Source organism: Mobula hypostoma, chromosome 8, assembly GCF_963921235.1.
Source record: "Mobula hypostoma chromosome 8, sMobHyp1.1, whole genome shotgun sequence".
Classification (NCBI taxonomy): Eukaryota; Metazoa; Chordata; class Chondrichthyes; order Myliobatiformes; family Myliobatidae; genus Mobula; species Mobula hypostoma.
In genome coordinates this window covers 141,238,108-141,526,465 of record NC_086104.1, presented here as the reverse complement: position 1 = coordinate 141,526,465, position 288,358 = coordinate 141,238,108, and the positions used below count along the sequence as shown (strand labels likewise).

Below are 288,358 nucleotides of genomic sequence, written 5' to 3'. Positions count from 1 at the left end.
TCTTCCAGCTAGCTTCTTCCCTGCCCCCAACAACCTCCCAGTTCAGGCATCTCCTCCCCCTCCCCCCCTTCTCTCTCAGTACTGAAGAAGGGTCTCGGCCCAAGAAGGGTCTCAACTGTTCACTTATTCCATAGATGCTGCCTGACCTGCTGAGCTCCCCCAGCATTGTGTTTGTGTTCCTTTGGATTTTCAGCATCTGCAGATTTTCTCCTGTTAGCATTTTGTCTTTTCTACTTCATCATAATTTACCACAGAAATTCATTCATGTCTTTGCAAGTCGAACTCTGTGAAAGTAGGCCATGAATTGAAGACCAACTTCAGAGACTTTAGCAGGTAGAATAGGATTTAGGGAGAGCTGCATAGTTGGGAGAGATATTCATTGAAACACACTTTCATTTCTTTTAGGTAGATATTAAAAGATCCCATGTATCTCAATGAAGATAATTCTGAAGATGGAGACTGTCTGGACTTATTTCTTATTTCTTTTTCTTGTTCTGTAAAACTTGGCTGCTGTGTTTCTGATATGACAATAAGAACTATGTGTTAAAATCACTCCACTGGGCATAAAATTCTTCAGCACTTTATAAAAGGCACCGTATCCATGCAAATCCATCTCCACCAGCCCTAACGGAAATGCTGTGAATTTCTTGCACTTTGTTTTAAACTCTTTACTGGTTTTCATCTTCCTGGTAACAATTTATTCCTTGAACAGCTATTATAAGATTGATAGATGAGTTCTGGCTGCTAGGAATGTTCGCAATTAATACCAGCCAATGCCAAATTGTGTTTAAGGTTATGGCTGAACTAATTTCTATAAAGGTAGTTGTTATGCTTTGTAACTTCAAAACTTTAAACTAATTCAAAGGAAGACACAGGAGTCTGAAACGTGGGTCTAACTTGGCGTTTTTTTGCTTCAAGTGAAGCACGGACAGATCACGTGAGAGCATGATGTCATATGCAATTCACGTATTTATACATACAACCTCTAATGAATTATTTAAATGAACAAGAATGCTTAATCAACCAATATAAATACAAGATAACTCAAATATTATTGAAATATTAAATACACTGATATATATCTACAGTATCTGAAATACATCTTATGGAAATGTTTGTTTGATGATGAAATTCAATAAAAAATAAATTACAAAAAAAAGAAATATTAAATACACAACAGTAACATGTAATTATTACCCACCAGCCTCTTGAATCAGAGGCCATAACTTCACTCACCCCAACAATGAACTGTTCCCAAAACCTAAGGACTCACTTTCAAAGACTCTTCTTAATATTTGCTGCTTATTTCTTTATTGATTGATTGATTTGATTTGATTTTGTTTTTGTGCAGTTTATTGCCTTTTGCAATACTGCTTCTTTGTCCATCTTGTTGTGTGCAGCTTTTCATCGATTCTACTGTGTTTCTTTGTATTTACTGTGAATGACCGCAAAAAGATAATGAACCTCGGTGTAGTACGTGGTGACATATATGTACTTTGATAATAAATTAACATTGAATTTTGAAAGTGCTGAATTAATATCCACAGACCAGGATGATAGAACTGGACACATGGTAGTGTAGCAGTTAGCACAACACCTTACGGTGCAGGCGACCCGGGTTCAATTCCCACCACTGCCTGTAAGGAGTTTGTACGTTCTCCCCATGACCATGTGGGTTTCCTCCAGGTGGTCCGGTTTCCTCCCACAGTCCAAAGATACACGATTTGGGAGGTAACTTGGTCATTGTAAATTATCCCGTGATTAGGCTAGGATTAAATTGGGGGATGGTAGACAGTGTGACTCAAAAGGCCTATCCTCTGTTGCAGCTCTGTAAATAAACAGAATTTCCACAACAGCAGCTCACAAATTTAAACTCAAGTTGTGAAATAAATTTGAATTAAAAGCTCAGAACTGTAATGGTGACTATGAAGCAACTAGAAAAGTGCCTGTGGTTCACCAACAAGAGTCCTGATGAAGGGTCTCAGCCCGAAACATCGACTGTTTACTCCTTTCCGTAGAGGCAGCCCGGCCTGCTGAGTTCCTCCAGCATTTTGTGTGTGTAACTGGGGTGGGTTCACTAATGTCCTTTAGGGAAGGAAACGCCATTTTTACTGGTCTGGTATACGTGCATCTCCAGTGGGAACATGGTTAACTCTGAAATGGCCAGTCATTGGCCTATCAGTCACTCAGCTCAAGGGTAGTTCAGGCTGAAGAATAAATACCAGCTTCACCAGTGACATCCACATACCTTGAACGAATATAAAATCAGAAGAAACAGCAACGTGACAACAACATGACACACGACCAGAGTATGCCCGGCCTGCTTACAGGATGAACCTCGCTCTTTTTTAGGAGGTCTCTGATGTCAGGTTTGAATTTTTCAAATCCTAATTTCCAGGAGGGGATCTTTAACGAGTTTATTTTAATCATCACAGTAGGAACATTCCTGTCATCACTTTCGCACCTCATTATGGTAAGCCACAGCCCTGCTGCGACATATCAAGAGAAAAAAAGCTCAAGCAGCATAGGACTTATTCTTTTGATCTCCCAGTGCACCCTAGCCCACAGCGAGTAGTCTTTTTATTCAGAATTCTTTCCATGCCTTTTACCTTCTCGTCCAGCTTACATGATGCCTGTCCATACTGTCCAGTCTGTACCTGATGAAGTGATCTTGTCAAGCAACAGGAGTTTTCTTGAATGAAATCACTTTGCTCGCAGTAATTTGCTTTCTGTCCTGCTCGACCCACGGGCAGAAGCCAGTCACTGCAAGTGGAGCATTTTTCACAGGCGGCACTGCACTCAGCTAAAAAAAAATGAACAGCACCTGAGCGAAATCACCATTTCATCCCAGCCTTAGCAGCTAGTTAGATAATAATGGGCTGCATTTGGAAAGCACCTTTAAGCAAGCCGCAGCACTTCAAAGTGAACTGGGGGGAGAGATGCTGTGACTTTATAGGGTGTTCGGAGAAGTGGCTGAAGGGGGCAGTTGATTTAGGGTTAGATTTTAAAAGCGGAGAGAAAGGGGTTTCACTTGGTTATCCTAGGGAGCTGCAGCTGAGATGGCTGAAAACTTTGCAGTCAGTGTGTGAACAGGTTCCATCATCAGAGAGCCTCACCTCCCGGGCCGTGCTCTCTTCTCACTGTTGCCATCAGGTAGAAGGTACAGGGGCTTCAGAACTCACACTACTGGGGTCAGGAACATTTACTACCCCATAACCACCAGGCTCTTGAACAAAAGGAGATAACTATAGTCACTTGCCCAGCCATTGAGAAGTTCCCACAACCAATGATCTCACTTTAAGGACTCTTTATGTTGTTATTTCATGTTCTTATTATTTATATTTGCATTTGCAATTTGTAGTCTTCTGCACTCTGGTTGATCTTTCACTGATCCTGTTATAGTTACTATTCTATAGATTTGCAAAGTATGCCTACAAGAGAATGAATCTCAGGGTTGGATATGGTGACATACAATACATGTACTCGGATAAAAAAAATGAACGTTGAGCCTTAATTTTGAACTTTGAAGGTAGAGTGGAGGATACACAAAGAATCATTGCCAGATTTCATTTGCAGGGTCATAACGCTGGAGTATAACTAACAAGCAAGCGACTAACGTCAGTTCAGTTGTAATTGGATGGATATCATAACATGTAGTTATTAGACCGACGATCAAAGGGTTGGACTATTGATCCCACTATGAAAGCTGAGGAATATAATTTCAGGTAACTAACAAACTCTGTTCTTAAAACTTCAGTATCTGTAATAGCAAGTCATAATAAGCTAGAATGGGTGTACTGTATGATTCATTAATGTTGTTCAAGGAAGGAAATCTGCTGTGCATTTGTTCATGCAACTATGACTCCAGACATGCAACAAAGTATCTGGATTGACTCAGATCTTGATTATCATTTCCCTCTGAAATTATTATGGAGGTGCAAAGAATGCTGATCTGTCTGACAATGCCCAGATCCATTCATGTTAAACAAAGGTGTGACTGTCTATGAAAATTTGACACTAAAACATATGTTTTGGCATTTGCTCCTCCCCCTTCCCAAGGTGCCTCTCCTTCTTCCCTCTTTCCTATGATCTACGCTCCCCCACCCGATCAGATTCCTTCCTCTCCAGGCCATTACCTTTCTCGCACACCTGGCTTCACCTGTCTGTGACAAGAGACCTAGGCGAGGATGGTCAACCCATGTGCTGGGGCATCAGGACCCAATACGAGACTGAAACAAGAACAGGGTTCTAAACTAGAGGCTAGACGATAATCCAAGTCTAGCTGATGATCATGCACCAAAGGGGATGTACCTGAGGCAGGAGGATAAGATGGCGGCGCGACACAGCGCACGCAGCTCTCCGGTGAAGTGATATCGTATTTGTAAGTAGGACGCGGTGCACAATTCTGATTAAATGGAGGCAGGCGTGAGTAGCAGAGGAACATCTGGAGAAATTTCTGAAATGCCCGGCTTGCTGCCGCGGCTACTGTGCAAACAAGAATCTCCGGAGGGAAGGCCCCAAAATCCGCAGCTTTGCCTGCTGCTGGCGACCGAGGCTGGGGTCGAAGTGTTCGGCAGAGATGGTGCTCGGTACTCAGTGTCGGAGGGCTGATCGGAGCTCAAAGTTTTTGGAGGACTCAGAGTCGGACTGTGGGCAGGCATGGCAGGGAGAGTTTTCTTCCTTCTCCCGTCTGCGTAAGATGTGGGACTTCCGAGAGACTTTGAACTTTTTTACTGTGGCCATGGCCTGTTCTTCTTCAAGTTATGGTATTGTTGCACTGTTGTAACTGTATGTTATAATTATGTGGTTTTTGTTAGTTTTTCAGTCTTGGTCTGTCCTGTGTTTCTGTGATATCGCACCGGAGGAATATTGTATCATTTCTTAACTCGTGCATTACTAAATGACAATAAAAGAGGACTGCGTGTCCTCATAATCTAATCTAATCTATTCTAATCTAATCTAAAACTTCATTTCAGATGCTCTTTAAATATTAAAATCCTGGTGTCAAAACATGGCCGCCAATTAGCGGGGCAAGCCGAATCTTTAAAGGAGCTGTGCCAGCTGTCCATATTCCAGAGAGTTAGAAGGTCTAAAGCCCGGAGGCTGGCTGGCATGATCAGGTGTGTGTCATAACAGGACGGCCCTCCTGATGGCCCTGGCTGCTCAGATAGACGATGATGGTAATCACAGATGACAGCCAGGTCCAAGATGTCCCCCTCAGGAACCCAGCACTTTTCCTCGGGTCCGAATCTTTCCCAATCCACGAGGAACTGCCGAACACCCCAAACAGTTTGTGAATCCAGAATCTTTTCTATGGTGAAGACCTGTTCCCCATCGACGAACCTGGGCGGCAGCAGGGCTGATGGTGGTGGGGCTAAAGCAGTGGTCCCCAACCTCCAGGCCGCGGATCGATACTGGACCGCGAAGCATGCAGGTGTGCAGCAGTAGCCGGAGCGCACCCAGTACATCTTTAAGAAAAAAGCCAAAATAAACAAGCTAATTAATTAGGTGCCGCCCAGAAGCCGGTCTTCATTAGAGGAACTGAGGTGGAGAGGGTCAATAACTTTAAATTCTTCGGCATTAAGGATCGACGTATCTCTCTCCGAAAAGTGTCAGAGGATCTGTCCTGGGACCAGCACATAACTGTCATTACAAAGAAAGCACGGCAGCGCCTATACTTTATTAGACGTTTGTGTAGATTCAAGATGTCACCTCGATTCTGACAGCCCTGTCTTTTCAGCCTGTCTGGGCTGGCATTTAAATTGACCAAACAATGGAACTGCTAAAGGCTCCAGGAAAGAGGAGTGAACATCACGTAGAGCAACTGAAATCGGCAATCGCCTCTGATCTGGGCCGACATTTACGTGCCGGGCGGCACCTAATTAATTAGTTTGTTTATTTCGGCTTTTCTTGTTAAAGCTGTGCTGGGTGCGCTCCGGCTACCGCTGCACCCCTGCATGCTTCGCGGCCCGGAGGTTGGGGACCACTGAGCTAAAGGACTAGAGTTTACAGGTTTTAGTTTGGAAATGTGGAAGGTGGGATTCATCTTGAGGGTCTTGGGGAACTGCAAGGTATAACCCACTGGGTTTACTTTCTTGAGAACCTTGAAGGGTCCAACAAACTTGGGGGCCAACATCCAAGACTCCATCCAGAGAGGCAAATCCTGAGTAGACCTGTAAAGCTGGTTCCCTGTCTTCTCTTGCAGTTAGCGACGCAACAGACTTTTAACATCATAAATCAGTGAATTGTTTATTATGTCTCCCCTCTTGCTGTGAAACGAGGACATCTCTTTTTCCCTTATTAGGGAGAGAGTGAGAGCCTATGGTATGTCGAATTACGGGGTGAACAAATAGTCTTTGGGGTACTGCAAGTCTGTGTCTTTATGACGCTTTGCTGCAAACTTGAGTGCTTGATGGGGGGCACCAATTTTTTTTGCTGGTGGGATGACTGAGTTGTTGCTTTGCTGCTGCTTATGTGTAGGAGTGGGGCTTTGGGGCTCTAACATTTAACTGTGATTCATTCTTCAGGGCATTCCTATTTTCGTGGATGTTTGCAAAGCAAAAGAATTTCAGGATGTATATTAGATACATTTCTCTAACATTAAGTGCACCTGTTGAAACCTTTTGAAAGCCAACAAGATCTCCCTTGCCCTAGTCCATTTTTCCTTGCAGCGTCAGAGGAGATTTTGAACCACAGGAACCCCAACTTCAGCCTTCTGCTCAGGGAAAAATGGTGGAGAATACCCAAATTGGCATTCGAATGGGTTCATCCCATATGCAGAATGCTGTAAAGTGTTTTGAGCAACCTCTGCCCATGTCAAATGGTCGCAGCACTCATCTGGTTTTTCTGAGGCCAGACATCTTGGGATTCATTCCATATCCTGGTTCACCCACACTGTTCGGCCGTTGGACTGCAGGTGAAGCCTAAAGGAAAGACTCGCTATGCCCCAGTCAATGTACAGAACGCTCTCCAGAAACATGAAGCGAATTGAGGACCATGATCCGACACAATGTCTATCAGAAAAACATGGATTCTGAAGACCTAGTGCAGGACAATTTCATCCATCTCTGCCGCAGGTGGTACTTTGTCCAAGGCTATGAATTTGCAGCCCTTCAAAAAGCGATCTACAATTACCATGTTGATGGCCTTCCACTTGGAAGGCAGAAGACACGTGACAAATTCCATGGAGATGTGAGCCCATGGTGTGTCTGGAACAGGTAGAGGGTGAAGGGACCTTTGAGGCTGGTTGTGGGGCTCCTTGCTCTGGGCACACACCTCCCAAGCCTGCATGTATAGTCAGACCTCTCTCACATTCAAGTCCACCAGCATTCTCTCTTGATGAACTTCAGGGTCCTGGCAGTCCCTGGGTAAGTGATTATTTTTGATACGTGTCCCCATTGAAGTAACTGAAATCTAATGGAACTTGGGATGAACAGATGACCCGGAGCACCATTCTTGGGAATCTCCCCTTGTGACTGGGCCTTGCAAACAAGTGCATCAATTCCTCAATGAATTTGCACCATCACCTTAGCTTGGGGCACATTATGGTAGGCTGCTCCTCTCTTTTGGGTCCTTTGAACTGACGAGACAAGGCATCTGGCTTCCGATTCTTTGATCCCGGTCGATAGGCCAGGACCAAATTGAAACGGTTAAAGGAAAGGATGCACCAGGCCTGCCTGGAATTCCGACTCTTGGCCTCCTGAATATAAGCCAGGTTCTTGTAATCTGTCCATACAATGAAAAGTTACTTGGCCCCCTCAAGCCAGCGACGCCATTCCCCCAAAGCCAGCTTGACCTCGAGCAGCCCTTTATTCCCAATGTCTGCCGGGGACAGCTGCCTGGACAAGCACCAAAGTCAGAATCAGGTTTATTATCACCTGCATGTGTTGTGAAATTTGTTAACTTAGCAGCAGCAGTACAATGTAATACATGAGAACATAGAAAGAAAAATAAATAAGTCAATTACAGTAAGTACATATAAATGTATATTAAATAGATTAAAAATAGTGCAAAACAAATAATATAAAAATAAGGTGAGGTAGTGTTTGTGGGTTCAATGTCCATTTAGAAATTGGATGGCAGAGGGGAAGAAGCTGTTCTGAATCACTGACTGTGCACCTTCAGGCTTCTGTACCTCTTTCCTGATGGTAACAATGAGAAGAGGACATGTCCTGGGTGATGGATATCCATAATAGTGGACGCCGCCTTTCTGAGGCTTCGCTCCTTGCAGATGTCTTGGATACTACAGAGACTAGTACCCAAGATGGAGCTGACTAAGTTTACAGCTTTTTGTAGCTCCTTTTGGTTCAGTGCAGTAGCCCCCACCCACCCCCCTCCATACCAGCCTGCAGAATGCTCTCCATGGTACATCTATAGAAGTTTTTGAGTGTTTTAGGTGACAAATCAAATCTCTTCAAACTCCTAATGATAAATAGCCCCTGTCTTGCTTTCTTTATAGCTGCATCAATATGTTGGGACCAGGTTAGATCCTTAGAGATCTTGACACACAGGAACTTGAAATTCTTTCCTGATCCCTCTGAGAATTGGTTCGTGATCCATCATCCTACCCTTTCTGAAGTCCACAATCAGCTATTGCATTTTAATGATGTTGAGTGCAAGATTTTTGCTGCGACACCACTCAGCTGGCTGGTATATCTCGCTCTTGTACGCCCTCTCATCTCCATCTGAGATTCTACCAACAATCGCTATATCATCAGCAAATTTATAGATGGCATTTGAGCTATACCTAGCCACACCATCACGGGTATAGAGAGAGTAGAGCAGTGGGCTAAGCACACACCCCTGAGGTGCACCAGTGTTGGTCATCAGTGAGGAGGACAGATTATCACCAATCCGCACAGATAGTGGTCTTCCAGTTAGGAAGTCAAGGATCCAATTGCAGAGGGAGGTACAGAGGCCCAGGTTCTGTAACTTATCAATCAGGACTTTGAGAGTGATATTGTTGAATGATGAGTCCATGAACAGCATCCTGACAGAGGTGTTTGTATTGTCCAGGTGGTCTAAGGCTGTGTGAAGAGCCATTGAGATTGCATCTGCTGTAGACCTGTTGTAGAGATAGGCAAATTGCAGTGGGTCCAGGTTGTTTCCATTGCTCGGATCGTCCAGAGCTTGTTTGACATTGGCCTGAGGTGGAATGTACACCGCTACCAAAATGATCATTGGCATCTCCTGCGGGAAGTAAAATGGACAGCACTGAACTGCAAGATATTCCAGGTCTAGTGAGCAGAATTGGGGTGGCGCTGATACACATGTGCACCAAAAGGAGGTGATCATGAGGCATACGCCACTTTCTCTGCTTTTGAGAGACCCAACAGTCCTGTCTTGACAGTGTATAGTGAATCCGTCAATTGAATCACTGCATCCGGTACGCAAGGGGTTAACCAGGATTCTGTGAAACAAAGGACGCAAGCGGTCCTAATGTCACTCTGATACAGTACCCTAGCTCTAAGATCTTCGATTTTATGTACTAGAGACTGTACGTTTGCCAGCAAGATAGTCAGTATTGGGAGTTAAAAATGTACTTAAACACGTCTTTAAATGCACCTCTATCCGTGATCAGCCACGTTTCCTTCGAGGAGTCCAAACACAATCAACAATGTTTCCACCGGTTTTAAGCAGCGATAGGTTGTTCAGTTGCATTAAAACATCTTTATTATCTGTACAGACCTTGGAAGCAGTTGTGATTTTGTATCTGACTGAAATGGGAAGATTTAATCGTATCCAACGAAATTGCTTCAAGGCGCCTCGGAAGTAAAATGCACCCGGGTGCAGTTTATTGTCTGAAGGTGTCCGTTGGGACAATACTGCACCCACTCCGACATCCGAGGCATCCACCTCCACGATAAAAGGGAGGGTCTGGGTTAGATGAAACTAAAATGGGAGCTGTCGAGAACCGCTGTTTGAGCTCTGCCAAAGCACCCTCTGCGTCAGTAGTCCAAACAAAAGGACCTTTGGATCTCTTGGTTAGTGCTGCCAGCGGAGCTGCCGGTGAGCTGAAGTTCCAAGTGAACTTTCTGTAAAAGATGGCTCATCGTAGGAATCCTTGGGCTTGTTTCATACTGGATGGTTGTGGTTAATCTCAGCCCGCTTGTGTCTTAGTAGGGTCCATCTTGAGATTGTCATTGGAGATGATAAAACCCAAAAATGAAATGGTGGTCAGATGAAATTTGGATTTTTCCAGCTAGGCATAAAGTCATGATCTAGAAACCTCTTTAGGATATCTCTGACATGAGTGATGTGCTTCGTGAGTGAGTGATGGACTTTGAGCAAATGAGTATGTCATCCAAGTAGAGGAAGGCGTATTTACGTGGAGATCTCGGAGCACGTTGTTTATAAAGGCTTAGAAAACTGCTGGTGTGTTCACAAGGCTGAAGGACATGACCGGGCACTCACAGAGCCCTGTCTGCGTTGAATACAGTCTTCCACTCATCACTCTCCTTTATGCAGAACTGACTGCACGCACTCCATAAATCTAGCTTCGAGAATATGTCTGCCCCTTGGAGAATCTCAAAGGGAGGGTTCATCAGTGGGAGAGGCTAACAATTCCTGCCCACTATAATCAATGCATCCCGTCCTGTTTTCTGTACAAAGAAGAAGCCCACGCTGCTTGGTGAGGTGGAGGGACGAATGAATCCCATGGCAAGAGCCTCCTTTATGCACCCCTCAGAAGAGCTTCCTTCTGGGCCTAAAAGCAAGTAAAATGGACCCCATTGAGATCAAATGCCAGGCAGTTGATCTGTAGCACAGTCGTAGGGTCAGTGCAGTGGAAGAGTCGAGGCCTTTCCCTTGCTGAAGACTTCTTCCAAATCCTTGCAGGTGGAAAGGATTTCAACTGGCTTGGGTGTTGCAACTACCCCTAAACCTCATTCTGAGGACAACTCCTGAGAGACCATAGCAGGTGTGCTTTTGCAGACCCCAGAGTCTCCTCCATAGGTTCTTTAGTTGAAACAGAGACGAAACCAAAGTCCAAATCCTCAGACAACAGCGATGAGGCACTTCAAATGGTCTTCAAGTTCCCAGACTAGGCTCCAAGAGTCTACGTTTAGCACCTTTTCCCCTGGACAGGACCTGGTGACTCAATCCCTTAAGCTTAGACTTCCAGACAGCGTGGGGACCTCCCTGGCTTGTTGCTGAACTAAAGACCCTTTCTCTCTAGCTCCAGCATATCCCCAACTAGACAGGTTTGGGACTTGCACCCAGCCTGTCTGCTTTTGAAGGCAGAACTGGATATGCCGAAGGCTCCAGGTTATCCCGTACAAAAGCCTACCTCCTCGGCAGCTGCTGGTCTCAGGAGAGTCTGGGGGTCGAAACACCATGCTGAAAACATACTCTCTTGCAATGACCACACCATGCAATGATTCTCCCTTCCTTCCAGTTCCCGGAAAAATTATGCTGGAACAGCTAAGGGTGCCTGAAGATCAGGGGTAAGTGAGGAGAATCGAAGACATAAAAACTAATGTCGCCCACATGCAAAACCAATGTCTGCTGCAGAATCTACTTGGAACCAAGCGGAGGGCTATTGTAGGCATGGGCTGACTTAACTCCTGCAGTAGTATGTCAAACCGATAGGCGGTCTCCAAGTCCAGGAAACTACCACCTACTCCTGAATCTGCAAGGCCATTCACCTGTCCCACTGGATCTTTCCCCAGGAGATCTCCCTCCACAGTGTGACATCGGAACCAGTAGGGTTGGGAGTAGTGGCCGCTACCATCATGGTCCTCTCAACACTGGATGGTCTTAGCAGTTCTGCTGATAGCTACAGCTTTGGATTTAAGGCCCACAGGTGACCCACTTCCCCGTAGTAATAACAGCAACCTCGACTCCAGCACTGGGACCTTGAGCAGCAAATTTTCATGGCCTTGACAAGATCTTAAGAAGAAGACAGTCTGGTCGTTGTCCAAGGTCAGGAAGTGAAACTACGATGCATTGAGGCTGGGCTCGGTCTAGCCCTCTTCAAACTCTTGAGGTAGTCCCACCTTCACTCCGCCAGGCGATTATCGAGGTGGGTGGTCTGATCGATCAGAGTCTCTAAGTCCCAAGGCAAGGGCATCCTTAAGTTCACCTCTGAGTCAGTGGTGGTACAGAGTGACCAAGGTCTGCCCGTTCCAGCCAACATCCAAAGCTCAACAGTGTAGTTGGCTGCTGACTGACTATCCTGCCGCACCTTCATCAGATGGTCTGAGGATCTGTTCCCAGCAGCAAGATGATGGAAAACCCGCTTCATGGCAACCACAGATTCCTCCTCATCCGAGCAAATCTCCGACCTCCACTCCCGATGCATGGTGGCCCAGGTTAGAGCTCTCCCAGTCAGGAGGCAGATCATGAAGGCCACCTTTCTGTGCTCTGTAGCGAACCAGGACGTCTGGAGTTCAAACACCAGTGAAGAAGAGTGAGGAAGCCGTGGCAAGAAACCGGGTCACCACCAAATCTCTTTGGGGCCGGAAGACGGACTGATTCCACAGAGTGACCAACAGCCTCACCTGAGCAATTCTAGGCTCCTCCTAACAACATTTGGTGCATGGCGACCTGGAGGTCGTGTATTTCTTAGCCCTGTCTTGAAAATTTTCTTGATGTGGCTGCTCACAGCTGACAAGAAGCTCCGATATCCCGCTGGGTCCATGTTAGGGTCAATTGCACTGTGATGAGAGACCTAGGTGTGGATGGTCAGGAGCCAACTGCTGGAGTATCCAAGGCTGAAACCGAGACACAATACGAGACTGAAACAAAGACACGGTTCTAAACTAGACTGGAATCCAAAGTAGAGCTGATGATTGAGCACCAAATTCCAGTTCAGCCACTCTTTAAATATTAAAATTCTGGTGCCAAAACATGGCCGCCAATTAGCAGAGCAGGCCTGAATCTTTAAAGGGGCTACACCAGCTATCCATATTCCAGAGAATCAGAGCGTCTAAATCCCACATTCATTTATTTATCTTAATTTCAGTTTCCCATTGTTGGGATACAGACTCACATCACTGAATTAGAAATCCACAGGAACTGAAAAGAGTCCTGTTCCTGAACCACTGTCCTTACAGCAAGGGAATATTTCTTAAAAACAGTTGCATCTATATGGGGTCTTCTACAAATTAAAACAGTTAAGAGTGTTTTATCATACCAAACTTGATAAGCTAAGTAAATAGATAATGCAATAAATAAGCACACACGTACAAAAAGCCCAAAGCTAAAACATTCTTTAAGGTAGAGAGGCTTGAGGAAGGAATTCCAGACCAGCTTGCAACCAAAATGATGGCAAAGTCAGAGATGCACAAGAGGAATAGATTAGGTTGGAACTGTGCAGTGATCACAGAAAGTTTTTGGACCAGAGGTGGCAACAGATATAGGGAGGGACAAGGCCAAGTATGCATGTAAAAACTGACGAGAACAAAGTTCAAAAGCTCAAAGTAAATGTACTATCAAAGTATGTATACCATATGCAACCTTGAGATTGAGGAGCTGCTACTGGTTGGTAAGCACAGGGTAATGTGCGAATGCCGGGAGTTCGGTGCAGCAGCACTGTTAGTAGAGCTGCTGCTTCATTAAGGACTCACATCACCAAGGACACGCGCACTTCTCATTGCTATCATCAGGGAGGAGGTACAGAAGCCAGTGGGCACACACTCAGCAATTAGAAACAGCTTCTTCCCTTCTGCCGTCCAATTTCTGAACGGATATTGAACACTGCCTCACTATATCTTTCCCTCTTTTTGCATGACTTATTTAATTTAACTTTTTTTATATATATACTTCTGGCTGCAAGTTGCACAGTTTTTATTATTAAGTATTGCATTGTACTGCCACCGCATAACAACAAATTTCACAACATATGCCAGTGATATTGAATCTCATTCTGACGACCCCAGAGATGCAAGTGCAATCCCGACTTCTGCGCTGTTTATGCGGAGTTTGCATGTTTAGGTGCCCCATTTCCTTCCAACATCCCAAAGACCTGAGCGGTAACATCTTAACTGGTCCCTGCAAATTGGCTCCAGCGTGTCAGCGAGTAATGGAACCTGAGAGGGATGGAAGTTAATGACAATGTGGAGAGAATAGCTATACAAAAATTAGTTGGCAGACGAGGTTACTCAGTGACGTAGCATGGACCTGATGGGCTGAAATGGTCTCCTTTACTGTCGTAAAGAATAAAAGATATGGAGTGAGTTAGGAAAGAGGTTTCAGATCAGATTATTTATGGAGGGTGAGAGCACTTTGGAATGCTGAGTGTTGAGGTAAGGGAGGAGTTTAAAAGCCAGTGAACTGAAGCAGGGGAAGAGGTATTACTTAGCTGGATATATGTGATCTGGGTATTGAATTCAGAAAGGACCTGGAGACCAGCTCCAGTATTCCCAATATATTTTATTTTTTTATTTAAAGATACAGTGTGGAGTAGGCCCATCTGGCATTTTGATCGGCGCTGCCCAGCAACCCCTGATTTAACCCTAGCCTAATCAAGGGACAATTTACAATGACCAATTAACCCATTATCTTGTACGTATTTGGACTGTGGGAGGAAACCGGAACAGCTGGGGGAAACCCACACGGTCAAGGGGAGAACGTACAAACTCTTTACAGACAGCAGCGGGAATTGAACCCAGGTCGCTAGTGCTGTAAATCGTTGTGCTAATCACTCCCGGGACTGTGACGCCCCAGAGAAAATCTGTACACGTGCGATTCTGGTTGTTAAATGAATAGCCTTGTAAGTCAGAGAAAGTGGTGGGATTGGGAAAGGTGGTGTTGAATCAAGTTGGGTAGTCAGCAACATATATGAAAACAGAAATTCCTGCAAACACTCAACACAACGGGCAGAATCTATGAACACGGAACATAGAACCGCACTGTAATACATAGGCTCCTTAGCCCAAAATGTTGTGCTGACCTTTTAACCTACTCCAAAATTAATCTAACACCTTCATCCCACACAGCCCTCCATTTTTCTTTCATCCATTTGCCTCATAACAGTCTCTTAAATGTCCCTAATGTTTCTGCCTTTACCACCAGTCCTGGCAGTGCATTTCACACACCCACCACTCTCTGTGTAAAAAACCCACCTCTGACATCATTTCCCTCCCTACCCCCCACATGCTATCCTCCAATCACCTTAAAATTATGCCTTCTCATATGAGCCAATTGCACCCTTGGAAAAAGGTGCTGGCTGTCCACATTCTCTATGCCTCAGGTCATCTTATAGACCTCTATCAAGTTACCTCTCATGCTCCCCCTCTCCAACGAGGAAAGCCCTAGTTTGCTGAGTGCTAACATTTCAGCTCTAAGGCACTTTGACTGTTTCTCCGCAGATGCTGCCCGACCTTCTGAGTGCTTTCAGCATTTTCTGTGTTTGTTTCAGGTTTTCCGGCATCTGCAGTTTTTGCTTTGATTCCCACATACATGTAGAATCCAGCCTTTTCTCAGACTGTGCAGCAACAGTTGAGAAATGGGTCTTACTTTCCTGAGTACCAATATCAGCAAAGCACTTGGCTGTTTTCATGGTTGCTGCCTACATCGAAGTCTTCGTTCATGCCTTGTATTTCAATCAACTGAGTTTTAAGTTCAAAGTGAACTTATTATCCAAGTACATACATTATATGTCATAACATACAACCCTGAGATTCACTTTCCTGTGGGTATACTCATTAAATCTATAGAATAACAACCATAACGGAATCAATGAAAGAGCACATCAGCTAGGACATTCAACCAGAGTGCAGAAGACAACAAACTATTCAAATACAACAATAATAAATAAATAAGCAATAAACATCGAGGACGTTTGATGACAAGTCCTTGAAAGTGAGTCCATTGGTTGTGGGAAGTTGAGTGAAGTTATCCCCTTTGATTCAAAAGCCTGATGGTTGAGAGGTATTAGCTGTTCCTTAACCTGGAGGTGTGAGTCCTGAGGCTCTTGTACTTTCTTCCTGATGGCAGTAGCAAGAAGAGAGCATGTGCTAGGTGAAAGATGCTGCTTTCCTGCGACAGCGTTTCATTGAAATGTGCTCCATGGTTGGGAGGGCTTTACCCTTGATGTACTGGGCCATATCCTCTACTCTTTGTAGGATTTTCCATTCAAGGGCATTGGTATTTCTATACCAGGCTGTGATGCAGCCAGTCAATATACTCTCCACTACACGTCTATCGAAGTTTGTCAAAGTTTTAGATGAGGAATATATGTTACCATTAAATATAAATGCCCAACTTTCTGTCGCAGCTCATGCAAGATCACCGTTTCTAATTTTGTCTTGCATTTTACTCAATCAAGTGCCAAGAAACGGATAATAAGTGTAAATGACACTCCGCTTGTTTCTGAGAGGCAGAATACACAGTACATTAATTGTACAAGCACACAAAATGTCTTTGCACAGTTTTGTCTCAATGAAGCAAAGTAAAGATCACATCTCTGCAAACATGCATAGAAGTAATGATATATAGAGAATGCACGAAGGATTAATGAGCTCTTTATGCACACAGTCAGAACCACATCCTACCACTAAACATATCTTTATCTCCCCGCTTTCTGCAAGGATTGCTCTCTCTGTGATTCCCTTGTCCATTTGTCCCTCCCCACTAATCTCCCTTCCTGCACTTACCCCAGCAAGCAGCCCCAGTGCTACACCTGCCCATTCACCTCCTCCCTCATCTCCATTCAGTGTCCCCAAACAGCCCTTCCAGCTGAGGCAACATTTCAGCTGTGAATCTGCTGGGGTTGTCTATTGCATCCAGTGTTCCCGATGCGGCCTCCTCCGCATTGGGGAGGCCCGTTGTAAGTTGGGGGACCGTTTTGTCGAGCACCTCCATTCCATCCACCAAATGTGGAACTTTCTGGTGGCCAAATATTTCAAGTCCCATTCTGACATATTGGTCCATGGTCTCCTTTTGTGCCAAGATGAGGCCACCCTCAGGGTGAAGGAGCAATACCTTATATTCCACCTGGGTACCTGATGGCATAAATATCAGTTTCTCCTTCTCGTAAGGAAAAAAATCCTCTCCCTCTCCACTTCTTCCATTCCCCACTCTGTCCTAATACCTCACCTCACCCGCCTATCACCTCCCCAGGGTCCCCTCCTCCTTCCCTTTCTCCTATTGTTCACTCTCCTCTCCAATCAGATTCCTTCTTCTCCTTACCCACCCACCTGACTTCACCAATCACCTTCCAACTATCCTCCTTCCTCCCCCCCCCACCTCACCTTTTTATTTTGGCATCTTCCCCATTCCTCTTCAGCCCTGAAGAATGGCCTCAGCCCAAAACATTGACTGTTTATTCATTTCAATAGATGCTGACTGACCTGCTGAGTTCCTCCAGCATTTTGTGTGTGTTACATTCCACGTTAGATCTTCATTAGGTTATTTGTTAATCAGGATAGTTCACTTTTAAATAATAGTTACTGGATTTGCAATCTCTGTTAAAAAAGACCCCATAGAACCAGCTGCCACCTCTCAAATTTTGGGCACGGCATTACAAGATGATTGCATATTTTTATTGAGTGCTTTGAAAATCTCTAATCCTAACAAAATTACTGAAAAAGAACCAGTTGTTTATCTTGTTTCTTCTTAATAATTTAGAAGGCAGCCATTCAGTCTCACGGCATTCAAATCACGGTGAAAAATCATGGAGAAATGACAGAGGCGGAGCGAAGTTAAGATGGAACTAAACGGCAACTCCTTTGTTTGCATCTTCGGAAACAGTTCTATTTCCATCTTTAATATCTTTGTTTTTCCCTTTCAGGGTTCTTTTGAAGACCCTGACCTGGAGTTACACGCTGATTTCGGTATTTTGCAGGAATGGGATTCGTTCTCAGGGTTTCAGGAATGGCTGTTGTTTGGCACTCCAAGGGTTCGACCTGAGAGTCCAGCTCGGATTTGGAAGCCTAAGGTCTTGGGGCTCTGGAGACAGGCGGATCGAGGCTCGGTGTCTCGGTGTGTCGTCGGGGCAGTCAGAAAATCTACTGCTGTGTGCCCAAAGACCCGGGATCTTTGCGATCTTTGCAAACAGAGCTTGGAAAAAGCGATGTAACAGATTTTTAACATTGTATACCTGCGAGTTGTTTGTTGTGTCTCTCCGCTCGCTGGGAAAATGGAGACACCTCCTTCTCCCTTATTATGGAGAGAGGGAACCTGTGGTATGTCGAATGCTGGGTGAAACGTGAGGTCTTTGGAGTAACTGCAAGTCTGTGTCTTTGCTATTGCTTTGCTCTCGCTTCAGTGCTCGGTAGTGGTGCTGATGCTTGCTTTTTTTTGCCGGTGGGGGGAGGGGGGATTGTTGCTTGCTGCCACTTACCTGTGGGAGGGAGGGGAGAGTGGGAGGGACTTTGGGGTTCTTACATTTAACTGTCATTCATTCTTTGGGGCACTCCTCTGTTTACGTGGATGGTTGCGAAGAAAAAGCATTTCAGGATGTATATTGTATACATTTCCCTGACATTAAATTGGACCTCTGAACCTTTGATCAGTCCCATGCCCCTTCATACTTCCCTGTAACCCACTCTCTCTCACAAGCTCATCAACTTCCTCTCTCATTCCCCTCCCCCCGTGCCAAAATCTCCTGCCACCTACACCGAGGGCAATTTAGAATAACCAATAAACCCATCAGTACATCTTCACAACGCGGAAGGTAATGGGGGCACCCTGACAAGACCCACATGATCACGGGGGGAAAACCGTACAGGCAGCACCTGAAACCGGGATCAATCCCCAGCTGTGGGAGCTGCACTAACTGCCACACCTAATTTCAGTGAAATCACAGACCTTCTCAAGAATGTAATTCGAAGACTGGACCAGAAGAATTTTTATTCCAGACGATTAATCTAATAAGAAAAATGATGTTCATGGTCCTAAGATCCTGAAAGGTGACTGTATAGGTGAAGAAGACAAGCAGATACCAGCCTTCAGTAGCCAATTATTGAATACAGGAGCGAGGAGCATAGGATTGAGCATTGGGGAGGCAGACCTAGACCACTGTGTACAGCTCTAGTTGCCACACTATCCTGATGGAGTGTTTCAGTTAAGAGCAGAGATTGGATAGGCTGGGTTTGAAGCGGAGGAGGCCAAGGTAAGGCTCTGATAGACATATAATTAAAATGAAAGGCACAGAAATGATATTTACTTAGAAACTTTAGTCAAGGATAAAGATTCAGTGTCACGTGTAAAAGAATTAAAAGGGACCTGAGGAGGAACTTCCTCGCCCAGAGGGTGGGTGAAATCTGAAACACTCTGGCTGGGTGGGTGATGCAGGCAGGTATTCTGACAACGTTTAGGAAGTTTCTAGACAAGAACTTGAACAGATCACTAGGAAATGGGACTATCATTGATAGATACTTGATAGTCAGTGTGGCTGAGATCAATCAATAGTTCTGATTATGTACTATAAGGCCGGGGCTGCAGCCTCAACTCTCTCCAAAATCTGAAATTGTAAACATAAAAATGTTTACAGCTGATATAATTGATTTAAAAATAATTATTTTTTAAATTTTAAAAACACACTTATACACAAGTAAATAATTAAAACTTTAAACTAAATAAAAGACAAATAACTTTATCTTTTCCTGTTGATTTCCATGTTGGGAATACCACTTCAAATGAATGGATGCCATAGTCCTGAGTCTGTAGGGTCAGGTTGGCAGATTCCACAGCATATCCCACCAGTATGGGGTTCAATAGCTGAATTCAGGTAGAATCTATCAATGGAGTGGTGTGAGAAACCCCAGATCAATCACTCTGCATCTCCAGGACAACAGATGTCAGTGACCAACTTGTAATGAGTGATCGTTGGCTACAGCGGGAATGATTTGCCCTGATATTACACAACCTTGTTCATGCAGATCCATCCACAGGAGTTATACTGAGTCAAATTCTGAATTACCCTGCAATTTCTCTGGGGTTGAACAGAGAAGAAAGGAAGCCATTCCAAGGTCAATCTGTCAAAACTGAGCCTTTTTCTGTTTATCCTAAGGTATCTGTGATCTATTATAGTGAAGCAACATCACAAAGCAAACATCAAAAAAACAGAAAGCATGAGATTTTACTCCTGAAGCACCCATACATAGAATTTGAATCAAAATATGAGTGACAATATTACCAATTTTCTGGCTGGTTTATATTCCAATAGGAACATGAATGAACCTTTCAGACTGTTTTGAAAATGTTATGATTTTGAATAGCCTCTCAAATATACTTCTAATTCAATAATTTCACAGCAGTTACTTTGAGAGCCAATTGGTTTCACCGACTATCCTTCAATGATATCTTCAGAATGCGTCTAACTGGAATAGTTTTTTAAAATACTTGTTGCTGCATTCATGACATTTTCAACATTCCGTTGTGAAGCAATTTTACTCACAAGGAAATGAGTTCTGAACAAGAACATCTTTTGTATAATTATTATGGCACGAAAGGGGCTCTTGCTACCCAACAAGTCAATGCCATAAATCTCTGAGGGTTCTATATCCCAGACTGAACTGTAAAAACCAAAGGTTAAATTACTGTCCACCAGCAACCAATGTACAAATTGAATAAAATGACCCAATTCATCCCTCATCATCATCAGCATGTGTTGTGTCGCATGATGTGGGCGATTCTGGTCTTTGTTCTTGGCAAATTTTTCTACAGAAGGGGTTTGCCATCACCTTCTTCTGGCTGGGCAGTGTCTTTACAGGATGGGTGACCCCAGCCATTATCAAAACTCTTCAGAGGCAGCCTGCCTGCCATCAGTGGTCTCATAATCAGGACTTGTGATATGCACCGACTGCTCATACAACCATCCTCTGATGGCTTCATGTGACCCTAATTGGGGAGGGGGGTGGGTATAAGCAGGTGCTACACCTTGCCCAAGGGTGACCTGCAGCCGAGCAGAGGGAAGGAGTGCCTTACACCTCCTTTGGTAGAGATGCATCTCCACCCCATCAATTCATCCCTATAAGACTTGAATTGAAAGTGTCTTTTACAGAGTTGCTCATTTTGAGTTGGAAACGTGTGAAAGAAGAAAGAGAGAGAGAGATGAAGAAAGAAGATTACTTCTAGATAATCAGTTATGGACTTGATTTGATGGGTCACCCATAAATTATTTCAGGAGAATATGCAATTGTACTTAGTTCAAGTTTATTGTCATTCAAACAAATACATGTACAGTATACAGCCAAAGCAATGTGACCAAGGTGCACAACACAGTACATATAACACACACAACACATAAAGTAACAACACCACAAATAAAACTGCAAATAATAAAATATATTCCAGAAGATTGACCTTTAGCATAGGGTGCATTTACAAGTTAAAAATAAACAGTATAATGGTACTGGCACTTCATAGGTGACAAGACCGGGATGGTGGCAGTGAGTTCAGTAGTCTCACAGTCTGGTGGAAGAAGCTGTTTCCCATCCCAACAGTCCTTGTCCTAATGCTACAGTACCTCTTGCCTGATGGTAGGGTATCAAACGGATACTGGGTTGGATGGTTCAACTGTTCAGTGCTTCAATTTAATATCAGAGAATGTATACAGTGTACAACCTGAAAATCTTGCTCTTCACAGACATCCACAAAACAGAAGAAAAACCACAAAGAACGAATGGCAGAAATGCCAGAAACAGCAGAATCCCAAACCCTCGCTTCCTCCTCCAACACATAAACAGGAGCAAAAACATCGACACTACTCCTCTCCACACTTGCCCCAGCATGGAAGTAACCCCCTCCCTCCACCATGAAAACCATAACAAAGCCCCCAAAGAGACCTTGATCGAGAGTCCATCGAAAACTACGGACCTTCCCTTGACAGTGCTAAGGGCCCTGCACACGCAACCCTCTTGCTGAATATCTCAGATGGGTGGAAGAGAGAACTCGATAACTCAATCCTTTGTAGGATCTTGCAGTCAGACTTATTGCTTTTTCTTCTTTGCAAAGTATTTGTCATACATTCTTTTAGGTAGCAACACAAACCTTAGAAGCAGGAGAAGACTGATCATCTTCTTGAAATTGCTTCACCATTCAGCAAGAACATTGTTAATTCTCATCCACTTTTTCATGTGTTCCTTTTATCCTCTGAATTCTTTGGTCAGGGAACTAACCAATCTCTGTCTGAATACAATAACTGATCATATTGGTCCTCTGCGGAATGAGAACTCCAAAAACTTAGAATCATCGGAGTGAAAAAAAATTCTCTTCATCTCAGATGTCAATGCTCTTTAGTTTCATGGCGACCTAGAAATGTTTGGTTCTGAGAACATTCAATTTGCACATTGAAGGACTATTCCAGATACTCAGACTTACTATTCTTTTCATGTTGATTCACACTGTTTTTATATCACATTTGTTTTAAAAGTACACTGAATCCACTTCCTCCTCCTTCTCACAGTGAGCATTCGGATCATGGTATCTTACTGTGGAAGGAAAACCTTCTCATCACTCACTGGCTCGTTTGCGATAAAAACAACCTCTCCCTAACTCAGTGAAGGTATCCCAATTTTTTCTCTGGTTTGTATCACTGCTCCAGTCCTTAATGCACCTGTTAAACATGCTCTGAGTCTCTCCCCCAGTACCTCACTCTCTCTTAGTTCAGTGGCATTGATGGTCCATTTAGTGCATCATATTTCCATTTAATAGGATTATAAAGAGATTTTAAGTATGTACTTTCTATCACATGTCCTGCATTAGACATGCACCTGAAAAGACTGATGTAGATCTAGCCTATAGCTTTTCAAACCTATCCACTATTCATTATGATCATGGTTGATCCCTGTCTCAGGTTCACATTTCCAACCAAATCCGAAATTCTGCCAAAAAAAATCAAACAGCCTTGAATTTAACAAACATGAGAAAGTCTGCAGATACTGGAAATCCAAAACAACACACACAAAATACTAAAGGAACTCATCAGGTCAAGCAGCATCTATGGAAAGTCGATGTTTCAGACCAAGACCCCTCTTCAGGACTGACCCTTCAGGGTCTTGGCCCAAAACGTCAGCTGGTTACTTTTTTCCATAACACAAAATAATCTGCAGATGCTGGGGTCAAAGCAACACTAAGGGTGATGAAGGGTTCCGGCCGGAAACGTCGACCAATCTTTTCCACTGATGCTGCCCGACCTGCTGAGTTCCTCCAGCGTGTTGTGAGTGTTACTCTTTTCCATAGATGCTGCCTCACCTACTGAGTTCCTCCAGCATTTTGTGTGTATGTAACCTTGAATACAGTCAGTTACACAGGGTCACAGACTGGAATTTGAGAGTCAAGTAGATACTTCCTTCATGTTACTGAGTGAACATACTGCATATGTCCAACATTTTTACATGGGGATTGAGAGGAGAGAGTGTACATTACTGTTCTTCATCCTAGATTGCACTTGTCACTGCAAGAGTAGGTCCTGTCAGATTAAAATCTGCCAGGCTGGTAGGATGCAGTGATGGGATGATAAACACAATATTCACCTCTCCCCCCCACCCGCAGAAGTCTTCATATTTTATATTTTTACAACATTGAATCATAGTGGATTTAATTTGACTTTTTTGACACTGAACAACAGAAAAGACTCTTTTGTGTCAAAGTGAAAGCAAATTCCTACAAATTGGTCTAAATTTGTTATAATTGTTAAACACAAAATAATTGATTGCATAAGTATCCACCCCCTTCAAGTAAGTATTTAATAGATGCACCTTTGGCAGCAATTAAAGCCTTGAGTCTATGTGAATAGGTGTCTATCAGCTTTGCACATCTGAACACTGCAATTTTTCCCCATTCTTTTTTCCAAAACTGCTCAAGCTCTGTCAAAATGCATAGGGATCATGAGTGAACAGCCCTTTTCAAGTCCAGCCATAAATTCTCAATTGGATTGAGGTCTGGACACTGACCTGGCCACTCCAGGACATTAACTTTATTGTTTGTAAGCCATTCCTGTGTAGCTTTGGCTTTATGCTTGGGGTCATTGTGTTGCTGGAAAACAAATCTATTTCCAAGACGTAGTGCTCTTGCAGACAACATAAGTTTTCCTCCAGGATTTCCCTGTATTTTGTGCATTCATTTTGCCCTCTACCTTTATAAGCCTTCCAGGGCCTGCTGCAGTGAAGCATCCCCACAGCATGATGCAGCCACCACCATGCTTCATGGTAGAGATGGCGTGTTTTTGATGATGTGCGGTGTTTGGCTTATGCCAAACATAGTGTTTAGTCTGATGGTCATAAAGCTCAATTTTGGTTTCATCAGACCATAGAAACTTCTTCCAGCAGACTTCAGAGTCTCCCACATGCCTTCTGGCAAACTCGAGCCTAGATTTCATGTGAGTTATTTTCAACAGTGGCTTTTTCTTTGCCACTCTCCCATAAAGCTGCAACTGGTGAGGCACCCGGTCAACAGTTGTTGTATGTACAGTCTCTCCCATCTCAGCCACTGAGACTTGTAATTCCTTCAGAGTTGTCATAGATCTCTTGGTGGCCTTCATCACTAGTCCTCTTCTTGTATGGTCATTCATTTTTTGAGGTTGGCCTGCTCTAGGCAGATTTACGGCTGTGCCATATTTTTTCCCCCTTTCTTGATGATTGAGTCAACTTTACTCCAAGGGATATTCAGTGACTTGGAAATTTTCTTGTCTCTATGTCCTGACTTGTGCTTTTCAATAACCTTTTTGTGGAGTCTCTTGAAATGTTCTTTTGCCTTATCCTGGATTCTGACTCACCAGCAGTTGGACCTTCCAGATACAGGTTTATTTTTACTACAACCAATTGAAGCACCTTGACTGTGCACTAGTGATTCTTATATAACTAATTATGTGACTTCTAAAACCAACTGGCTACACCAATAATAATTTGGTGTGTCATATTGAAGGGGGGTGAATGCCAATGCAATCAATTACTTTGTGCTATATATTGGTAATTAATTTAGATCACTTTGTAGAGATCTGTTTTTATTTTGACATGAAAGAGTATTTTTCTGTTCATCAGTGTCAAAAAAGCCAGATTAAATCCACTGTGATTTGATATTGTAAAGCAATAAAACATGAAGACTTCCAATGGGGGTGAATATTTTTTATAGGTACTGTGTCTCAACGTCTTCATTGGTATCAATTGTAGGGAGGGGTGAACACAGTGGTGCAGCTCTTGCTCACAATTTCAGTCCCCTGGGTACAACCCTGACCATATCACCATCAGACCTTAAGACATGGGAGCAGAATTAGGCTATTTGGCCCATTGAGTCTGCTCTGCTTTTCTGTCATGGCTGATTTATTATCCGTCTGAACCCCATTCTTCTACCTTTTGCCCATATCCTTTGACACCCTGACTAATCAAGAACCTCCGCTTTAAATATACCCAAAGACTTGGCCTCCACAGCTGCCTGTGGAAATGAATTCCTCAGATTCACCACCCTCTGGCTGAAGAAATTCCTCTTCATCTTTGTTCCCAGTGGCCTCTGCTGTTTTCTGTTTGCACATTCTCCCTGAGAGTATGTGGATTTCCCCCGATGCTCCAGTTTCTTCCCAAATCACAACTACGTGCGGGTTGGTCAATTGGCCAATGTAAATTTCACCCTGTGTAGGTGAGTAGTAGATTCGTTGGAAATGTGGAGCAAATATAAATAGGATTCAGTTTGGATTAGTGAAAGTGGATGCTTACGATCAGAGTGGCTTTGGTGTTTCCGTGCTGTGTGGTTCTGTGACTTCCAAAGCTGAAATATCTCTCAGAGTTAATGAGAATTGGCCTTGGGGAAATTTAAAGTGTTTGCCCAGTAGCCAGAGAAGTGTTACACACTTATGTCAGAACTGAGACATGAAAAACAAGGAATCATTTCCCATACCAAGTTCAACTAACAGCACCCATGCTGCGTCTGTGTGTCTTCTGAATGTCAACCTCGAGAACAGAAAACGCCGCTGAATGTGTGGAATTTGCACAGGATGATGACAAATATATTAATCAAAGAACTAAGTATCTTGCCCCAACCGGATCTGAAAGGTGGACAACAATAAGGGCTTCAGTAGGAACTGGTGCAGTTAGTCAACAGGTGTAAGTTATGTGCCTCAGTATTCCATTGGGACAGTGCAGGAAACCACAAACAGCTGCAGGGAAATGATTGGCAAGAGCAGCTGAGAAACATTTTCTTTTAATTCCCCCCTTGGATTTGCAAATGCAAAACCTTAAGTAACGAGATTTCATAAGTTCTTGTTTCCTGCCTTTTACAATCTGACTACAATTTGTTTGAAAAATGATAGAGCTTGCTTTGCTTGTATATATATTGTCAACTTTCCTACACACCTGCTTCTCGTTCCAAAGCTCAAATAATGGAAGTCCTAAGATTACTGATGTTCTAACATATTAAAATTCTGAATTACGAAGATTCTTTTGCGCTCCAAACTATAACTTTGCACATCTGAACTGCAAAAGCAATTTATCTTGCTCTCACATTTACAAAGCTATGACTAGTAGTAAACACAGTAGGGAAGACGGTGGGTAGGGAATGGTGCAGTATATCCATATTATGGTGAATTGTCAATCAGCGTGCAACTCTGCTGCTAGTTTTGAAAAGTGGTATTTTTTAAGTAGGGTTTCTGCTCAAATTCATTTCCACATTGTTGAATGGAGTATCTGCTAAAGCTGATACAATATGGCATCTGTATAAGGTTCATTTTTTAATTAGCTTCATAAATATCGCCCTTTATATTTTTACAGTCATCGAGTCACAGAGTACCTCAGCATAGAAACAGGTGATTTGGCCCATCTAGTTCATGCCAAACTGCTATTCTGCATAGCCTCATCAATCTGCACCTAGACCACAACCCTCCATACACACCCCCATCCATTAACCTATCCAATCTTCCTTAAATATTGAAATCAAACTCGTATCCACCACTTCCATTAGCAGCTCGTTCCACGCTCTCACCACCCCTTGAGTGAAGCAGCTCCCCTCAGGTACCCTTTAAATATTTCACCTTTCACATTAACCTATGACCTCTAGTTCCAATCTCACCCAATCTCAGGGGAAAATTCCTGCTTGTGTTAACTCTATCTAGACCGCTCATAATTTTGTATACTCCTTTCCAATCTCCCCTCATTTTCCTGTATTCCAAGGAATAAAATCCTAACCTATTCAACTTTTCCTATAACTCAGGTCCTCAGGTCCTGAGTTTTAAATTTTCTCTTCACTATCTCAATCTTATTGATAACTTTCCTGTAGGTAAGTGACCAGAACTGCAAACAAGAGTCCAAATTTGGTCACACTGGCTTAAACAACTTCAACATAACATCCCAACTCCTGTATTCAGTACTTTTTCTCAGTAGATAAGTACTCAGTTTTTTTTCTAACAATGGAGTTTAAAATGGTTTAGGCAGAAAAAATAAGCATTTGAATCATAGTGCCAATCCATTATCTCTTAGTAAACTCAATTTTATATAGTTGAAAATGAGCTTAAAACATATACGGAAAGATTTGCTAGATATTTCAGAGAACTCATTCCCTTGATAAGATGAGATAATCAGCATCCTATGTTCCCAAAAGAATCAGTTTAATATTCAAAGTTTTCTCAAAAAAAATTGGAGAGCTTTTAAGCCAGCATAAATTATTACATAAGCAAAAGTTGTGTAGGATATTTCTCGTTTTGGTCTTCTTGTGATAGGTAGACATCACAGACTACTTCCATCCCTAAACAATCTTCAGCAGTGGGCTGTCGGGTGATGCTTAAGGACATTTAAGTGTAAAAAATATGAATGGATGTGAGTGGGACTAAAGATACGAGTGAGTATAATATCACAGATTGACTGCCTAAGGATAGAAGAATAGACTCCCTAAAAGCCATTACTGATCCAAATCAGTTCATATGAATATCTGCTCTGCTAATGTTTGGTAATTATTTTTACTCCAGATTTAATTGGTTACTTGAATTTGAATTTCCATATTCGAATTGTAGTTCAAGTCTCTTGACCTAAGTCCAATAATTAAGCCACAAAGGATATTTTTCCAGCAACTACAATATTAATTATCATATAAAATTCTGTGATCTTTGCACCACTTTACAGAGATTACAGGTGAAATGGCCACAAAGAAACAATGTTATGGTGTGCAATTTTACTCTTTTACTTCCCATCACTGTAGCCTATTTTCCCAGATTGGCAGTGATTTACTTTCAATTTAGTGTATTATACTGTACACTAATATGATTCCTTCAGGTTGTTATAGCTGGGGCCAGTAGTGGGGATAAGCTCCTCCTACCTATTAAAAGCTCTCAATGGCTTGTATCTCAAATAGCTTTTGACAATGAAGTCCAGCTCCTGGCCTTCATGTGTGGCTTAGCTACAAAACCTGGCAGAACCATTTCAACAGACAGGAGAAAGGGCAAAGGCGAGTTACTAATGCCTTAAAATCAGTCACTTCAGTCAGATGGGCCTCCTCAGCCATGGTTGGCAGCTCATACAGGAGAAGAAAAATTCTGATTTCAAATCTCCACTGCCTTGCAACTATATCTACTCACGTGGAAGGCTTCGGGAGCAAAACCCAAGGGAAAACTTCGGAGCTGGAGTCCTTAAGGCAGTCTTAAGTTGAGTTCAACACTATCAGGCAACTCCTGTGACACTGCAGGTGCCGAACTGTATAGACCTCTGCCATACTTTTGGATTCATCAGGGGCTTGGAAAGGAGGAGGCTATAACATGAGAAACAGCTTGTTCTCCATACTGCCCTAGCTTGTGTACCGTGTAACATCCAAAGGTGACCCCAAACAATGGATACTTCAGTCTATTATATTGACAACTCTTGTCATGAATGCCTCTCAATGCCATACTGAGGACATCAAGTGCAAAATTGGTTATCTGCTTTCCAGAACACCTCCATAACATCCTATTCACACCACAAGTGCGATATTGAACTTTCAGGTGTTTGCCAATTCAATTTTCCATCTCATTTTAACTCTGATCTCTTGTGTCCTTGGTCATTTACACTGAAACGATAATGCTCAAAGCATCTCAAAACAAACTGATTATCTCCAACACAAACTTTAAATATATCACCTTTGTGGCTTAGTCCTGATGAAGGGTCTTGGCCCAAACTTCAGCTCTTTGCTCCTCTCCATAGATGCTGCCTGACCTGCTGAGTTCCTCCAGCATTCTGTGTGTGTTACTCCAATTATCTCCAAATTTTCCCAGTTCCGATGAAGGGTGTTGGCTTGCTAATTCAGTTTCTTCCTTCACAGTTGCAGCCCTACTTGATGAATTTTAAATCCAGAAAAGTTTGGAAAGGTTGGCTTATAGTATATGTGTCCACTTGTAGCCAAAACCTGGACTAGGGCAAAAACACACAACCTTCCAATACACCCACTGGGACTTTATGCAAAACTTCTTTATCTGAAGAACGTGGAACTAACCTCAAGTAATGTGTGAGTCAAATAGCAGAAGTGCATTTCGGGAGGCATTTATTAAATACATTACCAAGGAAAGAACAGAAGAATACATTCATGCGATTAGATCAGGGGTTCCCAACCTGGGGTCCGCAGACCTCTTTCTTAATTGTCCATGACATAGAATAGGTTGGGAACCCCTGGATTAGATGAAGATTGGTGAAAGGATCTAATTGGCCAAATGGCCCATTTCTGAACATCAAATGCCAAAATGAGGATGAGGGTCAAAATTCAGAAGCGTGAAAGAACAGTAAAAAATGAATGAAGTCATATAATTAATAGCAATTCAAGATAGACATGATAAGAACTAGAAAATTAATAAATATATAAGATACGGTCATAAGTTTCTTTTGATTCACCCAAATGCAGTGCCTAGGATGAATAGGATTCAAGTATAACTGACAGCAACCTGCAGATATCTGGTTTTTCAATTGGCTTCCATCATGTCTGGTTATAAGGTTAAGAATTTCATTGGCTAAGGTACCGAAAACCAGGTTGTGTCCTAGATCCAGTCATTATTTTGTCAAATTAGTTCCTGCAGATTAGAATGATGACCCAATGAATGAACTTGGGTTACAAAATGGCTGATTTCCAGGAATGGCTCCAGTGAAAGACTCTTCAGAGCCATTACAAGATGGCAGATAACTGGAGAGAATTTGTTTTTGGGCTGAGAATTTCAGCTCCATAGAGTTAGTAATATGCTGGCACATTTATCTACAGTATGCTGACAATTTTCCTTCAGTGAAGAGGCAAACGTAAAGCTACTCTCTCCAGTTACTAGCTGAGTACCTTCAATACAATAACTCAGCAGAATTACTGGTAAAACCATTCTGTAATATTATGAACTGTTTTCCAAAGCTTAACATCAAGGTTTTTGTACAAATACTTCCAGTTTTCTGGACATAAAAATTCTGCATACCTCGAAGTTCCTAGTCAGCAAATTCTCATGAGATTGTTTGAGTATATGCTTCAATCATAGTCCCGCTTGTCACAGTAAAGCAACTATTTCTTAGCTTGGTAAATCAAGTCATTTAAAATGCACATTCGGTGTATCTTTTGAGTTTATGAAGGATTTTGTGTAAATTAAATTCAAACAAGCTATATATTAAACAAAAATCCTTTGTTCCAATAGAATAATATTGAATGCAGAGTAGGTCAACAAATATTCATCATGGTTTTTGAATCACATAATGCAAAGGAGAAGACAATGTCAGTGATTGAACACTGAAATAGGTGAATGCAAGATTTTAAATATTTCAGGATAAAGGGTAGAATGGCAAAATTAAAGTTTCTGGAAGCAATTCCTTTGTTTAAACAGATGGTTACCAATTATTTTACAAATCCTGAGTTCTCTTTGATATGGAACCATAGGCAAGCTGAGTCTTCAAATCCCTCGGCTTGGGAACAACTTTCTCTCTAATTTTTTTAATCTCCGTGTGGATAAGCCATTGCCCTGAGCAGGAAATTTTACACAGCAGCATATCAAAAAAACACAAACCACGATTCACAACACAACAAATAATGTCAGCCAGTCAAAACAGCTGACACACAGAATGGAAAAAAAATAGAATGTTTTGACTAGGTGGCGTCGGCGTCCAGTGGGCCAATGATTTATAAGCAATGAGATACCGACTTCCATTCTGTGTTTATTGTTACTATTTGTAACAATGATGTAACTTAAAATGCTGACAATGAAAATGTGTTGAAGCTCTAAAATGTTTCAAAGTAAAGTTGTGGTACATTTATTATTTAGAAACTGTACAGATTATATTCATTAACACATAATTAATTACAGGGCATTTCACAATTATATTAAAATAGATTTCCAAATTATGTTTATAATATATAAAAGAAAATTCCAACTGCCCAGCAACAAAGGCTATGTGTGCAGCCCACGCATTCGTGCAGCTTGGAGAGAACCATGCTTCAGAATACTTTTCTAAACAAGTTAGATCTCAAAACTCCCCCTCTGAACTTCTTTTAAGATGCCAATTTAAATCTACCTTAAAGAGTGCTTTCAATCACCTGATCTAACCTCCTTCAGTGCCTTGGAGTCATTTTTTTCAGTATAATGGCCCTGTTTCAATACTAAAGGCACGATGTAAATGGAAGGTTTTGCTGCTGATTTTGCTGAGCAAGCTAGAGTCATTCCACTGACACGTTTCCCAATTTTAAGATTTTTCTTGGACAGCTGTTTTTGCTTTTAATCAATTATTAGGATTCTGCTTCAACCCGCTCTGCACGACACCCTCCTGTTAGTTAATGCTTTACAGATAGCTTCACTGCAAATCATGTTCTTGGGTCCCGCAGGCCCAGTCCATGCGGGATACCGCCAGATGACTGAACAGCAGCTGTACTAATTCATCTGAGCTCCCCTTAAATCATTCCTAGTCCGTACAAACTACATAAAGTTGAAATAGCTGAATCAGTGACTATGTTTCTCATTTACACTTTTCAGATGATTACTTAATATAATTAATTATCTTACAGAATTTGGTGCACTTTTCAACAGTGTGTATATTAATGAAGCCAAAATTAATACTAGAAAGCTGCCTGAAATCTTCAGCCTCTCATTAATAACATTCATCATCGCTGTTTCAATCCTCAACCTGTGCTGTGTTAGCTGTTCTCATTTGGAGCGGTAGTTCCACTCCAGTCTGATTCTAACCCATTTTCACTCAATGACTGCTGAAACATTCATCCATTTCTCTGGACCTTATTATTCTAATATACTCCTGATTCACCTCCTGTCTTCCACCATACATAAACTTAAAATCATCCAAAACTTTCGCACCATCCATCACCCCTCGGCTTGCTGACCCATATTGGGTCCAGGTCCAACAATACTTCAATCTTAAAATCATTCCTTCACGGCACACTTTATTTCTGTAACCTCCCCCAACCAAACAAGTGTTTGGTTCTCCACACTACTGGCATCTTGCACATTCCCAATTTTGATCGGAGCTTCATTGTCAGTTCTGGAATTTACTCCCTAAACCTTTAATCTGTATCAGCCTCCCCAGCTTTTATAGAACACTTTAAATCCATGATCAAGCCTTTGTGCATGTGTACTTTTTCATCGTCCTACATTTTCAGTGTTAAAGGATTTTATCTATATTGCTTTTTATAAGTGTCTTGTGATATCTTGCTACAATAAATGCATATTTGTTCAGAATGTCAGTAAAAACTCATGCGAGGTATTTGAGGACTTGTTTTATCCAGTACTTTTATGACCTCAGTACTTCTGGTTGTGACAAGAGGCTTAGCCGACAATGGTAAGAATCCAAGTGCTGAGTATCTGGGACTAGAATCGAGACACCATTTCAAGCCTAAGATGAGAACAGAGTTTTGACTAGATGCTAGACGAGACTAGACAAGAATCCAAACGAAAATCTTATCACAAACAAGAGAAAATCTGCAGATGCTGGAAATCCAGGCAACACACACATAAAATGCTGGAGGAACTCAACAGGCCAGGCAGCACCTATGGAAAAAAGTGCAGTCAATGTTTCGGGCCGAGACCCTTCGGCAGGACTGGAGAAAAAATGCTGAGGAGTAGAATTAAAAGGTGGCAGGAGGGGAGAGAGAAACACAAGGTGATAGGTGAATCATAAAAACAAAATACTCTGCAGATGCCGGGGTCAAAGCAACAGTCACAACACGCTGGAGGAACTTAGCAGGTCGGGCAGCATCCGTGGAAACAATCAGTCAACATTTTGGGCTGGAACCCTTCATCAGGACTGAAGAGGTTTTTCACCTGGAATCTACCAGCCTTCTCCTTCACGCCATCCCCCCACCTTCTTTATAGGGCCTCTGCCCCTTCCCTCTTCAGTCCCGACGAAGGGTTCCGGCCCGAAACGTTGACTCATCGTTTCCACGGATGCTGCCCGACCTGCTGAGTTCCTCCAGTGTGTTGTGAGGGATGATAGGTGAAACCTGAAGGGGAGGCGATGAAGTAACGAGCTGGGAAGTTGATTAGTGAAAGAGATACAGGGCAGAAGAAGGAGGATAGAAGAGGACAGAAGGCATGGAAGAAAGAAAAGGGGGAAGGAGCACCAGAGGGAGGCAATGGGCATGTGTTGGTTAGACAGAAATCCTAAATGCAATTGCAGACTGAACAAAAGTTGAGCTGATGACTGAGTGCCAAAAATGAGTTCAGGTTAAATATCCAAATCTTGGCACCAAAATATGTCCACCAATTAGCAGAGGGGGCCAGAATCTTTAAAGAAACCACACCAGCAATCCATACTCTGGAGAGCTGGAGCATCTAAACCCCTGGAGCTAATGCAATCAGGTGTGTACCGTAGCGTTGATACGCTACACAGCTAATGTTTGAGGTATCATCACAATGGCATGGCAAGAAAGACAGCAAATTTGCACATTATTAGTTTCACAAATAACAATGTGAACTTGAATAACAAAGGCTGTCCAGGGCATAGGGGTTGAGAGGGGGTGTGACAAAGGGTCGGGAATCAAGGTGGACTGATAGGAATGGGAAAGAAATACAGGGATATGGGTCAGCTGAAATTGGAAGGCTGGCTTTGGAAGGCTGAAATTGGAAGCTCATACCATTGAGTTGCATGCTACCCAATTGGAATATGAGATGTTGTTTGGTTGAGCTGGCCGCACAGTAGGCTGAGAACAGACAGGCCAGTGTGGGGATGTGAAGAGGTGTTGGAATGACATGCAGCCAGACCTTAAAGTGGTCATTATAGACATGCTCCTCCTGCCTTTTTTATTGCTTCAGATTCCATCATTTGCACTTCCTTCTGTCTTTGCAGAGCAGGAGTATTGGTAACTGAACCACAGGTGATATTCAGAACTGTTCTCAAAGCTACGAATGTCCTGCATACCCTGAGTATGAAAATGAAAGAACGGACTGATAGAATATATTCATAGATCACAGAAAGATTAGCTTTGATTGCGATGGCATCCTTTGTTCGTTATGTGCCATATCATATGATGTGGGCAATGATGATCTTTCCACAACCATGATTGTTCTTAGCAAGTTTTTCTACCAGAAATAGTTTGCCATCTTCTGGGCAATGTCTTTACAAGACGGGTGACCCCAGCCGTTATCAATACGCTTCAGAGAATGTCTGCCTGGTGTCAGTGGTCACATAACTAGGACGTGTGATATGCTTCAGTTGCTCAAATGACCATCCACCATGTGCTCCCGTGGCTTCACGTGGCGCTGATCGAGGGGCGCTAAGCAGATGCTACACCTTACCCAAGGAGGAGTGCAGGCTAGTGGAGGGAAGGAGTGCCTTACACCTCCTTTGGTAGAGACGTATCTCCATCGCGCCACCAGCTAACCTTGTGATGGCAAGGGTAGTCAAACATCATCCTGATATAGAACATAGATCATAAAAATCTACAGCACATTACAGGCCATTCGGCCCACAATGTTGTGCCGACCATGTAACCTACTCTAGAAACTGTCTAGAATTTCCCTACCACATAGCCCTCTGTTTTTCTAAGCTCCATGTACCTATCTAAGAGGCTCTGAAAAGACCCTATTGTATCCGCTTCCACCATCACTGCCGGCGGTGCATTCCACACACCCATCACTCTCTGTGTGCTATACTGTCCAAGCTCATAGATAGTGAATAATTAGTTGAACAAAGCCATGGAAATGGTGGCAGTTCTTGGGACAATGCTCCTTGGAAGAACAATGCTGCGGGCCAGGAAAATTTGACAAAACAATATCATGTTATGTTCCAAACAAAATGTATCATCATTAACTATGCCCAGTGTGAATTAGATCCACAACAGGGACATCACAAATAATAAACCTTGAATAAAATCCTTCTCAAATCATGACATGTATTTTAGTCATACACTTGAAAGAGTTAACGCTGTTAGAATTGAAAGCTAGTAATTTCCTTACTGTAAATATAAATCCCATCACCCAAACGAACTGTCTACCAGCCTCTCGTTCACAGCCACTGGAGGAAGGTGCCAGGGCGCGATGCTGTCTCTCTCGCTCTCTCGCTCACTGCTCGAAGAGGAATGTCCCTGCATTCAAATGGGCTCTCGCTCCCTCTCGTGTGATGCTGCCAGAGTATTGTGCTGGAGTCCTGGGCCTTGGGCAAGGTTTGATCGGCACAGTTTGTGGATTGCACTCTGTTGTTCACATTATGATCTGCTTCTGGTTTCCGACTGCTCCTTTTTTTGTTGCTATTTTGTGTGACTTTGATCGGGGCGGCCTGCAGATAATGAATTACACAGCGCTAGATTGATCTGAATTGAATATGCCTGGACTCTTTCCACTTTGTGTTTTATATTCTGTGTTTTTTGTTGTTTTTTTTTGCCATTTGCGCGAGTTGGGGATTTTTGTGCGTGGGGCGGGGGCTGCTGTTTTTCTTAATGGTTTTCATGATTTTCTCTGTTTTATGGATGTCTATGGAAAGACAGTCTCAGGGTTGTATACTTCATCCATACTTTGATACTGGCCATGTAATGAAAAAAGCACAACAGTGCCTCTTTCACCTCAGACGGTTGAAGAAGTTCGACAAGAGTCCCCAAATCCTAAAAACTGTCTGCAGGGGCACAATTGAGAGCATCCTGACTGGCTGCATCACAGCCTGATATGGGAACTGTACTTCCCTCAATCGCAGGGCTCTGCAGAGAGTGGTGCAGACAGCCCAGCGCATCTGTGGATGTGAACTTCCCACTATTCAGGATATTTACAGTGACAGGTGCGAGAAAAGGGCCCGAAGGATCATTGGGGATCTTAGTCACGCCAACCACAAACTGTTCTGGGAAACAGTACTGCAGCACTAAAGCCAGGACAGGCTCCGGGACAGCTTCTTCCACCAGGCCATCAGACTGATTAATTCACGCTGACGCAATTGTACTTCTAAGCTATATTGACTGCTTTGTTGTATATCTTACTGTACATACTATGTATTACAAATTACTATAATAATTTGCAATATATAGTATGTACAGTAAAGAGTTTTACTCTTCACCTATGTGAAGGATGTAAGAAATAAAATCAACTCAATTCAATGTACTTTGAACCACTGACAAAAAGTTCTTGACCTCTCTCTTTGGATTGGTGCCCAGAACAGGCTCCAAAAGGTCAGAAGCAGAAAAAAATGATGATGTTACTTTTTAATACTTTACCCAATTTGACATATATCAACTAGGGTGAAACAGCTTGATTAATGTACATTTTTACACAGTTTCAAATAATTCAATCTACTTTACTTTAGAAAAGGCAACTTGTGTATTTTTTCAGCTTCAAAGGGAATCACAAATGTTACTTCAGTTACTATTATTATTATCAATATCTGGGCAGAGTGATCTGCACAAGATTCTGAAACCAACCCCACCTTGAGTTCACCAGCAGGTTGAGCCCAGGCTAAGATTATGGTGTTTAAAGTCAGCCACAATTCTAGGGTCCAAGCCTATCCTAAGATCAGTGGGAAGGCTGCTAATTAAGTTACAAAAGACTTGAAGATTATTATCCAGAGCATCCACTTGGGCAATATGTCTAAAGAACGGGAGCTTACTGGACCCATGACAGACAGATATGGTGCTGTTGCTCTTCATGTAGCTGTCAGTTCATTTCAGGAAACATTTCTTGCCAATTCACAACTCTACTTGAGAAGCTGGTGTGTGACACTCCTTGATTTGTAGCAGTCAGTAAGATGAAGGCATTGCCGTAAGTGCCTTTAAGCGTAAACACCTTGAAACCAAAAGTTTGTGGGACTGGTTAGGAAAAATCAAAGGGCACAGCCTCAGAATAGAAGGGTGTCCCTTTAGAACAGAGATGAGGATGAATTTTCTTAGCTGGAGGGAGAGGAATCTATGGAATTCATTGCCACAGACAGTTGTGGAGGCCAAGTCAAGCAGAGATTGATAGGTTCTTGATTAGTAATGGTGTCTAAGCTTATGGGGAGAAGGCAGGAAAACTTAGTTGAGAGGGATAATAAATCAGCCATGACAGAATGACAGAGAAACACGATGGGCCAATTCTGCTCCTCTCTCTTATGGTCTTATATAAGATTGCTTTTATCTATAATTTGTGCACAGATCAATTCATCTTTTTTCCTTTGTATCAATGATCTACTGTATAATATTTTCCAAAAGCAGAAGTACATGCAGATAGTGGGAATCTGAAATAAAAACAGAAAATGCAAGAAATATTTAACAGGTTCGACATCATCTGTGGAAAGAGGAACAGCATGAATGATTCAGGTCAAAGATCTTTTATCAGAACGCGGCAATATCAGACAAAACACACAAAATGCTGGAGGAACCCAGCAAACCAGGGAGCATATATGAAGTGGAATAAAGTCAGAAATGTATATCTTCTCTGATATCGAATGGAACCATTGAACTATTGAAATAATCCTGTTTTAAGCAGCAAGGGGTGGAGAAAAATAATCATTCTGTGTGATAAGGTGGAGACTTAATGACAGTGGTGAGAGAAGATAACGAAAACCTGTTAATTCTATCTGTAAGAATTGTTATGGAAGAAGATGAATGAGGACAGAGAAGCTTCTCTCAGTCAGATGCATCGGGCTGGTCACATTATTCCCATAACCAACACCAAACTCCAGAAACATGCGCTGTATTTCAAACTTGTCAAGGTAAGAAACTTTCATTTGGACAAAGCAAAACCTCAAGCATATACTCAAAGATTCCTTAAAGAAGTACAAGATCCCCAATGGCTCCTACAAACTTCTGACCTATAGACAGTTGAAGTGAAGAAGGAGTACTCAGGATGGTATTGAGAACCCCGGGGGTACACAAAAGCTGTGTTTAAGCAATGAAAGGAAAGCATCACCTCACAAACTACCCACCCACCCGCTCCATCAGACTCTGTAGAAGAGCTTGTAGTTCCCACACATAGTCTCAAAACCCCCTAAACTTCATCAAAGTCAGAGAACTAAGAAGAAATAGAGATTATCTTTTTGAGTTAGGTTCTGAACTAATGGTTAAAGTAATCCCATTGAGTCAGTCAGTCTCTCTCTCTCTCACTCTCTCCTTGCCTCCCTCCCTCCCTCCCACTTCTCTCTCTCTCTCCCCTTCTCCCTCTCTCCCTCTCTCTCTCTGTCCTCTCTCCCTCTCCCTCTCTGTCTCTCTCTCCCTCTCCCTCTCTCTCTCTCCCTCTCTCTCTCTCTCCCTCTCCCTCTCCCCCACCTCTCCCCCCCCTTCTCTCTCTCTCTGAAATTGGAATTGGAATTTGTCAACAGTGAAAGAGAATTTGAAACAAGAAATTTCTAAATCATTATAAAAATTGCCACAAAGTATATCTGTTAAGTCCAAAAGATGACTAATTGTAATGAATTTTGAACAATGCCTCAAGGGAGATTACTTTAGATCAGATTTTGATGCCAATAAATTCTTATGCTACAGATATGTAATTGAGGAGTGCTAACTGCTTTGAGTGACACCAGTCTGCCCAGTGCAAAATATAATTCTACATCTTTGGTCAGAGAACATAAATTGTGCAAGTATATTCAATACATTCTTTGCTCTTGCAAAAATTAAATCTCCTCTGATCTCTCTGCGTAACAGGTCCATGCTCCCTGACAAAACTCATTACTTATTCTAAACTCTTGGCACATTTTCAAATGGGTTTTGTTCAGCAACATGCATGTTACTCAAACACAGGTCTTATCTGTGATTACATAGAATATAGAACAGTACAGCACAATACAGGTCCTTCAGCCACAATGTGGTGTTAACCTTTTAGCCTTCTCCAAGATCACTCTAGCCCTTTGTGCCTATAGAAGTCTCTTAAATGTTCTTAATTATCTGCCTCTACCATGGTTAATCTTGTCAAACACCTTACTAAAATCCATATGCACCACATCCACTGGTCTATCTTCATCTTCGTAGAAGTTTGAAATTAGTTCCCTGGTTTTGTATTAAATGCCTTTGGAGGAGAAGATGGCGGCGCAACGCAGCTCACAGCAGCCGCTCCAGTGGTGATGTCTGTTATTTGTCAAGTAGGGTGCCGTGCACAATCCTGATTTGATGGAGGCAGACGTGAGAGCACAGAGGAACATCTGGTGAAACTTCTGAAATGCCTGCTTCACTGCTACTTCTACTGTGTGGTCTGAAATCTCCAGAGGAGAAGACCCTGAGTCCTCGGCTTTGCTTGTTGCTCGGCGGCCAGGGCGGGGTCGAAGCGCTTGGCAGAGGATGGTGCTCGGTGTCAAAGGGCTGGTCAGAGGCTCAAAATTTTCGGACGGACTCGGAGTCCACTGCAGTTGGGTGCTTCCAATGGTGCTGCATCGGCAAGTTTGCGGTGCTTGGAGGTTCATGGCAGGGATAGTTTCTCCCTTCTACCGTCTGCGTGAGATGATGAGGCTATTGGGACTTAGAGACTTTTTTTTACCGTGTCCATGGTCTGTTCTTTATCAAATTACGGTATTGCTTTGCACTGTTGTAACTATATGTTATAATTATGTGGTTTTCTCAGTTTTAGTCTTGGTTTGTCCTGTGTTTCTTGTGATATCATTCTGGAGGAACATTGTATCATTTTTTAATGCATGCATTTCTAAATGACAATAAACGAGGACTGAGTGTCCCCATAATCTAATCTAACCTAATATCAAAAACCAAGAAAGTTTGTTTCATTGTGAGGTCTCCGACAGTCAGGGCCGATCACGGATATTGCACCCTAGCTGTCCAGGTACACAAGCCTAGGTAGTACAATATGGAGAGCAAGCTATCGCCTATGAAGCAAGCTCCACCTCTCCAAGCATCTGATGACCCCAAAGGAACGGCAGCAACCAATATAGTTTGGTAGCTTTGAACTCAACATAGACAGCCTTTGGGACACCAGTTCCAGACTCTTCCCTCAGGGTTTACCCCTGAAGTCTTCCCTATGAGTGGGTATGGCTGCAAGGTAGTAGAGTTTTCCTTCTCTGATGTGAGCTATGAACTCCATCTGCCGGAAGCAACTGGTTTTAAGTCATCAGTAACCCACATTTTTCCATTCTCCTGTTGGTAGAAGCAGTTCCACCAGGCTTAGTAGCTAAGCCACACATGAAGGCCAGGAGCTGGACTTGGTTGTCAGAGGTTTTTTAAGACACACCTCATTGGGAGTATTTAATAGGTAGTGGGAGCTTATCCCCACTACCGCATCTAGCTATAACAACCTTAAGGAAGCAATATTGATGGAAGAAACTACACACGTGTTACGTTTATGGATATTGTACTCACTCTGTTAAAATGATGATAATATATTGGAATTTAATCCTGGAACACTTTGCCGAACGGTATTATAGCAGTACCTTTACCAGGAATACAAAGATGAATGAGCACTTATTAGGAATGCCAACCACAGCTATATCAGAATCAGAATCAGAATCAGAATCGGAATCAGAATCAGGTTTATTATCACCGGCATGCGACGTGAGATTTGTTATCTTAACAGCAGCAGTTCAATGCAATACATAATCTAGCAGAGAGAGAAAGAAAATAATAATAATAAGTAAAATAAAACATAATAAATAAACAAGTAAATCAATTATGTATATTGAATAGATATTTTTAAATGTGCAAAAACAGGAATACTGTATTTTTTTTTAAAGTGAGGTAGTGTCCAAAGCTTCAATGTCCATTTAGGAATCGGATGGCAGAGGGGAAGAAGCTGTTCCTAAATCGCTGAGTGTGTGCCTTCAGGCTTCTGTATCTCCTAGCTGATGGTACCAGTGAGAAAAGGGCATGCCCTGGGTGCTGGATGCTCTATCTAATGAAATAGGTTTTTACTAACTTCTGAACTTATCCTATTGCTTACTGAAATTTTCCTACATGTAGTTTCCCTTGCTTTCAGTTTACCCCTTCCTGTTCCTTGATTCCTTGCCTCTTCCTCTCAGCCCTGCTAGAATATTATGTCCATCTACTGACCATGGTGAGCTAAAAGTTCCATAAATTTCTATGACAGTCTCCTGGTCACAAGGCATGCAGAAAACTTAATCCTTTTGTGTAGCAATATCCCACAGTTTTGACAATAATTTATTAAAAACACAAATCAAGAAAAATGAATCCCATTTAACTACAAATGTGACTCTTCAAGGATGATTTGTGTGCTTTTTCATTGAAGAATACTAGATTAGAAAATGAAAGAAAGCCATTTGTGTTCATTGAACAGTTAGTTCACTGAGAGGCTGAAGATTTGGTAGCAATTCAGACCAAGGCATTATGCAGGTACAGCAGGCGGTGAAAAAAGCGAATGGTATGCTGGCATTTATAGCAAGAGGATTCGAGTACAGGAGCAGGGAGGTACTACTGCAGTTGTACAAGGCCTTGGTGAGACCACACCTGGAGTATTGTGTGCAGTTTTGGTCCCCTAATCTGAGGAAAGACATTCTTGCCATAGGGGGAGTACAAAGAAGGTTCACCAGATTGATTCCTGGGATGGCAGGACTTTCATATGATGAAAGACTGGATGAACTAGGCTTATACTCATTGGAATTTAGAAGATTGAGGGGGGATCCGATTGAAACGTATAAAATCCTAAAGGGATTGGACAGGCTAGATGCAGGAAGATTGTTGCCGATGTTGGGGAAGTCCAGAACGAGGGGTCACAGTTTGAGGATAAAGGGGAAGCCTTTTAGGACCGAGATTAGGAAAAACTTCGTCACACAGAGAGTGGTGAATCTGTGGAATTCTCTGCCACAGGAAACAGTTGAGGCCAGTTCATTGGCTATATTTAAGAGGGAGTTAGATATGGCCCTTGTGGCTAAAGGGATCAGGGGGTATGGAGGGAAGGCTGGTACAGGGTTCTGAGTTGGATGATCAACCATGATCATACTGAATGGCGGTGCAGGCTCGAAGGGCCGAATGGCCTACTCCTGCACCTATTTTCTATGTTTCTATGTTTACTGCACGTGGACCATGTATAACTAAAGGCCATTCTCTTCACGCAAAGGAAATCAGATAATTTCGGGGTTGGGCCAGGTGAAAACTGTAGAGGGATAGGGAGTGTGGGGAAGTGGGTGTTTAGACTGATAGGTGGATAAAGAGTGAAGGGTTAGTACTGAAAGAAAGAGCCATGCCAAGTGGTTGGCAGTGATGAGGATCATTAGGGAGGTCAGGAAGGATTAGTTTCTGGGAGAATCGTGGCAATCAGATGGGGAATGGTAGTATAGCAGGTGATGGGATAATGAGTGAGAAGGAATGGAGTCTATTGTGTGTAGTGATGAGTGTTTTTCAGATTGGTCATCGAGGCATGTTAAAAGATTAAAATGTGGGGACAGAGTCTGATTCATTCCCACAGAAAATGGAAGGGTGGTTCAAAGTAGGGTCAGCTTATATCAGCAGATCACTGGGTGTTTGAGGATGGAAAGGTGTAGTTGGCAGACCAGAGGGTAGGGTGGAGTAGGATCTGTTCAGAAATTGGTAGATGGGCAGGAGGTGTGAGCTTGGTGTTCTGGAAATCACTACAGTGGCCACCTGAGCAAAATCAATTGGATTGAATTGTCTTTATTACTTACATCCTTCATATGTATGAGGAGTAAAAATCTTTACGTTACGCCTCCATCAAAATATGCAGTTATTGTCATCGTCCAGTCCGTTAAGTCTGGATTCCGGTTCACGGTCCAGTCCATCGTTCCTTATTCCAGGTTTTCTGGTTTTCCCTTTTTTCTGTTGGGTGCTCTAATTGAGACAGCTGATTCACATTTTGGGCTGGCTACATAAATAACTCCTTGGTTCAGCTTCAGTGGCTGGGTTGTTCCTGTCTAAATTACTTCCCTGCTCCTTCCTCCTGAAGCTGTGCTGTGCCTTGGTCAAGTTCAGCTGCTGGAGCAAGATAAGGAACTGTCTATTGTTGTTTTGAACTGTCTCTGTGTCCATGCCTTCACTAGGTAGGTCTGGCCGTTTGCTGCTACCTTGTGATAAAAACTGTCTCTGTGTCCATGCCTTTGCTAGGTAGGTCTGGCCATTTGCTGCTACCTTGTGATGGAAACTGTCTCTGTCCACACTTTTGCTATGTTGGTCTGGCTGTTTGATGCTACCTTGTGTTGAGAACTGTCTCCCTGTGCTCTGTGTATGAGGCCTGGTCCCAAGTCCTGTTCCCAAGGATGGGCCCTGGCTCTGTGTTCCAAGGCTCTGCATTCCTGTCTCCCTCAACCAAGTCAAGGCTTTGTATTCTTGTCCTGTCCATGTGCGTCATCCTGTTCTCTTGTTCTGTTCTGTAGCCTCGCCTAGTCCTGTCTCCCAAGACCACGTCATGTCTTTGCCTAGTTCTGCAGTCTGAGCCCAAGTCAAGACCCAGGTTCTGGGTCCTTGTCCAGTCTCTGGCTCAGAGTACGAACCCAAGTCATGAGGAACTAAAGCCATGAAGAACCCAAGCCATGTCCAGTCCTGTAGCCACGTCATGTCCTCGCCTAGTTCTAGGGTCTGAGCCTGAGTCAAGACCCAGGTTCTGGGTCCTTGTCCAGTCTCTGGCTCGGAGTCCAAGCCCAGGCTCCTAGTTCCCAGTTCCTAGTCCTGGTCCTGCTTGCCTAGCCAATGTCCTAGCCCAAGTCTGTTCTTGTCCTAACTCCTAGTCTGTATCCAATCATGTCCCTAACCCAGCACTCTAGTCAAGTCCTGTTCCTAGTACTTCAGTATCTGTGTCTTGCATTTGGGTCTGCCATCAACTTATGACAGTTATAGTAATATATAATAAATATTATGTACAACAGGCTAGTCAATATAACATAGAAATACAGTTGTGCCAGCATGAAATAAGCAGTCCGATGGCCTTGCGGAAAAAGCTGTCCCGGAGCCCGTTGCTCCTGGCTTTTATGCTGTATCATTGTTTCCTGGATGGTAGCAGCTGGAACAGTTTGTGGTAGGGGTGACACGGGTCCCCAGTGATCCTTCGGGCCCTTTTTACACATCTTTGTAAATATCCTGAATAGTGGGAAGTTCACATCTGCGGATGTGCTGGGCTGTACGCACCACTCTTCAGAGTCCAGCGATTGAGGGAAGTACAGTTCCCATACCAGGCAGTGATTGCAGCCAGTCAGGATGCTCTCAATACAAGTACATTATGTAAAGGCAACACACTAAAATGCTGGCATAATCAGAGGTCAGGTGGCATCTATGGATAGGATTAAACATCATTTTGGGTTGAAACCCTTCATCACCACTGGAAAGGGAGGGAGAAGAAGCCAGAATGTGAGGAAAGCGTTTACGTGGGCTAGATTTGCTGAAGCAGGTCAGGTAAGTATTGTGAAAGTCTTCTTCAAATAGCCAAGGAATGCTATCTAGGTATATATATACTGGAAGCCAGAATACATCATGGCCCTTCTCAGAGTTAGCAGAATAAATCCCTGATTTTATGTATTATATTTGTTACTGAAGTTAAATTATAAAGCAGTAATAATGCAATGGTTTTCCATCCAATTTATTGTTATGTAAACAGGAGAAATTAGTCTTTGCTTTACACAATAATTCTCAAGTGGATGATCGTTGATAGAGAAGTTAATCTACCTGCAAGAAATTATTATGCAAAACTTGGAATAGTTTTGAAATTTTGATAACATTGGTGAATAGACAGAAAAAAGAGTAAGCATAAAGAGAAAGCAAGTTATTTGAAGTTCAAAATTCAAAGTAAGTTTTTAATCAAGGTATGTACATGTTACCATATACTGCATTGAGATTCATTTTCTTGCAGATATTTATAGGGAAAAAATAAATAAAATAGAATTTTACAAAAAATATATATATACTGTATATAGACAAAGATTGACAGTCAACCCATGTGCAAAAAAAGGCAAACATATGCAAATAAAAAATAATACTGAGAGCAAGTGTCCTTGGTGGTGAGTCTGCACGTTGTGAAATCAATTCAAAGTAACTGTTCCTGAACCTGGTGGGGTGGAAGATAAGGTTTCTATACCTCCTGTGCAATGGTTGTAGTAAGAAGATGGCAGAGTCAGGATGGTGAAAATATAAAATTCAATATTGTGTCTAGAAGGGCAGTGGGCTTCATCCCATTCTCACCTTTCAGTCTGTGAACTTCTGCACTGCTGAATTGACACCCAATCCAAGGCCGAGGCACAACATCTCATCTTGTATATGGGCACACTGCAGCCTTCCAGACTCCCAGTACTGAATTGTACATTGGGGAAACAGGAGACTTCAGGTGCTGCAACCTGAGCAGGAATAATTAAGTCAAACTGCTTGAGGACCTCAAAGGGTCAGGTGGCATCTGCAGAAGGAACAGCATAGTCAACATTTTGGCTCAAGAACCTTCATCAAGCCCTTTCCCTCCACAGATGCTGTTCAACCTAGTGAGTTCCTCAAGCAACTTGCTTATTTGCAATTAACTGTGAAACCTGGGCTCACTCACTTACTGTCTTTTTCAGAATGGTATGTTCCTGCTACAAGTCATCTATCTGTGATGTTGCCTTGGTATTTCTTTTTCTATTGGAACAGCATAACCATCTGAGCATATCAAATCGATTATTTCACAACATTTATTGCTCTTGTATAAGTATTTTCACTCCCTAACTCCATTCATCAACCTATCAACCAGATGATCTCTACAAATTATCTCCGCAACAATTCTGGCCATGGTCTATGACAGATATTCTCTTTGTCTTATTCAGTTCTTCACTACCTTCTTTGTAACTTCAAAGTAACTTGTTTTCCTCTAGCAACACGGACAAAATGCTGGAGGAACCCAGCAGGCCAGGCAGCATTTCTGGAAAAAAGTACAGTCGACGTCTTGGGTCAAAACCCTTCAGCAGGACTGGAGGAAAAAAAGTTGAGGAGTAGATTTGAAAGGTGTGGGGAGGGAAGAGAGAAACACCGGGTGATAGGTGAAACCTGGAGGGGGATGGATGAAGCAAAGAGCTAGGAAGTTGATTGGTGAAAGAGACAGAAGGCAATGGAAGAAAGAATTAAGAGGGGGAGGAGCACCAGAGGGAGGTGATGACTGGGCAAGGAGATAACATGAGAGAGGAACAAGGGGATAGGAAATGGTGAAGGGCGGGGGAGTGGAGGCATTACTGGAAGTTTGAGAAATTGATGTTCATGCCATCAGGTTGGAGGCTACCCAAATGGAATATAAGGTGTTGTTCCTCCAACTCAAGTGTGGCCTTATCCCGACGGTGGAGGAGGCCACGCATAGACATATCGGAATGGGAATGGGAAGTGGAATTAAAATGGGTGACCACTGGGAGATCCCACTTGTTCTGGCTTGTTTTCCTCTAGTCCTGCTTCTGATTAAAAGTTTTCCACATCAGGCATTAACTTTCTTTTTCTTTCTATAAAAGGTGTCTGGCCAAAGCATATACTAGTCACTGAAATTTATCTTGATGTTCATTTCATCTTTCTTGAGGATGTAGGAAAAAACTATTCTGTCCAACAAGTCTATGTTAGCTTTTAAAGTAATTCTCAAAGGAGTCTCATCAATCCCATTTCATAAGACCACAAGACTATAAGACAAAGGAGCAGCACAATGCTTTATGATACTTAGCGACTCAAGTTCAATTTCCGCCACTGTCTGTAAGAGTTTGTACTTTCTCCCTGTGACTGTGTGGGTTTACTCCAGGTGCTCCGGTTTCCTCTCATGGTCCAAAGACATACTGGTTGATAGGTTAACTGGTCATTGTAAATTGTCCCATAATTAGGATAGGGTTAAATCAGGGGTTGCTGGGCAATGCGGCTCGAAGGACCAGAAGGGCCCACTCTGCACTGTATAGTAAATAAATAAAGATCAATCAACCCATTGAGTCTGCACCATTTGATCATGGCTCATTTATTATCCCTCTCAACCTCTGCCTTCTCCATGTAACTTTCAATGCCCTCATTAATCATTAACCTATCAAACTCAAATTTAAATATACCCAATTACTAATATACCTGAATTACTAGGATTGGGCAATAACTGCTGGCTTAGCTGGTGATGCCCACATCCCATAAATGGATAAATCAAAGAAAACACAAAAAAAATTACTTGATCTCCATAGCCATCTGTGGCAATAAATTTCTTCCAGCCACAGCCATCTGTGACAATGAAAGTCCTCTCGTTAAAGAAATTCCAGCTCATCTCTGTTCTAAACAAATGTCAATCCTCTCTGAAACCAAAATAAACAAATGTAAAGATTCTCCCATCACCCACCTTCCAATTACGTTGATCTTCTGGTTAATAGTGAGCCCCAGGAGGTGGATGGTGCCAAAGTCAAGTGTAAGTGGTTATGTTATCTGTGTATTTCCTTGTTTCCTTTCCTTTTGATAGGGAAGATAACCATTCAGCTCATCAAGTGAGTAAAATGAGCCCATGTCTAAAATTGAGTTGGGCACAGATAGGATGAATGCAGCCAGTCTTTTGGCCAATGTCAGGAATTAGAGGGTATATGTTTCAGGTGAGAGAGAAAACAATTTTACAACTTTAGGGGGGACTTTTTTTACACAGAGGGTGGTACACATGTAGAATAGACTGCCAAAGGAAGTGCTAACTGCTAAAAGACATTGGACAGGTACATGGATAGGAAAGGTTTGGAAGGTTATGGGTTGAGCATTGACAAATGGGACTAGCTTAGATGAGTATCTTGCTTGACACAAACCAGTTGACTGAAGAGCATGGTTCAGTCTGTGCTAAATCTGTACTGATTCACAGAGGAAACGCAGCCCCGTACTAATTTTTCCTTATGACCTATTCTCCCAGCACTCTGCACAATTCTTGCACACACCTGCACCATGGTAATTTACAGTAGGCAGTCATTCTGCCTTCCAGCACGTCTTTGTTTGGGGTGGGATGTCCGAGCTCTCAGAGTAAACATACACAGTCACAGACAGCACCGGAGGCGGGGGACTGAACTGTAGTTGTGGGGATTGTAAGGCAGCTTCACTACCTGCAACGCTGCTGTAACACTCAAAACCCCTCATTGCCTTTCTCTGTAACTGTAACACTTGGTTCTGCATTGTGTTATTTCATTCCCTTGTACTTCCTCGTTGGTGCAAGGCCAAGTGGTTAAGGCGTCAGTCTAGTGATCTGAAGGTTGCTAGTTCGAAACTAGCCTCAACTGAGGCAGCGTATTGTGTCCTTGAGCAAGGCACTTAACCACACATTGCTCTGCGACGACACCGGTGCCAAGCTGTATCGGCCCTAGTGACCTTCCCTTGGACAACATTGGTGGCGTGGAGAGGGGAGACTTGCAGCATGGGCAAGTTGGGCAACTGCCGGTCTTCTGTACAACCTTGCCCAGGCCTGCGCCCTGGAAACTTTCCAAGGCGCAAATCCATGGTCTCGTGAGACTAACGGATGCCTGTTATGTGTACTTCCTCAATGCACTGTTGTACATGTTACCAATTTTACCGGTATATATAGCGGTAGTCAGGAAGGTTTCCTGAAAAAAATACGTTTATACAAGTTATTTGCTTTATTACTCAGAAAAATAAGGATTGAATGTCCAATGAATCTAATCCTCCTGCTGCTTAGAGAAATAATTTCTCATCCTCACCCACTGAAATCCTAAACACACGAGATTTGCAGACGCCGGAAACCAAGTGTAGCACACAGAAAACGCAGCAGGTCAGGCAACATCTATGTGGGAGGGGGGAAAAAAAGAGGGGACATTTCGGGCGTGAATTCCGCCAGGAAGGATCCCAAGCCCGGCCGAGCAAAGAGGAGGGTTGGGCTAGCAACCGCATCCCGTAAAAACACAGAGCAACAGAACCGCCAAGAGAAGCTCCAAAGATCCCATCCTGGTTTAGGAAAGATCTTCGCCTAGAAGACGTATGAAGTCGTGTGGTGAAAACGGAAGCCACCTTGCCAATCATCTTCCTACAGGCCCAGGATTGAGGACTCTGACGAGCTGCTATCGGCGACCTATGCCTCAGGAAGCACAAAGAAGTTGTTTCGGTCAGTCCTGACAAAAGGTCTCAGCCCGAAAAGTCGGCTCCTTATTCCTCTCCGAAGATGCTGTCCGACCTGTCGATTCACTCAACATTTTGTGTGCGTTAACTGAAAGTCCGCCTGAAATTCCAGACTGTAATTTTGCCGCGGTCTCTTGCCATTTTTGTTTAGAATCAGTGTCTTAGCAAATGGGTAGAAAAGAGGTGACAGCCGCCCTTCTCTGACCACTTAATAAGGGCAGGATCAGTCGATGGGCCGAACAGCCGGCCTCATTCCTTCGTCCTTCACGCAGTGCAGTGAGCCCTGTATTCATTTCTGAGAGATCTGTTGAACTTTCAGTAGTTAAGCTCTAGTTCCACATTATTCCAGTTTACCAAACGGCCACCTGGAACTGACACGACCTTTGTGCGATCGGATAACTCCCCATACCGTTGAATTTTTAAGCTAGTTAATAAACCTGTTGATCTCTAACTTTAATAAGTATTTGCTGAGAAATAATAGTATTAAAAATGCAGAAATGCTGGAGCGAAGTCTGAAATTATGAGTTCATCTACTGTATTGCAAGTCTCCAGCTTTTCGCCGATGCACCTCGAGTCTGCACGGCCCGGCCCGGCACAGCACAGATGCCAGAGCCAGATTTAAGACCCGGGTTATGTCAGTGTTGGTTCTTCAGCCAAGGCCCCCACTGTGCACATCAGCGGTAACTCTTGGACGGCAGATGGACTGAGAGCTCGCACAAAGCCGTGTGAAATCAAACCAGTCGGTGGAGGTCGGGAGGTTGCACCTGACATTCGAGCTTGGCCTTCAGAGGGCGTGGGTAATGTGGGGGGTGGGGAGAACAGTTGGGAGTGGTAATATTGGTGGTGTTGGTGGAGCGGGGGAAACCCCAGAACGTCTGGGGTTAACGGTAGGTGAAAATCTATACGACTATGCTGACTGTTGGTTGAAATGCATCATTCAGTTTTAAGTTTGTTTGGAATGAAACAATTACAACGGTATTCCATGGTATCAGACCAAGATGCCAGAAGACATTCTGCGGACGGTTACGCTGCCTGATTACTGATCCAAAGAGTTTTGCGGAAATGCAACGCACTTCATATAAACATCGTTCCTTCCTTCAAATTCGATATTTTATACCTTGCTCACTATCCCTGTTTAAAGTAGATTAACGTTTTCGAAGCTGTTCGGATTCCTCCTGAATGTTCAGAAGTTCCGTACGATCACTTGGGACCGTCTCACCCTGATACCTTTGTGGGGGGCGGGGGGGCAGTTCAAGAGAAGTCCAGAACCCTGGGAACTGGTTGGGTTCCTAACGAAAATGGCGGGGGGCTGCGGGTGGCCTTGAGCTGCTTCTCCCTAAATGCTAAATGAATGAATATGATAACAGGATGTAAGGCGGGGAAGACTTAAGTGGTGACCCTAATCATTTCGTTCACAGTGCATGTTTGCAGAATTCTAAGAAGAGAAAGGCATACTATTTCTTAAAATAAATAAGTTTACATGTTTCAGTTAAGATATTTATAATATCTTATTTAACCAAGTACAGAACTGTGCAAAAGTGTTAGGCATATAAAAAGATAGACAGACAGATAGATAGGGTGCCAAAGACTATTGCACAATTCTGTATATTATGTCTTCCCAGTTACCAAATAACACTTAACACTACTGAGCAAATACAAAGGTAAGTACCCTTACAACAGGAATTCTGCAGATGCTGGAAATTCAAGCAACACACATAAAAGTTGCTGGTGAACGCAGCAGGCCAGGCAGCATCTCTAGGAAGAGGTGTAGACGACGTTTTGGGCCGAGACCCTTCGTCTGGACATGTGTACATGTGCCGAACACTTTTGCGCAGTACTGGATATTTCAATTTTGCTAGAATTCCCAGGTACTCACGTTATTCCTACTCCCGCCCCCCCCCCCACCACCACCCACTCTTCCCTAGTTAGCAGGGCCACCAGGAAAGAAGTAGGGAATGGGACTCACAACGTGTGCAAAAATGCTGAAGAAACTCGGGAAGTTGGGCAGCATCAGTGGAGGGGAATAAACAGTTGCCGTTTCGGGCAGAGACCCTATAAAAGGTTCCGTCCCGAAATGTCGGCTCTTCATTGCTCTCCACTGATGCTGCCTGACCTGCTGAATTCCTCCAACACTTTGTGTGTGTTGCTCTGGATTGCCAGCATTTGCAGAACCTCTTGTGCTTACATGTAACATGCTGGAGGAACTCGGCGGGTATGGCACTATGGGTGGAGGGAAATGAACAGCTGACCTTTCGAAAGGAGACCTTTCTTTCATCAGGACTGAAAGGAAAGAGGGCGTAAACCAGAATAAAAGGATCGGAGGGGTGGGGAAGGAGCACAACTGACGGGTGGTAAGGTGAATCCAGGTGAGGAGAGGAAGAAGTAGGTAAGAGTAGGGGAGGAGGTGAATTGGGAATGATGTCAGGAGCTGGGAAGAGATAGATGGAAGAGGCAATGGACTGAACAAGAAGGAGTCTGAGAGGAGAGTTCAGTAGACCATGAAATAAAGGAAATGAAGTGGGCAGGGAGAAGACCGGAAGATCATAAGACTGTAAAATATAGGAGCATAATTAGGTCATTTGGCCCATCGAATCTGATCTACCATTCCATCATGACTGATTTATTGTCCATCTCAACCCCATTTTCTCTGCCTTCTCCCCGTAACCTTTGACATCCTGATTAACCAAGGACTTAACAATGTCCGCCGTAAATATACCCAATGACTTATCCTGCACAGCCAAATGTGAAAATGAATTCCACAGATTCACCACCTTCTGGCTAAAGAAATTCCTCCTCATTTCTGTTTTAAATGGGGCTTCTATTCTGGGGCTGTGGCCTCTGGTTCTAGACTACCCGACTGTAGGAAACATCCTCTCCATGTCCACTCTGTCTAGGCTTTGTAATATTCCACAGGTTTTAATGAGACCCCACCCATCCCTCATTCTTCTAAACTCCAGTGAGTACAGGCCCTGTCATAAGGTGGGCGTTGATGGCAGACCCAAATGCAAGACATAGACACTGAAGTACTAGGAGCAGGACAGGACTAGAGACTAGAGTTAGTGACGTGACTGGATGCAGACTAGGAGCTGGGACAAGAACACAGACTTGACCTAGGACATTGACTCAGCAAGCGGGACCAGGACAAGGAACTGGGAACTAGGTGCCTGGCCTTGGACTCCGAGCCGGAGACTGGACAAGGACCTGGAACCTGGGTCTTGGCTCGGGCTCGGACCCCAGAAATAGGCGAGGACATGACGTGGCTACAGGACTGGACATGGTTTAGGTTCTTCAAGGCTTGGGTTCTTCATGGCTTGGGGTCCTCAAGGAGACGACATGATGAGGCTTGGGGTCCTCGAGGCAATGATATGACGAGGCTTGGGTTCAGACTCCGAGCCAGAGACTGGACAAGGACCCTGAACCTGGGTCTTGACTCGGACTCGGGCTCGGACTCCGGAACTAGGTGAAGACATGACGTGGTCTTGGGGATAGGAACCTTGGAGCTTTGGACGAGGACTGGACACTCGGAGCCTTGGACTAAGATGACAGGAACGCAGAACACAGAGCCTTGGTCTTGGGGAGGACAGGAACACAGAGCAATGGTCTCAAGCAAGGGAATAAGGAGCGAAGGCATGGAGACAAGAGATGGTTCCAGACACAGGTTGTAGGGCAAGGCTTCAGGAGGAAGGGGCAGAGAAGAGATTCAGACAGGGGATTTTGACAGGATACTGATGAGACAAACCAGGCACCACACTTGAACCCAGGGCCACTTATATTCCCAACCCCCAAGACGAGCATCAGGTGCCTATGATTAAGCCCAACAGAGACAAGGGACAGCCAGAAGACCCAGAGTCCAGAGTCCACAGACCAGACTGGACCGGACCATGAACCGGAATGCAGACTTCACGGACCGGACTATGACAGGCCCAGAACAATGAACTACTACGATGTCAACTCAGGCCTAGGGAGCCAGCGTCGGGCAGAACAATGAAACACTGCTCATATGTTAACCGTTTCAATGCTGGGATCATTCTTGTGAACCTCCTCTGACCCTCTCCAATGCCAGCATATCTTTTCTCAGATAAGGACCCAAACCTGCTCACAATACTCCAAGTCTGGTCTGACCTTTTGTATTCTAGTCTTTTTGAAGTGAATGCTAACACAATATTCCATCTGCCACTTCTTTGCCCATTCACCCAATCTGTCTAAGTCTTTCTGCAGACACCCTGCTTCCTCAACACTAGCTGCCCCTCCACCTATCTTAGTATCATCCACAAAGCGATCAATTCCTTCATCGAAATCATTGACATTTAACATGAAAAGAAGCGGTCAAAACACTGAGCCCTGTGGCACAACACTAGCCACTGGCAGCCAATCTGCAAAGGCCCCTTTAAATGCCGCTCTTTGCCTCCTGCCAGTCAGCCAATATTCCATCCATGCTAGTACCTTTCCTGTAATACAATGGGCCCTTGTTAAGCAGCCTCATGTGCAGCACCTTGTCAAAGGCCTTCTGAAAATCCAAATGAAACAACATCCACTCACTCTCTTTTGTCAATCCTGCCTGTTATTTCCTCAAAGAATTCCTACAGATTTGTAAGGCTACATTTCCCCTTTAGTAAGCCATGCTGACTTTGGCCCATTTTATCATCTGCCTCCTAGTACTACAAAATCTCATCCTTCATAATAGACTCCAAAATCATTCCATTGGCCTATCATTTCCTTTCTTCTACCTCCCTACATTCTTGAAGAGTAGAGTGACATTTGCAATTTTCCTGTCCTCAGGACCCTTTCTAGAATCTAGTGATTCTTAAAAGATCATTTCAAATGCCTCCACAATCTCTTTCCCTACTTCTTTCAGAACCCTGGGGTGTAGCTCATCTCTTTTGGGTGACCTATCTTCCTTCAGACTTTTCAGTTTACCAAGGTGCCTTCCCTTCAGGGGGCAACACTCACTTTTGTTCCCTGACACTGTCGAATTTCAGGCATGCTGCTGGTGTTTTTCAGTGAAAACTAATGAAAAATACTTATTCAGTTCAACCGCCATTTCTTTGTCCCACATTGTTACCTCTGCAGTGTATAGTTTCTATTGGTCTGATAACCAGGCTCAACTCTCTTTTACTCTTTATGGCTTTTAGTTGCCTTCTGATGGTTTTTAAAAGCTTTCCAGCCCACTACCTTTCTAACGCACACAAAATGCTGGAGGAACTCAGCAGGCCAGGCAGCATCTATGGAAAAAGTACAGTCGACGTCGACAGTAATGCCGAAGGGTCTCAGCCTGAAACGTCGACAGTACTTCTTTCCACAGATGATGCCTGGCCTGCTGAGTACCTCCAGCATTTCGTGTGTGTTGCTCGGATTTCCAGCATCTGCAGATTTTCTCTTGTTTGCCACTACCTTTCCACTCATTTTCGCAGTATTATATGCCCTCCATTTTGCTTTTAAGCTGTCCTTGACGTTCTTCGTCAGCACGTTGCTTTATTCTCTTTACTCCCTTTTACTCCCTTTAGAATATTTCTTCATCTTAGGATGTACCTTTCCTGCATCTTCCGGATTTTTTCCTGCTCGTGTTCGCTTCCGATCAACTGTGGCCAGCTCTTCTCTCTTGCCTCTGTAATTCCCTCTACTCCACTGTAATCCGATTTTAGCTTCTCCTTTTCAATCTGCAGGATGAATTCTATCATATTATGATCACTGTTTCCAAAGGCTCTTTTATCGTAAGGTCCCTAATGAAATCTGTGTCAATTACATAAACAGCCAATCCGGAATTACCGTTCCCCTAGTGGGCTCAACCAAAATTACTCTGAAAAGCCACCTCATAGACAATTTACAAATTCTCTCTATTGGGATCCAGCACCAACTCAATTTTCCCAATCTACTTGTAGAATGAAATCCCTTATGATTATCGCAACAATGCCCTTTTCTATCTCCCGTGAGAAGGTGAAGATAGGGGAGAAGAAAGAGAAGGGGAAATGGATCCCGAGGGATAAGGGAAAACGAAGGGGAAGGGGCGGGTGTGGAGAGGAGAGTGGTTAGCGGAAGTTAGAGAAATCGATATTGATGCTGTCGGGTTAGGAATTACCAAGGAAGAACATGAAGTGATGTTTATCTGATTTTCGTCTGGCCGCAACTTGGCAGTAGAGGAGGTCCTGAACGAATATAACAATCTGAGAAAGGGAATGGAATTAAAATGCCTGGGCACAGGGAGAATGGGCCTGACAGGATTCTTCAAAGGGGAGCCAGTACGTATTCAATGGGCCGAATGTCCTCATTGTTTGCACAACCGATACTGATCTACTAAATTCAACGTGCACCTTTCCTGTCGCAATATTCCTTTGTATATTCCATGAATTCATGTTTCCGTAATGGTCACTGTGGCACTAGATTCCACTGGCCACACATTTTTTTCAACTCCCGAGTCAATGAGATACTTGCTGTCTGCCATTACCTGCTGTGATGGAAACCAGGAAACAACTTTTGACGAAAGGCTATCGAACTGAAACCTCTGTCTCTGAACTGCGACGCAATTACAGAATTTTCTGTTTATATTAAGGTGCTTCTATCCTGCATTGCAAAAAGGATTTCAATGCTTTGCATTTTATTTCTGCTGACGTTGGAAGCGAGCGGAGAAGTACTTCTCCTTTATCTTAAGCACAAAGTCAACTTCAAGCCTTTCGACCTGACACTACCTCAGAGAGAGCAAAGATGCTCTTCCGAGATTCCTTTGTGTCCTGCCCTGTGTTTTTCTTTTTACCTTTCGTACTGAGTTAAAATAAATTGCTTCAAATTTCCACCCAGTGCGTGGCGGGGCACTGGGGTAGGAGAGTGATGCTGGTGTGTGTGTGTGTGTGTGTGTGTGTGTGTCAGGTTTGGCAATCCCTTATATGTAACACAAAATAAAGTTTCTCTCGCGGGTGGTTGGAGAGACACGGAGTTGCTGTGGGAGTTCCCGTTAATATAACCTAAATGGATTTGAACTGATTCGGATTTGACTATATCGGAGCGGAGGGTATATTTATTGAAGGTATTCGGTTTCTGCTAAGGACCAAGTCATTCATCCCTTGGCTAACTCAACTGTATGGCTTTCAAGATTATTTATACTTGAAATTATATTTTATTAATTTAACTATTATCCATCCGTTTCCTGAACTAGCGTGGATAACTTCGCTCACCTCAACAACGAACTGATTCCATAAGCTTTAGACTCAGTTTCAAGGACTCGTGTTCTCAATATTATTTATTTACTTATATATTTATTATTATTATCTTGTATTTACATTGTATTCTTTTGCACATTGGTTGTTTGTCTGTCTTCGTTCCTGTGTAGTTTTTCATTGTATTTCTTTGTTCTACTGCGAACGTCTGCAAGAAAATCAATCTGAGGGTAGTATATGGTGACATATACATATTTTGATAATAAATTTACTTCGAAATTTGAACTTTGAAATTGTTTTTTATTTATCTTGCGGAAGTGGGCGCAAAGGTTACTTTTGGCACAGATTTAACCTTTCTGCCGTCCCACACTAACATAGCGAAAGATGAACCTTCCTTCATTCCTGACCACCGCACCTCGTCTCAGCCCAATATCTCCCCTCGGCCCCAAACTTGTCGCATGCTAAAACTGTAACGTCTCTCCTCAAAGTAAACCGAGTAAACGACAATGGTTATTCAGCAAGTTTTAATTCATTTTGCCGAGATCGGATTTTCCGAAACAACTACAAGCCACTTTCTCGACAAGGTATTTCAGTTCGGCGTTTTGAGATTTGAGATGTACGAGTTTATTCGGAGGCCCCCCAAAAAATCGCCTCTGCTCCCCAAGATGGGCAAACTCCAGTCAGCCGTAGGTTGTGTTTTTTTGCCTTTGCTCGGTAACTGCTGGAGAAGCTGTTAGACCCTGAGACTCAAACTCCCTGATAAAAGCCGCCAGATTCCGTCAGAGAATTCATGTTAACTCTTAGTTTTACCCCCTCTCTGGCTTTGTTGGGGAGCTGTTGTTCCCGCAAGAATAAACAGCACTTAATTCAGCATTCCTATTCCAATGACCTAGAAATTCCGTCCTTCTATTGACTTCATCAAGAACATTTCGCCACTGAGAATCGTTGAATTGTACGGAAATATTCGAAGGGTAATAGTTACATCACTCCCTGACATTTCCAACTCGTGCTTTTTCGGTAAGATTCGTTTTCTGTCGTATTCAATGTTTGTTTGAAAATAAATGCAGGTGCGCAGATACACGGCACAGTAATGGTTAGATTGAAGCACAGTCGCACTCCACTTCCGCAATAATCTATACGGACGGATAGACTCCAATCCATTCTGCTTTAGATAATTTTCCTTTGTGGGGGATATGTGTATTCTAATACCATTCCTGGAATAGGCAACAAGGTATAGTAACTATTGGTCACGGGACCTACGCCATTGACATGGGACAACTTCATCAGCCCTATTAATATTAATGCTACTGGTCTCTTTATACAACAAATATGACTTGAAAATGAAAGGAGCTTGCAAATTATGCTCGATTCCCATATTAGGAAACACGATGGCAGTTCAAAGTTATTTTTAAATAAGGGAGAGAGGCACTTGACAGATGCAATATATGCAAATCCGGGTCTGAAAGCGCAAATTATCATCTGCAAACACTGAACAGTAATTCCATCTGCCCTAGCACTAGCCTCTTGGCTCCAAGTCCCATAATGAGATTTCTGAATTGCAAACTGACAGATATCTTAATCAAGTCAAATCCCCAAAATTAATTCCCGATGCGCGATGCAAATGTGTCGTCCAGTCCCCTCCCCATCCAGATCTCCAACTTTTTCTGTTTGCCGAATTAGTCCAATCATTTGGTAAATATCTAGGGTCGTATATTGTAAAAGTCAAGCCTGCACCAGAAGCCATTGCTACGGTAAATGGGACTTTAATAATTGATATGCGTCCATAAAATCGTAACAATATATAAGAAAAATTCAAATCTATTGATTAAGTTGTGGGTCGGGTTCATGCAGGTGAAATACGTTTTGTATATTCATGTTTATAACGGGTGAAACGTGGTTATTTATCACTAATAAAGTCTAAACGTAAAGGTGCATTTTAAAGACATAAACAACAGAAGGCCTGCAGATGCTGGAAATCCGAGCAACACACACACACACAAAATGCCGGAGGAACTCAGCAGACCAGGCGGCATCTATGGAAAAAAAAGTACAGACGAAACCCTTCGGCAGGACTGGAGAAAATAAAGACATAATCTGTCACTGTGGCTGTAATTATTTGCCACGGTTTCAGTGACAACAGTTCTGGAGTGGTTATTGACTTGGTTTTTATGTAAGTCCTGCAAGGTACTTTCTCCAAAGGAAGCTACACATAGACACTCTCCAGATGGGACGTCCGAACACGAAGTCCGGGTGAGACCCTGGCTACACTCTCTATCCCATCCACTGGTGAATTCGTCAGACCACTGAGGGTCCTCTAGATCGTTGTCCTTAACATCTTCATTTTTTTCCTTAGGATCACCTTCGTGTTAATTCAATTCCTCCACTTTGACTATCTCGAGTGCCCCATCTTGGCTCGCAATCTTCCTTCGGCGACGGCATCACCACTCACATGTTAAAACTAAATCAAAATGTTTTTGGTAAATTGCCCACAATTGCTCAGGCAGAAGGCGATTGGTATTTGGAGTAGCTCCTCTCGGTTTGGTTCCGAAAACAGTCCTCACAACCAGTCTCGTCCTTCGAGTTTCCATTAGAGGCAACTAGGCTGCAGAACTGAAATAAAAAAAGCTCAGAATGTTGCTGTGGGTTGAACTGTCAATGATGTACAACAAGGCAACAGACGGATGCAGCTACACCGGCGAATATCTTGTAGGGGTTATTCCACGCAATAGAGAGAATAGGCCCTAGCTTCTATACACTGGACATGTGTGCTGTCACATATACATAGTGACAAAGGAAATACAGTTCTCCCGCGACTGTCAAAACTGTCGTGTATTTCCCGGTCTTGGTTCTTTTGCCGAGCCATTCGACTTATTTATAATCAGAAACGATCCTTGTGAGTGTGATATTGTCCTTTTACGGCTCAATATTCCATTTGGAGAATAGTTCAACACTAAAATGTAAATTAACTACCAAACAAATCAAGACATGTGACAGTAGCTTGATGGCGTGAGCATTAATTCCAGCTCTGGGAATATATCTAAACAGTTTTGAAAAAAAAGCAGACATTTTAAACCTGGATAAACGCAGCTTCCAGTAAAAAAAAGGATAACGGAATCTATTTAAAATTACTATTACATATAGGCTTGCGGGATTTAAAAAAATTATTTAAGTGCCCTCTTTGAATTAGACTTGAAAAGAGATCTAAACGCACGTGAAAATAAACGTCCGCTGTGCCTGTGAGAAATTGTACAGAGACGTGAGGCTCCTCTTTCCATTCCCGATTCGCTGGGTATCAAAAATCGGCTGGAGATGTTGCCCAAGCGTTTTAACTGCACTTTGCACTTTTTGTGGGATTAAACTCTTCGAATGGAAATTACGTTTGGCACTCTTGAAATTGCCGAACTAGAATATCCAAAGCAGAACCTGCGCAGCTTGGGACAAGCCACGCGTTTGGAAGCAGAGAACGATTCCACACAGCAGGAAAAGTGCGTTAAGAAAGCTATGGCAGCGGGAAAAGTCCAATAAACAGGATACAGTGGAAGCTGGGATTTTAGCGGCGCTGCTCTTCTCTCCTCGATCTCTATCGCAAGTCAACTTTCGTTTTCTTTTTTTAAAAAAATAAAGAAAAGGTACCTGGTAAAATCGTAAATAAGCGCAATACAAATCTTGTATTGCGCTTTTCAAAAAAGCAACAGAATTGCAGTGAGTTCGGGGTGGGGGGCGAGATAAGTAACGCACGCTTTGTAAATTTAAAATGATTTTAAACGTTTTCTGCATAACACTCTTTACATAGAATTATACACAGTCTGCTTCTGTGTTGTGAATAATATTTAATTTGTTTTGTGTGCGTGTGGGTGATTTTGACCTGATTTGATATTATGTTTTGGGGTGAGTATGCTTTTACAAGTATTTATTTTCGGATTGAAATATTGCTCTTCTGTTTAATTTTAACGATTCTGGTCCAAAGTAATCTTTGAGTTACACGTAAATCAAATAGCCGGTTAAGAGATATGTCCATCTGGGGGGTGGGGGGGGGGGGGGGAATTCACAGCCAGCGTGGAAAGAAATGATTCACAGACGGGAGCCTGTAACCGCCGGGAATGTATATAGACCATTAAAGCCTTCAGAGAGATGGCGCTTGTGTAAACAATGTACAGTATACCTTAATATTTGTCCAATGTACACTGTTCTTTACATGGACTTAGACAAACTTTGCAGGCACTATAAATCAGTGCATTGGATGAGGGTGAGGATGAGACTCCAAATATTAAGGATTTTTATTTATAGTGGACACCGTGCTAACCCTGTGGTAATTATCATTAGGACAGCATTGAATTACTAATGTGATTGAATTTACTGGCTGCTGATTTTCACAAGCCTGTAATAAATTACCCGGGCAGATCTCAAACCTTGCTCGGTTACAACCAGTAAAATGTTGGTGTCAGTTGAGAGTTCCATTATTAAAGACTGCTCGGCGCCCAGATGTAACACAATACACTGTGCCAACAATTTAACCTGCCGGTATATCCGATGATTTAATGTGAAGGTTGGATGTCAGAATTAATATTACATCGTTTGAGTTAGCGGTAAATGAAAAGGTTTAAAGCTTCGAACGTAAGACTTTAAAGAGTCCGTAATGTTAATTTCCCATATTAGACATTGTCGCCGTTACTGCTGTCCTTAAACAACGAGGGTAGTTTTAGTTGTTACTCTGAAAATAAAGCTCCCGATTAAAGTGGTTGTTTATTTATATCGAGTGCTGGTTACTTTCAGAGAAATTTGTAGATAAAATATACTCCTTTCGAAGTGTTATTTCGTAAATGTCACCATTTAGTGTGTCACATTTTTGATTAGCAAACTTTATTAATTGTCGAGACGATTCGCCACTAACTTTTCTATTTGTTTTAACTCCAGCTGTTTTCGTTGGAATATAAAGTGAATCATTGAATGGAATAATGGTACAACACACTTCACAATAATCACCGTATTACTGACGTGACTTAACTTAACACTGCATCAATAAGTTAATCCGCTTAAATAAAATAAGAATTAAAAACGGGAAAATACTTAGTGCCTGGCATCCAAATAAAAACTGTGAGCAAGCAGGATGTGGCAACTTGGGGTCAGAAGGGGTTTTACCAAAACGACTGTGTAAAATCATAATGAGATTTGTGTGGCTGTTTCCGTGAACGATACTAAACGGCAAGGAAGGATAAAGTTTCTTTTTAAAATATTTATATATTTCATGGTTAAAACGATGGAGATCAAGATGCATAATATCTCCCTGAGGTTTTGTTGCTAGGTAGAAGAACATCTTCTATTTATATTAAAACGCGTGAAGGCGCTGCTCGCACTATCTATATGAGGTTTATATAGCACGAATTATCTATTATCACATGGCTCCTTGACTGTACTTGTGTACCCTGTGCAGTAGAACTCGTACGGGTACACCACTTACAAACTTCCAAACAACGGGGCGGCTGGTTGTAATGTACGCTCGGCGCTAAGCCGCTCTCTCTACTCGGGATAAATTGATGCTGTTCAGCTGGTACTTGACTTTTGAACTGTGTACCACGGGAGGTAACTTCGTGCAGAGGTGGACAATTCCCCGGTAAGCAACCAGCCACTTATTGAAAAGGCATTTGTACAACTACTCAATCTAATCAAAGCTGCAAGTACAAAGTGCATCTCGTGGAAAAAAAAACAAGCGCCGTACGTTGGGTGGGCAGAGAGTTTCAGAGACCTCTACAATGGTTCAGATTTGAATTTATGAAACTGGAGGGATTCATTGTGCGGCCCCGGGCCAGGGAATGTTTCGTGTTGGTCTCCGAAGCGATAAATTGTCCCAATAAATTGTTCCCTTTTGGTCCAAATGTGGAAATCTACTCTGATACTGTTGTCAAAGAAGTTCATGGAAATTAAACTTTGCATTAGATCTGAGAAGATAAGTTCAACTCCGCACGGATTCGCAGTTATATTCATTCAGTCCAGAATAGCGAAAGATAAGTTATTCCCTGGATCCGATAAAGGTTAATAAAATAGATAGGGGTCGTAAAGGACACTTCGAGAGAGGGAGAGAGAGAGAGAAAGACAGAGACAAGCAGAACGAGAGACCGAGTGAGAGATAGACAGATATAGAGAGCGAAAGACAGAGAAAGTGAGAGAGGGAGAAATGGAGAGGAGGGATTGAGGTTGGGAGTGGAGAGAGAGAGGGGGGAGAGAGAGGGGGGAGAGAGAAAGAGAGGGGGGAGAGAGGGGAGAGAGAGAGAGAGAGAGGGAGAGAGAGAGAGAGCACAGCGCTTCCCCTTCCCAACTAGCTCAGCCACCCTGGTGGTAAAATACAAAAGTTTCCTCAACTATCTAAATTAATCTAAAATCTTAAACTACGTAGATATATGTAACCACCATTTCTAGTTGTTACGAACAGTATAAACCAGCTAAAATGCCATTTAGTCAAGGAATGGCTCCAATGTAATGTACTATAAGACCCATTGACAGGAGGTCCCTCTCGCCCTGTGTTCCGGTAAGGCCTATAATTAGATCTCCGGTCCGGTTTATTGACCGTGCCCAGTTCTGTTAATACAACGACATTTATCCGTCCACCAGATTTTACATCACCGGATCACGGCAACATGCAGGGGTCAATCGGCTCATTGAGAGCATTCCACCATTCAACAAGATAATGATTGGTTTGTGACCGAATTCTGCACACTCCCCGCATCTGTTGAGCTGTCAAACTCATACTTAAAATTCGCAGTCGATTCCCCGTCACTTCTCACCTATGGATGAGAGCCCCGAATCTCCGCCACCCTCAGCACGAACAGTATTTCCCAACTTCAGTCCTGAAACCCCGGCTTTAATTTTCAGACTATGCTGCCTAATCCAGGCCTCCCCGACCAGCAGAAACAATGTCTCTCTATTTCCCTGTTGATTCCACCTCACAATCTCTTGAGCATTTCAATCAAATTATTCAGAATCAGGTTTAATATCATTGACATATATCGTGAAATTCGTTGTCTCAGAGCAGTAGTGCAAAGCAATACATAAAAAATATAAATTATAATGAGGTATATTTTAAAAATAAATTAAATAGGTAATGCAAATTTAATTAAATCGAATTAAAGTGAACACTAGATTGCGTCATCCCTCTTGGTAATGTAGCTTTCGGGGTGAGCAGAGTTCTGGTAATTCTGAGCTCTAAATCCTTTCTCGAGATTGTTTAATGTCATTTCCAGTGTACAAGTGCAAAGGAGAGCGAAGTATTTGTTTCTCTGGACCCGATCCATCACAATGAAAAACACAATAAAGATTAATACATTACATTCCTTATATACATCGATTGACTGTATGTCTATAAAGTGACGCTAGGCACAGGAGTGTCTGTACATAAGGTGACGCTTGCAGAAAATGATAAAGTAGTGGTGGTGGGGAGTGTAAAGGGGTGGGTTAGTGGGTGGAGGTGTTGATCAGCCTCACTGCTTGGGGAAAGCAACTGCTTTTGAATCTGGCGGTCCTGGCGATGACGTTACACAGCCTCCTCCCTGATGCGAATGGGACAAACAGCCCATGAGACTGGGCCAATATATCCTTCCCAAGGAATATAGCCTAGATCTGCTCTTGGGGCTGCAAGTGGTCCAGACTGTATTTCATATAACTGCATTTCGCTGGGTATAGAGAATGGGTTCCTGATATCTTCTGCGGTTATTTTCACTATCTTCCTATAAATTTTGATTACCTGTACACGTGCATATTGAATTACACTGTATCTGCAGAGCATCGCGTTGGAATTGCACTATTTACAAATACTTGCCCGGGGATTATGTGCAGAGGGGAAATGAATCGAGAGTTGAGGCAAGGACAAGGTGCGGAGGTGTAATAAAATCAATTGCGGCCTTAATTTTCGGTGGAGTAGGAAATCGGGAATAGCCTATTCTTGCTTCTCTCGCTCGTGTTCTTACCCGACTGCTCATTGATCCCTCTGCCCTTCTTGTTCTCGAAGATTTTCCAATACATATTCTCAGTGTATTTACCTGAAAATGAGGAAGGGGGGCGGTGCTGGAAATCAGAAAACCATTAAGCATCGCTGGCGAAAGGGTTTTGCATTGTGCAGGTCTGCAGATCTACGCCAAAGGATGCCGGTGACGTCTAACAGAACCTATTAGAAAATTGGGGTGCCTAGTTATGTAAAGTGATTGAACAGACTAGGATTTTTTTTTCTCTCCGTAAGCCAGGGAAAGTTAGTGATACATTTAGTACCGATGCTTAAAACTTGAAGTGGTTTTGATAGAATAGAGCAAAAATTATTTTACTGGCATAGATTCAAAATGATTGGCAAGATAAAATGCAAAGTTACTGAGGAGGGCTTTCTTTTGCCTCACGGTTTGCTATGACTGCAAGGGGCTTGGAACCAAATCCAGTTGTGCATTTCCCTTCCGGAAAAGAATTGGATGAGTACTTAAAAAAGAAAATGAGTCGTGGCTCTATGGAAAGCGCAAGGGAAATTGGACGACTTAGGTAGCTCATTCGAAAAGCCAGTCCAAAACTGATGGACTGAACGGTCTTCAGCGCTGCGTGACTCGGTTACCAGGCAGAGCTTCAGCGCTAACTCGTTCACCCAAAAGCACTGCGCATGATCAATGATATCATGAAGCATAACGTCCAGCTAAAGGTTGAAGGTTAATAATTCAGTATCGTCCATGGAATAATTCTTTCTTTAAAGAATTTATACTGCGAATGGTTGACCAGGTGCGGCGAACCCCTGACAACACTCAACCCACGGCACCTAGAACAGTAAAGTGAGCCACCCTCCTGCTACTTCGCGGCAATTTACACTTGGTTGGTCTCACTGCGTGGTAACAGGGAGAGCCATTTTGATGTTGTCTACGGGTCAGAGCACCAGAGGGTGCAGCTCTCGGCGCGCTAGGTGGTTCGCCTCGTTCAGCAAACACCTCCCACGAAACCAGCAAACGCCGTTGTATTAATCCGTTCTTCTGCGAAACCATCAATTTCAAAGACTGGCATCTTCTCTTGGCACCGCGCCCTTCTCTCAGCCACCGCACATCAGAACGAGCGAGAGCTTCTTGTTTTCGGAACGATGACCCGGCAGTATGACAACACCAGCAACAGATTCCTTCCAAACAATGGCGTGTTTAAGTCTAAAGTTCCAACAACATGTTTTGCTCCTCAGTCAATCCAAAGGTTGAGGAACATGACATCACATTTGAAAGTATTCCCAACACCTCCCCTCCCCGCCCCCCCCCAGGAATAAACTTTTAACGACAGCTGTACATTGTTGAAGTCTGAACAACAGCCGAGCCGGGAGCAGTTATCTTTGTGATTTTGGACATCCTTTGTACACTTACACGGTCAATTTCAGTACAATACGATAGCCGTGTATTTTAAAACCATGATAGCTGGAATTAACAAAATCATGAACTGAAATAGTGGCATAATTCAATACGAAGTGTAGTCACATTCTTAGTCCCGGACTGCGAATCAATGAACAGAAAACTCCAGCTATGTTGCCCGGTTTAAATATTTGCAACATAGCAGGTCGCAACAAGCAGCACAGGTTATGTGCCCACGTCTTGCTGCAGCCTTAATCCACGTGCAGTGCAAGTCTATGAGAAAATACAGGGCGGCACTGCATTACAAATTCAAATTGGGCTGGATTGTGAAAGGTCTGGAGTTGAGGAGAATTAAGGTATTGACGAGTGAGACACGGAGTTGTGGCAGCTAGAACTTCTCCTGTCTGGATTCACTCCGACAGCTGCTCATTCATTGACACCCATTTGCACCAAAGCCTCACGAGTCAACTGTTACTGGCAGATCATCCAGCCAATGGAAGACGGCACTGCTTTGCGATGTTTCGACCACCGGCTCTAAATTACCAATCGGTGGAACGCATGGCCGGTATTTCCTCCTGCCGGTTGCCATCAATCGCTTCCTTGTCTCCGCCCACTCCTCCACCTCTCCTCCTCGCCCGCAACCCCTACCACCACCCCCACCCCCACAGCCAACCTAACTCGCTTTCGTCCAACCCCACTACTCTCTGTCCAAATGGACAGCAAAGGGGAACAGCCGTCTCATCGAATAGGCCAGGAAAAGGCTGTGCTTTGGAATTAGCGGCTGAGATTAAGGGGACCAGAGAAGTAAACCAAATCAGGGATAAGGGGTAAAAACGGGTCCTTTCATTCTAACAACCTGCATGGACCATTTGAAGGCTGATTTTTAATCAGGAGACCTTGCCCCGGTTCAGCCTGGTGTTAGGTACAGCATGGCAGCAACTTCCCTCAAGTCACTGCAGACCTCAACTGGGAATAATAGTTCTTTCGGGATCAGGCATTTAGCTGGTACGCCGAACAGCGAAAGTGGAGGTAAGGAGGACAAAGGGGGGCCAAAACTACAGCTACGTTTCGCAGAATTACATACAATTATCTTAAGTACGTAATTCTTTGTTTTTAAAAAAATAACAAGGTTAATGCGATTAAAGTTGTGCTGACTGCTACTTGATCGAGCAGCTTGCTTCGCGTGTATGCGTTTTAAATTAAGATGTGGCCGTCAAGAAGAAATGTGCTCCAGGATGTTCTATCCTCATTTTGTTCATTTGATTAAATGAAGTTAGCAACACTAAAATATAAAATACTAGCACACGGTTCATACACCTCGATCTCAACTCGTGAATTTTATACGACAGAAAGAATCATAAGGCCGTCACAGTTTGGAAAACAAAGTAAATACGAGGAAGTTTTTGTCTCACAAGAGTTTGGCATTTTTTTCTCTTGTTACCATTTCTTCGTTTGATCTATAATATATTATCTATAGTATAATTCTTAGCTGTATATTATGACCGGCGTTGGTACATTAGATGTTCATATATAGTAGAATGTTGGAATGTAGTGGTTATAAAATACTAATCCTATACCTGGTCACAATGCACCAGACACAAATGTAAAGCACCATCCTTGATGATCATATATTAAAACTAGTTACTGTGTTTTAACTGTAGTTGGGACATACTAACCTGAAGCACAAACGCTATGTATAGTATATAACACGGACTCCACTCATAATATATCAAACTCGATCAGAAGTTTTAGCTATTAACACAAGGCGCTAAAACTCTAACTGATCACAACAGTTTTGCACAATTTTTGAGGAACAGCAAACATTTCACAAAACAACATTTTACAAAACGTTAATGAAAATTTGCAGTTATGTACAAAGGTGTAAATGAGATCATTTGTGAACCATTTCAGTTCAAATAAACAGCCAAACAATTCGGTTCCATTGACTCCCAAATTACAATCCGACCCCCGCGCCTTCCAAGGAAACAAAATATTCAGATCTCCGATGCAATTTTTTTTTTGAAGTTTAAGAATTTAATGCAAATATCGTAAACTCGAGAAGGGCAATCGAAGAAGAAATGCTACTGACTTTATTACTTGCAAACCATAAGCAAACGGTAAACCGTATCTCTAACCGTACACAGAGACAAGGAGTTTATCATTTTTAGATTGATATGTGTACTCACCGAAACACCCACATCTGAATGGTTCAAATCGCCTGCAAATTAAATGAAACATGTCAAGAGGGCTTATCTCAAACTAGAATTAAAAACTGGTTCGAACAACATAAAATATCGCCTTTAAATCTACTTTAAATTTTACTTTTACTCCTCTCCCTTGACTCAGACTATTAGAATCGGAGATATTGTAAAGGGGTGGACTGCATCTGGAATTCCGTCGTGTTTCTAATCTATCAACTTTTGGAGGAAACATCATATTTTCTTAACTTCACGCATCCCAACACTGAACTGGTTACACTTTCAAGGACACCACAATTCATGCTCTTCATATTTATTGTTTATTTATTTATTATTATTAATATTATGTTTTCTCTCTGTTTTGGTATTTACTTGTCTTTTGCACATTGTTGTCCGTCTTTGTTGTGCGCGGTATTTCATTCTTTCTGTTGTGTTTCTTTGTAGTTACTGTGAATTTCCGCAAGAAAATGAATCTCGGGGTAGTATATGGTGATATATATGTACTTTGATAATAAATTTACTTTGAACTTTGAACTTTGAAGTCGAAATCGCCCAGGAGTCTGCTATTGAAACGCTACAAATCCGGTGTAGCTGGAGTTTACCTGAAAATATCTTCGCCAAAGCTCTATACATTGCTAAATAGCTGTCTTAGCTATTTAATGTCCTGACAGTAGTAAAAGCTGAACAAGTCAGCGATGCTCTGGATATAAATGTATTTGGCCCCATTATTTAATATACTTAATGATTTAATATGGTAAACTGAGCCATAACATCCTCTGAAGCGTTTACCAGTGATCTGACTGTGGTAACTGTAAAAACAACGTAAAGCGGTATTTCCCAAATATAGATAATTATATAACGTTTAAAATGAAACAGTTTTTTGCTGTTTCTGTGTTTTGTGACTGGTGCTTTATTTTCAACAAAGGGGGAGATTTAACACTTGCTCAGTTGTCTCTTGGTGTTTTTAACTCCCTGCAGGAGAAAGCGAGCAGCTCCGCCGATGTAAGTCAGACGACTCCGGCTCCGAGGATAACTCCGCCAAAAAGAAGCAGCGCAGGCAGAGGACGCACTTCACCAGCCAACAGCTGCAGGAACTGGAGGCGACCTTCCAGAGGAACCGATACCCAGACATGTCCACTCGGGAGGAAATAGCGGTGTGGACAAACCTCACCGAGGCTAGGATCAGGGTAAATGGACGCACTTAAAATTCTGCGCTGAGTCGAATGTAGAGTTGAGGATTTTTTAAAATTGTAGCAATTTCTGTTAAGTTGAAGAATTTGTGTTAGTTGTGACTGATTTTGAGCTGTACGACTGACATTTCAAAGTATTGGTGTTTGGAGCGCAACCAAGTTGAGCTAAATTCAAAATTAGTATTGATCTCCTATACAAGTGAGCACGCAGGGAATGATTTAAACTACTCATCTTTCAGACGTAAATAAATCCGAGAAGTCTACTTAAGGAAAAAATGCAGTCTAAATTCTGTTCTCCCGAGGTGACAATATTCAACGCGGAGCGTCATTTAATCTAAAAGCCACGGGAGGTGTAAATCAAGTCTGAATATAGTTGTTCCTCAAAGCTTATTGCCGAGTTTTTTTTAATGTAATTGCAGTTGGATAAAGATTACTTCCCGGTAAAGCGTTAGCGTGTGCTTGAGTAAAAATTGCGCTATCAATGTATGTAAACTTGCAAACTTACATCGACAATGAATATTTCTGTTAAATGCACTTGCACTTCTGTGTCATAAATTCGGTTGCAAATCTTGAACCAGAGAACCAATGCTACAAAAACTACCGGCTGTTAAGATGCACTGTTTGCAATATACTGTCCTGATTAAGGGTCTCGGCCCGAAACGCCGGCTCGTTATTCCTCTCCATAGATGCTGCCAGCCCTGATGAGTTCCTCCAGCATTTTGTGCGTGTTACACTGATTACTACTTATGTTCTTTATTTTAATCCCTAAGGATTTATACATTGCAAATAAGCCTTTGTTTTGCTCTGCACAGGTGTGGTTTAAAAATCGTAGAGCGAAGTGGAGGAAGCGGGAGCGCCACCAACAAGCTGAACTATGCAAGAACGGGTTTGGAGCGCCGTTTAACGGGCTGGTTCAACCCTACGAGGACATGTACTCCGGGTACTCGTACAATAACTGGGCCACCAAAGGACTCGGCACCAATCCCATCTCCGCCAAAAGCTTCTCCTTTTTCAATTCCATGAATGTGAACTCCTTGTCATCGCAAGCCATGTTTTCCACCCCCAGCTCGATCCCTTCCATGACAATGGTCCCTTCGGCTTTACCTGGCTCAGGCTTAAATAATTTGAACAGCCTCAGCAGCCCTTCGTTGAATTCAGCGGTTGCTGCTTCTCCCTGTCCCTACGGATCTAGCTCAAGCCCGTACGTATACCGGGACAACTGCAACACCAGCTTGGCCAGCCTCAGGCTTCGAGCCAAGCATCACTCGTCGACTTTCAGCTACGGGCCGGCGCAGAACCCAGCCCCCAACCTCAGCCCCTGTCAATATGCCGTGGATCGACCTGTATAAGACGAACTTCGTGTTTTAAACGGCGCGTTTTAGGGCGACCGCATTTGTGTGGGGGTTGAGTGAGAGGAAGGGGAGGGGGGGTTATTTCGTCTCTAATCCACAAAGTTAATTAATAATCAATGCTGTCTTCCCGAGCTAGTCAGATAATGCGAAAAGACGCGGTCAGAGACTGAAGAATGCTCCTCTAGCTGGTCTAAAATATGGTCAGTAATTGTTTCCATCATACACAACCAGTGTTCTCCAAACTATCTCTGTATATTTTGGCTAAGTCAGATGTTATTTTATAAATTGCGAGGAAATGCATAAATATTCACCAAATCCTAAAGACGCAAATCCCCGATTAGACCGCACTGACATTCCTCGGATGGTACCTAAAATGTCTCCTCTAATCTCCTCTCATCTCACAGAGACAATCACTGCCCACCGCCCCGCACCCGCACCACCCCTCCCCCATCCTTCACCCCGCTCTCCCGGACTTCTGTCGAGGTAGGGAGGGGAAATGTCTAAATGATCCGGATATTGATTTCCTGTCATGTCGCTAATAGACAACGACCAATGAAATAAACCCCGCCATTTTCAATAGACCAGGGCATATCACAATGGAGTGCTTGGCGATTTTGATACAAAATTTAGTCATAGGCTGAAAAGTTTCCTCAAGATCTCGTATTACTGCAAAATCGTAATTCAAGTATAAAGAGGAATCTTTTCATAATCTGGGATATATTTTGAAATATTACTAGACTCCCTGAAGTGTTTGATTATTTTCCTACAAATAGGACAGTTCGAAAATGAAATGAACCTGTTTTTAGTATGTTTATATACTACCATTTTATCAGGATTTTATTTTGACTTGCTTTTGAACAGTTACATCGCAGTTGTGTTGTTTATTAGAGTTAATTTAAGCATTGTAGCACGTGTCCGCCTGTTGGTTGGAGAACTCCTGGTTTAATAAATCGATAAGACACGGACGCGAGTGGGAAATGCCAACTGTGCGCTTAAGACCGAGCCGAGGTAATGACCTGAAACCCCTGCTCGTGGGTCAATGCAAACTGATTGGGTTGAATTTCCTGCGAAAGAGAGCCGAGATGTTAGGGTTGCTTGCGGGAGCCAGCGGTATGTTGAACACCGCCGTTCGTTGGCTGCTATAGATAGAACCAAATGCAGATTCTTTTTTTTTTGCTGTTATCTAATGGGGCGTTGAATAGTGGTCGGATTAGTAGCTTTAAAATTTTACTTGGATGTTTTAGGCTTTGCAAACGGCAACAATTTACCGTGACGGGGACCTTTGGATAAGCATATAGTTATTGAAGATTAGAAAGGCTATTTCTGCCTTTTTGAAAAATGGGGTTAGAAGATACAGTCGCCTGAGTTTTACTTTTATTTTTTCCCCCCGATTTGTTCTGGGTTCCATATCTGCAGGTTCCACGGGTGAAAACAATCGGATTCAGAGCAAGGGGACAGTCTGAACCGGGAGAGGGGCTCGGCGCGATTCCTACACTATCTTGGGAATGGCGCAGATCTACCTTTTCTAAGTTGTTTTAAAAATACTTCTGCCGTGAGAGAACGAGTCCAATCCGTGCGATTGGGGGGGGGGCGGCTTTCCAAAGAAGGGAATGTTTGGGGCCGGGGAAACCTCACAAAAATTCGATTGTAGATTGGAATAAACCGAGTATTTGACTCACATTTTTGAATGATTGGTTCTTTGGCTCCATTCATATTCCTTTTACATTAATGTATCTCCCACTCTTTGTTTTTATATTTATGTAGTTTGAACTTTCTTTTAAAAAGAACACATCAATTATAATAATAATTGGTTTCTCAATTTAACGACAAACACTTCACAAAATAGAAAACAGCTACCAGAAACTTTAAAAGTAGACCCGTTTGTCACTTTTACAATAACAGGTTGGAATTATGATCAAGAACGTAAAATGTAGAATCTTTTTGCAGCCTCCCACCTCCACATTATCCGTACCCCGCCCTTTTAAATCCCCTCATCAATCTCCGTCAAATTATCGGAAATTTATACAAAAAGCTCTCTGGAACTGAACGAATCCCCAAATTGGGCAGAAAATTACTGGTACTGTAGCTTCTAATAATGTTTTGTACACATGGCGTATGGTAGCTCCGCGTCAGTTTCATGAAGGATTTAGTTGAAATATCGCCTTTGAAAATTTGTCATTTAAGTTATATAATTGATTTTCTTAGAGTGACCCAACATTTAGATGACGTTTAAATTTGTTATTTAAGTTATATAATTGATTTTCTTAAAGTGAGACAACATTTAGATGACGTTATGCAAGGACACCAGACTGTAATATTTAAATTACAAATCTAGAGAGTAATTTTAATAATATTCAAAACCCACTGGGGTGTTTTAAAAATATCATTCCTTGGTACAAAGGTTGATTGAACAAACCTCAACTTTCAGTGAAACCCTACCTTTGAACTATGATCCTAGTGCGTAGTTAATGCGAGGGCTGGAAGGCGAGGAATCCGAGTGACCATTGCCCTTGTCTGACCGATCTCGTCACCCTACCTCTGGGATCTGGGCCTGAATCTAAACACAATGAGCGAAGGAAGTAAGCATCGATTTAAATCGAAGTTAATTTTACTTCTGGTCAGAAGTGCCTGATATGAAATCTAAATCTTGTGTTCTTACTTTGATTGAAGCTTTGCTTTTTTTTTGCTGCAGTTGAGCCGGAATCAATTTGCAATAGCTCGCACCCATTCGTTAAACTTTCCTCATAACACCCTCGCATTTGCCAAAGAACATTCACAATTATTTTAAGGGATAAAGGTCAATTTGTGCTTGTACAACAGCGTTATCATATCGTGCTATTAGGTAATATCGAGCAGAGATGAGGTAAACCGTGTTGCGTCCAGAGGCAACACGGAGCAGCGCCGAGCAATCTAATCGCATGATAGGTGACTGAATATCAGATACCGTTGACCCTGCTACGATTAGCCATGCCAGTTACAACCCGTGCGTCCAAAGCAACCTCTGTCCTTTGCAATTGATAACAGACCAAGGAATTAGTCACTCTAAAGACAGCAGAGTTAGTTAATCTCGCTCCAGGAAATATTGAAATTACATAGGATTGAGATGCGAGGGCAATGCATATATACACACCGGGGAAGCCCCTGATCTTGATGTCTAAGGTAGTAAAAAAAATCGAAGCAGAAATGCAGGTTATATTTTTCACCCGTCACGTCCCAGGTTGTTCAGCATCCGAATGCTTTAAATACAGCATTAGAAAGTCAGACCGCATCGGCGGAGAGCTGATCGGAATTCACATTCCGTGTCCGTTCCTCACATCTGGGGCCTTCTATTCCGGAGAAAGATGCAAGCAATGAGCCCTTGCAAAACACGGGGGAAGGTGGGGGGGGGGTGTTTACAGCAGCGAGGAGGACTCTGGATTGAGTAGGGGCAGGAGGGTCTGCGTAGAAAATCTCCCGACGATCCTTCATAACTTGTCCACGATTACAAGCAAAATCACGAACAGCCGTGGAAATCCTTCCGTTACCTGGTGCCAGTCAAAGAGTCGTAACAACTTTCAACATACAGCACAAAATTCCAAGGGAAGGTTATCAACCTTTCCAGAAATACTACTCAAAAGCTTGATAAATGCTTCTTTTACAGGCTTGTTAAGGAGGAAAGAGAATTTGAAGGGGTGTGTGGAGGTGGGGGGGCGGGTAATGTTGGAGATTTACGGAAGGATTTCCATTGTTCGGAGTCTTGGCAACTAAAGGCACGACCGCAGCAGTGGAACGGTTAAACTGGGGAAATAAGAGGGCAGAATGAAATGAGTGAAGAAGTCACCGCTAGGAATAGACAACACCACAGAGGGGTTTGAAAACGGATGAGAACTTTACATTTTCTGCAGCATTCTACGGCTTCCGATTACAGAAAGGGCCCTGTTAACCTCTAGACCCCCACTCTACCCACGTATTATGAAATCCATGTCCCAATTTCCCCGGCGCGAAATCCCAACCGGCGAGGGGATACAGAGTTACACTGCCCGGCTGCCTCTAAAAATAAACAGGCGTCCTTCTCTTCGCACGTGGTCCCCTCAACAAGTTTACATATTTCAGTGCTGCATTACTAAACGATTCCAACCAATAGATAGAAGTAGTCAGGATTATATTTCAATATGATCCCCAGTTCGTGAAAAGAGTTTGCAAGCTGGCAGATGGCGTGGTCACTTAAAGGGGAGCCGATGTATTTTGAAAACATTTCGGCGCCCGGAACTGTGATAATGAGTACAATGTTGTCAGTTAGTGTTTCGGGGATGGGAGATAGATCATTTTTCCTCCTGTTAGCCCTAACCCAGTGGCCTTGCCAATGATCCCTTTGCAATTCATGCGGCCTCGGTCCAGACTCTGTGCTGAGATTTCGTTTGTGATGGATTCGACTTCGAGGCGCGTTTGATTCGGAAGAGGATCTAGTTAGGACCGCACACCTTGCAATTTACTGTTAACTCTCCACCCCACCCCACACACCCCAGATCCTGCCGAACTGGACGCCAGTTTAACTGGTCAATTGAAGACAGTTTGAGAACCTCCTCCCGATTTTGACTGAATTGAAATAGTATGAAAAGAATGACAAGGATTTGGGATTAAATGCAGGACGGCGTGAGTGGGTGGTCGGCTGGGCGAATATTAAAACATATTTACTGCCAACTATAGGACGTTGAACCAAATTTGCTCACTTGCATCCCACCTTCTTCCTGTCTCCATCACAGTACATGTGAGAATTGGGGTGGTGGGGGGGGGGGGTCTCCTTTACCAGCATAAGTAAGACGGTTTATACTTCTCATAACCTGGACCCCTCCCTCTGCGGGCTGTGGTTTTGCGTTACGACGATTTTAAATTGAAGTGATTGCTTAACAATCGGTACTTAATTCTTGGGCAACGGAATAATCCCAAATCTTTCCGAAATTGCATAAAATGGAATTTCCATAAAATGGAATTTGCATAAAATGGAATTTGCATAAAATGCTTCCGTACAAGTTATTAGCCTTCGCCACAGTAACATTTGTGTAAGAGTTCAACAGGGTAGAATCAGCAGCTTCTTTAGTCTTTGGGCCCCTGTCCTAATCTCTGTCCTGCAAAACAATGTGTAAAGGATATTTTCATAATCATGATGGCTCTTCGAATACACAAACGTAAGATCAGAAATAAAGTACATTGTGCTTATTGTTTATTTTTTTAGATACAGTACGGAATAGGCCCTTCTGATCGGAGATGTGCTGCCCAACAATCCCCTGATTTAACCCTAGCCTAACCACGGGACAATTTACAATCACCAATTAACCTACCAAGTGTATGTTTTTGGACTGTGGGATGAAACCCATGCAGTCACCACGAGAACGTGCAAACTCCTTATAGGCAGCGGTGGGAATTGAACCCAGGTTGCCTGAACTATGTAAAGTGTAGTGCTAACCACTGCACCATGGTGCCGCCCCTTAAATGATTTATTTCACATTCTGGAAGGCTATAATATAAGAAGGGCAAAACTTAGTAGAATCTTAATTGCAACCTCCAGCAATTCTTGATTATATCTCTCCTATTCTTTCAGCACCACCTCAAAAATCTGTTTATGACCAGAAGACCATAAACCGTAGGAGCAGAATTGCACCATTTAGCCCATCAAGTCAGCTCTACCATCTCGTCATAGCTGATTTATTATACTTCTCAACCCTATCAATCCTTCCTTCTTCCTGATACCTCTGACGTCCTGTGACCATACATTCAGTAACCTTCCACGGCTGTGCATGATGCACTTTCTTTTCTAGCAAAACCATGTAATGCACTCCACGTTAAGGTAGCTGTATCAACGCCCAAGTATCCACACCCAATCATTTCCTGCTGGTTCATCTTTCTTTCATCATAATCTCAGAAGTGGGGAATTTATCCAATGATTGCACAATGTTCAATTCCACAGAAAATTCAACAGACCTTGCTGTCATTCAAATAGTCCGTGCTTGCATTTCTAACAAGACAGATTTCAACTTCCAATGCTTGACATTCAATATCTGAATACTACTGAATGGCTTCCTAAGTCACTTTAGAAAGCAATTGTGTGGCAGGAAATTGCAGTGACTCTTGTATCACATGTTGACCAAAGCTGGTAGGGACAGCACACTTAAATTAACTTGGTGTAGTTTCATGGTCAAATTTTTTTCTCATATTACTTAAAAATTAAATGTAATATTCCACAGAGGGATTTGAAATCATGGCATGGAAATAGTTACCAAACCCCTGGAAAACCAGATCAGCAATACAACCATTGCTCTACTATATCTGGATAAAGGTACCTGGGAATCAAACTTCTTGTTGCTATATCCCAAAATGAGGAATGCTGAGTTTATTTGACACATTATTAAAATGCAAGCACTGTATGTGTAACAGGGGTATCTGTTACACCCCTGAGGGTAAACATTAAAAAAAGGCAGAAGAGGGACGGGGTGGAGGCAATACAAGTACAAAAGAAGGAGATTCAACCATTTGTAAAAACCTACAGCCTCTTGTCATTGTACATTTTTTTGAATGACTCTAGACGACTTGTCTCTATTACCTGATCCTAAAGATATTACTCAGTATTAGTCACTTATTTAGAAGAAAACTATTTCTAACAGCCTTTAGGTTGCATTTTACTAGTTTGTGCCCCCACTTGTCCCATTGTTGTACTTTTACTTGCAAGAGTGCTCAAGGTTAAGCTCTCCACTGCCAAAAAACATTTTAAAAGATTACTCCTTTGAGGACAAATGACAAAGTTTTTCTTAAGACAGACAGCAAAGAGAAAGCACAAACCATTCCACAATATTGAGGGAAAAACCAAAAAGTAGAACAAAAGCTTGGTTTTGTACTCCACCAATTAAGACTGAATTATATTGAATGCTCCAGGCTCTCACATATACAAATGTGATGTTTTAATCCAATGTACTGCATGTCCTAATGCTCTTCACCCAGTGAATTATCCATTATGCTTAAACCAAATCTTGGCGTCGGGTAAGAAAAAGTGCTGCCAACAGCAAACAGCGTCATTGCCAATAAGAAAAGCATTTCACAGGTTCCATGGGAAATATTGACTTTCCACAGAGATTTGAAATAAAATGTTTTTCATTTGCACTTCAGAACAAATCAGTGTTCACAGTTGAAGTTCAAAATAAGTATTGGCACTCAGTTATGCAAAAACAGCTTGGAAAGCAGACTTTTAAGACATTCACCAGCACAAAATAAGCTACCACTGATAAACTTCACCGCAGTCATGATATTTCAAAAATCTGTAAAATTCTGCTTTCAGTCCGGTAGTGATATATTTGTTTAGCTACATTATTATTAACATTTCTAAGTTCCATGGCTCTCTGACAATAGCAAGGTCTCCCAACTGGGCAGCGGAAGTCAGAAATGAACAGGTTAATTCCAGAATTTTGCAAAAGATAAAATGATAGATTACAAGAATAACAAAACAAAAGTGTGTCTTTTAAATAAGCTTAGCATAAATAGTCATAAGTTGCTCAGTGGGGTAACAGGACAAGTGAGGTGTAGTGTGGCATGGTATATATTTTTTAAATTAAGTTGAACTGGAACTCACTTGTGTAAATGGTACACCATTTACTTTTACTTACGGTAAAGTGAAATTATTACATTTCTGAATAAAAAAATCAAAAGATTACCACGACTATTGCACACAAAATGACTCACTACCACATAACCTGCTAAACTGCACGTGCTACTGTATGTCAAAGTTTTTTGAAGTTCTAAGCTGCATGCAAACTTGTTGCAACACATGGTGCTAGAATAATTGTGAATTGCTTTCAAGTATATTAAACTTATGATAAATCTAAACCATTGCCACTTCTCTTTGTAACTTTATGTGGAAAACCTAACTAGAATATGATCTTCAATAATCTGAAAACTCCACAGCATAGAAGAATGGAATAGGCACTACCTATATATAACTTACAACCATAACATAAAAACCATTACCAATGTCATCCTAAAATACAATAATTAGCTCAGGCCTAATAAGGGAATCTAACAAACCTCTGCATGAATGAGGTATGTTCTTCATTGAATTATTTGACTGTCTCCTAAAAAGTTATAAATATCTTTAAGTTTTTCCTCTGCTTTGCTGTCAGTCTGGATTGGTCCAGCTGTCAGATTTGATCATATCAAAGAATTAGCCCAGAGAACTCTGTAAAAGTCTTGAATCACTTGGATTGCGGTGGCTGGTGTCAAAGACAGATGAGCTGATTCATTGTCAAGGAAAGATATACGAAGTCAGACTGGATAAATCATCTGAGAGAGCAAGCATACGAACATTCCACTATCATCTCATGGCATATATGCCCTGTCCCACTGCCACAGCAAAGGAATATGGTACAGTGCTGTAGCGATGTACAGTTGCAGGAGGCTGCCTCTGAGAAGCCTGAAACCTGACTCGAGCACTCACAAAGTCTCATGGTTTCTGGTTGAACATGCATGAACAGTTGCCTACTGACAGATTGCCACCTCCTCCTTCCCTCGCATTATCAGTCGGAATACCTTGCATTTTGAGAGCAGTGCTGATGGGGTTCTCATCTTCTTCTCGGGTAGTCTGTTGGAACCGAGGATGGTTCTTAGATGCTTATAAGGTCAATATGGAAACCACAGATTCAGCCATGGAAGCATCATGCTTGAATTGTAATTCAGATTTATTTTTTTATCACATGTACCACATGTAGTGAAATGTATCATTCATGTTAACAAGTAACACCTTCAAAGGATGTGCTAGGGGCAGCCTGCAAGTATTGCCACATATTTTGGTCCATCATAGCATGTTCACAATGCACAGCAGAAGCAGCACAGGCAACAATGATAACAACACGAATTCTACAGATGCTGGAAATTGAAAGCAACGTACACAAAATGCTGGTGGAACTCTGCAGGTCAGGCAGCATCGATGGAAATGAACAAACAGTCAATGTATTGGGCCAAAACCCCACTTCAGCATTGGAAAGGAAGGGAGGAGATGACAGAATAAAAAGGTGGGAAAGAGGAAGGAGGATAACTAGAAGGTGATAGGTGAAGCCAAGTATATGGGAAAGGTAAAGGGCTAGAGAGGATGGAATTTGATAGGAGAAGAGAGTGGAGCACTGGAAAAAGAGAAGGAGGAGGGTACCTGGGGTTGGGGGGGGGGTGGAGTCCAAAGTGGAGAATAGAAGATGGAAGGGGAGGGATTTTTTTTACTGGAAGGAGAAATTAATATTCATGGCATCAGGTTGGAGGCTACCCAGACAGAATTTAAGGTGTTGCTCCTCCACTCTGAGGGTGGCCTCATCGCGGGACAAGAGGAGGCCACGGAGCAACATGTCAGAACTGGAATGGGAATCAGAATTAATTTTTTTTTGCCATCAGGAAGTGGCTTTTGGCTGATGGAGCAGAGGCGCTCAACGAACCAGTCCCCCAATTTATGACAGCTCTCACTAATGTAGGGCAGGCCGCATCAGGATCTCCGGACACAATAGACATCAGCAGCAGATCCATGGGTGAAGTGTTGCCTCACCTGTTTGGGGCCCTGAATGGAACTGAGGGAAGAGGTGAATGGGCAGGTGTGGCATTTTGGCTGCTTGCAGGGCTAAGTGTTGGGAAAGGGACTAGTGAGGAGGGACAAATCAACACAGGAAACAGGAAGGGAGTGATCTCTGTGGATAGCAGCGAGAGTGAGGAGAGAGGGAAATATGTAAAGATATCTTTGGTGGTAAGATCATTTTGGAGATGGTGGAGGTTGTGGAGAATGATGCGTTGGATGCGGAGGCTCAGGAGGTGGTAGGTAAGGGCAAGAGGAACTCTACCATTGTTAAAGTTGTGAGAAGATGGAGTCACATACATGTTCAGGAATTGGAGGAGATGCAGGTGAGGGCAGCTTCAATCGTGAAGGGAGGAAAACCCTGTTCTTTGAAGAAGGAGTACATCTCTGATGTCCTGGAAAAGAAAGCCACATCCTGGGAGCAGATGTGGTGGAGATGAAAGAAATGAGAAAAGAAAACATCATTTTTACAGGAGACAGGTTGGGAAGTGGTTTAGTCAAGATAACCCTGGGAGACAGAATGGGAGTAATAATAATAATAATAATTCTTCTTCTTCTTCTTCTTCCTCTTCCTCTTCCTCCTACTGGTGCATAGAGGGGCGGTGCTAAGGTGGTGCTAGCTGGGGCTAGCTAGTCCCAGCAGAAATTGCAATAGCACCGCCAAGAAATTAACTGCAGCTGCTTTGCTTTCTCTGTATAGTTTTGAATACAGCTTGTTTCTCCAGTTGATCTCGTGAAACAGTGCCCCCAATTACCATAGCACCCACGCAGCAATAAATTTATAAACTTTGTCAGATCCATTATACGCTTCTGCTTATTTGTTCGTTGTCAATGTCTTGCCGTTGCTGTCCTTAGATCAGTTAAACTGATCTAAGATTACTTAAGGTGGTGATGTCACTCACTCTCACTCACGCGAGAGATTGATAGTATACATCCAGGCACAGATCCATGGTCTTGCGAGACTAACGGATGCCACACGTGCACATTGTGCTCTTACAAGCGAGCATCGACCTGACGTGCATTATTTTGGCCGGCGTGAAAAACGGATCGATTTTTAGTCAGAAAACGACCTCATCCAGAGGAATCAGTGGTCTCAGTCTGAGCCTGTCTTAATTGAAAGTGACATGCAGAATGGAGTAAGTGGGGATGAGGACGACAGCAGTTCATCGAAGGAGTGTGAGGCCGAAATAGAGGAACGAGAAATGGAGCGGGATTCGGAAGAGAACGTGGATGAAGCTGCTCTTAGTGCTAGTGGGAATACTGTTAGCGACGTCAGCCAGCAGCCTGAGGAAGGACCCCGTCGGCCAACATTGAAAAAGTACCCTTCAGAACAGTTTGGCAATCAGCAAAGGAGTATTCGTGGCTGGTTTGACCTGGACTCCTGGCTGGAATATTCAATCACAAAAGATGCTACATTCTGCTTCGCATGCAGGCGTTTCCTGTGTGGAGGACGTGGGTTCCATTCTGAGTCTGCCTTCACTGTCACCGGTTATCGCAACTGGCGGAAAGCTACAACAGCTTTCAAAACCCACCATGTAAGTGCAGCCCATAAATTTGCTATGGAGGAATGGGCCGAATTCAGATTGAGAAAACAAGATGGTTCAAGATTGGGAAATATGCTTGATAAAGGACATGCAAAGGTTATCCAAGAAAATCGTGAGTATATGAGAGCAGTGCTGAGTCTCTACGCTATACTGCGTGCCAAGGCATTGCCCAGCAAGGACACCGGGAGAATGATGGATCTGGCAATAGGGGAAACTTTGTTGAGTTGCTCAGTGTAATTGGGAAGTTTTATAAGACTGTAGCTATAAAAATAGAGGACAATCCTGGAAATGCAAAAAACACCCATCACGATATCCAAAATGAAATTATGGGTATTATGGCAGATATGGTCAGACGTCAAATAATTGCAGAAATCAAAGAGGCTGGATATTTTGCCATCATGGTGGATGAAAGTAAAGACTTGAGGAAAAAGGAGCAAATATCAGTGGTGGTGCGGTATTTGAATAACGAAACAGTGCTTGAAGAATTCTTGCACTTCACTCCAGCAGAAAGGTTGGACGCAGAGTTGCTTCTTGAAAGCATTGAACAGACACTCGCCCAGTGTGTTATTGATAAGAACGCGTGTATAGGTCAGTGTTATGACAGGGCGGCAGTGATATCCGGGTCCAATAACGGGGTACAAGAGAGTTTCAGGAAAGAGGTCCCGCAGGCATTATATATACACTGCCATGCTCACAGACTTAACCTCGTTTTAGTGGATGTTGTGAGCAATGTACCACAAGCGGGTGAGTTTCTTGAAACTGTGCAGCTGCTTTACAACTTCTTTTCAAACTCTGTTGCCCATGATCTTTTCATGAAGAAACAGAGAGAACTGGAATCAACTGCACAGCCCTTGGAGTTGAAGAAATTGTCAGATACACGCTGGGCATGGCAGTATACAGCTTTGTGGTCTATAAGGAAATCACTCCCTGCCATTCTAGCTACACTACAGGATATTATGGGACAACCAACTGCACGGAGCAAAACGGAGGCCAGAGCTGTAAATGGACTGATTGACGAGCAGTTTGCTTTACTTCTCACTCTGTTTGAGGATTTATTCTGAGTCACCAAGTTCATGTCAGACCAGCTACAATCTCCCAGTTTGGAGCTTTCATCCGCTGTGGACTTGGCTCAGTCTGTTATCGACGCACTCTCAGCAAAACGGGGAGAGGAATCATGGAGTGAAATTCAGACAAGAGCTAGGGACCTGTGCATCAAGGCCGGTATACAGAGCAGAACACATGAAAGGAGACAGGCCCAGCCACCCCGCCGCCTACATGATTTTCTTGTTGAGGCCCAAACTGAACGCACACCTGTCACATCCTCTGATGACCTTCGCAACCACTGTTTCTATCCAGTTATAGACAGACTTCTGACTGAAATGAAAAGACGGTTCTCAGTTGAGACTGGGGGTGTTCTGACTGGAGTCTCAGCATTGAGTCCCAAACACAAGCTCTTCCTAGCCAAGAATTGTCTTTGGCCAATGGCCCAATACTATGGAGTGACTGAAGTGAACCTAACTGCAGAGCTACATCAGGTTCGGCATCTGCTGGAAACAAAACAAAAGCAAGGACAGACAGTGGGAATGACACAGTGGAATTTCTAGCTCTAATGAGACCCTACCGCGATGCATTTATAGTTTTATACAAACTAATCTGCATATCAGTGACTCTGCCTGTTACATCTGCCTCATACGAACGGAGTTTCTCTTGCCTCAGACGCTTCAAAAACTACTTAAGAAATAGCAGTGGCGATGCTCAGAACAGCCAATTGGCTCTGTTGGCCATAAACAGCCGGAGGACCAAAGCACTTGACATCCAGAAAATTATTGATGCTTTCACCACCAATCACAACAACAGATGGATTATGCTTCTCTGAAAACATTAATGGTGAGTGCAGTTGATTTTTTAAAAATTTGGGCCAAGACTAATGCTGATTATTATTATTATTATTTTGTGGTGGATACCCCATAGTCCTTATGTTTCTTGCAAATCCTAAAACATTACATTTACTGCTATTAAGCCTACTAGTTTTGCTTAGACTTCCAAGCGGTGATTCTGTTGATCTTTGTTTTAAATTCAAGAGCCGAATTAATTGAGGTTTTGCATGGTCAGAGTACGATTTGTCCAACTCCTGGTAAAGCCTTGCAGCTGTTGTTTGCCTTATTTGATGTTAATAACGGTGTATCTTTTGGCATTGCTGTCTATGTAATGCGAATAGCAGTGGGTTCATTTTGCGTTTTTCAGTTGAAAAGCACGCATTTGACGCAGATTGCGGGATTGGTGCATGATTCACGTTGTCCGTGATTGCTTAGATGCTCTGTTTGTTTTTTTTTGTTTATGCTCCGTGTAGCCCAGGTTGTCTCCGATGCTGTTGACACTGTAACAGTTCACTTCTATGTTAGATCTATCAACTGCTTTGCTTGTGGATCAACAGAGGCATTTATAGTGGGCACATAATGCTTGAAACTGACTTTTTAACGCCACGCGTCTGGCCTTGTGAATACATATTACCGTACAGTGCATCCCCAGCACCATCACTAAATCATTCAGCCCCTCCGTAGCACCAGCAAGAAAAAATCTCTGGCGCCGCCGCTGTGCATAGACCAGCAACAGCAGCTCACCAGATTCCTGAGTCCCTGGCCAGTCCTTCAGTCTTTCAAGATGTAGCCTATCAAAGATCCTTCCTCTCCCTCGTCCTTTTGCAGACAGGCCTGAGACCTTCCATGGTAGCTTTAACAACACAACAACAGCAATGAAACAGCAACAACAAAACAATCCCTTTTCCTCCCCTACACGCACAGAAAGGCCTCCAACTCCAGGGCAGGTGACCTTAGGACCTTCAAACTCCAGTAGACTCACAGGCCCACGGACATTGTGGTTCTAACTTTCCCAGTGGACTTGCAGACCTAGGACTTTGGCCATGAAGCCTCAATTTCCAGACTCGCCAACTTTGGATTTCAGTCTTCAGTATCAAACCCAGAATGCTGCAATGACAGAACCTCGAACTTCGGACTCACTGACTCTCCAGTTTTTGAAATGGTTCACACCTTCCATGCTACTGCCTTCTTCACCATCTTGGAGGAGGTACAGGAGCATGAAGGCTGAAAATCAGCAATTTAGGAATGGCTTCTTCTTTTCCACCATCAGATTCCTGAACGGTCCATGAACACCAGAGATTCTGTAGATTCTGGAAGTCTGGAGCAATATACACAAAATGCCGGAGGAACCCAGCAAGTCGGGAAGCATCTATGGAGATGAATAAACAGTTGCCATTTTGGGCCAAGACCCTTCTTCAGTACTGGTAAGGAAGGGTGAAGATGCCAGAATGAGAAGGTCGGGAGAGAGGAAGAAGGATAAGCTATAAAGTGATAGGTGAAGCCAGGTAGGTGGGGGAAGGGAGATGAAGTAAGAAGCTGGGAGGTGATAGGTGGAAAAGGCAAAGGGCAGGTATAGTCAGGTAGGAACAAATGAGGTGCTTATGGAGAGTAAGAAATTCAGGAGAACACTTAGGAAAGAAATCAGAAGGGCATGAAGTTGCTCGAGCAGATAAGGTGAAGGAGAATCCTCAGGGATTCTATAGGTACGTTAAGAGCAAAAAGATTACCAGGGACAAAATTGGTCCTCTGGAAGATCAGAATGGTAATCTCTGTGTGGAGCCAAAACAGATGGGGGAAATCTTAAATAATTTTTTTTACATCTGTATTTACTCAGGACACAGACACAGCGTCTATAGAAGTGAGGCAAAGCGGCATAAACTTCATAGACCCTGTACAGATTACAGAGAAGGAGGTGTTTGCTGTCCTGAGGCAAATCAGGGTGGATAAATCCCCAGAACCTGACAAGGTGCACCCTCAGACCCTACATGAGGCAAGTGCAGAAATTGCCGGGGCCCTAGCAAAGATATTTAAATCATCCTTAGCAACAAGAGAGGTACCAGAGGACTGGAGGATAGCCAATGTTGTTCTGCGATTTAAGAAAGGCTCTAAACATAAACCAGAAAATTATAGGCCAGTGAATCTGACATCAGTTGTGGGAAAGTTATTGGAAGGTATTGTAAGGGACAGGATATATACTGTAAGTATTTGGATAGACATGAACTGATTAAGGATAGTCAGCATGGCTTTGTGTGTGGTAGGTCATGTCTAACCAAACTTATAGAGTTGTTCAAGGAAGTTACTAGGAAAGTGGATGAAGGCATGGATGTTGTCTATATGGACTTTGTCAAGGCATTTAACAAGGTCTCTTATGGGAGGTTGGTCAAGAAGGTTCGGTGGCTCGGTATTCAAGATGAGATAGTAAATTGGGTTAAACACAGGCTTTGAGGGAGAAGCCAAAGAATGGTCATAGATGGTTGCTCTCTGTCTGGAGGCCTGTGACTAGTGGTGTGCCACAGGGATCGTTGCTGGGTCCATGTCGTTTGTCATCTATATCAGTGATCTGGATGATAATGATCTGGGGTGCATGGGGTACATGGGAGGGGTAGCACCTCTAGATGGGGGGCTTGTCGCACTCCTTGGAGTGGCTTGTCATCTATTGGTCCCCACCAGCGCCCAGCTCTCACCTGTGGCTCCTCATAGCTGTTTGCATGTGACAGCGGCCACACCCCGGGCAACGGCTTCGACAAGCCGGCTAAACCAGGTGAGGGTAGCCGACGGGTCTGAAACCCTTGGTGAGATAGGAATTTGCTCATCCCAGCACATGAAGACCGCTTTGGTGGATCAGGCGGAGGAAACCCCGGGGGTTCAACGGCTGAGAAGGCGTTGCAGCAGCGCATTGTGGAGTGCGTAGGGCGCGGCAGAGCACTTAAGAAGACGCAGCCATCCAATGAAGCCAAGGAAGCTGCCAGACGTAACGATTCTTCGTGCCACTGGATCCTGACTTCTGAGGCTAAGAGAGTGGGATCGTCTCCGTGCAAGGCTTTGCCACTTTAATATCTTTCATGTACTGGTTACATTGTACAACATTCATCTCCCAACTTTCATCCCGAACGCAGCACTGTCGACATGATCTTTGCAGTGAGACAGATACAAGAGAAGTGCCTGGAACAGAACATGACATTATACCCTGCCTTCATTGATCTGACAAAGGCATTTGACACGGTCAACAGAAACATGCTGTGGATCATCCTCAGAAAGCTTGGCTGCCCGCAGAAATTCACTACACTCATCCGCCTGCTCCACGACGGCATAACAGGAGCAGTGTTCTCGGATGGTCCCCATCTGAGACTTTCAACATCTCAAATGGCGTGAAGCAAGGGTGCGTTCTAGCACTAGTGCTCTTCAGCTTCTTCTTCATCCAAATGCTGAAGCATGCTGTTAAGGACCTGGGTACTTACATAAGATATCGCCTAGATGGATCGATATTTGACCTGAGGCGCCTTGCTGCAAAGACCAAAACGTTGAGGAGGCTCATCGCTGAAGCTCTGTTTGCTGATGACTGTGCCCTCTTGGCTCACTAGGAGAAACACCTGCAGACGATTGTCGACAAGTTCTCTGCAGCCTCAAAGCTGTTCAGCCTGACAATCAGCCTCGGTAAGACAGAAGTTCTCCTACAACCTGCACCAAACAGTCGCCCTCCTCAGCCATGCATCACCATCGACGGCACTGTCCTGAAGAATGTGGAGAGCTTCAAGTATCTAGGAAGCACCATCTCCAGTGACAGATCCCTTGACAAAGGGATCATAGCAAGGATCCAGAAAGCTAGCCAGGCACTCGGGAAACTCCGTGTCAAGGTTCTGGAGCACAAGGACATTCAGCTTTCAAACAGGCTCAAGGTGTGCAAAGGCTGTGGTCCTCACCTCTCTCCTGTACGGCTGCGAAACCTGGACCCTGTACCGCAGGCAGATCAAACAGCTGGAGCAGTTTCACATGCGCTCTCTGCGGTCGATCATGAGGATTCGATGGCAGGACCGAATCACCAACCAGGAAGTCCTTGACAGAGCCAACAGCACAAACACTGAGGCAAGGATCCTCCAGGCCCAGTTACGCTATGTAATCCGCATGGGTGAAACAAGAATCCCCAGGCAGCTGCTCTACAGTGAGCTTGGGCATAGCAGCCGCAATCAGGGCCGCCCCAAAAAAAGATTCAAAGACAATCTGAAATCGTACATCAAATGAGCAGACCTCCAGCCTCGATAACTTGAGGAGTCCGCAGCCAACAGGGCTGCATGGCGCGCCCTGACCAGGAAAGCTGCATCTGACTTTGAGGATGACCGAAATCAGCGCCTTGCAGCAGCACGAGACTGACGCCACAAAGCTGTGTATGCACCTGTTCTAACAACCGCCATTCCATGTCTAACCTGCAACCACATGTGTGCTTCAGCCTTCGGCCCCCGAAGCCACGTGTATCCACAGATGACTGCACAATGTTTAGTCTTCCTCGGACCCCAAGAGACAACCACCCGGATGATAATATGGTAAACTGGATCAGCAAATTTGTGGATGACACCAAGATTGGGGATGTAGTGGATGGTGAAGAAGGCTATCATGGCTTGCAGAGGGATCTGCAGCAGCTGGAAAAATGGGCTGAAAAAATGGCAGATGGAACCTAATGCAGACAAGTGCAAGGTTTTGCACTTCAGTAGGACCAACCAGGATATGTCTTACACAGTAAAAGGTAGGGCACTGAGGAGTCTGATATTACAAAGGAATTTGGAATACAGGTCCATAATCGTTGAAAGTGGTGTCATAGGTAGATAGGGTCGTAAAGAAAGCTGTTGGTATATTGGCTTTCATAAATCAGTATATTGAGTACAGGAGATGGGATATTATGTTGAAGTTGTTTAGGAAGTTGTTGAAGCCTGATTTGGAATATTGTATGCAGTTTTGGTCAACTACCTACAGGAAAGATGTAAATAAGGTTGAAAGAGTACAGAGAAAATTTACAAGGATGTTGCCAGGTCTGGAGGACCTGAGTTATATGGAAAGATTGAATAGTTAGGACTTTATTCCTTGGACTGTAGAAGATTGAGAGGAGATTTAATAGAGGTCTACAGAATTATGACGGGTATAGATAGGGTAAATGCAAGCAGGCTTTTTCCATCGAGGTTGGGTTGGACTACAAATAGAGGTCATGGGCTAAGGGTGAAAGGTGAAAAGTTTAAGGGGAACATGAAGGGAAACTTCTTCACACAGAGGGTCATGAGAGTGTGGAAAGAGCTGTCAGCACAAGTGGTGCATGGGAGCTTGATTTCAACGTTTAAGCGAAGTTTGGATAGGTACATGGATAGCAGGGGTACGGAGTGCTGTGATCCTGGTGCAGGGTCAATGGGAGCAGGCAGTTTAACCAGCTTCATTTTGTACTAGATAGGCTAAAGAGCTGTTTCTGTGCCGTACTTCTGTATGACTGTGTCTGGAGAAGAAGGAAAGAGAAGAGAGTGGTCCATGGGAGAAAGAGAATGAAGAGGGACACCAGGGAGAGGTGATTGGCAGGTGAGGAAAAGATGAAAGAGGCCAGAGTAAGGGTTTGAAAAAGAGGGAGGGGGAGGGGATAAATTACAGGAAGTTGGAGAAATCGATGTTCATGTCATCAGGTTGGAAGCTAACTAGACGGAATATGAGGTTCTCCTCCTCCAACCTGAGAGTGGCCTCATCGTTGCAGAAGAGGAGGCCATGGGCCGACACGCCGGAACAGGAGTGGGCTTTGGAATCAAAATGGTTGGTCACAGGGAAATTCCGCTTTTTGCGGATGGAGCGGAGGTAGTTGACAAAGTTGTCCCCCAATCTATAACAAGAGAAAATCTGCATCCAGACTTTCTCTGTGTCCTTCATTAGTTCAACTCTGTTCTCAGCTGTCAATGAAGTGTGCCCTTAGGTGTTTGAGCTTAGAAGACTTTAACAAGACTGACAAATCTGTATATATCATGGTTAAGAGATAGTTGCTTTACTTCTTGTGTTTTTGCCCCACATCCTCTGCTGTTTAGGATTTTTGCTGGACCTCAGTCTGCAGAGCTATTTTTTAACTCGTGAGGCATGATGGAGTTTCCAGTCAAATATCACTTTGTATATTTGGTTGATTCATCCCTGAACCTGCTGATCTTTGACATTAGATCACTGACATCAATGCCTTGAATGGGAGATGACAGGGAGGAGAGGGCCAGCTCAAGGCAGGTACCTAATTAAATGGCCACTGAGTATATTTTACAAACAATAGAAAAGCCCAGATTTTGGTATTTATCAGTGTATACATAAGAGATTAATATAGCGTTGTGAATGAAACTTAGTAATTAGCATTAGGTTTGTGTGCAGCCATGGATACATGGCTTTAAACATCATTACAGTTTCATATTCACTGTGTATGGGCTCCTCTAAAGAATGGGGTTTCCCTTCCTCCACCATTGATGTTGCTCTCACCCGTATCTCTTCCATTTCCCAGACATCTGCACTCACCCCATCTTCCTGCCACCTTAACAGGGATAGAGTTCCTCTTGTCCTAACCTACCACACCATGAGCCTTGGCATCCAATGCATCATTCTCCGCACCTTTGCAATCTCCAAAGGGATCCTATCACCAAACACATCTTTACGTTCCCCCCCCCCCACCCACCTGCTGATTTCTGCAGGGATCGCTCCCTCCGTGATCCCCTTGTTCATTCATTCCTCTCCACTAATTTCCTTCCCGGCACTTATCCCTGCAAGCAGCCAAAGTGCTACACCTGCCCATTCACATCCTCCTCATTCAGGGCCCCAAACAGTCCTTCCAGGTGAGGCAACACTTCACTTGCGAATCTGTTGGGGTCATCTGTTGTATCCAGTGCTCCCAATGTGGCCTCATCGACACTGGTGAGACCCGTCATAAATTTGTGGACTGCTTCATCAAGCACCTCTGCTCCATGCGCCAGAAGTGGAATTTCCCAGTGGCCAACCATCTTAATTCCTATTCCCATTCTGACATGTTGGTCCATGGCCTCCTGTTTTGCCACAATGAGACTGAAGGGAAACATAATTAAGAGAAATATACATAATTCACAATCACCAACTTCGATTTGGGGTTTCACTTTAAGAGGCTGGTTTTGTACATAGTTTTCTTCTTTTGATTGTTCTTTCTTTCCTCTCCTTCCTATAAGTGTATACCTCAAATAAATATTATGTGGAGATTTGTGACAAATATGACTATGTGATATATATGTACAGTATCTGAAATACATCGTATGGAAATGTTTGTTTTATGATGAACTTCAATAAAAAATAAATTACAAAAAAAAGAGGCTGGTCTGACATGATGAAGTTCTTACATAAAGAGTTTTAGTGTGCTTTTGGGTATAGGTTTTGGAGTTCAATAAAATGTGTTACGGGTTTCATTAAACATAAAATGCCTCACCTTGTTTTATTTGCAGAAATCTACATTGGTGACCCTGATGCTCTACGATGATTCCAGAGTTGTTGAGCACGTCGGCCAATGCAGTCCCTTTGAAACTGCTCAGAGTTTTGGGAACAAAATGCCACCGCTCGGTTTGAACAAGTTGAGGCCTAGTTCTCTCCGTGAGAAATCACTACCAATGACACCAAATTCTATGTGATGGCATTGTTCAGCAATTCCACAGCTGCGAGAGTGGCGAGTCTGCTTGAACACCCACCTGAACACAATAAATACCAATCGCTGAAACCTCATCTTTTACAGACTTTTGCACTATCGAAATCTGAGTGCACCAAACAGTTGCTCTCCTTACCCAGTCTCAGCAATGCTAGGCCTTTGGAGCTGTCTCTCCTGGGAAATCACCATCCTTGTTTTATTTTTAAAGAACTCTTCATGCAGCAAATGCCTGATCAAGTTTGTATAGCCCTCACTAATGCACCCATGAAGAACTATAGAGAGCTTGCTAAGATGGCTGATAGCCTACACTCAGCTGGGCAGTGGTGCATCATTCCTCCTCCTTTCTCTACCTCAATAAACCCAGACCACAAGGCTCCCAACATAAGGACGCCTTATGGCTGCAAAACAGACAATGCTTTTATCAGGCTTACTTTGGTAGGAATGCTAGGCAGTGCCAACTGCCTTGCAGCTTCAACAGTGCCAGTGCATTGGGACATCAGAGGTCTGTGAACACCATGGGTTCCAGCTGCCAGGGTCGTCTACTGTTCATTATGGACACCTCTTCAGGGCAACGTTTCCTGTGTGACATGGGTGCTCAACTGAGTGTTCTACCAGCATCAACTATTGATGAGAAGGCAAACAGCAATGAAACCTCACTGAAGGCTGCCAATGGCAACAAGATCTAGACTTACAGGACACGACTGGTCACACTGTGCTTCAGTGGGCAACGCTGCACATGGGACTTCATCCTGGCTAAAGTTACTAGACTTCTACTCAGTGCAGATTTCCCTGTGTGCCCAAAGGACTGTTAGTCGATCTTAAGGACTGACGGCTTGTGGGTATCAAGGACTTTGGCTCGTCACCCTGCTCCCCCAGTAAGTTCCCCACAACGACTCCGTCAAGCACATGTGCCACCACACACAAGTTTGCTTGACTGCTGGGCGAATTCTCAGATCTCATCAAGCCCACTTTCCCCACTACAGTCACAAAACATGGGGTTGAGCACCACATTCCCACAACTGGCTCGCCAGGCCATGCCTGCACACGTAGACTGGTCACAGAAAAAGCTGGCAACCGCGAAGTCTGAGTTAGCCAACATGGAAAGACTCAGAATTGTATACCGGTTGAACAGCTTCTGGGCTTCACCCCTCCGTACGGTCCCTATATCTGATAATGGTTGCCACCCATGTAGTGATTACTGACGCCTTAACAAGGCCACTACTCCTAATTGTTACCTGGTCCACACATTCAAGACTTTTTGGCACGTTTAGCCGGAAGGATATTTTTTCCAAAGTCGTCTAGTTAGGGGCTAACATTAGGTACCTGTGTGCTCGAAGAACATTCTCAAAACAGCTGTGATTACCCCGTTTGGCCTTTTTGAGTTGCTGCTTATGCCATTTGGACTGTAAAATGCAGCACAGACTTTCCAAAGGCTGATGGACTTTGTATTAAAAGACTTAGATTTTTTTTGTTTTCATGGATGACATACTTGTCAGCAGTGCATCCAAATCTGAACATGTATCTCATCTCCACACACTTTTCAAGCCATCTAAGCTGACACAGATTGATTATTAACCCTGCTAAATATCAGTCTAGGGTGTCAACCATTGACTTTTTCAGTCATCACATCTTCACAGAAGGTGTAAACCCCCCTCCCCCCATCAAAAGTAGCCGCTATTATGGATTTCCTATCACCCTGCACTAAAACAAAAACTACAGGAATTCTTAAGGATGGTAAATTTCTATCATCACTTCAGCCAGCAGCTCTGTCCCCCTAAAGGAACTACAACACATTTGACCATGAGTTTCCCCATCTCTACCTGGCTCTTCGCCATTTTCATTTTCTTCTGGAAGGTCACCACCTCACAACATTCATTAACCACAAACCTCTCGTGTACGCAGTGGCCAAAATATCAGACCCTTGGTCTGCACGGCAGCAATGCCACCTGGCCTACATATCCAAGTTCACAACTGATATACCAAGGGGAAAATAATGCGTGGCTATTGCCTCTCATGTATAGCTATTGAGGCCAATATGGCAGCCGACCGAGTCACTGACCCAGAGATCCAGGCTTTCCCACCAGCAGTTACGGGCCTGCTGTTGGCTAACATTAAGTTTGGGGAAGCTGGGGTTTCTCTCCTGTGTGATGTCTCAATTGGTTGCCCTTGCCTCATCATGCCCGCAAACTGGAGACAGATTGTTTTTGACTCCATACATCGCCTCTCGCATCCAGGCCTGAAGGCCTCTCAGAAACTGGATGCACTAAAGTTTGTTTGGTACAGCCTCAGAAAAGGCGTGCTTGATTGGACTCAGCCTATTTGGAGTGCCAGCGGACAAAAATTAGCCTTCATGCACAGGCACTTGAGGTCCTTGACTGACAGTTTCATTGTGTCAATGTGAACCTTCTTGGTTCTCTTCCCCTCCAACAGTTTCACGCACCTACATACCATAGTGGACCATACCACCCGGTGGTCAGAGGTCGTTGCTCTAGTGTCGATGATGGCCACAAAAGTGGTTCAGGCGTTCATCGGCTCCTGGGTTGCTCTGTTTGGCATCTGATATTTCCTCTGACTGCAGTCCCTAATTCATTTCAGACCTCTGGACCGCGATGGCCCAGAACCTTGGCGCTAGGCTGCATCACACCAGGGCGTATCACCCACAGTCCAATGGCCTGTCTGAATGGTTTCACGTCTCTTTAAAGGCTGCCCTGAGGGTTTCCCTGACGGACAAGCTTTGGCATGATCATCTCCCATGCTCAGAACTGCTCCAAAAGAGGACCTGCATTTGTCTGTGGCAGAGTTGGTATATGGGTAGCCATTACAAGCCAGGTGATTTCATTCCTGAGACCACAACTGCATGGTTGGCCTCTAACAGCATTCCACCCTCCTCAGTAAATTCAATTTCGTTTCACCTATTCCTACCTCCCATCATTACACGCAGCACTCCTGGGTTCCTGTTGACCTACATTCTGCCTTATTTGTTTTCATCCACCATGACACACCCCAGCATCTCCTTGGGCCCCCTTTATGTGGAACGAGGAGGAAAGACTTTTATCATAGATAAGAGGGGTAAACCTGAACATATTTTGGTAGATGGCCTTCAGTTGGCCCACCAAAATTTGGAGTATTCTGCTGTCAAGCATCTGCAATCATAACACGACCATGAGCATGTCAACACACCCCCGGGCAAGCCCAAGGCACCTGCTATTTCTCCACCCGTGGAACACAGGACCCGAACCGGGTGACTCAGCTGAGCTCCAGACACACTCACAATAGTGTTTTTAGTGAATTCTGGGGGGCCTGTGTAGGGTAACGTAATTGGGAGAAATGTACATAATACACAGCCTCCAACATCGAGTTGGGGTTTCACTTTAAGAGGCTGGTCTGACGTGATGACATTATTATGTAAAGAGTTTCAGCATGCTTTTGTGTGTTAGTTTTGGAGTTCAATAAAATGTGCTTCAGTTTTCATTAAACATAAACGATCTCACCTTATTTTATTTGTGAAAAACTTCAAGACCACTCTCAGGGTGGAGGAACAACAATTCACACTCCATCTGGATAGCCTCCAACCTGATGGCACAAACATCTATTTCTCCTTTCCTTTCTCTCTTCTTCTGTTTCCCACTCTGCCCTCGCGCTCATAACTCTTCTCAATTGCCTGTTACCTCCTCCTGGTGCCCCTCCTTCTTTCCCTTCTCCTATCAGATTCCTTCTTCTCCAGCCTTTTACCTTTCTCACCCACCTCCTACCACAATCTAGTTAGTCCTTCTCCTTCCCCCCACCTTTCTATTCCAGACATCCCACCCTGCAAAAACTCATTTCAGGGAGGTAGCACCATCAATTTGCGGGAGACTCCCGGGAGAGGTGGGTTCTCTGCAATAGAGTAGCTCCTTAGCAGCCAGCCAGCTAGTTTAAATAACGTTAGCTATACTAATGAATGAGTGACACCTGTCTTTTACAGTCTTAACCCACCATGGGCAATAGAAAAGTCACTGTTGCAAACAGTGCAGCGAGCAACACTGTCATTATTTTTGACCCCTATTAGGCAGGGGTACACTTTAGTGTAGTCTGGGGTGACGTACATTTTATATTTTTTTGGAACACTCTGCCATGGCGTGCTCTTGCTCTCTCTCTCTCGCTCTCGCTTGCTTTCTCTCGCTCGCTCTCAAAAAAATTGATTTCCATGATATTGTATATAATTTGCGGGCATCAGGGAGCTACTATTCATATGCAGGAGACTCCCGGAACTTCCGGGGGAGGTGGGATGTCTGCAGTTACTGGTGTCTTTACCCTTTGTTTCCAGTCCTGTTGCTAGGTCCTGACCTGAAACACTGACAATTTTTCCATTTCCGTAGATGCTGCTTAACCTGCTGCGTTTCTCCAGCATTTTGTGTCGGTTGCTTTGGATTCCCAGCCTCTGCAGAATTTTTGTGTTCAACCATTACAATTTTCTCTAGATGCGAACAAATAAGCACAGTTCCAGTGCTGAGGTAAGTGAAAGTGGCGTTAAACAGGAGCATAAGGCTATTACAGTGCCAGTGACCCAGGTTCACTTCCGCTGCTCTTTGTAAAGGGTTTGTATGTTCTCTTCATGACCACTTGAGTTTCCTCTGGGTGCTCTGGTTTCCTCCCACGTTCCAAAAAAGTACGGGTTGTAGGTTAATTGGTTACATGGGTGTTATTTGGCAGCAGAGTCTGTTATCCTGCTGTATCTTTAAATTTAAAAAATTAAAATACTTCAATGAAACTTAAATCATTTTTTGTCAAACCAAAGTCGATGGGAGACGTGAAGAAGGAGGCGGACATTAATTTCATAGGAAACCAACAGTTCCAAATTCCCTTCATTTGACCTGACACTTCAATATACACCACTGCCGGTCTTTCATTGCCTCTGGGTTATGATCCTGGAACTCCAGTGTATGGCCAGCAGCATTACTAAAGTATGTTACTGCTCCTATTGTAGTCATTCAGACTGGCAGAGCATCTCCATTCTCAACAACATTGTGTAGGTTCCTAAGGCTGGCATAGCTGGTTGGAGTAGGGGTGGTGGTGGGGATAAGCTCCCACTACCTAATAAATTCTCCCAATGGTGTGCATCTCAAATAATCTCTGACAAACCAAGTCCAGCTCCTGACCTTCACGTGTGGCTTAGCTACTAAATCCGGCATTATCATTTCTACTGACAGGAGAAAGGGCAAAGGCGGGTTACTGGTGCCTTAAAACCAGTGGCTTCGGGTAGATGGGGCTCATCAGACATGGTTGGCAGCTCATGTAGGAGAAGGAAAACTCCAATCTCAAACCTCCACTGCCTTGCAGCCGTAACCAGGCATGGAGAAATGCTTGGGGGGTAAATTTCGAGGAAGAATCTGGAGCTGGAGTCCCTAAGGCAGTGCTAATTTGAGTTCAACACTGACTGGCAACCCCTGCGATGCTACTGGTGCCAAACTGTATCAGTCTCTGGCATTTTGGATGCATCAGCTGCGTGCTGCATGAGCAACAGCTTACTCTCCCTATCATGCTGCTCTTGCTTGTGTATCGACTTCAACACAGATAGCAAGGACGTAACGTTTATGGTCGATCCCGAACAATGGAAGGCCTTACAAGTGCTGGGAAACCAATACTAGCAACGTCCATATGCTAATTAACTGTTTAAAAAACACACTTCACTTTTCTTTTCCTAATGTTTGTTGGAGTCGTGTCCCATGAATGCCTAAAGTAGGCAATACAGACAAAATGCTGGAGGACCTCAGCAGCCCAGGCAGCATCTAGGAAAAGAGTACAGTCGACATTTCGGGTCAAAACCCTTTGGCAGGACTGGAGGAAAAAAGCTGAGGAGTAGATTTAAAAGGGGAGAGAGAACCACCAGGTGATAGGTGAAACCTGGAGGGGAAAGGATGAAATAAAGAGCTGGGAAGTTGATTGGTGAAAGAGTCAGAAGGTCAGGGAAGAAGGAAAAGGGGGAGAGAAGCACCAGAGGGAGGCAATGGGTGGGCAAGGATATAAAATGAGAGAGGAAAAAGGGGATGGGAAATGTTGAAGGTGGGGGGTGCTCACCAGTGACCACACAATGTTCAATTCTATTTACAATTACTAAGGAAATGAATCAGTCCATGGCCATACACATTTAAGCCTAGACATTGTTCAGGGGTGAGCTGTTATGTAACAGCTTGCACTTGCTTTGGAAAACTGTCAGGGAATGAGTATCTTCAACAAGACTGAGTCTATCCATTACTCTTGTCAGTCAGATCCCCCATTTTCAACTTCACAGTTGTGGGGTGGGGAATAGTCACCATTGACCAAAACTTAACTGCACCTGCTACATAAGGGCTACATCTAGGTATCCTTGCAACTGACTTGAGTCCTGACAGCCCAAGGTCTTTTTCAGCATCTACAAACGACATATCAGGATCACAGGGGCAGGAGAATGATGGAAAACTCTCCGCTTACCTGCATGGTTCAAAAACTCTCAAGACATTTGACACCAACCAGAACAAAGCACCTTTCTTGAATGACACCCCATCAACACCTTTAACATGTATTTTCATCCCTACTTGTGCACAATGGCTGCAGTGTATGCCATTGACAAAATGGAATGCAGCTATTTACTAGGTTATTCTGACAGCATTTCCCAACTACACAGTCTCACTCCCTTGAAATAAATGACAAGGGCAACAGATGGAAAAGAACACCCAACCAGACCATCCTGTTGTGGAAATATACTGCACGCCCTTCATCATCACTGGGTCTAATGTCTGGAACTCCCTGCCCAGAGAATTGTAAAAATTCCTTTACCAGAATGTCTGAAGTGACTTAAGTAGGCAGATCATTACCAACTTGTCAAGGCCAATGAGATCCTGAGAAATGAACAAATAACAACTGTTAATGGAAGTAGGTTAGGAAGCTCACCACACAATTCTTAATTAATCAAAGCTCACATTTTATTGTCTCGGCACAAACAACACCATAACTATGTTGACCCCAGGTCAACAAATTAAAACATGAATTCTACTGTTCCTTTTGTACCAATACTCACTTTGACATTCTTATAATTTATAACACCAAAATAGGGGATTTCTCGGTGGCCGGACAATCGATTCTTCTTTTCCCAGCCCCTGGCATGGTGGTTCTTTTTTGCAATGGTTAATCTTTGGAGTTGCTGCTACTTTACATTTGAAAACTCTGCTTTTATCTTTATTCCTTACCAGTTCAAATGTTGCACCAGAGTTATTGGCTACGGATCATCTGACTGACTATAACACCTTCCTATTGGGTGTAGTCCAAGGGTTACACAACTTTATGCCTTAGGTCAAACCAGTTAAACTAGGTCACTGAGACAATGGGCCAAAATAGCGAGATTACTTCTGCAAACCTGCCATTGTACACAATGCTCAACTCATCTGAGAATGATCTCTGGTTTAGCAGGTCAATAGCAAAAACTCATTGTTTTCACATTCAATTACTCTGATTAAATTATCCCAGAGCAAAAATTAGTTCTCAAACAGTTCACAAGATGGAGGTGACCAAGTAGCTTCACAAAATGGCAGCACCCCTTCCTTCAAACACATGTTTTATGGTCTTCTGGAAAGGACAAAGACAATTGGTTTATCTGCTTCCTCTGTCATTGACCCATTTGAGTTTGAAGTTTTATTCCATATTTTAACTCCCCAATGGCCAAAAACAACAAATTAGTACTACTGTATAGAGACCCAAAGTCATTAAGAGATACAACAGGGAGAAATGTAGAAAATAACATTAGATAAGAGTGAAAAAGGAATTGTAATTCAGCTTCTTCACCCTTAGCATTAAACAGATACCAAAAGACATAGGAGCTGAATTTATGCCATTCAGCCCAACGAGTCATAGCTGATTTCTTTTCCTTCTCAACCCCATTCTCCTGCCTTAAACCTAAACCTTTGATGCCCTTACTAATCAAGTATCTACTAACTTCTGCTATAAATATATTTAATGACTTAGCCTCCGCAGCCTTCTTTGGCAATGGATTCTGCTGATTCACCACTTTCTGGCTAAAAAAATTCCTCCTTGTCTCTGTACTAAAGGAACATCCTTATATTCTGAGGCTGTGCCTTCTGGTCCAAGACTCCCCCACTATTAGAATCACCCTTTCAAAGTCCATTCTTTCTAGGCCTTTCAATATTCAGCAGGTTTCAATGAGATTCCCTCCTCATTCTTTTAAACTCCAGCAAGTACAGGCACAAAGCTATCAAACACGAATTTACATTAACCCTTCCATTCCAGGGATCATTCTTGTAAAACTCCTCTGGACCCTTTCCAATGTCAGAACATCCCTTCTTGAATGTAGGACACAAAACTGATAACAACACTCTAAAGTGTGCTCTGACTAATGTCGTATAAAGCTTCAGCTTTACATCCTTACTGTTATATTCTAGTCCTCTGGAAATGGATGCTAATATTACATTTGCCTTCCTTACTACTACTAACTCAATCTGTAATAAAAGTTGCTTTTTATATTACCACTTTCAATACAGAAACCAGGAACAGAAAAAAACAGAGCACGAGTTAGCCGTTTAGTCACTCATACAGCACCTCCAGTCAATAAGATCATAGCTACACTAACCCCATACTTTTTGTTTTGTTTCAGATTTAAAAACCTATCAATCTTGAACATGCAAAGTCCCTCTAGGGTAGAAAATTCCAAATGTTCACTGCCCTTCGGACAAAAACATTTCTTTTCATCTCCGCTGTAAATGGTCAACCCTTCATTCTGAGTTTTTGTCACCTGATTCTAAACATCATCCGACATCTATCCTGTTTCGACCTGTAAGAATTTTGTATATTTCAATGAGATCACTTCTCATTCTTCTAAACTCAAGAGAGTCCACTTAATGTCTCCTCTTGCATTATACTATTCCTGGAATCAACCTGATGAACGTCCGATGCACTTCCCTACTGCAAATATATCCTTCCTTAGGTAGGGACACCAGAAATCACTTAATATTCAAAATACGATCTCACCAGTACCTTATGTAATTGTATCAATGTGTATACAAATCCTCTTCCAATGAAGGCCAACATACTTTCTGTCTTCCTGCTTGCTGTACCCACATTATATGCTATTTTTCTATGTTTCGGGTACAAGGATATCTGGGTCTTTCTGATCATACACATCTTTCGGTCTCTCAATATTTTAAAAATACCTCATCCTTAATACAATTTTTTCTATTTAGTGCGTGACTTCACATGTTCCCCAACAGGTACACAGAGCTACAATCTGTCAAAAATGATCGATTCAAGCCAAAAAGATACTTATTAGACCACAAATAATAGAGAAATTTATGAATTTTAAAGGTGGATGAGGAGGTAATGCCAAGGTGGGCACCTGTGGTGAATAGAATTAGGACCATTCATGGTGGGCAAAGGTTGTACATAAGACAAGAATCAGCAGCAATAAACACAATGCCAGAGACACTGAGCTGGTCAGGCAGCATCTGTGGAAGGAAATATGTGGTCAATGTTTCAGGCCAAGACCCTTCATCTGGTGTCAGAATCCTGGGGATATGTAGAGTAAGATTACAGCAGAAGGGAAACGCCAGGCCATAACAAGGATTACTTTAAATTAAACTTACACAGGGTAAAATTTAATTTAAAGCAATCAGAAGATCAATAACCCTGGTGGGAAACCAAATCATTCATTCATTTTGTGCCGTGTCATACAATGTGGGCGATCATGGTTCTTCCATGACCATGATTGTTCTTGGCAATCTTTTCTACAAGACAGCTGACCCCAGCCACTATTAATACTCTTCAGAAATTGTCTGCTTGGTGTTAGTGGTTGCATAACCAGGACTTGTATGTGACCATCCACTTTCTGTTCCCATAGCTTCACATGACCTTGATCGGGGAGGGGCATGGGGGGGGGGGGCGAGGCAGCTAAGCAGGTTCTACACCTTTCCCAAGGGTGACCTGCAGGCTAGCAGAGGGAAGGAGAGCTTAACACTTCCTTGGTAGAGATGTATCTCCACCTTACCACTCAAGGAAACCGAATAGAGGTGTGATAAGCAGGAGAGAATAGTGTTAGTTGAAGTGAAAACAGAAAATGATGGGCAATAGAGGAACCATGTACAGTAATTGACAAAGAAAAGGAGGTCAAACAATAGATATTTAAGGAACTCTGAAAACAACAGTTGGATCTAAAGGATAGCGTTACTCAAGATTCCAAAGCTATGATTGAATATGTGAACCAGTCAAAGGAATTGTTGGCAAGCTAGAAAAAGGCGGAGTGGCACGAGAGAAGGATGGGCTGTGCAACAAGCAGCACAGGGGCATCAGACGTGTAGATTCAGATTTATTTACCACATGCAGACGTTAACATGCAGTGAAATGTGTCGTTAACGTTAACAACTAACACACCAAAGGACGTGCCGCGCGTAGCCAGCAAGTGTCGCCGCATATTCCGACGCCAAACAGCACGCCCACAATGCTTGGCGGAGCAACACAGAACTGAACAAGCAACAAAACAACAACAGAAAAACAAGATTCATTCATTCCTGCCCTTCCCAACCACTACACACGGACAGTCCTCTAACTCCAAGCCAGCCTCAGTCCAGGAAGGATGAAATACCCTCAGAAAATGTCAGCTTTGTTTGAAATTTCAGTGGGTTTATCATCAAAAGCAGCTAAGTTCAGATAAGTAATGAGAGAGTTACAGAGAAATAACAAGTGCGGTTGGGATTTATGGTTAAGTACATTTCAGAATTGAGGTTCATGTGGAAACAATGACAGATTATGGAACTCTGTGACACTGAGGAGGCATTGGCTACAGGGCAGCATTTGAGTAACATAAGTAATACAAAGTGCACCTCTTTAAAATGCATTAGGCATTCCCCTCTTATGGGCTATTAATTCCAATTTCTTCCACAAGGAGAAAGGGTTGTCAGTTCTGCAAAGAAATATTGCTGAAGGTTCGCTAAGTGACCCTCGCTGGAGTTTCTCCCAAGTGCCAGGTCATCAGACCCATTCCTATTAAGATTTTTTTAATCATGAAAAGACCTTAAATAAAATATAAGAACAACACACTCTCTTTATTGCATTCATGATTTTACTGCTAAGTAGACTTCAAGAAGTTGATATTTATTTTCAAGACATTATGGGAAAAGTAAAAAAGCAGTAAAGGATACTGGTCATCGGGAACTAATGGGAGGATGCCCATAAATGGAGGAATTGGTTATACTACAGGTATACTGGGCAACAGGGGGATGGAATAAATAAATTGATGGATTAAGAGCACAAGTATAATTGGGGAATTCTGGAATTGAGAGTAGCAGGTATAAATGTAGTATGGTGGGTAGGAAAGTTGGTGCAGACAAGGTCAATAAAGTTCAAAGTAAATTTATAATATCAAAGTACATGCATGTCACCATATACAACCTGCGATTCATTTTCTTGAACCTTGATCCTTTACTAGATCCTAGGCTTGTTTGAAGAAAACCCTGCCCAATTACCATGATCATATAACCTGTAGCACCAGAGGTCTTAGCACACTACACAAAATTCGAAGTTCAAACTAACTCTGTTATCAAAGCACATACCTGTCACCATATACAACCGTGAGATTTATTTTCTTGCATACTCAGCAAATCCATAATACCTGCATCACACACCAGGGTGCTCTTTTCCGTTACCTGATGAGGACACCAGAAGCAGATACCGCCAGGTGGTGCCCAACCTTTGTAGAGTGTTTCGACCTTTAACCACTACACTCTCCAGTTGGCAGGTCAGCAGTGGTGGCCAAATTACTGCCCATCTGCCAGCTCAACTCCTCTCGCCTGCTCCATATCCAGCAAGGGGCTTCCTCCCCCATCCTGAGAGCTGCTTGGTTCTTACTCTTTTCATCAAGACCCAGTGCAGACAGCAACCTCCATGCCAACCTTGCTGGGAACCCTTTACAGGCAATCTCCACATCTGCCATCCTTTGTCCCTGCACTCCTGGACTAAGGACTGGTACTTCAGGGCCTTCCTGTCATTCTTCCTCCCATGGTACTGTGAGCATCACCAGGATGAATTTCTTGTCTTCAGTGGACCACAGTATGATGTCTGGTCAAAGTGTGGTTTGTACCACCTCCAAGAACTGCAGCTTTCTCCCCACATCGACCCTCATCTCCCATGATTTGGCAGTTTGCAGCAGATTGGATTTAGGCCTCTTTGATATGACAGGTGTAGCCCTCTCCTTGATGAAAGTGACTGTCCTGTTTGCCTCGCTGCCAGCTGGTCTCTCTTTACACCTCTCCCGCTCCAGTGTGTCAGCAAGGGACAGCAGGACCTTGTTGTGGCACCACCTATACCATCCTTGTGTTAAAGCTGTTTTGCATCCAGACAGCATGTATGCCAGTGAACCCTGCTGACAACAAAGCTTGCAGTTAGGGTCCTCTCTCAGCCCCCATGTTGCAGCTGTGATGGTGTAGGGAGAGTGTCATACACCAACCACAGGAGGAATAAACACGGAACGGCTCCAGTCTCCAAAGCTCTGTCCAAGTGATCTTGTGCTTGAGAAGATCCCATTTCGTCCAGGTGCCCTGTGACCCCAACTCCACTGCCTTTCATACCCGCCTTTCATCCTCATGGTTCCGTAGCTGTGCCTGGATCATGTCACACTTATCCCTTGCACTTGCACTTCCCATTGTTGGAAGTGCGCAGAGCCGAAGCCTTGCTGTCCCAGGCATGGGTTGCCAAAGATGTCTCTCAATTACAGGGTTCTCACTACCAGGTCTATGGCCAAGTTGGCAGCTTACTTTCGGCCCGATCTTGTTGTGACTCCTGCTTGGTTTATTAGCTTGTCATTGGAACCCCTCAGTGTTAACACAACTCTACCCTTTGCTACCTTGAACTCCTCCACTACTGATGACAACAGGAGCCGAAGCTGGCCTGATCTTATGTAAAGTCCCACTGATGAAAACTCGGGGAGGATCTCCAGCCATCTCCACAGATGTTTGTTGGCTTTCCTCTCAATGCCTTCTACAGTGATTATGGGGAACTCGTACACCATAAAAAACCAGATCAGCTTTGGTAGACCATGTTGGCACAGCCATATCTTAAACTTACCAGGGAATCCGGTTTTGTTGATCTTCTTTAGCCACTCTGCAGTCTGCTTTACAGTGTTAGTGATGTCAGCACAGTCTGTCATTGCTGGAATAAACCACTTTCCAAGACACTATACTAGGCTGCTCTCTATGAATGGAATGACTTCTCTCTGTAATTGAAGACTGAACTTGCTGGTAACCTTGTGGCATGGTCCCGGCCATCCCTCCCGTTTATTCCTCATGTTCTCCTAATTCCCTTTTTCTCCATGCTGTTGTTTGCCAGTGTTAACTTTGTCTCTCTGTGTTAACAGGAGCATTGCATGCCGCCTGCCTTCCCGTTCATCCTCCTGCCTGCCGTTCTCCCCCAGCCACGCTCAACACCCTTGTCTGCATTCCTGCTCTGCCTTGTCCCACCGCCCGCCTACCCTCTCCGCTGGCTCAGTGGTAAAAATGCCGTGCTCTCACCGCAGCAACCCAGGTTCGATCCCCGGTCAAGCCTCGCTCACTCCTCGGCTTTCCTCTGCCTAATCCTCACTCCCCTGTCTTCCCTGCAACCATTAATAAACACTCTTCAGATTACTCTACCTCCGTGTCAGTGTCCTGCGTTTGGGTTCACCCGATCTTCGCACATCTTGCCTTTTTTGTTCACCGTGCATCTGGACCTTCCCTTGTGTCTCAGAACTAGGTATGTCTGCACCTGCACCACCCCTCTACCTCCATGTCAGTGTCCTGTGTTTGGGTTCACCCGTTCTTCGCAACACCTTGCCTTTTTTGATCACCATACATCTGGACTTCCTAGCCTTGAAGGTTATCTTAGCCCAGGTAGCTACGTTGTCCAGGGTTTTCAATATCCATCTTGTTTGGACATTGGTTACGATGGTTACTATGATGCCAACCATGAACCCCCATATTGCAGATTGTCGGATCCCAGGCTCCAACATTGACCCTCAGGTTACATCTGCTGCTGCTGACATGAGGAGGTTCATACCCATGACAAACAAGGTGGGGGAGATGGTACAGCCAGCTGGAATCCCTTTTTGGAAATCTTGCCACCTGGTAGTAAAGTGAGCCGAAGTGAAGCGTAGCTTGAATCCTCCTAGGTAGCTGGTGATCGTGTCTTGCGTTACTGGTGGGATATGGTAAGTGGTTCAGGCCAACCTGGATGAGGACGTGTGGAATTGATCGTTAGGCGTTGGCTAGGTCTAACCAGACAACTGTTAGGCCGCCTTTCTTCTGACTAGCCTCGTGGATTAATTGGCTGATTTTCGTGGTGTGTTCAAGGTACCCAGCACTTGGGATGCCACCTTTCCAGATGGATGTCTTGATATAGTGGTTCTCCATTAAGTAAGAGGTCAGCCTTCTTGCCAACACCAAGGAGAATATCTTGCACTGTATGCTACGGAGGGAGATCATCCTAAACCAGGTGATTGTAGAGGAATCTTCTTCCTTGGGAACAAAGCATCCTTCAGCCATTTTCCAGCTAGGTGGGATAGAGCCTTTGGTCCAAATCTTGCTCATCGTCTTCCACAACTTCCGGCGGAGATTGAGCATTTCTTATATACCTTGTATATACAAAAAGAAACATCCTGGGGCAGCAGATGACTTTGCTCTCTTGATGATATCCTGGACCTCCTGCCATGTGGGCTCTGCCATGTTCATCTTATTTGCTGGGATTCTTGGTTGGGGGACTTTTGGATTGAATTCTAGTCCCTGATTCCTACAGGGATCACTGTGTGATTCCCACAGAAATTCTTCCACCTCCTGCTTTGAGCTGGTTAGGGTGCCAGATCTTCACTGGCTGAGAAGAGCCCTGGTGAACCTGAGTGGGCTTTTAATGAAATGCACTCTTCTTCTCACTTTCTCCCTTCTTCGCTTTCGCATCAGCTCCACCCTCCTGACCTTGCGCAGCTGTTCCCATAGTTTGCTGGTTAGATCTCTGACACCTTCTTTTTCGTCAGATGAACTGTTTTTGAATTGTTTGTTCAGGATCTTTATCTCATCTCACATGCAGTGAATCCCCCTTTCCCTCCTGTTTGGTTGCCATGACGGTTTAAGATCCACTTTCTTCTTCTTCTAAGAATTGCTCTTTGGCAAAGTTGAACCCATTGGCTGTCAGGGAGTCAATTTTCCTCTAGACAGGCCCTGCCAATGTAGCATCCAAGATGCAAACCAGGTCATCATCGAACTGCTTCCAAGATACATTGTCTGATGATCTAGGCCATCTGATTCCTCCTTTTCCTTGATGAATGGATTAGGGTGTCGGGGGGGGGGCACTCACTTAGTCTCTTCTTTGGCACTGGGGCAGCTCAGGTGTGGCGAGATCTTCAGCTCTGCGGGGTGCTTCCTGGCTGAGTTCTCCATGGACTCACCGGATGTTGAGTCTGTGCGTTGCACTTGAGTCGCCTTTGTTCCATATCTGGACCTGCTTTGCCATATCTTGAGGGCTTTGATGTTTAATCAGGTTTTGCCACAGTGGCACTTTGTAATGAATGCCTCCCCAGTCAGTGTTGTTTGCCTGAGCCTTCTCGTTATCATATTTCCAGTCCTGGCCGTTGCCATTACATCTGTCCTATTGAACCTTTCATCCTCCCACCCCTCGTAGCTTGTATGTGTCACGGTCCGGTCCATTGACTCCTCATTTCAGTTAATTTCCTTTTCCCCGTGTTCCACCAGGCTCCTTGATTAGAGCACCTGATCCTTATTCGAACCGGCAGCATAAACACTCCAGCTTACATCTACTCGCTGCTGGTTCGTCACCAGAAGCCAATGCGGCTATGCACGTTCCGAGCTGTCAGGAAGTCTGGACTGTCACCGGAGCGAGTGCGGTTATGCACATTCTGGGCTGCCGAGAATCACCGTGGCCGGTCTGGCAATGCACGTTGCGGGCCGCCGAGGATTGTGGACTCTAAGTTGCTCCAGTGCCTGGGGTTGTTTTGAGAATTCTGTCGTTTTTGTGTCCAGCTGAGAATGCCGGCCATTTGCCACTACTCCGAGTCAAGATGTGAATTCTGTCGTTTTCCTGTCCAGCTGAGTATTTCTGACCGTTACCGCTGCTTCGAGTCAAGATACAAATTGTCTGTCGTTGTTTGGTTTTGTTGCTTGGTGTCCAAGTCAAGTCCAAGTCCAAGTCAACGTTCAAGTCCACGTAAGAATCCTAATCCACTCTCTGTGCCTGTGTCCAGCACTTGGGTCCGCTCCCAAATGCCCCACTGCAACAGTATGGTGCCCTCTTGAGAGTGCCACACACAAGTCTTTCCTGGAGATCAGATGTCTTTCCAATGTCACCGACCTTTCTTGGTTGCCATCCAGCCTTTCCTGGAAGTCACTGGCAAACCACTTGTCACTTAGAATAATAACCATAACAGAATCAATGAAAGACTGCACCAACTTGGGCGCTCAACCAATGTGCAAAAGACAACAAACTGAGCAAATACAAAAATAAACAAACAAACAAATAAATAAATAAATAAGCAATAAATATCGAGAATGTGAGATGAATAGTCCTTGAAGGGGAGTCCATAGGTCGTGGGAACATGAGATTCCCACAATCTATGGACGCACTTTCAAGGTCTCGTCATCTCATGTTCTTGATACTTATTGCTTATTTATTTATTATTATTATCATTATTGCTTTCATTATTAAGCAGAATCGTAGGCAGAGTAATAATTAAAAGAGGGAATGGGAGAGGGAACCAGCAAGCAGAAGGGACATACATGAGAATAATCATAAATAAATCATATAAGGAATTTATGGAATCTTCTTCATCTCACAAAAGGTGGAGTTCAACACCTATGCTGAAGGACACCTCCATTAGGAACATAAAGGAACATTGATTGGATTAAGTAAAATGTGGAAAGAGATTCATGTGGATTATAAACACACAGAGGCCAGTTAAATACGTGTGAGAGATTTCGATGCAACTGGGGTTAGGTTCGTTCTGAAGAGAAATGTTTGCAATGAGAGACCTCTGCTGGCAGAAGTGTTCAATAGCAGAGATCCTCCTATGAAAACTGAATTAGTACAGCTTCAAAAGATGCTGGAATGTAAACTGCAAGGCTCCTCTGAGAGGTAGATGACATCATTTCCCTCCTTCAAGTCTCTTATTCACACTTAAAACTGATCAAAATGAACTTGTTCCAAAATAGCACAGATAGTCTCCGTGACGTATTGCATCAAAGGACACCACAGGCATAACTCACAACATTAATACTGATGATACAACCATTGTTGGTAGAATCTCAGATGGAGATGAGGGGGGCATGCAGGAGCAAGATATACCATCTAGTGGAGTGGTGCCGCAGCAACAAACTTGCACTCAACGTCAGTAAGACAAAAGAGCTGATTGTGGACTTCAGGAAGGGTAAGACGAAGGAACACATACCAATCCTCATAGAGGGATCAGAAGTGGAGGGAGTGAGCAGTTTCAAGTTCCTGGGTGTCAAGATCTCTGAGAACCAAACCTGGTCCCAATAATCGACACAGTTATAAAGAAGGCAAGATAGGGACTATACTTCATTAGGAGTTTGAAGAGATTTGGCATATCAACAAATACGTTCAAAAACATCTATAGATGTACGGTAGAGAGCATTCAGACAGGCTGCCTCACTGTCTGGTATGTTGGGGGGGGGCCACTGCACAGGACTGAAAGAAGCTGCAGAGGGTCAAAAATTTAGTCGGCTCCATCTTGGGTACTAGCCTGCAAAGTACCCAGGACATCTTCAAGGAGTGGTGTCCGTTATTAAAGAGCCCTAACACCCAGAGCATGCCCTTTTCTCATTGTTACCATCAGGAAGGAGGTACAGAAGCCTGAAGGCACACACTCAGTGATTCAGGAACAGCTTCTTCCCCTCTGCCATCTGATTTCTGAATGGACATTGAACCCTTGAATACTACCTCACTTTTTAAAAATATGATTTCTGTTTTTGCACTATTTTTAATCTATTTCATATGCATATAATGTAATTCATTTGCTTGTTGTTTTTCTTCTTCTATATTATGTATGGCATTGAATTGCTGCTGCTAAGTTAACAAATTTCATGACACGTGCCAGTGATAATAAACTTAATTCTGAATATTCCTCCCATTATTTGTGGATTATGTCAAATAGGCTGGCATACAAATTTACATGAAAAAAAAACAAAGAAAAGGCATCTTTTGCAGGAGGATTGGGAATCTTTCTGTAAGATAATGAATTTACCAGTTAACATATCCCAGTACTCCAGGAGATACTGCACAAAGGCTGATATGTTGCAGAGCCCCTCATGAAGCAGCAGAGATAAGATATAGAGAAATGGCTGTGATATAGGAACACTGCAGATTAGATGACAGCAATCTCATCATGAAACACACATAAAGGTACCTGGTGAACGAGCAGGCCAGGCAGCATCTCTAGGAAGAGGTACAGTTGACGTTTCGGGCCGAGACCCTTCGTCAGGACTAACTGAAAGAAGAGCTAGCAAGAGATTTGAAAGTGGGAGGGGGAGGGGGAGATCCAATATAATAGGAGAAGACAGGAGGGGGAGGGATGGAGCCAAGAGCTGGACAGTTGATTGGCAAAAGGGATATGAGAGGATCATGGGACAGGAGGCCTAGGGAGAAAGAAAAGGGAGAAGGGGGGAAAAAGCCCAGAGGATGGCCAAGGGATATAGTGAGAGGGACAGAGGGAGAAAAAAGAGAGAGAAAAAGAACGTGTGTATATAAATAAATAACAGATGGGGTACGAGGGGTAGGTGGGGCATTAGCAGAAGATTGAGAAGTCAATGTTCATGCCATCCGGTTGGAGGCTACCCAGACGGAATATAAGGTGTTGTTTCTCCACCTTTACAGTAGAGGAGGCCGTGGATAGACATATCGGAATGGGACGTGGAATGAAGTCTCGTCATGAAGTCTGGCTACTGTATATCATTGTCCTATTTTATAACAAACAGAATCAAAACTGCTGCTTTGCCAAGTTATATCTGATCTGCTTCTTTAGTTGAATATTAAAGATGCCAGAAGGGTACTAAGTACTTTTATTACTGGCTTTTATACCTTTGACTTCTGACTCTCCAGACAAAGACCATATGAGAAGTCCTTAAATGTAATCTGTCAGTCATTATCTTTCCAAGATCTGTAAGAATATAGAATATTGTTTTTAAAGGATTATGTCTGGAATTATTTGATCCATGGGGATAAGAGAGAAACACAGTACTGTGTATAAATCTTAGGCATGTACAATATAAATAGCTAGGGAGCCTCAGACTTTTGCACAGTACTGTATATTGGTTAAAATACAAAGGTGGCTGGGAAAAGTGTTATTTGGTAACTGCAAAAACATACTATACAGTATTGTGCAAAAGTCTCAGGCACATACACAGTGTATAGCTGGAGTGCCTAATACTTTTGCACAGTATTGTATGTATCAACAAGGGCAGAATTTAATATGGCTCTTGCTATGTAGGCAAACAGAGCAGTTACTGACACAGAAATATCATACAGAAAGGCAGTGTTGACTTAATCAGTTATTGCTAGTAGCCTTGATCAACAAAGAAGTATTTGGCCGACTTCAACTTAACCTTTACGTGCTACCTAAACAAGTGCATGAGACCTCATTTGAAATGTGCCACAGCATTTCCCGAAGAAATTAAGCATTCTTTCCAATCTGCGAAAGAAACCTAAATATAAATAAGTAAATAATGTTACTTTTTTATTTTCAATTATAACTTCCAGATCTTAGCATTATCTATTTTGTAACCTGCATCAATGAATGGTTACTGCTGAACTAAATGACAGTATGCTGAATATATTTATGTGGTATGATAAATGGTACGTAGGCAAAGGATTGGCATTAAATGCCACTTGAGATGTGTGTTTTTAACTATTAAATAACATGGAATTGCTAACTTGACTTGTTTTGATCAGCTACATCCCTTGTTGAAGAAACTCATCCATTTAGTTCTCTGGAGTCAATATTTGATTCAACACAGAAAATAGAAATTATCCATGATTTCAGATTTGTGGATTAAAATGGATAAAAAAAAAAGCAAACCATTCAGGATATCAGCATGGAACTGCAGCCAAATATTTTAAAGATTCCTCAATTATACTTTGGATAGACAGAGATAACTGGTTGGTGGATGCCGGCAAACATAGTAAGACAATATTCTAACCCTTACATATTTTTTTAAAAAACCAAGAAAATCTGCAGACACTGGAAATCCAAAGCAAAACACACAAAACGCTGGAGGAAATCAGATTTCCAAAATGTCAGTTCATGGCCTTCTCTACTGCCACGATGAGGCCACACTCGGGTTGGAAGAGCAACTCCTTATATTCCATCTGGGTAGCCTCCAACCTGATGGCATGAACATTGATTTCTCAAACTTCTGGTAAATGACCCCCACCCCCCTCCCCACCACCACCACCACCTCTCCTTCAGCTTTCCCCATTCCTGATCCCTTCTCTCACCTTATCGCTTTACCTCCCTATCACCTCCCTCCGGTGCTCCTCCCCTTTCCCTTTCTTACATGGTCTTTTTTCCTCTCCTATCAGACTCCCCCTTCTCCGACCCTTTCACCAATCAACTTCCCAGCTCTTTACTTCACCCCTCCCCCTCTCCTGGTTTCACGTATCACCTTGTACTTCTTCCTCCCCTCCCCCCACCTTCTTATTCTGACTTCTCTTCCTCTCCAGTCGTGGTGAAGAGTCCCGGCCCATAACATATACAGTTGCCACCCCACTAGGAATAGGGTTCCCCTGGTCCTCACCTACCACCCCAACAGCCTCCGGGTCCAACATATTATTCTCCGTAACTTCCCCACCCCACTAGGAATAGGGTTCCCCGGTCCTCACCTACCACCCCACCAGCCTCCGGGTCCAACATATTATTCACCGTAACTTCCCCACCCCACTAGGAATAGGGTTCCCCTGGTCCTCACCTACCACCCCACCAGCCTCCGGGTCCAACATATTATTCTCCGTAACTTCCACTGATGTCTACTATAAGCCTACTGACTCTCACAGCTATCTGGACTATTCCTCTTCTCACCCTGTCTCTTGCAAAAATGCCATCCCCTTCTCGCAATTCCTCCGTCTCCGCCGCATCTGCTCTCAGGATGAGGCTTTTCATTCTAGGACGAGGGAGATGTCTTCCTTTTTTAAAGAAAGGGGCTTCCCTTCCTCCACTATCAACTCTGCTCTTAAACGCATCTCCCCCATTTCACATCCATCTGCTCTCACTCCATCCTCCCGCCACCCCACTAGGAATAGGGTTCCCCTGGTCCTCACCTACCACCCCACCAGCCTCATGGTCCAACATATTATTCTCCGTAACTTCCGCCACCTCCAACGGGATCCCACCACTAAGCACATCTTTCCCTCCCCCCCCCCCCGCATTCTGCAGGGATCGCTCCCTACGCAACTCTCTTGTCCATTCGTCCCCCTCATCCCTCCCCACTGATCTCCCTCCTGGCACTTACCCGTGTAAGTGGAACAAGTGCTACACATGCCCTTACACTTCCTCCCTTACCACCACTCAGGGCCCCAAAGAGTCCTTCCAGGTGAGGCAACACTTCACCTGTGAGTCGGCTGGGGTGATATACTGCGTCCGGTGCTCCCGATGTGGCCTTTTATATATTGGCGAGACCCGACGCAGACTGGGAGACCGCTTTGCTGAACATCTACGCTCTGTCCGCCAGAGAAAGCAAGATCTCCCAGTGGCCACACATTTTAATTCCACATCCCATTCCCATTCTGACATGTCTATCCACGGCCTCCTCTACTGTAAAGATGAAGCTACACTCAGGTTGGAGGAACAACACCTTATATTCCGTCTGGGTAGCCTCCAACCTGATGACATGAACATCGACTTCTCTAACTTCCACTAATGCCCCACCTCCCCCTCGTACCCCATCTGTTACTTATTTTTATACACACATTCTTTCTCTCACTCTCCTTTTTCTCCCTCTGTCCCTCTTAATATACCCCTTGCCCATCCTCCAGGTCCCCCCCCCCCTCTTTCTTCCCGGACCTCCTGTCCCATGGTTCTCTCGTATCCCTTTTGCCTATCACCTGTCCAGCTCTTGGCTCCATCCCTCCCCCTCCTGTCTTCTCCTATCATTTTGGATCTCCCCCTCCCCCTCCCACTTTCAAATCCCCTACTCACTCTTCCTTCAGTTAGTCCTGACGAAGGGTCTCGGCCTGAAACGTCGACTGCACCTCTTCCTAGAGATGCTGCCTGGCCTGCTGCGATCACCAGCAACTTTTATGTGTGTTGCCTGAATTTCCAGCATCTGCAGAATTCCTATTGTTTGCCCATAACATTGACTGTTTACTCTTCCATATTTTGATCAGATGGAAATATTCAGTCATATTTATATTTTTACTATCCCTATGAGTACACAGGATGAACAGGACAATACCATCAAAACTGTTGCTCTGAAAAGATGAGCGGTTAAGTTAGCAGGGGGGAAAGAAGTCAAAGCAACTTTGGTTTTGTATTACAAGAAGCAAAGCAGTTTTGCCAAGCATTTATTTGTTCTAGCTTCTTTTATGTTTATGACCCAGGGTTTGAAAGCAACTTGACTCACAGGTTATGAATCAGTTTTAATGAATGTATGTACTGTATATATGTAGTTATACAGTAGTCAAATTGCATAGGTAGGGTGTTAGCATTATATATAATCATTTGAGGCTTGTTTGGCAGTTATGTTTGATGGAACCCATCCACAACTAGGTTGAAGCATTTCTTGGTACCAATTTTAAAAAAGTAATTTTGTCCACTCCTCTTTTACCCAGACACATGGAGAACTGAGAATAAGAGTAGGGGCTGAGTCTCATTTAAATTCACTGGCTGATGGGTAATACATTCATTGAGACGGAGTCAGAGTGAGGTCAAGGCATGCTCCAGGAGGAGTTGAAGTGAAGTGCGCATGTTGGGACCTCAGAGACGAAGTTGGAGCAAGCCAATTTGGAAAGGTCGAGTACGAGCCAGAGCGGCTCAGAGAGTATCGCTGGGGTGGGCCTGGGTCTGAGTGTGGGGGACGACCTGGTGCTTGAACAATTTAAACACCAGGTCAGTTGAGCTGAAAAGGCAGGATGTCAGGACTGGAGGCGAAGATCTGGCTGGTTCTGCTCTACAATGTTTTACTCTTCTCTCCTCAGCGCTGAGGCTGAGGCTGTGAAACTGCTCCGGCTGCTACACGCTTTGTGTTTGCGAGCTTTGCAGTGATTTGCCCTGCAATATGACGAACTGATAACGAGGCTATGGGCCTACACTGGCTGCTCCAAGAATCCTATGGACTCAATTTGGTTCGGAATGCTGTTGCTTGCTTTTATTGTTTGCAGGATTTGTGTTTCTCCCCCTTTCTCTGCGCATTGGGTGTTGGTCTTTTTTAAATTGGGTTCTTTTGTCCACCTGTACAAAAAAGACATGTATGTTCGAATGCTGTTCATAGACTTCAGTTCAGCATTCAACACAATCATTCCTCAGAAACTGATTGGAAAGATGAGCTGACTGGGCCTGAACACCACCCTCTGCAACTGGATCCTAGACTTCCTGACCGGGAGACCTCAGTCAGTCCGGATTGGAAGCAGCATCTCCAACACCATCACACCGAGCACGGGGGCCCCCCAGGGCTGTGTGCTCAGTCCACTGTTCTTCACTCTGCTGACCAACGACTCTGCAGTAACACACAGCTCAAACTACATCATTAAGTTCGCCTATGACATGACCATGGTGGGTCTCATCAACAAGAACGATGAGTCAGCATACAGAGAAAAGGTGCAGCGGCTAGCGGACTGGTGCAGAGCCAACAACCTGTCTCTGAATGTGAACAAAAGAGATGGTTGTAGACTTCAGAAGGACACGGAACGACCACTCTCTGCTGAACATTGACGACTCCTCCATAGAGATCGTGAAGAGCACCAAATTTCTTGGTGTTCACCTGGCAGAGAATCTCACCTGGTCCCTCAACACCAGCTCCATAGCAAAGAAAGCCCAGCAGTGTCTCTACTTTTTGTGAAGGCTGAGAAAAGTCCATCTCCCACTCCCCCATCCTCACCACATTCTACAGAGGCTGTATTGAGAGCATCCTGAGCAGCTGCATCACTGCCTGGTTTGAAAATTGCACCATCTCAGATCGCAAGACCCTGCAGCAGATAGTGAAGTCAGCCGAGAAGATCTTCGGGGTCTCTTATCCCACCACACATTTACACCACACATTGGATCTGCAAAGCAAACAGCATTATGAAGGACCCCACGCACCCCTCATACGAACTCTTTTCCCTCCTGCCATCTGGCAAAAGGCACCGAAGTATTCAGGCTCTCACGACCAGACTATGCAACAGTTTCTTCCCCCAAGTCATCAGACTCCTCAATACCCAGAGCCTGGACTGACACCAACCTACCGCCCTCTACTGTGCATATTGTCTTGTTTATTATTTATTGTAATGCCTGCACTGTTTTGTGCACTTTATGCAGTCCTGGGCAGGTCTGTAGTCTAGTGTAGTTTTGTGTTGTTTTACGTAGTTCAGCGTAGTTTTTGTATTGTTCATTTAGCACCATGGTCCTGAAAAACGTCTCATTTTTACTGAGTACTGTACCAGCAGTTATCGAAATGACAATAAAAAGTGACTTGACTTTTGGGTTTCTTGTTTTGTGGCTGTCTGTAAGCAGACAGATCTCAAGGTTGTATAATTTATACATACTTTGATAATAAATATACCTTGAACTTTGAAGGTCTGCTAGATCTGACAATTCCCTTTGAACATACATGGGTATCAATAGTCAATGATGGCAGCGGACTGAGCTATCACTGTCACTTTCCGGCTTTCTGCTGGAATAGAAGTTGCAAACATTGTGCATCAGAGGTTACACAATGACTTTCTTTAGAAGAGTGCCAGTGGTCTTGCTTCTACTTAATACTAAAAAAGATGAGGTCCAAACTTTGCACAAAGTCACATGTAATACCGATGCTGAAATTCTCTACCATCCTTGACAATGAACAAGGTTTTTTAATGTTCTGATTTTCCTTGTGCATACCCAAATAGCATTCACCTTCTAGAGGCCTCATTATTGTCCTCATCTGTGTGCAGTCAACTGGGCTAGTGATGTAGAAACTAGGCTACCATCACCCTACGATCCCACTCTGGCTAAATGCATTGGCAGCCTCTCTGATAACTTTTACAAAGTACAAAAAGTGTCATTATCTGGAAACAGCTCAACCAAAATTTTTAAATCTAGAAATGGTCAGCTTTCACCTTTGGATGTGAGTTTAATCGAGAAATCAATATTCATGCCACCAAGTTGGAGGGTGCCCAGACAGAATATAAGGTGTTGCTTCTCCAGGCTGAGTTTGACCTCATTGCAGTAGATGCAGACATGGTCAAACGGATCAGAATGGGAAGTTGAACTGAAATGGGGGACCACCAGGAGATATCACACTCTCAGTTTTTCTCTTCAAAGTTCAGAAACTCAGTTGTGGTCACCTCACTACAGGAAGGATGTGGAAGCCGTAGAAAGGGTACAGAGGAGATTTACAAGGATGTTGCCTGGATAGGGGAGCATGCCTTATGAGAATAGGTTGAGTGAACTCGGTCTTTTTTCCTTAGAGCAACAAAGGATGAGAGGTGACCTGATAGAGGTGTATAAGATGATGAGAGGCATTGATCGTGTGGATAGTCAGAGGCTTTTTCCCAGGGCTGAAGTGGCTAGCACGAGAGGGCACAGTCGGTACAGAGGAGATATCAAGGGTAAGTTTTTTTACGCAGAGAGTGGTGATTGCGTGGAATGGGCTGCCAGCGACGGTGGTGGAGGCGGATATGATAGAGTCTTTTAAGAGACTCCTGGACTCCATAGAGCTCAGAAAAATAGAGGACTATGGGTAACCCTAGATAATTTCTAAGGTAAGGACATGTTCGGCACAGCTTTGTGGGCCAAAGGGCCTGTATTGTGCTGTATGCTGTCTATGATTCTATAGATTTATGAGCAAAGTATGCAAATGTCACTATATGCATACTTTGAGATTCATTCTCTTGTGGGAATTCACAGTAAATACAAAGAAATACAAGAGAAACAATGAAAAGCTATACATAAACGAAGATGGACAAACAACCAATGTGCAAAAGAAGACAAACTGTGCAAATACAAAACTAATGATAATAATGAATAAATAAGTCAGACATAATATTGAGAAAGTGAGTTGTAGAATCCTTGAAAGTTAGTCCATAGATTGTGGCATCAGTTCAGAGAAGAAGTGAATGAAATTATCCAAGCTGATTCAGGAGTCTGATGGCAATAGTTCCTGAGCATGGCCATGTGGGACCAAAGGCTCCTACAGGCCCTTCCCGATGGCAGCAGCAAGAAGAGAGCATGGCCTGGATGGTGGGGCTCCTTGATGATGGATGTTGCTTTCTTGTGGCGGCACACCTTGTAGGTGTACTCAATGGTGGGGAGGGCTGTTCCCTTTATTTCACCAGGTTGCAGTTCTTCATGAATAGAAAGGAGAATATGCAAGGAATATAGGAATATTTGCATCTATGACATTTGCATTATGAACCTATATTAGGTGGATTACATATGAGAATACTACCACCTTTGAATATCTCTTGCCTATCCTGAGTTCACCATGGTTGGGCCAGTTATGGGGAATCCACTGGTATATGGGTTGGGGGCATATGCCGTTGAGCAGAGGAAGTTTCAGCTCCCCCTCTGACCCTTTTCTCTCTCCTCCTGATGTATCCAATTCCTTTTACACCCATCCCATCCACATTCACCCCTGTATTTTTCTCCCTCTATACTCAATCCATCTGCTCATCACCTACAGTCTTCCCATAGGGATAACTCCTATAGTTCTTATCCCTCCTCTGTTACTGGTTCCATGCCTCTCCTTCCTTTCCCATCAGACTGCATGATCAGCAGCCCTTTATTGCCTCCACCTGGCACCTGCCAGTGTCTATCCTATTTTCACTCCTCATTCCTCCATCTCCATATCACTCCTTTTCACCTGAATCCCCTTGCTCCATCCTTCACCTCACCCACTTCTATCACCCCTCTATCTTACAGCTGAAGGGTCACAACCCAAAGCATTGACTGTTCGTTTTCCCCCCCAGACACTTCCTGACCTGCTGACTTCCTCTAGTGGCTTGATTTTTGGATCCCACTAAATCTAGTGGTCTTTCTGAAGGGATTTTTTTTGGGCCCTTTCAAGGCTGAGAAGGAAAATGTATTTATCCCAAAATCAGAACTTCAATGTTCTGTAATAAGTTTCAAAGCTTAATGATTTTGTTATAGCTACAATTATTATTTTGCCACCAATTAAAATTTGTTTAGCAATTATAATTCTGAGATTGAATTTCAGCGTAACATTCAGCCATCTGAATTCAAGGAAGGTATGAATGAAATAAAATTGATTGTTAATAAATATCTGAAATGGTTCTCCAGTTCTCCAAGTGATAACCATGAATTACTCCTGGGAGCTATCCAGCCAAGTGAAACCAGACTCTCATCATAAAAGCTATCAGAGTGTCTTGAAGTCCAGGCAAAGCTATCAGGAGTGGGAAAAAAATAAAAGATTAAAGGAACTAGGCACAGATTAGAAGGGAGATGTTCATTCATTCGTTATGTGCCATGTTGCATGACATAGGCAATCATAGTCTTTCCACAACCATGATTGTTCCTGGCAAATTTTCCTACAGAAGTGGTTTGCCATTGCCTTCTTCTGGGGAGTGCCTTTACAAGACGGGAAACCCCAGCCAATATCAATATTCTTCAGAGATTGTCTGCCTGGCATCCGTAGTCGCAATACCAGGACTTGTGGTATGCACCAGCTGCTCATACAACCAATCCACCACTGGCTCCCATAGTCTCAGGTGACCCTGATCGAGGAGCTAAGCAGGTACTACACCTTGCCCAAGGGTGACCCGCAGGCTAGCGGAGGGAAGGAGCACCTTACACCTCCTTTGGTAGAGACGTATCTCCACCCCACCACCCAAGAAGGGAGATGAGGGGCTAAAACAAAACTTTTCATCCAGAAAGCTCTACTATCTATTCCTCTCCATTGATACTGTCTGACTTGCTGAGTGCTTCCAGCATTTTGTGTGCATTGCTTTGGATTTCCAACATCTGTAGACTTTCTCATGTTCATCCAGAATAAGCAGGAATTCACAGCCTGAAAAGGTGGAGAAGTAGAAAAATCATCACATTTAAAATACACGTAAAAGAGCTTTGACTTCCGTTAACCGATGGGGGAGGGATGAGGCTGGGGATTTCTCTCTCGACAAGCGCATACCCACTGGATTACATGACTGTTCCACATTTGAAGTGTTCTTTGATTCCAAGACCAATCATTAGTTAACGTGGTTCAAGTATCAAGCAGGAAATATTAAAATACCGCAGATGCAGGAGATGTGAAATTAAAACAAAAGATGTTGAAGGTACTCAGCAAGCTAGGCAACATCTTCAGAGGGAGAAACAGGGCAAACAATTGGGAGTCAAGTAGGTTTTGAGATGCAGAGAATAGCAGGAGTAAGAAAGGAGTAATCAAAAGAGGTTTGTGATAATGTGGAAAGGGAAAAGATTGAGCAATAATGTGGAAAAAAGGGAAGGAATGGGATGGTGAAGCATATTCACTCATATTCATAAGCATTTTAGTGATACAGTGTGAAGTAGGCCCTGCCACCCCTTCGAGCCATGGCGCCCCAGCAACCCCTGACAAACCCGATTAACTCTAACCTAATCACGGGACAATTTACCTGCCACGCATGTCTTTGGAAAGTGGGAGGAAATCGGAGCACCCAGGGAAAACCCATGCATTCCACGGGGAGGATGTACAGGCGCTCCTTACAGCGACAGAATTGAATTCCAGACTCTGCAACGCCCCGAGCTGAAATAGCATTGCGCCAATCGCTTTGCTAGAAGACAGGAAAACACTAACCATTTTAACTAAATGTAGGGTGCTAGAAATATTTATTAACTTAAACCCATAATCAAACAGAAAAATACCATTGAACCTTCAAAGGAACATTCCCATTGGTCCTATTCATTATTTCTCTACAGCCCTGCTATCATTTTGATTCTATTGCCACTTTAAGAGGGAATTTACAGTAGCTAATTAATCTAACAAAATGTTCATGGAAGGAAACACAAAGAGAGCATGCAAACTCCACATAAGCAGTGATCAAGGTCTTGATCAAACATGAATTCCAGGAGATTGAAACAGAAGTATTAATTACTGCACCATTGCTCTGTCCACAATTGTTAAATTCAACATTTGGTTCAGAAGACTAATGAGCCTTGTTGGAAATGGACATTTTATTTATCAAGCTTACTTTGATATGGCTGAGGAACTGTCAGAGCCCAAAAACAAAACAATCAGAAAAGGAGTGGAACAGCAAATTAAAGCTAAAGGAAGTTCAGGATCTAAATGTGGACTAAATGAGATGTTGCACAAAATGATCACCAAATCTACATTCAATTTCTTGGCTAGTCTGTTTTTGGCCAATGGGGACATGATTGTTCAATGGCTTCCTTCCATGCTTCTGTGAAAGTGGAACAAGCTGTCAGCACAAGTGGTACATGCAAGCTCGATTTCAGCATTTATGGGAAACTTAGATAGGTACATGGATGGTAGGGACATGGAGGTCTATAGTCTTGGTACAGGTTGATGGGAGTAGGCAGTTTAAATCATCCGGCATGGACTAGATGGGTCAAAGGGCCTGTTTCTGTACTGTACTTTTCTATGATTCTAAATCTGTGCAGTCCTTATGGAGTTGTAAGTCAGTGAGTCATATCCTAACAAGCAGATAAAGAAAGTATATCCATGCAATTGTATTCTTTCATTCTGAGTATAATGTATACAAGGAGGAAAATTGAAAAATCAAAAAAAAACGCAGACGCTGAAAATCGAAAATAAAAACAGAAAACGCTGGAAACAGCAGGTCAGTCGGCATTTGTAGAAATAGAGATAAAATTAATTTTTCAATGGTTCAGTTTAGTATCAGAGAATGTATACGGTATACAACCTGAAATTCTTACTCTTCACTGACAATCCATGAAATAGAAAGAAAAAACCCCAAAGAATGACAGAAAATGTTAGAACACCAAAGCTCCCCCTCCGCTCCCTCCATTTGCTCCAGCAAAAACATCAGCCCCCACTACCCACCATGCAAGCAATGGCAAAGCCCCCCGAGGCCATGACCTAGAGTCCATCAAAGACTTCTGTCCATCCCAACACTTTGACACCTCAGACAGGCTCTCTCTCACTAGCGAGGGACAGGGATGAATCGCTCCTGCCACAGTGAGAGGGGCAACCAACAGCTCGCTATTTCGATATTGCAACCTGCCACTTCGCTTGTCCGAGCCCCCCAACTCGAAAGACCAACGGACTGTCACTCACCCATTGAGAGAGAGAGAAATCATTCAAGTTCAAGGGACTCCGATGGCTGTGCCCACTGTCCCGACGTCTCAATCTCCTGCGACGCTTCAGTTGGCAACATCGGCGAGGCATGGGGTTGCAGCCCGAAGGCGCATGTCCTCTATGCCTCTCCTGGAGATCCCAAAACGCCAGGCCCCTCAGTAAGTTCTGACAGCAAGAGCCTACTGCCCATAAAGAACGTAATTCAAGTGCAGCTGTAGATCATGGACACCGACAAGACTCTAGCCACCTTGATAAGGAAAAAGAGACATGAGAAGAGGAGATTTAAACTGTTGTGTGGAAGAAGTCGTCCAGGTCCACAAAACCTCTGGCACCATCTTTAGCTCCTCCCACTTCAGTTCTGACACTCTGTTCGAGAAGCAATATTCAGTTGCGCTTCATTTCATTCTCTCTCTTAATCCCACCCCAGTCTTCTACTGGATTGCCACATCCAAAATAGGGAAATTTTTCTATGATTGCATCGTCATTAATCTGTCCTAAAGAGGACAGGCTCCGTCCGTAATCTAATTCCCTTCCTCAGGGGAGCAGCTCGGCCAATAAATAATCCCATTAAAATAAGGAGGATCAAACTGCTGAACGGTTTAATTTTTGTCATTGCAAATGTATCCCCTTCAATAGTTTTCCTACCTTCACTGAACAAGTTGGCATTTTTACGTTTACAGCTTCAGATATTGTTTTTAGAAGCTATTTCTAGCCAGAGCTTCTATTTTCACAGCTGCTGGCTTTCTGTTCAGCATCAAAAATCTTATCACTTTCACCCTGAGAAGAAAAGCTTCATCACAACACAAAATAATTTTGATCTGTTGTACTCTGCCTAGCTCCGCAAACTGGCTATATTTTCACGAACAGAGCATTCCATTTATAAAAATTGGTCCCTGTTTGACAACCTCATCCTGACATTTACTCCATGTAAGGCTTCGATATACCAAGTAAATAAGGTTCTTGCTCTTATGGTTAAAATAATATTAGATTCCAACAATATCAGATCAGTCTAGTACAGAGTTCAAAAGGCCCATCTTGGTTGAGAGGCTGGGTTGGTAGGCTGGGGCAGATGAAGTGGATAGATGCACCAAGGTAGAAGTTGTCATGAGACCTGTGGCCTCTGCGGCAACTGTAGAAAGCTGAGCTTCTAGATTTCTTGAGCACATATATTTACAGATTGTAATCTTAGTAGAGTCATTAAGCCCTGGTTATTTCTGTCTAATCTTGTCAAGTTAATTGTGACTAGCATGGGTTTTCGACATCATCTGATTATTTAAAGCGGACTCTCATTTAGTGCTGTTGACGGAATCCTTGTGTGTGTAGAATGATTTGTCTTGCGGTGTTGTGCTGCCATGCCTCCAGTGCTCTGTTAGTATCCGTATGTATAACTTCTTGTTTCCATCTCTACATGGGAGTCTGCTGTTCCTCCACACCTGGGTTCAGCCATTGCCAGTGCTCCACGTGGACAGAGTTTGCCGTTCCTCTGCACCTTGGTTCAACCGTTGCCAGCGCTCACCATGACAGAGTCTGCCGTTCCTCTGTGCTTCGGTTCAGCCATTGCCAGTGTTCCATGTGGACAGAGTCTGCCGTTCCTCTGCACCTGGGTTCAGCTGTTGCCAGTGCTCACTGTGACACAGCCTGTCATTCCTCAGAGTCTTCTACTCCTCCACACCTGGGCTCAGCCGTTGCCAGCGCTCGTGTAAAGAAAACTGAGTTTCCTTACAGATGACGGAGAAAGGCTGATCATTCAGAAGGGTGGGAGTAGCAAGAGGAACTAGATGGAGGATGCAGTCTTAAAGGAGAGGTAGCTTTTCAATTGAGTTGAAGTGCAATCACTCAAGTCAAGTATGATGTTCTCCTAAGAAGTTATTCCTTAATGGAGAATGCCTGTGTGTGACTTTATTTAGAGAGACTGATGAACAGGCAGCCACTACATGGTCCTTGACAGATCAGGGTCAGGGTCCAGGGGGATGGAATGCAAGATGACTGGGGATCCTTCACTGCTGCCGCCTTCCTCTGTCTTCACTGCCACTGTGATGTGTCATCATCTTCTGGAACGTCCTGCTTGGTCTTACCGCCCTGGGTGACCTTACCAGGACTTAAGCCCCAGGGGGCATCATTCTCAGGATCTCAGGATCACACAAGCTTCTCCACCACGACAAGGTGACGGTCCTCAGAGAAGATTATGTATTTCAACAAGGCGATATAAAAAAAGAATTGTAATGTGCCAAAGAAAACTATTGGAGTGTGTGAAGCCTTCTGGTTAAGATCTCTTCTGAAAACCATCCCTCAGTCTCAGCGGACCAGTTTTCTTTGCTGCATTGATTTTTTTCAGCAACATGTCAATTATTGCTTACAGATCTGTGTCTAGATAAGCTACAATCCACTGGATACAAATCATTCTCATTAAAGTCTGCTAACCTCTTCCAGAATTATGCTGTAGGCGTGTATTCAGTCTCAACAACACAACTCTGTTCTTAAAATAGTACTTCAGCAGTGTAATTTTACTGTTCAAATCCCTTCAAAGTCTGTTAGCTGAAATAAACGGCGTCAGATCCTTCATGCGCAGAATGAAAGAGGCTGAACGGAGATATGGAGGCTGTGACAGGTGGCAATCATTATATTAGATTATGAGGGCACTCAGTTCTCGTTTATTGTCATTTAGAAATGCATGCTTTAAGAAATGATACAATGTTCCTCCAACCAACACACATCAAAGTTGCTGGTGAACGCAGCAGGCCAGGCAGCCTAGAGATGCTGCCTGGCCTGCTGCATTCACCAGCAACATTGATGTGTGTTGCTTGAATTTCCAGCATCTGCAGAATCCCTAGTGTCAATGTTCCTCCAGTATGATATCACAGAAACACAGGACAGACCAAGACTAAAACTGACAAAAACCACATAATTATAACATATAGTTACCACTGTGCAAAGCAATACCGTAATTTGATAAAGAGCAGACCATGGGCACCGTTAAAAAAAAGTCTCAAAGTCCCGACAGCCCCAACATCTCACACAGACGGTAGAAGGGAGAAACTCTCCCTGCCATGAGCCTCCAGCGCCACGAACTTGCCGAAGCAGCATCCTGGAAGCACCCGGCACAGCCCACTCTGAGTCTGTCCGAAAACTTCGAGCCTCCGACACCGAGCACCATCTCTGCCCAGCGCTTCGACCCCGCCCTCGGATGCCGAGCAACAAGCAAAGCCAAGGACTCGGGGCCTTCCCCTCCGGAGATTTCAGACCACACAGTAGCAGCGGCAGCGAAGCAGGCATTTCAGAAGTTTCACCAGATGTTCCTCCGTACTCTCACGTCGGTCTCCATCAAATCAGGATTGTGCACGGCATCCTACTTAACAGATTACAGATATTCATCACAGGAGTGGCCGCTGCGAGCTGCGTCGTGTCGCCATCTTCTCTTATATGTTATTTTTATTAATGTTGAATACTTTGGACAGAGAAATAAAAGTCTTGGAAATCAGAATCTGAATCAGAAGCAGCTTTATCATCACTGACATACAAGTACGCCGTGAAATGCTTTGTTTTTCAGCAGCAGCACAGCGCAATGCATAAAAAATACTATAAGTTACAATAAGGATATATAAAAAATAACTTGTGCAAAACAAGAGTAAAATGGTGATGTAGTGTTCATGGATTCGTGGAATCTGTTAAGAAATCTGATGGCAGGAGGGAAGAAGCTATTCCTAAATATGAGAAATTCTGCAGATGCTGGAAATCCAACCAACACACACAAAATGCAGGAGGAGCTCAGCAAGCCAGGCAAAATCCATGGAAAAGAGGAAACAGTGGACATTTCGGGCCAAGACCCTTCTTCAGGACTGAGAAGGAAGGGGGAGGATGCCAGAATAAAATGGTGGGACAAGGGGAAGTAGGCTAGCTGGAAGGTGATATTTGAGTCCATGTTGGCGGAAAAGGTCAAGGGCTGGAGAAGGACTCTCATAGGAGAGGAGAGTGGACTATAGGAGAAAGAGAAGTAAGAGGGGAGAGAGGGAGAAGTAATAGGCAGGTGAGAGGAAGTAATAGTTAGAGTGGGGAATAGAGGAAGTGGGGTGGGTGGGGGGAATTTGTTTCCCACAAGAAAAAACTAATGTTCATGCCAGCAGGTTGGAAGCTGTTCCTCGGATGCTGAGCATGTGTCTTCAGGCTCCTTTACCTCCTGAGAAGATGGCATGACCTGGATGGTGAGCTTTGAAATTCTCTCGGGATGTTTCTTGATATGGATATTCGCAACTAATTTGCTCGTCATCTGCACCAGTATCTTCTTTGGTGACAAGAAATCAAATATTTTTTAAGGCATTTGTGAAGCATACCCCAGTCCAGAACACAGGGGCAGAGCTTCACTATGAGAAATCAGTCATTTAGAAATGAGATTTTAAAAACTTATCTCACATAACGATGAATCTTTGGACTTTTTTTTAACTTGATAATATCGTGGAGGTTCATTCACCTATGGCATTCAAAACAGACTTGCGTTGCTGGTTGCATCATTAAAGGAAGGAAAGGTGTTAGAGCATAAGACCATAAGACTTAGGGGGAAAATTAGCCATTTGGCCCATTGAGACTGCTCCACCATTCAATCATAGCCAATCCTTTTTTTTTGCTCCTCAGCCCTACTACCGGGCCTTCTCCTCGTAACCTTTGATGCCATGTCCAATCAGGAATCTATCAAGCTCTGCCTTAAACACACCCAACAACCCGGCCTCCACAGCTGCCTCAGGTGACAAATTCCACAAATTCACCAGCCTGTGGCTAAAGAAATTTCTTCTCATCTCTGTTTTAAATGGACATCCCTCTATCCTGAGGCTGTGTGCTCTTGTCCTAGACTCTCCCACCATGGGAAACATCCTTTCCACATCTACTCTGTCTAGGCCTTTCAACGTTCGAAAGGTTCCAATGAGATCACCCGTCATTCTTCTAAATTCCAGCGAGTACAGACCGAGAGCTATCAGACGTTCTTCATATGATAACACTTGCATTCTTCCTCTGAAGCCTCTCCAATGCCAGCACATCTTTTCTTGGATGAGGAGCCAAAAACTGTTCACAGTACTCAAAGTGAGGCCTCACCAGTGCCTAATAAAGCCTCAGCATCACATCCCTTCAGTTGTATTCTGGACCTCTTGAAATGAACGCTCACGCTACATTTGCCTTCCTCACCACCGACTCTATCTGCAAGTCAACCTTTAGGGTGTTCCGCACAAGGACTCCCAAGTCCTTTTGCATCTCAGATTTTTGGATTTTCTCCCCGTTTAGAAAATAGCATGAACATTTATTTCTATTACCAAAGGGCATAAACATGCATTTCCCGACATTGTATTGTTGCAGCTGTTTGGTAGGTATCTGCTAAGTGTAACCTGGGAAGAAAGACTGCCATCATCTGTCTTATCCATGCTCCTCATGTTGTTATACGTCTCTATAGGGTCACCCCTCACTCTTCTTTACTCCAAGGGAAACAGTCTCAGCCTACCAGTCAGAATCAGGTTTAATGTCACTGGCATGTGTCACGAAATTTGTTGTTATGTGGCAGCAGTACATTGTAATGCACAATCATAAAAACTGTGAATTACAGTAAGTATTACATATGCATACGCACTGTAATTTATAAATTTTATTATGTATTTCAAGATATATGCACATATATTTAGAAAGTTAAGTAAATGGTGCAAAAAGAGAAAAAAAAATCATGAGGTAGTGTTCATCAGTTCAATGTCCATTCAGAAATCAGATGGCAGAGGGTAAGAAGCTATTCTTGAATGGTTGAGTGTGTGCCTTCAGATTTCTGTACCTCCTCCCTGATGGTAGCAATAAAAATAGGGCATGTGCTGGGTGATGGGGATATTTAACAATGGATGCTGCCTTTTTGAGGCATCGCTCCTTGAAGATGTCCTGGATGCTAGGAAGGCTAGCACCCATGATGGAGCTGAATGAATTTACAAATGTCTGTAGCTCCTTTTGGCAGAGTACAGTAGCCTCCCTTCCCCTGCCACCCATACCAGATGGTGATGCAGCCAATTAGAATGCTCTCCACAGTACATCTGTAGAAATTTGCAAGTGTCTTTGGTGACACAGTAAATCTCTTCAAACTTCTAATGAAGTATAGCTGCTGTCATGCCTTCTTTGTAACTGCATTGATATGTTGGGCACAGAGATCAAATCCTTCAGTCCCACTGACCCCTTGGGACCCTTTCCTGCTCCCTTTCAAGTTTAGTCACATCCTTCCTATAGGTAGGTGACCAGGATAGCACACAATACCTCAGGTGCCACCTCTTCAACATGTTGAACAAGTATAACATGACAACCTACCTCTCGTACTTAATGAAGTTAAGCATGTCATATGCATTGTTCAGCATCCTGACCAAGTGCATGTCTATTATTGGGGAAGTATGTACTAGTATTCGTGGGTCTCTCAGGGCCCTGTCTTTTACCATGCATGTCCTGTCCTAGTTTAACTTTCCAAAATGCATCACTTACATTTGTCAGAGTTAAATTCTGTCAATCCCTTGCTCACTTTCCTAATTGATCTAGATTCTGTTGTCATCTACGATAACTTTCCTGCCAAAGTGCAGGACCATACACTTTCCTACATTTTATTTCATTTGCCACTTCTTTGCCCATTCCCCTAAACTATCTAAGTGTCTCTGCAAGCTCTCTATTTCCTAAACACTACCTGATCCTCCACCTATCTTTGTATCATCAGCAAATTTAGCCACAAATCCATTAATTTCATGGTCAAAATCATTGACATACATCATAAAAAGCAGTGGTCCCAACACCGACCCCTATGGAACTCCACTGGTAACCGGCAGCCAGCAAGAATAGGATCCCTGATTCCCACTCTCTGTTTTCTGCCGACCAGCCAATGCTCCTCCCATGCTAGTAACTTCCCTGTAGTTCCATGTGCTCTTATCTTGCTAAGCAGCCTCATGTGCGGCACCTTGTCCAAGGCCTTCTGAATATTCAAGTACACCACGTCTACTGCATCTTCTCCATGGATTGTCACCTTGTCATGGTGGAGAAGCTTGTGTGGTCCTGTGGTCCCGAGAGCGATGCCGTCTGGAGCTATGCTCCTGGCAGGGTCACCCATGGCGGTAAGGTCGAGGGTGAGTCCCTGACAAAGAACAATCCAACCAAGACCTCAACAGCGGAAGAGGCGGACGAAGTTACTTCGAACTTAACGGCTGTGAAGGCGGATGAAGGCTGCAACAAATCTATTAGCTCCAGTCATCGTGGTTTCCATGCCATTGGAATCAGTTGCTTGGTTTGTGAAGTATCATGTGCTTCTTGGAGTGCAACATCAAGTACACGTTAAACAAGTACACGTTAAACAAATACACGCACCGGCATCTTCGCTCTGTGGGCCACTTCTTCGAGTCTTTCGGCGATCGGGGGAGGGCGACGGGAGCAGGCGATGTGATGGCTGGAAGCTCCTAGTCAAAAAAGCAGTGAATACTTGATTCAGTCGCTCAACTTTTGAACAGAAGCAGGAAAGTTGTTCGGCAGCAGTATTCACGTCTGAGCAGCCCTATTTAGGATCCACTCTGCTCACCCTGAACTGGGAAGGGGCTAGAAAAGGTGCCCTAAAAATAGTCTGCTTCACCCCATCCTGTATGGAAAGCCGCGTCCAGAGGGATCACCACCATGCGGTCCAAAAACATCGGGAAGTGAAACTATGAAACTTGGAACCTGGAATATACGAACTCTGATGGATAACCCAAACTCAGACCGACCAGAGAGGAGAACTGCCTTTGTTACCCAGGAACTCCAAAAATTCAACTTTGACCTTGTTGCTCTGAGTGAGACCCGCAGAGCTGGAGAAGGGCAACTAAAGGAAGAGCAAGGTCAATGCACCTTTTTCTGGAAAGGACTTGATCCTGAACAACCAAGGATCCATGGAGTAGGTTTTGCCATCCGAAACAGCCTACTTCAGAAGCTGACGGGGCAACCACTGGGAATCAACGAATGTCTCATGACTCTGCGAATCCAGCCTGTCAAGAAACAACACGCCACCATCATCAACGCCTATGCTCCAACTCTGGACGCTGAAGATGAAGTAAGGATGAACTTCTACTGCATTTCCTTTGTCTACTCTGCTTCCCTTCAGAACACCGATGTGTCAGGGAAGAAGGAGGTGAAAATGCTGGTTGCAGAAGTTATGGAGCTTATGACTATCAGTTGGGCATGGAGATTTGAAACATGGAAAGTGAAGGCAAGGGGAACAGTATCAAAATCAGAATGAAATTTGAATTTATCGTCATATGTAGAAGTACTTACAAACATATATGCAATGAAAAACCTCCTTACAGCAGCACCACATACACGTAACTTTCACAAGAAAATAACTATACAGTTTTTACAAGAAAGAACACAATTAGAACAAAAACCTCAAGTCTCCATGCCCAACTGATGGGTCATAAGCTCCATAACTTCTGCAACCAGCATTTTCATCTCCTTCTTCCCTGACACATCAGTGTTCTGAAGGGAAGCAGGGTAGACAAAGGAAATGCAGTAGACGTGGTGTACTTGGATTTTCAAAAGGCCTTTGACAAGGTGCCGCACATGAGGCTGCTTAGCAAGATAAGAGCACATGGAATTACAGGGGAGTTACGAGCATGGGTGGAGCATTGGCTGGTCGGCAGAAAACAGAGAGTGGGAATCAAGGGATCCTATTCTAGCTGGCTGCCAGTTACCTGTGGAGTTCCACAGGGGTTGGTGTTGGAACCACTGCTTTTTATGATGTATGTCAATGATTTTGACCATGGTATTAATGGATTTGTGGCTAAATTTGCGGATGATACAAAGATAGGTGGAGGAACAGGCATTGTTGAGGAAACAGAGAGCCTGCAGAGACACTTAGATAGTTTAGAGGAATGGGCAAAGAAGTGGCAAGTGAAATACAACGTAGGAAAGTGTATGGTCCTGCACTTTGGTGGAAGAAATAAACAGGCAGCCTATTATTTAGATGGGAAGAGAATTCAAAATGCAGAGATACAAAGGGATTTGAGAGTCCTTGTGCAAGATACCCTAGAAGTTAACCTCCAGGTTGAGTTGGTTGTGAAGAAGGCAAATGCAATGTTGGCATTTATTTCTAGAGGTATAGAATATAAGAGCAAGGATTTGATGTTGAGGCTCTATAAGGCACTTGTGAGACCACGCTTGGGAGTATTGTGTTCAGATTTGGCCTCCTTATTTTAGAAAGGATATACTGACATTGGAGAGGGTTCAGAGAAGATTCATAAGAATGATTTCAGGAATGAAAGGGTTACTGTATGAGGAATGTCTGGCAGCTCTTGGGCTGTATTCCCTGGAGTTCAAGAGAATGAGGGGGGAATCTCATAGAAACATTCGAGCATTAAAAGGCCGGAACAGATTAGATATCGCGAAGTTATTTCCCATGGTGGGAGATTCTAGGACAAGAGGGCACGACTTCAGGATTGAAGGACATCCATTTAGAACAGAGATATGGAGAAATTACTTTAGTCAGAGGGTGGTAAATCCGTGGAATTTGTTACCATGAGTGGCTATGGAGGCCAAGTCATTGGGTGTTTTTAAGGCAGAGTTTGATAGACTCTTCATTAGCCAGGGCATCAAAGGGTATGGGGTGAAGGCAGGGGGGTGGGGCTGACTGGAAGAATTGGATCAACCCACGATTGAATGGTGTAGTAGACTCGACGGGCTGAATGGCCTACTTCTCCTATATCTTATGGTCTTCCCTCTTAAGAATCCCCGCCCTACTTTTCCATCGTTATCAATCAGTATTCTTTGCACAGTTCTTTGCCCTACAGGTGTGGAAGGTGTTACACCTGCTCTGTTTGCTCTTCTCCTCCAGGAACCCAAGCTGAAGTGAAGCCAGAATTGATTTCCCTAATTAAGGTATATATTCACAATGTGGCCTTCTGTGCTTTGGAGAAAACCAATCGACTGCGAGGAAGGGGACGAGAGCAGAAATGCGGGGAATAGAAGAGACACAATTGAGAGCCCCGTCAAATGTAGTATAGAGCAAAAGGACATTATCTCACTCAGACTCACTGGTGTCTGGTACACTGAAAGCGCGACGCAAACTCCTTGTACACCACACTGCGGTAACATGGTTACACCACCTGGCACCGCTCTTGTCCCTTTGTATCAAATACACAGCGGAATGGCCCACTTGGCCCATATCGGCAGTCCTAATTTTAGACCAATGAACCTTCATCAGTACGTCAAAGATTCACTCGGAAAACTTTCTAAAAAATACTCCACTGGATAAAAAGAAAGCTGTAAACCTTCTCTGAAGACACACCGCACAACCAAAACCTTGCAGTGCGCGTTGGGATATGAAGTCCTCAGGGTATTTCTACAAACGCTTTGGTGTCGCTTAGCCCGCTGGGAACTGTGGTCCATTTAATGACTAGAGACGTTCATTTCTACCACAGCAAGGAGACGGAAAACTACATTATCCAAGATACATGAGTTCGGGATTTTTTGAGGAGATCCACTTCAAAATATATTAGCAATTGCTTCAAAACGCGAAAATATATAAAATTTGTGAGCTTTTATCTGTTTGAGACTTAAAAATCTGATGGCAACTAAACTGACGTTGGCGCCGGGTTACTTCCGGTACGCTGCATATCCGGGTCGCGGCGCGCTGATGCCCTGCTCTTTGGGTCCTGTCAGCGCTGCTGTTATTTATTTAATGTCGGGATTAACGGCGCGCAGCCCGGCCTGGTCCGCAACTCAGCCCCGGAGCGAGGTCGCTTCTCTCCCCGCCCCGGCTGGGCCCGGTTAGGCGGTGATCGGGGACGATTTTTATTTCATTCATCGGTTAATATTGTTGAGGGGGAGGGGTCGTGGGAATGAAGAAATTCTTCGACTCGCGGCGGGAGGCGGCGGGCTCCGGTTCGGGAGGCGGCGGCAGCGGCGGGGGCGGCGGCTCCTGTCCCGGCAGCGGCTTCATCGGCCGCGTCTTCAGCGTGGGCCGACAGCAGGTCACGGTGGAAGAGGTGGTGGCTGAAGGTGAGGCGGGGGTTGGGGGCGGTTGTGTATAGGGGAGAGGCGGGTGGAGTTTATATCGTTAGCACTGAGCCTCGAGTTCTTGATGCGGTGAGAAACTCCGTGTCTGAGTCTGAGCCGATGGTTCAGTGAGGCTGCCGGATCGTTCCTCCACCGTCTCTGACGGTTCATGTCCCCTCCTCACCCCCGACATCACTGACAGACCATCCCCTCTCCTCACCCCGTCACTGACAGATCATCCCCTCTCCTCACCCCCGTCACTGACAGATCATCCCCTCTCCTCACCCCGTCACTGACAGATCATCCCCTCTCCTCACCCCGTCACTGACAGATCATCCCCTCTCCTCACCCCCGTCACTGACAGATCATCCCCTCTCCTCACCCCCGTCACTGACAGACCATCCCCTCTCCTCACCCCCGTCACTGACAGATCATCCCCTCTCCTCACCCCCGTCACTGACAGACCATCCCCTCTCCTCACCCCCGTCACTGACAGATCATCCCCTCTCCTCACCCCCGTCACTGACAGATCATCCCCTCTCCTCACCCCCGTCACTGACAGACCATCCCCTCTCCTCACCCCCGTCACTGACAGATCATCCCCTCTCCTCACCCCGTCACTGACAGATCATCCCCTCTCCTCACCCCCGTCACTGACAGACCATCCCCTCTCCTCACCCCCCGTCACTGACAGACCATCCCCTCTCCTCACCCCCGTCACTGACAGACCATCCCCTCTCCTCACCCCCGTCACTGACAGACCATCCCCTCTCCTCACCCCCGTCACTGACAGACCATCCCCTCTCCTCACCCCCGTCACTGACAGACCATCCCCTCTCCTCACCCCGTCACTGACAGACCATCCCCTCTCCTCACCCCCGTCACTGACAGACCATCCCCTCTCCTCACCCCCGTCACTGACAGACCATCCCGTCTCCTCACCCCGTCACTGACAGATCATCCCCTCTCCTCACCCCCGTCACTGAGAGATCATCCCCTCTCCTCACCCCCGTCACTGACAGATCATCCCCTCTCCTCACCCCGTCACTGACAGACCATCCCCTCTCCTCACCCCGTCACTGACAGACCATCCCCTCTCCTCACCCCCGTCACTGACAGACCATCCCCTCTCCTCACCCCCGTCACTGACAGATCATCCCGTCTCCTCACCCCAACATCACTGACAGATCATTCCCTCTCCTCACCCCCAACATCACTGACAGATCATTTCCCTCTCTTCCCTGCCCCCCCCGACATCAGTGACAGATCATCCCCTCTCCTCACCACCATCACTGACAGATCATCCCCTCTCCTCACCCCCAACATCACTGACAGACCATCCCCTCTCCTCACCCCCGTCACTGACAGACCATCCCCTCTCCTCACCCCCCGTCACTGACAGGCCATCCCCTCTCCTCACCCCGTCACTGACAGACCATCCCCTCTCCTCACCCCCGTCACTGACAGACCATCCCCTCTCCTCACCCCCGTCACTGACAAGCCATCCCCTCTCCTCACCCCGTCACTGACAGACCATCCCCTCTCCTCACCCCCGTCACTGACAGACCATCCCCTCTCCTCACCCCCGTCACTGACAGACCATCCCGTCTCCTCACTCCCGTCACTGACAGACCATCCCGTCTCCTCACCCCTGTCACTGACAGATCATCCCGTCTCCTCACCCCTGTCACTGACAGATCAGCCCCTCTCCTCGCCGCAACATTACAGACAGATTATTCCCTCTCCTCAACCCCGTCACTATTGACTCTCTCACCCTCAATTATCCCCTTTCGTCTATACCCCAATGTCAAAGATGATCATCCTTTCCCCAGCTGTCAGTGTCACCAGTGGACCATCCGTCTGTCCGCCACCCAATATTATTGGCAGGACTCACCCTGTTCTTTATCCATCGATGCTGTTGAGCACCCAACTGCCTAAGAACCCATCGTCTGCAGAGTCTTTTGTGTTTGTGACAGCCATCAGCTGCCCAGTCAATGGCCACCTCCAGTCCTCCCCTTTTTCACTGACCATCAACAGTCTGCTCTTTCCCGATATTGCCATGAGCACCCTTGCCTCAGGTTTAGTTGTTAGCCCCCACTACTGTTGGAAGGCCCCTGTATCTCCTGCCCCTTGCCCACCCCACATTTCCCAGGACAGCTTGAGCAAACATCCCTCCTCTTAAGATCACGAACTGAACTGCCCATCCCTCTCACCTCTCAAAGGCCAGGGACCAATGTCCCTGTCTCAGACATTATGCCCTCCAGATTATCTGGCGTAGCCAATTGCCAACCAGCCCCTTCCCGTGCCCCCAAAACACCTGCAGTCTGCCACTCATACTGATAAACCTTACCATATCTCCAGTGCCCCTCAGCAACACCAGCACTGCATGGCATGTTGCAGTGGTCCCTGGCAATGTTCCAGTACTATATTCGTAGAAGCATAAATTCAAATAATTGACAATGATGTTAGTAGAGTCAGTCGTGCCGTGGCTGATTATCCTAAATCTAGTCTAGTGGAGTGGAGTACCAGTTTAAATTTCGCAGATCCTGTGGTGTAAGATCCAGAATGCAGGCCAGTCTGTAGCTCTACACCTGCCATCAGTTTTATGCCGTGGACCTCGACCGTTCTCGGAGGGGTCCATGGACCCCAGGTTGCGAGCCCCTGAGCTATGACCAAGCAAGCCCATAGGGATAGACATAAAATCAGAATCGGGTTTAACGTCACTGGCATATGTCGTGAAATGTGTTAACTTTACAGCAGCAGTACAATGCAGTACGTGATGCTATAGAAAGAACTGAATTACAGTAGATATGTATATATATTAAGTAGTTAAATAACCAGTGCAAAAACAGAAAAAAAAAGTAGTAAGGTAGTGTTCATGGGTTCATTATCCATTCTGAAATTGGATGGCAGAGGGGAAGGAGCTATTCCTGAACCGTTGAGTGTGTACCTTCAGGCTTCTGTATCTCCTATCTGATGATAGCAATGAGAATAAGGCGCATTTGAGGTGGTGGGGGTCTTTAATGATGGACGCCACCTTTTTGAGGCACTGCTCCTTGAAGATGCTAGCCTTCTGGTGACAAGCCAATTTTGTGAATGAGCTTTAAAAAAATACCAAACTGAGGCAATTCCATTAATATATCCGAAGAAGCCAGCAAATCACCTGCCTTAGTGTTGTTACTACCGATCCACCATTATTACTGATCCAGCTGTCCTTTGGATTGTTACTGAGTGTCAGCAAACTAAGTAATACAGACAAAGTCAGAACTGTGACTAATACTTTTGGAGTCAACAGATCCGGTAATAGATCTGCAGCCATTATTTGCATTTATGATGCACCTGCAATCATCACATGAGTGTTACTGAGATTGTTGAGTTTATTTCTAGTATCCAGTTATAGCTGCTGTCATGTTATTTAAACTTGTTGGATGTACATGTTTGCTGATGTGTCTTCCAGCAAACTCCATTAGTACTCTGGATCATCGGAACAATCAGAGTACTATTATTGAAAGGTTCAGAAAACCCCAGTACTTTCCCTGAGATTTGCATTCGTTATATTCTGATAGATTGTTCGTACTATTGATAGATTTTTGCCAATAATATTGCAAATGAATGATATTGCTGATAGACCTGCGGCAAAATTGAGGGCAAACTTACTGGCAGATTTAAAGCAATTCTGGTCGTACATTGGATAAATCTGCAGGGCATTTTGCAACGCTAATGAAATTTCAACATCCTTTGTTACATTACTGACAAAAAAATTGTATTTATTGCAATGTATTGTTGAGATTAAATATAATTACTGACGAAACATTAAATTCTCTATTGCTGCTATCTATAGCAGAAAAACATGGCATTTGTTACAGTGCTATTTGAAGCTACATCAGCCCTGCAGCCGGGATACAACTGCAGACAAGCCAATGTTGCAATTGTCCTGTATAGAATGTAAGAAATAGCATCAGGATTGTGGCTGATCTTTCACCCCATTTTCCTGTCTTAGCTCTGTATCCCTGAATGCCTGGAAATCTACTGTTTTGAATGCAGTTAGTGACTGAATTTTATTTTGGAAAGAATATTCTGAACCCTTATCCCCCTTTTAGTAAAGAGATTTTTCCTCATTTTAGTCCCGAATGTCCTATCTTGTTTTGTGACAAGGAGCCCCTGGTTTCAGACACACAACAAGGGAACATCATTTCTGCCACTTACCTTGCCAATTTTTGTCTGTTTAAGTACGGGCACCTCTCATTCTTTCAAACTCCAGGGAGTAGAAGCCTGGCTACTCATATGTAACACCTGTCAGATCAGAAATCATTCTGGTGAATGTTAATTTTTAAAAATTTGTTGAGATACAGTGTGGAATAGCCGCTTCCGGTTCTCCAGGCTGCTCCGCCCAGCGACCCCCGATTTAATCATGGGAGAATTTACAATGACCAATTAACCTACCAACTAGTATGCCTTTGGACTGTGGGAGGAAACCAGAGCACCCGGAGGAAACCCACATAGTCACAGAGAGAACATACAGGCAGTGGCGGGACTTGTACCGTAAAGCGTTGTGCTAACCAGTACGCTCATTGCACCCTATAGTTGTTATATCTGCTTTTTTATAAGAAGATCAAAATTGTTGCTGTTGTGGACTTATTACTATTACTGAATTACAGCACAGTTTTTATAAGTCCTTAATGGAAATTACTTTGTTATAAATCAACTATTTGCATTTTTGAATCCATTTAATTTTAATTGTTTGATGTCAAATTTTAGATTACTTAAGATCCGCAGTAGTGAGCATTGGTAGTGTTTATTAGTAGATTAATCCAGGGGTTTAATATTTTTGACATTTTTTTTATACCCTGGTAGAAAGTAGTAAGAGAAGCAAATCCAGTTGATTCATCCTAAAATGTTCCTGATTTTTACTCAGAATGCTGAATTTGGTAGGTATCGAGCATTACAAATAGACCTGGAACAGGGAAACTTTAATTTATATAGCAACAACCTTTGAAAACATTTTGAAATGCTTCACAGCCCTTTAAGCAGTAAAACGACTGGATTGCCTACAGCCTCCTCCTCTTCAGCAGGTCCTCTGGCGTAGCGATTTCTCCATTCTGTTGCATTTCGTAAGATCAGTAGGGGATGGTGTGTCAGTTTCTTACATCTTGGGCAATAAAATCACAGTGGCCAACTCATATCTTGGTCCAGCAGCAGGTGAAAGATGATTTGAGGACAGGGTCCGCTGCACAGACACTTTCTGACCATGCATGGTTGCGGGAACTTTTATTTATTTAGAGAGACAGGCAGGAACAGGCCCTTCCAGTCCAACGAGCCCGTGCCACCCATTTACACCCATGTGATCAATTAACCAACTAACCTGTACGTCTTTAAGTGTGGGCAGAAACTGGAGCACCAGAGGAAACCCACAGGGCCACGAGTACAAAGTACAGATTCCTTACGGGCATTGGTGGAATTGATCCCAGGTTGCTGGCGCTGTAATAATTTTACGTGAACAGTAGGGTTACTTGCCCACGTTAGTTTCCTTGGTTGCTCTCCATAGCAACCCCCACTCTTATCTCTCACCTTTGTTCCCCTTTCCTTAATGGCTGCACTAAGACCCATCCCCTCCCTCCCTTAACTAGCTCCTTCTCACTCATCTCCTTGCTCCCTGCCTATTCCCTCCCAATTTTCCTGGTTTTCTCCTACTCTGCCGTCTGCTCACTTTCACATACTGAGGTGAGCCACTGCTCGCTGCCACCCGCCCTCTGCAGAGCCTCTGCCTGAATGCTGATCTCAGAGCCCTCACAGCCCTTGACAGAAAACCTCAGAGAATCTTCCGCTGCTTACCCAGGGCTGCCCAATTTTGGCAGATTAACCTGTCTCTGCAATAATGGGTCCTGACACAATTTCCCAAGAGTGGGAGGATATTCAAGATTCAAGATTGTTTTTTTGTCATTCTTCAGTGCACGAAGTAAAGGAGGTCAAAATAATTGTTACTCTGGGTCTGATGCAGCAACATAGGTGTATAGGATGATGAGAGGCATTGATCGTATCACGAGAGGGCACAATTTTAAGGTGCTTGGAAGTAGGTACAGAGGAGATGTCAGGGGTAAGTTTTTTATGCAAAGAGTAGTGAGTGCATGGAATGGGCTGCCAGCAACTGTGGTGGAGGCGGACACAATCGGGTCTTTTAAGTGACTTCTGGATAGGTTCATGGAGCTATATAGAGGGCTGTGGGTAACAGCAGGTAATTTCTAAAGTAAGTACATGTTCAGCACAGCATTGTGGGCTGAAGGGCCTGTATTGTGCTGTAGGTTTTCTATGTTTCTGATATAAAAAATCAAAATAAGCATAACAAATACTATAATTAAAAGCAAAATAAACACAATAAATATAATTATGAAAGCAATCCTACAGAACTCAATTAACAAGTAACTGTTGTATACCTAGACTGATTGTATATACATAAAGGGACTGTAGGGGATGTGTATGTAGTGGTGATGGAGGTTTGCGTCACCATCAATGACTCTGTTTTTCTACTCTGCAAACTCTGAAAGTTGTGCTGTTCTTTAATTCATGTAGCCTCTGTCTCTCACTTTTCCTCAACTCAAGAAATGTCCCTCAAACAGCAGTGTGACAACCATGTTTCCTTAATAGTGAATTGCTCTGAAATAGTCCAGGGGATATTTGACATCGCCCTGAGAGAGAGCAGACAAAGCTGTAAGTTAACATCTCATTTTAAAACGTTATCGTGATAACCCAGATTTAATGATTGTCCTGGTGGGATCTTTAACCTTCTGACCTAGAGGTTGGAGTTTGATCTACTGTGCCAAGACTGACATTTTCCCTCAACCATACAAAACAGGTTAATTGCACAGTGTTTCTGTGGGTAGAAGGATCTCCTTTCCGTTTTGCTTCTTTAATTTCAAAAATATATTTTGTAGCTATTGCAAATTGTCTCTCTGTGAAGTGTTTACATTGTATTCCTGAACAAACTTGTAATGTAATATGATTACTCCGTGACTGGCTACTTCAATGTGCTTCTCTGATTCCAGTGGGTTTCTCTTTGGCTGTGAACATTAGTACTAATGTTTTTAGTACTAATTAGTACTAATGTTATTATTAAGGACCCCCATCACCCAGGACATGCCCTCTTCTCATTGTTACTGTCAGGAAGGAGATGTAGAACCCTGAAGGCACACATTCAGCAATTCAGGAACAGCTTCTTCCCCTATGCCATATGATTTCTAAATGGACATTGAACCCAAGAACACTACCTCACTTTTTACATTATTACTGTTTTGCACTACTGTTTTTAATTATGTATATTTTTACTGTAATCCATTTATTAATTTTTTAACATATTTATCATGTATTGCGTTGTACTGCTGCTGCTAAATTAACAAATTTCAGGATATACGCCAGTGATTTTAAATCTGATTCTGATAATGTTCTTGAGAGCAATTTGCCCATTGGTTTGATTAGGTATTTGTTTTCAATTGGTGAATAGGACAGCAGCAATATTTCCTCAGAACATATATTTCTTTCCCTAGAAATGTTGTTCTCTTTTTTCCTGATTTGGATCTAGAGCGGTACTGTATACTGTAATTCATAGAAATCGTTAGGCATAGTAGTTTGACTGCAATTATTGAATTTTTTTTCCGGGGCCATTTTGAATGTGGGAGTGATTGCAAGTATTCAATATGAAAAGTTGTGCAATTATCTTTATAGCTTTGCTAAATAGAATGGGATTTTTATTTCGGATAACGGAATGGTTTTCTGACAGTCAGTTTACAGATCGCAGCAGACCAGTCAGGTTAATCGTCACCTCCAGTAAATCCTGGCCAGTGAATTAGTCCCTGGTTCTCTGCTTACTTGAATGCTTACTAATTGATTTGATTTCCAGCCAATTCCTCCAGTTTGTTCTGATATTCAAGCCTTCATTAAATTGCAAGATTGATTTAATGTAAAAGCACTCAGCAGTTAAGGTTCGTGAATGGAGTGGGATTAGATTCTATGTTATCAAAGTGTTGCACAGGATATCAAAAAGTTTTGAGGAAACATTGAAAGCCATAAAATCTTGTCAACGGTCAATCAATGAAAAAATCAGGATAGACATTATGAATAGAATCAGAATCAGGTTTAATATGACCAACATTTGCTATCTTTGTGGCTGCAGTACAATGCAATACATAAGAATAGAAAAAAAGTGTGAAGTACAGTAAAAATATATAAAATAGTTGAATTAATTAAGTAGTGCAAAAGTAAAAATAAAAAAAATGTACTGAGGTATTTTCATGTGTTCAATGTCCATTCAGAAATCAGATGGCAGAAGGGAAGAAGCTGTTCCCGAATTGTTGAGCATGTGCTTTCAGGCTTCTGTACTTCTTACCCTGGTGGTATCTATGAGAACAAGGCATAACCTGGGTGATGGGGTCCTTAATGAATTTGAAATTGCTCACCTTTTCCACTTCTGATCCCTCTATGAGGACTGGTGTGTGTTCCCTCATCTTACCCTTTCTGAAGGTCACAGTTTGGGAACAGCTTCTTTCCAACTGTGATAAGACTGCTGAACGGATCCTGACCCCGATCTGGGCCGTACCCTCCAAATATCCGGACCTGCCTCTCTGGTTTTTTTTGCACTAACTTACTTTCCATTTTTCTATTTTCTATTTATGATTTATAATGTAAATTTTTAATATTTACTATCGTTTTGTAATCCAGGGAGCAGGAAGCGCAGAATCAAATATCGCTGTGATGATTGTACGTTCTAGTATCAATTGTTTGGCGACAATGGAGTATAAAGTATTTCCTTGGTCTTACTGATGTTCGGTGCAAGGCTGTTGCTGTGACACTGCTCAACTAGCTGATATATTTTGCTCCTGTACACCCTCTTGTTAGAGTATTAATCGGATACTCTGAGTCTGATATTGTATGCCCTTTCATGTTACTTTGGTGATATAACACACCTATTAATCTAACTATTGGAAAGCCGTGAATGCTCAAAATCAGAAATCTAAACTTTCAGTTGGGTCATTTGGAAACTAATGTTCCAGTATTCTGAGAAAAAGTTTGGAAAATATCTCTAGAGGAGTTTTTGCTCTGCTTCGGTCAATATCTATCTTATTAGGAGACAGCCCAATTTCTCAGAAAGCATAGCAGCAGCCAAACATAATGCATCCCCCATTGAAGATGGGTGCTAGATTATCTTGTTGGCTTTACTAAGAAGCTGTGCTTCCATCTCTGAAGTGAGTTTAGGGCCTGAGCGCTTAATCTGTACTGAGTTCTGAATGCTTGATTGAGGGAATACAACTCTGTAAGAATGTATACGTTCAAATACTAAACCAGGTCTGGACTTCAACCTTCAGCCGGTGCTATTAGAGGAAGATGAATTTTGAGGTCCTGAGAAATGTTTATCAATCAATCAGCACAAACAAAAGAACAGTTTTTGTATTAATTCATCTCATTGTTTTTAATTTTGGCCAGCACCATTATGATAGGCTTAATGAACTCCTATGTTGTAAGTTGTATGCCTGTATTCCTTGCTCACTCATGCAAACATCTAATCAGCCAATCATGTGGCAGCAACTCGTTCTAGGAAAGCATGCAGGCATGATCAGGAGGTTCAGTTGTTCAGACCAAATATCAGAAAGAGGAAGAAATAAGATCTAAGTGACGTGACTGTGGAATGATTGTTGGTGCCCGATGGGGTGGTTTGAGTGTCTCAGAAACTGCTGATCTCCTGTAATTTTCACACACAGCAGTCTCTAGAATTTACAGAGGATGGTGCGAAAAACAAAAAAGAAAATCCAGTGAGTGGCAGTTCTGTGAGTGAAAACGCCTTGTTTTATTGAGGAGGTCAGAGGGGAATGGCCAGACTAGTTCAAACTGACAGGAGGGCGACAGTAACTCAAATAGTTATGTGTTACAACAGTGGTGTGCAGAAGAGCACAAACATACAGAAGTATACTCAGTGACCACTTTGTTAGATACAGGAGGTACCCAATAAAGCGGCCACTGAGTATATTTCCTGGTGAAATACAGTCAATCTGGTAGAAATTGAAAAGAAAAGTGTTTCATTAATTTGGTTGTCTGTAAACCTGGTTAGAGTTTTGCTACAGGTGAATTTCATAGCCATGAAGGAATGGCTAATCACATGTGAGAATTTTGTCATATCGGACTTCTTTTCATCTGGAGAGAACTGTAACAGGAGTTTACTTCTGTTTTTATTAAAGTTCAAAGTACATTCATTATCAAAGTATGTACACATTATACAACCACGAGATTTGTCTTCTTGCAGGCAGCCACAAAACAAAGAAACCCTAGAAGAACCCATTAAAGAAATGACCCCCCCCCCCAAACACTCAATGTACAGGGAGATTTTAAAAAATCAGGCAACCAATAAAAGTAAGCAAGTAGCATCCAGAACTGAAGTGTTACAAAAGGCACAAAGCCAGGCATCACTGCAGCTGGAGTACATGGAATTCCAGCATTGTAGAATGGCTATTTTGTAATTTTGCCCATACTTCGCTCTCCATCACATAGAACAAACACTGAACAACAATCTTACTCTGCCTAATTGCAGCCACTGCTTTACTTGAGTCCCAAATTTCACTGTTATTGTTCAGCTATGTATGTCAGTATCGAGGATACAGTATTTTGTTCTTTCTTTAGAGGGAGAGCGAAGCTGCTGTCTTCGCAGTAAATGCACCCTAACAGGTGTATGTAACAAGCAAGCACTTGTCAGCATTCTGGTCCCTGCTACTCTCATCTAGGTGGAGCAAGTCTGGCATGACAACGTTCTCAATTGTGATTAGCTATTGCTCAATTGGTTATCACCACAGAAAGTTTCAGTTGCATTCCAAAGACTTGAGCTTGAAAATTCTTGACGATACTGTAGCTGGATGTATTGTGTTTTGGATGACACATTAGATATGACTCTGTCTGCCCACAAATTTAAGGCTGCTTTTTTGAGAAAGTTTTGGGGTGCTGTCCCTGTGATGCAATCATTGTTAATTTTCAGTCAACATCACTGTAAGTAGCTTGTTGGTGCATTATCTCATTGCTGTTTTGTTTAGGAGGATGTTGTGTGCAGCTTGGATCTTACACTTCCTTACATTGCAAAAAATGTTCACTACAAGAAAATTATTATCAGTAAAGTGCTTTGGGATGTCCTAAGTTCAAGAAAGTAATTTTATTTTAGAGCAGTAGAGTTTGCTTTTAATCATTTGCTAGATTCTGAAAGGAAATAAGCACTTCAAGTGACCTTTTGGAACTGAGCAGTGCCAATGGGTGTTTGTCTACTGTGTGCTGATTGACATTGACTTTAAAACAAAAGCCTTCAACTAGCTTGTGGAGATAGGAACATGTGACAACAGAATTTTAAAAAAAAATTATTGTTTATTGACATATAGTTCAGAATAGGCCCTTCCAGCCCCTCAATCCAAACCACCCTGCAACCCCTCGCCTAATCACGGAGTAATTTACAATGACCAATTAACTTACTAACTGGTACGTCTTTGGTATGTGGGAGGAAACCAGAGCACCCAGGAGATACCCGTGCAGTCACAGGGAGATCTTATAAACTCCTTACAGGCAGCAGCAGGAATTGAACCCGGGTCGCTGGTACGGTAAAATGTTGTGCTAACTTATTGAGTAATGCACAACTTGTCTGGACTGGCAACCTTTTTTCCATTAATGCTAAGTGAAAATAAGATGAGAATCAGAATCAGGTTTCATATCACCGACACATGTTATGAAATTTGTCTTTGGGGCAGTAGTACAATGCAATACGTAATATTAGAGAAAAAGCTGTGAATTACAGTAAGTATATATATTAAATAGTTAAATTAAATAAGTAGTGTAAAAGTAGTGATAACTAAAGCAGATAATGTTCATGGTTTCAATGTCCATTCAGAAATCGGATGGCAAAGGGGAAAAATCTATTCCAGAATCATTGAATCAATTTGTTTGTCTTATCTTTCTGCATTTAGGGTTATGTTCCACTGATTTCAAGAACTGAATGAACCCTTTTGCTCTTGTACTGTACAGCTTGACACTTAGTAAATAAATTGCTCTGTCATTCTATTGAATGATAAAGGTGTGTGAGGAAACAATGGCTTACTAATTACTAGTGGGACAATAGTGGAATGGAGAACGTAACAGATTAAGATACTGTGAAGAGTAGGACAAAATGGGATTTATATTATTCTTTTGATAATAATGAGGTGACTGTAAGAGAGTCTTTCCGTTAATCAATGTACATCATCCAGTTGAGATGTATGTAATGTCTATCATGCTTGACTGATGGAGTGATGCATCAAGATTCTAAATTTAGCAGCATTGTTTGGCTGAGTAAATTATTTTGTTCGGATTATGTTCCTTTGGGTGTGTACTGGCAAACAATGCAGTATTTCCAGTTGAAGCATGCAATTGAGCTAAGGCCTTGAATTTGACCACCACCCATTGGGAATGTTTGGTTTCCAGCTGTAAACTATTTGAAAGTTTCTGAGGAATACATGCTGTTCCTTTAGAAAAAAAAATGAAGAAAATTAGGTGAACCAGTTAAGTAACATCAGTAAAATTTGCTCCCTAATTTCATCTATTAGCATCAATCACTGTTGTACGCTTGTCTGTAGTCACAAACCTGTATTGTCATTTCACTAAATGCATTAAATTTGGACTTTCAAAACTGGGTCATGTAGGATGTTTGGTTTTACTTGCTTGGGTGGTCCAAGAACTGATGTGGCAAGGAGCAGAATGCTGACAAATCCTATTCACATTTTAGTTGTCGAGGTAGCAGATTCTCTTCTGGAAGAAAAATGCAGAATCTCTGTATTCCCATACTTAGATGAATGATCAAAGTGAAACCTACCCAGGATTTGGTCAGTGTTAAGCAGAGCAACATTTTTATTCATCATTGTTTTATTTGTAATGGAGGGGAGAAGGGAATTACAAAAGAGCTAGCCAAAAATTCAGTGATTTCCACGCAATAAAAATTGAAGTTTTAAGAGTCCCATTTTAATGCCTTTACCGAGATGACAATACAGGTTTGTAACTACAGACAAGTGTACAGCAGTGACTGATGCTATTTGCTGAAATTAGGGATCAAATTTTACTGATGTTACTTAACTGGTTCACCTATTTTTCAGTTTTTCTAAGGGAACAGCATGTATTCCTCAGAAGCTTTCAAATAGTTTACAGCTAGAAGTCAAACATTCCCAATGGACGGTAGTCAATTTCAAGACCCTCACAGATCTCGACCCGAAATGTTGACCACCCATTTCCTTCCACTGATGTTCCTGACCTGCTGAGTTCCTCCGGTACTTTTGGTTCTCTCACTTTCTTCAGTGGCTTTGGATTAAGTTGACCAGCATAAAATTGTATAGCTTCTGAACCGTCGTTTTCCAATGACTCCCTCTGATTCCTGGATTGAAACCCTGTATGGCGATGTCCTATTTGAGGTTTAGACTAACACCCAGGGATGGAGCAGTTGTGTAGACGTTCGTAACATTGACAACCTTCAATTTAAAGTATTGAAGTTAGAATTTTTGGTGTAACGAACAGAATGTTCTATTATGCTTTACACTGAAGGGTAATATGGGCGGAGGGGTGGAGATACGTCACTACCAGAGGAGGTGTAAGGTGTTGCTTCCTTCTGCTAGCCTGCAGGTCACCCTTGGGCAAGGTATAGCACCTGCTCAGCCTCCCCCCTCCCCCCATCCCCTGAGCAGGGTCGCGTGATGCCATGGGAGCAGGTAGTGGATGACTGTTTGAGCAGCTGGTGCATATCACAAGTCCTGTTATTCGACCACAACGCCAGGCAGACAATCTCTGAAGAGAATTGATAATAGCTGGGGGTCACCCGTCTTGTAAAACTACTGCCCAGAAGAAGGCAATAGCAAATCACTTCTGTAGAAATGTTTGCCAAGAACAATCATGGTCAAAGACCATTATACGACCCTGCACATGATGCTGATGGGGAATTGAAACTGTTTCCTTGCTACATCATTGTTACAGCAAAATAACAAACAGCTTTATTCACATAATTTATTTCAGTGAGTTCAAATCAGTGTTTTGAGCCTGTCCATATCTAGGATTTGTTGACATAGGACAGCAAGTAGTAAAATTGCCCAAACACAAAGTTCATGATTTCTGTCAAAATGTAAATAAGTGCTTAGAGAATGCTAGCTCTGTTACAAGGTATAATGTCCAAATGATTAAAAACAATTGCAGGTATTTATAATGTGTGTTTCTATAATGTGAATTGATTATAAAGCCATTAATGGCAGAGAGAGTGTTTTTGCATTGCACAGACTGTATCTTGGTATAATCACGATCAGGAAAACCTGTTTAAAACTGTGTTTTGAAGTCAACTATAGCCTGTTCTAATATAACACGACTTTCTTGGAAACGTAACTATTATGTTATAGCAGAACTAGCTGTACTTTGTGTTCCTTATAATGAAAGAGACTCATTTATGTAGCACCTTCTGTAAGACAGCAAAGTACACAACAATTGTAATGCGCCAAATATGAGACTCAAGTTGCGCAGAGCAAGGATTCATGAAGCACTAAGTGGCAATGATCAGATGATGTATTTTTGTGATACTAAGGCTATAAATCCCCACTTTTTCTTTGGATGCAGATTGTTCCGTCCGTCTGAGAGACGAGCGATATCAATTCTAATCTGAAAAGCCATCTGATGGTGTAACATTTGTTCACTACTGCATTAGACTTACAGCCTGGATGTTTACGCTTTCACCTCTGAAATCGGGATTGAACTCAAATTTTTCTGATTCATGAGGAGAAAGTGCTCCTTGTTGATGCACTCTTGGCCTGGGAGGTGATTTGATAGAAATTCAGGCAGTTTTTTCACCGAGCTCTGCCAAAATGCATGGGACCACTCAGGGGAGTCAATACCTTAAAAGAGAGTTTGACCTCAGCAAACTGAAGTCCCTGTTGTCTTTGTGAGCACTATGTTGTCGTTCATGAATTTTCTGCATGACTGCCACTTGCAGATAAAACTCTGAAAATTGGCTCTGGAGTGTTCTTTATGCACAGTATGCGGTTATACTGCTTATGTTCCAAAAATAGAGTGCATGGATACGGTCAGAGCTTGAAGGTTCAGGAGCTGATAATATTAGTTCTGCAGACCTTGAACTGTTTGTGTAATTGTGGTCCAGGGCCAATGGTTTGAGTATTTTGTTCCTATTGGAAGCATATTGCAAGTTTTTTTCCCACCCAACAGGAGAGTCCATGAAATCAACAAAACGTTAAACCTTTTGGAAAGCATTGAAACGCAAACAACAGGGATTCTGCAGATGCTGGAAATTCAAGCAACACACGTCAAAGTTGCTGGTGAATGCAGCAACTTTGATGTGTGTTGCCGGAAAGCATTGAATCTTCAGTTCACAAGTATTTGGTTCATTACAGATGTTATTTTGGTCAACATGATACAGGTTGTACCTCTTATCTGAAAATCCAAAGACCTCTGAAATCTGAAATTTTTTTGATTGGTGACATGACGTCACAAATGGAAAATTTCTCAAGGCGCTGGGAAGGTTCTCAAGCGATGCACAGGTGTCTACGCACTACAGATAGTTCTGATAGTGACCTCACATATGTAGCGAACAGAAGTTAATGGAAAATAGAGAAACTGCATAAAGCAAAAAAATGAAGATCTTGACCTTTTATTGAAAAAGTGGATTCATCAGTGTTAGAGTGAACATATGTCGCTTAACAGTATGCTGATCGTGAAACAAGCAAAGAGCTATTACAATGAACCAAAAACTGAAGGTAATTGTGAATATTCAGCAGGCTGGTTGCAGAAATTCAAGAAAAGGGACAGCATTTTAGGAACAGTTTCTTCCCCCCACCATCAGATTTCTAAATGGTCTGTAAACCATGAACAATACCTCATTCTCCTCTCTTGCAGTATTTTTTTTTGTAATTCGCAGTAATTTTTTAAGTCTTGCACTATATTGTTTCACAAAACGAAAAGTTTCACAACATATGTCGGTGGCAATAAAGCTGGCTGTGATTTTGTAAAGATTGGTGATGGTCAACAGGGACTTGGCAAATTTCTTTAGCTTCCTGAGGAAGGAGAGCTGCTGTTAAGTTTTCTTGGCCTTCGTGACCACATGGATGACCACATAGGCTATTGGAGATGTTCTGTCCTAAGTCCTTGAAGTTCCCAACCCTCTCAACCTCAGCACTGTTGATGTAAACAGGAGCAGGATTGACAAGAGAACTAGTAATAACTAGATTCTTATGTTTGGATCTCAGCATCTGAGTATATTTACTTGTAAATGGCTCAAAAAAACCCTCTTCTTTCACATTTTTGGGTGCTTTGTAGGTTGCCCCAAATGTGTCCTGACTAAATTCTCCTTGTAAAAATTTACTTGTTTGTATAGAAATCTATCAGTGACTTTCAGTAAATTGTTCCTGAGCAATTGTCAAATTCAGACTCTCATTTCCAAACAGTCTGATTTTGCCAAAAGCTTCTGAATAACTTGAGCTTGTGACAATGTAATGCAAACTAGTTGAACCTGGTGATTGGAATCAAAGAAAGTGGGTTCCTGGCATACGGCTGTAATTACAGAATGTTTAATGAAATTGGTGTTTAAATATTTCCTTATTAGGCCATGGAAATACAGAAGTTGCAGTTCTACAAGAGTTGATCGATAGAGGTGGCAAGCATGTGAGCCTTATGATCTCGGTTGATAGAGAATCCATTGGAAATTGGAGTGCTGAAATATAAACAGGAAATGCCCAGAAGGTCGGGCACCATCATTGGAGAGAAAAACAGTTTTGAAGTTCAATGTAATTTTCTCATCGAAGTTTGTATATGTCACCATGTGCTACCTTGAGATTCATTTTCTTGCATACATTTACAGTAAAACAAAGAAATACAAGAGAATCAAATGAAAAATACAAAGACTGACAAACAATGTACAAAAGAAGACGAACTATTCTAAAGTTATAAATATCGACAGACATACTGAGACATGAGGGGTAGAGTCCTTGAAGTTAAGTCCATTGGTTGTAATATCAGTTCAGGTTTGAGGTGAGTAAAGTTATCTACACTGGTTCAGGAGCCTGATGGTTGAAAGGTAAGAACTGGTCCTGAACCTGGTGGTGTGGGATCTAAGGCTCCTGTACCTCTTTTCAGATAGCAGCAGTGAGAAGAGAGCACGGCCTGGAAGGTGAGATGGGGTGAGTGAGGTCCTTAGTAATGGATGCTGTTTGGGGCAATTCTCCTTGTGGATGTACTCCTTGTGTGGCTTCAGATTTGGCATGATAAGCATTTCCAGCACTTTTCTTATTTTCAATTCTTGATCTGTTTTCTGTGCACTATGTTTTCTGTAGCTGTGAATTGAGGCTGTGCGGTGAATGACACCTGATACATTGGGCTCTTATTTCTGGACTGAGTCTAGTAGTTCAGTGAGTAATGAAGCTCTCTGTCCCCAACCTTCTGCACAGGGTGTTGAATTCTTGCTTGAACCAGTTGGTAAAGATTGATTGACCTTGCCCATTCATTTCTGTGTCATCGCTAAATGTGCCAGCATTGGTTAAGCAAAGTAGCTTTGCAGCCCCACCTTGTGGTATTGATAACAGAAGTGGAGCAATAATGGAAAATGAAAACCATCGATTATATGTGATTATGCCTTCGACTTTGAGTCTTGACTATAAAAAAGGAAATGGTGTTAGGAATACTGGCTCAAAGTTTGACAGAACAGTATATTTTCATAAGGTTCATTAATATAATTATGAGGAAAAGGCTTAAATTTTATGTGTTCATCTTCACTGTATGAGGCAAATTTACTTGATTCTGGGTTTTTTGGGTTCTCAGAATCAGGTTTAATATCACTAGCATGTTTCGTGAAATCTATTGTTATGCGGCAGCAGCACATTGCAATACAGAAGATAAAAATTGTAAATTACAGTTATATATAGTTAAATAAGTAGAGCCAAAAAAGGGAAAAGGGTAGTGACGTAGTGTTCATGGGTTAAATGTCCATTTAGAAATCAGATTGCAGGGGGGAAGAAGCCGCCGTTCCTGAATCATTGAGTGTGTGCCTTTGGTCCTCTGTACCTCCTCTCTTTTAGTAGCAGTGAGAAGAGGGCATGACCTGGGTGATGGGGGTCCTTAATGACAGATGCCGACTTTTTGAGGTGTCACTCTGTGAAGATATCCTGGAAGCCTGGGAGGCTAGTGCCCATGATGGAGCTGACTGATTTTACACGTTTCTGCAGCTTATTTCAATCTTATGCAGCCACCCCCGCCCCCCATACCAGACGGTGATGCAGCCAGTTAGAATGCTCTCCACAGTACATCTATAAAAATTTGCAAGTCTCTTTGGTGATGTGCCATATCTTCTCAATCTCTCAATGAAATATATCTGCTGTCATGCCTTCTTTGTAACTGCATCGATATATTGGGCCCAGGCAAGATCTTCAGAGATGTTGACACCCAGGACCTTGAAATTGCTCACCCTTTCCACTTCTGATCCCTCAATGAGGACTGGTGTGCCTTACTCTTTCTGAAGTCCACAATCAGTTCTTTAGTCTTACTGATGCTGAGTTCTAACCGGTTAGCTGTATGAAATTAACTTTACCTTAAAGCTTTGAAATTGGAATTGGTTTATTATTGTCACATGTGCTGAAAGGTAGAGTGAAAAGCTTGTCTTGCATGTTGTTCATACAGAGCAATTCATTGCACGGTGCATTGAGGTAGTACAAAGTAAAACAACAATAGAATTCAGAATGAAGTGCCACAGTTACAGAGAGTGCAGTGCAGATAGACAGTGAGGAGTAAGTTCATAACGAATAATTTTAATGTTATCAATATTTGCGTTTACCTTCCTTGTGCTGATTATAAATAGGTCAAGGTCCTTTATCACTTCTCCAGGTGTATTGAAATTCCTTGATGTTTTGCAAGTCCAAGTTTCTATTTAAATTTGCATTTAATTAAGGAAGTAAACATGAATATTGATAACATTAAAGTTATTCGTTTATGAACTTGCATTTCATTGTTCACCTGCACTGCACTCTCTCTTTAGCTGTGGCACTTTGTTCTGAATTCTACTATTGTTTTACCTTGTACTATCTCAATGTACTGCGTAATGAATTGCTCTGTATGAACAGGATGCAAGACAAGCTTTGGCAATAATAAACTAATTATAATTTTTCATTGTTTTAGTATTATTTCCTTTAGAGTGTTCTGAATTTAATACTGCTATTAAAATGTAACCTGACTGTAATGGCCAAGATATAGTTTCCAGACACTTTGGGTTGGAGGTCATCCTCAGTGCCACTTACCAAAAGCACAATATTCCAGTGCGTGTGTGATTGGTCAGTCGAAATGAGATTCAGAAATTACGATGCTATTGGTTTATCAAATTCAAGCCAGGGTCTTAGTGTTATGTTTTAAGCTGATTTGCTTCACACAACAGAAACTATGGCCTTTTTTACCTCCAGGAGATTACCTCATCTCAACTTCTATTCATCTGTGTTTTTGTTCTTTTTTAAAGCACTGCTGTGTGCAAACTTTATCTTAATCTTTCCAAATTAGCCTCATCTAAACCTGTTGCCCACGTTCTAATTTCTAATCTCTGTCGTCTGGTTTATTTGGTACTGGAAGTGACCATTTTCTTTTTCAGATTCTCAGCCTTGTTTTCAAATCCCTCCATGGACTTGCCTCTCCTTATCCTGTAACATTTGCAAGATATGTGAGCATTGCCGGTTGTGGCTTAGCAGATATGTGCAGACCAAAGTTCTGGAATTCCCTCATTAAATAATGTCCTTTTCCTTTCTTCCATTTTATATTGCTTAAAAACTACAATGCTAACCAAACTTGTCTATCTCCAATAAAGTGGTTGAGACTTTTGTTAGTATTCTGTTGGGGTGAAATGCTTTGATCAAAGTTCAAAGTATATTATTCACCATATGCTACCCTGAGATTCATTTTCTTGCAGTCATACTCAATAAGCCCATAATAGAATAATAACCATAATAGAATCAGTGAAAGACTGCACCAACTGGGCGTTCAACCAGTTTGCAAAAGACAACAAACTGTGCAAATATAAAAAGAAAGAAATAATAATAATGAATAAGCAATAAATATCAAGAGCATGGGATGAAGAGACCTTGAAAGTTCAAAGTAAAATTTATTATCAGAGGACATACAATCCTGAGATTTCATTTCAAATCTATAGCAAATCTATAGAACAGTAACAGTAAACAGGATCAATGACAACATACTGTGCAAATCTGAGATACCTCTGTATCAAACCAGGTATCTGAGTAGCCAGGGCATCAAAGGTTATGGTGAGAAGACGGGAGAGTGGGACTAAATGGGAGAAGGGATCAACTCATGATAAAATGGCGGAGCAGACTCGATGGGCCGAATAGCTGACTTCTGCTCCTTTGTCTTATGGTCTCAAATGCAAATATAAATAAATAGCCATAAATAGCGAGAGCATGAAATAACAAGATAAAGAGTCCTTAAAGTGAGCCCACCAGAAGTAGAATGAGTGTAGTTATCCTCTTTTGTTCAAGAACTTAATAGTTGAGGGGTAATAACTGTTCTTAAACCTGGTGGTGCAAGTCCTGAGGCTCTTGTACCTTCTGTCTGATGGCAGCAGCGAGGAGAGAGCATGGCCTGGGCAGTGAGGATCTTCGATGATGGATGCTGCTTTTCTATGGCAACGTTTCATGTAGTTGTGCTCAATGGTTGGCTTTACCCATGATGTAGTGGGCTGAATCCACTACCTTTTGTTGGATTTTCTGCTTAAAGGCATTGGTGTTCCCATACCCATTCATTGATGCAGCAAGTCAATACATTTTCCACCACACATTTATAGCAGTTTGTCATGATTTTTGATGATGTGCTGAATCTCTGCAATCTCCCGAGTAAGTAGAGGGACAATTGTGCTTTTTTTGCAATTGTATTTACTGTATATGATGGGTCTAGGACAGGTCCTCTAAGATAGTGACACCCAGGAATTTAAAGTTACTGACCCTTTCCACCTCTGAACCTCTGATGAGTACTAGCTCATGGATCTTTGGTTCCCCTCTCCTGAAGTCTACAGTCAGTTCTTTCATCTTGCTGACATTGAGTGAGAGGTTGTTGTTATTACACCACTCAGCCAAATTTTTAGTCTCCCTCCTGAAAGCGGATTCATCACCATCTTTGGTATGGCCCACAACAGTGGTGTCATCAACGGACTTGTATGTGGTGTTGGAGCTGTACTTGGCCATAGGTGTAAAGCAAGTAGAGTACGGAGCTAAGCACACATCCCTATGCTGATGGAGATTGTAGAGGAGATGTTTTTGTCAGTTGGAACTGAATGGGGTTTGCAGGTGAGGAAATCCAGGATCCAGTTGCAGAAAGGGATATTGAGGCCCAGATCTTTACAGTGAGTTTAAAGTGTGTTGTAGGAACAGTTCAGTGATGGGGCAAGTGATGTTGAGTGAAGTTATCCCCTTTGGTTCAAGAGCCTGATGTTTGAGGGGTAATAACTGTCCCTGAATCTGGTGGTGTTATCCCTGAGGCTCCTGTACATTCTTCCTGATGATAGCAGCAAGAAGAGAGCATGACTTTGGTCGTGGGGGACCCTGATCAATGTACCATATTTATTAAGTTGTTATGCATTTTGCTCCTGAAGGAGTTTTATCATTAGTTTGCACATACTTCTGTGTAGCTCAGATTTTCTGATGGATAATGTTGCTACCACATTGCTGACTAAGCTGCTTCCTTTGTAAAATGATTGCTTGTATTTACATTGTGGCTTGGCTTTAATGTTGAAGGCTTTTTGTATCATTCCCTTCCAGAACTGTGTGAAGATTGATTGTTGTGTTCCTGCATTCCTAAGATCTGTTTTCTATAATGAATTTACAATTAAAGTATTAAACATTAATACAGAAGCTACTGTATTTACCATTACAGCATACTTTCATATTTACAGTAGCTGATGTTCCATTCCCATTTATGGAAAATGCTTTTAAAAGTAACATTCATTTTATGATAGAATGTAGAAACGGTGTATCTGAAATAAAACCATAAGTGCAGAGCAGATATCCAGGTGTGAGACACTCCATTTTGATGATAGGTCTCCACCATAAATGTTCATTTTTTGCAGACCATAAAAATTTAAACCCAAAGCCTGATGGGAAGGACTAAATGTCTTGGTATGTTTTCAAAAGAAGTGCAGTACTTCTTCCATTAAGCACATATTTCCTTGATGCCACAGACAGCTGTGGAGGCCAGTCACTGGGTTTATTTAAAGCCAAGGTTGATAGGTTCTTGATTAGTCAGGGCATGAACGGATACAGGAGAAGGCAGGAGACTGGGTCTGAGAGTGAAAATAGATCAGCCATGATGAAATGGCGGAACAGACTTGACGAGCCAAATGACCTAATTCTGCAACGATACTTTATGGTCTTATTAAAAGCTTAATAGACATTTATGTGTAGCAGAGGCCATTGTGCTTGTTGGAGTTCCAACCCAGCAACTATCTTCTACAATCTTATTTCATTCCCCTTTGTCAATGTTATCCATGATTCCATTGGCAACATTCCAGCCTCTCTGAGTCAAACTATTCTGGGTTTATGCCCTCACTCTGAAGTCCAAAACTGAAACAGCTTGGTCAACCATCAGTCAGAACTGAGTTTGACTTGTGCATTAAAGGATTCATCTTTTGCCTGAGGCCTTTGAAGTGGAAGTTCAGAGGGGTATAAAAGTCCCAGGGGACTCCTTTGAGGCAGAGCCAAAAATTCTTTCATGAGCTAACTCTCAACCTTTAGTCCACATTACTAAATGTAATTATCTGGTAATTTTCATGTTGCTGTCTGTGAAATTCCGTACACGAATTGGATCCTGTGTTCTTTGCATAAAATTGGTGGCTAAATCAAAAGTAGTTCATTTGCCTTTGAATATCTTGGGTGTTGTGAGAAAAGTAGTAATTACAAATTTATTTTGTATTCCACTTGTTAAGGCAGTAAACCAATTCCATATTTTTGGCATCTTTGTTGCTATTTACAAGAACTTGGAAGAGAGTCCAATGCAATTTGAATAGTGAATGCTTCGACTTCTGATCTAGCTACACCTGTCAAAGGTTGTCATTCCAGCAGAGCACCTTAAGCTGTCTGTTGTTCATTGGTCTGGGAGTAATAATAGTTTAAAGAATGCTGGATCAAATTTAGAGGGTCAGTGTTATTTTGGAAGCAATACATTGAATTTAATCTATTAATTTCTTGGTCAGTTTCATGTGTGCTAATGTGTTCTTGTTGGAATGAGAGATTGAGGATCTTATGCTACAGCATTAGTCATTATCATGTCATTACTTGGATGATGTGTTCCCTTACATGTTTCTCCAAAGTAGGCATTTTAATGACAGGATTTATTTTATCAAGGAATGGTGCTATATGTAGCGTCTACTACTGTCTGCCTGAACTGGTTTTAATTTTAAACACAAGAGATTCTCAGATGCAGAAAATCCAGAGTAACACGCACAAAATAGTGAAGGAACTCAGCAGGTCAGGCAGCATTCATGGAGAGGAATAAACCCTTCATCAGTAGTGTTTGGAACTGTCCATGTTCCAAGCCTTCACTGGAAATGCTCCCCAACGCCTTCTGCATTACATTGACCACTGCATTGGTGCTGCTTCCTGCACCCATGCAGAGCTCATCAATTTCACCACCTCCATCCTACCCTCAACTTTACTTGGTCCATCCGTAGTTTTAATATATTTTTTCATTAGGTTGATGTTTTATCTGATATGAATAGGCACATATTTAATTGGGATCAAAAAAAATGTTTGGCTGCACATCCTGTGTATCAGCATGCAAGAAGTATATAAGCACCAATCAGGAGCCAAGTTATATTCTGACGTAAATTTTCCTGGAGCAGTGAGTCAAAAGAAAACTCTGTGTGTTATAATTCTGGCTAGCCAACTGTCACTCTCTGCATATAGTTTGCTTTCCACAGCCCCAGTTGTACCAGGGTAACTTCATTTGTTCCGCAAGGCGAACTGCAGATTATTTGAGGTGAAGGATACGACTGTGCTGAAGAATGATTAGAGAGCAAATGCACCCTTTTTAAAATTTTTTATGTCCTGCTTGCTACGTATGTATCTTGTAGCTCCAAGGTTCTGACTGTATTACCAGCACTGAAAATGTGTTGCGTACACTACACATTTAACTGTTAACTGCTACAACAGCTTGCCGAGGCTCAGTCCTGAATTTCATAAGTACTGTTAGGTCAACAACTTTGGAATTTGCACTGGTTCCAGGTTAGATGATTATTAGATGCTGATACTGAGTTTTGACCATGCTAGACCAGGTGACTTAAGATATTTTAGTATTGTGAGTTGTGGAGGAGTGGTTCCTCTGTTTTCACTTTGCATTGAAACTTCTCATGGAAGCACCAGTGCCTTTGAACAGAAAATCCTCCAAAAGGTAGTGGATTCAGCCCAATACTTCATGGGTAAAACCCATCCAATTATTGGGTACAGCTACATGAAATGCTGTCATGGGAAAGCAGCATCCATTATCAGAGATCCCCACCACACAGACCATGCTCTTTTCTTGCTACTGCCATCAGCTAGAAGGTTCAAAAGACTCAGGACTTGTGCAACTTGGTTCAAGAACAGTTACTACCCCTCCCCTCAACCAGCTGGCTCTTGAACAAAAGGGGATAACTACACTCACTTGCCCCATCCATTGCAATGTTCCCACAACCAATGATCTCACTTTAAGGACTCTTTATCTTGTTGTAAGGGGGTTTCGACTTTTATGGTACTGCGGAGGCTAATTAAAATGGCGTCTTTGTTATGTTAATCTGAGGAATGCGGCTTTGTTGTGTTAAACGCTGAGAAAGTTTGCGCTAGCAGCCTGTTTTGGTTTAGAGTGTGATAAGAGGGTACTATTAACCATTGGGATAGTTGTTATGGTTTTGATGTATTTGAAGATACTGTATGCGCGGGGTTTGGAGCAGAAGGCGAGAGAGCGAGACAGAGGATGGACGAGGTGCTGTGATGTCCGCTAACGGGGTCGGACCCCGAGGAGGGCGTTCGGCGAGGAGACGGAGATGGACTCGTGTGGAGCGTCTGGTCGAGCACCATTGGTGGTCCCAGGCGGCCGGTTGAGGTGGTCCGAGGGGTTGCAGGGTGAAGAAGAAGGTCCTTGAGCTCCAACTGTTTGTGCACGAAAAGATTGAACTTTGATAAGTGTGGCACCTTTTATTTTCCTTTTATATTTATTCTCTATTAACTATATAGTTCCAGTAATATCTATAAACGGTAAATCATTTAATCGTATCTGGTGTAGTGTCTGTTATTTGGGCGGGGTGGGGTACCTCACACAGCATCCACACAAACTATTACCTCGTTTGGCAGGGCCGAGGGCTGTTTCCCTAGACGACAGCGAGCTGAGCAACCCTGAGGGTGGCCGGGGGGGGGGGGGGGCTACGTTGTTGTCTCATGTTTTTGTTATTAATTGCTATTTATTTATATTTGCATTTGCACAGTTTGTTGTCTTCTGCACCCTGGTTGATCTTTCATTGATCCTATTATAGTTCGTATTCTATAGATTTATTGAGTATGCCCACAGGAAAATGAATTTCAGGGTTGTGTATGGTGACATGTATGTACTGTACTTTGATAATGAAATTTACTTTGTACTTAGAACTTATTAGTCTCTTGCAAGCTAATCAGATCTAATCATATCCTCAGAAGCAGTAATAATTCTACATGTAGGTATCTACAAAATAGAGGATTTAAATTACTTGTAAAAACTAAATAAATCAAATTAAAGACACATGTTTATATGTCTTCCTTGGTAACAAATGCCCTGGTCTCTGTATATGAAAGTGACTCACTGTCCTTTATCTTAAAAGAAATCGCACTGGCATCCTGTTTACTAATAGAAATTCAGTGTATTAGGACTTGAAGTTCAATTAAATTTAACTGCTCTTGACCAGCCTAGTCATTTACATCCACCATAACCTTTACCCCTTTCAAGATGATGCTTCTGAATAAAGGCCTTTAACCTGAAACATTAGCTGTGTTTCATAATCTTTCCACAATCTTATCTCTCAAGTCATTGTGGCAAAGTGAAAAGACAAGCATTGAAGCGAGGGGGCAAGATGTGTAGACTAAAAAAATGTTTATTATAGGGTGGAGACCTAGCGTCTGTGGGTGAGATTGATGCTGTCAGCAGAACAAGTAGAATATATGGGGGTGAGAGAAAAACTGTTCTCATTTATGTAACCTGTTCTGCTAAGTATTCACTGCTTCGCCTTTTATTTCAGATTTCCAGCAACTGCTGGAATGTGTAGCAGTTAGTGCCACACTATTTCAGCTGGGGCGTCGGAGTTTGGAGTTCAACTCTGACATCAGCTGTAAGGAGTTTGTACATCTTCCGCATGAATGCGTGGGTTTCCTCCGGGTGCTCTGGTTTCTTCCCACAGTCCAAGATGTACCGGATAGTAGGTTAATTGGTCATTTTGAATTGTCCCATGATTAGGCTGGGGTTAAATTGGTCAGTTGCTGGCAGCGCAGCTCAAAGGGCTAGAAGGGCCTATTCTGCTTTGTATCTCTATATAAAATAAAATAAACACACTGCTGTGTTCTGCCTTTCACAGTTTTCAACATGACATTTTTTCTTGTCCTCATTCATCTCCCTCTCTTTATATTCATTTAGAATCCTATCATAGACCACACCTACAGTATTTTGTATCACCAGGGTAATCTTAAATTCCACTTCTGAAAGGCAGTCCCTTTGTTGCCACCACTCTCCTCTTCTCTTAGAATCATACAGTGCAGAAATGGCCACTTTGGCCCAATACATGTTAGCCAACTTAGATGCTAGTCAATGCTAATTCCACTTGTCTGCTGTACACCCATATTCATCTATGTCTTTGGTATCCAAGTACCTGTCTAAATGCCTTCCAAACACTAATTGTATCTAACTCTACCAGTTGCTCTGTAGCTCTTTCCAGCTAACTACCACCATCTGTGTGCAAAACTTACCACATTAAATTTCACCTTTTTCATTAAATGTGTGGCCTCTAGTTCTAGAGTCCCCTACCCTGAGACAAAGACAGGTTTTCCTTCTTTTTCACGATCCCCATAATTTTATAAACCTCTCTGAAGTTATTTCTCATTCACCTACATCCCAGTGACAATAACCCCAGCCTATTCAAACTCTCCTTCTAACTATAGCTTTTGTTCCAGACAACATCCTGGTGAATGTCTTCTGCACTGTTTCTATTGTTAGACCAGTACTGTTCACAAAACGCCAAATGTGGTCTAATCAATGTTTTGTACAGCTACAATATGATATCCCAACATATCAAAAAAATAGCTGGGATTCACTTTGTTTATTTGGGACAGTATGCTGCTTAATTGGGGCAGGATACTGTGCCGAATAGTTTCTAATTAGCATCAGTCGCATGCACTTGCATGGCCATTGGACAGTACACCATGCATCGGGCGAACAGTTTTTAAATAGTGTTAGTTTCCTGTGCTTGTGTTCAAAAAGCAGTGACTTTCGTCACTGACAGTTGGCAAGAAATAAGCAGTAAGACAACTCGGAATTGTCTTACTCTGTGCAATTTCAAGCATTCAGGCTTGAAAATGCCAGAAACAGCCGGGAGTGAAAATGAAATTATTTCACTACTTCAACAAGTTAGGAATTACAAAGAACTTGAAGGTACCGACAATCATCTGAATGTTGCAATAAAAATGAATATTTGAAGAATGCAATCATCAATAGCATTGTATGAAGGCAGTCTACTTTCTACATTAGGTGCTGTGCTGATTGTTAATTTACAGTCAATCAAAATAACATGCCTACACACGCTGGAGGAATTTCTCCGTCAATAACCATTAGAAACTAATACACAGTTTTATAATACTATGGTTGAATTGACAGTGTTCTAATTTGTTCTGCATTTCATTTAAATACATAATTTGTTACTCCGTTTGTATTTTTTAAAATAAGTGCCTATGAAAAGTATTCATTCTCCCCCCCCCCCACCCCTCACCGGAAGTTTTCATGTTTTATTGTTTTACAACATTGAATCACAGTGGAGTTTTATTTGGATTTTTAGTGCTGGAAATAGTTACATCCCGGCACGCGGGACAGCAGTATGGTCGCATTGTTCATTCCAGGGACCTGCTGCTTGCACTAATGCTGGCTGGTTTAGCGAGCAGAGCGGCGGACACCCCTGCTGAAATCTGGAGGAAAACACACAGAGGATGCAGAGGGGGATCACAAAGTCAAGGAAAGAGGACCGGGTCGAGACAACAGAGACTTATGGAGAAGAGGAATTTGGTGGGTAATAAAATGGACGAGTTCACAGCGCTAGCCAGGAGTCAGAGAACATTTTGGGAGTGCAGTGTTACGTGTTTCACTGGAACGGGGCTGCACAAGGACATACCCGATCAAAACTTCTCCATGGACGGCTTCCAGACCGTTCGGGCTGACTGAAAGTGCACTGACAGCGGTAAGCATAAAGGTGTTGGGTGCTTACTGTTCTGGTTAACAACGGATGGTGCAATCCGGGGCATATTACAATTGAGGAATGTGTTTGTAGACTGGATATTGAACTTTTTACTGTTAGACTTCGGCCACATTCCACTGAGATTCAACACTGGGCGGCACGGGAGGTTGTTCCTGCCTGTGGCCATCGAACTTGCAGCTCCTCCCGTGGAGGGTCAGACACCCTGAGCCAATAGACTGGTCCTGGACTTATCTCCATCTGGCATAGTTTGCATTTTGTTGTTTGATTGTTTGTGGTTTTTGTATAGCTATATTTATGCTCTATTCTTGGTTGGTGCGGCTGTAACGAAACCCTATTTCCCTCGGGATCAATAAAGTATATCTATCTATCTATCTAATTTGGCTTTTTTGGCACTGATCAGCAGAAAAAGACTCTTTCTTGTCAAAGTGAAAACAGATCTCAACAAAGTGATCTAAATTGATTACAAATATAAAACACAAAATAATTGATTGCATAAGTATTCACCTCCCTTTAATATGACACGCCAAGTCATCACTGGTGCAGCCAATTTGATTTGGAAGTCATAGAATTATTGAAATGGAGATATGTTTTTGGAGTCCTGTATGCTGTCAAGGTGTTTCAATTGATTGTAGTAAAAATACACCTGTATTTGGAAGGTCCAACTGATGGTGAGTCAGTATCTTGGCAAAAACTACACCACGAAGACAAAAGGACACTCCAAGCAACTACAGAAAGGCTATTGAAAAGCCAAATCAGGAGATGGATACAAGAAAAAGTCCAAGTCACTGAATATCCATTGGAATACAGTTAAAGTCAATCATCAAGAAATGGAAAGAATATGGCACAGCTGTAAATCTGCCAAAAACGGAATGACCGTGCAAGAAGGGGACTAGTAAGGGAAGCTACCAAGAGACCTATGACAACTCTGGAGGAGTCACAAGCTTCAGTGGCTGAGGTGGGAGAGACTGCGCATACAACAACTGTTGCCTAAGTGCTTCACCAGTCACAGCTTTATGGGAGATTGGTAAAGAGAAAGACACTGTTGAAAAAAACTGCAATGAAATCTCAGCTAGAGTTTGCCAGAAGGCATGTGGAAGACTCTGAAGTCAGTTGTAAGATGGTTCTCTGGTCTGATTAAACCAAAACTGAGCTTTTTGGACATCAGACTAAATGTTGTGTTTGGCGTAAGCCAAATATCGCACATCATTAAAAACACACCATCGCTACTGTGAAGCTTGCTAGTGGCTGCATTATGCTGTAGGGATGCTTCACTGCAGCAGGCACTGGAAGGCTTCTGAAGGAAGAGGGTAAAATGACTGCTGCAAAATACAGGGAAATCCTGGAGGAAAACCTGATGCAGTCTGCAAGAGAACTACGACGTGGGAGTTTTTCCAGCAAGACATTGCCCCAAGCATAAAGCCAAAGCAATACAGGAATGCCTTAAAAACAAAAATGTTAATGTCCTGGAGTGGCCAAGTCAGAGTCTGGACCTTAGTCCAATTGAGAATTTGTGGCTGGATGTGAAAAGGGCTGTTAACTCACAATCCCTATGCATTCAGACAGAGCTTAAGCAGTTTTGTAAATAAGAATGTGGAAAAGTTGCAGTGTCCAGATGTGCAAAGCTGATAGAGACCTAACCACGCAGAGTCAAGTCTGCAATTGCTGCCAAAAGTACATCTACTAAATACTGATTTGAAGTGGGTGAATACTTAATCAATTATTTTGTATTTTATATTTGTAATTAATTGAGATCACTTTGTAGAGATCTGTTTTTCCTTTCACACATGAGTCTTTTTCTGTTGATCTGTGTCAAAAAAGCCATATTAAATCCTGTGATTCAATATTGTGAAATAATAAAACATGAAACTTTCAATGGGGGTGAATACTTTTTATAGGCACTGTACCTTTTTAACTATTTCGATGAAACTTCGGCAAATTGGGGCAGCCATTTAATTGTCCCAAAATGTACTGGTTTTGACGTGTCCCAATTAACAGGAATCCACTGTGTCTATTATGTATATTATTATCATTTATAATATATTTTAATTATTGCACCTAACTGCTGCCACGGTGATAATAAACCTGATTCTGATTTTTATGCTGACATCAATGCTGCTCAGGCCTGTGCCATTTACTTTATAGCTTCTACCACATTTTAATTCTGTGATTTAAACCATGTTAAATTTCAGTGCTTTTTTTTAGTTCTGATGAAAGGACATTAATTTGAAATGTTAACCAGTTTCCCTTCACACTTGCTGTCTAACTTGCCACCTCCAGCTTTTTCTGCTTTATGTTGACCTTTAGAGCTGGAATTTCTCATCCAAAATTCAACCATGAGGAGAGGAAGAATTGATATCCAATCTTGTATTGATTTTTAAAACTTTCTTTTCAAAATCTCTTTTTATGATACATTGGTAGTTTTACTTTATACTCTATTGTTGCCAAACAATTGGTACTAGAATGTACAATCATCACAGCGATATTTGATTTTGCACTCCACACTTCCTGATTACAAATATTAAATATTAAAGATATTAAAAATAGTTTAAAATAGTAAATATTAAAAACTTAAATTTTAAATCATAAATAGAAAATAGAAAAATGGGAAGTAAGGTAGTGCAAAAAAAGACTGAGAGGCAGGTCCGGATATTTGGAGGGTACAGCCCTGATCTGGGTCAGGATCTGTTCAGCAGTCTTATCACAGTTGGAAAGAAGCTGTTCCCAAATCTGGCCGTACGAGTCTTCAAGCTCCTGAACCTTCTCCCGCAGGGAAGAGGGACGAAAAGTCTGTCGGCTGGGTGGGTCGTGTCCTTGATTATCCTGGCAGCACTGCTCCGACAGCGTGCGCTGTAAAGTGAGTCCACGGACGGAAGATTGGTTTGTGTGATGTGCTGCGCACTGTGTTCACGACCTTCTGCACTTGGTAATAAATTTCAAAAATATGAGCTGGAGCAGCCTGTCTGATTGTTTAGCTTTCCCAATCAGCAGAATCACGGTTGCCATATACCTGCATTCCTTAATTTCTTTACTCTCCAAACATCTCTCAGCAATTCTTAACGTCAAATATTCTCCATGTCTAAAGCATCTGGCAGTCTTTCTGGGATAAAGGATTCAGGTGAGCATAATCCAACAAGAAAATTTTCCCAAGTAAAAGGGCTTACCCGTTACTATTTGTCTATGACCCTTTCAAGTCTACTTTTCAGTCAAGTCCTGACAACTGTGCCTTTGGTTTTAAACAATGTGATTGAACACTATGTATTGCATAGTCTATGGGTGTGAAAATGAAAAGGTATTGCATGGTTTGTTGTAATTTTTTTAAAATTATGAATATAGTTTGTTTTCAAATAAACTCTTCTCGGGCCTCCAGCCCGGTACAGATATTGATTATAACCAATGTTTCAATAACAAACTCGGCCATCTTCATCAGGAATGATGCCTAGTCCGGTGGTATTTATACCTCCATCGCCCTTATCCAATCAGGTTTCCACTCTCCCACCTTGTTTACAGTCAAATTCCAGTTCATACTTAGAGCGACGGTAGTTTTGTGCCGTCGAACTCAATCCTACGGCCATTGCGAATAGTGTTCTGCTGCCACAGATTTCTCCAGGTAACCCAAATGGACACACCTCTTGTGCTCCTTGATGTGGGTTTCCACTGTACATCCCATCTGGCTGATATACGCTGCTGTGCACCCACAGGGAATCCTGTAAACTCCAGCTGACCTGAGTCCCAGGTCATCTTTGACCCACAAGCTGAGAAGAGTTTATTCGTCATATACACCCGGAAAGCACAAGATCCCTTTTCAAAGTTTGGTTTTTTTAAATAAAGTAATACTAGAGGAGAGGTGAGAGGATGCTGAACCTCTATTCAACCTGTTTATGGCCCATTTAAATCATGGTTACTAAGGAAAGCAGAGCTTGAACTTAATTTCAAGTGACCTTTTATCTGTTGAGGATTTAGGAGTGTTCCTCGTGGAGTTCCAGCATTCTGTGTCCTCCTGCCTTTGTCCTTTCATGACACTCTGCTTTTGCCTCCCAGCAGGGAGCTGTGCTTGGTTATTCACAGCAGCTTGTTGTGTGCCATTGCAAATTGCTGCCTGCTGTCAGTGCTGTCCTTGTGATTAATGTCGCGGCTTTGAATTTTACATCTGTGCCACTCCTGCCACCGATCCAGGCTACTGTTGGAAGCAGCATCTGTGTTGACTGATTTTAATCGAGGATCAATGCTGTCTACTGTAGTAGAAAATGTCCTTGAAAATAAACAAGAAAAAAAAGCTCAAGCCTATTCTCCTTCCAAACATTCAGATGTTAATTGTGTATGTCAGACCCTGTAATTATGCTCCATAGTGTAAAGAGGAAAGAAATAACTTGAAATTATAGCACCCATCATGATAAAAGCTGTAGTTATTTTTTCTTACAATGAGTTGTTACACTTGCAATGCAGAAAATATGCATACAGTGGCCATTTTATTAAGTTTGTCTTCACCTAATAAAGTGGCAACTGAGTGTCTGTCCATGGTCTTCTGCTGCTGTAGCCCATCCACTTCAAGGTTCGACATGATGTGCATCCAGAGATGCTCTTCTGCACATCACTGTTGTAATGTGTGCTTACTTGACTTACTGTCCCCTTCCTGTCAGCTTGAATCAGTCTGGCCATTCTCCTCTATCCTCTCTCCTTAATAAGGCGTTTTCACCTACAGAGCTGCCACTCACTGGATGTCTTTTTGTTTCTCACACCAGTGACTCGTGCATGAAAATCCCAGGAGATCAGCAGTTTCTGAGATACTCAAACCAGACGGTCTGGCACCAACAAGCATTGCATGGTCAAAGTCACTTTGATCACACTTCTTCCCCATTCTAATGTTTGTTCTGAACAACAATTGACCCTCTTGACCATGTCTGCATGCTTTTATGCATTGAGTTGCTGCCACATGATTGACTGAATAGATGTTGACAATAGCAAGCAGGTGTACACTGAGTGGCCACTGAGTGTAGATGACATGGACCCTAGCATAGTTTTGTATGTGACCATATATAAGTGAACAGTTCTTTTTCTACAGATTGGTAGGTAGCATTATAGTTTGTATTTATCATGAGTGGCTTTTGTTTCTGTCAGCAAAGCTTCCATGTGCTTGGTGTGTGATTTGTTTAGGATTCTTCTGGACACCTAGAATGGATGCAATTCGGTTGGGTCCTTCTCATTTGAAACAGCTTTGATTTATATAGCTCCTCTAACTCAGTGAAATGTTTTGGAAGCATTGCACAGGGCCAGTATCAAAGCCAATGTGATGTCAGGCTGCATTAGTCGAGGAGATAATTGGATAAATAACTGATGGGCGGGTTTAGGGAGGGCTGTCCAGAGTTTGGGTCAATGATGCCCACTTTGACCATGGAACAATTGTTGGTGCATAAATTTTCCATAAGACATAGGAGCAAAATTAGGCCGTTCAGCCCATCGAGTCCGCTCCACCATTCCACCATAGCTGATTTATTATCCATCTCAATCCCATTCTCCTGTGTTCTCCCCTTAACCTTTGACACTTTAGTAATCAATAAGCTAGCAGCCTCTGCTTTGAATATGCCCAGTGACTGGGCCTCCACACTCATCTGCAATGAATTCCACAGATTCACCACCTTCCGACTAAAGAAATTCCTCCTCATCTCTGTAACATATCATGTAAAGATTAGGAAACTTTGATCATACCTCTGCTATTTTTCAATCTGTTACAAGCAAGTGAAAAAGCTGGAGTTTTTGCTGTTTTCACAGTTGAACTATTAAATACAAAATAATTTGATATTAGAGTATCTAGGAAAATATTTCTAGCAAAATGGCTTGTTTGTTCCAGGAGTTTAATTTGCAGAAATCAGTAGGCCATCCAAGCAGATAATTACCTTTCTTTGCTTTTTAAACCATCCTCCTCCTCTTGTTATTTGAAAACTCCTTCGGTTTTCTGTTTTCTGTTTTTCCGACATATTCCCTGGGAAAGGTGATGGAATAGTAATATTATCACTGGATTAGTATTCTAGATACCCAGGGCAAAGTCCATAAGACATTGGAGCAGAAATAGGCCATTCAGCCCATTGAGTCTGTTTCACTAATCCATTATGGCTGATTTATTTTTCCTCTCGACCCCATTCTCCTGCCTTCTCCCATAACCTTTGACACCCTTTCTAATCAAGAACCTAGCAACCTCTGCTTGGAATATACCTAATAACGAGTGATAAATTTGAATTTGAATTCTGGAATTAGAAAGTTTAAAAATGACTCTGAAAATCATAATCATTTATTGCAATGTTCCATCTGTTTCACTTCTATTTGGTAGGGGAGAAAATCTGCTATCCTTATCTTTATGTGGTTTACACGTGACTCCAAGTTCATGTCAATGTGCGTGACTCTTAACTGCCCTCTGAAATGGCCGAGAAGGAAACAAAGAAATAAAACTGGGTGGATCATCTAGAATGACAATGGCAAAAGCTGCCGTGTCAGCCCTGTAAAGTCCTTGGGAGAGCTGCTTCACAAATGATTCAAGTAACACCCCATCATGACCATGCTTATGGAATTGTGCCTTCCATTCAACATCCCAGACACCACCATCTGTATCGTTGGATATGTCCTGTCCATCAGACAGACCCAACAGACGCTGCAACACGATGGTATACAGACTGAGGGGAAATTGCTCTGGGAGACCTCAGCATTGACACCAGATCCCATGAAATCTTATAGCACCAGCTTAAGCTTGGGCAAGGAGACCTACAGCTGATTATCATGTACTGCTACCTCCCCGAACCTTTGCCAGATTTATCAGTACCACTCCACATTGAACTCTGCTTGGATGAAGCACTAAGAGTGGTGAAGGAGCAGAATGTATCTGAATAACACACAAAATGCTGGAGGAACTCAGCAGGCCAGGCAGCATCTATGGAAAAAAGCACAGCCGACGCTTCAGCAGGATAGGGTCTCGGCTTGAAACATCGACTGTACTTTTTTCCGTAGATGCTGCCTGGCCTGCTGAGTTCCTCCAGCATTTTGTGTGTGTTGCTTGGATTGCCAGCATCTGCAGATTTTCTCTTGTTTACGAATGTATCTAGGTGGTGGATTTCAATGTCCAGTATTAAGGATGACTCAGTAGAGCCACTACTGACCGAGCTGGCCAAGTGTTAAAAGATATTGTCTCTAGATTGGGTTTGCTGCACTCTTCATTGGGCTGGAAAAGTGCAGCTTCAACACTACTTAAGGAAGCTGGACACCATACGTGATATAATAACTTCCTTGATATGCACCCCATCCACAATCATTCACTCACTCTACCATCTGACATAGCGTAGCAAGATGTTGCTCCATCTATAGATGTGCTGCACAAACTCACCAAAACTTCTTGGCATCTTCCGCACCCACGACCTGCACCAGAATAAAGGGATAATAGCAGCAAAATCTTGGGTGCACCACCACCTGGAAGCTGCCCTCCAAGCTACATACCACCCTGATTTAGAAAAACATTCCTTTCCTTTATCGTCGCTGGGTCAAAGTCCTGGAATTCCCTCCCTAACAACATTATGAGTATAAGCACTCTTCAGAAACCGCAGCATTTTAAGGCAGTGTACTATAGCATCAGCAAGGGCAACTAGGAATAGGCAGTTAAATGCTGGCTCAGTCTGTGAAGACCACAACCCTTGAATGAATATTATAAAAATCATGTCCAATTTCTACCTTCCTCCCTACCCCCTTCCCCACTTAACTTCTGAATCTGTTGCATCAATAATCTTTTCTAGTTCTTATAAAGAGTCATCAGTCAGAAATGTTCTCGGTCTCCTAGGTGCTTTTGTTTTTCTAAGATGTGTGTGTTTTTGGTTCTGGACAGCAGAAAATCAGATAATTCAGAATGCTGCCATTTCTGCATTCAACCTTGGTCTGTTTTGTGTGCATAATCTGGTTGTCTTCCAATGCCAATGAGACCCAGATGTTTTAAAATTACCCCAGGGAGTGCTGGCAGCAGTATAGAATATATTTTATTCCTGAGTGTTTAACCAGAAGCATTACTTGGTTGGTAAATTTTACTGGACTTTAGTCATCTACATAGAAGATGTTTCTCTCAGTTAGCCCGAAAGCACATGATCTACTATGAATCACTTTCAGGTTCAGTGATAGCTAAGTTAATGACGACAGTTGACAACTCAGAGTGTGAGGTCCCAGAAACAGCAAAGTAGAGAATGAGAAATTAATCTACTATTCTTATTTATATTTGATGAGGGATACTGTCTCAGAATAAAAAAGGGACAAGAGATTTTGAAAGAGCTGATCGATTAAATGTATTTATAATAATGCACCATTAAGGTAATGTGTGGAGGTGGAGATGTTGGAAGTGCAGCTGACAACTTGGCGAAACCTGCAGCAGATTCTGTATTTCACATGGTAGCTGTGTGAATTGTCTGACTAATATTCATGCTTATTTTTGTACACAGGTGGTTTTGCCATAGTATTTCTGGTGAAGACACACAATGGTGTGAAAAGTGCACTGAAAAGAATGTACGTTAACAATGAACATGACCTGCAGGTGTGCAAGAGAGAAATCCAGATAATGGTAGGTGGTAAATGTTCAAAGTGTATAATGATTGAAGTATGTCTACTATGTACAACCTTGAGATGCATCTCATTGCAGGTGGCCACAAAACAAAGTAATCCAATACAGCCCATTAAAAATGAAGACCATCAAGCACCCAATGTGCAAAATAATAAAAGAACAAATCATGCAACTAATAAAAAGTAAGCAAATAACATTCAGAAGTAAAGTTCATGAAAGTGAATTCACAGTCACAAAGCCTGTCACTGCAAATCCAGGAGCCCATAAGGTACAGGCCACAGCCTCAGTTCAGTGCAGAGACAAGTAAACCTTGATGAGCAGCAAGCTGAATGCCAGCCTGTCCCTCACCTCTGGTCCTGACATCCTGATCTTTTAGATCTGGCCCGTTACCTAAAGCAGCCAAGCCTCGGATCGTTTCTCGCTCTCAGACCGGGCCCTGCCACTTCGATACACTTTCAGGCCTGGGCTGTCCCGTCTTGATACAGCCTGTACCTGACCGATCCAATCTGGCCCAGCACTTAAATCGATCAGTGATTGGCTCGTTCTGTACTCTCAGGCATGGGCCCTGCCATCTTGTGTTTGCAGGCAGAAGAAAGGAATTACCAAGTGTTACATGCAATACAAGAACAGGTGATAATGTGTCCAATATTGACTCGTGATCATTATCATGAAATACTACCTCGCTTTCTGGCTGTCCACACATCCTGCTTTACTTGCTGAGAGCTTCAAACATTCTTTATTTGTATTTTCGTTTTACAGCATACTTTTGATATCTGCTGCTTTATACCACCTTTCAGAACACACAGTAACAAGTGTTTGAATAAGACACTAGGAACTGTCAACACACTTTTTTTAGGCTAGCAGTGACTTTGCAGTTTTTTAAAACTCTTCCTCCTCAAATTATTAGTGTGTGGGATAAGGCCAAAAGACCATAAGATATAGGAGCAGAATTAGGTCATTTGGCCCGTCAAGTCTGCTGCAGAATTTCATCATGCCTGATCCAATTTTCCTCTCAGCCCCAATCTGCCTCCTCCCTGTACCCTCTTCATGCCATCAGTCGCTCTTCATATGACCAGCCGTTCGATCCTGGAATCATTTTCATGAACCTCCTTTGAACCCTCCCTAGTTTCAGCACACCCTTTCTAAGATAAGGGGTCCAAACCTGCTTACAATACTCCAAGTGAGGCCTCACCAGTGCTTTATAAAGTTTCAACATTACATCCTTGCTTTTATATTCCAGTCCTCTTGAACTGAATGCTAACATCGCATTTGCTTCCTTACCACAGGCTCAACCTGCAAATTAACCTTAAGGGTCCCTTTGCATCTCAGTTTTTTGTATTTTTTCTCCACTTAGAAAATAGTTAACCCTTTTATTTCTTCTACCAAAGTGCATGACCGTACACTTCCCGACAATTTATTCCATCTGCTATTTCAATGCCCATTCTCCTAATCTGTCCAAGTCCTTCTGTAGCCTTTCTACTTCCTCAAAACTACCTCCCCCTATCTTCATATCGTCTGCAAAGTTTGCAATAAAGCCATCAACTCCATCATCTAAATCATTGATATGTAACGTAAAAAGAATTGGTCCCAACACAGATCCCTGTGCAATGCCACTAGTCACTGGCAGCCAGTCAGAATTCAGTCCTTTGCCCAGAATGAGAATGAAGATGCAGAATCTTGATGTTCTCTTTGCATCCCTTTGTCATGGTGTCCAGTTCATCATTTTTGATTTTCGGACCCAGCCTGAGATAGAATATAAAACATAATTACAGGACAGGACGAAGCCAAATGTGCCAAATCAAATAAATTGGTAATAATAAAATGTCAGCTAAGCTAATCCCTTGTGCTGACACAATATCTATACCCCTCCATTTTCCTCACGTTCATGTGCCGAATTAAATTTCTCTTAAAAGTCCCAAATATTGAAGTATCCTGGGTATGTTGTGGCCAAGCCCAGTGTAGTTGATAATGAAGCCTCGAGAAGCATATTTTGCCTGGTATGTTGCTTGATATTAGTTAGAAACTGGAGCTATGAACTATTTTGCATTTTTTCCCTTATCTGCAGCCTTAACCTGTAAACGTTGCTATTGCCCTGAGGTAGATTGGCAAAATTACAACAGTGATCTGTTGAATGGATGTTTGAATAATTGTTTGGACAGCCATGTGATGACAAGAAAAACAAGTGCTGATCCTGTGACAAAATCATTCTCTTTGTTACAGAGGGACCTGTCAGGGCACAAGAACATTGTTGGGTATATTGATTCCAGCACCACAGCTGTAGGTTCCGGAGAAGTGTGGGAAGTGCTGATCCTAATGGATTTTTGTCGAGGTGAGGTTTTTGTTTCCAGATCCCAGTGGATCCTGACCTAATGCAAATGCAGTTGATTATGATGTGATTTGTTATAGAGCTAGGAGTTAAATTAATAGTCCTCTTCACTTAAATTTCACCTGTACCTGTTAATGGGCTGTGGCGAATTATTCTACCATTCTGAAAAAGATAGTGGCAGAAATTCCTCGACTAAACTGGGTTGGTACTTTGCAGCTTTTTCAGACATGAGTGATTTTGTTTTGGTGAAATAAATTGTTGTCTTCATCTTTCCATCGCATTTGGAACACATTCTCAATTACCAAGTCAAAGGCTAATTTTTTATGTGGAATTTGACAGTGGTATTTTCGATTGTCTATTAGCAGACTGAAGCTGTATTAGTTACATGAATGCAGTGCCTCTTGAGGAAAAGAAAAGCTTAGAAACATTGTGCATGATCATATTCATTTAACTAGAAATATAGGTCATCTTTAAACTAAAGAGGATGTGGCAGTCATTCACAGCTGCTTATTCCAGTTTCATTTTGTTCTTTACTCATGTAGTCCCCATATGCTAGTCCACTGCCTTTACACGTGCACAGAAGTCATCCAGGGTATTCTTGAAGTTATAGCATTATGTAAAGCAAACAAGTCTTTTTTTCTCTCTCTTTTATCTATTGTGACCATTGGCAAATGTGTGGGCCTCCTTCCTCGGGCTGTACTCCATAGTATAAATGCCCTTGCTCTCAGTAGAATTAAATTGACTTGGTGTAAATTTAGGTCATTGAATGCATTATTGAACATACTGTTTGACAGTAGGATGAGGAATAAGACACCTTTTGTCTGATATACTTCTTAAATGAGACATGAGGTAAAGTAATAAGCTCCTATTAATCATACACATTTTAGTAATTTCTTCACTTCTGTCAAGCATGCATGAAGTATTGTAGGCAGCCGTTGATTCCAGGGGATCATGGGTTTGCACCTCTGGTGCACTGCGTCCTCTCCAGGGCACAAGCCTGGGCGGGAAGATTTGAAGAACCAGCTGTTGCCCATAGTGATAGTCATAGTCATACTTTATTGATCCCGGGGGAAATTGGTTTTCGTTACAGTTGCACCATAAATAATTAAATAGTAATAAAACCATAAATAATTAAATTGTAATATGTAAATTATGCCAGGAAATAAGTCCAGGACCAGCCTATTGGCTCAGGGTGTTTGACCCTCCAAGAGAGGACTTGTAAAGTTTGATAGCCACAGGCAGGAATGACTTCCTATGACGCTCTGTGTTGTATCTTGGTGGAATGAGTCTCTGGCTGAATGTACTCCTGTGCCCAATCAGTACATCATGATGGCATGCAACTTGGACAGCATCCTCTTTTCAGACACCACCGTCAGAGAGTCCAGTGCCATCCCCACAACATCACTGGCCTTACGAATGAGTTTGTTGATTTTGTTGGTGTCTGCTACCCTCAGCCTGCTGCCCCAGCACACAACAGCAAACATGATCACACTGGTCACCACAGACTCGTAGAACATCCTCAGCATTGTCCGACAGATGTTAAAGGACCTCAGTCTCCTCAGGAAATAGAGACGGCTCTGACCCTTCTTATAGACAGCCTCAGTGTTCTTTGACCAGTCCAGTTTATTGTCAATTCGTATTCCCAGGTACTTGTAATCCTCCACCATGTCCACGCTGACCCCCTGGATGGAAACAGGGCTCACCAGTGCCTTAGCTCTCCTCAGGTCTACCACCAGCTCCTTAGTCTTTTTCACATTAAGCTGCAGATAACTCTGCTCACACCATGTGACAGTGTTTCCTACCGTAGCCCTGTACTCAGTCTCATCTCCCCATGCAGCGGGTTCCCCCTCTCCACATCACTGATGTAGTCCAAGGGAAGGGCAAGCGCCAATACAGCTTCACACCAGTGTTGTCACAAAGATTGCCAGAGTGAAGTTGTAAACAACATCAAACTGCCTTAAGGACCCCGACTCCAGATTTCTTCTTCAGGGTTTAGTCTCGAAGCCTTTCCCATGGGTGGGTATGGCCGCAAGGCAGCAGAAGTTTAAAATCAGAGTTTTTCTTCTCCTAGGTGGGCTGACCAAGGCTGACAAGCCCCACCTGCCCGAAGCAACTGGTTTTGAGGTGCCAGTGGTCTGCCTTCTCTTGTCAGTAGAAACAGTTCCGCCGGGCCTAGTAGCTAAGCCAAGAGTTGGACTTGGTTGTCAGAGGCTGTTAGAGATGCATGTCATTTGGAGCACTTTATAGGTAGTGAGAGCTTATCCTCACTACCACCCCAGCTATGACAACCTTAGGAACCCTAATGAAGTATAGTAATGCAGTATTACACGTAAAAGCTTAAAAATTGCATTAATACAACCAAACTTGCACTTCCATTTTCATTCTCACCCTGGCAAGAGAAAAGGGGACAAATTAAGATATGCTTAATATTAATGCAACCTTGTGAATAAGATAGTTAAATTATAGCTTAGGTTGTGGATACAGAATTAGGAGGAAGATTCCATTTGGCTCCTCTTCAGTCAGCCACCCCTTGTGGAAAAGGACAAGTCCAGGTATCCTCCTTTAAAAATGTGGATCGTTATCTGTAAGTAAGTGATGCAAAATGTTCACTCCCCATCAAAGAAATGTTTTAGATCTGGTTATATTTATGTAATGGTATAAGTGCTGTATGTTTTCTGCTTTTTGTGTTGTTTGTGAATTAACAGTCTTGAACTATCACATTTTTAAGTCATCATGTTCTGAAGGACTGTAGTTCTTCCCACATTTTTTTTAAACCAATGCCGTCCTTCTGTGATTTCCTATATTATGATGAAACTAAACTTACTAAACTGATGGAAATGAAACATTCAGGCTCTCTCACACTTTTGAAACTAAACTTTTTGCCAATTTGTTCTCCTCTGTTGTCCCAGAAATACAGAAGTATTCATATTGTGGAGTGGAGCTGGAGGAGAGAAACCCAGGCAGCACCTGCGATATTAAAAAAAAAAGTTCCATGTGGATACGATATTTTGTCTTCTCTGTACCTGGGACAACGCAAGAGCAACTCCAAATAAATAAAAGATTTTTTTGAGTTTTACTGCACTCTATCACAGTAAAGAAATCATCATTCTGCCAATGCTTGGAGCTATTGGCAACGTGCCCACATTTGTAATGATATGAATTCACATGTTCAGTTCCCTTGGCACAGATTTGGGTCACACTTTGCAGCACCCGGACATTGGTAACTGACTGTGTGCAAAATTGTAGGCACTGTTATCCCGCTTGGGAGTGCAGCATGTTTGCGCTTCTTTCAAGCAATGGATCGTAATTACTGGTTTCCATGGCTACAACTGTCGATTCTGTGAAGATTGCAAAAACAAAGTAACACCAGAAATTCATTTGTTCTCCTTGCATTCTATACACAATAAAATCAGCATTTAAAAAAAAATATTTCTGGAACTTTTTCTTCTTCATCTCTTACTATGATTTTCATCTTTATTACCATAGGAAAGAGCAATGGAGGGAACTTTCAATATCTCTCCTCATGCTGTTTTGAATGCATTTGTGTGTGAACACCTAGGATGATGCATCTTAATGAACCTATCTACTTAAGTAGCTGGCTGAGCTCAATATATGGTAAACGAAGAGTACTGTTCTGTCTGTTCTTGGCACTTAATATAATGGGGCAGCCACCACCTGCAAGTTTCCCTCTATTTTAAACATTGGTTCTGACTTGGAAATGTACTCTGCTGCTTCTCTTAGCATTTGGGATATGTTTAAAAATGAGCGCGATTGCAATTCGTGATGAAAATAGTCATTATGGCAGTAGATTTATCGCAATGCATTATTGTCAATATTGCTGTGCTGAAAACCTAGCACAAACCCCTGCCTTTCTCCAGTATTACTGAAGCCGTGAATTGGCCATCGGTGTGAGGGCTGGTGCTGGGCAAGCTGGAACGAGCATCATAGCTGATCAGCGCTGAGGTGTGAGACTCACGGTTGTGCAATGGCCATTAGCCTGAGTGTGAGCAGGCTGGCGGCAAGCAGCATCTGCTCCATAGGTCAGCAGACTGGTGAGAGAGACCATAGGCTTGGATGTTCAGTACTTGGTGGAACCACTGCAAATCCTTTGTAAAGGATCACACTCTCTTTGTTGGACTAGCTGCAGCCCAGGGTTCACCTAGCAACCATACCACAGTCCTACTTTCACAATTAGCATCTCTGTACTAAGCTATGGGTGATTATTTGTCTTGGAAGTGCCTGTTTAAGAAAGGGTTTTACACCATTTCCCATAAACTAATACTTTCTTTATTTCAATTTGCTTATCATCTCATTTAACATTTAGATGTAAGCCAGCCTATCCTCGGATTAATTTTACAGAAGGGGTTAAATGCATCCAGGGAGGAGCTAGCTGAACACCAAAAGCTGAATTGAGCGGAATGTCTGGTAGATAAGAATAGTTCACAACAATATTGCAATGTTAATTCCAACCTGCTGTTCAGTGGAGGGTTGGCTTTGCCACAAACTAATGCTACCACGAAATAATTTCAACAACTTCATGGTCTTTGCTTTCACTTTACCTGTGCATTTTATACCTAATGCTCCATCAACCATAACTCCCTCCACAATCTTAGTATTTCCAAAGCTAATCAATGCAGCGTTATATTATGAGTGACGTCACGAACATAGACAAGGTATGTCATTAGGTACGTCAAAGCACATCCACTCCAGTTTTCATCCCTGGTCTCCAAACAGCACTTAGTAGGTCAAGAAATTCTGTGTAGCTTTTGATGTACTTAGAGATTGCTAGTTGCATTGATGTCTATACTTACCTTGAGAATGTGCTCCAGATTTATCTTTTTTTTTATTCTACACTCTGGCCTGTATCGTATATAAAGTTTTCTGTAGTTCTGTTTAAATATTTGTTTGCTTCAGCTCAGTTTTTGTGCTTTGAGAGACTGGGTTAAACTAACATACACCTCTTGTTGCAGGAGGTCAAGTGGTGAACCTGATGAACCAGCGGTTACAAACAGGATTCACTGAGAACGAAGTATTGCAGATATTTTGTGATACCTGTGAAGCAGTCGCAAGGTTGCATCAGTGCAAGACCCCCATCATCCACCGAGATCTAAAGGTGATCAGGTTGTCCGCTCTTCGTAGGAGGGTTCGGTAGAATATTCTGCAGAATATGCTATCTAAGGTGCCATGGTAGCATAGTGGTTAACGTGATGCTATTGCAGCTCTGGGTGTTCCAGAGCTTGGAGTTAATCCTGGCGGTGTCTCTAAGGAGTTTGTACATTTTCCCCATGAACCATGTGGGTTTCCTCTGGGTGCTCCTGTTGCTTCCCACGGTCCAAAGACCTACTGTTTGGTAGGCTAATTGGTCATTGTAAGTTGTCCAATGATTAGGCTAGTGTTAAATAGGTAGCTGCTGGGCAGCCCTGTTCCACGCTGTATCTCTAAATAAAACTTTGAAACTTTTAGCTAATCTTGTTAGTTTGTTATGTTCATGTTTGAAGAAAATTTGTGTGAGCATGCAAAACTCTTAAGGAAGGGAAAGATAATTTTGTATGTGCAACATTTTAAAAGAGTCAGTACAGTAAGTTTTTTTGTAGCTGTGAAACATTTAAGAAATGCATAGGCAGCAGTGTTAAACAGTGATATGCAACACTGCTTACTCTCCTCTGCTGCAGTGAATCCATTAAGTACTGTTCTGCCAGACAGCTTTTCTCTTTGTGGTTCCATAACTGAAAGACAGATATAAAATATTCTGTCATAACATGTGATGAGAGTTACTTTCCATGCTATCCTGTGTAAGAATTCACGAGTAAAAAGCCCTGCCCAATTTCCTCCATATATCCTCCCCACTCTAACCCCAGTGTATTGAAATCTGACTTCAAGGCCATGCATCGTTCTGTATACTACCTCTTTTCTGCCTAGAGTAGGGGTTTCCAGCAGTTTTTATGCCATAGACCCCGGGTTGGGAACCCCTGCAGTGATACAATGTGAGCCAAAAGCAGTACCTTTCTCTAGAAGGCCTTGGTTCTTCCCGTCTCACTGGTTTATTGTAAGCACAAAGTAGAGTCATGCCACGTAATGGACAAGTTTGTTTTTATGTTAATTGTCCATATTGATTTTTTTGAGTGTATGTATTTTTGGAAAAACTACATTTTGTAATAAATGAGTTGGCATTTGCAATGATTGCTGTAGACCTGGGTGGTTATAAACTTGAGCCCCTGTTCTAAGAGGGGTATGCAATTTCAATAAGTGGGGCTCAGAGAGTCATAAAATGGCTTCTATATCCTTGGGGTTTAGGAAGAGGACTTTTTTTGTTTTGTCTAGTTATTGACTTCAGTTTGGTAGGGTAATGGAGGTGATGGTTTCCTCAAATTTTTCCAACTTGAATCCTTCCCACTATCGTGACAAAGTACATAGGAGCACCATTCTCTACATGCTCCTCTCCAAGTCGCACATTGTGTTGGATGGTAATGTATTGCTGTTCCTTTATTTCTGGGTCTAATTCCTGTAATCCACAACCCAATATCATCAAACAGTATCTTCACCAGATGTACAGCAGTAGTTTTAGAAGGAGGTTCACCAGTACCTTGTGAGGAAGAGGAATAGGCAGTAAATTGTGACCTGTCCATTATGACCATTTCCCTTCAACTAATTTAAGAAAACACCATTGGTAACTGAAACTTCTGTAGCGAGACAGAGAACTGCATTGAGAAAGGCTGGGGTACATGACAAGTGGGGAGTATTAATGTGCCTAGTGTACTAAAAATGTATCCATGTTTATTCCAGGGAGTTAAAAATATTTCTCATTATTAGGTATTGGTGCTTTTTTTCTATAGGTTGAAAATATATTGCTTCATGACAAAGGGCACTATGTCCTCTGTGACTTTGGAAGTGCAACCAATAAATTCCAGAATCCACAGGTTGAAGGAGTCAGCATTGTAGAAGATGAAATTAAAAAGTAAGTGTCTGTTTTTCTGTTTTTGATAAAATGGTTGCCACTAATTGATATAAAATTGTATGAACAATATTTTTTTTATTCTTCCAAGCAATGTGGGCTCCTCAGGCTGAGGAAATTTTGGGTTCCTTATCCAAGAAAGGATGTGGTGGCATTGGAGAGGGTCCATGTTGCAAGGACGTGGCTAGTGCAGGACACAGGTGCTGAGGCAGGGTCGTTAGGCATTAGCACCACCATGAACGGGGAGCCGGTATCCAGGAGACGATGCGGAGCTTAGAACTAACAGTTCTCAGGAATCAGGAAACAAGGTTACTCTCACTAGAGTCGACCAACGAACTGACAGCTTATTGCTGTGGTCACAGGGTTTTTATCCTGCCGCTTCTGATGGGAAGCAGTTGCGTGAAGTTAGTGGAACCTGGGAATGATTGGAATCTAGATGAGGTGATTGAGGCCCAATTCTTGAGGCAATTGGCAAAGTGGGGGATTGCCAGAAGGGATCATGACAGTCCAAACGAGGTTCATGGGAATGATCCTGGGACTGGAAGGATTAATGTATGAGGAGTATTTGATGACTCTGGGCCTTTACATGCTGGAGTTTAGAAGAATGAGGTGGGATCTCCTTGAAACCTATGGAATATTGAAAGGCCAAGATAGCGTGGAAGTAGAGAGGATGTTTCCTATTGTGGGGGAGTCTAGGACCAGAGGGCATAGCTTCAGAATAGGAGGATGTCTCTTTAAAACAGTAATAAGGAGGAATTTCTTTAGCCAGAGAGTGGTGAATCTGTGAATACATTGTCACAGACAGCTGTGGAGGCCAAGTCAATGGGTATATTCAAAGAGGAGGTTGATAGATCCTTGATTAGTTAGACGGCAAAGACCACGGGGAGAAGGCAGGAGGATAGGGTGGCGAGGGATAATAAGTCAGCTATGATGTATTGGCAGAGCAGACTCAATGGGCTGAACAACCTAATTGTACTACTATGTTTATGTCCTTATGATCTTGAATACTGTAGTCTTTTAAGTGTGGGTATTCCTACATATCTGGTCTAGTAAAGTTGCAGTTCTTGTACTGCATGAGTAATCCAGAAATGGTTCTTATGTAGTTGTGGAAAGCTGATTCGTGTGCTGATTCTAGGTTGTTTAAAATAATCATAGCCACGAGGGAAAGGGAATTTGACGCTTTTATCTGACTCCGCCCACACAGTATCCTGCTGAATCCCTTGTGGAATGTGAGCTGTTGAAGTAGGGAGAGGGCTGGCCACCACCTTGATGTAGCTGCAGATGACTCAATGTAGCTTCACAGTCAAATACCTGGAAACAAGTTATTCTGTGTCAGAGACAGAAGGGTATTTTGGGTTATTAGTATCAGTTATTCGCTTTCTTGCCAACGATAGCTATTTTGGATGTCTGTAGCAGTTTTTGCATGTTGACGTGATCTTATTTACACAATAATGGCATTCTTATGATCCCAAGGTTTAATTGTCAATAAACCTTTTAGGCTGGGGTCTTTACTTGGTCTTTATTCAAGGTTTTCTGTAATTTTATGGTAGTGAGCAGTGTTTGGTCTATATTCATCGTCTTTAAAGGGTTGTAAGTGCCTCAGAAAGTTTTGTCCTAACTTCAAAGATCGTCCTGTTGCCTCAGATGAAATAATTCCAGCAATGACTTTTTCAGCTCCAGCATGCAAAAGATCAAGCTGGTCATGGACGAGATGGATGGCTTCAAGTTGATCAAAGTGGCATGAATATTAATGATACACATTTTACATTGAGTCAGCAAGAAGTACTAACAAGATAGATTCAGAGGACTTGGATAAATTATTTAGTCAAGGGCTGTAAGCACAACTGAAAGCCTATGTTTATTGACCACCCCTAATTGCCATTGAAATGATTGATTAAAAACTGCCTTTTTAAACAGAGTTCTGATAACCATCTAAATATTCTGTTGGATTATCAGTGACCTTCTCATGACCTTGTACTATGTTTAGGAGTAATCATGAAGGAATTACAATACATGTAGACTAATACCTTTGCATAATTTTTTGAAGTCCCCTGACTGTTCATATTTTCAGTGATTGATTCTTGTACAACCCAGGAATCAATCTGGTGAACCTTCTTTGTACTCCCTCTATGGCAAGGATGTCTTTCCTCAGATTAGTACTGTAATTGATTACAGTACTAAACACCATCAAATAAAATCCACAAAAGTACAAAAGTTGCAGAACTTTTATTTTATTTTTGACGTGATTGTAGTAGCTTTCCTGAAGACTCATTGTCACTGATTATTTTTTTCTGAGCAGGAGCTTAATTACTTTTTACACAATCAAAAATGATAAAAGCACCTTGCCTATTGCACTCAAATACTAATACTTGTAAAATGCAATTCCAGTTTTCTAACCAGGCCACTGGCCTGCAGATAATGAACATTGAGCTAAATTGAATATGCTTGGACTCTCTTCAATTTTGTATTTGACATTCTGTGTTTTTTCTGCTCTTTTTTTGGTGCAGTTGCACAATTTTTTTTCTTCATGTAGGGGTGGGGGATTGTTGTTTCCTTTGAGTGGGTTTCATGGTTTTCTTTGTTTCATGGCTGTCTGCAGGGAAGATGAATCCCAGGGTTGTACACTGCATACATTATTTACACCCTGTCACGTCATTGGCATTTAGGGCAACAATGAAGGTCCTCCATTTCTGGAGGTGTTCTGGGCTTCCTTCAATGTGGTAGTAGCTTCCTCTTGTTTTCTCTCCTGTCAGCCATACAAGTCCTGGGTGGAGACTCAAAAATTCCATTGCACTCACATGCAGAGTGGTATATTTGGATTTTCAAAAGGCTTTTGACAAGGTCCCACACAGGAGATTAGTGTGCAAACTTAAAGCACACAGTATTGGGGGTAAGGTATTGATGTGGATAGAGAATTGGTTGGCAGACAGGAAGCAAAGAGTGGGAATAAACGGGACCTTTTCAGAATGGCACACAGTGACTAGTGGGGTACTGCAAGGCTCAGTGCTGGGACCCCAGTTGTTTACAATATATATTAATGACTTGGATGAGGGAATTAAATGCAGCATCTCCCAAGTTTGCGGATGACACGAAGCTGGGCGGCAGTGTTAGCTGTGAGGGGGATGCTAAGAGGATGCAGGGTGACTTGGATAGGTTGGGTGAGTGGGCAAATTCATGGCAGATGCAATTTAATGTGGATAAATGTGAAGTTTTCCACTTTGGTGGCAAAAACAGGAAAACAGATTATTATCTGAATGGTGGCCGATTAGGAAAAGGAGAGGTGCAACGAGACCTGGTTGTCATTATACACCAGTCATTGAAAGTGCCAGGTACAGCAGGCAGTGAAAAAGGCGAATGGTATGCTGGCATTTATAGCAAGAGGGTTCGAGTACAGGAGCAGGGAGGTACTACTGCAGTTGTACAAGGCCTTGGTGAGACCACACTTGGAGTATTGTGTGCAGTTTTGGTCCCCTAATCTGAGGAAAGACATCCTTGCCATAGAGGGAGTACAAAGAAGGTTTACCAGATTGATTCCTGGGTTGGCAGGACTTTCATATGATGAAAGACTGGATGAACTAGGCTTATATTCGTTGGAATTTAGAAGATTGAGGGGGGATCTGATTGAAACGTATAAAATCCTAAAGGGATTGGACAGGCTAGATGCAGGAAGATTGTTCCCGATGTTGGGGAAGTCCAGAACGAGGGGTCACAGTTTGAGGATAAAGGGGAAGCCTTTTAGGACCGAGATTAGGAAAAACTTCTTCACACAGAGAGTGGTGAATCTGTGGAATTCTCTGCCACAGAAACAGTTGAGGCCAGTTCATTGGCTATATTTAAGAGGGAGTTAGATATGGCCCTTGTGGCTGAAGGGATCAGGGGGTATGGAGGGAAGGCTGGTGCAGGGTTCTGAGTTGGATGATCAGCCATGATCATACTGAATGGCAGTGCAGGCTCGAAGGGCCGAATGGCCTACTCCTGCACCTATTTTCTATGTTTCTATGTTTCAGTGCTGTTTCCGTACAGTTTTGTTGTTAACCCTGAGCTGAACCCTTGAACCTGGAGGACTGGTGGACCACTTTTGACCTGTTTGGCACATGAGAATCATAATCAGGTATATTATCACCGACATGTGTCATGAAATTTGTTAACTTAGCAGCAACAATTCAATGCAATACATAATATAGAAGAAGAAAAAAATAATAGTAATAACAAATAGATAAGTAAATCAATGACAGTATACATTTATTTAATAGATTACAATCGTGCAAAAACCAGAAATAATAAATATTTTAAAAGTAAGGTAGTGTTCATGGGTTCAATGTCCATTTAGGAATGGCAGAGGGAAAGAAGCTGTTCCTGAATTGCTGAGTATGTGCCTTCAGGCTTCTGTACCTCTTACCTGATGGTAACAGTGAGAAAGGGCATGCCTTGGGTGCTGGAGGTCCTTAACAATGGACGCTGCCTTTCTGAGACACCGCTCCTTGAAGATGTCCTGGGTACATTTTAGGCTAGTACCCAAGATGAAGCCACCTAAATTTACAACCCTCTAGAACTCATTTCGGTCCTATGCAGTAGTCCCCTCCATACCTGACAGTGATGCAGTGAGCCAGAATGCTTTCCATGGTACATCTATAGAAGTTTTTGAGTGTATTTGTTGACATACCAAATCTCTTCAAACTCCTAATGAAGTATAGTCGATGTCTTGCCCTTTTTATAACTGCATGGATACATTGGGACCAGGTTAGGTCCTCAGAGATCTTGAAACCCAGGAACTTGAAACTGCTCACTCCCTCCACTACTGATCCCTCTATGAGGATTGGCATGTGTTCCTTCGTCTTATCCCTCCTGAAGTCCACAATCAGCTCTTTTCGTTTTACTGATGTTGAGTGCAAGGTTGTTGCTGCATGTGTGACCCTACCAAGAGCCAAAGCATAAAACTCTGACTACAGCCAACTTAGCTCTCTGGGGCATGATTCACACAAGCCTCCAAATGCTAGGACAAGGTTGTGGTCCTCCTGGAGGCTACTGCATTCATTCTTTGATAATTAAATAATCTTCGAATCTTTGTATCATACAGAATAACACCCCTCTAGTAAACATTACACCAGAAATTGTTATGTTACAAACATACTTAACCAGGTGTACTGGTTTGCATTTCTATGCATTGGTGATGCCGTGCATTGTGCTGGTGAGGAAGTAGCTACTTACCAGTACTGAAATTGTGAAAGCGAGATATGATGTAGGACAAAAACTGAAATACATATTTACTGTAAATTTGATTAGACTGCATTTATGAATACTTTGAATCATTCTCGATTCCGTATTATTGAAAAGGATATAAGAATATTGGTTAATAAGCAGGATTGCAAAGTTGATATCAAAGCTAGCAAAAAAGATACAGTGAACTATCCCAATAAAAAGCAGTATGAGAAATGACTGAGAAAGCAATAGAATGCACTGTATGTTGACAGGGTTGAATGAAGATCAGTATGAGGAGGTTTCCATAGGTAGAAATACCTGTTCCTGTGCTGTTAACATCTTATACTCCCATTTAGCTTCGGGGAACAGTGTATATTATAGTCAAAAACAACTTGTTGCCCCATTATAGAAAGACTGTGGAGATGGTACAGAAGAGGTTTACCAGGATGCTGCCTGGATCAGAGAGCTAAAAGGAAAGGTTGGATAAACTTGACTTGTTCTCCCTAGAGCATCGAAGGATAAGGTGATATGAGGGGCAAGTTTTTTTATGCAGAGAGTGGTAAATGCCAACAATAAGATACTAGGGACAGTTTGGAATCAGGCAGTCTGGTAGCATTTAAAAGGCTTTTAGACATGATATGAAGGGAATGGAGGAATATGGATGATACACAGGAAGAAGACTATAAATATAATTTGGCATCAAGATTGGTTACAGCCTTGTGGGCTGAGTGGCCTGTGCAGTCCTGCACTGTTCTATGGTGTTCTATATTGTTTTACCGTTTTGTCAAAGCAATTGCAAGATTGCAAAGTCCTGGGCAAGAATCCCATGCAAATAATTATTGTTCAACAATATAAAATTAGTTCTTAGCCATAAAGACCGAGCCTTGAATGTAGGACCTTTAGGACCTTGAGAACCTTGGATGAAATCAAGTTGTTTTAAATGTAAATTAACATCAAACCTTTTGAAATGTGATATTACCCAGCAAGTTGCCACAGATAGCAGTGCACCACTGACCAGTCATTCTGATTATTGATGATGATTAGGCTTTAGAATACAGCCATGTGATCCTTTATCTTGGAAAGCATATGTGGCCTTGGTTTAATATCTCAACATAAAGATACTATCTTGGAATATGTAGCCTTCCCTCAGTACTGTGTTAAACTGGTAGGCTAGGCTATTGTGCTCATCTCAGAGAGTAGACACAGCCTATAACCTTCTGACTCAGAGGTGAGAGTGCTGCAACTGAGCCAGCTCAATCATCAGAGAGCTTATGATTTAGAACAAACAAAAAGAAGGATGCTTCCCTTTGTTTGTTCAAAATCATCAGCTCTCTGTAGGCACATTAGCCTGGTTTGAAAAAAGACCTACTTGAATTATGTAGAGGTTGAACCTGTCTCTGATCCGCAATTATTGTACCAAGTAGGAGCTGGCATTTTTCCCAAATGTGGATGGCAATCCTGATGCAGCAATGCGTTAATAAGAATTAGTTGTGGCACAGACTTCCCTCGAGTATTGTTTTCCATATATTTAATTTATTGTTCTGTATTTAATTTTGGTGACACTTAATGAGAGCAATGATGTCTTAATTTTTCCTTGTCTTTTACTGTGTCTCATAACCAATGAGTATCTTAAGTATTCCTTCAAGCGAAATCGTACTTGAATATACATGTGAAGCAATTTGCTGCTCCTGCTGAGTAATTGAATTTGGAAGAAGGTTGAGCTGTCAATCTGTGTCATTAGAGTTTTGGTAATTTATTAATGGTTGGCACGTGTAATCTTCTAATTATATCCACTGGAAGTCTACATTTATAGGTTTTCTTCCTAAAGCAAGTTGTGTCTAATAAAGGCTGAACAATAGGGTTAAGTACTAATGGTTAATTGCATGACAGTATCACTGTTGGGTGCATTCTTAGGATACGAGTCAAATGGTGCAATTAAGTGCATGTTATAAGCGCACTGAGATTCCACAATAATTGTGATTTCCTCCTCCAGAACAACAATCACCTCCACCCCCAACACACACCTCCAACTTGAAGAGCATTTATTTTATTTAGTTACCAAACTAAAGGACATTCTTGTAATAAAGCTTATTTGCTTTGCTTTAGCTATGTTCAGCTGTGGAAAGTATCAGGAAGTTTTGTAGCCTCGTGAAAATTTTGTTTAGCTCGAAAATGCTATTCACATTTGTTTTTCAGTCAACAATTCCAAATTAGCAGACAAATGTGCACAGAATAATGGTATAGCAGGCTTGCTTTTTGTGATCATGCACTGAGCTATTCTCAAATCAAGAATCTTCTATGTCATCTGAAGAGCAGTGAGCTGGTTTAATAATGTGTATCATGACCCATGTTACAAATACTGTGACTCACAAGGCTGGTTTGATATCTCATTCCCAGCTTACATACTAAGGTTCTTTAGCTCTGTTCTTCCCATGATCCGGCAACCTATGTTTACTGGCTTGGGTGGGGCCATTGAATGGAGGGAATGAGTCAGAAAAATGTGATTCTTACAGTATCGCTTGCATTCATTGTTCAGTAGGTTAATCGAAAGCAAAGACAAGGATAAGTAGTTTCCTCCTTACATTTTTTTTTTAAACATTATTTAATAACAACAATGAAATGGAGGTAAAGAGGGGCCTACGGCTCCCAGCAGCCAATCCATATACAGTGGATTCTGGTTAAATGTGATACATCGGGATCAGTGCCATTTGGCCCAATTAAGCACCTGCCCCAATTAGCCGAAGTTTCATGGAAATAGTTAAAAAGGTATAAGAAAGACAAACTATCATTTAACTGAGTAATAAATTATGTATTTAAATGAAAAACAGAACATAGAACACAACCAATACTACTGGTGATTTGCAGTCATATCTGACAGTGACAGGAACCTTATGCAGGAGAGTTTTTAAAGTGTAAAATCCATTGCACTGGGGCAGTTCCACTCTCTCAACCTTGGAAGTCCGACTCCAGGGTACGGGGATCTTCCCTGGTTGCAGTGGGTGACCATGACTTCCGTTCCTCGTCATGCCCTTTGTTCTCCTTGTAGCAATACAGAACCACCTTCTTGGCCTTTGGATCTCACTGTAGATCTTATCTGCCCAGAGCACGGGAGCTGACTTTGCATGCTAGGACAGGCATTATTCCTACCTCACCAGTTATGAGACCCGCTGGTTACCCTCACCTGGTTTAGCTCACCTGTTGAAGCTGTGTACAGGAGTGTGGCCACTGCCGCATGCAACAGCTAATTGAAGCCACAGGAGAGAGCTGAGTGTCCAGTGGGAACCAAAGGTAACATTCAAGATGATTGTCTATATGTTCAAATTCTTCATAGTTCCTAACTTGTTGAAGTACTGAAATAATTTCATTTTCACTCCCAGCCGTTTCTGGCATTTCCAGGTCTGAATGTTTGAAACTGTAGTGAGCAAAACAGTTTTAAGTTGCCTTACCGCTTATTTATTGCCAACTGTCAGTGACAAATGTTACTGCTTTTTAAGCACAAACACAGCACAACTGTCTCCTGCCCCAATTAAGCACATAGTTTCCTAAATAAATGAAGGGAATACCAGCTATTTTCTCAATTAGTTTTTGTTCTTGAGTTGTTCCAAAATAAGCAGCTGCCCTGATTAACCGATGGCCTAATCCAATTGTATTACTAAAGCAATTTACTCATGAAAATATACTTTCTGTAATTAATTTATGTAAAATTATGTAGTGAAGCATAGTTAGTGCAAATTATAAGCATAAAACTTATCATGCTTAACTCAGAACAACGAGTATCGATCAAAATGACCAAGTAACATCCATTTCGGCTTGCCCTAAAGTTATCACAATGTCGTCTTCATTTAAATTAATTCATAGAGATTTTTTTTCTAACATATCCATAAAATATTGAGACTAAAGCACAAGAGGAAAATGTCATGCTGATCCAAAGTAGGTTTCTAAGAGATATTTTCCAAAATTATTCTCAACTAAGGTAAAGAATGGAAGACAAAAACCGATCAAAGGAAAGTTTGGTATGTTGTTCCACTGCCAAAGCTCAGATGAAACCAAAAAAAACATGTTAATAAAACAGAAGGACGCAGATCATGAAGCCAATTATGATCTCATAGGTGTAGAAGGACAAAAATATCTGCAGACTTGTTAAAAAGCACATTTGATATAAATAGTAATTCCTAGCATGTTTCTGTAAGTTCCTTCAAAGAGAAAATATATTTGGCTGATGGATGTAAGGTGCTTAGAGAAGTTCTCTCTTTTATGAATTCCATTGGATAGGTTACATTTTCTATTTCAAAATGCTGTTACTTATTACCATATATTAAAAGACACATTTAAGGCAACATGTCTATAATACACAAAAATATAAAAAAGTAGAATCAGGACTAGGACACCCAACTTCTTAAGCCTTTCCAGCTATTCAGTATGATGATGAGTGACCTGCCCCCATTCTATTTTATGCCAGTTCCACAGAGTCCTAATTCCTAGACTACTGGTGGAGGCGGGGGGGGGGGGGCTGCGGGGGTGTTGAGTCAGTGTTCCTCCTCTTAAAGTGATCTGGCTTTCATAACCTGTCAAGGTAGAGACTTAGAAATATTTGCTACCCTTTGGGAGGCAGCTCAGTTTTAAATGACTGCCCTCTTACCTTGTAACCATGTCCCCTTTGGGTAGTCTCTGTCATGGAAACATCTGAACATCTTCCCTGTCATGCCCCCATAGAATCTTGTGTGTTTCAGTAAGATGACCCCCATTCTTCTAAACTCCAAAGAACTTTTTTAACCATTTCTGATAGGGTAATTATTTCATCCCAGGACCTAACTTAGTAAATCATTTCCGGACTGCCTCCACTGCTAGCATGGCTTTTAAATATGGTGATGAACACTGTACACTGTGGCCTCACCAACATAATATAGTGTTGTAATAATGACTCTCTGTTTCTCTGCTCTATCCCCTTTTCAATATGGGCCGATACATTATTTGCCTTCCTAATGACTGGCTGCATCTATATTCCAAATGTTTGCATTTTATTCACAAGAATTATTTATTATTTAATTTATTTATTATTTAATTATTATTTATTTATTCCTGGAATCAGCTACTCCACTTATTTGTAGTCTTTCTCCATTTCAATAATGTTTGCCTTTTGATTCTCTTCAGTGAAATGCATGACATTTTTCTACATTAAGCTTCATTTAAAAAGTTTTGCTCAGTTACTCAACCTGTTCATATCCTGTCAGAGTCCAGACTTCCCCATTATAGCATGTCCTCCCACATATTATTGTGCTTTCCATAAATTTGGGTATCTACACTCTGTCCCTCCTACATCTCATTAACAAATGAAGGCCAGTCAGGAACTGGTCTTTGGCGCAGTCTTTCCAGGCTGAAAATAAAACATCTATTCTGACACTTTCTGAGCAAAGCGGTCTTAAACCTATGTGAGCACATCTTCCCCGATGCCGTGAGCCTTCTCTGTGACACTTTCTCAAAAGCCTTCTGGAAAATCAAATATACTACAAGTTCTCTCATCTGCTTATGCATCATGGAAGAACTCCAGCAAATTTGTCAAATGTGATTGTCCTAAAGTATGTTAATTCATTTTGTTTGCTTCAGTTCTCTTTCTTTATTTCTTCCTTAATCATAGATCTCAGCTCCTTGTTGACATCAAATGTAGGATAGCTGGCCCATGGTTCCCTGCCTTTTGTCTCCCTCTTCTTGAACTTGGGGACACATTTGTGATTTTTCAATCTACTGGCATCTGTCCAGAATTTAATAACATTCAGTAGCGTGGAAGATATGCCAATCTGGCACCACCAAAGTCCTGAATGTGCTCAGTTAACAGATCTTTACAGTACCTGAGCACTCATGATAATAAAATCAGATTTGGTTTTGGTTGGATTAGAGTCTAAATTGTGTTTTTTTGTAGTTTAATTTTCTTTATGCTTGCTTATATTTTTATATAATCACTGTTATGTAATTGTCCAGTAATTGTAGTCAGCTAGTATTGTATATTTCTAGTAGTTTCTCTGTAGCCTGTGTCATAGGTTGTTCCTTATCAATGGAATGTCTCTTACAGTATGTGTTTAGTCTGAGTTCATTTTTAGCATAAGGTGACCATGACCTCTTGTTTCTTTGTTCTCTCGCTTCACACTCTCCTTCTACAGTGGCGTAAGTTGGTTATTGTTATTAACACAAGAGGTTTTGCAGATGCTGGAAATCCAGAGCAACACACACAAAATGCTGGAGGAACTCAGCAGGCCAGGCAGCAGCTGTGAAAATGAATCCACAGTCGATGTTTCAAACTGGAAAGGAAGGGATAGAAGCCAGAATGTGGGGGGAGGGGAAGGAATACATGCTAGAAGGTGATAGGTGAAGCCACGTGGGTGTAGGAGGAGGGTTTAAGTAAGAATCTAGGAGGTGATAGCTGGAGAAGGTAAAGGGCTGGAGAAGAAGGATTCTGATAGGAGAGGAGAGTGAACCATGGGAGAAAGGGAAAGAGGAGGGGCATCAGGGGGAGGTGATAGGCAGATGAGAAGAAGCGAAGAGGTAAGAGGGGGCCCAGAGAAGAGATTTGAAAAGGGAAGGGGAAGAAGAAAAATTACCAAAAATTGGAGATGCTCCTGTTGATGGCATAAGGTGTTGTTCCTCCAACCTGAGAGTCCCCTCACCCTTTTCTCAGTTTCTTCATCTCCGCCACATCTGTTCCCAGAAAGAAGCTTTCCTTTCCAGGACAACAGAGGTGTCCTCCTTCTTCAAAGAATGAAGTTTCCCTCCCTCCACCATTGATGCTGCTCCCTACCCGCATCTCTTCCATTTCCTGGACATCCGCCCTCACGCTATCTTCCTGCCCCCTTAACAGTGATAGAGTTCCTCTTGTCCTTACCTACCACCCCATGAGCCTCCGCGTCCAGCACATCATTCTCTGCAGCTTAATACCATCTTCCAAAGGACCTACCACTAAACACATCTTTATCCCTCTCCACTCTCTGTTTGCTACCCCCTTCCTTTCCAGCTCCGATGAAGGACCTCAGCCCGAAACATCAACTGTTTATTCATTTCCATAGATGCTGCCTGACCTGATGCGTTCCTCCAGTATTTTGTGTGTGTTGCTTTGGTTATTGCAATTTATTTGTTATGAACACCTAGTAAAACAGCCATAACTGCAAGTTTTATGCCTCATTCTTGACTTCTGAAGAACCTGTGGATCATAACATCCCCAACCTCACGAAAAGGATCATCAGTGTACGTGTTAGTCATTCACAAGATGACATTAAGCAATCTTAATTGAAAATGCATTATGTATCACATCTGTGGCCATATCCTGGGACCCTTCTTTAAATTAAGAGATTAAAGATTGATTATGTAAATCCCATGGTTTATTGTAACAATAAAGTTTGCCCTTTTGATTCCTAAAATCTAAAAACTACATGCTTTAGCGTGTCTGATTTGTCTGTCCCCATTGCAGGGTTGCACTGTAAAGAAAGCCTTGAATTTATATAACATAGCCTCAGTGGCTATGTCATTTATCAATCAAATTGCTTTGAACTGAAGTCACAGACCACAGAAGTAAATCAAAAATCTGATTGTCCTGCTAATCTGATTGGAGTTGATTGGAAACAGACATTTTTTAAGGACAATTGAGAATAACTTTGCCCTTGATCAAGTAATGCTTTGAGTCTCCTCAACTGTTAGTTCGATAGAAGTTCATTTTAACAGACCACGGAGCTAACTTGTGTTTTTCTTAGAGAATCAGTTTGTGTAGATAGAAATAAACAGAAATAATAATATTACTTAGATGGAGGCATCTTTAAAGACACCAAGTGAACCTAACTAGAATAATAAAAGTTAATAAGCAATCTGCTGGAGGAAACCGGCAGGTCAAGCTGCTTTCTGATGCAGGCTTTTAACTCAAAATATCGACAATTCGTTTCCCCTTGCAGATATTGCTTGACCTGCTGAGTTCCTCCAGCATATAATTTATTACTCCAGATTGTAGCATCTGCAATCTCTTGTGTCTTTAATAATAAAAGTAAGTTGTTGTGTATCCTGATGAACTAAATGCAGGTTAAACTCAAATTAGAAGCTGAAGCCTTCAGCCCTACTCTTTGTATTACTCAGGTATACAACTCTGTCCTACCGAGCTCCTGAGATGGTAAACCTATACTGTGGTAAAGCTATCACCACAAAGGCTGACATATGGGTGAGTAGAGGAAAACCAATTAGTGTCTCATATTATGAATGAGAGTGCTTGCATAAAAGGGAATATTTGCTTAGGCATTTCCTGATTGTGCGCCGTTGATGTAATGGGAAGATTTAGACATGCCAATACTTTAACATGACTGGTTTTCACCATATTAGCAACAGTGCAAACTTGCATTTGTTCAATTCATAATGTTGGTTAATGGGTGGCAGGTTTGATATAACGTCTCTAACAAAGGAGATGTAAGGTTCTCCTTCCTTCTGCTAGCCTACCCTTGGTAAAGGTATAACAGCTGCACCCCCCCCCCCAAATCAGGGTCACTTGAAGCCATGGGTGGTGAATGGTCATATGAGCAGCTGGTGCATATCACAAGTCCTGGTTATACGACCACTGACTCCAGGCAGACAATCTCCAAAGAGTATTGATAATGGCTGGGGTCACCCACCTTGTATGGACACTGCCCAGAAGAAGGCAATGGCAAACCACTTCCTGTAGAAAAATTTGCAAAGAACAATCATGGCCACTGACTACAATTGCCCACATCAAACGACATGGAACATAATGATGATGATGATGATGAATGTCAGTTAACTGGATGACCAATGAAGTAAAGTAAAGCCATTTTTGAAGAGTTAAAATCTGGCAAATAGTATATTTACAGCCAAGAGCCCCAACAGTTCTGTGTTTACAGTGCTCACAGTATGAAAGAATTGAACAGCTCAATATAAAAGTATTCCAGCAACTCACACTCTCCTGCTGGATAAGAAACAATATTGACCAGGTCATCTGCCTGGTGCTCGTCAAATATTTCCCTGCAATCTTTTACATCCAGTTCAGTGGGCAGATAGCTGAGAGGTAACTGATGATATGGAAATCAGTGCAACATTCAGGGAGAGAAAGATATTCAGCTTGAGGTGCAATGAGGACATTCAGATTTATGTTTCTGCCTTTTATTATTGCCTTAGCAGTTATAAAGTACTACTGATGAATAATACAACATTTCTAATGATTTCAAATAAATGCCATGACATGGAAAGGATTCATGCCTGAGTTTGTAGAGTTTACATCTGTAGAGTAAGGAAGTTTGTTGAAAAGGAACTTAATAAGTTCTCCGACTATCAAAGTTGACCAGGTTCTTCATTCCATAATACTAAAGATCTAGCTGTGCATAATTATAATGGTTAATTACAGATAATTATTAACAGGAATAGTTTGCTTTTTTCCTAACATTATTAATATAACATCTCAGAAAAGATAACACTTGATAACGTCATCCTCCACTTGTGACTTGTATAGTGAGGCTGAACTAGTAAAAATCAACTTATTGAGGCCATCTTGTCAGAACATGCCATTTGGATGGCATTATTAAGTAGACAGGTATCTTAACTGAACGATGTCATTTCTGATGTTATAGAAGTCAGTGTAAGAGTCGGGGGGAGAAAGAAATGTTCAGGTTGAGGTGGGGGAGTCTGGAACCAGAAGACACAGTCTCCAAATACTAGGAAATCTCTTTAGAACAGAGATGAAGAGGAATTTATTTAGCCAGAGGATGATAAATCTGTGGAAATCAATGCCACAGAGGCTGTGGAGGTCAAATCATTGGGTATATTTAAAGCAGAGTTTGATAGTTTCTTGATTAGTAAGTGTCTCAAAGGCTGCAGGGAGAAGGTAGAAGAAAGGGGTTGAGGGGAAAATAAATTGCCCATTTTTGAATGGCAGAGCAGACGCAATTGGCTGAATGGCCTAAATCTGCTTATATATAGCATGGTATCATTATACTCATGATAAAGATCTTCATATTGATCAAGGGTGAATACTGGAGCTAAGTAACTGATAGTAACATTTTTTTTTGAGTACATCTGCAGTCAATTTAACAACTACTTTCAGAACTGGTTTTGTAGAAGGCCCCTTTGCTGGAGTTTAGTCAACTTTAATTCCAAAACAATTTTGATGCAAGAACAATTGCTGAAAGGCCGGCAAGTAACTGGTAGATGTCAAACCAAGTCTAACGATCTGAACTTTTTCCATTGCCATTTGGCTTCTGGTAATTATATTGCTTTCTTTTTCAGGCACTTGGATGCTTACTGTACAAACTCTGCTTTTTTACACTACCATTCGGAGAAAGCCAGGTTGCAATCTGTGATGGGAACTTCACAATTCCAGATAACTCCAAATACTCCAGCGAGATGCACTGCCTAATAAGTATATACTGCCACATTTTTCAGTTTGTTTCCACTGCAGTTTCTTGTGAGCACTGCATTAATACTTGAACACTGAAACAAATTAGGATAAGTTTCCAAAATGCTTTGTTCGGTCAAATCCTTTTAATGCATCGTGAGAAGCAAGCATACTATTAGTAAAGCAAAATTTGTGTTAAAGTTAAGGGAAAGGTTGTCTGGAAAGCTCAAAAAGATTAAAGACATTAAATTTGCAATATCATGGTGATATAGCATTTTCTAATCTTTGTTATTCATATTTAAACTATATAATCCTACCATAACTTCACTTACTGCCTTTGCCTGGTTTGGTGTTCAAGATATTTTGCTCAGTTTGTGACTGCTGGGATGTTAGAATGGTAGGAGATGGGTTTCATTGCTGGTCCCTTTTTGATGGCCACACTATTCCTGACAAGTTTCAAACCAAAGTCTTTCATCCCATCAGTGCTATCTTTCTCTGTGCACCAATATGTATGAGTGCCATGACTGCAGTCTTGATACACATTTCTGCATCTATGCACCAGTCTTAAGAGCATCTTCCAGGCAGCAGATTAATTAGAATTGAAACCATAGAGGAAAAAAAAACACAATAAGGAGCAGTGGAGTACAAATTTAAAAGTGAAGCAGGTATTTTCCAAGGGTAATCAGAATCTGCTGGAAATCAATAATTATTTAGTTAATCTGAAATTATTTGCATACATTGAGAGTTTTTTTTTCCTAAATGAAAGTAACCTTGCTGGGAAATTAGTTTGTTCATCCTTCTGTTTGAAATTATTTTGCTTCATTCATGCAGAATTAAAGCTTTTATTAAGCTTAAATGTTTGATTTCGCACAAAACAATCAAACAGGAGTTAAAACATGATTATAAATTGGTTCTTATTCAGATAAGAAAGGAGTTGAATTTGTTTTATCTTCCTACATGTTGATCATAGTCTGTTGGCAGTCATTTTGTAATGTCCCAAACACGAGAAAATCTGCAGGTGCTGGAAATCATAGCAACACACACAAAATGCTGGAGGAACTCAGCAGGTCAGGTAGCATCTGTGGAAAAGAGTAAACAGTCGGTGCTTCAGGCTGAGACCCTTCATCAGGACTGGTAAAAAGATTAGGTCAGAGCAAGTAGGTGTGGGGAGGGGAGGAAGAAGTACAAGTGAAACAAAGAGAGGGGGAGGAGTGAAGTAAAGCAAGTTCTCAGCTATTTACTTCATATAGCTAGGGTATCTGAGACTTTTACACAGTACTATATATTTCAGTTTATACGCAAGAGTGGACCCGTCACAAAGTGAAGTTGGAAATGAAGGTGCAGGAGTTAGGATGTTATAGAATTGGAAATGAAACCCTGTTTCTGAACATATATAATTAAAATAATTTTCTTGTGATATAGAAAGTTTTGGAGCATGTGACAATATCCCAATGTTTTATTAAAACCAGAGCTACTGTAACACTGAAATAAAATTGTCTTCTCACAATGGTTTCATTTTGCAGGATTCATGCTTGAACCAGACCCTGACAAACGACCAGATATTTATCAGGTGTCCCACTTTGCATTTAAACAAATTAGGAAGGAATGTCCTGTCCAGAATGTCTCTGTAAGTCTAGAAATAATTTGAGGTCTATTTGCATTGACAGTGCATGAAAATATCATGTAAAACTTATCCATATCCAAATGAAATTTACTAACAGCATGTAATGGAGACTTCTCTGTAATGGTGCAGTGTGTTTTGGTTCCAGTGTGCTGTGGTATGAAATTATGTGAGTTTTCACAATTTGAGATATTGATCTTGTCAATGATTGGAGGTGTCAAGCGAACATTTAAACATGGAGAAATCAAGTAGAAATAAAACACTCATTGTCCAAAACAAATTACTGACCTCACGTAAACATTTATTTAATAGTAATTTAGGTTCCATTGGTGAATGGAGCAGCCACCAATTTAACTGAATGCCTTACACATTTAGCTAAGTTAAGTGATAAATAGTACCTGAAAACAGACATTGATTTTTCAACCTTAATTAATTCATTATATTTTTCAATAAAAGAAATGTTCTATCTATGCATAGTAGTGCCAGAAATGTTTTGAGGTTTTAATGGGCTGAAGAAATAAAGTTAGTCTGGTGCACTTGCATACACATCTTTTGGATTTAATGACTAATGCAATGCAAGTCTACTCAGACCGAAAAACTGTCTGATCAGGTTTGAGAGAAAAATCTGAGAAAATAGTCTGTTTAACTTGAGATATAATAAAATAGTGAATTCACTCAATAATTTAATAATGACTTTGTTCTTCAGAACTCTCCCATTCCAGCGAAGCTTGTTGAGCCAGTGAAAGCGAGTGAAGCTGCTGCTAAGAAGACACAGCCCAAGGCGAGGTTAGCATCACCTTGTGCATAACTAAGTGGAGCAGGTGCTTGCCTTTTCAGAAAAAGCTATATTAGACTTTTGGGATCAATATTTTGTCTACCATTTCAGGAGATTAGTTTTTCGAATCATTAATGGCCTTCTGGTTGAACAGTAATGAGTTAGTTGACGGCTAGAGGTAGAGTGAGAAAGTTCAATTGTCTCATTTGGGGGCTCCAAATGAACATTAAATAAATCCTTATGGATGGAACATTGTATGTCTCTAAATGAAAACTGATTGTGTCTGAAAATGACACTGTTTTCAGAATATTTCAATGTCATGTTAATTGTAAATCAGCTCTATGAGCTGATTTATTGCTCAAAGAAACTGTAGTTTTTTTTTATTTGATTGTTCATTACTCGAGATAGTACAGTGTAGGTTTATCGAAATATTGCCCTTGAAGAGGTCTTCATAGTTATGAAGGAAGATCAACTATATTTGATTACAGTGAATTCTGGTGAATTGGTACATATCAGGGCCAGAATATTTTGGCCCAATTAAGCAACAGCTCCAATTAGCCGAAATTTGATGAAATTTATTAAAAACAGTATATAAAAGACCAACTGAGTAACAAGTTATGTATTTAAATGAAATACAGAAAAAAAATTAAAACACTACTAATAGTACTACTGTACTATAAAACAGTGTATTAGTTCATAATAATTATCAACTAATGAATTCTTCCAGTGTACACAATGAGCAAAATCAGCACAGACCTGTAGTACAGATACTGGACTACCTTCAGACAATGCTATCAACAATTGCATCCTATAAACCTTCATTTTCATTGCCACATTTAAGATGATTGTCAATACTTTCAAATTCGTCGTAGTTTCTAACTTGTTGAATTAGTGAAATCGTTTCATTTTTACTCCCTATTTCTTGCATCGCCAAGCCTGAATGCTTGAAATCATAGTGAGCAGAACAGTTCAGAATTGTCTTACTGCTTATTTCTCACCAATGATCAGTGACAAATATCAGAGATGTTTGAACAGAAACACACGCTATTGACGCTATTTAAAATCTGTTCGCTCTAAGCATGATGTAGCATCTAATGGCCACACAAGTGCCTGTTACTGACACTAATTAGTCCTAGTTAACCTGTATGGCAAGTCTCCTGCCCCATTTAAGCGGCATAGTATACCCGAATAAGCAAAGGGAATCCTGGCAATTTTCTCGATTAGTTTTTATTCTTTAAAAGTTGCCCCAGCACAAAACTCACAAAAACTCCATAGACTTGGATAAAAATAATTCTCGCCATTCAGTGAGTTCTATTTTACTGAGTATTTGTTCTCCTGTTTACTTCAGTGCTGAAAAAGAAAAAATGAAATGGTGAAGAGAGATGCATGTTACAATGAACTGGATTTTGGTATCTCTCACTAAGTATAATATATTTCCTCACTTCCTAGGCTTACAGATCCAACTCCACCCACTGAGACCTCAATAGCTCCTCGCCAAAGGCCCAAAGCTGGACAGACTCCAGCCAACCCAGGAATGCTGCCAATTCAACCCTCCCTCACACCACGAAAGAGACCGTCTGCTCAGACAGTTGCACCACCAGCAGGTCTGATGATTTGCATCCATGTTTTCTATAGTTCAAAATGCATCTCTATTGTGGGCCTGCTAGTATTGTAATTAGCATTTAAGTGCATCACATAAGCCCTTCAAATTTGTGTTATGAAGTAAATATAATGGTGTACAGAGAGTGAGAATTTAAATTATTAATATAAGTGAGTGGACTCAAGGATGGCTCCCTCTGCAGAGAAATATCCCTCTCATCCATGTCAGGTTGACAATTGGGAAAGACTGCTATGTATGCATTTCATTTCTGTGCATTCAGCATGTAATAGAGACTGCTGTGATGACACAGTGTGTTTTGTCTAATATTTATCTGAGTGAAGCATTCTGGGCATTGTAAAGTCAGCTGAGGTTCATTCAGTTCATTAAAATCTAGAAAACTCATTTGTTACTCTCATTAAAATAAAGCTATTTCTCCTGTACATTGACCTTATTGTATGAAGATGACATAATTTCTGTGCTTTTTCATTATTTTAAGAATTATTTCTGTTGGTTGCACTCCAGCAGTTTCCACTTACACCTGCTCCATGCTCTTTTGCATCTCGTGTACCTTTTAGAAGATTATTCATCTTGTTTTCCTCAAGAGAAAAGTTCAATTTTCTACTAATAGTCAACTTAATGGCTCAAAGCTGCACTTTCTAGATTTGCACATCTATCTTATGCCTATAATTAGACACAGAAGTCTGATTAGAACACTTTGCAGTGTGGTTCTCTGCATTAATATAGGCTGTGCTGTTTGGTATTCCAGGGCTTCGTTGATTCAGATTTAATATCACCGGCATATGCCATGAAATTTGTTGACTTTTGCAGGCAGCAGTACAATGCAATACATAATAACAGAGAAAAAAATGTGAATTACAGTAAGTATTCACAGTATTATTTGTGGTGACTGATGAGATGTGACAGTTCCTCAGTATTTACAGAAATAAAAAAGTAGTAAGTTAATTTTCATGGGTTCAGTGTCCATCAGAAATCAGATGGCAGATGGGAAGAAGCTGTTCCTGAATTGTTGATTGTGTGCCTTCACTCTTTTGTACCTCCGCCCTGACGATAGCAGGGAGAATAAGGCATGACTTGGGTGATGGGGATCCCTAATGATCGACACCACCTTTTGAGACTTCAGTCCTTGAAGGTGTCCCGAATACTATGGAGGCTAGTGCCCATGAGGGAGCTGACTAAGTTTACAACTCTCTGCAGATTACTTTGATTCTGTGTAGTAGACCCCCATACCAGATGGTCATGCAGCCAGTTAGAATGCTCTCCACAGTACATCCAGTGGTGTTCCTAAGGTATGGCAGGTATGGCACGCGCCCTAGGCACTACTTGAAGGGGGGTGCCACTGAACAGTTTCTATTAAAGTCAGACGAGCCATCCTTGGATAGGGAAAATAATTTTCTTCAGATGTATGATCTGTCTTTGATTATCATGGGTGAGAAGCACTAGGATGGCCTTATTTCAGAGCATTGTGTAAGAAGACCATGAAACGTTTCTTCACAGAGAAGAAGGAAAGTAGAGCTGAAGGACAGAAGAGAGGGAAGTTGGAGGCGGAGGAACCCAAGAAGTTGAGCAAGTTCTTCATGCCCTTCTTTGAAAAGCATGGGACAAGTAGCTCGACGCGTTCCATGGAGTCCCTGCACCTGCTACAAGTTTGTTAGAATCCAAAGGTAGATCAAGTACAAATGAGGAGGAGGTCAAGTCAGATAAATCCAAGTATGAGGAGATTAACAGTGAGGCTGCCACAGAGGACGTGGACATGACAGGAGGGGAAGACGATGGTGGTGGTGGTGATGTTGAGTTTATTGATGAGATTTTACCTGACAAGTTTGAACCTGACGACACTGAACCTAGTGAACTGGATGGTGTCAAAGAGCCTTGAACTGTTATACCAGAAGTGATTGAACAGCATGACACTGGAATTCTGAAGCTTGACAAGGATACTGGAAAAGCAATTCTGCCTAACGCATTGAGAATAGGAATAATAAAGCTGGGTTCGAAGTATTTCCAGAACAGTGAGGGGCCTTTCCTACCAACAAACAACCACTCAATGAACAAAACTTGGTTCAAGAGGAAATTGGGAAATGGTCGTGGTGAAGAAGTGACTCGCTCATGGCTGGTCTATTCCCCTTCTAAAAGGTCTGCATTTTTGCATCTGTTGTCTTCCCTATTCCCGGTCAGACAATCAATCCTCATTGGAGCAGGAAAGTGGATTCAACCAGTGGAAAGCACCTGAAAGGATTAGAGTTCATGAAAATGCCAAGAATCATTGGGAATGCTTCACACAGTGGAAAGAAATGGAAAGAAATTTAGCTGGAAACAGAGGAGTTATTGACGCGGTGTTTCAGTCACAGATTGAGAAGGAAAAGCAGAAGTGGCGTGATAATCTTGACTAGAATCCTTCACTGCATAAAATTCCTTGCGACTCAGAACCTGGCTTTGCGAGGACACGGAGTCACTTCAGCTAGATGATGACTCCAATGTGGGAAATTTCCTTGGCTTACTGAAACTACTGGCGAGCTTTGACCCCTTCATAAAAGAACACCTCACTCATTTGGAAGGTCATCCTGGATCCACGTCTTATCTTTCACTGGGTGTCCAGAACGAATTCATCCACATGATGGCATCCACTATTCGCCAGAGTTTACTGCGAAGCATTCGTAAAGCCAAGTACTATGGTCTCATGTTCGACTCGACTCCTGATCTGGCACACCGGGAGCAGATGTCAGAAGTAGTGAGGTATGTGGAAGTTGATTTTGAGAGGAAAACAGTCCGTGTTAGAGAGTCCTTCCTTGTGTTTATCCAGATAAGCCAGAAGGATGCTGAGAGCTTGGTTGAAGACATCTTGAAACAGCTAGGGAAGGACGAAATGGAGCTACAAGATTGTCAGTCACAGTGCTATGACAACGCTGCTGTGATGGCTGGTCACAGAAGTGGTGTTCATCAAAGAATAAGTGAGAAAAACAACCTGGCAGTGTTTGTTAATTGCGACAATCACTCACTCAACTTGTTGGGTGTACATGCAGCCAAGCAGGATACAATGATGGTCATGTTTTTTGGAACCATTGAAGCTCTCTACGTGTTTTTCTCTCGTTCAACACAGCGCTGGGAAAAACTCAAAAACGCCATGCCTGTGATTGTTACTTCAGAGTCCGAAACCAGGTGGAGTGCAAGGACAAAAGCAGCGAAGCCCGTCAACAAGTACCTTGAGGAGATATTTCAAGTTCTCCAGGACATGATAGACAATGAAAACGAGACCAGTGAAACAAGAAGTGACGCAAGGCAGCTGTACAACAGCATGTTGAGTTATGATTTTCTGATTTTGCTGGGATTTTGGAACAAAGTACTCATTCGCTTTGACTGTATTCAAAAGAGGCTGCAGGATCCAAGCATGAACCTCCACGATGCTGCCCTGGATTTGAAAGCCCTCCGAGATCATTTCTATGATAACGAAACGTTGGTCAGTGAGTCACTCGAAGAAGGAGTTGATCTCTGTGAAGAACGGAATATTGAAGTTGAAACACGTCAGAGACGTAAGAAATGAATGGCTGATGAGGACTCGAGAGACGCTGGGTTAACAGCTAAGGAGGAGATGGAAAGAGTCATGAAGGGAACATTTGACCGTCTTCACAGAGAAATGGATGAAACGTTCGCTAGTTTGCACGACACTGACATCAAAGTATGGGTTCCTTCTCAATGTCTAGGGACTGTGTTACGGCGCGGACAGTAACAACCTAAAGAAGAAGTGCAAAAATTTGGGCGAATTCTACAGCTCTGATGTCGATGGATAGCAGCTATATGAAGAAATTTTGGATTGCAGAATGTTGCTATCAAGGAGGGTCAACAAGAAAATATCAAGACCTGAAGAGCTTCTTGAATTTATCGTTCAGTATGGAGATGAGAGCGTCGTCCCCAATCTTTGCACTGCTATTCAGATAATGCTAACGGTCGCAGTTTCCATCGCCAGCTGTGAGAGATCATTCAGCAAGTTAAAACTAATACTTTTGTATACAATCTTGCTCTGCTGAGTGTAGAAAGAGAAGAAACTGAAAAAACCGACTTTGATCACATCATAGACCAATTTGCATCAGTGAAAGCAAGGAAGGTGCAGTTTTAATTTTCATGTAGTGCCATAATTTGTTAACTAAAAGATTAACGAGCTTGACTTGTATGTTTGAGCTGATATTATGGTACAGTTATCTAAAGGATGGGTGTCAGATGTTTGGACAGGGGCGCAATTTCAGTGCTTGCCATAGGCACTCTTTTCCGTAGGTACGCCCCTGGGTACATTAGTAGATTTTGTGTGTTTCAGGTAACATACCAAATCTTCTCAAACTCCTAATGTAATATAACTGCTGTCATACCTTCTTTGTAGTTGCATCAATTATGTTGGGTCCAGGTTAGATCCTCAGAGACATCGACACTCAGGAACTTGAAATCGCTCAGTCTTTTCACTTCTAGTAGGTAGATCTGTTGAGCAGGAAATCTACAATAACGATAACACTCATTTGGCTATATCCTTGGTTCCTGCAGCTATATATAAATTTCACCTGTTATTTTACTGGTTGACATATCTTATATTTCCCAAGCCATCTCATTCTCTCTGAATTGCTATTGCCAGAAGGTTTGGGCAACTTTCCTTGTGCTTCTGCATCCAAATGTTAAAGTTAATGAAGAACTGTCACATCCCATCACTCACCACAATGACTCAATTCTTGTCTCTTTCTCCTTTCCAAATATTTCCTTCCAAGCACAAAACTGTAAGTTTAGTTTTCGCGGAGGGCTATGTCAGATCAACTTTAGAAGTCAAAATCTACCATGTTTTGAGGTTGCTTATGTTCGTAGGGAGATTAACTCTCAAGGACTCGTCAGGCATGATGACAATCAGAAATGAGATTTTTATATTTTGGTTTGTACAATTTTCTTTCTGACAATCTACTGACATCTGGCACCATGATAGCGTAACAGCATAACGCCATTACAGCTTGGGGTGTTGGAGTTCAATTCTGGCATCCTCTGTTAGAAAATTTGTATATTCTTCCTGTGAACCTGTGGGTTTCTTTCAGTTACTCTAGTTTCCTCCCACAGTCCAAAGACATACTGGTTAGTAAGTTAATTGGTCATTGTAAATTGACCTGTGGGTAGGCTAGGATTAAATTTGTGGGTTTCTGGGTGGCACGGCTTGGTGGGCTGGAAGGGCCTGTTCTGCAATGTATTTTTAAATAAAATACATCAGCTGAAATCCACCATTTTACATGGTATGAATTTAACACCAATAAATGCATAAATTTATTACAAGTTTATGGCTACAAGATCCTTTGTACCAGTAGCAGATCTTTGTAAGGTAATCCAGTAAGTCGCGTTCACAAACTCTTTTGCTCAAGTCCTTGAGTATCCAGTTCCCTTGAGAAAGCTATCCATTGAATCTGCTTCTGTATTTAGGCATTTGATTCCAGATAATGATTACTTGTTCCCTCACATTTTTTAAACTCATGTCAGCTACTGGTTCTTTAATCAGTCAGCTTAAATCCACATCCTTTGTTTCTTCGTCTATTGTTATCAATTATTTTGTTTACTGCCTTTGGAGATTAATGTTACATGAACTTATGTTGATAATGGAATCTCAGCTAAGGAGGATAGGGAAACAAAATAAATTACTTGCTTTAATATTGTTGAATAATTGCTGAGAGAGCATGTATTGCCTGCAGACATGAAGGAATTAATCATCCAGGTTGTTAATTGTTTAATAGACATCTTCCATTTTAGTACTCTGAATCTTATGGGACATTATTTCTTTGGAATCTGTATTTAACCAACTGGAAGTAACTGAAGAACCAATTATTAGTTTTTTTTAGATATAGATTAGTCAGTTTCTTAGTAAATTAGATATGCAATAACATTTGCAGTCTTGGTCAATCAGAAGATTCAGATTTATTATTACTGACATATGTTGTGAAGTTTGTTGCTTTGTGGCAATAGTACAATGCAAGACAGAACAATTCTCTAAGTGGCAAAAATAAATATACAAATAGTACAAAGGAGGGAAAAAGGCAGCATCTTGAGTTCATGGAGCGTTCAGCAATCTAATGGCAGAGAGGAAGAAGCTGTTCCTAAACAACACACATCAAAGTTGCTGGTGAACGCAGCAGGCCAGGCAGCATCTCTAGGAAGAGGTACAGTGGACGTTTCGGGCCGAGATACTTCGTCAGGACTAACTGAAAGAAGAGCTAGTAAGAGATTTGAAAGTGGGAGGGGGAGGGGGGGAGATCCAAAATGATAGGAAAAGAAATGTCGTCGAAAAGTTGAAGAGCCAAAGAAGTTACAGATGGGGAGCAGTGAGAGATGGTTTCACTGAACTCCCGTCGAAGAGAAGATTTAAACTTCTTCAGTGTAGGCATCACCGGAAGAGGCTTTGCAGTAGTGAATTTAAAAATGCAAACACGAGGAATTCTGCAGATGCTGGAAATTCAAGCAACACACATCAAAGTTGCTGGTGAACGCAGCAGGCCAGGCAGCATCTCTAGGAAGAGGTACAGTTGACGTTGCGGGCTGAGACCCTTCGTCAGGACTAACTGAAAGAAGAGCTAGTAAGAATGTTACTTGTGGGTCTTTAGGCTCCTGTATCTCCTCCTTAATAGTAGTAATGAGAAGAAGGCATGACATGGTCTTTTCTGATGCTACTGACATCAGTGCAAAACATTGTGGACATTTCCAGTCTGGACATAACTTGCCATTCGAAATTCCACAGTCTTGGGGGACAACCTAATTCTAGTTTCGGCATTTCGTTGCAGTTAGTTCTGCATTTCTGTTTCAGCGACTTGATTATAGCAACTTGTGTCCTTGTCCTTGACGTGAATTTTCTGAACTGTATGGACCTTGCATAAATATTTCTTCAGCCTCTTTCCCTTGGCAGATGTGTGCCCCAGAGCCTACTATTATGAATGAAGGACCATAAAAGCATTTTTGATTTTCTATTATCGCTCTCACCTGGAGCTGTTGGATGTTCATTCACCATTAGGACAATGTTAATTGTGGATTTTTCTTTTAATTGCTGTATCCTAATAGAACAGTCAGTGAGTGGACTGTCATCTGTCATTCTTTAATGCACATTAGAATATTGGGAGTTCTGCAGGATGTGATCATCACAAACATGATCAAACTTTCAAACCATGTAACAATGCTTGCCCCCACACTAGTATGGAAAAAAAAAAGATATTAAAAACAAAACTCGGTCCTCAAAATTTGTTAAACTGGATTTCTAATTGCTCCTCAAGTCTGCCTTACAAGGCTGTTCTTTATTGGTGAAGAATATTGATTGTATGGTTGCCAACTTTATTGTTGGACATTTCCGTATTATTGTGCATGGTGACATTAGGAGGGATGCTGGAAGTTGTCTGATTGCCTGCCTGCTCAGCATTGAAAACTGAAAAATAGACCAAGAGACAATCAGCGGACACAAGGAAAGTAAAAATCACCAAGTGACCCTGTCCATCTGGGTTAGTAACTGCAATTCTTAACCAAACAGCAATGCTGGATTGTGGAATTTTATTTTGTTAAATCATGACTCATTCGAGCATTACATTGACTCTTAGTGAAACAACAGAGTTCTGAATGTCAAAATCATATATCCATATCCAGTGTTTCCTGAGGAAACTAGGTTTATAAGTTGATGTCAAAGCAGTTGTGCTCTTTGCAATATATAAACAGGCATGTAGTGTTATTAATTTTAATTATAAAAAATCACTTGGCTCTGTTCAATGTTTTCAGGACTTAGGGCGTCTCTGCTTCATGTGTTTGAAAATATTAGAATGGTTTACAACATTCTGTTCTGCCCATTTCTTTTGAAGTTCAAATTTTATCCAGTTGATTGGTGAGCATACAGATCCTCTGATTAAAGTAGAGAGTTGCCTGGACTGAAGGACTTGAGTTATAAACAGAGATTGTATTGGGACTGCTATTACTGGAGTGAAGGTGGCTGAGGGGTGATTTCAGCAAGGTGTCCCAATATAAGGGCACAGATAGAGTAGATAGTCGCAGTCTTCTTTCCAGGGTAGGGAGGCTGAAACTAGAAGGATGGGTTAAAGGTTAAAGGAGGAAGATTTAAAGGTGAACTAAGGAGCAGGTTTTTCCACACAGAAGGCAATGGGTATATGGATAATCAGCCAGATGAATTGGTACATTAAAAAAAATTGGCAGCTACATGGATAGGCAAATCTTAAAAGAATGTGGGCCAAATACAGATAATTGGGATGGGCTATAAGACAGAGGAGTAGAATTTAGGCCATTCAGTCCATCAAGCCTGCTCCCCAGTTTGAGCATGGCTGATTTATTATCCTTCTTAGCCCCATTTTCCTGCCTTCTCCTGTAATCTTTGACACTCTAATGATCAATCTCTCAACCTCCACTTTTAATATAGCCAATGAGTCGGACTCCACAGCAACCTGTGGCAATGAATTACACAGCTTTGCCACCTTCTGGCTAAAGGATTCCTCCTCATCTCTGTTCCAAAGGAACATCCTTTTGTTCTAAGGCTGTGCCCTCTGGTCCCACCATTCTCCCCATTGCCCTTCAATATTCGATAGGTTTTAATGACATTCCCTCATTCTTCTAAACACAGGCCCAGAATCATCAAACACTCCAAAAACGTTAACAGTTTCATTTGCAGCAACGCACACAAAATGCTAGAGGAACTTAGCAGGCCAGGCAGCATCTAGGACATTTCAAGCCGAAACCCTTCAGCAGAACTGCCCGGAATCATTTTCATAAATCTCCTTTGGGCCCTTGCCAAGGCCCCCACAAGCTTTTAGATATGGGGCCCGAAACTGTTCACAGTAACCAAACAACGCACACAAAAAATGCTGGTGAATGCAGCAGGCCAGGCAGCATCTATAGGAAGACGTTTCGGGCCAAGACCTTCGTCAGGACTAACTGAAAGAAGAGATAATAAGAGATTTGAAAGTGGGTGGAAGAGGGGGAGATCCGAAATGATAGGAGAAGACAAGAGGGGGAGGAATGGAGCTAAGAGCTAGAAAGTTGATTGGCAAAAGGGATATGAAGCTGGAGAAGGGAGAGGATCATGGGACAGGAGGCCTAGGGAGAAAGAAAGGGGGAGGGGGGAAGCCCAGAGGATGGGCAAGGAGTTATAGTGAGAGGGACAGAGGGAGAAAAAAAGAGAGAAAATAAAAGGGAAAAGAAAAAAATAATAATAAATAAATAAGGGATGGGGTACAAAGGGGAGGTTTCCTCATGTTTGCGACAGTAACCAAATGCAGACTGACCAATCCCTATTAAAGCCTCAGCATTACTTCCTTGCTTTTATATTCTAGTTCTCTTGAAATGAATGCTAGCATTGCATTTGCCTTCCTTACTACTGAGTCAACTGTTAAGGAATCCTGTATGAGTACTTCCAATTCCCTTTGCACCTACACTTTCTGAATTCACTCACTGTTTAGAAAATAGTGTACATCTTTATTCTACATAATATTCTTAGCCCATTCCTCATATTTTGTCCAACTCCTTCTGTAGACTTCCTGTTTCCTCAACACTATCTGCCCCTCCACTTATCTTTGTATCTCTCTCAATGTTTTTTATTAAGTTTTGAATTGATAAACATAACAATAATAATGATACAAAGAGATCGGGATTACATTAATAACGGTTAACATATATGGACACAGACTCCGAGTAACACATGTAATTTAAGCCTCCCAATCTCTTAATAATTGAACATGAAAAAGATTCAAAAAATTTTATACAAAGAAAAAGTCCCCCTACACTAAACAAAACAAAACAAACCAAAGACTGGGCTGGCATGCTTCATCGGTTAAAATCATTATTTGTCATTAACTCCACTCCTCTATACACAAAGTTATTGAACAGGATTCTGAAAAGGTCAGCCTACAACATATAAAAATGTTGAACAAATGGCCTCCAAGTTTCTTCAAATTTGACGGAAGGATCGATAGTACCACTCCTAATTTTTTCCAAGTTTGAACATGTTATAGTTTGGGAAAACCATTGAAAAGATTAGAATCTTTCCATTTAAATAAAATGGATCTTCTGGCTATTAATGTAACGAATTCAATCAAACAGGAAGCTGAAGAGGATAAATGATTAGAGTCCGTCACTGGTAATCCAAAAATTGCAGTAAAAGGATGAGGTTGTAAATTACTATGCAGAACTACTGAAATAATATCAAAAATGTCTTTCCAATGTTTTTCCAAAAGAGGACAAAACCAGAACATATATGTTAGGGAAGCTACCTCAGAATTACATCTGTCACAGACAGGATTTATATGGCAATAAAAACGAGCTAACGTATCCGTGGACAAATGGGCCTTATGAACCACCTTAATTTGTATCAAAGCGTGTCCAGCACACATTGAAGAAGTGTTAGCTAGTTGGAGAATTTTCTCCCATTTCTCTGTAGGTAAAGTTACCTGAAGTTCTCTTTCCCATTCATTCTTAATTTTATCAGATGTACCTAGACGTATTTTCGTAATTAAATCATAAATAATTGCTATTAAACTCTTCTGATAGGGATTTAAACCTAATTTTTTTTCTGTAATTTCAGTTTGATGTGGTATCAGGAAAGTAGGTAAAATAACATTCAAAAATTTCTAATCTGTAAATATCTGAAAAAATGTGATCTAAGCAAATTATATTTATTAGACAACTGTTCAAAAGACATGAGGCAATTATCCATGAATAAATCACAAAAACATGTTATTCCTTTTGTTTTCCATAAAAGAAAAGCTTGATCAGTTCTGGATAGTTGGAAGAAAAAATTGGATATAATAGAACTTGATAGGATAAATTTATTCAATCCAAAAAAATTTATGAAATTGAAATCATATTCATATTGTATGTTTAGTTATTGGATTAATTGTTTGTTTATTCAGTTTAGTAAGTGCAAAGGGAAGTGAAGTCCCTAAAATAGAAGCCAATGAGAACCCTTGTACAGACACGCACTCGAGGTTCACCCATCGTGGACATTGAATTTCACCTGTCTTTGTATCATTCACAAAGTTGGCCACAATGTCATCAATTCTGTCAGCCAGATCATTAAACATTGCATGAACATTAGGGATCTCGGCATGGATCCCTGTGGAACACCACTAGTTACCGGCAAACAATCAGAAAAGTCTCCCTATAGTACTGTGTTTTGTCTTCTGCCAGTCAGCCAGACTTTCTTCCATACTAGTATCATTCCTGTAACACCATAGGCTCTTAACTTGTTTAGCAGCCTTATGTGTGGCACCTTGTCTAAAGCCTTTTGAAAATCCATAGCATAGATGGACATCATAGTCCCCATGAAGGAGTTGCGCTGAAGTATAACTTTAAACTATTATGTTTTAAGTCTCCGCTTCTATATATATATTGTCTAAGCACTCTGTTCAATAATTATGATTACACATTTTGAACCTAGAATTGGCAATAATTAATGAAAATTGAATGCAGAAAAGAATTTTCAGGTAAGTTTTATAATTCTGACCATTCAAGTGATATGTCACTCTTTGCCTCACCGTCCATTCTGAAATATTAATACCACAAAAGAGTTGAGACAGAATAATCACACCTTATTTCAATATTACACAGGATTTATCATATGTAGGAGTACATGTTACGGTTCAAGAGGACAAGGTGTCTTAATGTTGAAGATTTGACCACAGGCTTCAAAATTCTCACTCTGTTGGAAGGCTTTCTTTGTGGTCCACATTGTCATTATTATCTATAGATTTATTCATTCTGAACTATAAATCTTCCTGAATTTAAACTCCTCCTTTTGTATTCTTTCAAATTTTAACTTCTCAAATTATTTCTATTTGTTTTGTTTTTCTTTTAGAATGATTGTATATCTTTAAACCTGTTGCCGTACCCTCAGTGTGTGCATTCCTTTTTAACCTAGCAATCTTTTAAATATTTACATTGTCTGACTGCTTAATTACTTCTCCTGGTTTCAACTTTGATTGTAAAAAGATTGGGCTATGAAGTGGAAATACCGTTTAAAGTTTTTATTAAAGAAAAGTTATTTTGCAGTAAAGCTAACAGAATTTTTTTTGTATTCTCTCTCTGTATTTGCTCAAAATGGTACTCTACAGAGCAGCACACTTTGGTTTAAAAAAAGCAGGTTTAAATGCTGTTGACTGAAAGCTCATGTAAGTCTAGATTGTTATTCTCTATGCTGTACTTGTGTTTACTGGCCAATAACAGTTCTCATAATGAAATGATAATCATAGCAATGCAGTTCAATTGACCTTTTACAGCCAACATCAAAGTCTTTTCTCATTAATTCATCAAAAATATCTTGAAGAATATGCCCATTTTGACAAGATCCATTGAAAACTGATAAACATATCTCACTCTGGCATTCAGAACTCCAGTAGATGTTGCAGTTTAGCTCCTACCCCCTCGTCTCTTTATTCCCTTCACCTCTTCTGCTAATTATTTTAAATCTATGAGAAAACCAGGTTTATATACTTTTTTGACAAATGTACTCAAAAATTCCAAAATCAGAACTTGCATTTTCCAAGGCTCAATGGTATGAAAAATTAAGGTCACTTTTAATTTTCTTTTGAGTTAACTTATAGTAATACTTTTTAAACTGAGTGTGAATGAGATAAGGATTTTAGGATGTGCTGTTTCCATACCTCTGTCTTTCTGCAGGTGTCATCCTTGGCACTGCTCACAATAATCAACCTCCTGGCGTGCAACAGCCTCTGCAACAGTCAAAACCTCAGCTGCAGCAGCCGCAACTGTTGCTACAGCAGAAGCAGTCCCAAGCAATGGCGCAGCAGAAGCAGGCACAGCCTCAGCCACAAGCAGCAGTGCAGCAGAAGTTGCCTCAAGCTGCAGTGCAGCCTCCGCCAGGCCCCCAGCAAGCACCTGTGCAACCACAGCTCTTCCTCCCACAATCACAGCTTCTGCAGCAGCAGCAGCAGCAGCAGCAGATGATGGCTCAGCAGGTAATTGTTGCATGTGCATTGTTTAGAAAAGACGCATGCAATTCATATTGTGTTCTTGGCAGAATGACAAATTTCATGGTAAGTCTTTTCCTCTGTGTTCTCCACCCTCCATGGTTGGTATGGAACCTTGGTTTTGGGAGATATGGAGACCTTAGTTAGAAACAGAAGGAGATGCATAGCAAGTATAGGCAGATAGGAACAAATGAGGAGTATAAGAATAGCAAGACAACACTTAAGAAGGAAATCAGGAGGGCTAAAAGAAGACATGAGCTTGTAGCAACATGGTGAAGGAGAATCCAAAAGGCTTCCAACAGATATTTTAAGAGCAAAAGAGCAGCACAGGTCAAACTCAGTCCCCTGGAAGATCAGAGTGGTAATCAATGTATGGAGCAAAAAGAGATAGTAGAGATCTTAAATGATTTTTGTTTTGCATCTGTATTAACCTGGGAGATGGATACAGAGTCTATAGATGGGAGGAATAGATGTGAGGTCATGGACCCAATCATCATCATCATCATCATCATCATCATCATCATGGACCCTATACAGATCTCAAAAGAGGAGGTCTTTGCTTTCTTGAGGGAAATTAGAGTGGTTAAATCCCCAGGGCCTGACAATGTGTTCCTTCGGAATCTGTGTGAGGCTAGTGCAGAAATTGTGGGGGCCTTAGCAGAGATATTTAAAACATCCTTAGCCATGGGTGAGGTGCTGGAGGAACAGACCATAGCTAATGTTGTTCTGCTGTTTAAAAAAGGCTTTAAAAATCAACCAGGGATCTATAGGCTGGTGAGCCTGACATCAGTAGTGGAAAAGTTATTGGAAGGTATTCTAAGGGATTGGTTCTTTGAGTATTTGGATAGACTGGGACTGATTAGGGATAGTCAACATGGTTTTGTGCATGGTAAGTCGTATCTAACCAATCTTATAGAGTTTTCTTAAGGAGTTGGGTGAACCAAATTGGTAAGGGTGCTGAGGAAGAGGATTTCTTGGAATGTATGCGGGATGGTTTTCTGAACCAACATGTCGAGGAACCAACTAGAGAGCAGGCCATTGTAGACTGGGTATTGAGCAATGAGTAAGGGTTAGTTAGCAATCTTGTCGTGCGAGGCCCCTTGGGTAAGAGTGACCATAATATGGTGGAATTCTTCATTAAGATGGAGAGTGATATAGTTAATTCAGTAACAAAGGTTCTGAACTTAAAGAAGGGTAACTTTGAAGGTATGAGATGTGAATTAGCGAAGATAGACTGGCAAATGATACTTAAAGGGTTGACGGTGGATATGCAATGGCAAGCATTTAAAGATCACATGGATAAACTACAACAATTGTTCATCCCAGTTTGGCAAAAGAATAAACCAGGGAAGGTAGTGCACCCGTGGCTGACAAGGGAAGTTAGGGATAGTATCAATTCCAAAGAAGAAACATACAAATTAGCCAGAAAAAGCGGCACACCTGAGGACTGGGAGAAATTCAGAGTCCAGCAGAGGAGGACAAAGGGCTTAATTAGAAAAGGAAAAAAAGATTATGAGAGAAAGCTGGCAGGGAACATAAAAAGTGACTGTAAAAGCTTTTATAGATATGTGAAAAGAAAAAGATTGGTTAAGACAAATGTAGGTCCCTTACAGTCAGAAACAGGTGAATTGATCATGGGGAACAAGGACATGGCAGACCAATTGAATAACTTCTTTGGTTCTGTCTTCACTAAGGAGGACATAAATAATCTTCCAGAAATAGTAGGGGACCGAGGGTCTAGTGAAATGGAGGAACTGAGGGAAATACATGTTAGTAGGGAAGTGGTGTTAGGTAAATTGAAGGGATTAAAGGCAGATAAATCCCCAGGGCCAGATGGTCTGCATCACAGAGTGCTTAAAGAAGTAGCCCAAGAAATAGTGGATGCCTTAGTGATAATTTTTCAAAACTCGTTAGATTCTGGATTAGTTCCTGAGGATTGGAGGGTGGCTAATGTAACCCTGCTTTTTAAAAAAGGAGGGAGAGAGAAACCGGGAAATTATAGACCGGTAAGCCTGACATCAGTGGTGGGGAAAATGCTAGAGTCAGTTATCAAAGATGTGATAACAGCACATTTGGAAAGTGGTGAAATCATTGGACAAAGTCAACATGCATTTGTGAAAGGAAAATCATGTCTGACGAACCTCATAGAATTTTTTGAGGATGTAACTAGTAGAGTGGATAGGGGAGAACCAGTGGATGTGGTATATTTGGATTTTCAAAAGGCTTTTGACAAGGTCCCACACAGGAGATTAGTGTACAAACTTAAAGCACACGGTATTGGGGGTATGGTATTGATGTGGATAGAGAATTGGTTGGCAGACAGGAAGCAAAGAGTGGGAATAAACGGGACCTTTTCAGAATGGCAGGCAGAGACTAGTGGGGTACCGCAAGGCTCAGTGCTGGGACCCTAGTTGTTTACAATATATATTAATGACTTAGATGAGGGAATTAAATGTAGCATCTCTAAGTTTGCGGATTACACGAAGCTGAGCAGCAGTGTTAGCTGTGAGGAGGATGCTAAGAGGATGCAGGGTGACTTGGATAGGTTAGGTGAGTGGGCAAATTCATGGCAGATGCAATTTAATGTGGATAAATGTGAGGTTATCCACTTTGGTGGCAAGAACAGGAAAACAGATTATTATCTGAACGGTGGCCGATTAGGAAAAGGGGAGGTGCAACGGACCTGGTTGTCATTGTACACCAGTCATTGAAAGTGGGCATGCAGGTACAGCAGGCGGTGAAAAAGGCGAATGGTATGCTGGCATTCATAGCAAGAGGATTCAAGTACAGGAGCAGGGAGGTACTACTGCAGTTGTACAAGGCCTTGATGAGACCATACCTGGAGTATTGTGTGCAGTTTTGGTCCCCTAATCTGAGGAAAGACATTCTTGCCATAGAGGAAGTACCAAAGAAGGTTCACCAGATTGATTCCTGGGATGGCAGGACTTTCATACAATGAAAGACTGGATTGACTAGGCTTATACTCTCTGGAATTTAGAAGATTGAGGGGGAATCTTATTGCTTACAATATATATTAATGATTTAGATGAGGGAATTTAAAGTAACCTTAGCAAATTTGCCGATGACACAAAGCTGGGTGGTAGTGTGAAATGTGAGGAGGATGTTATGAGAATGGAGGGTGACTTGGACAGGCTGGGTGAGTGAGCAGATGCATGGCAGATGCAGTTTAATGTGGATAAATGTGAGGTTATCCACTTTGGTGGTAAGAATGGGAAGGCAAATTATTATCCAAATGGAGTCAAGTTAGGAAAAGGGGAAGCACAACGAGATGTAGATGTTCTTGTACATCAGTCACTGAAAGCAAGCATGCAAGTACAGCAGGCAGTGAAGAAAGCTAATGGCATGCTGGCCTCCATAGCAAGGGGAATTGAGTATAAGAGCAAAGAGGTCCTTCTGCAGCTGTACAGGGCCCTGGTGAGACCACACCTGGAGTACTGTGTGCAGTTTTGGTCTCCAAATTTGAGGAAGGACATTCTTGCTATTGAGGGAGTGCAGCATAGGTTCACAAGGTTAATTCCCGAGATGGCAGGACTGTCATATGTCGAAAGATTGGAGAGTCTGGGCTTGTATGCTCTGGAAATTAGAAGGCTGAGAGGGGATCTTATTGAAACATATAAGATTATTAAGAGATTGGACATGCTGCAGGCAGGAAGCATGTTCCCGCCGATGGGTGAGTCCGGAACCAGAGGCCACAATTTAAGAATTAGGGGTAGGCCATTTAGAACGGAGGTGAGGAAAAACTTTTTCACCCAGAGAGTGGTGGATATGTGAAATGCTCTGCCCCAAATGGCTGTGGAGGCCAAGTCTCTGGATGCTTTCAGAAAAGAGATGGATAGAGCTCTTAAAGATAGCGGAATCAAAGGTTATGGGGATAAGGCAGGAACTGGATACTGATAGTGGATGATCAGCCATGATCACAGTGAATGGCGGTGCTGGCTCGAAGGGCCAAATGGCCTACTCCTGCACCTATTGTCTGTTGTCTATTGAAACGTATAAAATTCTAAAGGGATTGGACAGGCCAGATGTAGGAAGATTGTTCCCAATGTTGGGGAAGTCCAGAACGAGGGGTCACAGTTTGAGGATAAAGGGGAAGCCTTTTAGGACTGAGATGAGGAAAAACTTCTTCATGCAGAGAGTGGTGAATCTGTGGAATTCTCTGCCACAGGAAACAGTTGAGGCCAGTTCATTGGCTATATTTAAGAGGAAGTTAGATATGGCCCTTGTGGCTAAAGAGATCAGAAGTTATGGAGAGAAGGCAGGTACAGGGTTCTGAGTTGGATGATCAGCCATGATCATACTGAATGGCGGTGCAGGCTCGAAGGGCCGAATGGTCTACTCCTGCATCTATTTTCTATGTTTCTGTGCTTCTAAGTTACAAAAAAAGTTGATTGAACAAGGCTGTGGATGTTGTACACATGGACTTTAGCAGGGCCTTTGACAAGATCCCACATGGAAGGTTGGTCAATAAGGTTCTGTTGCTTGGCATTCAAGATCAAGTAATAAATTGGATTAGACATGGCTTTGCAGAAGAAGCCAGAGAGTGGTAGGAGATGATTGCCTCTCTTACTGGAGGCTTGTGACTAATGGTGTATCACAGGGATCGGTGCTGCGTCCGTAATTGTTTGTCATCTATATCAATAATCTGGATGACAATGTGGTAAACTGGATCAACAAGTTTGCAAATGACATCAATATTGGGGGTGTGGTGGATAGTGAGGAAGACTATTAAAGCTTACAGTGGGTTCTGGATCAACCTGAAAAATGGCAGATGGAAGTTAATGCAGACAAGTGTGAGGTGTTGCACTTTGGGAGGACCAACTAGGGTAGGTTTTACTTGGTGAGTGGTAGGTTCCTGAGGAGTGTGGTAGAACAGAGGGATTTGGGAATACAGATCCATAATTCCTTGAAAGTGATGTCAGAGGTAGATAGGGTTGTAAAGAAAGCTTTTGGCACATTGCCCTTCATAAGTCAATGTAGTGAGTACAGGAATTGGGAAGGTATGTTGAAATTATATAATATGTTGGTAGGACTAATGTGTGCAGTATTGGTCTCCTACCAGAAAATGTAAATAAGATGGAAAGAGTGCAGAGAAAATTTACGAGTATGTTGCCGGGAAAATTTGACTAGGTTAGAACTTTATTCCCAAAAATGTAGAAGATTTAGGGGAGATTTGATAGAGGTATACAAAATTGAGAGGCATGTATAGGGTAAATGCAAACAGGCTTTTTCCACTGAGTTTGGGTGAGACTACAACTAGCGGTCATGGGTTAAGGTAAAATGGGAGGCAACTCCTTCCCTCAGAGGGTGGTGAGATTGTGGAATGAGCTGCCAGCACAAGTGGTGGGTGTGGGGTCGATTTCAGCACTTAGAGTAATTTGGATAGGTACACGAACAAGAGGGGTATGGAGGGCGCTGGTTGGTGAGACGAGGCAGATTAATGTTTCAGCACAGACTGGATGGGCAAAGGGCCTGTTTCTGTGCTGTAGTGTTCTTTGACTCTACGATTCCTCACTTTGGTAAGAATATTTCAATGTTAGAGCTCCTGAATCCTCTACATTACTCTGTCTACCTATCAGTAAGTTGATAGAACTTGGGTTGGAAAGCAACATTGCCCCAATTAGTCTACCCGTTCTAAATACTCAAATCAGTACTCAATATCAAAGGCAGTCTTTTCAAACAGACGTTTTTTACAGCTTACAATGTATTTCAGCCTGGTGTAGAAAGCTGGTTTTAATGAGCCCTGTTGTTCTGGGGATACTCACCAGGTCTTCCAATCCGTTAGGATCTGAGAGTCTTTGAGAAGAAGGTTGTTCAGCATTTTATACTTGTGCTAGGTCTAAGAACACCCATGCCTAGCTCTGAGTTCCTGTAACAGCACGTTCTTCATCCCTGAACAGCTGTCCAACTTTTAATATTATTTATGTAGCCAACTTTCAGACTTTAATTCAAATACATTTTATCTAAAATTTCTCCTCATTTTGTCTCTAAACCTTCTTGCCTTTGATTTTTAATTATGAATTGTGGTTTCGGCCACACAGTGGAAGTGGAAACTTTGTTCAGTCAAAACACTTTATCATCTTGGTGATCTCTAGCTTCACATTTTGAACCCCTCCCCTCCACCAATTCAAAGAGAAAAGTTCTAACATTCACTACAACCTCCTTGTAACCGAAGATCCTTCATCCCACCATCCCTGGTAACATGATGCGTTGTACGTTTTGAAGCTCTTTACTCTTTATATTGTTTGTGGAGTGCCCAGAATTTTCTACTTTTATTAGCTATATGCCCAAATAACTAATATGCTTTCAATCACTATTAAACCTTTTACCTTTAAAGATTCATGTACAATGACATCAGTGACTATGTTTATCTACATTTTTCAGAATTAAGTAATTTTTAGAAGTATGGTATTTGCATTTTAGTTCCTTCAAAGTGCTTCACTTCACAATACATGACATTGAACTCCAGGTTTGTCATTTTTCTGCCAATTTTTACTGTCCTATCTTGTTTGAAACACACAGTGGTCCCTGGAGCAGTGTAATATTTTGTCATTTCCTGTGATGTATTTCATGTTTGTGTAATGAAGCTAAAGCTTGAAACACCATTGCAAACCCTCAAAATAACACTTTGTTTCACTGAGCTAATTATACATCCAAACTATCACTTTCCTGTTAATTTCCTAATTCCCCAATTGTCCAAGCCTCCATCTTACTAACAAGGCCCAGAGAAGCACCTGGAAAGCCTTCCCAAAGCAACATTCTCTGGTACATCACTGAAGAATTTAATTAAAATGGGGTGGGGGGGGTGCGCAAAGATTGTTCCACACAGAATAGAAACTAGAAAATGAAACTATGGGCTATAGCAGTTGAAATGAGGTAACTTCAGCAAGCCTGGTACCTGTTGTGCCTTTCCTCAACGTGAAGAGGGCATGGAAAGGTTTGCAGTGCAGTGCCAGGGTGCTTTTTGATTTATATTGAATTCTGGAGCACCTCCATAATCATTGGAATTTTAAAAGTACAATTGTGCAGCGTGCATATTCATGGCTAATCCGTGACAATTTCAGGATGGTAAATTTTTATTAGTTCAAGTTTAAATAAGAATATTGTGTTGGTGTACAGATTGGACAATGTATTGATCATACATGGGGCGGCACAATAACGTAGTGGTTAGCACAACGCTCTACAGTACTGACAACATGGGTTCAATTCCCACCACTGCCTGTAAGGAGTTTGAACGTTCTCCCCGTGACCAAGTGAGTTTCCTCCAAGTGTTCCAGTTTCCAACGCCACTCCAAAGAGATACCGGTTGCTAGGTTAATTGGTCATTGTAAATTGTCCCGTGATTGGGCTTGGATTAAATTGGGAGATTGCTGGGCGGGGTGGCTTGAAGGGGTGGAAGAGCTTATTCTGTGCTGTATCTCAATAAATAAAGATAAATAAAATACACAAAATGGGGCTCTTTTAGGCAGGATAAAAAATGCTGTGGAAGGTCTAAAGTTATTTAATATAACTAAATTATTTTTAGCAAGTTTTTTTTATTGTTTCAAGGTAAATTTGCAAAATATCCCTTATGGGTATTCATGTAAAGGAATGAACAGCTAAGCAACTTCAGTTGCTATTGGTATAAAAGAAGGAAAATATAGGGCAACTTCATCAACACCATCATGTTTTATGATTTATTTTCTTCATGTTAAGAATCATTGGTCTAGTCTATATTTGTATCTGTTTTAGTATTTTTTTCTACTTTACAGAGTTTAATTGCTCACCATCTGTTTGTCAACTCGTTGTTCATGACTGCTCAGTGTACATACATGTACTGCTCTATTCCACCAATTTAATGATGGCTGGAACGAGGTATTGAGTACCAATAATTGCATATATATTTAGCAGATGGATATCCCTTATGAGTAAGCTTGCTTGTATTCTTGTTCCTAAGATAGAAGTCTAGGTTGGGGGGAGTGTTATAGGTGCAGCTTGAATATATGATTATATTTCAATGCACACAGTATATGGAATAAGGTGGATGATCTTTTAGCACAATTAAAAAACAGCAAGTATGATGTTGTCACTGAGTCGTGTTGAAAGAAGAGCACAGTTGAAAGCTTAACATCCAAGGATACATACTGTATCAAAAGGACGGGCAGGTTGGCACAAGAGGTGAGGTTGCTTTGTTGGTAAAAATATTGAATCAAATCCTTAAAAAGAAGTGACATGGGATCAGGTAATGTAGAATTCTGCAGGTAGTGTTAAGAAACTGCAGGAGTGAAACAAAACCCTGATGGGAGTTACATATAGGCCTCCAAACAGTAGCCAAGATGTAGAGTACAAATTATATTGGGAGACAGAAAAGGCATGAAAAAATTGGGCACTGTTACAATGGTCATGGGTGGTTTCAATGGGTAGGTATTTTCGGGAAATCAGGTTGATGTTAGATCCCCAGAGATGGAGTGCCTACAAGATGGCTTTTAGCACAGCATATGGTTAACCCATGAGGGAAAGGCAATTCTGGATGGGTTGTATAATGAACCAGATTTAATTAGGGAAATTAAGGCAAAAGAACCATTAGGAAGCAATGATAGAATTTATCTTGCAGTTTGAGAGGGAGAAGCTAAAACTGGTTGTATCATTGTTAGAGGTGAGTAAAAGATAACTACAGAGGAACGAAAGGGGTGCTGGCCAAAGTTGATTTAAAGAGGAAACTAGCAGGGATGACAGCAGAGTAGCAATGGCTGGAGCCTCCTGGAGTAATTTGAAAAATGCAAAATCAGTTTATCCTAAAGAAGAAGCAATCTAAAAGGTAGATGAGGCAACCGTGGCAGACAAGGGAAGTCAAAGTCAGCATAAAAGCAAAAGGATGGCATACAATATAGCAAAAACTAGTGGGTATCTAGAGTATTTTGAAACCCAACAGAAGACAACTAAAAAACAATACAGGGAGAAAAGATGAAATATGAAGATGAGCTAGCCAGTAATATAAAAGTGGATATCTAAAGTTTATTCAGATACATAAAGAGTAAATGAGGAGCATTACGGACATTGGGCCACTAGAAAATGACACTGGAGAGGGCTTCATAGGGCAGGCAAACTAAATAAGCATTTTGTGTCAGTAGAGTCTTCACTGTAGAAGACACCAGCAGCATGCTGAAATTTGAGGTGTCAGGTTTCAGAATTGAATGTAATTGCTGTTACTAAGGAGAAGGTGCTTAGGAAGCTGAAAGGTCCAATGGTAGATAAGTCACCTGGATCAGATGGACTACAGCCCATGATTCTGAAAGAGGTAGCTGAAGAGATTGAGAAGGCATTAATAATGATCTTTTAAAAACACTAGATTCTGGACTGATTCTAGAAGGAGTAGAAAATCGTATATGTCACTTCATTCTTTAAGAAGGGAGGGAGACAAGCGATAGGAAATTATAAGCCATTTAGCTTGGCTTCAATGGTTGGCAAGATGTTAGAGTACATTATTAAGGATGAGTTGTCAGGGTAATAGGAGGCACTTAATAAAATAGGCAGAAATTAGAATGGCTTCCTTAAAGGGGAAATCTTGCCTGAGAAATCTGTTGGAATTCTTTGAAAAAATAACAGACAGGATAGACAAAGGAGAGTCAGTGGGTGTAGTTGACCTAGATTTTCAGAAGGCCTTTGACACAGTGCAACACATGGGTCTGCTAAACAAGATAAGAGCCCATGATATTACAGGAAAGATACAAGCATGCACAGAAGATTGGTTTACTGATAGGGGCAGAGTAGAAATAAAGGGGACCTTTTCTGATTGGCTGCCAGTAACTAATGGTGTTCTGCCGAGATAGGTAAAGAGTCAGGTTGTGATGAGGAAGTAGTGAGTTTGCAGAAGGACTGGAAAGATTAGAAACATGGGCAAAAGAGTGGCAGATGAGATTTGGTGTGAGGAAGTTTATTGTCCTGCACTTTAGTGGTAGTGTTACATACCCCGTAACTGGGTTGCCAAACCAGCAGAAATGGATCACTCAGTTGGAGTGTGGATTACTAGAACTAAGAAAGTTTTATTAAAGAAACAAGCAACACAGTACTCTAATCAAAAGGATAATAAATTCAACAGTTCAGCAATGATAAACACACATGTACACAGAATTAAGATAACAGGATCAATCAAGCGCTATCATTGTCTAGGAGTAAATGACCAGTTTCAAAGTGACGCAAAGTTCAGTTCAGTTCTCAGTAATCGCTGCCGTGGGGGGATGGACAGTGTTGGGGAAGGAGAGAGAGAGCAAAACGAATGAATATTCAAAAACGGCTTCCACGCAGACCTTCGCAGTCAGCTTTCAGGCGAGTCCTTTGTGATGTCATCTGAGGTCACCAACCGTGACTCCCTCCGTTTCCAGATACGATCGTTTCTCTGAGGTGAACCCGGCACCCAGGCAAGGGTGGACACACACCAGGTTCCCGCCGATCGTGCCTTTCCACCCTGTGCATCTATGGCCTGGTCCCGCAACCGGCTTTCCAAAACTTCCCACCGACTTGTGAGAGACGCACCGCTTCCAGGGTCTCGTTACCTCGGGTGTCGTGTGTGTCCTGCCTTAGCGAACCTGTCCCTTTTTATCCCCCTGCTGGGGTATCGCCTGTCCATCACTTCAAACAGTTCAGGGTTCAAAGGGGGAGCCGCTCTTGACAGCTCTCCTTCCGTTACTCTCTCCCGTCCCTTCATTAACATCTCCAAATGCTGCTCCATTGTTTTCCTTATCTCTCTCTCTCTCCTGAAGACAGGTGGCAGACTAACTGCTGATCCCACTGGTGCCAGCACAGGACAGCTAACATCTTTATCTATGTGTATTCTTGTCACACTTCCCCCCCTTTTAGGATTTTTACCGGGGTAAAAATTACAAACATGAACACATTATTTGATACACACAAATACACATCTTTATCAGCTATTTGGCTAATACAGCGAATTTGAAGTTGTCAACACCTGACAGACAGTCAGCCATCACATTTTCTGTTCCTTTTATATGTGTTATTAATAATCCCTTAGACCAAGCTCCAACTTAGCAAACTTCATAGTGGCCAAAAACACTGATGAATTGCGATCAATGTAACCTCTCATTGGGTTTCGTCCCGGACCACAGTAACAAGGGTCGTCCCATTCCGACTTAGTTTTCTCTCGCAAGGGCTTAGTAGGAGGGGGAGGGGTAGTAACCGCAGAATTATTGCAAAACTTCCTACAGTACCCCACCATCTCCAAGAGCCTTCTGAGGGCCCTCTTGTCTGTCGGGGTTGGGATGTCAGAGATAGCCCGCACTTTAGCTTGCATCGCTGCCAGCTGCCCCTGTGTCACCACAATTCCCAGGTAAGTGACCTTCGTGTGGCCAAACTCATTTTTTTCAAGGTTCCCTATCAAGCTGGCTTCAGACAGCCGTATTACATCGCCAATACACACCTCTGTGTTCGTCAGCCCTTTCGTCACCGAATTACTCATTCTATAGGGGTGTTGCTCGCTAGGCTGACCTAGTGAAACAAGCACCACCCAACGTCCCAGTTCTTTGCATCGCCTCGGGACAATCAAACATACGTGTGTGAGTCGTCTAGTTACTTCTCCTAAAGAGTCGCTTTGTTCGGGGATTAAGGGAGAGACCTTATCAGCAGAGCTGGCCAAAACAATAGCCTTCTCCCATCTGGTCGATACCATACTCATCTTTTCGAAATGGTTTTTTTCTCTTATCAGGGGGACCCTAGCTTCATTGATTTTCGCGCTAACACCGACTAGGTTTGTTAGCATATCAAAAGCCTGTGACCGTCTCAGTTCGCGTCGGCCATAATCAATAACATCCTTCCTCCTGGGCAGCCGGTAAACCTCTTTCATGATTCCACCAACTGTTTCCTCCAGCACCGCAAAATGTCCACCGGGGGGTACCTTGTGGGCCAGGTTAAAAATCTCATCCCCATAACTTTTTTGCACCACCCCCCATTCCTCATCTGCGGGTACGGTACTTGTTCTCCCTTTCTTCCTTAGCACTACCTCCTCCACACAATAGCCTACTAGTTCCCTTGTTAATTCTGTGTCAGAGAGAGCTGTCTCTGCCAAAACCATCAGCCCCTCGTCTCGCTCCTGCGCCTGCACAAATTCTTTCCTGGCTAATGCTACGTCTGTCCCAGCTCCCTCACTACCTCTTGTCTCACTACACTCCTTCTTTTCACTTTCTACCCCCTTCTCGTACAAGGCTGGCAGAAACGTCTCAGCTAAATTTACTACCGCAGTCCCGTGATGAACCTGTGAGTCCATGGGCGGGGCCTCAATGCTGGCGGGCTGACCTGTCAATCTCACGGCTGGGATCACGATTCCCCCGGCAAGGTCATTACCAAGCAAGACTTCCATGCCTTTCATCGATAATTCGGACCTCACCCCGATCGTGACTAGTCCAGAGACCAGGTTGCTTTGTAAGTGTATCTGGTGCAAAGGCCTCTGTCCCTTCCCCAATACCTTTGACCTTGACCTCCCCAGTCTGGGTCTCTGAGCTAAACTCTAATACACTCTTCAGTATCAGTGACTGGCACGCTCCCGTGTCTCTCCAGATCCGCACTGGAACTGGTTTTAACCCCTCCTTCACCAAAACCAATCCGGCCGAGATAAACCTCTCGCGCCCTTACTGAACTTTGGCAGACCTGTCCAGTCCTAACGGTTCATTTACCAGCTCGATACAGCCAGTCAAAATCGCCGTTTTTCCTTTTCCCGTCTCCTTCTTTGGGGCAAAGCACCTGGACGCAAAGTGTCCGACTTTCCCGCAATTATAACAGATGACCCCAGGAGACCTCCTACCAGACTGCTCCCGGTCTACCTTATCCTTCTCACTAGTCCCCGGCTTACTTTCTGACTTTTCTGGCGGACTCTCCCCGCCGTCCTGACTACCCTTCTGGTAGCCTTTACTCAGGGCAAACTTCATTTTATGCGTCAACGCATACTCATCCGCTAACTTAGCAGTTGCGGCTAATGTGGCTGCCTCTTTCTCATCTAGGTAGGGTCTCATACCCTCAGGGACACAACCTTTAAACTGCTCAATCAGGATCAGCTGTAGCAGTCTGTCATAATCCCCCTCTACCCCCTTCGAGGTGCACCAATGCTCACAATATGTCTGCATCTCACGGGCAAACTCTAAATACGTGCTGTCCCACTGCTTCCTCGCATTCCGGAACCTCTGCTGGTATGCCTCCGGGACCAACTCATAAATCCTGAGGATGGCCTCTTTCACCACCTCATACCTCTGGGCATCTTCCGCAGACAAAGCTGAGTAAGCGTGTTGGGCTTTCCCTTTCAGTACACTCTGAAGCAAAACAGCCCACTTATCCCTCGGCCAGTCCTGACTGGTAGTAACTTTTTCGAAATGGAGAAAGTACCGATCTACGTCGGTATCGTCAAATGGGGGAACCAGCCTAACCTCCTGGGTCGCCCGGAACCCTCCACCTTGGTTCGGCACAGGCCCCTGCTCTGCCCTTATCCTTAACTTCTCCAACTCGAATTCCCTTTCCCTCTGTTTCTCCTCTCGCTCCAACTGTCTCTCTCTCTCTCCTGCCTTACTAACTCCTTCTGTTTCTCCTGCCTTTCTAACTGTTTCCCACCTTTCTAACTCTCTCTCTTTCTCCTGCCTTTCTAACTCTCTCTCTTTCTCCTGCCTTTCTAACTGTTTCTCTTTCTCCCGCCTTTCTAACTCTCTCTCTTTCTCTTCTCGCTCCAACTGCCGTACCCAGAACTTGTGCTCGAGTCTCAGTTTTTCAAGCTGCACCTGTACCGCGTCTCCAGCAGGTTTTTCAATAGACACCACCTCCATCTCGCCTTGGGGAAACACACCTTTAGATACATAGTGCTCTACGATAGCTCTGTGTATCTCTTCCCATTGTCGACTTCCCCTTAGCAAGATTCAACTGTTTGGCCACAGCTGCCAATTCCGATTTCCTGGCATCCTCTAATGTCTCCAAGGTCGGCGCCTTTATAAATTCCTCAGCCTCCATTTCTGCTGTTTGTCTTTTCTTTCTTTCGGGAATTTTGACCCAATCAATTTACTCCGTCCCAAATTTAGCGTTCAAAATCGCGGACGAGAACCCCACTTATGATATGTACCCCGTAACTGGGTTGCCAAACCAGCAGAAATGGATCACTCAGTTAGAGTCTGGATTACTAGAACTAAGAAAGTTTTATTAAAGAAACAAGCAACACAGTACTCTAATCAAAAGGATAATAAATGCAACAGTTCAGCAATGATAAACACACATGTACACAGAATTAAGATAACAGGATCAATCAAGCTCTATCATTGTCTAGGAGTAAATGACCAGTTTCAAAGTGACGCAAAGTTCAGTTCAATTTAGTTCAGTTCAGTTCAGTTTGCAGTAATCGCTGCCATGGGGGGATGGACAGTGTGGGGGAAGGAGAGAGAGAGCAAAACGAATGAATATTCAAAAACGGCTTCCACACAGACCTTCGCAGTCAGCTTTCGGGCGAGTCCTTTGTGATGTCATCTGATGTCACCAACCGTGACCCCCTCCGTTTCCAGATATGATCGTTTTTCTGTGGTGAACCCGGCACCCAGGCAAGGGTGGACACACACCAGGTTCCCGCCGATCGTGCCTTTCCACCCTGTGCGTCTATGGCCTGGTCCCGCAACCGGCCTTCCAAAACTTCCCACCGACTTGTGAGAGACGCACCACTTCCAGGGTCTCGTTACCTCGGGTGTCGTGTGTGTCCTGCCTTAGCAAACCTGTCCCTTTTTATCCCCCTGCTGGGGTATCGCCTGTCCATCACTTCAAACAGTTCAGGGTTCAAAGGGGGAGCCGCTCTTGACAGCTCTCCTTCCGTTACTCTCTCCCGTCCCTTCATTAACATCTCCAAATGCTGCTCCATTGTTTTCCTTATCTCTCTCTCTCCTGAAGACAAGTGGCAGACCAACTGCTGATCCCACTGGTGCCAGCACAGGACAGCTAACATCTTTATCTATGTGTATTCTTGTCACAGTAGGAATAAAGGTATGGACTATTTCCTAAATGGAATCAACCTCAGAAATTGTAGGTGCAAAGGGACTTGGAGAGGGCTCCCTAAAAGTTAACTTGCAGGTTGAGTCAGTAGTCAGAAAGGCAAATGCAATTTTAACTTTCATTTCAAGAACACTAAAATATAAAAGCAATGTAATGCTGAGACCGCATTTGGTGTATTTGAAGGAGTTTTGGGCCCCATTACTAAGAAGGGATGTAGTAGCATTGGAGAGGGTCCAGTGGAAGTTTATGAAAATGATCCCAGGAAGGAAAGGGTCACTGTTTGAGGAGTGTTTGATGGTTCTGGGCCTGTACTCACTGAAGAGAGGTGGGATGTCATTGAATATTGAAAGGCTACATTGAAATGTTGTGGAGAGGATGCTTCCAAAAGTGGGAGAGTCTAGGACCAGAGGGCGCAGCATCAGAACAGAAGGAAATCCTTTAGAACAGAGATGAGGGGGATTTTTTTTATAGTCTTGTTGTTTTACTTAGGCTGACAAAGTGTGTAATTAGAATAAATCGTTCCGTGATGATAGTGCTGCCTTTTGAAGCAGGCTAGTGCACCAAATACAAGGCTACCTCACCTTCACTTGGCCAACAACCCACTCATAATTTATGATATTACAAGCAAAAAGTCATCTTGTTCCTCTTTGCATACATCTGGCCTGCTGTGTTTACATAGAAATGACACGGCACTGCACACAATTGTATAAATCATTTAGAGATATTTTTGTTGTAATAATGCAATGATTAGTCACATCACTTTCCATTAACCCAGTGTACTTGCTGCAGACTTGTGCTTACCTTCTGCCCAAGTTTTCAGTGACATAATGTGATAAAGCACACTCATGGCGCCTGTATTTATACTGAGCAGTCAACATTTGGCAATGGTGAAATCCGATTTGTCAACGTTATTATTCTTTTTTATGATTTTATGTTTTATGTCATCTGTTCTTTCAATTGATTTTGAGTGTCTTATTTGCATGTGTTGGTGACCAGTACCACGCCATACAGCAAGCGCAGCAACAAGTCATGCAACATCAGATGATGCAGAATTTCTATCTCCAGCAACAGCAGCTTGCCACAGCCATGCAACAGATGCAGTATGTGAGCCAGCAGGCTGCTAATGTCCAGCAGCAGCTGACTGCAGCACACCTGCAACACACATCATTGCCCCCGCCGCAGCAGCAAGCTGCAGGTGCTCAAGCAGCCTCTCAGGAACAGGGAATGGTAAGAGTTTGCAAATTAAGTGTTTATCCCTTGTAACACATGAACATACAGTGACAACAAAGAGAGACTTGCCCTCTCTTGGTAGATGGATGGAGACTGTGACATTTCTCAAACCTGTAGCACAGCTGGTACAACTGCCCCCTTGTAGCTCCGGTAACCCAAGTTCAATCCAGACTTCCATGTTGTCCCTGGGGAGTTTGCACATTCTTCCTATGACCTTGAGGATTTCCTACAGGTTCTATGGTTCCCCCGCCCCCCATCCCAAAGAAAGCAGATTGTCAGGTTAATTGACCACTGTAAATTAGCCAGATACATATACAAGTGGTGAAAATTGGGGATGGTTGATGGATAAGTTGGAGAATAGGTTGCAGTGTAAACTAATGGGGAATTGGGATTGCTCCATGAGCCAGCGTCAACTTGATGGGGCAAGATTGCCTACTCCCATGTCAGAACGAAAGATGAGAATTTGCTGTTAGCCCAGACATTTGTGCAAATGTGAAAATTATGCCAAATTAGAGTTTTCTTTAAATCAAGCAATTTTGCTTATTCCTTCCCCTCTTTCATCAGTTTTCTTGTAAAGGCCACCGTTAAATTATTCCATTGAGCAAAGAGCATTCCAAAGAGTATTCAGCCTTCACCTTCACTCTGAAAAGGCCACAATATTAGCTAAGGCATTAATTTGCATTTCTTTGTGATAATGCGATTTCAGGTTGGATGGGAAATATGAGCAAGGCAATGAATACGCATCACAACTGCTTAGGCAAAGCTGTGTGGGCAACTTAGTGATTCCCACTCTTTCTCTTATTCTTAAAAACAAAAGGAGAAGTTGGAATAAAAATGTTTTATTCTGATTGTGTGAGAATAGCATGTGAGGAAATGTTTACTAGTTGCAATGCATTTGGAGAAATTATGATACTTATGATAAAAGTGTTCCCAAGCCCACATTTTGAGCTTGTGAGCATTTTGAAGAATTTGAGCTTGTTCCTGATCATGGACATAAATGAAGTTAACTGCTTTCCCTTGCAGACCCAGATCCAGCAGCAGCAGCAGCCGCCACAGGTGGCACCAAATCAGTCTCCGAAGATGGTGCCAATGTCTGTGACTCCTCCGTCATCCCCCAAGACTCAGCGGGCCGGGCACAGAAGGATTCTGAGTGATGTCACGTACAGCGCAGTATTTGGGGTTCCAGTCAGTAAATCAACCCAGCTCCTCGCTGCCGCTGCCGCAGAAGCTGGTTTAAACAAATCCAAGTAGGTTTAGCTTTTATTTAATGAATGATTATCGTCTGTGGCTTAATTACAATCAGTTGTCTGGCTGGAATTGCAATGAATTGTTTGGGATAAGCAGACAATGTAACCCTATAGGTGTATGGTTTCATTAAATTGTTTACCGACTTTGTTTATCTCTCCTCATGCTTTTTATTTTATCCCCATTAATTATTCCGCTGGCTTTTAAATTCGTCAAACTAAATCTCAGTTTCCTTCCATTTGGTAACACGTTACAAATTCCCCTCTCTTTAAGACCTGGAGCAAATGGCTTTTGTAGACATCAAGTGAAGGCACTGTTTAGAAGTGAAGTGTCTACTGTTGCATTGGTCAAAAAAAAATGGTTAGCATTTAAACATACCTCCAAGAAGTCCACAACCTTGTTGTGGTTTGGAGACCTGCATGCCTCAATGACCTGGAGAGCGATGTTGGCTGGAGTCAGAGCTTTATGCTTTAGCTTTTGGCAGGGTCACCCATGCCAAACAAGTAAGAGTGGTCCACTGGTCCTCCAGGATTGGGGGTTCAGCTCAGGGCTAACAATCCTGACTGGTAAAAGAAAAACTGTTAGGGAAACAGCGATGAAGAATCCTTCTACATCTGAGTGTGACGGTATTCCTGAGTCTCCACCCGAGACTTGCATGACTGACAGTGGTGAAAACCAATAGGAAGCTACTGACATGATGAAGGAAACCCAGAACACCGCAAGAGATGGAGGACCTTCACTGCTGTCCTAAATGGCAGTAAGTAAGTATTTAAACATTGGATCACTGCTACACAACCCATCTGACCCTCAAAATGGCTCCCTGCTTTCCCAGTCTTGCCTGTTCCAGTAATACTTAGGTCAATTGCTATCACAAATGTTTGGCATTTATCCCTGTATAGATTAGAAATTGAATGTTGATCCTCTGGTCTACCCAGCAATACATGGGAATCCATTTATCTACAAAGCCTTTGGATTGCTCTTAATTTAGTGAAATAAGTGATGAGTTTTTATTAAGTTTAAACCAGCCAGTGTAAGGCATTCACTGCATGACCCTTTTCCACTTAGGTCAGCTACAACAACTCCCTCAGGATCTCCCAGGACCTCCCAACAAAATGTGTATAATCCTCCTGACGTTTCCACCTGGAACCCTTTTGCTGACGACAATTTTTCCAAACTCACTGCAGAGGAGCTACTTAACAAGGACTTTGAAAAGCTCAAAGATAGTAAGTATAAATCTGAAAAATACTTCAGCACAAGACTAATGCACTCAACATAACTCTCTATCTTTTATTCTTTGATTGAAGCTTCTTCTCTACTGAACAAATTCTATTTTGAGGGTTAAATCTGCCTATACCTTTGAACAGTGGATGGTTTTGCATTTGATTAGCTTGGAAATAGCATACCAGGTGGTGTAAGATTCCACATATTACAGGCCCAATGAAACGCTGAGTTACAGAGGAAGCATTGAAGCTTTGACTGTTCACATATGAAACTGACATGTTAGGCTTCATAATAGACCCAAAAATTTTTAAGATAATGCAGATAAATTAACATCACTGTTCTGACAGTAGATAAAGAAAATTCACCTGATGAAATTAACTATTCAACCCTGAATTTTGAAAACATCCTCCCGACAGCATCGAGGATACGGCCGCATGAACTCAGTCCTTCTGTGAAGAGCGTTTGCCATACCGCATCCAAACGCCACTAACCTGGCTACCGACTGCCATCGATCCCATGGGCTCCGTGGAGACCGACCACTAACCTCCTCCGCATTCGCCCAGATGCTTCAATCTTCCTCGATGCTTCAAAATGGAGTCGACCATGCAAAAAATAGTGCAAAGACCAATAATGATGTTGTGTTCATGGGTCATGAACTGTTTAGAAATCTGATAGCAGTGGGAAAGAAGCTGTTCTTAAAATGTTGAGTGTGGATCTTCAAACTCCTCTATCTCCACCCTGATGGCAGTAAGGTAAAGCGAGCGTGTCCCAGAAGGTGAAGACCCTTAATGATGGCTGCCACCTTCTTGACGCACTAGCTCTTGAAGACATCCTCAACTGCGAGAAGGTTTGTGATTGTGATCAAACTGGCTAAGTCTACACTCCTCTGCTTCCTCATGCAATTCTGTGCTTTGGAGCCTGCGTACCAGGCTCTGATGCAACCTGTCAGAAGGCTCTCCATTCTGCAAATCTGTAGAAATGTGCAAGAATCCTTGAGGAAACTTGGTACATCACCAATGTCCTAATGAAATTGAAATTCTGATTTTCTAAGTGTAGCCTGGCTCTTGGCATCATTGCAAGAAGTGTTGCTGATGCAGTTTGAGCAATGCAGCAGTTGTTGATCCCTAACAATTCCCAATTGCATTGCTAAATTTAATTGAAAGTCTGGAACTCAACAGATTGATATTTTCCTTATGCAAGTCCCATAGTGCTCTTATTAAAAGATTGAGCTAGTTATGAATAAAAGCAAATTTTATAAATTGCCTGGCAGACGTACATACTCCCCTTAGCAATCCTTTAGCTGGTTGTTAACCGAAGCACATGCTATGGCGTTTCATACCACATGAGAGCAGCTATCAGAGATGAGCTTTGAAAACTAAACAAATGTAGGCAGAAAAGAAAAATAATCACAGACACTTTCTCAAAAAATTTGCTTTTCAATGTGTTAGTATTTTTAAGCAAGATGATTTTGATTTGTTTGATTGGAACAGATGTTGGAGAAGCATTTTCAGGGTGGTTTATTTTGGAGTCTGAATGAGGAGAGAAAGGTGGACTTAGGATGGGGGTAAGGAAAACCATTCCAGGTGATACAATGGTCAAATTGCATGCCTTTACTGGTGAAACAGAGCAAAAACTTAGTAAATCAGTTGTTACAGTGTACTACGGTATTAAACTTGAACAGCATGAAGGCTGTAGGACAGAACTACCAGTGTGACCTTGGGTAATAATGTCATTCCTTTCTTTGTCTTTAATTTTCTGATTGCCTATATTTACCTTCCGTACCCCCTCCCCGCCCCTAACTTTTTGAACATTCTTTGTATTACTCTTGTTGTTCCTGGCTTGTTCTATTTTTTGCTTAATAACATCAAAAGAGAACATACATTTTTAGTTCTTAAAGTAAGCTCTGTTTAACTAAATCAACAAATTGATCTTTAGCATGGATTATATGGAAAAAGAAATACACTCCCTATTCCAGCCTTCCTTTACCTGAATTTATTTTGTATCTTTGACTTTTTTTTATGTATAATTTTTATTGAGTTTTCAAATGATACATGAGAAAAAAAAATATCTACCCTCCCCCCTCCCCTTAACCCTCCCCCCTGATATATACTCCTACCTAAAAAAAGGAACTGCCTGAATATTGGAAGGTTTGCACATGCTCCATGGGATAAAAATAAATTTTATATATATTTGTTACTTTCCCCCAAGGAACCAAGATCTTCATCATCGGAGCTATAAATAAGGGCTCCAAATATTCAAAAAAGTTACATATTTATCTCTTAAAATCTAAAACATTACTTAGCTTCTCAACTCTCATAGTACCCTGGGGAATCTCTTTGAACTTCACCATGTTGCTATGTGTTTCCCTCCCAATCATCCAGGCAAAAAGAAAAAAAAGATAGATAAGATACAAAAAAACAAAATACCCCCCCCACTAATGTTGTGAATGAAAAGATACACAACACTACCCCCCTGCATTGTGTGGGTCGTGGCTATTGCCACACTTGCACACATGAATAACGCAGCGATTGGACAGTGTTTCTTTCAGCTCCCCCATAACAAAAAATTATTTATATATAGAAAAAAATTGATGTTATTATTCCCAGCTAATATTCCTCAAATTTTAACCTTCCTTCCCCTCCCCCATATTATTAATAATATATTTATATATTCATCCGCCTAAAAATTCAACAGGCCTAATCCTTGATCCAGTCTTCATCTTTAATCCATCTCGCTCCCCTAAATTTGTTCTTGTATCTGGTGAATATTCAAAGAATCTCACACAAACTCCTCCGCTTTCTGGTAATCGTCAAAAAATCTTTTTTCTCCACCAAGCAAGAAAATCTTCAAGGTTGCAGGATAATGCAATATAAATTGATAACCGTGATCCCATAGGGCTTTTTTCACTGGATTAAACTTCTTCCTTCTTTTCAAAAGTTCATAACTTATATCAGGGTAGAAAATTCTGTTGGATTATCTCCCTCTATACCTTCTTTAAGACCAACAATTTTAATGTTATTACGTCTACTAAAATTTTCCAACACGTCCACTTTCTCCAAGAGTCGATTTCTTTCCGTGTTCCAGACAAGCACGTTATTTTCTGTTTTTTCCACTCTATCGTTAATATGCTCGATTGTTCTTTCCATCTTCTGAAGTTTCTTATCCATTTTATCCTGTCTTTTCATAGCTTTATCATAGCACATCTTCACGTCTCTAAGCTCTGTTCTTAATTTTCTTAATTCAGCCATTAATTGCAATAAAGCCTCTCTTATGTCTCCATCGTCTCCTTTACTTCCAGTCTCTTCCAGTTCTTCCTCCTCTTCTTCATCTGTATTCTCTGCGATATCCAATTCTGACTCTGAGTCACTTTCATTTGCAGTGGCCGTCGGTTCTTGTAGTTTAAATTGTGTCGATTTGCGCATGTGCAATTCCGGCATCTTCTTCCGAGAGACCGCTACCACCGCCATTGCTCCCCGTTCTTCTACGCCAGAGATAAAATGCGTCTCCTCTGAAGGAGATCCAACCTGAATCCGAGGCTCCATCGCTGCAGTAGGCCCTTTTTTCTTCCCATCTCGCGGCGACTTCACAACGACAGACTTCTTCTGTTGCGGTTTACGAGGCATATCATAGAGTAGTCTTACGAAGTTTATAAGTAGTTTTCGGAAAGTATTTATTAACTTTACTTTGTTTAAACAGTACTTTGCTGATTTTTTACGGGAGAGCTGGATTTACACGTCTCAATCCTACGTCATCACGTGACACCCCCGTATCTTTGACTTTTTAAATTGGATGTAAAATTAGCCACAATCTATTATCTTCTATAAAGCTATCCTGTGATTAGTTGGTAAACAAATGATTCTTATTCTCATAACTTTTTTCCTTACCTTTTTGAAAAATTTGTGTAAAATACCATAACATATAGGAGCAAAAGTAGGCCATTCAGCCAATCATCTGCTCCGCCATTCAATCATGGGCTGATCCAATTCTTCCAGTCATCCCCATTCCCTTGCCTTTTCCCCATACCCTTTGATGCCCTGGCTAATTAAGAACCTATTTATCTCTGCCTTAAATGCACCCAACGACCTGGCCTCCACAGTCACTCGTAGCAACAAATTCCACAGATTTACCACCCTCTGAATAAAGTAATTTCTCCATATCTCTGTTATAAATGGATGTCCTTCAATCCTGAAGTCGTGCCCTCTTGTCCTAGACTCCCCTACCATGGGAAATAACTTTGCCATATCTAATCTGTTCAGGCCTTTTAACATCCGGAATGTCGCAGACCCGAAAAATAACCTACCAAATCATGTCAAATAACACATAAAACCTAAAATAACAGTAACATAAAGTAAAAGCCGAACTGATATGATAAATACACAGCCTATATAAAGTAGAAATACCTTTCCACAATCATTGCCGCACTGTTTTCCGTAGCGAAAATCTCACGCAAGCACTGTCGGCAGAAACACTCTCTGCAGTAACCTTTAAGCTATGAAGCTGCCAAATCATACCAAATAACGCATAAAAATACACAGCCTATATAAAGTAGAAATAATGTATGTACAGTGTAGTATCACTTACCAGAATTGGGAAGACAGCACCGAGCACACTGATGATGGTGTGTTAGGCTGAGTCGTCGGAGGTTGGGGTGGTGCAGTGGTCCCCAACCTCCGGGCAGCGAACCGATACCGATCCGTGGAGAATGCAGCAATCGGCAATTGCCTCTGATCTGGGCCGACATTTACGTGCCGGGCGGCACCTAATTAATTAGCTTGTTTATTTCGGCTTTTTTCTTAAAGATGTGCTGGGTGCATCCCGGCTACCGCTGCATTCTCCGCGGCAATGTATCGGTCCGCGGCCCGGGGGTTGGGGTGGTGGGACACTGGCGTGTCATCTCAACGTCTTCTGTTTTCATCAGGGCAGGCAGGTCATCTTCTTCATGTTCAGTTCACTTTTGGTCTGTTCGCTACTGCTTTCGGTTTCGATTGTTATCCTTTCCTCTTCCAATTGCATCAGCTCTTCATCTATCAGTTCTTAGTCATGGGATGCCAAAACCTCTTCAACATCATCTTCGTCAACTTCCACAAGCCAAACTCACTTTGTCCTTACTTCGTTGACCATGATCGAAACGCTTAATTATGTCTAGTTTTATGCTAAGTGTAACACCCTTACGAGCTCTTTTAGGCTTTTCCGATACCTTAGAACTCAACTTGCTAACGGCTGCTCACAGGCACATGTTTAAGCAATGCCGGCGAGGATGCAGTTCCGGGGGAGGAGCTTGGCTGCTCGGGGCACGCGCTGCTTTTTTTGCACACTGCCTTTTTTCGTAACAGCGAAAACACCTTCTGTTAGCGAAAACAGGTAACTAATGTAGGTCTTTCCTAACAGCAAGGTTTCGAAAAGCGGGGGACACCTGTATATCCTTTCTAAAACAAGGAGCCCAAAACTGTAAAAGATGGACAGCAATTTTTAAAAATTCTTTCTGAATTCACAGGTAAAGTTGAGAAGACAGATGCTACCACTGAGAGTCTAATGCCAGGGCTTCCATCTACTCAGGTCCAGGTGCAAGCAGATGCTTTTGGAATAGATCCCTTTGCCTCCGGGACAGGTTAGTTTGTAAGCGAATGCTTACTCTAGCAGTTTCACATTCTAAACTTGTACTGTGTTCTATGTTGAAAATGCAGGAAAGGCACTTGACAAAAGGTTTATGTTGGTTCAGGAATTCAGCATTTAGCAAATTCATAAAATTTGTATTTTGACCTCATTTTTGAAGTTATAAACATTGGTGCTGGCCTTGTGGGCTGATTGAATATGAATTGACTGTAAAATCAATGCAACTGGTTGGGCAGATTGGCAGATCATTTTGTGATGTATAATTGTTCTCTGCTTCTTTCCTCTCTTTGCTGCACTTGGTTGCCTTCTGCTCCTCTGTCTGCTCTTGTCTACTCAGTTGGCTCAGCTGAAAAGACTTCAGAACTGTTGGTTCCAGACACTGCCATCCCGCCAATTAATGTACCCGATCCTTTCACTCCTGTAACATCATCTGACCCACCAGGTAAATAAGTGCTGAGTGTGTCTTTGGATCCCATCCAGAAGCTGGTTAGTTGAGATCCTTTAGATTGGAACTAACAACTATTATTGACCATATTAAGCGAGTCTGTTAATAGCAATTATTTGGGGATCAAGATAATGAGGGCTTGTTGCAAATTGACCAGTCCGGCCACCATATCCTCTTTGTAGAGGTGTAAGCCCCAACTCCCAAACAGATTTAAAGCACAGTATTTGCCCCCTCACTTTCAGCTTATCACCCTCTTGCATGTGTAGCAACTGAATCAAATGTGGGCTTCTGAAGCTTCTTTGGGCACAGAATGTTCCAGACAACCGTCAGCAGATTTAGCCACACATGAACACCTCTTGAGAAATTTTTCTCATTTGAAAGATCTGAAGAGTACCCTCTGGCTATCGATACGGAGAACTGGGTTATAAACCTTTGGATGGTAACTTTCCATGCAAGGGAGTTACCAAGTGCTACAATGTATCAAACATCTAGAAATAAAATAGCTGAATCTTCCCATTAATATTACACCATTGCATTTCCAGGCTGGGGAAAAAACGTACTGCTGGAAACAAAGATTTAAGGTTTCAATCCTTAGGCCATTTCTGTGTCTTTCAGTGAAAGTTACAAATCTTTCTGCCTCTCTCTCCCTTTTTTATTCCTGCTTGCACTTTTGGAGGCAGTGATTATACCTGCTGTTATGACCACACTGCACAGTGCTAAAAACAGCTCCTGCAGGCCCACGCTTCCCACCAAACAGCAACCTGCTTTAGAAGTTACATTACACTGAGAACAACATGTAGCACAAGATTGAAGCATTCGGAACGTCAGAGAAGGCCAGGTTTGATTGCCTTGCCTTTAGTACAAGGTAATGTTCCTGAAAAATTTCAGTGAAGGCTCAGTATTTTACAAGGCTTAAAGTTGCCTGTTTTTAATATTGGAATTGATTTACCCTCCAAAGAGTTCACATTGGGAGTGGCAATCAGACAATGCTGTAAGTGTAGGGTATTTCTAGCAAAGTACAGAGAATTTGGTCAGAGTTTGGCCATCTGACAGTGTGAGAGGCAGAGTCTGGGACACATCATTGCTGAGAAAAAGCATCGTGAATTTGCAACAGCCCCATAAACTAACACTTAAACCATCTTTACCATCTGTGTTGCTGACTGACTTCTTTTGAGGGGAGGGTGGGGGAACATGAAGTTGCCTTGAGGTCTCAGTCGGTGGCAGAATTTGTGGTTTTCCGTACCTATCAAATGATACATTTTAATTTTTTTTAATACACTGTGCTCTTCATGTCCTGTATTCCCAGAATACTTTGCATTTTTTTGCCCTGGAATTATTTAAATTGTAACTAGGGTAATACAAAATCATTCACAGAAAACAACATTAGACTTTCCCCTTGAGCTTGAATTAATATTATCATCATTCGTTCATTATGGGCCATGTTGTACAACATGGCCGATCATGGTCTTTCCATGACCATGATTGCTCTTGGCAAATTTTTCTATGGAAGTGGTTTGCCATTACCTTCTTCTGGGCCGTGTCTTTACAAGATGGGTGATCCAAGCCATTATCAATAGTCTTCAGAAACTGTCTGCCTGATGTCAGTGGTTGCATAACCGGGACTTGTGATATGCGCCAGCTGCTCATATTACCATACACTACCTTCTCCCATGGCTTCATGTGGCCCTGGTCTGGGGGTGGGGGAGGGGTGACTAAGCTGGTGCTACACCTCACCCAAGGGAGACCTGCAGGCTAGCAGAGGGAAGGAGCACCACACACCTCCTTTGGTAGAGACTTATCTCTACCGCGTCCCTGTAATATTGTCATCAGCATTGGTAGTTGATGGCTAGTATGGTGGCCATTAGCCAATGTTGTGTGTATTTTCCCTCTTGTTATTCACATTAGGACCATATGACTGGGAGCCTAATTTCCCCATTTTAATTCTAATCGCCTTTTTGTCTAAATAATTGTAAAAGCAAAACTAACATTATTTTGCTTTGTGCTATAGCCCATAAACCTGCGCCTTAGAGGTAAATTGCATTCCATTTAATGTGACTATGACACCCTGTTCCAACTATTTGATATCTGGCCATGATGCAGAATGCCTTTCTTGTTGATAATTGATTTTGATCCCACCAAATGAAAGCATTTGCTGTCCACTGATTTCTTAGATTCTCCATGTAAATACAAGTAATAAGAACATAAATGCATGGTTTCATCACATACGTGTGCTATATCAGCACTTTTCAAACTCCACTCTTTGATCTAGAATTTTACCAAGAGATTAAATTGTTTTACAATAAATGGAATCCTGAGGAACTGTGCTATTAAATGACTTCACTCACCAATTTCATTTATTCAGTTAGTAGTTTTGAACTGGTAGAATATTGTTCCAGTCGATAGAAGCAATTTTGAGCACATTATTAAACTCTGCTAGTTATATTGATTTTTGTGAAGAATATGGGAGAGTATTTCAGAAAATAAGGAGACACAAGAGACTGCAGATGCTGGAATCTGGAGCAAAAACATTCTGTTGGAGGAGCTTAGATTGTCGAGCAGCATCTGTGCAGAGAGAAGTAACTGCTGACATTTTGAGACAAAACCTGGCATCAGAACTTGTTGACTTTTCAGCTCCAAAACCTGCATCAGGATACAAATCCTGATGCAGGGTTTCAGCCCAATACATTGACAATTCCTTCCTTCCTTCCCGCAGTCCACAGAAAAATTTCTGAAAAATTGTTTGAAAATGTAATTGTTAAAGTGTTTTTCAGAAATGTTTTAGATTCTTGCATTGGATTCAAATGAATAAGTAATGGATGGGTGCTTTGGGCACTTATGGTGTGGATTCCGGTATTTCCATGATATGTAATAAAGGTACTGAATGTCTTTCAGTAGCTAGAGGAATGTAACAGTTGATGATTTGGAAGGAAGATCCTCAAGGATTCCTATTCCTTGTTGCAAGAACAATAGGAAGCAAATGTAATATCAAACTTGGGAGGCAATAATCTACCATCACCTCAGAATCAGGTTTAATATCACTGGCACAGTGTATGTTATGGAATTTGTTGTTTTATGACACTAGTACAGTGCAATACATAAAAAAACCATGATTACAATTAATACACATACTGTATAATTAAATTAAATAAGTGGTGCAAAAAGTGAGCAAAAATAGTGAGGTAGTGTTCATGAATTGGTTCATTGTCTATTCTGAAATCTTATGGTGGAGGAGAAAAGGCTGGTAATAATAAGAAGAGAGCATATCTTGGGTGATGGGAGTCCTTAATAATAGATTGTGCCTTCTTGAGGCATCACTTTTTAAAGATGTTCTCAATGCTGGGGAGGCAGGTGGCCATGATGGAGTGAGTCTGCAGCTCTCTGCAGCTTTTTCCAATTCTGTGCATACTATATGGTGATGCAGCCAATTAGAATGCTCTCCTATCTGTAGAAATTTGTTAGAGTCTTTGATGACATGCTGAATCTTCTCAAACTCATAGCCACTTTGTAATGGTATCAAATGTTGGGTCCAGGATAGATCTTCAGAGATGTTGACACCCAGGAACTTGAAACTGTTCACCCTTTCTTTCCACTGTTGACCTCTTGGTGAGGACTAGTATGTGTTCCCTCAACTTCCCCTTTCTGAAGTCCAGAATAAATTCCTTGCTGTTGCTGATGATGAGTGCAAAGTTACTGTTGTAACACCACTGAACCAACTGATCTATCTCGCTCCTGTATGCCTCCTCCTCAGTATCTGAGAATCTGCCAATACAGCTGTGTCATCAGCATATTTATAGATGGTGTTTGAGCCACGCCTAGCCACACAGTCATGGGTGTAGAGAGAGTCGAGCAGCAGGCTAAGCACACAGCCTTGAGGTGCACCGTTGTTGATTGTCAAATGATCAATATTGTTGAATACTGTTAAAGTCTTGAACTGTTGAACTATTGTTGAATAATCCAATGATTTGGTATCAGAACAGGGCAGGTTATACTGAGTGGCTGGCAGATCTATGCATTGAAAGAATAGTATCAGAACAAAGTACTTTCTGATAAAAGTCACTGGGAGGTTACCCAGTATAAAGGTTGCGCCCACTGAATATGAATGCATGACTATCTAACTCTTCTGAATTAAAACTTAAAAGATTATGAGCAACACTCTTACATGGAGATGGATTTAATGAAAATAAAATAGACATAATATGGCTTTGTTTTTCACCTTTCCCTCCCTTGATTCCGTTCCCTTCCTTAGCAAAGATCAAAGTTCTTTAACTTACACCACAGTCCTAGGATTTTAAATGATTCCTTGCATATTAATGAGACCTCTATGTCAAAGCCACCAGTTTAATAAGTGAAATTCACTTGTAGGATTTCGGGATCTTAACATGGGACTGTTTTTATTGACTTGGCTTTCAGTGCAGACTGAAAACCAGTAATTTCATTGTCATGACGCAAGCCAAATTATTGAACAAAATGTTGCACATTATCTCTTGATAGACACTCACCCTTTCTAGAATATCCACTGTGAGCCTGTAGAGGTACTTCTGGAGTTGTGCCAGAAACAATCTGAATCATGATTGCAATATACACTTGCAGATTGGTAAACATATTTACAGCTTAGCTTGTGAGTTGGTGTGAATTCCTCAAGTAGCCTGTGTTATACAATTTATTTCTAAAATATTATTCTTTGCAGTATGCTTGCATTTGGTATTGTATCTCTGATTTCATTGTTCTTCTCTCCACCTCTTGACACAGAAAAGCTCATAGAAGGTCTGAAGTCCCCTGAGACTTCATTTCTGCTTCCTGACCTTCTATCTCTTGGTGACCCCTTTGGGAATACCGAGGATAATATCAATGGTAAAAGAATCTCTGGGTACATTTGTTTCAGTGTGCATGACCATTTTATAGGAATCTGGAGTATTTTCACCTGTCAAGTTTTAAACCCCTTTAACCTGAGCCTTGAAAGTTACTTTTGCAAAATTGTGTGCACATGAATGATTTTTAGTGATATACTTGGTGCCTATGTATTCTATGCCCCCCCCCCCACCACTTAGAGAAAAGGAGCTAATGAGGGGCCCCTTTATTTGGCATTTCTGTGAAAAATCAGAGCATGCTCACCAGTCTGCTCAAAGTTAAAGGTACAAGAGTGGTCTGGTGTCAGCAAAGTAATAAAGACCCCGTCACGAAGGTAGGGTGTGTTAGTATGGCAGTGACAAAGGTCAATGCAGCCAGTCTTTACTAGTTTAACCCCAGTCACTTATGGAAAACTGGTGGCATCTGTATCTAGGGGTTGAGGTTGAAAATTCTCTTGTTCCTATTCCTTACATTCTCACTGAATGTGCTTGTGTGTTTTTGTCGCTGCCACATTCTGTGTCTTCTCTCCATGTCCTGTTCGTCATGTGGCATTTTCCTGTTGTAGATGGTGATTGTGTTATGACAGTCTGTGCCTTTCTGTAATACACCCTTAAGTGTCTCAAGGATCACCCAGCTGCAGCAGTGTTTGTGTACATGTACTTTGGGGTATGTGTGTATTACATAGGCACTTTGATGTATTTTCTAGTTGACAGAGCCATGACTGCAGCTTCTCATTTGCCTTTGTCCTGTTTGTGACAAGAAGGAACCATGCTTTATTGAAGAGTTGATTTGTTCTATTAGTGTTACTAATTATCTAGCAGGGAAACTCAAGTTACTATGGCAGAGCTCTGAAGAGAATATGACAGAACAATGTATTCATGTGTCAATCCTATGTCACCTGCTTTATTTGAAATTAATCTTAGTTTGGCATCATTTTGCTTGACATAAAATAGGCTGTGTTCATTCGGCATTCGTTTGAAATCTGGTACATTACCGAATCCTAAATCTCTACTTCCCCCAGCTTAAATGTGAATTGTTGATTTAAACCAAGTATCCTTTTTATAGAACAAAACATAATTCTGAGTACTGCTCTGAAGAGATTAAGAGAATTTAGTTTAAAGTGTTATTGAAGTACTTAAGCTAAAATTTCTCTGAGAATTATGTGAAAGAGTTTAGTTGCAGTATTTAAGTTTCTGTCCATACTCCAAAGATATATTGTTACAGAGTATAGTAATGAAGAGTGCAATTATCTGAAGCTTTGTCCATTTTCCTTCATGCTCTGTGGCAGCCTGGCCGTTGTCTTGATACACCTTCACATTATTTGGTTGTCTGCTTGCATTTAATTCTTTATTTATGCCCTGATTCAAAAGGAAAGTCTGAGGTAGTGGTGGGAAATCTCATGGCTGCATTTGAGTCTTCAAAGCCTCAGCAACTGGCACCACTGCAGGTGGAAGCTTTGGGTGCTGTGGCCATTACAAGTGCTTCAGGTTGGTACACACACTGCATTTAATCTCAGCAACTACCTTTAAAACTCTATCAAGTAATTTGTGCTTGTTTCTTTTGTGTTCGAGTCAGCAAAATATTCTATGTCTTAAAACCCGAGTTGGAATACTTACGCACAGGTCCTTTTCATTTTCCCTTTCTCCTCAAATGCGCATTAGCCATTGTTTTGCCTCCTCGTTTTTCTTCCTCTTTGCTCTTGCTTCATGGACCTTTTTCCAAGAAGCTAGAAGATGGCTTTTATAAAACATTTATGTGTTAACATTTGTTTTTGAATCAAATGTGGGGTTATCAATAAATGACTATCATAATTAAAGGAGATGGAAGTCTGAAATAAAAACAGAAAACGCTGTGAAGTTTTGACAGAAGACTTCAGCCTGAAATTTTGTTTTCTCAGCTGCATGACCTGCTGAATATCTCAGCATTTTCAGCTTCTATTTGTGGGTTTACTAGTTTGGCATCCTGTATTAGGATCGAGTTTGATTAAAGGAAGTATTCAGGCTAACCATAGATTAAGTCGTGGAGCAGAGCATCTGATGTTTGTCTAAAGAGGAGTTTATTGAGATTTTTAAAAGCAGCTGTTTATAGTGACAGTGCTGTAGCCAGGAAGGTGAGATAATTCTGCTGCTAGTCAAATACTTTGACCACACTGCTATAAGTAAGATTGATTCATATGTAACTGTCCTTCACCCATCTTGATGTATTACCCTGGTTTTAGTGAGAAGTTGAAGTTCTGTTCCCTGCACTTTAAATAGACTTTGCTGAATAAGCTCACTTTTCATATATAATAGACTGCTTTATGTCATTGATCCCTTCAATTCTTTAGCTGATGCTGAGTTATTAATAAATACTGTTTAAGAAGCTGGGAAGCAGTCAGGGTTTAGTGAGATGCTAGGACGCACTGGGACACATCATCAATGATGTACCCTGGGTCATCGGGTGTTTCAGGTCACTCTCACCCATGCGACCCAGCCAGGGTTGATCAGGACCTGGCTTGTATCCTGACAGCATTGGTCACATCTCTTGATCCATAGCCATCTGGAACTTCACTCAGCAGCCTCTGTGACAGTCCCGATGGTTCTTTTCTTTGTAGACTCTGTAATGCCAAGGAGATAGTAGATAATTTAACATGACAGACATGATGGGAAAGACTGTTCTTTAGTTCTTTAGTGGAACTAAATGGGATTGTGTTTTGAAAAGAGATGATGTGTAATGTCCTAATTCTGTAGTTTACTGCATTGATTTGCAATTTGAACATATGTAATGGTGTTAAAGTTTTGGTGGTGAAGAAAAATGATGAAATATTTTAATTAGTACACATTAGGCCATAAAATTATTCAAGTAATAAAATTGTAGCTAATTCTTCAATAATATATTTAGTTTTTAAGTCCGTGTATATGGAGTGACACAGAAAAAAACTTGCTTTATAACAGGTTTAGTGTGCAACTCTTCATGTACTGTAGTTCACACATTGTGCTGATGAGCAGCATCAGGTAAACTGGACCTGCAGCATCAAACCCAAACACAGGTGTACATTTAACAATAAGCTTATACTGCAGCTTTGTGTTCAACTGACAAGCTGCAAATGGTGACAGTGGGGTGGAACAGTTGCGATGACTAAGTACTTACAGTGGCAGGAAATCAGCGTATCAAAAGTGAGGCTCTGGTCGCCCTTGCTTTTTTTTTAATTCTCCACCAACCCCGCCCCTCCCCACCTCTTAACTAAAGCATATATTCCAAAGCAAACTTGTAACTGTATGGTACTAAAGTAAAGCAGCATGAAATTGTGTCCTTTACAATGAAACTAGTTAAAAATAATTCTTCAGGGGTATTGAACTGATATAGTACATGTCATGTGAGGGTGATAACTGTCACTGTGTTGAATCAGTTCAGGAAACAGAGCTTCAGTAAGGGAATACATGAAGAGGATAGTGCACTACCATTATGTAAAGGCCTTGTCAAATATTGCACCTGTTGTAGTTAATTGCAGTCAAGTCCTCCAGGCTGCCAAACAATCATATTGTTAAAAGTTTGAAGTGCATTTTCAATTATGTTCGATATTGGATGAAGAGAATTGAAGAGGCAAAACAATTAAATTTTACACAGTTTAGATATTTTTGTTGTCTTGAAATAATTATTTTGCTCAGTTCAGAATAAAGCTGCAGAAGAGGTATATTTAATGGGTTAATTAAGTAGGATTTTTTCACTGGGGAGACTTGTATTGGGAAATGAATTGTAGAAAGCATCATTTCAGATTTTAGGATATTTTACTAATCAATTGCTGTATATCCTCTTTCTGCTTCCCTGCTTTGCACCTGCCACTACTGAACCTTGCTCAGATTCTCTCACTGGAGAGGACTCCATCCTTGACTACTCTCTCCTCTCTAACCCAGTGACTGAAATTATTGATGAATTTTCTCCTGTAGTTTCATCTGGGCAGGTTAAGCAAGGTAAGAATGTCCAGTCCTGATTTGTTTCCTTCCATTGCTAATTCTCATATTGATTCTTACTCTTACTCTCGCCCCTCTCCACCTCACGGTTTATTTGGCCTCTTAATGTATTTGAAATAACAAATGTTTCCAACTACTGACTGTCATGAGTACTTTTTTACAAGGTCATTTTGAAATTTAAAACATAATTGTAGCTAACATTCAATTACTGGTTTGTGAGAGAAGAGAGAGGTGTTTCTATGGTTACCAGGATATTGATTTAAAATGAGAGTTGTGTTGTTGCCACAGTTTTTGAAATTTTAGTAATTTTTATTCGTCTCTCACAGCTGACAGCTGCAGTGAATGTGGTACTGGGTAGGCTTTTATTCATTACTGTTTCAATCAATTGAATTGGTTAGTCTGTAGTGCCTTACATTATAATTCAGATTGAAAGCACCCGATTTCACAAGATAGATTTGTTTGTTGTTGTGCATTTACTATGGACCTGTGTGCTGACAGATTTCCTGATTCTCTACGATGAATTCCCTCATTGAATTGTGCGGTCTGTAACAGCTAATGTCAAATACTGTTCAATTGCTTCCTTTCCCACTCCAAGCACAATGATTAATTTGATTTCAGGCCATCTAATTTTAAGGTTTTTTTTTAAAGTGGTTGAATAAACATTAGCCCAAGATTTCCACTAAAAAGCTGTAATTTCACTTCGAACTGAAACTTTGCACAAATTTGGAACACATGTCCAACACTGCAGAAGTTCCAAAGGTTGATCATCACTGTCAAATCCACTGTGCTCCCACAATAGACGACTGACAGGCTGATCCACAGTATTAGCACTTCAGCAATTACCCCAGAGAATTCACTTATTAATCCTGTGTCAGATGAGGCCTGGTGCATGTTCAGTGGAGAGAAGAGCAGCAAGGAAGAAAAGTAGCCTTAAACTAAATTACGTTTTTTGAAAGTGGAATGTCCAACACTTGTAAGTTTTCAGGTTTTTGGACATCATTCACAGCTTGTTCAGCAATTAAATATGCGGCAGTCGGTGTCACTGAATTTCAGTGCAATCTATGTTTAAACAGCAAATTATAAGCTCAAGAAATTCTGCAGATGTTGGAAATCCAATGCAACACACACAAAGCGCTGGAGGAACTCAGCAGGTTAGGAAGCATCTATGAAATTGTAAAACAGTCGAGGTTTCAGGCTGAGGCTCTTCTTCAGGACTGGAAAGGAAGGGGGAAGATGCCAGAATAAAAAGGTGGTGGTGGGGAGTAGGGGTAGAAGGATAGCTAAAAAGTGATAGGTGAAGCTGGGTGGGTAGGAAAGGTAAAGGCCAGAGAGGAAGGTATCTGATGGGAAAGGAGAGTAGGCCATAGAAGAAAGGGAAGGAAGTGTTCACCAGGGGGAGGTGATGTATTGGAGAGAAGAGGTAAGAGACCAGAGTGAGGAATAAAAGAGGAGGGGAGGGGGAAGGAATACCAGAAATGGAAATCGATATTCATACTGTTAGGTTGGAAGCTACCCTGATGAAATAAAAGGCATTGCTGCTCCACCCTGAGGGTGGCCTTATCATGACACAACATGAGGCCATGGGCCAACATGTCAGAATGGGATTGGGAATCAAAATTAAAATGTTTGGCCACTGAGAAGTTCTGCTTTTGGTGTACAGAGTGGAAGTACTCGATGAAGCAGCCCCCCAGTTTGCAACGGGTCTCGCCAATGTAGAGAAGGCCGCATCAGGAGCATATTGCCTCACCTGAAAGAACTGTTTGGGGCTCTGAATGGAGGTGAGGAAATAGGGGGATGGGCAGGTGTAGCACTTTGGCCACTTGCAGGTATAAGTGCCGAGAGGGAGATTAGTTGGGGGGGATGAATGGAGGGAGCGATCTCTTCGGAAAGTGGAGGGGGGCAGATAAGGATATGTTTGGTGGTAGGATCCCTTTGGAGATGGCAGATGTTGCATAGAATGATGTGTTGAAAGCAGAGACTCAATGGATAGTAGAAATGAACAAGAGGAACTTTTCTCTGTTAAGGTGGTGGGAATATGGATGTTCAGGGAATGGAGGAGATGCGGGTGAAGGGAGGGAAACCCCATTCTTTGAAGAAGTACATCTCTGATGTCCTGGAAGGAAAGCTGTATCTTGGGAAAGCATGTAGCGGAGACAAAGGAACTGAGAAAAGGGAAGCAGGAGACAGTGGGAAGAGGTATCATCAAGAATCCATTGGTTTATGAAAAATGTTGGTCAACAGTTTGTCTCCAGAGATGGAGACAGGGTGATTGAGAAAGGAAAGAGATGTCAGAAATGGACCGAGTGAATTTAAGGGCAGTGTGGAAGTTGGAGGAAAAGTTGATGAAATTGACAAACTCAGAACAGGTGCATGAAGCAGCACCAATGAAGTCGTCAATGTAGCGGAGAAAGGGGTGGAGAGCATTACCGTGGAAGACTTGGAGCACGGACTGTTTTACATAGGTAATGAAAAGACAGGCAGAGCTGGGGCTCATGCAGGAACCCCTTGAGTTTAGAGAAAGTGGGAGGAGCCAAAGGAAAAATTGTTCGAGGATGAGGACCAGTTCTGCCAGACAGAGGAAGGTGGTGGCGGAAGGAAACTGGTCAGTTCTTTTATTGAGAAAGAAGCAAAGAGCTGTAAAACCTCCTTGATGGGGAATAGCAGTATATAGGGTCTGAACATCCATGGTGAAAAGGAGGTAGTTAGGGCCAGGGAATTGAAAGTTAGTGAGGAGATTGAGAGGATAAGAGTTTGAACAGCCCTGTATTGTGCAGTGTCTCACTGATCTGATTGGACCTTGCTTTCATGAAGTTCTCTCCTGGGTACCCACTTAAAATGGGAGTGAGCTTAGTACTTTTCATCAAAGATGGCAAATCAGTTTGAGGATATTCAGCCTCTCTCATATGGGCACAGTTAATTGATTTAGTCCTTAAAAGTTATTTTTCTAGTGAGGATGCAGAAGACCGTTAGTATGGGTTTGTAGAGAGACGAGGAATCAAGAAGCCATAACATAAAAAATATTTTCCCTTGTCAAGGTACCCTTGTATATACCTGCAATTCCATAGGTCTAAATTTGCCAATTTAGAAATGGGAGGGAGTAGGAGGGATATAGGAAATTAGGGCTTTTATGCCTGAGGTTATTTGACCTGAATGCATTGGTTTATAGAGGGGTTGGATCAGATTCAAAAATGGCACAGCTGTCATTATCTCAAGTCCATCTTCATTTGAGCTCTTTTTCACACTGTTTGTCGGAACATTGTCCAGGTTGCAGCCTTCCACCTTATCAAGCAACAGAGCCTCTCCTATTACAAGTCACTAGCGGCAGTGAAATGTACTGCAGTGAGGACTTGTCCCTCTGCCTAATGGCTGATAAACATTTCTAAATTGGATATCTGAGAATATCTGACACTCAAAATCATTCACATTCACATGCCGATCTCAGCATTGAAGTTTGCCCAATAACTTTCAAAATGGATTTGGATGTATATTTGAACAGAAAAACTGGCAAGGATGTCAATGCATGGGAAAGTACGAATAGGAGTAGGATGAATTTCGGAGCAATTTTCTGAGAAAGAATAGACACAGTGAACAAAGTGGCTTTTTTCTGTGCTGTGTCACAGACTTCTTATTGTTAGATCTCTGCTTCAGTTACTCCAGAATGCACCATTTAAAAATGTGAATGAGCTATGATGGTGTGCTCTCTGTGTGCAGGACTGCCAGCATATTGTGAATGTGTTGTAGTTGTAACATCTGCATGTACCAGTTCTTTCACTATCCTATTTAATGCCACACATTATATGTTTAGTTTCTCATTTCAGAAATGAAACCTTGTTTTTTATTTCAGTTAGGCTTTTGTTCTTTGAGCTGGTGAAATATTATTGTAGCCTACAGATCCAGAATTTCAGTACACCTTTCTAAATCTGAGGCACAATTAACACATTAACACATATTGGACTGTACTGCAGAACTTATTTATGAACTGCATGATTGTCAAGAATGACCTTTCACATTTTCTGCACCTCGGCCTAACCTGGGGTTATCACGTGATGTACAGTTGCAAGAAGAAGTTTGTAAACCCTTTTCAATTACCTGGTTTTCCTCATTAATTACTCATAAAATGTGGTCTGATCTTCATCTAAGTCACAACAATGGACAAACATAATCTGCCTAAACTAATAACACACAAACAATTGTATTTCTTGTCAATACTGAGTATACAATTTAAACAATCACAGTCTAGGTTCAAAAAAGTATGTGAACCTCTGGGGTAATATCTTCAACAAAGGCTAGTCAGGTGTTCCGATCAATGAGATGAGATTGGGGGCTTGGGTTGTAGAGGTGCCCTGCCCTATAAAAAAAAGACACACAAAGTCAGATTACTGACAGAGCCTGCTCTTCTCAAGAAAGATCTGTTTATATGCACCGTGCCTCAATCAAAACAAACTTCATAAGATCTTAGAAAAGGAATTGTGGAAATGCCTGAAGCTAGAAAAGACTACAAAAGCATTTCTAAAGACCTGAGTGTTCATCAGCCCACAGTGAGAGAAATTGCCTACAAATGGAGGAAATTCAGTACTGTTACTATTCCCTCTCAGAGTGGGCACCCTTCAAAGGTCACACCAAGAGCACAATGTGCAATGCTGAAAGAGGTGAAAAAGAACCCATGGGTAACAGCAGAAGACCTGCAGAAACCTCTGGAACTTGCTAAAGTCTCTGTTCATGTGTCCACTATAAGAAAAACACTGAATAAGAATGGTGTTCATGGAAGGACACCACGGAGGAAAACTCTGCTCTGCAAAAAAAATTTGCAGCATGTCTCAAGTTTGCAAAAGACCACCTGGATATTCCACAATGCTTCTGGGACAATATTCTGTGGACAGATGAGACAAAAGTTGAATTTTTGGCGGAAATGCACACTGCAATGTTTGGAGGGGAAAGGGCACTGCACACGAACACCAAAACCTCATCCCAACTGTGAAGTATGGTGGAAGGAGCATCATGGTTTGGGGCTGCTTTGCCTCAGGGCCTGGACAGCTTGCAATCGTTGAGGGAACAGATGAATTCAAACTTGTATAAAGACATTTTACAGGAGAATGTTGGGATAGCAGTCTGTCACCTGTAGCTTAATAGAAGTTGGATGTTGCAACAAGACTATGAACTGAAATATAAGAGTAAATCAACAACAGAATGGATTAAAAAGAAGAAAATTTGTGCTTTGGAATGGCCAAGTCAGAGTCCAGGTCTTAATCCATTGAGAATGCTGTGGGCATGACCTGAAGAGGGCTGTTCATGCAACGTATCCCAGAAATATTGATGAACTGGAACAGTTTTTGTAGAGGAATGGTTTAAATTTCCTCCTCGCCATTGTTCAAGTCTGATCAGCAGCTACAGGAAACATTTGGTGGAGGTTATTGCTGCTAAAGGAGGTCCTACCAGTTATTAAATACAAATGTTCACATACTTTTTTCCAGCCTGGACTGTGAATGACTAAACAATGTGTTCAATAAAGACAAGAAAAGTACAATTATTGTGTGTTATTAGTTTAGGTAGATTGTGGTTGTCTATGATTATGACTTTGATGATGATCAGACCACATTTTATGAGTAATTAATGCAGAAAACCAGGTAATTGCAAAAGGTTCACATACTTTTTCTTGCAACTATAGGTTGTATTCGGTACATATGCAAAGTATAGCTGATGATGTGAAGGAAACCCGCTTACTAATTGCAACAGAGGTGGTGGGCAGGTACTTTACTATTTTCCAGTGCATCTTCAATTAGTTAGACTCTGCTGTGTCTGTCATGTATGGAGTTGGATTTGTTTTGAGATCCACTGTTGGAATCCTCTATGTTGGTGTCTTTGCCAATCCATTATTCACATTATATATACAGTATATGGAAATATGTTCAAAATACTTGGTGCCTGAATGGTTATTTACGTTGCCTTGTATGTCATGGTTTCAAAGCTTGAGGTTTCATGAAAATCAGGAGAATGAAATCAGAAAGTCAGGTATTGAAAAAGTCATGGCTCGTTAATCAGAACTGTCTGAAAGTATAAGTGGTCTCCTCAATGAGAAAATCGTGCCTCCTTGCCGATACTGAGGAATACAATTCCCCTCTCACAAATAAAGAATTTGCTTGAAGCAGTGTTGGAATGGCTCCCTCAACCCACTGCGCTGCCAAATTTAAGCAGCTCGAATCGTAATCATGGAGTCATGGATCAATAGAGCACAGATACAGGCCCTTTGGTCCAATCAGTACATGGTAACTCCATTGTCCACCCAGCTTGTCCTAATTTCCAGAATTCAACCTGTATCTCCCTGTTCCAACCTTCCACGTATCTATCACAGAGTAATGGAGCACAGAAACAGCCCATCTAGTCTGCGCCGACCTGCTCTTTTGCCCATACCCATCTACTCGCACCATGACCATAGTCCTCCAAATCCCTATCATCCATGTACCTATCCAAACATCCATCAAATATTACAATTGAACCCGCATCTATTCATGTGCTTTTATACTATTGTACCTGCTTCATCCACTTCCTCAGGCAGTTTATTCCATATAATCATCACCCTCTGCATGGAAATATGACCCCTCTGCTCCCTTTTAAATCTAAACTCCTCTGAACCTAAACCTATGATCCCTAGTTTTGTACCACCTACCCTTGGGTAAAAGATTGTTGCCATCCACCAGAATTAATGCAGAATGATAAGCAATTAAGGGTTTAAAAAAAGGATGAAACACCAGTAGTGAGAAGGACTCTAAGAAATCTGGGCTAGGTCAAACAGACATAGTTAGAAGCAAATGTTTGGCTTGTTAGAACATTCCTTTAAACTTTAGGCAACTGTAATTCCTGTATGGAATGTGCAAGTTTAATCCTTAATGGGGAATGAAGGAACTTGAAAAATATGAAGATCTCAGCCACTCTTTGGCTTAAAAGCGTTTCTGTAGTGAAGTTCGATTACTGGGTCAGACTTTGCTTGGAAATACCAGAGAGGTGAAGGAAAGGATCAGCTGCAAGGGAAAAGATCAAGTACACTTATTTTTTATTAAGAATTTATATTGATTTTTTAATGTTAAGATGATTTAATTTATATTTTAATATTTTTTAAAAACTGAATGTTTAATTGATTTTGATACTTTAAATTATCAGAGACAATAATAATTAATGTTCAAAGATTCAAAGTACGTTTATTATCGAAGTATGTATGCAGTATACGATCCTGAGATACGTCTTCCCCTACAGACAGCCATGAAACAAAGAAAACCATGGAGCCTGTTCAAAGAAAAACATAGGCCCCTTCCGCTGTGCAACAAATTGCACAAACGGCAACAAAAAAACGATAGAAGAACACAGAATATAAAGCACAACATCGAAAGAGCCCAAGCTAATTCAGTTCAGTTCAATCTAGAGCTGTGTTCATTATCTGCAGGCAGACCTGATTCAAAATCATCCAAAATAGCAACGGTAAAAGGAGCGACCAGAAACCAGAAATATATCATAATGTGAACTACAGAGTCCAATCGAAAGTAAAACTCAAAATGCACAAAATTAGAGCATCTAACAGGTGGCAAAGCATGGGCAGTCGTGATTTTGCAGCTGTGTTTTTGTAGCTGTGTTGTGGATAGGTCTTAATTTGGCATCCCTCCTCCCATAACACGTTGTCCCCATGGATACTATTTCAAGATCCTGCCAATGCACAGGACATTGGAATTTTGGACTGTGATAACAATTTTCAGCAAATCAGTATTAGGGTTCTGCAAATGGTAAATTGGTTAATTTATGGTAAAATGGTGAACGATAGATTGTTGAGGTGAACGAAGTTGGTTTGTTGCTAGCAGCAAGTTCTGGTCCATTGTTGTAAGAAGTTTTAGTTTTCCTCCCCTACCTTGGACAACTACAGCAAAACGATGTTGTATTGGCAGAAAAAACAAATATATGAGACTTTGAATGCAGTTGTTACAAAAGTTAACGAGATTTTCAGAATCTGCAATAATCCAAGGGTTAAGCAGTGCCCCAGCACAGATAATTCTGGAGAAGGGAGGATTGTTCTGATTATAGCTCTCCATTGTTTTTTCTTAAAGTCAACTATTTTAAAGGAAATGTGGTGAACTAAGTGTACAGAAGTTTTTCTTGCTCTTTGTATGAGTTGGAGGCATGGAGAGGAAGAACATAAATGAGTAAAATTGTTGTTTTAGAATCAGTACTTGCAAATTAGTACCACAACACTGAGAAGCACTTGTGATTTTCTGAAATCAGAAAGGCTCATAACAAAGCATTATTCGGTGCTGTCTATTGGACACTTTCGAAACTCTTGTTCCATGTCCATTGTATGGTTGGCTCAAGTTCATGGAAGGTATATATCTCACAAAGTGTCCTGCTTTCCAGAACTAACTTTGCTCAACTTAATCCTGCTTTCTGTTAATGTTTAACATTTTCTGAAAATCTTGCTTCTTACTGTCCATGCCTCCCTTTTACATGCTGCAGAGGATACTAACCTCATCTCAGACTTTGATCTTTCTATTAAAAATGACAAAGTGGAAGATGATGAATTTGACCCCATTCCTGTCTTGTCAAAAAATTCACAAGGTAAGGTTTCAGCTGAAACATTTGCTATTGTCTTATTTTAATTCCTTTGTTGAAATTTTATGCACTTTCACTAAACCATCATTGACAGGAAGAAAACAATGCAAGCTTCACTTTAGTAATTGATAATGTGAATTCTCCCTCACAATGACACGGCATAAATATTCCCATCTTAATTAAGCTTTTTTTATGCCTGAAGAAGAAGAAAGCCCTGAACTCCAAGTGGAGTCATCAGGATGCCATCATGATGGCGTTTTTTTAGCAGGCTTTTTTATTTTTACAAGGCCGAGTTGCTAGCTCGACGCTCAACCCAGCAGGGATGGAAGGCATGCAGGGGAGCTGGCTGGATTCGAACTCGGGAGCCTTTGCTCTGAAGTCTGACGCTGATGCCACTACACCACCATCTGGCGTTTTTTTTAAGCCTAATCTAGTTTAATTCCGCCTTTTTTAAAGAATCATGCATCATGGAAACCAGGCCTTCGGCCTACCAAATCCATGTTGACCAACAAGCACCCAATTAAACTTAACATTATACTGATCTTTTTTTTAAATTCTCCTTGTGTTTCCCTCAACTCTCTCCAGATTCTGCCACTCACCTCCAAACAAGGGATTTATATATCATTATTTGCAGTCTTGGGCTGTCCCAAAGTGCTGAGCAGCCTAGTTTTTAAACTTGGAGTTGACCTTGTCTCCTCACCCGATCTCCAATTGTAGAGAGGAGTGTGGGGAAGGTAGAAGAGTATGCAATTATAAAAATAGAGTTTTAATTAGCAAAGACATTAAATATTTGCTTCTGGGGGGTAGTGGAAACACAAAAAGAAAGCTTGGGAGCATTTGCCCTGCACAAATAAGTATATGAATAGAAGAGGTAATGCACTTAGCTGTAAGATTGGGGTAATAATGCACAATTTTCTAATAGATGGCAACGCAGTGTAATTTATTCTTTATACATTCAAAATGCTAGGTTTATTTCAAATGATGTGTGATATAGAACATATAATTACAGAGGACGTTTTGCCACTGGAGGTAGACTTGTTAGTGTTGGGTTTGTTCAGCTTTCCAGGTGGTACCCTTCTTTCCCACCTTCACTGCTGTCTTCTGGTTTCTAACCCTGGCTAAAATGTTGATCCGCCGTCACATCCTTGACTTCCAGTCTGCTATCACTTTGATATATTATAGTTTTCAACTTTCTAAAATACGGTTTAAGGTTGTTGTGACCCTAAAGAACCATTCTTCCAAAACAAGGATGTGGAGTCTCGTGGATGATAAAATAAATCTAACTGTAAGCAAAGCCAGATGGCCTCAGAGAATGGCTCTTATCCAGAAGTGCCTCTCTTTCAGTGAAAAATGCAGTTAAGTTACTGTTGTAATCTGAGCTAGAGTGTGGAATATGTTGTCATATTACTTAAATATTCTTGACTCTCACAATCTCAAATAAGACAGCAAAGTTAATTAACTGCTGGGTTCTTATTTGAACAGTACCTTGAAGTAACAGAAACTATCTTTTTATTACTTATTTATGTAACAAGTTAATTGAATTGGGCCTTGACTAATAAATATCTACCAATATTTCTTGTCACTTAGTGAACAGCAAGCAAATGAGAGTCAGATTTGGTTGTAAAGTCAGCAAGCAACAAAATATTGCATTGATTTGCTGCGTAGGCTGAGCTGGTTCCCTGGGGAAGCATTGCACAGGGAATTATTTCTGTGAGGTATGGTGGCCTTTATGAGGTGCAAAGTGGAAGAAAGGTGGCATGACAATATTCATCTGGCCAGTGTTTTCATATTTTCCCTTGTTGTTGGACCCCTTATAAGGCAATCCTTCACAAAATTCTTCCGCCAAAAAAGGCATCTAATTCGTTAAACACATTGGACTTGGATGGGATTTCATTTAGTTTCAAGTAAACATTTGAAAAGGCTGCTGAGGTCAAGAACAGTCAGAAAACTTAAAAGTCCATTATTCAATATCAAAGTGGCTTTTTAAATGAAATTTTAAATTTCCCATCGAATGATGACTCTCAATTGCTTATGACTTCATTACTGTTACAGTAGGGCATAGGGAACGGACCCAAGTACAGGACACAGGCACGGAGACGGGCTTGGACTTGACTTGGACTCGGAGCCAGGACTTAGACTTGACTTGGACACAGAGCCTGGACTTGGACTTGGACTTGGTAGTGTGGAGGAGCAGAGGGATCTGGGGGTACATGTCCACAGATCCCTGAAAGTTGCCTCACAGGTGGATAGGGTAGTTAAGAAAGCTTATGGGGTGTTAGCTTTCATAAGTCGAGGGATAGAGTTTAAGAGTCGCAATGTAATGATGCAGCTCTATAAAACTCTGGTTAGGCCACACTTGGAGTACTGTGTCCAATTCTGGTTGCCTCACTATAGGAAGGATGTAGAAGCATTGGAAAGGGTACAGAGGAGATTTACCAGAATGCTGCCTGGTTTAGAGAGTATACATTATGATCAGAGATTAAGGGAACTAGGGCTTTACTCTTTGGAGAGAAGGAGGATGAGAGGAGACATGATAGAGGTGTACAAGATAATAAGAGGAACAGATAGAGTGGATAGCCAGCATCTCTTGCCCAGGGCACCACTGCTCAATACAAGAGGACATGGCTTTAAGGTAAGGGGTGGGAAGTTCAAGGGGGATATTAGAGGAAGGTTTTTAACTCAGAGAGTGGTTGGTGTGTGGAATGCACTGCCTGAGTCAGTGGTGGAGGCAGATACACTAGTGAAGTTTAAGAGACTACTAGACAGGTATATGGAGGAATTTAAGGTGGGGGCTTATATGGGAGGCAAGGTTTGAGGGTCGGCACAACATTGTGGGCCAAAGGGCCTGTACTGTGCTGTACCTTTCTATGTTCTATGTTTGACTGGAACACAGAGCCTTGACTTGGACTGGGACTCGGAGCCTTGACTTGGACTGGGATTTGACAAAAACAAGACAATGACAGACCACTCGTATCCCGGCTTGGAGCAGCGGCAAACAGCCGGCAACACTCAGCTGGATATGAGATCACAAAACAAACAATGACAGACCACACGCATCCCGGCTCGGAGCAGCGGCAAACAGCCGGCAACACTCAGCTGGACACAAGGCAACAAAAACAAACAGTGACAGACAATTTGTATCATGGCTCGGAAGACGGTCCCTTCTTCTTGGCGGCTCGGGAGACGGTCCCTTATTCTTGGCGGCTTGGAACGAGCATAGCCGCTCTGCTAAGGTGACGAACCAGCAGCGAGTAGAAGGAAGCCGGAGTTTTTATGCTGCTGGTTCGAATGAGGATCAGGTGCCCTAATCAAAGAGCCCAGTGGAACATGGGGAGTAGGAAATTAACTAAAATGAGTAGCTAACGGACTGGACCGTGACAATTACAATGGATTTTTATGATCCCTGCCACCTTTGACGTTACATTTTGATCTGTAGTTTTCCACATACTCCACCTAAAAAAGAAGCAAGGCTTCAGATAAAGGTAATATTTTTTACAAAGATGTCAAAACCAAATAATGCGGAAAGGAACACATTTTGTTGTTGTTTTTTTTAAACCTAATTTCACCTTTTAATAAACATCAGTTTGGCAACTGGTTCCAAGAGAAGAAGCTACTCTTTCAAAAATCAGACTTGACACACTGGTAACCACCAGAGCGTTGAGCTATTAACCCAGACTGTTACTTCAATGCAATACTGAAAGAGTACATATCTGCATGAGCAATTTTCCTTATCAAGTGTTAAACTGCCTGTCCTATCAGATGGACATAAAAGATACCTTAGCTTTATTTGAAGAGCAAGGTGGATCGGCCAATATCCTGACCAAAATCTATGTTACAAATCTTAAATAGGTGAACTAGTGGTTGAATTACAGTGTTTTTTGGAAATGTCTGCAAACTGTATGTTATCAACATGGAGCAGAGAGTGATTTTGTAAATCTGTCAGGAGCAAAGGATGTTGAGAATGGTGAGGGTGGAGGGCTATGGGAGGGGTGTGGGATAGGTGGCAGAGAAGGAGTGCCGGGGTCAGGGGGTGTTGTGGGTGCAGACACACCCAGCCCTGAGACACCAGGCAAGGTCACTTGATTCCAAATAATTGGTTTATTAATCATTACTGAATGTCTTGCTTATATCACTTCTGCATAGTACTCTATATTAATGACTTGGAGGAGGGTTAAGTGGTCTGATTTGTAAGTCTTCAGACAACTTGAAAATTGTTGGATTTATAGATGGCGAAGAGGTTTGTCACAGAACAAGGATCAGCTGGAAAGTTGGAAGGAGCAGGGATAGATGAAATTGTGTCTGAGGTAATGAACTCTGGGAAGTCAAATGCTCATAGGATAAATAGAATAAATGACAAGTACCTCAGGAACATTAATATACAAGGGGATCTTGGGGTACAAGTACATAGCTTGCTGAAAGTGGGACACAGGTGGATAAGTTGGTGAAGAGGTTAATTTGTATACATGACTTCATAGGCCTAGGTATTGATTATGAGAGTTAGGACATCATGTTGCAGCTATACAAAAAAGTGTTTAGACTACTTAGAATATTGTATGTAGTTATAGTTGCCACACTACAGAAAGGATGTGGTAGCAATAGAGAATGCAAAAGAGATTCACCAGTATGTTGGGTGGAATGGACAGCTGGAGCTATAAAAAGAGATTGGACAGGTTAGGTTTATTCTCACTGGAGCATAGGAATCTGAGAAATGACCTTACAAAAGTTTATAAAGTTAAAGGACATCGATCAGATGGAAGGAGTTTTTGCAAGGGCATGGGACTCCAGAACTAAGGTATGAGAGAAATTAAAAGGTGATCTGAGGTGAGGGTTTTCCACACAATGTGGTTATCTGGAACACGCTGCCAGTGGAGGTGGTAGTCACAGATATTATGCACTTAAAAGGCATTTGTACATATGCTCATATTAGAGAATATGTAGACGTGTGCAGGAAAGTTAGGTTAGTGTAGCATGGACCAGTTGGGCTGAAAGGGATAATTTTGTACTCTACAATTCTATAATTGTAAATTGTTCAAAAACATTTTGTTATCTGTGTAAGGCCCTTTGGGATATGTTGAGGTTGTTTAAAGTGCGACAAAAAATTTAAGTCCATTTGGAAGTATAGAATCAGAAGTGGCAGCCTGAACCAGACATTGATATGGCATCCTCTCAAATAATATCTTCATCTGCTTGAACATATTACTTTGAGCAGAGTAAAATTTAATTTTTTCATGTTTTGCATTGAGCACTGCAATTGACTTTGATGTCGCAGCTTTACACATCTCTCACCATTCAAAGCTAACAATCACTCAGTATAAATTCACTCAGCAGTCAAATGTACTTTGAAATAATCCTTGCATTAAATTATTTTATTAAAAAAACTGCTTTTCTTAAGCCTTCTCTTTGCCTACTGCCATTGTTATATCTTCCAGAGCAGTTCTCTGATACTTATGTACAGTTTAAAAATAACTGCATATTTGAAAAAGCATATCAAATAGATTACAAGCCTTTTATTTAACTGACACCAGCTTCTATATGTATGATACAGACCTTGGCCTAAATTTATATTGGAGAGTGTTCACTTAGGATACAGCTTCCATTGGAGCAGCAAATCATAAACACATGAAATTCTGCAGATGCTGGAAATCCAAAGCAACACACACAAATTGCTAGAGGAACTCAGCAGGTCAGACAGCACGTACTGAAATGAATAAGCAGTCGACCTTTTGGGCAGAGACCCTTCTTCAGGTGGAGGTGCTATTGCACTATCATAGTAAGCTGTAAATGCATTATGTTTCAATTAATAAAGGAAAGCTTGCATTGTAAAAGATATTGATATTGGCAATATAAGGAAAAGCCAAGTCTGTAGTTCTATTTTTTAAAAGGAAAAGAGTGAGCTATTTCTGCAAGCAGTGTTGTTCTCTGCACTTTCTAACCACAATAAAAAGTAGTGCCCTTGCATCATGCCACAAGAGGCCAGCTAAAACCTCTAGATGTTTGCACAGCCTTTTGCACTTGTGTTAATTCTGCTGTCTTAAACCTATAATGTAAAACCTTGTGCCTCCTGATGTAAATCATTTTGTGTTACCCTTCCAGGTGGTCATTCTAGAAACAACAGTGGGAGCTCTGAATCCAGTCTTCCCAACTTAGCTAGGTCTTTACTGCTTGTGGATCAACTGATAGACCTGTAGGAAGGCCCAGCAAGCACGCTAAGTTCAGCAGCCCTCTGCACCGGCATTTGCATCTCCCTCGGATTTCCCATACAACTTGTGACAAGGTTTCACTGACTGAGGAAATAAGTTATATTTTTACTTTGCTATGTGTCCTATCTAGTGAGCATGACCTTTTTGACTTTTTCCATCTTTGAAATTAATATAATTTTTCCATTTCCATCAAACTTACAGGCTTTTTTTAAAGACTATGTCCTTTTCAAAGTAAATTCTGAAAGCCTAGAATGGATTGATAGGCACTAACTTAACTTGAAGAAGAGTGTGTGAAACTGAAACAAACAATTATGGTTTCTTTCCTTGTTCCAACTTTTAAACAAAATGGATTTTGTTTTTACATACTTTTAAATCAATCTCTTCATGGAAAAATTAGTGGGGAATGTACTGGGAAAGATTGGCAGATCTTTTTGGAACACTTTCCCTTAATAAGTCAAGTCAGTGAAGGCATTGTTGGATAGAGGAATGTGATTTGTATGGTTTCGTATTGAACTACAAGTCTTGAACAATATATGTTGAAAACTAACAGTGTTAGAATGAAGGATTGATGTGCAATCACTAATAATCAGTATATTATTGAATGCATCCTTGCTTTGGCGAAATTGCTAGGCACTTGGCACTATTAGTCCTTCCACAGACAAAATCTGTGGGTTTAGTTAGATTGAAAAAGCAAAAATGTATTAACCCTGTTAGCAGAGAAGTAGCTGTGATGTGGGCAAATCTGGATTTGATGCATGTTGAAATTCTCTGAAAGTCAAAATTACCCATCCTTGTATTATAGAGAAAGTTTGTAATCAATACAGCCTCTGAAGACATTGAAAACTGTTTCTGATATACTGTATTAACGAAGAGCCACCAAATAGGAATTTTTGATGCATTTGTGGAGGTTGATATCTGCAGTGTAGAGTGGACCATGTAAAATTTAGATCCAATTAATTCCTCAGTGAAGCCTTTTTCTTAACATTCTTTCAGAATCTTATGAAGGAATAGGACTTTAAGTTGTTCATAAAAGGCAAGAATTTTCATTGCTGCCTTCCTTCCTTGCATTCTTATCTCCAATACAATGTAGTTTTGATATTCCAAATCTTTATCTGCAATTGTGATGCCTTTTGTTCCCCCTTTCATCGAAAGAAAATTACATTTTTGGCCTTCTTTGAAGTTGTATTGATTTAAAAGCAGGCCAGCTTTATGTTTAAAAAATTGTTACTGAGAGATTCTTTAAATTAAGTGGTTTGAAATGAAGTATTGTCAGAAAATAACCATGACCTAAACTGAGTTAAGACGTGTTTTGCCTTATAATCCAAAAGTGATGTGACCTTCTTGTAATTTTTGACACTATTCAAAATGTGACTGATCAAGTTCACTGTCTCACAGTGCTTCTGCAGATCTGTTGAATTTTATTTCAAATAGCGGGGAAGGAGGAGGTTTACTGTAACCAGGATACTCAAAAGAAGTAATGTTGGGTATTTTACTTTTCTCAGTGCTTCAAAATGAATTGTTTGGTTGTGCTAAATTTCCTAATTTTCCTTCCTACATGCTTACTTACTTTGGAGGGTGCTCTGATTGCACTTTAATGATTAGAGGCTCTTTTATGAAAGATGGTTGGTTGGTGCAGTAACTCTGGAGTTTTCAACTGGCAGACCCCATTTCCACACTTCACTTGCTTCTATAGTCTAGAAGCAGATTGGACTACTGCTTGAGCTCTTTAATGATTTGGTGTTAATTGTACCTTTACAGTAGATAATGTATAGTAGTTCTCTCTATGCTGGACAATGTTTTCTCTTCATGATTTTTCTCTTCAGCTCTAATTTTATAAAATGGATGAATTTGAGTTAAAACGATTCAATGCATAACTAAGAAATAATCAAAGATGTCAGAACAAAACGCAAGTAAGAAAACTTTTTTTTAAGTTATCAAAGGCCTTTGAAAATAGTTGGCATCAAAAGGTTTAAGAGCTGGTTATCTGGAGAGAAAAAATAGTGATTTGTGAAAGAAGTGTGAATGGAACTGATAAGAAAAACAAATAAGATTGGAGTAAACAAAAAGTTAACTTAAAACTGTACTGTTTGAGAAAAAAATGCAAGGAACAAAACTTAATTTTGTGCAGCACTTACAGATTACGTAGGCACATGAAACTGCAGATGCTAGAATCTGAAGCAACAACCAGTCTACTGAAGAAAACTCAGTAAGCTGAGCAACAACTATGGTGGAGGGTCGGGGTGGAAGGAATTGACAATGTTTCAGCTCGAAACCTTGCATCAGGACCTGATTTCTGTGCAGTGTTTTGACCCCAAACACCACCAACCACACCGCCCCCCCGCCCACAGATGCTACTCGACCTGCTGAGTTCCTCCAGTAGATTGCTTGCTGCAACAGATTATTTATTCATGAACAGCAATACTCTTGATGTTTCTTGCACTGTGTTTTCAGTCAAGTATTACAGAATCACAGGCTGGTTATAACATGGAAGGAGACTATTTGACCTGTCAAGTCCATATAGGATGGATGCAAGAACAGTTCAGTGGTTCAAATTTCCCCATAACCCTCCAAGTTCTTATCAGATAATAATCTGGCTCTGTTTTGAGTTCTATAGTTGAATCTACTACCACTACTGGGTAATGCATTCTAAATCCTAACAACAAGCTGTGTGTTTTTTTAAATGTTCACTTAACAATAATTTTTGTACTATGTTCCCTAGTTTTTGATCCCTTTACCAAAGAGAACAGTTTATTTTCCTTGATTCTGCCTATATCCTTCAAAATTTAATTATCTGCATCATATCTTCAATTAATCGGCCCTGTTTCTTTACCACTCTGGCCATGTAACTAATGTCCCATCTCTGGAATCACCTCTTTGCACCCTTCCTAAAGTTTTCACACCTGGCATCCTGAAGCAGATACATTTGTGACCAAACAAGTGTTATATGAAGGTCCATTATGGCTTTCTTGTTCTTGGACTCTACTGCCTCTCTTTATAACCTGTCCTGCTTTTTTTCAGTGAAATACGTGCATATATCTCCAGATCTCTCTTTCTTTTTTATATTTGCATTAATGGCCTCTGTCATCAAATGTTATGCTTGAAGCTTGTGTCCCCATGAGCTTTCTTGCACTGGTGTATGGAAAACTGTGTTGAAAGCCAAAGGTGAATAGAAAAGATTTGAAGAGGGATTACGTTACTGCAGTTGATGGTGTTTGGAAGATTGAAAATATGATCAATTTGAGACATCTAATGTAATAATAGAATCTAACAGTCAGAAGTCAAAACCAATAGAATTCCCAATTTCCTTATGTTCCACTTCACTAGCCTCCACTTTCACAATATTATCAGCTCCAGTATGATGGCACTGCTAAAAGCATTTTTGCTATGGAAGGGGGAAGAGCTGAAACCTTCCTGTCTCCTTGAATACTATGTGATCTGATGAATATTTCTTCCATTCTCTGTGTTTATGCAAGGTTTGAAAAGACACATTTTCTTCCTGATTTTTATCCTTATTAATACTTCACCTGCCCTCCCATTCTGGTTCAAACCTGAAAAAGGACATGGCCTCCAAGTGTTCAAGGTCCACACTGATGACTACATGCAGATGGCTGTACAAAGCAGCCACACTTCACTACAGAGCAAAATAAGCAGTTGTTGTGGTGTGTTACCTGTGCAATGCCTCAGTTTTGTCTATGGAATCGTGGCTCACCCGGTGGAATTATTATCAAGATTTAAACTTATGAATGTTGCTATCATAAAGGGAAGGATGTTTTTGGTCACTTAAATCGGGAACTCCAATTGATAGAATTGCAGAATTCAGTAGCTCAAATCCCCAGAATTTGAGAATCCTATCTGATAAATGTTAAATTTCATATTCTGATTTGATACACTAAATCAGTGTATTTGATTATATTTGTATTAATGGCTTCTGTCAACAAATTTTATGTGTGAAAATAATATTTTATCTGTATCCAGTGACTCACAACTTTTGACCAAATTTAAATTCCAACAGAGAAGTGACCTCTTGTCGGCTGATTTTAATATGCAAGAAATGACAGATTAGCTTGCCCTCAACACGTCCACAGTATTGAATAATGGAAAATGTTAGTGATGAGACTCTTTGACCAATAATTATACTTTGAAGTTGGATTTCTATTAGTAATTTAATGTAATAGGAAGAGACACAGTGAAAAGGAATTCTCTGTTCGGTTCATGAAAAATCACAATTGAACACTCATGCTGAGTGTTCAGAGGGAAACATTTTGTCCTATTTACACCTGTATCTTGAGGATGAAAAGTATGTACTGAGTATTTAAAGTATCATAAGCTCTTGCATTGCTTGCTTTTGCGGTCACTTCTCTATTTGTTGCAAACATTCAATGCTCTCCACAAATAACACTTGTACCATTTCCTCACATCTCCTTTCAGTATAATTTCATTTACAGGCCATTCTGGGTTAAGAACACCAACATGTGGACACCCCAAGTTATGAAAGGACTCCCAGTAATATTAAATTCAGAAGTCCTTCATACGTATATACATTTATTCCGACAAATGGTAGAGCTAGTTTTATCTTATCCATCTTAACTGCTTTTGATGGCATCCATTACAATACTGTGAAAGAATGGTTACCATATCGAATGATTCTTGTGTATTTTCCAACTTATGGACTAAATCAACTATTGGACATCTATAAAATGGAACTCATTCAACAAGGCTCCAGCAATGAAATAAGGTAACATGAGGCTTTATGAAAGTTTCTTTGCATCATGTTTTGCCATATCTTGCTGTTAAAGTAACCAAACAACTTCTTAAAGACATAACTTGTGTTGATAAGACAAAACCATTTTTTTCAGAATCATCTTTAACAACTTCCTCTCATTCCAAATAATTCACAATGGCATCTTCTGAGTTTGCCCAATGGCTCTGTAGCATAAGAATATTTATGTGTTTTGTTTGAGGATGATGAAGGAAATCTTTCCTGATGTTCTCATATTTAAAAAAAAACTAACAAGACCAACTTAGCCAATGTCACAGCAGAAATTCCTAGTAACATCTCCATTTGCCTTTGTCTTCTACACCGCACATAATACATCATCATCATCTTCATTATGTGCCTTGTTGTGTGACGTAGATAATCATGGTCTTTGACTGTGATAGTTCCTGGCAAATTTTTTTACAGAATTTGTTAGCCATTGCCTTCTTCTGGCAGTGTCTTTGCAAGACAAGTGACCCCAGCCGTTACCAAAACTCTTCAGAGATTATCTGCCTGGCATCAATGGTTGCAGAACTAGGACCTGTGATGTGCACAGGCTGCTCATACAACCATCCACCACCTGCTGCTATGGCTTCACGTGACCCTGATCGGGAGGCTAAGCGGGTGCTACACCTTGCACAAGGGTGACCTGCAGGCAGCGGACGGAAGGAGCACCTTGTATCTCCTTTGTTAGAGACGTATCGCCACCCTGCCATCCAGCACATAATACATATGATGTAGTAATCTGTCATTGGAAAAGAATAGATGAGTGGTGTGTTCATGAATGACATACTCTACATGTGTGCTGTTCATGCCAATTTGAAATCCAAAATAAATTTAGCATTGAATATCCCAACTGACATATTTTATGACTTCCTCTCCAATATATGCTGCTTTTTTCTGAATCAGACTTTAATGATTTCACTAGTATGGCACTTGACTCCTTCAGCTGTCCTTTCCACGCATCTCTTTACACTGCCTCCCCTCATGCTGATTGGAGGGCTCTGAAATACGCATCAATTATACAGTGCAAGTTGTGAGAGGTATGAAAAATTATAAACTCTACACCATCAATTTACATTCTAAAGGCACTTTGATGCATTCTGCTATTTCAGACAGTGCAGAATTAATTTCTGTGCCATTTTCTTCATACCAGTTGTACATATACTACATTTCTGTCTACTAAATATTAATTGATTAAAAATGAGTAGTGTTAAAAATAATCCCAATTGTAGGGTCAAAATTGGACATTGTAAGGAAAATGTATTTTGAACATAACAGTGTTTTATGTAATTTAAGCTGTGCTTTGTTGGGGAGACAGTATAGCTGAAGTCTATGAAAATGAGTTCAACCTTCATCCTTAATGCTGATTTTGCAACACAACAAAGCCTTTTTGCCCTTGCAGTGCACCAAATGATACATTTGTCAGGTCAGACTGGTAACACCAACACACATTAATATATAACACTGCTACACAACGTGCATTCTGACCTGCGTGGTGGCTCCATTTAAATAGGTGACAATGGATTAGATCGACAATGTGTTATGTGGAACAAAGGCTTGCATTGGTCTTGTTGCTGTTCTGACGTAGAGATTTTCTTGCTGGCCTCACTGTAGTGGGCAGCAGCCAAATCACCCTGGCCATATAAATGCCGTCTGTCTAAATATTGCGCATGCCAAACACTGCCACTGCAAGTGTAGAGTTGTTGAGAAAATTCTCCACCATGAGCCAGTGCTTACATATTTCTATTTCCTCCTATGCAATACATTGCACTTCACTAACTCTCTTTTCCAACGACAGGGGCAAGCTGAAAAGGAAAGCAGTGTGTTGCTCAAAATCTCACTGTTGGCCGGTCCACAGAGCAATGCTGTTATTGGCACACCACTGAGTTCCTACCAGCTGGCACATTAAATTCCAAAACAACCCACCACATTGAAATGACAGGAACCTAGAGATCAAAATAGGGATCAATTGAAACTATGTTATATATTTGATCTCTTAATATGAAAAGTTTCCTGACAGAGAACATTCCCGTAATGAAAAGTTACTGAAGAATGAATTTCTAATGTTAATGTTATACACATTGCTTTATTCTATAGCTATTGATGCATTTTTAAGTTCAGAATATAAGCTTATGCCAGATGATGTTTGCATTATTTTGTTTCACTTTCCTGCTCTGTTTACATTCCTTCAAACACTGCACTAAGTGACATTTTTCTTGTTATCCATAATGTCTGTCTTTGTTGTAACCTCAAGTCTTATCTTTGTAATTTGTACTTATTTCCTTGTTCTTTTTGCTTCGAACAGAACTAATTCTGCTTTTCTGATTCCCATTTGGGATCATGTACATTTGAACTGCCTGTAAAAATGCTGTCTCTCCACACTGAGGTTGATGTGTTGCCAACCTATGCAACCTATGTAACTGTAGTTTCTAACCATTGTGGGTTAACAAGTAGGTTTCTTAAAGATCAGTCTTTTTTCCCCTTTTTTTGGTTTTATATTCATACAAGTAAAAATATACAATTGTGAGTTGTTATTCCAGCTGCAGTATTGTGCAATTCTAGTGTAATGTGATGTCTGTTGTTACAAGCACCTTTCAAAACCTAAACCAAGGGAGGTGTTGTGTTTTAATTAAATAAAAGAAAGATTTCATTTAAAGAGTCTACTAAGATCAGTGCAAGAAACAAACTCTACACTGGTTTTGTAACAAAACTAGGACAGCAAATATATAACTGCTTTAAGACACTTTGATTTGCTTTGATTTTACTGTGATTGTCAAAGCTTCAGTATCTCTCTTTCTCTCTCTCTCTTTCTGTTTCTCTCTCTGTCTTTTTCTCTCTGTGTGTCTCTCTGTATCTCTCTCCCTCTTTCTATTTGTGTGTATATATATTATCTTTCACTCTCTTTCTTTATCTCTCTCTCTTTCTCTCTTTATCTCTCTCTCTCTCTTCTTTCTCTCTCCTCTCTGTTTCTCTCACTCCCATCCACTCCTATGTACAGACTATGGTTTATTTCACTTTCTCCACTTGAATACTGCTTCTGTAATCTCCAATTCAGGCATTTAGAGTGCACCTTAACTATTTTCTATCCCTTTGAGGATTTGTTTCTGTTTTAATGCTTCCTAAGTGTGTAAGCTATCACACATGGTGTGACACTGCCAAGCAAAATCCCTGTCCTGTGTTAAATATATTTCCAGAAGTAGCGGAGGCGCAATTGCGTAACATACAATCTCACCCCTGTCCCTCCCAACTTCTCAGATTCTATTGTGGCCTTCTGGCCAGAACTCAATTCTGCTGTAAAAATTGAAGGCTTGTGTTAAACCCCCGAAAGGAGAGATGCTCCAGCTTCTAGTTTCTGCAATCAGAACACATATTGGCATGCTTTTCAGTAGTTTGCATTAAATGGTGCAGAAGAGTGAATGTTTGCAGCATTATTGAGCAGAGTAAAGCTACAAATCAAAGCAGAGTATTTTTGTACAGATTCTAGTGTCTAAAGGGGGGTCTTGCTGATGACAACGTTGTATCTATACTTCACATTGTAATGTATCCAAGTGATTCATTTTCCCAATAAATAATGTTTTGATGCATATATCTTAAAATAAATCTTGTATTGTGTTTTAATCTCCTTTCTTGATTATCTTTGCTGATGCCCCTGTTGCTGAAATTCATTATGTGCCTGTGCTGATATGTTCAACCTGTGGGATAAGCTAGCCTTGTCGTGGAAGTAATGAGACTTGAGCTATTGAAACTATCATAAGAAACAATAGCTTCTTTCATTTCAATCACTTGCGTTGGAAAAAGATGAAAACCTGGTGCTCTCGATGATCCGGAGTTGAAGGGGGTAATTGGTTTATTACTGTCACATGTACTGAGACATAGTGGAAAGCTATTGTTTGCATGTCATCCAGGTCATTTCATAAATAAGTACATCAAGCTAATACAAAAGGAAAACAAGATGATGCAGTATATGGTGTTACAGTTATAGAGAAAGTGTGGTGCAGGTAGACAAATAAAGTGCAGGTGTCACAGTGGGGCAGACTGAAAGATCAAGAGTGCATGTTCAAATTTCAAAGTAAATTTTATTATTAGAGTATACTGTGTCACCACATACAATCCTGAGAGTCTTTTCCCTGTGCACATACTCAGATCTATAGAATAGTAACTATAATAGAATCAGTGAAAGAACAAGCAGAGCATAGAAGACAACAAACTGTGCAAATGCAAATATAAAAAATAGCAATAATTATCAGGAACCTGAAATAACAAGATAAAGAGTCCTTAAAGTGAAGTCACTGCTTGTGGGAACATCTCAATAGATGAGTGTAGTTACCCCTTTTGTCCAAGAGCCTTATGGTTGAGGGGTAGTAACTGTTCTTGGATCTGGTGGTGCGAGTTCTGAGGCACTTGGACCTTCTGCCTGATGGTAGCAGTGAGAAAAGAGAATGTCCTAGGTGGTGAGCATCCCTGATGATGGATGCTGCTTTCCTACGACAGTGTTTCATGTAAGTGTGCTCAATGGTTGGGTGGGCTTTACCCATGTGCATCACCCTTGTCCAATCAACATGACAGCTGACCCCTAAACCAGATCAACATTCCTAGTACCGAGAAAGCTGCAATTACAGTCAGAATGCCCCTTAAAGCTACCTTGGACACACAAGGATTTGGCAGACCAGGGCATAGTTATGAGTGCGGATAGATGAGCTAAGTGTTTCTACATCAGCTTGCAAAAGTACCACAGAAGAAATTTTCCCATTTCCTAACTGTGTGTCACAATGGAAACCTGAATGATAGCGAGTCCCATTCAAAGAAGTGCTCTGAAATGGGTAGAAATGTAGAAATGCAGTTCTTGTTATCCCCTTGATGGTAAGCGAGATTACTTTTTTTCCAAATCTTAGCAGTGTTGATTGAGGGTGGCTGACGCAGAGCAAACTAGGTAGAGGAGGTGTGGCCACATGGGAAACTAGGAGCTTATGAATCATATGTCCTTAACATTGGAATTCGGCAAAAAATTAATTGAGGGAATTGTTTTTATTTTTAAACAGGCAAAAGTGTGCTTTTCAGCATTACTGTTGTAAACACATGATGAAATTTGGGGAGTAAGTGATATTGGCAAAAATCTTGTCACAAAATCAAAAGGGGAAAAGTTAAATGAAGAACCAAGTCATTTCTTTCTAAACTGTACTAAACTCTCTCTGAACTTTTCTGCAAATGCAACTGGAAGTTGGCAGAAATGGCATTTTAAAACATAATGGTACTTCTACTAAGGTAAGATTTTTTAAAGTGCTTTTCTAGAACCTTAATAAATAAAAGTTGGTTCCATTTGCTATATCTTAGATTAACGGTTCTGATTCCTGGAAAGGCATTTATTTTGTGACTTTTATAATTACCTTTTAGTCACTCCTTGCTGTTTATACATACTGCAGCTGAAGCAATGAATCAGCATTTGGTGAGATTTATATTTTAAAAGTTCAATACATTAATTTTAATTTAAACTCATATGATGAAGGGTTTTTATACAATTAAAGTGCAAACTGCCAGTAGTATTATTAATGATTTTATTTTTTATACATTATAGTGTGAAATTGAGTGTCAGGATAGAACTTTAAGGACAAATGGACTTGTTTATGTTCTAAACCTTATCTTAATGTCTTGCTGGAATATTCAACATTCATCTTACATTGGGCATGAATTTGCTTGCTTTGTGAACTGTTTATATCCATATGATGTGAAATTGCTCTTTCATTTGTATATTTTAATAGATACACAGGTGTAGCCACTTCCACAATTAAAATATGCAATGAATAAAATTATGTCCCAATCAGGAGCAATTTTCAATTAACCTGATTTGTATATCGGGTAATAAAATGCTTGTAAAGTTTAAGAGCTACAGGACTGATGAGGCAAATTAGTATTTTATTCTCTTAAAATAAAGTGCAAGGTGTAATTGGTAAAAATTTAACAGACTTATTTTTAGCTGTGGGGAAAAAAAAAGCTAAATTTGAAGCATTTTCATCACATGTCAGCATGAACTGATTACAGCAAATGCTGGTTGTACAGAGCTGCCCTGGCAGCATCAAAGAGAAAAGAAAATAATTTGTCATTGCCCTGTCAACCTTCTTCCATAGTCCAAAAGAGAGGAGGTACACGGTCCTGAAGACATACACTCAAAATGTTTTTGGAACAGCTTCTTCCCTTCCACTGTCAGATTTCTGAATGGACAACAATCCAACCCATGAACACTGTCTCATTATTTTTTGCTCGTTCTTCACTCTCTATTTAATTTACTATTTTAAATGCATATTTATTTTCATAATGTATATTATTTTCTATGTATTGCACTGTAATGCTGCCGCAAAACAACAAATTTCACGATGTATGTCAGTGATATTAAACCTGATTCTGATTCAGTCTACAACAGAAATGTTAGCTGGTCACCTTCTAACTCCCACATCCAGAACATGCCAGTTTCAATCTCGGATGGTATCTACTTGAGCATTTCAAGCAATCTCTTTCAGACTTCCAGCATTCACCTTCTTTTCCATCTGGACTTGACTATCTCTTGGGAAGAATTTCTCCAGAGTGCCAGCTTCCCATCAATAAAATATGCCCATCAGGCTTGCTATCTCCCAATATTACTTTCCAACTGTAGTGATTACTGAGTTTTACAAGAGATGTTGCAAAGGAAGTATCGATTTATCTCCTTCCACCTCAGCAAGAATTGATATTTTCTCTCCCCTTTACAATATGCCAGTTTAGTAAAAACTCCACCTAGCCATTCACATCTCTGTTGAATATGAATTGTTAATTTCAGGTGCTCACCAGGTTGATGAGAACTGTTCATAACCCGAACTGTTTGCAAGCCAGAAATGAAGCTGTCTGGCAATATGTTTAAATAAAAAACGCTGACCAATCAAAGCTGACTTGTAATTAAACCAGCCACTTAATGCAACCATTCTGATATTGCTGTGAATTGAACTCCACACAACAGAAGATGCCTGCAGGCTTGCAACAGCTGGTAAATCCATCACACTGGTCTCTTAGACATTTGCTCGTATCTACGGCCTGTACATAAGTTGGGTATTGGGAACCTGGCGAGGACCTGTAAAAGATATTAATTACTTTTTGACCATTTCTAATCAGTTAGTCCAGTAGCTGCTGTTAGTGAACAAAAATAGAAGTGCTTTGGGAAAGGACAGAGGAATGTGACTAATTGAATTGCTTATTTAAGTGCTGGTACAGACCTGTAGGAGCTGCATTGGTGTTATGGCTCCATGAGACATAGTTATTTGTTGAAAAATACCAGCTAACCCTCTAGTCCTCAGTATTTCAACAAAAAGTAGACAGTGGCGGATGACAGAAGTACAGAGCAGAGTTTGCGGAGAGTCATGGTTGGAAAGTCCAAGTCATACAGCATAAAAACTGGCCCTTTGACCCACCAAGTCTGCAATAAACATCAAAAAACTTACACCAATAATCCCACTAATCTCTAACTCAATGCTGGACTTTTCACCATTTTATTGAACAGAATATTGCCCTGTGATGCTGTGGGGTTTCTTGACTATGCTGAAATTAAGTATTTAATTGTAGGATCATCTCTTGATCTATCTCTATTTCCATAAATGTAATCTACTGACCAGCAGCTTCCATTTTAATGCAAGGGGTTTGGTGTATAGCAGCCCCATGGGAATCATGTTACAGAACAAGATAATCAGTGACACAAATTTAAAACAAATGCTAGAATTCTGAAATGGGTGTAGGGAAGGGAGGGAAGGGAGCACATATTGAAGGAAAAGCAATCTCCATCTTTATTCAGCCAGCCTTTGGTCCCTGCTGGGGTCATCCCCATCGATCACTCACTGGTGGGACTCTTTCATTGTTCAGTTGAGCTGGGATCTTTTACAGACTGTGGTCAGAGGGTTACCCTTATTTTTCATACAACTAAGAAGCCTAATTCAGTTTTCACTGGTCTTTAGTTCACTTCAGAGTCCTTGTTGGGTTTCTCCTTGTCATTGAACGAATATACAGTTAATGTAAAGATGATTTGGTCTCTGAAGCATACATCAAAATAGTCCTGTAGCTGTTGGATTTTACATGCAATACTTACTAAGGGTACAGACTAAGCTTTTGATGTTGTATGTGCCAGACACCTGACCCTTGACATGCTCAGTTCCTTGTTGCTGCTGAGGCTATAGAGATGTTTTCACTATTGTGGTTGAGTTTACATGTAGCATGACAATCCCATGATGTTCTATAGCAAAAGCAACATGTAGTCTGACAATGTGATAATGTACGATAGCTGTACCTTGGCATCTTATTATGTTGCTCCTTATCCTCTGAACACTTCTCTTTGCATGGCATAGTTTGAAAACCAAACATCAAGTATATGAAAGCTCAAAAATAGTGGAATAGACATTCCGTTAAAAACACCTTGTACTGCTTTTGTAGCCAGGCTTGTTCAGTGAAAAGGGAATATCTGTTCAGTGCCGATCCAGAGTTGACTAAATGGTTCAGAAGCCAAAGCTTGAAGGGAATGGCTTTGGAGAGCTTCTGCAGAACTGCTCTGAGGTGTGGCCTCTGAGCATTTGTGACAGGGGAAAAGGAGCAACCATGAGTAACCCTCAGCCGTCAAAGTACAGCAGATTGTTTTAGTCTGTCTCTGCTTGCTTCTGTCTGTCTCCATCTCTCTGTTCGTCTGCAAATTAAGGGAATCTGTTCAGAATCAACTATAGAATGAAATAATAAGTTCTGAGTGGACTTCCTTTCAAAGTGGCAACACAGTTTTAAAAGTCTTGCATTTTACTCGCCCTATCATTTGATACACATATCCTGAGTGCCTTCAGAAGCCGGGCTTTCACTGGACTGAAAAGAATATTGGGTGTGGGTCGAGGTCAAGCGCACATTGATCCGGTAGTGTAAATTTTACCACCACAGGCTCCACAGTCTTGCTGAAAACCATAGGATTTAATTGGGGACTTATGCAACCATACTTCGCTTTTGAATCAGTGCATGAAACCAGCGGATTTTAGGGAGTACAACATTGCTGATTGAGAGGATTAATTAGCTACTTGTTCTGTTCCAGGTTTCCCAAGAGATGGATCTGGCCATTCCACGGAGCAGTTCCGGTCACCTGCCAATGATGCTCCTGTTTTCTCTGAGATTGGCAAGCCTAGGGAGCCCGACGCTGAGGATGTGAATTGGCCTAACCCTATGTGTCCTTCCAGCTGTGGTTCAGTGCACAGCAGCGATGATGATTGCATTGAGGATCGTGGTGACCTCCTCGACAGCAGCGGCCACAGACCTCTGCTGTTGGATTCCGAAGAGGACGAGGATCCCAATAAACCTCAGAATTTGCTGAGCCACGCAGGGGAGATGGCGGGAGGACAATTAGTTTCTGGTTCAGGTGAGACAGACCTGCAGGAACAGACATCCAAACTCCACGGAGAAAAGGGTGAGGAAACAACCAATGAGGCAGATGTGTTCTCTGCCGCTCCCTTCAGGAACGCAAGGGGCACTGAAACGGTGCAGGGTGCCGTTGATGTTTTTACCAGGGCTCCTTTTAAAGTGAAAATGAATGCTGCTAGAAATCAAACTGAAGAGATTGATGTCTTCACAAGGGCACCGTTTTCAAAAAAGAAAACGCTGGCAACTTTGGAAGAAACAGTTGTGTACCCACCAGTTGAAGAGATATCTACTCACTCCCAGTTTGGAGGTGTTGCTGCAGACACCAATCAGATTCGTCAAAGTATGTTCTCTGGTTTTCCAGACACTTGTGTTGGACAGTCTGGCGGAGCACAGCAACGAGCTGCACCTTTCATCGCTGGCAACCAGCAAGATTCCAAGGAAGCAAAGTCCAATCGAGAGGGAGACCCAATGAAGAACTACAATAATTCCCAGAACCACCAAATGCAAACCCCCAGCACTTTGCGAGCTCAAGAAGCATTGCTACCTTCAGGGAGCTCCCAACCCTTCCGCCCTCAAGCGTTATCCAAGTACTCCCGTCACTTCAAAGAGAAAGAGTGGCAGAGTCAGCTTCCCAGTGCCTACTCAGTCACTCATGACATAATTCAGGGGGTGCGAGGAGCCACTAACCCTGCCTCGGTGGACCCAAGGACTTCCCAGGCGCATGGGGCTGATCCATTTGCTGCAGCTCCCTTTCCCACTAAATCCAGAAATCCAAAACCTTGACTTGCAACCTGAATGGAAGTGGGAGGTAAAGAGGGGCTGGGTGGGAGCAGCAGAGGCAGGGGGCAATGAAACATCAATTGAAATTGCAGTATCTCACTTTAACGCCTGGCCAGTTAAAGGCAGTGAGTCTTTTCCTTTTCAATTCAACAAAACTGTATGAAACAATTACATTATCAAATCTCAGGCCTTGACTGTGCAAATCTCTGGCATTCAGGTCCACATGAGGCATAGTCCGACACAGTAATCACTTTGTTAAAGTGACCCAGGGCTAATGACTTTCAAATTGGATTGGGACTAAATTACAGAATCCACTGAAGTGATTCAGCTTTTCCCAGCATCAGAGATACTCAAGAAGATAGGAAGTGCAAAACCAGAGCGGAGAAAGGTCGAAAGTTTCTCCTTCTTTTCGGCAGACATTGTAAAAACTCTAGCCTTAGTTAGGTTGAATGCCAGAACATACCTCAAGCTGGTTGTAAAAGTCAGAAGCTGGGATAACCAAAAATCCACCAGAGAAGTGTTGTCCATTACAGTGTTCAATCATCACACCAATTAGTCTCCTTGTGATTTTTTTTTTAAAAAAACACATTAAATGTTTAAATTTAGAATACAACCTTGCAACAAAATTGTATTAAGCTGCCTACTTTGTAAATTGAAAGAAAATGCAATTTTGCAGTGCCTTTTTAAAGCTAATTTCTTTCCGAGGACTCAGTGTGCACTGAATTGGGATATTGCAACATGCAAGAGGCACAGCCCAGCTACTGTTTTGACTGTGCTGCCCTCCAGAGGTGTGGAGTGTGGTTTATAGTGGCACTGTGTGCAGTGTACCCTATTTTAATGCACAATGTGCACATTAATGCGTCAATCAGAGATCCCTTTATTCCTTTGCTTCCTGGATAATTCTAGAGAATGATATTCAAGTTGATTGAGCTTGCATGATGCCTTCATTTGAGTATTCAAGTAACTCTACTTAAGATCTCCATATCTTATGGTGGTCTGAAATAACCTTTCTGGAGGTCTGAATTAATTCATTTGCACCGTGAATTTATATCACGCAGGATTACCAAGATTTACTAGAATTAGTATATTTAAAGCAAGAAACACATGACCACTCCATTCTATTGTCAATGTACAGTGTAGTATACCAATCACTCCCTCTGTTTGTCAGTGCAGAAAGCGGTACATTGAGAGTAATTTTGAGTTGCTCACTTATTAAAGTGATTTAAACTATATTTGATGTTAGATTTATTTTTCATTGATCATTATCCCCATAAGCCTGCTTGAAATGGACTGGTGAACACCTCATTGGTGCATTGCAACCAAAACAATGGCTTCTACCTCAGAACTTGCTCTGGGAAGGAGAGTGACTGAGAGGAGAGGAATTAACATGTTGGTGGAAGGAAGGAAACTAATCCAGGCTGGTGCAGACAGGGGAGGGTGCGGCATGATGTAGACGAGAGAAAAGAAAAATGATTTCTGCAAGCTCCCTGAGAAACTGGCAAAGATTTTTAGAATGCTGCTGGGGAAAAAATTAACAAAAGAAAATAGTTACTTTCGTACCCTCACATTTATTGAACTTACATTTTAATTACATCCATTTAAAGTTCAATAATAACTTAATGCTAAAATGAATTGTTTGTTTTGTTTTCAGTAGGGATTAAACTTCTGCCACGATTAACCTGCTGATTAACTTGAAGTTCTTACTTCATCATATGAGGATTTTTTTTGAATTAGGTGACATCTTAATTCTAAAGAAAAGTATTGATAGTGTTACTTTCAGTAAAGATTGGGTTTTTTGCCACAACTAATCTGCTATGTTCTGCCTTCATAAAATGGGAAATTCTTTGAAATTAGTGCTATCGTTTAATGAACATCTTGAATTGTGCGCTTTAAAATACCTAATGTAACTAAAATTGCCCAAGAAAACCCAAAGGGATTTGCAAGTTGGAAGTCTGGAGAAGGAGTGGCTGTTGGGGAAGAGAAGTTTTCTTCACAATTTTGCAAGGGGCCTTTCAGAACTGGAAGGGTGGGAGGCTTATTATCAGTTGAATGGTTCAGTCATTTTCTTCCAGGTGGTCTTCAAACAGATTTCCAACCTGCAAAGCCTGAAGAAAACTGTGGAGGCATGGAAATGAAGTAAAAATGCCTGAAATGAACCAGAAACTATTTAAATAACCAGCAGATCAAGCAGGATCTGAAGACAAAGAGATGAAGGAATTATTTCAGGTGACTAACTTAATCAAAACTTGGAAAAAAAGGTTAGAGAGCAAGTTTGCGGGCGCAGGAAAAGGGGTAGAACAGAACAAAAGAAAACTGACCTAAGGTAGGAGATAGTAATTAATAAAAAGGGTGTGAGTGCATGGCAATTGGGTAGCAATAAGACACCAGTGATGTATTTTACATCCAAATGGGCACAGAAAAGCCATTATAAAAACACGAGGACTATTAAATTTCCAACTAATCTGAAGAATATTATTGTCCTATGTGTACTGTGGCTCATAAGATGACTTGAACTTTGCATCTACAAGATGTCCCATGTAATTTACCACTCTTCTCTGTATTACAGTGAAAATTGTATTGACATTCAAATGTCACCTTTTTGATTGAAAGTTGATTGATAATGGAAGTATTTTGATAATGTGCCCCTCATTATCAACTGTTCTTAACTGTTTACATTTAAAATCAAAGTCAATATCTGTTGCTTGAAAAATATTTTTATCTTTTGTGGATCATCCATGCTCATAAATATTTCCTGATGAAGGCATTGTTTTTGTGTAATGCGATTCTTAAAATAGTGGCTATGAAATGGACTTCAGCTTACTCAATGGTTCCTGTCAAAGAAAATAACATTTTCTTTGTGCATTATGAATGATCTGAAGTTTTATTGCATAAAATTATTGCAAAATATGATCCTACAACACTAGTAAAGAGCCAGGATGAAAAAAAAGGAAATTTACATTTGGAGAGAGAAAAAGCATTGGATATATCCAGAGAATTGGCAGTAACAACAGTTGGCCATTTATTTTGTCATTATTGGGTCATAACAGATCTTTGTCTTAATTCTATTTACCCTTTGGTTCTATAACCTTTGATATTTCAAAACAAAGACAGATTTTAATTGGAACATTTTTAAATGATTCCCTGATTTCAAGGTTTCTTGAAGTGAGAGTTGTGGATTTTCAAATGCTTTGCAAACAAAAGTGCTTGCTGATACCAATACTAAATGGACAGTTGTAATTATCATTCTCCTGTTTTGTTCTGTGCTCGTTACCAGGGGAAGTGTTTGCTCCAATCAAATCTTTCAATCACAAGCATTGTGGCATAATTGAACTTTTGATCTTCCACATTGTGAGATTACACCCCTAATCCTGAAACCTGCCTTTTGAAAAGAATAGGCCCTTTGCTCTTATTTCAGTGTTTCTCACATTCTCATTACTGGCTTAAAATGATAAAGAAAAAGTTCTGATATTTAACTCATTTTTCACTTTTAAATGAAGGTGATTTACCAGAAGTATGCTAACCTCTTAGCATTTCAGCACAAGGATTTTTTTTGCTTGTTTTTAGTAAATGCAGTTTATACATGTTTTCATATTCATTGTGATCAGTTGGTACAATAGCTTCCCAATTTCTCCTTTTTCTTTCATCACCTCAAAAAAGTGTGCACCAACAGTTCATGAGTGTCTTAAAACAGAACTACCTACAATGGGCAGTGAATTGCCCATTTTATTTCTGAGGTCCCATCAGATAACCTGAGCCAACAATTTGGCACAATTTGTTTCACATTCATTGTTTAATCAAGCTGGAAAAATTGCTCTGTTGGACTGCAAATTGTATTTTCTGACTTCCAAGCCCCCGAAGCTTTGAGTAAATATTACACTAAAACGATTTCAGTCACAGTGAATAGCTATCTTACCTGCAACATTTTCTCAAGTATATTCTAACATGCTGAGACTTCTGGAAACACAGCCACTTTTGGCTAAAGATACTGTGACGGAAGATGATTTAAAACTGATGAACTTGTCCATTTTTAGATAACTGACACAGGTCTTAAAAATCAAAGTGGATTTTAGTGGATTTTGTTATGCTGTTAGTACTTGAAATTAGTTGAAGTGAAGAGCACTAATCTGTCCTGGTGAATGATGTTTTAAGATTTGCCCTCATTTCAGTAGACTGCATAATGCAGCACTGCTACATACGAGCTGGTTGATTTGCTTGTCATACAAAGTAAAACAGTAACTCGTTGTGATCAATGAAAGTTCACTTAGAAATGTAGGTCAGTTTTGGAAAAGACCCTTTGGAAAATTATTGAGAAGAATAGGCACGGAACTTGAGTCGTGGAAATGAGCCATAGACAAAGACGTGCAGTCAGTGTCTGCAAAATCAGAAACTGCTCAAAAATGTCAACAGATCCAAGCCAGGTGTTGATTAGACAATAGTAGATGGTAAGGTTATTTTTTGATAAGTAGTTTAACTCATAATGAAGAGCTCCACCTTCACAAACCTTGTCACAAACATTCACTTTTTTGCTTTAGACATCTTGGTTCTGCCAGATTAACTTTCTTCTTCACAGAACAGGGCTATTTTGACAGTTACATTCCAGCTATTTTAAAATGTATAGGCTGGGCATCTAAATAGTGAGAATGATTCCAGGAATGAAAGGCTTGTCATATGAGCAGCCATTGAAGGCTCTGGGCCTGGACTCGCTGGAAATTAGAAGAACATGGAGGGAGCTCATTGAAACTTACTGAATATTGAGGGGCCTGGATGAAGCAGGTGTGGGAAGGATGTTTCCTTTGGTGGGAGAGTTTGGGAACGGAAGCTGTAGCCTAAGGGTAGAGGGACATCCATCTGGAGTGGAGATGGGGAGGAGTTTCTTTGGCCAGGGTGTGGTGAATCTGTGGAATGTGTTGCCATGGGTGGCTGTGGAGGCCAGGTCACTGGGTGCATTTGAGGCGGAGGTTGAAAAGTTCTTGATTGGTCAGGGTGTGGAAGGTTATGGGGAGAGTGTGAGAGAATGGGAGAGCCAGGATGAAATAGCAGAGCATACTTGCTGGACTGAATGGCCACCTTCTGCTCCCATGTCTTATGGCCTTAATAAAACTCAATTTCTGAGCAGTGGCACCATGCTGTTTTGTGTAGATGAGTGTTCCTAGTGACAAACACATCACTCATGAGAATGTTCCTTCATCTTTTTCCTAACAATTTTTCTAATGCAGGAGGCTATTTGACCCATGAGATCCATACCAAATCCTTTAATTCCATTCCCCTTCTTATTTCCTCATGTTTTCTTCTGTTTCATGGATGTCTGCAGAGAGTAAGAGTTTCAGCTTGTATGCTGCATACATTCTCTGATATTAAGTGGAACCTTTGAGCCTATCCTCTCCCACAGACCTGGGTATCAGTTCTCATTTCAGAATCAGAATCAGGTTCATTATCACCAGCATGTGACATGAAATTTGTTAACTTAGCCCCAGCAGTTCAATGCAATACATAATCTAAAAGAGAAAAAATAAATAAATAAAATAATAATAAGATACAAGTAAATCAATTACAGTATATGTATATTGAATAGCTTTTTTTTAAGTGCAAAAAAACAGAAATACTATATATTAAAAAAGTGAGGTAGTGTCCAAGGATTCAATGTCCATTTAGGAATCAGATGGCAGAGGAGAAGAAGCTGTTCCTGAGTTGTTGAGTGTGTGCCTTCAGGCTTCTGTACCTCTTTCCTGATGGTAGCAGTGAGAAAAGGGCATGCCCTGGGTGCTGGAGGTCCTTAATAATGGACGCTGCCTTTCTGAGATGCCACTCCCTGAAGATGTCCTGGGTACTTTGTAGGATAGTACCCAAGATGGAGCTGACTAGATTTACAACCCTCTGCAGCTTCTTTCAGTCCTGTGCAGTAGCAACCCCCCCCCCCCCCATACTAGACAGTGATGCAACCTTTCAGAATGCTCTCCACGGTACAACTATAGAAGTTTTTGAGTATATTGCCTTCTATATAACTACATTGATATGTTGGGACCAGGTTAGATCCTCAGAGATCTTGACACCCAGGAACTTGAAACTGCTCACTCTCTCCACTTTTGATTCCTCTATGAGGATTCGTATGTGTTCTTTTGTCTTACCTTTCCTGAAGTCCACAATCAGTTCTTTCGTCTTATTTACATTGAGTGTCAGGTTGTTGCTGTGGCACCACTCCACCAGTTGGCATATCTCACTCCTGTACGCCCTCACGTCACCACCTGAGATTCTATCAACAATCATATCGTAAGCAAATTTATGAATGGTATTTGAGCTATGCCTAGCTGCATGGTCATATGTAAATAGAGTGTAGAGCAGTGGGCTAAGCACACACCCCTGAGGTGCGCCAGTCTAGATCGTCAGTGAGGGGGAGGTGTTATCATCAATCCGCACAGATTGTGGTCTTCGGGTTAGCAAGTCCAATTGCAGAGGGAGGTACAGAGGCCCAGGTTCTGCAACTTCTCAATCAGGATTGTGGGAATGATGGTATTAAATGCTGAGCTATAGTCGATGAACAGCATCCTGACATAGGTGTTTGTGTTGTCCAGGTGGTCTAAAGCTGTGTGGAGAGCCATTGAGATTGTATCTGCCGTTGACCTATTGTGGTGACAGGCAAATTGCAATGGGTCCAGGTCCTTGCTGAGGCAGGAGTTCAGTCTAGTCATGACCAACCATTCTAATCATTTAACTCCGTTTGTCAGTTATCTGCTAGTGGTAATGTACAGAGCCAGTTAACCTGCCAATGTATCTTTGGAATGTGGGGGAAAATAATCAGAGTGGCTGGGAGCAATATACACAATCTTGGAGAGAACACTCACCCTCCACGCAGACAACACCCAAGGTCAGGATCGAACTTTGCTCGTTGGGGGTGTGACTGCTGTGCCACCCTTAGACCTGCCATAATAGAAAACTACACTTAATTTGTCATTGATAGACTACCTCATTATTTTACTGCTGTGAATAGCTGGGGCTAGCTCAGATAGTTGCATGCTGCACCCCATGCTACCAAACATAAGTGCTGAGTCATTCCAGCACATATCGAGAAGTGGTGGAAGAAGAAAAGCAGACAAACAGGTTGACTTCCAATTTTCAATACATTGGATAACAACAAGTACTGTATCCAGATTAACACAAATTGGCCATGTCAGTTTTACTTTTACCCCACCCCAATTCATGAGGCACTGAACATTTATCAATGACATTGGGGCTTTTGTTTTAAAAGAGTTTTATTCACAACTTTTTAAGTGACCTAAAAACGCAATCTCTTTAATTACCTTTCCAAAGCTGACTGGCTAGGGAAAAGTATCATAGTTAATGCTGTATCTCTTTGGTGATTAATCTAATGCAGTTACTAGATGCAATTTCAAGAGAAAAAGATGCTCAGTCCTAAGATACCTGGGACCATGTCCTGATTTTCTGGCTTTCTCTCAATCAATTTGCTTCCACTAAAGTTAAATTCCCGTGTTTACCACAGTTCTATTAGCTGCTAAGGCACTGCCATTCCTCCCTGTATCAATCACTTCACAGCCCATGTTCAGAGGTTGAATTTACAATGGAATATTATAATTAAAACTCTGTCCCAGACATATGGCATTCTTCTGCTATTTTTATGAAGGAATTAAGGACAATTTTAAGAATGTTACTATAGACAAATTTCATGTAAATGTTGGAAATATTTGATTAATATTCAGACCAGAATATTTCAAGGGATATGTGTTTAATTTTTGAGACCATTAAAGGGATTTATTGATGTACCAGAAAGTACTTATGATCTGTTTATGAACTACATTCCCTGATAGTCACGGTCAATAAATCAAATATTCAGCATGTTTTTTTTTTCTGTATGGGTTTCTGTTTTATTTTCACCAGTCAGCTTATAGTTTCTTATCTCTATGGACTCACTTTCTCCAAAGGCCATTATTTTATTTTGGCATTCCCGTCACCACCTCAGTTCCTTATCTACTTACCCAAGGATCAAAGGTTTGCTTGCAGTTCCTGTTAAAGATTCTCCATTCTGATCCCAGGCTGTGGTTTGGTGTGTATGAGTGAGTGAGCGTACAGTATGTGAGGATGGAGAAACAATGGACCACAGAGCATATTGTGTTTCCATTGCCACCCTCACAGTATATCGATAGTGAAGCGGAGCAAGTGCAGGGTACTTGACCTTTCCATCTTTCTTGCAGTCCAGAAGCCCACTGATCTTTGAGCTTTGTATCCATTGTCCAAAGCCAGTTTGGAAATGTTGTTTTATATTGAGCAAAGGGAGAACCTGATCAGGATACTTCCAAGCAGTACTCTTCATTAATCCTTCAGGAGAAAATCTACAATGGCAATAAACTTAAAATACCTAATAATTATGTTAAATTGTGCAGTGATGATTTCAGTCAGAATCATCTGCCCTGGTTGAGGTCTGTCAGGTTCTGTAATTTTCCTTTTTTAAAACCCTATTTATACTGACAGATGAATCTTTTATACATTTTTGAGTCAATTTATTGCGCATTGGAGAAGGTATCCAAAGAAAATATTAGCAGGAGTCTAAAACTTAGTATATTTTATTGGTCTTTGTTTTATTGAACTGTTTTTTCCAACAATGTTTTAACATTTATCAGAGTGTCTCTATAAGAGATACTGAAATCCTTATTCCACTGTTGTTCATTTAGATTGTACTTTGGTGTTAAGTAGTACTGTATTTTCATGAAGAAATGGTGGTAGTTTTAAAACCTCCATTAAAATGGCCTTGTTGACAATGTAGTCTGAATGGCTTTTATTTATGATTACAGTGAAAATTTCTTCGATTTTATGCCAACATAAACAAGGTCTGTGAGGAGCGTCTTTAAAGTTTGTGCTTCCCTATCTCTTCTCACTCAGGTTGTTTCCCATGAAATTACACTGAGTGGTCACTTTATTGGGTACCTCCTGTATCTAATAATGTAGCCACTGAGTGTATGCTGATGATCTGCTTCAAGGGTTGAATTGTTGCGTAGCCAGAGATGTTCTGCTGCACACCACTGTCGCCTTCCTGTCAGCTTGAACTGTCTGACTATTCTCCTCTCACCTCGGTCATTAACAAGGCGTTTTCACCATAAAACTACCACTCACTGGGTGTTTTTGTTTTTGTTTTTCACACCATTCTCTATAAACTCTATGGACTGTTGTATGTGAAAATCCCAGAAGATCAACAGTTTTTGAGATACTCAAACCACCCTATCTGGCACCAATAAGCATTCTACAGTCAAAGTCACTTAGATCACATTTCTTCCTCATTCTGATGTTTGAGCTGAACAACAAATGAACCTCTTGTCCATGTTTGCGTGCATTTATGCATTGAGTTGCTGCCACATAATTGGCTGATTAGATATTTGCATTAACAAGCAGGTGTTCCTGATAAAGTGTTCACAGAGTGTAATTTTCACGGGCATCAGCATGTCCACTCTCTGTCCTGCAATAGAGCTTGTGCTTTTCTGTTCCTCATAATATGCCTTATATGAATATTTTATAGATTTCTTGTGATGTGTACACACTGATGTATGAGTGTACATACTGATGGAAGACTGGCATCAGTGGATAAACTTGCTACCATGAGACCCAACATAGATTGGGGGACTGTTCTGTCAAGCACCTTCACTCCATCCACAATAGGCAGGACTTTCTGTTGGCCCACCATTCTTATTCCACTCCCCATTCCCATTCTGACATGTCAGTCCATGGTCTTCCCTTCTGCCTCAATGAGACCACTCTCAGGTTGAAGAGCAACATTTCATGTTCCATTTTGGTAGCCATGAACATCGATTTCTCCAGTTTCTGGTCATTTCTCCCCACTTTTTTTTTGCATTCCCCATTCTGGATCCTCTCTTACCCTTCTCCTCACCTGCCTATCAACTACCTCTGGTACCCCTCCTCCTTCCCTTTCTTCCATCGGTCCATTCTCCTATCAGATTACCCCTTCAGCCCTTCTTCAACCTATCACCTCCCAGTATCTTATCTCATCCCCCTCCCCCATCAACTATCTTCCTCCCCACTTGCTACACCTGTCAACTGCTTGCTTATATTCCTTCCCCTCCCCCCCCAACACATTATCCTGGTTTCTCCCCCCTATTCCTTTTCATAGATGCTGCCTGACCACCCGAGTTCCTTCAGCATGTTGTGTGTGTGTGTTACTCTGGATTTACAACATCTGCAGGGTCTCTTGTGTCTCCTGAATACAGGTGGAAGGTTAGCTCTTCGGAAACTATTTCACCGCAGTTTTTTGAATATTGTTTCTGTGTTAAAAATTGCTTAGAAACCTTGTACCACTGGCAGTGTATAAATCTACCATACATATAACACAGTAAACCATTCCAAATCACTGGAGAATTCACTGACAAATATTTTACTGATGCATGTAATGTAGTAAGATATGTGTCCAATACTTAGTTGAAGAGTCAGGAGTTAAGGAAACAAAGGAGAGAAATTTAGGAAGTGGCTCCCAGTCTGGTCAACATTTGGCCAACAGTAGTGGACTAATGAAATTCGGGATGCTCAAGCTGCTCATGCCGACAATGAACTAAGTGTAAAAGAGGCTCATGGACCTGCAGGTCTCTTTGTTTTTGAACAAGTTTGGAAAAGGTAGCAAATCATGAACACAAGAGTTTCTGCAGATGCTGGAAATCCAGAGTAACAGACACAAAATGCTGGAGGAACACAGCAGGTCAGGCAGGAAGTCCTGATAAAGGGTCTCGGCCCAAAACGTCGGTTCTTTATTCCTTTCCATGGACGCTGCTTGACGTGCTGAGTTCCCCCAGCAGTTTGTCTTGTTGATCTGGTTTTCCAGCATCTGTGTTTACCTTATCCGGCATTTTGGGCTGTCAGGCTGGCGCAGCGGACAACGTGACGCTATTAGAGTTAGCGTTTGGAGTTCAATTTTGGTACTGCATGTACGTTCTGCTCATGAATATGTGGGCTTCCTCTAGGTGCTCCGGTTTCCATCCACACTCCAAAGACATGCCAATTAGTTAGTTTGTAGGATAATTGGTTATTGTAAACTGTCCTGTGATTAGGCTAGTGGGTTGCTGGGCAGTGTGGCTCGTTGGATTAAGAAGGACATGTTTTGCGCTGTACCTCTAAATAAAATACAATTTAAAAAATAAGATTGAAAGCAGACAACAAATAAAGATACGATACAACCAGACTTTTAAACTCAGTGAACAACACATCAAAGTTGCTGGTGAACACAGCAGGCCAGGCAGCATCTCTAGGAAGAGGTACAGTCGACGTTTCGGGCCGAGACCCTTCATCAGGACTAACTGAAGGAAGAGCTAGTAAGAGATTTGAAAAGGGGAGGGGGAGATCCAAAATGATAGGAGAAGACAGGAGGGGGAGGGATGGAGCCAAGAGCTGGACAGTTGATTGGCAAAAGGGATATGAGAGGTTCATGGGACAGGAGGCCCAAGGAGAAGGAAAAAGGGGAGGGGGGAAACCCAGGGGATGGGCAAGGGGTATAGTCAGAGGAACAGAGGGAGAAAAAGGAGAGTGAGAGAAAGAATGTGTGTATATAAATAATGGATGGGGTACGAGGGGGAGGTGGGGCGTTAGCGGAAGTTAGAGAAGTCAACGTTCGTGCCATCAGGTTTTAAACTCAGTGCTTTGACTAATAAAGGCGAGCTCGCCATATGCCTTCTTGTGTAGCCACTTCCAGGAAGCTATGAACTTGGACCTCAAGATCCCTCTGCCCATCAACACTGTTAAGGGTCTTTCCCTTAGCAGTCCACCAAGGTGCATCACTACTCATTTGGCTGGGTTAAGCTCCATCTGTCACTTCTCCGCCCACATCTGCAACCGCTCCATATCCCGCTGTATTCTTTGCCATTCATCTAGGCTATCCTCAGCACCACCAATCATTGTATCCTTTGCAAACTTACTAACCCACCCAACAACATTTTCAGCCATGTCATTTATTTACAGCACAATGGCAGATGGCCTGGTCAAGATCCCTGCTGAACACCACTAATCACAGATCTCCATCCAGAATAAATCCCTTAGACAACTGTCCTCTGTCTTCTATGGGTAACCCAGTTCTGAATCCAAACAACCAATTCACCATTGATCCCATTAATCTTAATCTTCTGCATGAACCTCCTATGAGGGGCCTTGTCAAATACCTTACTAAAATCCATGTAGATAACATCCATAGCTCAACCTTCATCAATCACCTTCATCACCATGACTTGCTCTGCACAAAGCCATACTGCCTCTCCCTAATTAGGCCATTGTTGAATTGAATTGGCTTTATTATTTACATCCTTCATATACATGAGGAGTAAAAATCTTTACGTTACGTTTCCATCTAAATGTGCAATGCGCAATTTACAGTAATTTATAATAAATAGTATGTACAACAGGACAGTCAATATAACATAGAAATACAATTGCATGAATTAATCAGTCTGATGGCCTGGTGGAAGAGGCTGTCCCAGAGCCTGTTGGTGCTGGCTTTTATGCTGCGGTACCATTTCCCAGGTGGGAAAGTGGCCAAGTGGTTAAGGCATTGGACTAGTGACCTGAAGGTCGTGAGTTGGAGCCCCAGCCGAGGCAACGTGTTGTGTTCTTGAACAAGTCACTTAATCACACATTGCTCTGTGACAACACTGGTGCCAAGCTGTATGGGTCCTAATGCCCTTCCCTTGGACAACATTGGTGTCATGGAGAGGGGAGACTTGCAGCATGAGCAACTGCTGGTCTTCCATACAACTTTGCCCAGGCCTGCGCCCTGGAGAGTGAAGACTTTCCAGGCGCAGATCCATGGTCTCGCAAGATTAACGGATGCCTAAAATAAAACCATTTCCCAGATGGTGGTAGCTGGTACAGTTTGTGGTTGGGGTGACTCAGGTCCCCAGTGATCCTTCAGGCCCTTTTTATACACCACTCTTTGTAAATGTCCTGAATAGGGGGAAGTTCACGTCTACAGAGGCTCATAAATCCTATCCCTAAGGATTTTCTCCGGTAGCTTTCCTACCACTGATGTGAGACTCACTGGTCAATAGTTTACAGGATTATCCCTGGTTCCCTTCTTGAATAAATAATACCTTCTGTGAACTGCAGGACAACTGGAGCCTTTCCTGAAATGCATTAGCTCATCGATAATTCATGTGTGACATCTCATCCATGTTCCCTTGATTACAGTTGTCTCTGAGTTGAAGCTGTGGGTTCAAGTGTCTTGGATATTTCATCACATTGTCATTCTGGTGTCACAGTGCTGTACACTTAAGCATCTTTCAGCTGGCATACTGAAGTAGTTGAGTCAGCTCCTTCATATACCTTAGGGTATAATCATAATTCCTGAGGTATAATTTGAAGAGATGTCTCCTCACTGAATGTCTTAATGGATCTTAATATTGACTGGTTAAAAGCATCTGTGTGTTACCATGAGAAGTTTCTGTACACACACCATAGCATTTTCCCATGCCTAACCATGTCTGTTTGTCCTTTTATCCATGAGCACTGTTAGTGTTATGTTGGCATTTTAGTTTTGATATTCTCTTTGTCACATCCTTAAAGCAATTTAAATTCTTCAAGTGGTTGTAAGTGGAGAAG

The 288,358-nt window shown here is 41.9% G+C and overlaps 2 protein-coding genes across 8 annotated transcripts; both read left to right on the top strand.

Annotated features, from left to right (window-relative positions):
- The first annotated feature begins 66,379 nt into the window (after window positions 1-66,379).
- On the top strand, window positions 66,380-72,074 carry LOC134350279 (pituitary homeobox 3-like). The gene is made up of 3 exons (XM_063055314.1): window positions 66,380-66,736; window positions 68,884-69,092; window positions 69,908-72,074. Exons 1-3 carry the CDS (start codon window positions 66,637-66,639, stop codon window positions 70,442-70,444), a joined length of 846 nt encoding a protein of 281 aa, XP_062911384.1. The 5' UTR covers window positions 66,380-66,636; the 3' UTR covers window positions 70,445-72,074.
- Window positions 72,075-132,187: 60,113 nt separating this feature from the next.
- On the top strand, window positions 132,188-283,525 carry aak1b (AP2 associated kinase 1b). Of its 7 annotated transcripts, XM_063056989.1 has the most exons (21): window positions 132,188-132,555; window positions 169,528-169,646; window positions 171,867-171,975; window positions 176,943-177,085; window positions 178,806-178,927; window positions 192,233-192,314; window positions 194,384-194,516; window positions 196,016-196,119; window positions 196,820-196,899; window positions 198,338-198,492; window positions 211,167-211,465; window positions 227,489-227,719; window positions 228,746-228,969; window positions 230,033-230,190; window positions 235,683-235,796; window positions 236,139-236,243; window positions 240,996-241,097; window positions 242,465-242,581; window positions 244,934-245,044; window positions 253,535-253,636; window positions 259,724-268,205. In XM_063056989.1, the coding sequence occupies exons 1-21, from the start codon at window positions 132,396-132,398 to the stop codon at window positions 259,816-259,818; spliced, it is 2,865 nt and encodes a 954-aa protein (XP_062913059.1). In that variant the 5' UTR covers window positions 132,188-132,395; the 3' UTR covers window positions 259,819-268,205. The 7 variants fall into 7 exon arrangements, with proteins under 7 accessions (XP_062913059.1, XP_062913061.1, XP_062913062.1 ...); XM_063056991.1 differs by lacking the exon at window positions 236,139-236,243; XM_063056992.1 differs by lacking the exons at window positions 240,996-241,097; window positions 242,465-242,581; window positions 244,934-245,044 and having other exon boundaries at window positions 259,724-268,204.
- The last annotated feature ends 4,833 nt before the right edge of the window (window positions 283,526-288,358 follow it).

Bases quoted from the DNA above. Each gene is read 5' to 3' on its own strand.
- aak1b (XM_063056986.1), top strand. From the start codon at position 132,396: ATGAAGAAATTCTTCGACTCGCGGCGGGAGGCGGCGGGCTCCGGTTCG. The intron at 132,556-169,527 runs GTGAGGCGGGGG...TTTTGTACACAG, and splicing joins GGAAGAGGTGGTGGCTGAAG to GTGGTTTTGCCATAGTATTT. The intron at 230,191-235,682 runs GTAAGTATAAAT...CTGAATTCACAG, and splicing joins CTTTGAAAAGCTCAAAGATA to GTAAAGTTGAGAAGACAGAT.
- LOC134350279 (XM_063055314.1), top strand. From the start codon at position 66,637: ATGGCAGCAACTTCCCTCAAGTCACTGCAGACCTCAACTGGGAATAAT. The intron at 66,737-68,883 runs GTAAGGAGGACA...AACTCCCTGCAG, and splicing joins GCCGAACAGCGAAAGTGGAG to GAGAAAGCGAGCAGCTCCGC. The intron at 69,093-69,907 runs GTAAATGGACGC...TGCTCTGCACAG, and splicing joins TCACCGAGGCTAGGATCAGG to GTGTGGTTTAAAAATCGTAG.